Here is a 277,639-nt window from a genome sequence, read left to right on the forward strand (position 1 = left end):
TAATATTTATTTATATATATATATATATATATAATTTTTTTTTAAGTGTGTGTGTGTGTGTGTGTGTGTGCACACCCACACCTCCCCCCCCACACCTCTTGCACTCACGCTATAGGAATCCCTTCTTTGCTGGGTGCTCAGCCAGGGCTTCGTTATCCTAATAGGTAGCAGCACTCACGGACTATAAAAGTTAAAATCTTTTATTAGGTCATTAAAAGTCACAATCAACGTTTCAGTCCTCTATATGGGACTTTCCTCAGGATCAATACCACTACATAATCAACAAAGAAAAACCTATATAGGCAACTGCATTAACTAAATTGGCTTACCCCCAGGTGAAGTGCATCTCTGATCGGCGTTCTAAAGTGCTCTGTGCGCATGTGCTCTCATATAGAGGACTGAAACGTTGATCGTGACTTTTAACATGACCGAATAAAGATTTGAACTTTTATAGTCCGTGAGTGCTGCTACCTCTTTGGATATCTATCTTCATTCTGTGTGTGTGTCACTGTATATTTATATCACTGCCTGGTGCTGATCAGCAAAGGTGTAGATAGCACTCCATGGTCTTTATCTTCAGATAGAAATTAACATTTAATGCTCCAAGTTAAAACATCGTTTCAGACTTTCATCAGGACAAAGTTAGCCAGTATTCAGAGTATACATATATACTGTACCATTAAACAACAATCAAACAATGCACCGAAAATGCCGGTCGCGTGCGGATGATGTCATCACGCATGCGTCAATTACGTGCCCAGCCGTTCATTGAGCGTATCCATAGCAACAAGACGCCTCTGCGGCTCTTTGGGCACGGACCGAGGCTATTAAAGCAGTCTGCCTCCAACCAGCACATAAAATAAATGTACTTAAAATAATACACACCCACTGTGGTCTACAATATTGGGTCCAATGAACTGTCCTCCAGCAGAGGTAATTTTTTTTTTTTTAATTTTTATTATTTTTGCGGTTCATAGTTGAACAAACACGCTTGTGCTGCTTGCCTCGAGCATGGGGGGGGGGGCTGGCGCTCCCTGACTACCGCAAATACCACCATGCGACAGTACTACAACATGTACTGGAGTGGCATACCCAACCGGTGCATAAACAATGGATCAAACTAGCCCCAGGGAGCTCCATGCCCCCCCCACAGATGGGGACTGACAGCTGGAACGATACGTGCAACACCATGGGCACGGGCGATGGGACACCCCTGCCCCACCACACCACCCTACCCATCCTTCCCCCAATCCACTTCCTCCTCCCCATCCCCCTCTCTCTTTCTCTTATTTTTCACTCATCTTCTCTCTAACTTCCCCAATAATGATTTCTGCACTAATTGAATAACAGACGCAAACCTCCTTAACCCGAGATTGCTAACAGCTGTGTCACTCACCTACACTCACACGTCAAAATAGACGCAAACACCTCTATCATGTGATCACACAACACAAATAAGGCACACTCATGAACAGCAGCTGATCATTAACGCCAGACCAATAGCCTTCACCATCCCAAAGAGAAAGAGGCCCAGGGGTGATAAGGAAATGTTAACGGAACCCAATAGGCAGATACAAAGTACAAACCTACGGGTATACCTCTCCTCGAGCTGCAATCAGGTCACTCATATGACTGCCCTAACGTGTGAAATATGTTCAAATACCATATCTGTATATTACGTAACATAGTTTGAGTGTTATTCACACAATTTACGATGGGACCTGCGCGTCCACTATATCTTGTCCGCTTGTTCAAACTCTAGATTCATGCTGTTGTGCATTGATCAGGGCATGCCCTGAAATGTTTCTGTCTGAATAAAGCCATTTTGAAACCAAACACGCTTGTGCTGCCACAATAGCGGATGCAAGCGAAGAAATGTACACAGTATAAACTTTCTGTGGCATGCAATATCGGCACTTTTTTTTTTTTCTTCTTAGTAAAGTCACGCTGGGTACATATATTATAAACAGTATATACATTAGCTTTGATAGCGGGCAACTAGTGAGGAACAGTATGATATATCAATTAGGCGTATCTGTGTGAACAGAACATGTATGGTATACTGTATTAGGCTAAAATCAGTTACGCCTTTAGGCAGGTTAAGTTACGTGGCTGGTATGCAAGTGAGATAGTACAACGTTAACTAGAATGAAATAAACACGCTTTTCTGATTATATGCTGAAGATAGTCACTGTGATCTGGGTTTTTCTCGAGTGTCTTGCTGCCCGTGACCTTCCATGTTCTTGCTTGTGTTATGAGACACTGTTGTCAGGGACCTAAGGCAAGAAAAAAGGAGTATAATACTGGAACCCCAGTTCATCAGACATGGCAATATGTGGCATCTTGATAGGGTGTCATGCACAGGAACACGGTGGAGATAGTGTTCAGGGCATGAGAGTGTTCGTGATTGAGAGCGCCGCTTGGGTGCGGGTGTGGGTAACCCTCCAGCCCCAGGCCGATATGCAGGCTTGCATCGTGTGGCCAAAAACTCTTTTGCTTCTCTGGCATGAGTTTTCTCCTCCCGTGGGAGCGGCGGACGGCCTGATGGTGAGCTGCCGCTTGCAGCTCTTGGATTGCCGCCTGTGTGGGCGATGCTGCTGGGTCAGGACCCTCTTGGCCTTCAGCCTGGGTGGGCCAGGACGTTTCCAGGGGCTCTGGCTGCTCTGTCCGTGCTGCCTGCATGCGGCTTTGGAGCTTCTCCCAAAATTCACTGAACAATCTGTCCAGCCGCATCTCAATATCAGCCGTGTCATTGTAGCAGCTCGTGTGGCTAGGAGACTGGGTCAGCTTAGGTGGAGAATGTGTTGCCGCCATCTTGTGTGCGCCTCGTGTAGCGATGCCGCTGATGGAACACTTGGGGTCCGGTCCAGGCAAAGGTAGGTTACCCCGAACTTCCAGCGGGGACCGGGATATCCCCCACCGGTCCCAAGGGGGGTGGGGGGGGGAGAAGGAGAGTCGAAGGACGTCTGTGCTAGTTAGCGAGCGAGGAAAGCGGCCGTCTCTCCCCACTTCAATCTGCAACAGGCCTCACCAGGCGATTTCGGGTTCCCAGGCGGGTAGGAGGCTAGTTTTGGTGTCTGTGAGTAATTGTTTTTAATATGAATAATTAGTATTTCTTCTTATCTTTTTCACAGTGGGTGTGTATTATTTTAAGTATGGATACGCTCAATGAACGGCTGGGCACGTGATCGACGCATGCGTAATTTCGGCGCGGCAATGGTCCGGACGGCTTGTGAAGGTGTGCCTCTAACCAGGTGGGGTAAGTGCATTGTTTGATTGTTGTTTAATGGTACAGTATATATGTATACTCTGAATACTGGCTAACTTTGTCCTGATGAAAGTCTGATTGTCCAGACTGAAACGTTGATGTTTTAACTTGGAGCATTAAATGTTAATTTCTATCTGAAGATAAAGACCATGGAGTGCTATCTACTTTCATATCTCTATATATATATATATTAAAATACACGTAAATGTGTATCCAGGCAAAAACATTAATAGGGCACTGAATAAGGATCCAAAGTAGCATGATATATGCTTATAATTGTTCTGATTAATCCATGTCTTCACTGCAACTCCAATGTGATTAATAATTAGGTCACCTGGTTGGCGTGGTCACTTTAAGGGCAGGCATGACGTCACAACATTTCAATTAATAAAAAACTCTCCAAGCAAGCGGACAATGTGTAGGAATAAGCAGGGAAGTAATGGATTTGTGAATTTTGGCCAGTGAGCCAGGAGGGGGAGCTGTTTGATGGACAGAATGGTAAGTATGTACAGTAATGCAGTTCCTCCTTTAGGTCATGCGGCCACATGGAGCATTCGGCTCACGCAGCCTGAGGAGCCTGAGGGGCTCATGTATTGGGTATGTTTGCTACAGAAGGGAAGCCAGCGGGAAGACGTAGTTAAAAGTACACCTGCAATCCACATGTGAGGATGACTATTTGTGTCATGTAAATTAATAATTATAAATAATATGAAATGCATTGTTTGGATTTTACTGAAAGGTCCACTCCAGTCAAATACTTTCCTCTCCTAGAAAGGAATGTGCACCACCATTCACACGTTTAGGCTTATTAACAAAACAGGGAGTGTGGTGAACTAATGAGGGAAGTGCCAAAATGGCAATTTGGAAAATCGTCAATTTTTTTTCCCCATAATTTATTTTTATTCTTTTTTCTTTCTCAGATTGTACAATTCTCTAATCGTGTAATTTGTTTAGTGCATTTTTTTTTTTTAATTTTATTTGCCAAACTCTCTGGTCCATTTTTCAGAGGAACCTACATTTGTCATGTTTCTCAAAGCGGTTCCATTTCAGACTTAGAACTTAATATGCTCTCGAGATCTTACATCATGTTCTCACAGCAATAGCTTCTCACATCACTGTATTCCCATGGGTGTATAGTGCTGGAACATCTTTATGCCATCAAATGCTTGTAGTTCAGTCAAGTAAATGATGATTGAAAGTACTCTGTAAGGTAAACTTTGACCTTGCAATAGTTTCCTTCATGTTTAGCATTGTACAGTTGTCCATACAAGAACTATTAAACTACATATTCCAGAAACCCAGATTTCAACCGCTCCTTCGTGAAGGAGAAAAGAGGTCACGAAATGTGGCACAGGCTACTTAGTAACTTAAAGTGGCTCAGTCACCTCAAACTTTCTCTCCCCAGCCCCCCAATTTGTTCTTCCTTTATGATCTATTTCGCTTTCAAACATAAGACAATGTAGGGACTACTTTTGTCTAATGTATTTTTAAGGAAAGCTCCACTTGCTTTGTCAAGAGTAGGAAAATACATATGAAAAATTTCTCCCTACTTTTGTCGTAGGTTTCTAAAAAGAAAAGGATCCGAAGCGAACAGATTCTGGAAGAGACAGGGAAACAATTGGAGAAAGAGAAGTTTGAGGTGACAGAGCCACTTTAAGATACCGGTCTTTACCCTTATTCCCATTATAACAATCCCTAGTTGTTCAGGGGAAAGCAGCTCGTAACAAACAGAGTTATTCCCTCGAGTTGGATTGCCAGAAATTAATAGTAAATTTCTAATGTTCAGCCAGGTCGCACTTTAAAACAGTTTTGCATTTTACCTGTGATTGTATGTTGTGCGCAAATGTGTGTGGTTTTTTCTTCTACATTGTTTTAGTTGATTAAAGCAACAACGATGAGCCAAAATAATATATCTGTACCAGTTTAATATTGCCACAAATTATACAAACTATCACTGAAATATGGAATTATTTTTCTTGAGAAAATAACTAGTTTTCTTGTTTATAGCAATTGTATTTTAAAATATGCTAGATTTGCCCTCCTATTCTACTGAGAAGTTAGCTTGATGTGTTTAATGGCTTACCTTTTTTCTTTTAAGTCCAACAAAAACATTAGACTCTCCACCCTGCATTTAAGGCACTTGGCCATATACCTTCAGTGAACAGTAGAAGATCAAACACGATTTCCCTCCCTTTTTCCTCATTTAGATTTCAAACGACCTTTATATCAATGAATATACATGTTGACATAAACTATAGCTCTTTTTATGTATTCCTGGCACCTATACCATGAGTAACCCACACCATAAGTTGCCCTTCTACTGCCTTCCCAAACTATACACATGCAGAATCTCTTTTATAGCTGTATTGTCTAGAGTAGACTCTTTTCAAAGCAGGAGGGAATTGTGGTTCTAGGTCAATTTACCAATTAAACCTGTACAACGTGCAATCCACTTATTTAGAAAAATAAATAATAAAAACAAATTAAGCAATGCACAGCTTCTATCACCCTGCTTAAATGGTCACTCGAGAACCAATGGAGATGGTGCAGAGTGCCATATAACTACCTAATACCAAACAGAGGTATTGAAGCTCTACTGCCCCTTAGACTTTTAAATCAGAAGCCAGAACAAGTGTTCTATAATGCCTGCGTTAATCTTGTCCAACCTGTGCGTTTGGTGAGAGCACAGCGCAAGCATAACTTGGACAGTGCTCATTTTCACTCCCTGGACCGTGCATGCTCAGACTGTACCTCTGCTGATAAATACACATAGCCTGGTTTACTAAACAGCCACCATCAGTTTTGTTGGAGCAGTTCTACGCAATCTATGTGATGAGATAAATTACTTCTACACTGAACAAAATTATAAACGCAACACTTTTGTTTTTGCACCCATTTTTCATGAGCTGAACTCAAAGATCTAAGACTTTTTCTATGTACATAAAAGGCCTATTTCTCTCAAATATTGTTCGCAAATCTGTCTAAATCGTGTTAGTGAGCACTTCTTTTTTGCCGAGGTAATCCATCCACCTTACAGGTGTGGCATATCAAGATGCTGATTAGACAGCATGATTATTGCACATGTGTGCCCTAGGCTGGCCACAATAAAAGGCCACTTTAAAATGTGCAGTTTTACTGTATTTGGGAGGGGGGAGGGGGAGGATTCCGGGAGGGTCCGAAAACCAGTCAGTATCTGGTGTGACCACCATTTACCTCACGTAGTGCAACACATTTCCTTCGTATAGAGTTGATCAGGTTGTTGATTGTGGCCTGTGGAACGTTGGTCCACTCATCTTCAATGGCTGTGTGACGTTGCTGGATATTGGCAGGACCTGGAACACGCTGTTGTATACGCAGATCAAGAGCATCCTAAATATGCTCAATGGGTGACATGTCCGGTGAGTATGCTGGACATGCAAGAACTGGGATGTTTTCAGCTTCCAGGAATTGTGTACAGATACTTACAACATGGGGCTGTGCATTATCATGCTGCAACATGAGGTGATGGTCGTTGGATGAATGGCACAACAATGGGCCTCAGGATCTCGTCACGGTATCTCCGTGCATTCAAAATGCCATCAATAAAATGCACCTGTGTTCATTGTCCATAACATATGCCTTCCCATACCATAACTCCACCGCCACCATGGGCCACTCGATCCACAACTTTGACATCAGCACACCACTCACCCACATGACGCCATACACGCTGTCTGCCATCTGCCCAGTGCAGTGAAAACCGGGATTCATCCTTGAAGAGAACATCTCTCCAAAGTGCCAGACGCCATTGAATGTGAGTACTTGCCCACTCAAGTCGGTTACGCCGCCTAATTGCAGTGAGGTCGAGACCCCGATGAGGATGGCGAGCATGCAGATGAGCTTCCCTGAGACGGTTTCTGACAGTTTGTGCATAAATTCTTTCATTATGCAAACTGATTGTTGCAGCAGCTGTCCGGGTGGCTGGTCTCAGACGATCTTGGAGGTGAAGATGCTGGATGTGGATGTACTGCCAAATTCTCTGAAACTCCTTTGGAGACGGCTTATGGTAGAGAAATGAACATTTAATTCACAGGCAACAGCTCTTGTGGACATTCCTGCAGTCAGCATGCCAATTGCACGTTCCCTCAAAACTTGCGACATTGCATTGTGCTGTGGGATAAAACTGCACATTTTAGAGTGGCCTTTTGTTGTGGCCTGCCTAAGGCACACCTGTGCAATAGTCATGCTATTCTAATAGCCTAATCATCTTGATATGCCACACCTGTGAGTTGGATGGATTATCTCAGCAAAGGAAAAGCGCTCAATAACACAGATTTAGACAGATTTGTAAACAATATTTGAGAGAAATATGCCTTTTGTGTACATAGAAAAAGTCTTAGACCAGCTCATGAAAAATGGGGGCAAAAACAAGTGTTGCGTTTATAATTTTGTTCAGTGTATAAACTTGTACTGGGCAGGGTTTATGGGAGAAGATCAGACTATTAAAGGCAGAATGAGACACTTCTGATTGCAGCCTCTCTAATGCACTCATTCATAAACAGCTGAGTATATGTGTACATACTCTGCTTCTTATGCATGCATTCCATTTTGTTAACATTATGTTTATAGTTTCTGTGTTGATAATACGGAGTAGGTGATCTATAGAGCAAGATATGCAGCTACATTTATTTATTTTGAGTACTTTGATTAAAAGTGTCGGAAGACACTAGATCCATTCTTGTAGCTGAGGGCAGACCCTCGAAACAGCGATTGTCCTGGGAAATGTGAAGGCAACTACTGATTTATTTTTTATTTATTTTACATACTATTTAATGCAATGTCCTTATAATGCATTGAAAATAGTTTTATCCCAAAGTATTCCTTTAACCCCTTAAGGACCAAACTTCTGGAATAAAAGGGAATCACGACATGTCACACATGTCATGTGTCCTTAAGGGGTTAAATAGCTGATTTTGTGTTTTTAGGGATATAGCTACCTTTGGCTTTCATGACGTTCAAAAGAAAGCTGGACTCCCATAAACTGCATAACCAGATTTTATAGAATATGCTCAGTATTCCCATACAAAACTATAGGAGCAGCACGTTTTCCAGGTTTGGGAAGCTCTATATACATAAAATTGTAAAAATTATCGTTTTTTTTGCAGGAGATTAAAATGTTGTTTTATCATTATTTTATTTATAATTTTCCATTTGAAATTCAATTTTTAGTGCATTGTGTGTAAAGAACAAAGTTGTCAACTGTAGTCTGGAGTGTCCTTTTTAGTGCATTTGTAAAAAAAAAAATGAGAACTTTGGATAAGATATAATAAAGATTACCAACAGCAAGGAGAAATGTAAGCATACCCCCAATGTACAGTCATCTGGCAACCCCACAAAGAACTGAGGAGTGTCACTGAACGCCATTTAATACCTTTCACCTTTAGATACAATAGCCAGGGACAGACATTACCCCAGAACCCTCTCTATGTATAAATACATACACACTTTACATTATAGGAAAATTACTTTTTTTTTTACTTTTTACAGAGTTTTGTGAACTTGATTTTTGCTGTATCACATAGATGCTCCAGTATTGCACTTTCTATCCACAAGTTACACAATGTTTGTCTTCCACGCCGTATACAATATACCTCTTGCCATTTTGTCTTATGAAATGTCTACAGTAATGAAATTGCACGTCTTTTGAATAAGTGAACTTTGAAACAGTGGATTGAGGTGAGGGATGGGTAAATCAAGGTTTAAGGGAACAGCGAGCAGACATCAACTGTTCACAAGAAACTCCAAAATGTCTATTCCACCAATAAATATTGCTCCAATGAAATACATTCACTATGACGCCTTAAGACCAAAGATCATAAAGTTCTATGCCCACAGATAACAAATCACAGCTTCACAAACAACATAGTACATTTAGAGTAAGTAAACATTATTCTTGTTCTTTTCTCTTTTACTTTATGTTACATGCAGCAATTCTTGGTCCAGTCCAACTCCCGGCACAATCAAGATAGTGCCATGTTTAGGCCCTTCCATGATAAATATTGAGCTTTTAATAATTGGGTTAGTAGCAACCCTAAGTTGTAACATGGGAGAATATAGTTGGCAGTGTCCAAATGAGCAGCTCTTGTGAGTATTAAGACCAATGGCAAGCTTATTTCTTATTTATGACTCTTAAAGAGAGACTATTAATGAGGTATTGCAGCTGAACGTAAGCCTTGCTGCATGTTACCTAGTTGCTATAAAGTCAAAGGCCCATTAAATTGCATTGTAGACCTTTAAAGCTTTCCAGAAAATATAGTCCTCAGTGTCTCTTTTAGGCTTTAAAAGCCAAACCTAAATGTGATTTAAATAATTTATTGATTTGAAATAGTCGTCCTTTAAATACTTGTCCGGAAATGAGTTTTGCTTGACATAGTCTTTGGTGGGAGTTTGAGGCCTTCAGAATTGGTCTTGATCCAAGGACTTGTCACAGCCAGTAACCAATGTGAATAAGCCTTGCATGGTACATCGTTTCTCTCCACTGATACAATTTCCAACAAGTCTCCTACATGCCACTACATGGACTGCTGATATCTTTAATACCCTGTAGAATCCTCTTCATATGACCCACTTTGGCAATTCCCAGATCCTAGATGGAAGAATAAGAGGTGAATGCACAGTGCCATTATGAAAGTTACACAACCTGGGACATGATAGCAAGTGGTGAAGAATGAATACATGATTTACATCTGAAACCTAAACTGTAATCTGGAAAGTGTACCTATTGTTTACCAATGGTCCCTTTCAAGTGCCTAAAGTAATTTTTTATTTTATTTTTCGGCATGGCAGCATTTTTGTGAATTTGTTTTTTAAAAAAGTAATTTTAGTAGAGGTTACATATTTTGCTGTTAAGATTTGATAAGTTTTTATGGAAAAAAGAACAATTAGATATAACTATGGAAGTTTTAAAGATAGAAACGGCACCTATCAAGTCACATCATGGAATATATGGATAATTCTAAAGGGGTTGCTTCCATTAATAGTAATGGAAAAAAAGACTTGCATTTTTATTACTGCAAAACATTTTTTATATATAAAAATTCGGTGTATGATTTCACTCTCCCAATGACATGGACATTGCAACAAATGTGATGGTCATGGGTTTATGAGTATGAAATAGACAATGGGACGGTTAGTGGCGGTGTAACCTTTTATAGGGTACCTTAAGGTCTCTCCTTTCCAGTAATACCAGCTCTGAGCCCTGGATATCGTGACGGATAAAAATGTCCTTGTACTCCCCCAAACCCAAAACGTCCAGCCATGCAGCCACTTCCTCAGTGCCCCACTTATCCACTGGCAGAGAGACAGAAGAAAATAGATATGGAATAGTACATGGGTCAGCCAGGAAAGGTGTGACCATACACCATTAAAATGTACCCCTTCTCCTCCTTCATGCAGGTAAAAGATACATTAGCAGGATACAAATTGTGGCAATATAGTAAGTTCTACTCAATATATTGATAATCTTGTATTTCTTTACCTACAGTATTGATTATCTTACTACTGCTCATGGTACAAATACTACAAAATAGCTCTGTTTCAGCCAGTAAAATGGAATGTTTCTAGAATTAAAAGTGCTGTATAATATGTTGACGCTATATATTAATGATAATAATTTCAAGGACTGGGGAATGTACAGTATATATAACATACTAGGTCAGAAAAGTACCCCCTTTAAATGGAAAAGTCAGCAAGGCATTTAAATGCTAAAAACCCTGAAGCCTTTCACAGATTGACTGAGTCTGTAGGAGCGTGGAGACATAATTCCTCCTACTTCCTCTTTGACCGAGCTACAACAAAGAACAATGCAGTCACGTGATGCCGTATTGTTTTGTTTTTCCAATGAAATTTATTTGTCATCCTTTGACCCGTGCTTACATGATGTTAATTCAATACGTTAAAAAAAACAACCTATTTAATTAAAATAAAAATGCATTTAAATGAGATTGAGAATAGTTACCCAAAATATGGTAATTACATATTCATTGGATCATCTCTTTTCAATGTTAATAGGCCTGGTAGGGCTGGTAAAATGGTAATGGGGCGATTGTCCCCTGGGCCACTAGCATACAGGGGTTGGGTTGTTCAGCCTTGCACCATACCTCTACATATTAAAATCAAGGGAGGTGCATTGGTCTGCTGGCAGGTATTGCAAGAGTGATGACGCAGAGACAGGGATTATGTTTGCTAGCCCAACCCTGTGTGGGTTTCTACATGGGCTGGTGGACCACATGGCTTCCAGGCCTGGACGGGCCCACTACAATATTTTCCAGTGGACTGCAGAGTATGGGGCAAACAAACCAGGTGTGATAGCTACGTATGATGTCCCTGGACATATAACCAAGATGCTGAAGGTTGAGAGGACACAGTGCTCATGACATTCATAACACATGATAGTTGCCATTGGTGTCAGTGGAGTCACAGGAAACAGTCTGTGTGTCTGAGACATGTGCAGATCTCTGTGAATGGTACAGAATGCTATGCAGATCATACCGATGGAGGTTGCAGGGATATACACTGTGTCACTTTGCAGCCTGTGTAGTGCCATTTGTTTTCAATTGCCCCAGAGCTCAAAAGTTGCCAGCCTTCCCCTGTCAATCAGTATAATCACAGTCCTACAATAATCTAATCTGGTGTTATACTGTTTATTTGTATTTTTTTTGTCACCAAGAAGAATCAGCGTAATTTCTGTAATAATATTATATTATTGTACACAACATAGTAAGTGTTAAGAAGTGTTTTATGGTACATACCAGTCAAAGAGCTGTTAGATTTCTGCTTTTGACATTTTTCCTTTTCCTTTTTTGGTTTTGGAATAATTCTGAGTTTAAAGCTCCCTTTGCCGCCACCTCCGACACTGTCCTAATTGTGGATAAATTATAAAAAAAGGTACGTTTTTCTTACATTTACTAGTAATGTTGGACTGTTAGCAAAAAAAACCCCCAAAAAACATGCAACATAATGAGCCTTTACATCTAGAGATTCCTACTTTGTTGATGGGTTGATAGGGAGCGGTTTGGGATTCGGTATATAATAACGATGGTACATTAAATGAAAATCAATACTGTGCCTCTTTCAATGCAATAATATAGTAAGATAATAATAATAATATAGGAAAGTGGAATAGCTCACTTCCTTAGCAGACTGGACATCAGATTCTAATTTAACTTTTTTAATAAATATATAAAACAAATTGTGTGATGTAGTTAGACTGTGTATAACAGTACATGCTTTAGAATAGCATTGTTACCGAAGCCTCTCACCTCCTCTGATGGTTTCATAATGTGAGCTATCCAGTGGATATCAGCCAGTCTCTCCAAGTCTTGACTGATGGCATTGAGGGAGCAGTGCAGACCTTCTTCCTCCTGAGGAGAGTCCCATTGCTGGTGACAAAAATAAATGAGTAAACACAAACCGTACAGTTCTGCATAAAATAGATTGTGCAAGTTCTACATAAATTCCTTCCTTGTATGGCATACCAACCTGCTTGCTTCCCATAAAGGCCTGTGTCTCTGTATACAATGCTTTGATACTAATGGCCACATCAACAGCTGTATTTCTGCTCAGCAACTGCAGGAAAAAAAATATTAAGCAAAATATTAATTTGGTAACATGTTTTCTATGTCTGAAGGCTGTAACAGAAAAATAAATAACTGGTCCATCAACTGTCAGAGTTAATCACTAAAGTGTGAATTGTCCGGGATTCAACGTGAATTTAAAAGTTTAAGCATTCTCCAATTTAGATATGTTTTCAGTTACACTATTTTCACTTAAAATCTAAAATTCCCTTTGAATTCCAGCCAATTCAAATTAAGTGAATAATCATGTGTGTCTTTCACCATCTTTGTTTTGTCTCTATTAACAAAAATAGTTCATAAAAAACAGACATTATTGGTATTATAAAGGGGTATATGACATGTAATAAAAAAAAAACATACCCTGAAGGAACAAATACATAGTTTATGATGTAAAGTAGGAAAAAAACTGTCAAAACTAAAATTTCAACAATATTGGTCAAATGCCATGTTCACATTGCTGGGGTTCGGGTGGTGAAAATGCTATCAGACTCTATATAATAAGTCTGTATTTGAACAAGATTAAAGGCTCCCTTCTTCACCCTGGCTGGTATAATGCTGCGGAATCCAAACATTGGTAAATACAGTGCAAGGCTAGGGATGGGGTAGTCATTTACTGGGAAGCTGGTCATTTGTTTTATTGATGGGTGAAGACCAGCACAAGACAAAGATCATTTTAATGAAACGAAATGGAGACTGAAACCAATGACGAATATAAGATGGGTAACATTACTATCATTAAAGGAGTTGATAGGTGGATTTAAATACTTCTCAGGGTCGCACACAAACATTCACCTCTGGTGAATTGTTGGATTTATTGGAGAAAGCTTCATTCAGAACTCCAAAGCTCCCATTCACTGCGTGGGCCAACTCTTGTTCTATGGCCTTGTGAGCTTTAGCTGCCACCTGGATCCTGAAAGAGATAAGAACAAGTCTTGTCATTGTGTGATTAAATGAATCTGAATTGTTTAAGGTAATGGCAAGGCTACCAGCAGGCGGTTAGCCATTATGTTTGTATGGGATACGGCAAACAGTGTGGGCATAGGGTTCCCTGCCCTCTAATTGAATGTGGTGCGGCTGGGAAGACAGGAATTCCGAATGTCCCCCGAACCAGACTGCATTTCTTTTTTTTTGAATTCTTTATTTTTGGTGTGCATGAAAATATAACATGTGGGCTCATCATGCCCCAAAAGCTATGACAAGCATGAAAACAGATATTTAACAGTTGGTTGGCATGTGGAATATTCTGCACAATTTTTGTATAGAGTAATAGCTGATTAAACTGCACTGTAGTACACATAGTATGGCAGGTTAAGTATAATTGTTGCTTTAGAATAGTTACTGAGTGTTAGCACAAGTTTCAAGCTTAACTAAATAGTTATTCCATCAGAGTGGGATTTAACCTAAGTTACTAGCATGGAGAAAAGACATGTAAGATTATTAGGCTTAGTTACTTAAATCATACTTTAAGCTATGCAATCTAGGTAGACTTCCAGACTGCATTTCTAAGGGCTGTAACGTTTCCTTCACAGTCACATGCAGCAACGCTAGAATTATGTGATGTTCTATCACCCCGTCCTGGAGCTTTAATGGTGCAGTATGGGAGTGCAAGGTTAGCTCCAGTTTTTATATGCAGCTCATGCTCCCCCATAGACATCAGAGGGTGGTTGAAAATATATCTAAATATATTGTGCAGCAAAATGTGTGTGTCTGGGAGTAGGCATCTGTGTGAGGGAAACCTTGATTTCTAATGTAGTCTAAGGTAGGTCATATTCGTATATATGTCAAAGTGTTACTAAAAGTGTACAAAATGGTTATATTACAATTAAAATGTTACTACCCGTGTAACTGTTGTTGGTATTATTTTTTGGAGCAGCAATATGCTTGTTTATGTATGTGAATCATTCTCAACATATTGATATCTTAAATGTATTATATCTTAAAGACATGATATTTATGTACAAAATGTAACTTAGTTGAAGAGTTACTACAAGCCTTCTGCAATAGCTGTTTCACCACATGTCTCCCCTAAAGATATGTCATTGCAGGTCTGTGACTAAGTCCCCTAACCAAACTGCACTGAGAGCTATCTTCCCACTCCTAGGGCAGTGCTAGTGGGATGGCATACAGTCTTTACTCTGTAGGTTGTCTTTCCCTTGGGCCTTGCCTGGAAGTCATGTCACTGTATCAGATTAAAGACCCTTTTACTCAACGCCTGCCAGAAGCCTCCATGTCACATACTTGAAGATTCCTCAACAGCAATATCCTTCCTTTTCCCATATTGTCATTTTCCCTATTCACTGTGCTGACGAGAGTGGTTACAGCAGCACCTGCTGTCAATTAGACACAGGTGCAATCTATATATTAGTAAAAAAACTAAATTTAAAAAAGGCCAAGCTTGCTGTAGAGGTTGGGATGCCTAGAGTGCTGTGGTGTTGTCACATATTTAATATCAAACAATTTAGCAATGTTGTGATATAAACCTGGGTTTCTTTTTGGAGTGAATCAGTGTTATGTCTATGCTGGTTTTGACCTCTAGCTACTGTTCTCTACTGTTGTATTCTGAGTTGTTGTCTTTGGCTGATGTTAGCCTGCTTGCAGTCAATCTTTCTTTTTTTTTCTTATTGTAGGTATATTTTCTAAAGCATTGCAATTCCAGAGAAACTGCAATGTTTACATTACAGCACTAAGTCTGCCTCCAATGGCTGTCTATCAGACAGTCACTAGAGATGCTTCCAAGATGCTAACAGACTTTTGGTCCAGTAACTTCCGCTGGACGTCCTCACACTCTGTTTGAGAACATTCAGCGTCAGCTATTTCCTTGTGCCTCCCTCTCCCCCCTGCCCGCGAGGGAAGGGGGAGGCAGAAGGAGCAATAGTGCCAGGAATACATCTGCGTATTTTTGTCACTATAGTATCCCTTTAAATCTACAGTCAATAGTAAATTCGCTAAGCAAACTAAATATATCCAAAATATTTTACAAACAAAATGATTCAATGTTTTTTGGACAAACTGTAATCACTGTATTAATGAAATTCAGATGAACTGAACCACGTTACAATTTTGATTCACCCAATTTTGGATGAACTCAAATCCAATACAAGAGGATACATTTAGGATGTATTTAGGTAGCACAGTGTGAAAGAGCAAAGGAAGTTTTCAGGTAGACAACAATGTCTGACACAGATACAACAAGAAAGGTTCCTTAAAACATCCAATCGGGGGGCGGAGCCTGGCAGCCATCCTGAACGGATGCGATCTCAGCCAGCTCCCTCAAGCACGAAACAATCTGCCATCAATCTCTTTACCCGAGCCCCATCCAGCCCCACAAACCGACTCCTGTAGCAGGATACAGCATACTGCACCGACCAATGCCGTTTTTCCAGGCTCCCAAACAACCCAGGCAACGGCGAAAACTTGCGGCCTACCGCACACCGCCGCACCTCAACTTTGAGGCCTACCTCGACGGAAGCTACCCGGAGCACTCCCCCTACGAACAGAGCTCTGACACACTCACCATGGGCCGTCGCTCACTAAAGCAAGCAGCGGGCACCAGCATACAGGTCAGAGACATCGGGGACATGCTACTCCGACCCGGGCAGACAGACTTGGCACACACCACACGCCAGCCCAATGCTAATCCGACCCCAGAAAAGGCGGGAGGCGAGCCGCTACCCTCAACGGCCCTCCAGATTGAGCGAACACAACCACCTGAATCTAAGGACGACACAGCCCCCACTACCAAAGGGGACCTAAAAACTCTGCTAAAAGACATACAGAAATTGCTGGCAGCAGACGTCGCACTAGTGAGAGCCGACATCCAGCAGGTTACAGAAAGGGTCAGAGTTGCCGAGGACGATATTACCAGCGTCCAAGACACGGTAGGCACCCTACAAAATTCAATACAACAACTCCAAACGGAACAGCATGTTTTGGCCACCCAGTTAATGTCAATGGAGGATAGACAGCGCCGGACGCACATTAAGGTTAGGGGGGTCCCCGCCACAGTCCAAACTGAAGAGCTACCACGCTACACACAGCGCCTGCTCTCTACTATCCTGCCACAGGCCACTGCAAGAAAAATCACCCTGGATGGCATCTACCGCGTGACAAGCGCAGTCCGAATCTCACCCAATACACCTAGAGATGTCATTCTGCGCTGCTTAACAGTCCACGATAAAATACAAATTATGACTGCACTAAAAGGAAAAACGCCATTAAACTTTGAGGGCGCCCAACTACTATTTTTTCAGGACATTACAAGAGCCTCTTTACTGAGGCGCAAAACATTCGGTCCCATTACCACCACACTCCGCAAAGCTGCAATAGCATACAGATGGGGGAACACAGGTTCACTGCTGGTCCACCATCAAGGGACTACCCACACCCTCACCTCACCAGCTGGGGCACCGGAGTTCCTGCGCGCACTGGGAATACAACCCCCAAGGAAGCACGCAATGTCGACAGGACACTCAGAAGACGGGGACCCCGAAGAAGGACCCTCTCTAGATTCACCGGCACGAGACCAGCAGGCTTTAAACACATGAACTTCCAAAACGGCTCTTACAAGCCTTTGCCACAATAACCACTGCGGCCCAAAAGGCCAAGTATTATGTTGCTGAGTTATATTTTTGTTATCTATAATTTTGTTATCCATATTTACAACTGTTTACGTACTGAATTTCCTTTGATAACTGCTCTTATATATGTTTCACAAGCTTTCTGACACAAGCAATGCACAGACCCCAATGGGGACTTATATATGTGACAGGGGTGAACTAATAACATTTAACATTGAGAGGGAGGCTTTCGCAATTCAGCAACCTCCACCCCCCCCCCCCCCCCCCCATCACCCCAAGGGTTAGGGGTTAAAATTGGATGCCACACCATATACCGCACGCGTAGGAGTAATACTCACACCTGACAATCCAATGTTCATGTTCATAACATATACTCCAAGACAGTGCACTTATGGGCCTCCAACCGCATCCACCTGAACAAACCTGACACACACGCAATTACGCTCACAAGTCACACATACCTACAAAACTGGAAACTACGAGCAACCACACAACCTCACACTTGGAGTATCTCAGGGGTTAATACAACAACTATCTAACTCGTTCCCATCTCACCCACCCCGGGTATGTCGCCTCACATGTTACTGTCATATAAAATATGCTGAGAAATTACCTGTTATTACCACATTGGCTGTTAAAATTTTGTAGAACAAAATGTTGCACTCTTGTACTAATATTTTCTGCTGATATGCCTAACAAGGCACAAAAATAAAGAATTAAAAAAAAAAAAACATCCAATCACCATTTCAATGATGGGTACACATTCTGGTTTTGTCATAATGTTTGAGGTTGAGTAAGTGGCTCTACCTGCTCATCAGGTTCTCTGCAGAGTTAGAAAGCTGTTGCAGTTGAGCAAACTCTTCCTCAGTTAGGTACTCCATTGATTGTTGAGAATGGAGCCTCGGCCGTGGCAGAGCCCTGTAGTTATCCCCCTTTCTTTTATCCTCCCACGACTTCAAGGTGCTTTCAAACGCCTAGAGGAAAAAAGATTGTAAAAGAATAAGCTCACAGAGATTCAAACACTACAAATCTCTGTACAAATTAGGTACAACTTGATTGCCATTATTTTTCCTGCATTTTCTTTCTTGATTATCTGTGCAATATGGTTTCAACTAAAAATGATCTTATGGATGCTGGATGCCACCACAGCCATCTCTGGCCCCGGGAGTCTACTTACCCTATCTCTTGTAAGCATTTGTGCTCTGTTTTTGTGTTGGATCTTCAGGATTCCAGGTGGCTGAACCCAAGCTTCTCCGTCCACCTGTATAGGCACCCCTTCTTCTCCCAGAATTGTAATCTTTACTACACGGCACTATAAATGAATGCAAAAGTTGTAAGTTAGAGCCCTAAAGTCTGCAATTACGTTGTGTATCTATAAAATCTAGCCAGGTGTCTATCATTCCAACATTTCAACCGCTATCTCTTCAGCATTAAAATATTACCTGGGCTATGCGGTGATGTTGCAGATTTATAACACGAGACATTGCCATCTGGATACTGCCAAACACAGCCACCACTTCAAGCTTTTTGTCATCAAATGAGGGAGCACCAAAATTCTGCAGAACAAGAATATGGAATGAGAAATGGCTAAACATATCAGCTTACGTTTTTAACACTTATACATACATGCAGTATGGACCGTTCCATATTAATTTAGTATGAAGAAAAAGTATATAGTAAAGGGTTACTTACTAAACTGAATTTAACATTTCAAACTGAATTTCAAAGAGTAGATGAATTGAAAGCATAGCTAACTTTTTTCCAATCCAGCTATTTTGACCTTAAATTTGAAATTCACTTTGAATTCTCACTTTAATGAATAACCCTGTTAGTAAAATATTTCCATAAATTTATATTAACTTCTGACAATAAAATGTATGGTACTGGAGAAACCCCAGGGATTGGCCTGCAGTCCAGCAAAGAATAAAGATGTAATGTTCAGCATTCTACTCCCCAGCCTGACGAAGGAAATACATTTTGAAAAATAAAGTATATGTACAAAATGAGAAAACCAGAGAGCCTAACGGTCCGTTTTTAAATACTGTCAGACTCAAGGTGTATGTATATGGTTGACGGAACCTGTAGGGAGGCGTGTGTTTTTCTTGTTTTTTTACATATACTTCATTAAAAAAAACACCTATTTCCTTACAAAATGTGATGAAAGAATTATTATAGTAAACAATAGCTTGAGGTGACAATTGCCCTTTATTAACGCCATTAGTGTCAATGTTTGGTCCAGGTTTCACAATTAGTCTAGAGAAATAAATGATCTGCCAATTTTCAATTTGCATTGACTGTTCGGGATATTGAAAAGGTAGAACTCTTCTCTCCTCTCATAAACAAGTTTGAATGACAAATTTCTTTCATGTATTCTAGCAATCTGGGAGAGGGAAAGAAAGTCTCAACGTCAATCCTCTGACAGTGAACACAAAATATTAAAAATAATCTGTATTCTGTGTGCAAGACGCCTTAATTATTCATTTTTAAATAACTCAAAAATGAAAAATGTGTAAAATTTGCTGAATATTTTTTATTCTAAATTGCTATCCATACCATACCATAGTCCAGATTGCAGTTTGTACAATAGTTATGTGCTAGCTATGCATCGCACTTTTAAAATAAATACTATGCTAATATTTCTTTCTTTTTAAAAAGTGCTTGCTAGTGGAGGTGCTAACTACAGGAGTAAAGAAATAGGAGAATGGAATCTAAGAGAACATTTTAATTCATAAATCTCAAAAGCAATTCTTCAACATAGACAAACTGATTGTAATGTTCTGTACAACAGTGCCAAACAAACTAATGCCATCCAATCTTTTTTTCAACATACAGTTGCTAATTCAGGAATTAACCTGAAAAATCTAAATGATTTCTTTTAGTCTAGGTTACTGATCATAAGTTGACAATGCAATTTATGTCTTGGTTATTACAATAAAATCTTGTGGTTGCATTTTGTAGTTCTGCTTCATGCATCTTCTATAGATATATATTATTAGAATTCATTTGTACTTATTGCAGTGCTACATCATGAATACAGAGGTCGTTCTTACATTGTCTTCTTTGGTGCCTCCCCAGAAGTTGATGCCTCCAGCATAACTGGGAATGTTGAGAACAGCAATACCCTGCAGGCTAGGCAGGGAGATTGTCACTCCATCACACTAAAAGGGAAAATAGAATTACTATTAAGGCTCCTTTCTCATATAAAGGATACCTGACCCAGGTTTGTTAGATGGTTAATATTTTAGTGAATGCTCTTTACATACCTCTAACTTGACTCTCTGTTCTAGATTCTTGTAGGTTTTCTGGAGAAGTTCCTTGGTTCCAAGCACACCGTACCACATCATATTTCGTGTCCGACTACTGCACGATTCAATAAAATAGAATACCAGGAGTTACAGAAATCAACAATTCAGAGCAGGAGTAGTAAATCATAGAACATACTATAATTATGTAGCACTTTTGCATGGGAGCAAGGGTATGAGACTCGAGATAGGTGTGAAAGGTATCATGTGTTAGTAAGAAAAGGAAGAGGAAATGTACCAACAAGAGCAGCACGATTACATAAAGCATTTTACAAATGATAAATGGTATAAGAGTGTGTATGTGCAGAATTATACAAGTAGTTAAGCAGACTAGAGACTAAGACAAGTATCACTTTTAAACCATTGACTGACTTGCAAAACTTAGGGAAAAAAATGTAAAGGTCAATTTCAAATGAACAATACAATTTGTGCACACGGCTGATAAATTCACTGGTATTATACTCCTCCTATTACATCTGAAATAGGCAAGGCCGCAGTGGTTGTACAGTCCAATTATCTAGCTTATTAACAAAGCACTTAAATATCTAGGATACAATGCTATTGATGGAGAGTAGAGAGCAGGGGATAGTGGTTGGAGAGGATTGTAGATTGGCAGATTGTTGTATTGTGTACAATTAGATATGTTACACTTTAGTACTCTAGTACACAGACACATTCAAACACGCTAACACTACTAAATAATAGACATAATAATACAAAATTTAGTGGCTAAATTCTACATTTTCTAGTAGGTACCTGCATTTCTTGGGATGCTCATCCCTCTTGTTGTTAAATTCTAGAGAAATTTTGGCATCAAGACCAATCCCAAAGTAATTATTCATGGTACATCTTTCTAAAAATTGTCTGCAATGAAGTAAAAAGAAAGTGTTAACCCAGAATTATATTTAGGATCTAAATATCTCACTTTAAGAATATATCTGATTTTCAAAAATATAAATGAATTGGGATCTTGGTGGAAGAAGTAATTTTAAAGATTAAGATATATAGCACATATCTAGCTTTTTGAACATCATACTTACATTGAGCTGGGATCCTCAGTAAAGTGCAATGGACTAAACGCGTAGGGTCGGTCTAGGATTATAGAGGATGTGGTAGAAGAGACAGTTGGACGTCTGGAAGCTAAAAAAAACACATCATGTAAGTTACATAACATATTATTTATATACTTATTAACAATTAGAACAAATGCTCTGAACAGTAATATATGTTTAATGCTAGAAGCACAATCACTATATTAAAAGGAATCGCAGTAAAGTGCTTTAACAATAGTGCTAAATTTAATGTGTAGCCAGCCCTGGTTAATCTATTGGGCCTTCCAAATAAAACAGAATAAATATAAATATATTTTCTTGTTTTATACTTTTTCAATCCTCATACATTCCAAGACACCTCGTGATATCTGAAATCCTAAACAACACTAAAGCAGCTGCTCATAAAAAAAAACATAATAGCAAAAAGTCATTAAACATAATTTGTTTTCACTTATATTGCAAAATCCATTTATGACTCCCAGAAAACGTTCTTTATACAGATGATGATGGACAAGCATGTCATGGATCTCAAACAAGGGCTCATTACAACTCTGATTTTATGCTAGTCTAATGCACTTGAGCTCTCTTGGGTTAAAGTCTGGGGTCACTTTATGGGTGACTAGAGAGAACATAATTTGGTATCTAGTACCATACACTTTACAAAGGCAAGAGCTCAGCAAGCTGTTACAACTGTCCCTGCATGGAAGAACCCTGAATCCCACATATTAAATAAGGCTAAGTCGGTGGGAACACAGGGTGGATCATTAGGTTGAGAATTATATCAGAGGAAATAGGAAAATGGATCAAACACTGTGTCCTAGGTTTAGCAGCTGTAAAGAGGTTGATACTTCTACAGAGTATCCAATGCACTTAGAGGCAATGTACTGGAACCCACGGATTGTTAAGAAGGAAGGAACATTTGAACAGTTGTTTAATTTTCATATTGCATCCTCCTTTGTTTTACACTCAGATTAAGTGCATGGAGCACACAACGCAATAACTCTTAGCTTGCTGTGAATTTGCATTCATTTATTTCTAAAGGATCACTTCTGAACGTGATTTTAAGAATTGATTGGGTCTATAATAAGTCAAATGGCCAGTACTCCATAGCAGCACACTTACAAAAAGTGTAACGTAAAGGTTTGTATTTCTAATTTCCATGTGAGTGAAAAAAGAAGAGTCATACAGCCTCACCCAGCCTCTCTGCTTCTTTGTTGAAATCTTCGGAACTTTCTTTTTGGATTGGTGATGTAACAGGGTTATTAAAAGCCTGGGTGTGTTTGTTCTGCTCATCCACAGCTAGACAGAGAGAAAACCGATATTATTGAAGTCATTCACTCTTAGATTTCCGGGGAGTCTGTCTGTCTGTCTCTGTCTGACCATCTATCTCTGTCTTGCTACCTATAATTAGTTAATTATTCTTTATAAAGAACCAACACAATAGCTAGACTAAATGGACTAACAAGTTCAGTGTACAGGAACATAAGATGCTAAGGGCCCCTAAACGAGTTTACATCTATTTATCTATCTATCTATCTATCTATCTATCTATCTATCTATCTATCTATCTACCTATCTATCATTGAGCTACCTCTTTTTTCTCTCATTGGTACAACACATTGGCCAATATCATAACATTTTACCAGGATGTTGTTCTGGCAGAATTAAAATGTACAGATTTTTTTTAAAAAAAAAGCAAGATATGTCACCTCTTCTTCACTTGTCAATCAATCATTTACACACACTAATATGATGATGGTACATCACAATATTGTCAAAATGTGCAATACATATATGATGCAGGAGAATTCACCAACGGTTCTCCTGCTTGCATTCCAAGTAATAGCAGCACACACAAAGTAATGAAACTCAAAGAGCTATAGTTCCTGCTTTACTCCCTCCCAGAATTGCTCTCTCCAATAAGGTAAAATCATTCACAACGTTTGTGTATGCATGCCCTAAACAATGTAAATATTAGAAATTAAACCTAGCACAACAGATTCTCTTTTAAATATTTGCTGACATTGTTGACTTGATTGACAGACGTCTTCAGTCATGCCACAATGTAGCACGTTTTGTAGATGCATTCTACCTTTCTCTGCCTGTTCAATTATCTGCTTCAATGCTTTCTTTAAGCTGTTCGCTCTCAGCATGAGCTGTTCTTTAGACTTGAACATTGTGGCCACATCATCCAGATGACCTCCTTTCTCATTCACTTCTTTGCTGTTTTCCTTCAGCGCAGAGTCAGGATGGAGGGTGCATGGGGAAGGGGTCAGTATTGCTTGTGACTCCTCATTTAGGGCCCGAACAAGTGAATCAAGCTTCTCATTTAGCATAGAACACTAAAACAAAACAAACAACATAAAATGAAATCATTAGCTGCTAGGCCACTTCACACCATGTGCTAGTGCCATTTTTAGGCTCTTGCATTCATTGAATTTAAACACCAATATAAGGAGTCTCCAGATGCTGTGTGACTTGCAAAATGGGGACATATGTATTTCCTTTAATTCAGTAAAAGATGAGCAACCTAGGTCTCCTGGACACATTTTTTTTTGTAAATCTTTCTTTTATTATGGCACATGCGTTATGGGGTACAGAATAGAAAGAGGAGGCATTGTGGGGTAACATAGGGTAATAATGACAAGAAGGCACATAGAGCACTCCGAAGAAAGAGTGCCATATTTTTTGTGTTTTAAAACGTCATATGAGCAACATAGGGATACAAGCTTGGTAACAGTAGTGAATCATATTAATACAAAGAGGATAATTGATGGGACACATTTTATTTACTTTAAACTTGTAGACTTTATTAGAGTGGGGATTGGCAAGAAATTTGGGAGGCACGTTCAACGTCTCAGCATGTGTAGAACTTCAAAAGTAAATGTATAAAATTACGATGAGGTGGTATACTACTTAATTCACTCTATATATAATAGGAGGTACGCCCACAAACATGTGTTGGACATTCTATGGCTTCCTTTATTCATATGGGATGGACATGCCAAAAGTTACCCACTACTGGGAGGAGATTAGGAGACTGATTTCTTACACTTTTAACCGATCCATTAACCTTGACCCCTGGCACGCCCTTTGGATGTCTCTTTCACTCTCCAACAAACAACAATGAATAGGATCACTCTTGTTGCCTGTAGTGTCTAGCTGCTGTATGGCTAAAAGATGTACCTCTTCCTCTCTGAGTGGCTCTGGTCAAGATTAACAACAATAAATGTATGCATTTACTTAACGCTTTGATAAATAATTCAACTGCCTTCTATAATACAAACTTGGGATATCATTATTACTATTTATTAAGCGCCAACAAATTCCGCAGCGCTGTATAATAGGGATATCTGGTCGGAATGTTTTGAAACCAGTATTCATTAAAAGTGGGAACGCACAAGGCTGAGCTTTTATAATAATAATAATAATAATTAGTATTTATATAGCGCCTTTCTCCCAGTGGGACTCGCGCTTTTCAGTGCACGCTCTCGGAATTAACCAAATCGGCAGCTGAATAGTAATAGATGTTATTATTACCCAATTGTTGGTACTTATTTTATCGACCTCGGAAGGATGAAGGGCTGAGTTGACCCTGCCGGGATTTGAACCTGTGACCTTGCATTTTTGAACAGGCTTTGCAGTCAGGAAGCTCCTGCATACTTTTTTCCCCCTCTTTTCCTTCTTCCCTATTCTTATTGGTTATTGTTGATGTTTTAAGCGGGGTTTATCTGTTATAAAATTTGAACCACCATTGAGCATCTTGTAAATGAATGTACTTTGTATGTGTTCTTACATTGGTGCTCTTACACAGATTATACCACACATATTGAACTGTATATTTAGTAATTTTTGGCTAAATAAAGAATTCTAAAAAACAATGCAAGTGCCTATTGTGTGATAAATAAATAATAAGTTCATTTTTCAGCAAATAATGCACTTTAAGACAATAAATTTAAAAAATCCAAATATTAAAAAGTCACAATTTATAATGCGGAAAAAAAAACCCAGACCAAACATTGGTGCACTTTGAGTAGTGTACCATAGGTGGGGCGGAGCCAAACACCGCCCTGGTCATAGGGAGATGCTGAAGAAGCTACACACTGTGAAGCACTGCCCCAGGAAGCACCTCTAGTGGTCGTCTGAGGAGTTACCACTAGAGGTCTTCCTAGGCTGTAATGTTCATAGGCTGTAATTTTCTCTGAAAAGACAGTGTTTACATTGAAAAGCCTGCAGAGGCTGAATATACTCACCAGAACAAATACAATAAGCTGTAGTTGTTCTGGTGACTATAGTGTCCCTTTAAAAATAGGATCTAACCTTATATGAACTAGTATGAGGTTTGTTTTTGTTTTTTACATACATCCCTAAATCTCAACAAAATCCTCATCTCTATGAAAAGATTTGGACTGAAGATTGATCTTCCATACTTCTCTGGACAATGTCCAGAATTAACAAAGAAGTAAGTGATGGGCAAAACAGAGTGTAGCTCTATATTTACTGCCGTGCAGTGGCAGGTTTGGCAGTTAATAAAAAGTATGTTTTAGTTCCTTATCGACTCAATAATGATTTTGAGCATTGTCTTTGTTTTTAATAAAATTGAATTATTATTATTTCTAGGTGGTGGGTGTCACTATGTGAGTTGATATAAAACGATTGTGAGATTATATGACTAATATGACTAATTGGCATTATGTTTTTCTAATATCATGTCTTTTCGCTCTGAGTTGTGATGTTTTACTTTTATTTTATAATTTTAATTATATATTTTTAATCTATATATATTATTTTTTATATAATACAACCATATGCTTCTGAAGCAAGACACTAATGAAACATCATCTCTATATAAGTATATTTGTGTTTGCATTTGGTAATAATCTCCTTTGTATGTTGGTGTATGGAAAACATTTTTCACTTTTATATCATTTCACATTATGTACAGATTCTATATCACTATATATGTAATGCAAATTTTCATTCTTTAGTATATTTACTGAATTTGAAGCACTCCACTTCATACAATTTATATAATAGATTGGTTTTTGTTTTTACTTTTGAAATGATTTGCCCACAGAAAATCCCATAAACCTTAATGGTGACTTCTTTAGATAAATCATTTGATTTTTTTTTCTAACAGATAGTAATCATTTAAAAAGCTTATCCAAAAATATTAAATCGAGGCTAAAGTCCTTTAGATATTATTTTGCATGTTTTTCAGATATTGTTATCACATTAGTCAATCCATTAGGGTTACAATGAAAATATATTGGAAATATAATATTGTAAATACGTTTCGACAACACAGTTAACCCTACAGTTACAGATAAAGACCCTGTAGGGTCAAAACGCTGCTGTTTTTGCACCAATAAAGCTGCTATTTTTTGTTATCCCGAAGTGCCTGAACCGTTATTTATTCTGCATATCTTGGCAGGGAGGCCTGGCCAGCCTTGGTTTCAGAGCACCTGGGTTACTTTGTAAGTGCGGTATCCAGTATGTCTCTATTATTCTGACTTGTGACTTATACTGACTTATAACTTATTGTGAGCTACCTATTCTCTATCGTTCTATTCCCGATTCCCTCTCTGAATGCTTTTTTGTTTTGCTTTTTAGAGTACCACCCTGTTGTAATGCATTATCCCTATTTGTGTGTTAAATTTCGGCTCTTGTTTCATCACTTTGTCTTGTTTGTTCACTCTGTAGGAGCTTATTAGACTGAAACTGTGTGAGCAACAAGCCCTTAGAATTTATTCCATCAACACGGCTAGGTGATACCAATACAAGAATCCATGATAAATTAAGAGAAATAAATCACCTTTCTCGCCATATTCTCTGCTTCCTCTCGGTTTTCTGCTGCCCTCTCATAGGCTTTTCCTACTTCTGTGATGAAATCATTAACGGAAAGACACAGGAACCTGATAAAATGTGTAAATGTAAGGTTAATTACGGTTAATATTTCAGGGTTTTTTGCAGCACAAATTAATGTTCATAGCTAGAGTTAGACAACATGCAGCTTAGTTTTAAATTCACTTAAACAATAAAACACGAGAACTAAACATGAGTGTTTTTTATCCAAAATTACACCAAACACTACAAACTGTTACATAAAATTTGCTTCAGCCTCAGCTGTGTGTATTTCCCATGATTCATCTTTGTTTGTGGATTTCTATGATGGTGTAACCTGGAAACTTTGGGGCTGGAGAGCAATAATCTTTATTTTCTGTGTTTGTACGTTGTTGGTTTTTTTTTGCTTTTGTTTTTTAATGTTATTTGATTTTTCCTGCGATAAGGCTATTTTTCATAATCTCCAGAGAGGCTCAAAATTCAGCACTATTTCTAAGGAGTGCATTGCATAACCAACAATTACCAACTTATTGCTTTTTAAGGAAGGGGCATTCCGTTATGGTAATTGGAGCCTGAAAGTCATAATTTGCCCAAGGAACTGTTTGACCAATTTAAATGCATTTGATAAGTTTTGGCCTAATATTCAGGCTGTCTTTTTTCCATATTCCACATTTTTCTCCAGTGAGTGGGCACAACACATATCAATCATTCCCAGCCAGACATAAATAAGAGAACTGCCTCTCCTTGCATGTATGAATCAATGACTGTTGATATAACTGCTGGTTTAGGTAGTGACAAACAAAACCATCTTCACAGAAATGAACAGAACTTACTTGGCAGAGGAAATTACGTCACAGTGCTTGTCAGAATCCAGGATCTTAGTCAGGTGAAAGGCAACCGAATCTGCATACTGTGAAATCTGCGCCTGACAGAAACAAACAGCAACTCATAAAGGGAAATGGCCAAAGATTCCTGTGCTTTTGCCTATTCAGATCCTTATTCCAAATGGCTGATATGACCAAAATTAATTTTTAGTTTACATAAATCGGGAATTCGTAAGCTCTGGTGGCATGATCAATCCACCTACTTAGGCTGCGGTGATTAAATAATGAATGCAGCTACATGTAAAGATTAAATTCAGTGCTGTTGTTAACGGAACATTTTCAAGTTCACATATTAGAGTAGTAAATAATTTGAGTTATAGAGTTCCTTTAATCTATATTTGCATTTTAAAATGAACGCTCTAAGCCAAACAGTAGCTCCCCATTTATTAAAAATGTATGCTCTAAGGCAATCAGTGGCTCCTCATTCATAAAAAAAAGATACATAGGAGGAGCTACTGATTGGTTTATAAATGATTATATATCACATGACAATGAGAGATTTTTTAAAATGTAATTTATTTTCATATTGCTGTGTACTAGCCAGTTTTGCTAACTTGTTTAAAGGAGCACTATAGGGTCAGGGACACAAACATGTATTCCTGACCCTATAGGGTTAAAACCACTATCTAGCCACCTTGGCCTTCTTTGCCTCCCTAAAGATAGTAAAATCTTACTTGTATTCAAGTCTGAAGCTGCTGACTCTGCCTGTGAACTTCCTCTGACCTCTGACATCATCAGAAGTGAAGGCCTGATCCAATTACAATGCTTCCCCATAGAATTGGCTGAGACTGACAAGGAGGCAGATCAGGGGCAGAGCCAGCATGATTCAAACACAGCCCTGGCCAATCAGCATCTCCTCATAGATATGAATTGAATCAACAAATCTCTATGAGGAAAGTTCATGCAGAGGGAGGAGATACTGAATGTTTGGTTGCATTTTAAGCAGCCATGACCCAGGAAGGATCTCTAACAGCCATCTGAGGAGTGGCCAGTGAAGTTATCACTAGGCTGTAATGTAAACACTGCATTTTCAGACAGTGCTTACAGCAAAAAGCCTGAAGGTAATGATTCTACTCACCAGAACAAATTCATTAAGCTGTAGTTGTTCTGGTGACTATAGTGTCCCTTTAATATATATGTTTGAAAAATGTTTATAATTCTACCTACACGTTATCCTTACTAAACAATCTACACATCTCAGGTTCCAAGAAGCAAACATATCTCTTTTGCTGCCATTTAAGTGATTTCTTTAGTTTATTTGTCTAAAACCTTAAACATTCATATGCATTATTACAATATTATCATTATTAAATATTACTACATTATTGTTCTCACAAAATTATCAACGATTAACTAATAATGCTATTTTAGACATGGAAATAAGAAAACAGTCCACAGAAATATGTATTGCCAGAAACCCCAAAGCAATTTTAAAAGATTGCAAGTCCTATCATTAACTAGGATTTAAAGTTTCACGAGACACAGTTAGCAAAATTTTACAGGAGTAGACTTACATGTTCGATAGGCAGCTGTACACAGTAATGGGTATCTTTGTGAGCCTGCTTTAACTGCATCCAGAAGTGTCGGTTTGGTCACCCATAAAGGGCACTATATTTTAACTAACTATATTTAATAAATAGGAGCATAAAACTTATAGTAACTGTCCTCTCACCTGAAATTTAGATTCTCCATTTTCATCCTCTCTAATTGAAGGAGGAGAGTGTTTGGGAGACTCATATGTGAAAATACTCCATCTGCAAGAGTAAGAGAGGCAATACAATAAAACTAACAGTTTAAACTTGACAACGTTGACAATACTCTGATACATTGTAGAAGGAATGCCATTGGTATTCTCCAAGGCATCATAGAAATAGCAGTTTTTAAAGGAACACTCCAAGCACCATAACCACTACAGTGCATTGTAGTGGTTTTTGTGCTATGATTGTCCTGTTGTCCCTACTAGTGTAAGTAGTCAAACTATTTCAGAATGGCTTGATCTCTTACACGCAGTTTGCCTGGTGCCATTCCTCGTCTCTACTACTTCCTATGGTGTACTGGGAGGTCCTAAGTAAGAGCTTTTGTTAGCTTTCCTGAGCTAAGCCGTGCAATGCAGAGCTAGCTCATAAGCTGAGGGCATCAGAAGAACGCTCTAAGCAAATGATCTAAGGCTTACACTGTCAGGCTATGGTGAAATATAGAGCTTCCGGCTCTCAATAACGAGCAGTGGATGCAGACATGGTGCCTGCGTGGCCTAAGGAAAGAATTTAAACCATTCTAAAATTCTTTGACTCATTCATATGGGGGGAAGGAGGTGCCAGTAGTGCCTGAAGTATACCTTTAAATTCCTCTCTCTATGACAGCATGAAAACATTATACTGTTTTAGTGCCAGCACAGCTTGATCCTTGCTCACACGGAAGAAAAAGAAATATAAATCAATACACATTTAGTAGCATCATGCTGACCAATTAGATTCGACAAATGGTCAATGTTAGTACTGTTATATCTCATTAACGTTTTATGACTTAACATCCAAATACACTTGGGAGGACCAGTAGTAACTACAGAGACTGCAATTGGGTCTCCCAGTATTTCCCTAGTGCCTGTTAGTAGTGCATGAAACAGCAGCATATAGAGTGAAACAAAAACCGTAGTTAAACAATTATTTTTGTTCATCAATTTTGGGTTCGGTGATTACTATTAAACGGAACTCTGTACATTACAGTTTGAAAAAAAAAATTAGGTTTGAAATAGTAGTGTGTGTGTGTACATGAATGCATGTGTGTATGTGTTTGTGGGTGTGTAGGTGCAGAATATTTAAAGGATGCCAAATATACCCTTTACAAAATAATCAAAAATATGTGACAGAGGAAATTTTTAGATGCACAAACACATAGCACATAGCAAAAATACTTTGTTTGCGAACGTTAGACTTGGTTTTTATTCCATAGAACTTTCACCAAAAAAAGAAAAAAGCTGACTTGCACTGGTAGAGTACATGCAAAAGAAAATACATTTTGTTAAATGATGATTAAAATTGCAACATCAGGCTTGGAAACAGCAGTTTAGACACAACTCCTAAAGTGTATATAGATTACTTTAGTTTGCTGACACCAGTAGCTCTCTTTTCTTTCATTCCATAGAGCTCAGCTCACAAAGTGTAAATAGATTTAAGACATATCGGTGGCCCACAAAGACTGGAAAGCTTATTATTTGCTAAATTGTGAATGAGTGATGAGTCATTGGTGTTCACTTGTAATTGATTATTAGGCACGAGCATGGAAAGAATTTTCCTTCTGAAATTTGGTCACATCTCTATTCAATTCATTTGAAATTTGTTAAAAATAATTTATTTATTTTTGCTAAATTCCAGACAACCATTAATAATCTCTACGAAAATGAATTTACTGTTTGTAAAACAGGATCAATACAAAATGAAAGCAAAATATAAATTTTAATTGGTGGCTGGCCAACGATTCTTAGCCAGCTGCCACATTAAAAGTTTAAAAAATAGGGGGCGGGGCTGGTTAGCCAAGATGGCCGGACGCGATTTCATGTATCTCCTGACAATTTTTAAGCAAACTACATGTTTTAAGCGGACTTACCTGCACACTATGCTACAGGAGGGTGAAAATAAAGCCCAGCACATCAAACCAGCCTTGATTCGAAGTGCCCTGGTGCATCGGCTACAAGTCTGTACCTGAGGCCTACCGTGCTTAGCTCATTGACAGCTGGGGGCAGCGTCCGATCTCCCGGCATTAGATGTGTGGCACAAAGTCGATCCGTGACAGCCCTTTGGACCGGGGGGGTATCCCGGTCCCCACTGGAGTATCTGTTTGGACACCTCAACAAGATCTCACCATACCAGTGTATGACTAGGCCGAGGCCTAGTATTTAAGATGGCTGCCCAGCAGGGTCCTTCATGCTCCTCCTCACAGGCACAAGAGCACGTGGACCAGCTACTTTTACCTTTCAACCGCATTTGTGCGGAGTTCTGGGCAAGGCACGGGAACTTACCACTACTCCTGCTGATCGAGTCGTGGTGCTCTGGAGCTGTACTGCTGGCCGCCGTCACCTGTCTGAGTACTCTCCACATGTCTCCACGTGAGTGGCGCTGTGGAGGAGAAGGCGAAGGTGAAGAAAGCGCCCACGAAGGGTGATTAAATTACGGCGCTATGCCCTGCCCGCTAGTACCTGCTTGCCCTGACTAGGGATACCTGGGATAACCAGCTTCCCCACTCACGACAAAGCCTGCTTGGTTCATGGTTCTCTGACTCCAGGCGCGGTGCGCTTGACACTACAATGCACCCCAGGCCAGCCGCCTCTGTGCACCCACTGGACAGCACCCAACTCCTGCCTCCCAAAGGGATCAGCTGAGCCGAGCTCCGGGCACATCAACAGTGCTATGTCCCACTGTCGTCAAGGATGAGGACGTCGAGTCAACTGTACCTGTCAGGCACCTACAGTTCACAATAAAAGCCTATATATTCTTGTTTGATTTTCCTTTTTTTACAGTAATTCGTATCTCTTATTATAGTGCAGGGTAACAAATGTATAGCATTTATTCTCAGTGGATTTAATTGATGAACCGAAGCTTTATTTAGCCTGTTATCATCACTCCTAGCAGACAATGGGTCATTGTCCAACAATTAGTGCTAGGTTAAGCTAATAATTAGTTCCTCTTTACCTATGTACACGTCAGTAGGCACATGATTGTTCGTATTGCATTTACTATTCAGTTTATGCCATGTTCTCTTATGTCTCTAATCATATTCCTCGAGTCCAACTCGACCCGCTTTATTCTGGTTTCTGCGCCAAGCACTCTGTGGAAACGGCACTGACCAAAGTATCCAATGATCTACTCGCTGCAAAATCTCGTGGTCACTACTCTATCCTAATTCTCCTTGACCTGTCTGCGGCTTTTGACACTGTTGATCATCAACAGCTTCTTCTCATCCTCCGCAATATCGGTCTACAAGGTATTGCTCTCCTGGTGCTCCTCCTCCCTCTCCCAGCGCTCTTTCAGTGTTTCATTTCATTGCGCGCATCCGCCCCTACTTAACGTCAGATGCGACTAAGGTGTTGGTCCATTCCACTGACCTTTCTCGCCTTGACTACTGTAATCCGCTTCTCAGTGGTCTTACGTGCTCCCAACTTGCACCGTTACAGTCCATTATGAATGCGGCGGCGAGGCTCATCTTCCTGTCCGCCCGCACCTCCCATGCCTCACCCTTCTGTCAGTCCCTACATTGTCTTCCTATAAAATATAGAGCTCAGGGGTGGGGCCTGACCGCTGAGCAGATCGGTCGCACTGTACAGGAGCTCCGGGAGAAAACCCGGCTAACAAGCGATTTCTAATCTTTATCTCACACCGAGCCCTCTAATCTGACACAGCAGAGCAGCTGTGGCACCTGGGGACTCACCTGGCCGGACCACCGGACTCGGAGAGGCAATCTGTAGCCAACACTGAGCTGCGGCCTACACGTGCATATAGGCGCGGGAGAGGCGGCCGACCTCCCCGCCGACGGACCAGCGGGAATTGACTGCAACGCCTACGACCCCGATCACCCCCCCCTTGCCGGTGAGGGATATCCCGGCACAAGCGACGGACCAAGCGACAAGCAAGTTGGCAGGCCCCACATGGGGATGAAAAAGCTGTCGACCAAACGGGATATACTGGGCCCAGCCAAAATGGCGGCAGGGACACAGCCCAGGCCCAAGCACACGCTGATTAAACCACCTAAGCACGCAATAGAGTACATACATAATTTAAGTACCTACCTGTGGGCAAAACTCAAGACCCAGAGACAGCTATACCGGGTGGCTATGAGAGAGGTGACAACATGGCTCCGACCGGCCACTCGGCGCAGCCTGCAAGGAAACCCAGTCCGTGACTCCAGAGCGGCCTTCTGGATGCAGCGGGGCCGAAACTCAAAGCAATCCCAGACTCGACCATGGGTGAGTCGCCTAAATCCCTCACAGGGAATCAGCCAAGGGTTACTACCACATCAATCCTCCCGCATGCACACAGCTCCTTCTGTGAGACACCACGCCGGAGGGCCCGATCGGAGCTGCTCCCCTCCAACCCCACGGGATCGGGACAGAAACACAAGGCCCAAGATGGCAGAAATTAGGAAACTGCAGAGGGAAAAGCACTCACCTCTCCCAAGCAAGACAACACAGCAGAGGGGACCGTTGATGCCAAGCTCAAGACCGCCTCAGGTACCCAGAGCAGCAGGGGTGACCCTACCCAAACGGCATGGCCTGACCGACCGACGCCACACAGACCCGCACGACAGCTATGCGGTGAAGCACCATCGCAGGCAGCAGCAGCACCAACGAGGCATCGGATGAACCGGGACGCTAGCTCTCCTGACCGTGAGACCTCACACAATGCCCAAAGCTATAGCAGGAACTCACAACCTAGGGGGCATACAATCATACCTGCCAACTTGATGAGAGCGGGACCTTTTTTTTTTTTTTTTTTTTTTTTGGCCTGGGGGACCCCAGGGAACATTTTTATTGTTAGTTTTGTTTAATCAGATTGATCTCCCCATTGGCACTTTCCTAGCTAACCCATAATGATTACCCCGCACTAGCACTGCCATTGATGTTTCTTTTGTTTAAAGCATTGCCAGTGATCCCATAACCTGCTATGTCTTGCCAACTTAGCCCACAGCTAGTTTAGCATGACCCAACAACATGCGTTAAACTCAGAACACGCTTAGTTACTCCAATATATTATGTGCCATAGACGACTTGTATTAGCCTGAACCACACTACAGCTAACTCAGTATGTCTCAATAGGTTCAAATCAGCCTGTAGCTAGACCTGTTTGTATGTCCTCTTAAAACTGTGCCTGACTCTAGCGATCCAGTATCCAGTTACCCTAATCGTTAACGCATATACGCTAGTCATGAATATCGTTGTCCAGTTAATTTTCTCTTACTATTATTTAACACTCTATGTACACTCTAATGCACAAGTCATGTTCCCAGCCTATGTTTCTTCTGTATCTGTTACTCCATGACATGTGTAATATGTTACCATAGTTAAAATCAAACGTGATCCTAAACTACTGTTTTCAAATAATATAAAAAATGTGCCTGTATATCTAATGTCATAACATGTCATACCAATGTTTACCTACTCTACCGGATGTCGCTGTTGTGGCACACGCCGGCTGTCTGTTCAATCAGTGCACAACCAAAATAAAGAATTAAAAAAAAAAAAATATAGAGCTCAATTTAAAATTCTGGTTCTTGCTTTCAAATCTCTACATAATGCTGCTCCCACCTATCTATCCTCCCTTATACACAAGTATGTCCCGTCTAGGCCCTTATGATCTGCTGAAGACTCACGTCTATCTTCTGTCCGTACTCCCACCTCTGATGCTCGCCTTCAAGATTTCTCGAGGGCTGCACCGTTCCTTTGGAACTCGCTTCCCTCCTCCGTTAGATGCTCACCCAGTCTCCACTCCTTCAAAAAATTGTTAAAAACCCACTTCTTCATAAAAGTGTATCAATTAAACTGTTAATGGCTCCCAACTGATTCCTCATCTGCAACTGTCACTAGTCTAATACTATCCTTACCTTTTTGTGTAATTTTACCCCACTCCCTCTAGCATTAAGTTCACTGAGCAGGGCCCTCAACCCCTCTGTTCCTGTGTGTCCAACTTGTCTGGTTACAACTACATGTCTGTTCGTCCACCCATTGTAAAGCGCTGCGGAATTTGATGGCGCTATATGAATATTATAATAATAATATTAGTATCTCTCTTTATATTACAAAAAATGTGCTTCAATCACGATGTCATGCACATGTTATTCAATGTAAAACTTTCTTGCTTCCTTAAGCCGTTGTGGCGTAGCAGGCTACGCTGTTATCTTATGGACAATAAAAAAAAGAATAAAAAAAAAAAAAAGTTAAAAAAAAAATGTCTATAGAGGTCAATATGGCTCCCACACTAGTACAAGGGAGGGCGCATGCTGCAGCCATGTCTGTAAGACAATCAGAGCTCTCTGACTGAACTTGAATAATGGAAAATATTCAATGCTATGCAATATCAGTCACAGTGCCAACCAATCAGACTGCACTGCCTGAACTTGTACAACATGGGAAAAAGCCCTAAAAAAGGGTTTTCCCACCTTGACAGCTCATTGTGAGTTGAGTCCACGCAGGGCTCACATGGGTTATTTTTATTGCGTTGTGGTATTTATTTTTTCCATCGTTTTTAATTTTTGCAATACATTTGTTTTTTGCCAATCTTTATTTTATTGAGGTAAATATTTAGTTATTTGTTTTAAACTTGTGATGGAACAGTATGGATTTTTATTTGGCCTTTTTTAGGGCAGAATAAAGTTAGATAAAATAAGAAAATAGATATCTATTTATTTCGGCAAATATAAATCTTTTTTTGTAGGTATTAGTTGTATTACCTCCCTTACCAATATTAGGGTTAGGGGGTAGTTAGGTTTTCTTTGTTGGGATGGTGTGGCAAGGGACTTGGGGTAATACCTGAGGTAAGCAGGGTGGACAAGATTTTTTTTTGGGGGGGGGGGGCGGGGGGGAGGTGGCATTCTCACACCCCCCCCCCTTATATATATATTTGGAGGCCCCAACCAACCTCCTGTGGATATGGACACTAGATTCCCCCCCATGTAATCAATATTAAAGCTCCCACTTGCCATGGGTGTGGAGCTGGGAGGGGGATATTAGGTCCTCCTCATTATCAAAATTAAAGGCCCGCATGCCACCTCAGGCGTTGCATGGGTAGGACACTAGATCCCTCCTTGTTTAAGTCCTCACCCAGCCCTGTGGGGACATAGCCCCCTCCCCCATTATTCAGAGCCCCATCCATCTTAAATAAGTGTCCCCCTTTATTTAATTATTGCCCCCACCAGATAGCCTTCACTCTATTATGTAATAGAAGCCCCACAGTTGGGCTCACGGAGGGATACTATGTCCCACGCGCTTTATTTATTTAAGTAATTATTATATTCCACAGGTGGGGGCACAGGGTGGTGTATGTTACTAGCAACTCACCAGTTTTTTCCAACAAGAAGCAGCCATTCGCTGTTTAACAGACCTGCCCCCACTCACGGGAGCATGGAGTAGTTATAGAACTTCAGTTGCTTGGCATTCATACAAATGACCATATGAACAAAAAAGAGTTGCGCAAAAGTTAATTCAGTGACCCATGCATTCAGTGCAGTTAATTCAGCCGTTCGCTATATGGCAATATGTAGTTTGCCCTAGGACAAAGTGAACAAAAAACTAAATTTCCTTAAAATTTGCCACTCATCCAAAGATTAATGCACATGTCTGTTGATTATTGTTCTCTTCATGCAGCAATAACGATTTTATGACCAATATTTGTCTTTCTGTACAACCTCTTTATGAATTTGCTGTTTCTAAAGTACAAGTTGTGTGTGCTGTTAAAATATACAGTTTACACATCATTATTATAGTGAATACTGTGTACGACCAAAAATGGTCTCCCTTTGCTTCACTACCTGTCCAACATTTTAGTAGTTGCACGTTCCAGCTTCTCAAGTATTTGGAGAAGTTGAGCATCATCATCACAGAGGCTTCCCCAGCCAAGAACACGTGCCAAGTCATTCCCAGTCCCCAATGGCAGGACCCCAAGCTGGCACTGCATATAAAAAAATAAATAAAAGGGAACTTAAATTGTGAAATATGGGATGTGACGGTCAAATATATAGATTGTTGCAACGCCAGACACTGGGCACCATTTTCACTCTTTATCACCTGTTTGTGAAGTCCTAAGTTGTCAATCTCTGACAGGACCCACCCAACGCTGCCATCTCCACCACACACCAAGATACGAAAGGTGGAAAATTTCTGGAACAGACGTAGCCTTCAGGAGAAGTTTTAACAGTTATTAAGTGATGCAAAATATAAAACCATATTATATATCTAAATATGCATACTTACATTTTTCCTATAGTAATACATTTAAGTTACTATGTCATAGATAACATTAATAATTATTAGTGATGGCAGTGATCTGTATGTAGAAAAATAAAACAAAACACAAACTGTCTGACCACCTCTCCAATCCTAAGTCTAGCAGCAGTCATATAGTCATATTTCAAAGCAACCAAACAAACAAAGAGGGGACACTGTTCTTTTTTTTTGCAATCAATGGGTTCTTTATTAAACAGCTCCAACTAACTGAATCTAATTTAGATCTAGCATCAGCATGTAAAGTAGAAACAAATATTGATTTATTAGAATGTTCTTTAATATATTTCTAATATAATAATACATTCAAAACCTTGAAATTCCAACTATTACATTTTATATGATGGAGACTCCAGATCAGTGGGGCTATTCATGATAGTAGGACCACAACATTTACTCTTGGACTGAAGCCTACAGTCTTTTTGCCACCTAGCAAAACCAAATTTTGCAGATTTGGGTTTGATTTATCAAAAATAATAACTATGTCTTTTTTGCCCTCTTTGTGTCCTCTGCTGCCTAAAGCTCATTTTTAATAAAGGAAACATTTTTGTATGGAGGTTGTATCCCTATTTAGATGTGTGACTAATGATCTGACTTTAAACTTTGTGCCTGAGCTCACCAGACTGTTTTAGGTTGTTTTTTTTCACTTTGTCATCGAAGCTGCAAGTTTTGGCACAGAGTTACATTACATGTAATACATACAGGATACTAAAACTTACAGGGCAACCAATTCTTTTATTAGCGATATCACAACTATAACCTCCAACACCAGAGCCGCATAAACTTCAAGGATGCTGTACAATGTGTACTATTCTCATATAAGTCCACAATAAATGAAAAATATGATAGCCTTAAAGAACAACTGTCACCTCAAAACAATTTTTTATATAATCATCATTTCATCAAGCTTAAAAAAAATAAAAAAAAATTTGAATATATTCTTTAAAATATAGTCTACCGGTATGTACGATCTCTCAGCCATAAACATACACCTTAGATCTGACCGTATTTCTAAGACAGTTAGTCTCATTATATTCCCTGTTTTACTCCATCCATAGAAGCACGGAAGACCATAGAGACTAACTGTCGGGTTCCAAACACTGTCCGACCCAAGGTGTATGTATATGGCTGAAGGATCCTGTCATATATTAAAGGTAGGGATGAGGTTTTCAAATTTTTTACATATACTTCATTTAACAAAGCATCATTTTCCTTTTTGAGACTTGATGAAAGGATTATTTTATTATAATATAATATTAAGGTGACAGTTGTCCTTTAAAAGAACTTCTGCTGTACGCCTAAATTCATGTAAATGCCAACCCATCATGTTCTAATCATTGCTACAAGCACAAAGAATCCCACATTACATTTGTACCATCAACCTTAATATATTAAATTATACAGTGAATTTCTTTAGTTACATCAGCTGCTTTGCAGAAGCAATCAGCAGGGCTACAGGGTGATGTATGATTGAAACCTCAATAATACTAGAGCACAATTCTAAAGCACTAGTTTCGAGTCAGTTTAATTGTCGAGAATACAGAAGGAAAAGTTGATTTTGAGCATAGTGTGAAGATGCCAGATCCCTTTGAATATGACATTTTCATATGCACAATATGGTAACAGTCATTTGGGCTGGAAACAAATTTAATAGGTTAACCCTTTCACTCTATCTATGCCTGTTACCAAAATAAGGTAAGCATATGGGGTTTATATACTAAACAGCAAATTGTAGTGACTTGAAATTAACACATTTACGCTAAAATAGTTTTCTCTACAGCTGAGCTGGAGATATTTTTTTCCAAATCAGCTAGTGTTGCCTAAATTCTGCAATCTGGTTTAGTGAATAAACCTCACAAGAATCAATTTCAAATTTTGCTTCAACAAAAATATAGCTTATCTCCATAATGGCAATAAATTATAACACAATATGTGTTATTCTAAAAGAGACTTGTATAGTGTAAGATTAATTACCAGTTGTGGAGTATTAATTATTAGGCATTAAAAAGAGTTTGTCATTAAATTATGGAGTTAAGGCATTTTATATTTCATAATGTTTTTATAAGGTCACACCATGATAGTACAAATGAGGCCAATTGTATTGATAATATCAAAAGGATCAATGTTATAGTATTTTAGATTAATATTGTAGCTTATTTGTCTGTGCAGGCAGCTTTGGTGGTGTCGTTTTAGCTCACACCACTTTTGGTTCAGCTGAGGTTTGGTTGGTGTTTTGCTATTTTCAAACTATTAAAATTAATCTCACAGCTGCCATGACAATCGTTTGGAAATAGCTGTGACATAATCTGCTCAACAAAGATTCCGTTTGGTCAGTAGTGAAATGAATGAACATTAGAAGAATGTTATGAGCTGAACTGAAGTGAACAGAACTGTAACCCTTTTTACAGTAACACATAGGCCTGTGGGAGTTTGGAAGTGCGAAAATACATTATATTTACTTGTCTGCATCAAATTACCTGCAGTAATCCTATGCCCTGTGCACAGTGAGACAAACATGCAGTGTATGCTTGCACTGTACAAATAATATGAACGATGAGGAAGTGCACTTTGTCACCTTAACACCTCCAGATGAGGCAGTGAGCCTAGGGTGTCATTGAACCATGTAAAACTACTTGCTAATGGTTTAACAAAAATGTAGAGACTACACGCATACGTAGCCTAACGATATACCTACAACAATAAGCTGTAAGGCAGGAATAGGTAACCTTCGGCACTCCAGAGGTAGTGGACATGTGTTATAATGCTCTGACAGCACACTTCTAGCAAAGCATCAGGGGAGATGTAGTCCACACATCTGGTGTGCTGAATGTTGCCGAACCCTGCTGTAGGGTAGCTATGCTTGAAATGTATCCCTTTACATCCACCGTAAGCAATCCATAGTATCCACAAAGGCAAGTGCCTATTCTCATAGAGACGTAAAATAATGATGATACTAACTAGTGTACTTAAAACAGATTTGGTTGAAATTTTCTGGCTAAATTGTATTTGAAGGTTAATCATGGTGTTTTAATTATTAATCTGCATAAAAAAAAAAAACATTATAATTTAATAAACGTTCCAGTTATGTAGCAGAGCATTAAGAAACAATACTTCTAATTCATGTAGGTCGAGAGCCATTCATTTTGTCTACGAAATAAAATGATTTCTGGAGTTTGTCTGTGTACTCACCCCAGCTGTGGCCCTCCATTCATCAGATCAAACACTTGAGCTGGGTTCAGAAACTGCTTGAATTTTCGAAGGAATTTTACACCCTGGTTATCTCCACTCTTTGAATTTACAAAGACAAGAAGAGGACTGGCACAAGAGGCAGGTGATGTTGCCTTCCAAAACCCTATGAATGAATAAAGGAGATTAGAACAGCTTACACTAGTGATACCTTCTTCATAGCTGCAATTTCTAGATGTACAATCATTGCACTCACAACCTGCATGATATATCGGAAGGTATTCCGGACCAGCTCTCTCCTACTACCTACTACCTGTACAGTCTACTACAGTTCCCTCATCTATCACTTACATAACCACAAAAGTAGGGTTCCAGTTTATGTACTGGTATAGAACTGTATAGTATACATTGTGGTTTTTGTACACATTTTTTCCTTTAGTGCCTGCCAAAAAAACAAAAAATTGGCAATGAAACTAACTGCTGTGTAGGTTTTTCTATTCCATTTTGTATTAAAACTGGAAATTGCCTCGAACTGTGATTTTTCGGCTTATTTTGGAATATCAGACATGTGTGCAAAACTGACTTTCATATTTTTCTGCCTCTAATACAATATGTGACCATGTCGCTATATAACCCTAAACCCTATAACCATAGCCATAACTTTACGACCTCTCAAAACATAATTCACCTAACTCTAAACGTCATTTTTACCCTAACTGGAGCTAACTTTAACCTCTCTCTGACTATGCAATGTCCGGTTTAAGACGCCTGATATTAATATTGTTATATTTTTTTTAAAGGTTATGGGGTGCCTGTGCCTTTAGGTAACTCAAGTGTAAATCTGTAATGCCAGTAATGGCTTCAAGTTTATATTTTTGGATAAACTTTTAAAACAGTTAAAAAAATATATTAAAATATCAAAAAAAAAAATAAAAAAATAAAAAATATATATATATAAAAATATATTAAATAATATCTCAATATTAAAATATTTCTCAAACTATTACATTGTTTTAAAAGTTTATCCAAAAATATTACATTATCTGAAATGCTTATCCTAAAATATTAAATGATTTGAAATGATTATCCAAAAATATTAAATCGAGGCCAATGCTATAAAAGGGATATTTACCAGTTTTCCCTTTATTATTATTTATATAGCACCATCAGATTCCATAGCACTGTACAATGGGTGGACTAACAGAAATGTAATTGTAACAAGACAACTAGACGTACAGGAACAGAGAGGTGGAGTGCCCTGCTCAATGAGCTTCCATTCTAGAGGGAGTGGGGTATACACAAAGGGTAAAAGTAGGGGTACGAAGTAGGTTGTTTGAAAAGTATTCACTGAGGGCTTAGTAGGTAATTTTTGACAGTTGCAGGAGAGGAGTCATGGGGGGTGGGGGATAAAAACCTGCTAACAGTTTAATTGATATGCTTTCTTGAAGAAGTGAGTTTTCAATGATTTTTTGAATGAGTGGAGACTGGGTGAAAAGTCTTGAAAAGTCTTGAAGGCGAGCGTTAGAGGTGGTAAAATATTCTAAATCCCACAGTCTGCATATATCACATATGTTTATAAGCACCCCGTAGCAGACTCTATTCCCTTGTGTTCGGTTGTCCGTACTCCCTTGTTCGTCTCCCGAATGACTGGTGTGTGGTCCCCTTTTTATGCCCCAGCGAACACCGACCTCCCCTGGCTGTTAACCACAAATTAACAACTTGATGCCTTCGCTTGAGTGCTTTCCCCTGGGTGACCGCCATTCGTAGAACCGAACGCACGTTGTCCAGTTCATGGCGACCATTTTGTCTCCCGTACGCAGGCAGCGGTACCTGGTTGTCGAACACCCGGAACTATTTTGGGCCTCGCGTCTCCACGTACCCGGGCCAAGATGGTACCACTACTGAACAGGGGGAGCATTCGCTCTATAGCAGCCAGGAACCCCGAAAGCAAAACTTTATTTGAACAGAACTTTCGTTCTACTAAACCGATTTTTGTGAGGTTCCTGTATTCTTTTTGTGTATTTTTGGGGTATGTTAAAAATTTCTGTAAGTTTCTGCATTTGAGAGATAATTGAGTTATCCTAATTTGAGCTCAATTATCTCTCAAACACGAAGGCTCTTGAGAAGAAACCCCTGTATTCTTGATGTAAAAACCCAGTGCTAGGAGCCAGTGCATACAAGCTGTGTGTGGCAGAATAAACTTCAGTTTTACTCCCAGAACTGTGTGTCGTCCAGTTACTGGGGAGGAGGTGGGCTATTTACCTGGCAGTATCTTGTTCATGATATTATTCTTGGTTGTCCAGCGGAGGAAAGTCCCTGTCAGAACTAGGGCTACACACCCATCCTCCAGACAGTTTTTGTAACAGTATATATTTCTGAACTAAATATCAGGACCTACCATCAGAGTCAATGCTATTTAGTGCAGTGGGAGGTATGATAGAGACTTTGCAGGCTCCCAGAGGACATATTTTTCCTAGCTGCTCTTTACACGAGCTGTGTACCTAGGAAGAAATTAAAGAGATTACATTGGGGTATCAGGAAAATAAAACAAAATGCCAAATTATTTCAACATTTAAGCCAGGGTGCACTTAGGAAATAGTAACCATAATTTAAATGCTTACATTTAAAAGGACAAATTTCAACACTATAAAGGCATCGTTATAACTCATTGACTGGCAGTAACATGTATATCAATAAAAAGGATAAATTGAATAATTTTTTAAGTAAATATTATGAAAATCAAGTTTTAATATATATCATTGGAAAACAAATACAAAAGAAACAATTTAAAATCGATGTGGTTCTGCAGATCAGTCAGTCACACAATGAAACATAACAAAATGGTCACCAGGAGGTAGATGGGGCAAAAACTAGAAAATGAAAAACGTATAGCCAAAGTCAGCCTGGCAAACCCCCAGATATTTGTAAGCACATTAATGACAAAATAATAAGAATTAATGTATTGAACTCGAAAAGAGTTAGTAAGGGCGAGTATAAAGTGGTGGACTGGTGTTGAGTGTTAGCAACTGTGTGACAAGCCTTCCATCTATGACATCCTCCCCTGCATCTCCTAGGTGCCCAGGCAACCTGGTGTGTCTGATGTTATGACAAAAAGGCAAGATTAACAAATGTGTCAGAAACATACTGAAAAGATATCAAAGAAAAAAAAGAAGAGGATAAGAAGAAATAAAAAAAAAAACACTCTAAAAAGGAGAAAAAGGAGGGTTGGATTAAACATGTGTAACTTGCGTATTTTCATTTGGTTAAAGTTTATTTCTACAAATGAAGAGGTTTATTTTATTTTTTTTGTCATGTTTTTTCTTTTGAGAGGAGAGTATATCAAGCAAAAAAGTAAAACATTATGAGTTTTAAATAGTATGCTACAAGTTGCAGTTTATCTCCTAAGACGGTCAGTGAAAAATGTACAAACATTGAAACTCTCTTTAATAAAGTAGGGAAACTAAGAGGAATTTGGGAGGTTAGACAGGTATATAACTATTTAGTCTTACAATTTCTTTGCACCATAAGCATCTCCAGTCCTGCAGCCGTCGAACACTCCCACATGTCTTATCGCACACAGCACACTTTGCACTGACTGGCAGGTTACCTTCCAGCCACTGGTGAGGCATCGTCACCTGCACAAAGATATGAAGACAGGTGCAGAAAGAAAAATATTAGCATAGACAAGCAGCCTCCAATTAAAATGGCAGTGAACGTGACACTGTTATCTATTTTCTTTAGAGCATCCACACTGCCCGATGAGAAATCAGATGTCATAGAAACAATTTGGGGTGCACAGTGTTATTAGCAAACAAAAGACCCTCCAGAATCTTTAAAGCTTAAAACATTGTTTCACGGTGAACAATTGTAAAGTTATCACGTACTTAATGCATTTCGTGCCTTGCAGCACTAAATCACACTTGCAAACACATATGCTCACATAAAAACTAGCTGGCGCTAATGCATAATGTTACATACAGTTGCAAGAAAATGTATGTGAACCCTTTGGAATGATATGGATTTCTGCACAAATTGGTCATAAAATGTGATCTGATCATCATCTAAGTCAAAACAATAGACAATCACAGTCTGCTTAAACTAAGAACACACAAAGAATTAAATGTTGCCATGTTTTTATTGAACACATCATGTAAACATTCACAGTGCAGGTGGAAAAAGTATGTGAACCCTTGGATTTAATAACTGGTTGAACCTCCTTTGGGAGCAATAACTTCAACCAAACGTTTCCTGTAGTTGCAGATCAGACGTGCACAACGGTCAGGAGTAATTCTTGACTATTCCTCTTTACAGAACTGTTTCAGTTCAGCAATATTCTTGGGATGTCTGGTGTGAATCGCTTTCTTGGGGTCATGCCACAGCATCTCAATCGGGTTGAGGTCAGGACTCTGACTGGGCCACTTCAGAAGGCGTATTTTCTTCTGTTTAAGCCATTCTGTTGTTGATTTACTTCTATGCTTTGGGTCATTGTCCTGTTGCAACATCCATCTTCTGTTGAGCTTCAGCTGGTAGACAGATGGTCTTAAGTTCTCCTGCAAAATGTCTTGATAAACTTGGGAATTCATTTTTCCTTCGATGATAGCAATCCGTCCAGGCCTTGACGCAGCAAATCAGCCCCAAACCATGATGCCCCCACCACCATACTTCACAGTTGGGATGAGGTTTTGATGTTGGTGTGCTGTGCCTCTTTTTCGCCACACATAGTGTTGTGTGTTGCTTCCAAACAACTCAACTTTGGTTTCATCTGTCCACATAATATTTTGCCAGTACTGCTGTGGAACATCCAGGTGCTCTTGTGAAAACTGTAAACGTGCAGCAATGTTTTGTTTGGACAGCAGTGGCTTCCTCTGTGGTATCCTCCCATGAAATCCATTCTTGTTTAGTGTTTTACGTATTGTAGATTCGCTAACAGAGATGTTAGCATTTGCCAGTGACTTTTGTAAGTCTTTAGCTGACACTCTAGGATTCTTCTTCACCTCATTGAGCGGTCTGCGCTGTGCTCTTGCAGTCATCTTTTAAGGACGGACACTCCTAGGGAGAGTAGCAGCAGTGCTGAACTTTCTCCATTTATAGACCATTTGTCTTACCGTGGACTGATGAACAGCAAGGCTTTTGGAGATACTTTTATAACCCTTTCCAGCTTTATGCAAGTCAACAATTCTTAATCGTAGGTCTTCTGAGAGCTCTTTTGTGCGAGGCATCATTCACATCAGGCAATGCTTCTTGTGAAAAGCAAACCCAGAACTGGTGTGTGTTTTTTATAGGGCAGGGCAGCTGTAACCAACACCTCCAATTTCATCTCATTGATTGGACTCCAGTTGGCTGACATCTTAGCTCTTGGAGATGTCATTAGTCTAGGGGGTTCACATATTTTTTCCACCTGCACTGTGAATGTTTACATGGCGTGTTCAATAAAAACATGGCAACATTTCATTCTTTGTGTGTTATTAGTTTAAGCAGACTGTGATTGTCTATTGTTGTGACTTAGATGATGATCAGATCAAATTTTATGACCAATTTGTGCAGAAATCCATATCACTCCAAAGGGTTCACATACTTTTTCTTGCAACTGTATTATGTATTCACATCTCAGTGTATGCTCTAATATTCTGCTCTGAACTATTATTTTTATTGTCGGATTTCTTCTTTTCTCTTTGTAACATGCAATAGCACTGATTATCAATTCCTTAATTTTGTATTACTTGGTAAAACTTTAATAAAGATTTCTGTAAAAAAAAAAAAGAAATTGCAGGATTTTCCAAAATAATACTGCAGTGAGTGATAAGTACCATTGATTACCAACTACCAATTCACATTATCGTTCGTTTCTATTTAACATTTAATTATCTCTACCCATTGGGACTGGTAAAAATTTGGAGAAAAATTACAAAGAAATTTAGTTTTTTTCTTCAGTGGAGTTAAGTTAAAATAAAATAAACCTCCATTGAATTAAACACACTAAGAATTAGCTAATGCTAACATTACCTCTATTAAATGGAGTATCAAAAGATTATTTTACAAAAACAGTCATATAACATTTGGGTTTTTTCTTGGTTTCCATGCTTTCAATATGTCGTTATATATGTGGCAGGAAGATCTATACTATGTCCTTGCTACAATAGGACAAAACATCCACGTATTCTTGTGATAACTATCTTACAAATCCTGGCTTTTTATTCCGCTATAGAAAATCTGCAGCTTCTGTGTTTTCAATGTTCTCTTATAAATACAATTGAGACTAGTACACGTATAACATGCACCACTATCTGTCTATTTGTTCCCTTGTGTAGCTCAAATAGGGTTTAACAATCTCAACATCAGCGGGTAAACGTATAACCATCAATACGTCAGTTTTTACCCACCTGGAACTACAAATAGATATCACTGTAACATTCACTGACTTAGCTATGGTTTATTGTTGTTTTGCACGCAATGCTTAATAAAAAATAAAAAATAAGTACAAATAAATTGCCTCTTGAACACGGTCTATTGAACTCACCCCATCTTCATCCTCTATTATGTCATTTGCCACAGATGCCAGAGTGGTCCATTTGCAGTTATTTATGGCTCTGACGGCACAGCGTTTGTGAGCTTTAAACTTGCACACTGGAAAAGAGATGACAATTCCTTTTAATTTACAATATTACCAGTTATAAAAATTCAATGCACTCCTTTTAAAATAGCTTCAGACTGGGTCAAATTACATTATTTGATGTTTAGAAAGCACAAATTTAAATTTAGCATCTGAAATCAAATAGTTACAGTAAGGGATAGGGGTATTTGATCCCCTGCTATTTTTGAACATTTGTCCCTTGACAAAGAAATGATCAGTCTATAATTTTAATGATAGGTGTAATTTAACAGTGAGAGACAGAATAACAAAAAAATAAAATCCAGAAAAACGCATGTCAAAAAAGTTATAAATGGGTTGCATCCCCTATCAATCAGCAAGATTTCTGGCTCCCAGGTGTCTGTTATAAAGGTAATGAGCTGAGATTCATCTCAGCTCGTTACCTGTATAAAAGACACCTGTTCACAGAAGCAATCAATCAATCAGATTCCAAACTCTCCACCATGGCCCAGAAACACAAAATAACTACCAGTCTCCCTCAATCTGGTGCTCCATGCAAGATCTCATGGAGCATCATATTGGGCAAGAAATCAGCCCAGACCTACACGGGAGGATCTTGTTAATGATCTCAAGGCAGCTGGGACCATAGTCCCCAAGAAAACAATTGGAAACACATTATGCTGTGAAGGACTGAAATCCATCCTGCAACGCCTGCAAGGTCACCCTGCTCAAGAGAGCACATGTACAGGCCTGTCTGAAGCTTGCCAATGAACATCTGAATGATTCAGAGTAGAACTGGGTGAAAGTGTTGTGGTCAGATGAGACCAAAATCAAGGTCTTTGGCATCAACTCAACTTGCCATATTTGGAGGAGGAGGGATTCTGCCTATGACCCCAAGAAGACCATCCCCACCGTCAAACATGGAGGTGGCAACATTATGCTTTGGGGGTGTTTTTCTGCTAAGGGGACAGGAAAATTGCACCGCATCAAAGGGATGATGGACAGGGCCATGTACCGTCAAATCTTGGGTGAGAACCTTCTTCCCTCAGCCAGAGCATTGAAAATGGGTCGTGAATGGGTATTCCAGCATAACAATGACCGAAAACACACAGCCAAGGCAACAAAGGAGTGGCTCAAGAAGAAACACATTAAGGTCCTGGAGTGGCCAAGCCAATCTCCAGACCTAAATCCCACAGAACATCTGTGGAGGGAGCTGAAGGTTCAAGTTGCCAAACGTCAGCTTCGAAACCTTACTGGCTTGAAGAGAAGTGGGACAAAATCCCTTCTGAGATGTGTGCAAATCTGGTGGCCAACTACAAGAAACGTCTGATCTCTGTGATTGCCAACAACGGTTTTGCCACCAAGTACCAAGTCGAAAGGGTTAAATACTTATTTCACTCATTGACATGCAAATCAATTTATGACTTTTTTTGACATGCATTTTATTTTCTTTTTCTGTCTCTCACTGTTAAAATAGACCTACCATTAAAATTATGGACTGATCATTTCTTTGTCAGTGGACAAACGTTCAAAATCGGCTGGGGATCAAATACTTTTTTCCCTCACTGTATCCATATGAGACTTTATATTTGAATATGTTTTTATTCCGTAGAGGTCATAAATTCCAACTCATCCCTATAACACAAAACAGTGTTTGTGCTTCTTACAGCACCAAACTCTCATAATATAATATTGAAGTACACAAACAATATAAAATGATTTCAAAACAGGCTTGTAGCAGGCATTTATAAACCTTGATTACATTTCTAAGAACAAATTAAGACATACCTGCCTCATCCGGTAAGCTATATGATGCTTTAGTCATGTATTAATTAGCAGCTATCTATAATTAGTTTTTATTATATACTGATTTTATTATATGCTGCTTGATTTAGACACAGTTGCACATGAAGCTTTGTAAACAACGCGTGTAACAGACACCACCACAATGACTCTGCACATAACTCATTTAAAGGGCAACAGTTACAATAACATTCTTTTAACAAAAGAACGTCGATAAACATTTTCTGCCTGCTTGATTTATTCTCATTGTCTGTATGATAATCAAAATGACACTTCCTGTCAGCATTGACAGTTAATACAAAGCAGGCATTTTAGATGTAATAATATCTTAAAGGGTTACACTAACTAAAAACAGTGTTTAAAAAAAAAACAAAAAAAAAAAACACTGGTTTCGGTTGTAGTAATCCTCTCTGTGGCGGGCCTGCCCTCTTCCCCAAACACACCAATTAAAAAAAAAAAAAAAAAATCTTAAACTTACCTCTTTTTTTCAGGTTCTCACTCAGCTCAATCATAGGGCATGCCGCCATGGCAATTCTGTGTGTGCTGACGTCAGATGCCTATTTTGTCCAGAACTGACATTAACAAGCACGGGACTTTATTAGGAGTAGTGTTACACCTCTAGAGCTAAGGTTTTAAAGTGATACGCTGCACATACAGACTCCAGAAACAATGACACGTTTATATCACTGAAGTGGTCTTGGTGGGTGGGAGTAATGCTTCAATTTCTAACATTAGAACTTTATATATATATTTTTTAATTAACACAATGCCCCAAAACATGTCTGTCTATCTATAGTGGCAGCAGTCTATAAGCTTGTTTTTTACACTTTGTTTCTTGTTAATTTGCTGTTTTATATCTCCAAAATAAAACTGTCAAGTCCTGCAGAACATGTTGGCGCTATATAAAAATTCTGATAGGAACAATAATTATTTCAACTGTTCTAAAATAAATTAGTTACTGGCGAAGGACAGCAAGTTTCATGACAGCTGGGTGTTGACATATGCATTATTTAATGAGGTTTATTTTAGCAAACTAATTGATATTTAATGCTAAAAAAAACTGTTAAATACAATGCAGCATGTTGTAATCATTAATTCAACCCTTTAACTTTAATTATATATTAATATTTTAAAAGGCATGGTGCTAATTAGTATTGTAAAATGTATTATGATTTCTGTCACCATTCTTTTTCTTCAAACTTACTATCGATTGACAAATAATAACAAAATTGCCATAATGCAACCATATTTCCATACTACTAGTTTAACTATTAAGACATGGGTTCTCTCTTTTATTTTTAAGGGGCCCAAATTTTACAGGGGTTTTCTCTTTTATTTGTAAGGGGCCAAGATTATGTACACATCATGTTGAAATCTTCAGATGCTATATATAACAAAATCATTCTGTAAAGCACTTTCACTAGAGCCAATGGGTCTCCATTGCCTCAGCAAAGCAGTACTGGTGCTTGATAATGATAATGATGTGCCCATGCTTATTTCAAATACAGGGGGCCCACTGAAATACCACAGTAACTAAAGTTTGGGTCATGACCATTGAACCACTGAAAAATGACCTTAGAATCACTACAAAACGGAAAATTCACGCTACTTTACATTATTTCTAAATAACACAATACTGATTGGTTTATAAATCACTATTGATGGACAGATCTGCTGCAGTCTGCAAGGCAGCTCCTTGCTTACCTATTATGTTTATTTAATTTGACTTATACAGATCAGATATTTACAGAGGTCAGGGGATTCCGGACCCATTGCTCAATATAACATGTATTTCATTTTGAGAAATATAGGTTTTATTGTAATGTTTCAAAGCAAAGGTACAGAGAGAAGTGAATCGGAAGGACTTGCATATCCCCGTCACTCTGGCAAGGCATTATTATGTAGACAAATTGAAAAACTAGAATAGCAATTAGCGTTTTCCAGAATAAGTGTGAAAGAGTGTCATTATCATATAACTAGAAGTTTTTTAGTGTGCAGAGTTTCAGCTATTGGAAGATGCGGTGTGATGACATCTAACTGGCCTTCAACAAGTCTAAGAGGGATTCTGCAATCTTTTGCAATATGATAGAGCGGGGATGACATTCCGAGGCTTTGCCGGACTGGCCCGAATGGAACCCAATCAGGCTAAATGTTGAAGTGCTCACACTAGGATATCAACTATCTCAGAGAAATGTGTGGTTAAGGTTCCCATGATATAACCCAACACCTACTCTCCCATTTCACCATTAGTGCGAAATATGTAAATCCCAACGGAGTTGGTCTACGCTGTCACCACATAACATCCCACGCGACAGCATCTTTTGTTTTATTTTTAAAGTTTTTACTAAAGAACCTGCTGGCAGGCCTGCAAACCACGCTCCAAGGGGACATAGCCGCGCTCCGCACGGAGCTACAAGGCATCACCACGAGGCTGGGCACCCTGGAAGTCACCTCGGCAGCACACGACCGAAGCATCACCTCCCTGCAATCGGAGATTACTCACCTCAAACTAAAGACCAAAGCCCTCGAGCGGCGGTTCACCGCGGCGGAAGACGGGCGCAGAGCTGTCAACATTAAGGTACGGGGGATACCGGACGATGTGCCCACCGAAGAGCTGCCCCACTACGTGCGCAGGCTACTTACCGCCCTACATACACCAAAAGCAGCCAAGGCCATTCCACTGGAAAGCATATTCCGGATCCCAGCCGGCCAAAGCCCCAGCGACAGCCTCCCGCGATCTTATAATTCGCTTCCAGTTTCGAAAAGACAAGGCCGCAACCATGGCAGCAGCTAGGGATCGAGCGCAACTCACATTTGAAGGCCATCCATTAACTTTCTTCCCGGACCTAACGGGCGATACATTGGCCTGGAGAGGCTCATTAAAGCCGTTTACCACGCTCCTCAGACAGAAGGATATACCATATAGATGGCGCCCAGACCGCTCCCTTCTCATCGTACGGGGCGAAAACAAGCACGTGGTCCGTGACCTTCAAGAAGCCCGAAACATGCTACAAGTATTGGGCCTACCTCAGGACATTATGCAACAGGCGGCGCCCCAGAAGACCACAAGACCTACACACGACTGGAACCCGGATCGGGCTAAAATATTTGTGCCGTGACAACCGAGGATGGAACCCTCTGACGGGGCTGGTGCTCGGGGACCCTGAAGGACACACATGCTGCATACTGTCTTTACTAGGACATTGCATTACTCCTTGTTTAGCCATAGCCCCTTGGCACCATGACCTGACCTGCTTATAGCCCCCCACATGTTTTTTGTGACCGCAGACAATCTGCGGACAATGGCACCAGGAGGCCGTTAACATAGTCGCCTCTCTGCTCCCACCACTCACAGCCAACACATCAGGACACACTCAGACAACCCCCCCCCCTCCCCGTTGGTCAAGTGGACCCTCGGGGTGACACACGAGAAACAAATAAACGTACCATGACTACTCATGCATACACCAAAGCAAACTGAGTACTGACCGACCCGACGCCTACTACACAAGCCCAAACCCAACCTCTGGCATGTTGTAAATGTCAGCACATAAAGCACTACTACTCCCACGACAACAAGACAGGTTGACCAAAAGTCGTAAAGTGACTAGCTCAACTAAGTTTAGCTAGCCGACTATTCCACTGTGACTCTCTTATGCCTTCACAATTACCCCCACAAACTGCATCAAGCTGTCACATTACCCTAACGTCAGCTACCACTGTCACTAGTCTCGAGCAACAAATGTTAAATGTCGTTAGTTTCTTTTTACTTACCGTTACTTTACTATAAAAATGTGCAATGACTATATGCCACTACTATACTATATTGTGAAATGTTCAAGCTTACAACCGCTGTCGTGGCAGGGTAAGCTATGTTGTAACCCTCATGCACTCAAAAATAAAGAATTAAATAAATAAATAAATAAATAAGTCTCTGTCCTCGCACCCACCGCTCCCGTTCAAGTACTCAGCGGTTTTGTGGTGTTTATGAAAAGTAGTATTTATACCAATGGCAGAATCATAGACGGTATGGTCAAATAATGTCAAAAGTAGCATAATTTGTAGTAGTTTAAGAATGGAAGGCGGTAGGAAAAGAGTAGAAACAGATTGGATTGTAAATTAGGTAAGGGAAGGCAGGTATAATGTGCAAGTGGTGGACGCTACTCCCGAATGCCGCCCTTCGTCCATCACCGTTCAACTAAGCCCCCCCCCCCCCCGTTCATGATGCTCCACCAGATAAATTATCCACAGCTCGACATGTTTGTCGCTGGTGTTAGTGAGCGAATCCTCAATTGATTTGGCTGCCTTAATCTCTTTCACTCTCTATTCATTGTTCCAGTGTGAACATGTATTTCATAACAATTCGGAGATCTGTCCTTTTACTTGCCATATATCAGTGTATGTTGTCTGGAGCGCTTCTATAATTGAAATGACTATATTTTTCAAATAAGCTAATAGTTGTGTTCACCATGGTGAATTAATAAAAGTGCCAATTTCTAGATACAAACTTCTTATGAAATGAAAAAAAAAGAAGACTCACTTATCACACATAAAGCAATTCATTACAATTAATATACTATTATACATTGTAAATTGTAGCATTTTAAAACCTATTGGCCCACCTAGTAGGCATTTTGGGTACATGTGTAGAATAGAATCCTGTAACTAAACAGCATAAACAACAGCTATAAATGCAGATATGAGTATGGAAAGTGAGAATATGAGAGCACTTAGTGACAGCCTGCTGAAATACAGTCTCAGTTTTTGTGTTATATTTCTCTCTCAAGATATTCTGGCATTTCCATTTCACTTTCAAGTATTACTTAAAGGAACAGTAAATATCTTTGTAATGTTGATTTTCAGTAATTGCCAGTTTACATGGCATGTCTGAAAGAAACATTACGCTGTTTCTGGCTACTACTCATTCAGGACTGGAAATGCAGTCTGCCAGACGGGTTTCCATGGCATTAGGAAGGATAAGGCACTTATTCGAGTATGTAATCTTGTCATTCTTACCTCCCACATCCCACCTCAAGAATAACTAGTGGCATTCACTCACTGTGTAGCAAAACATAAAAAGATAACAATAAAAAAAAAATCTAACTGAAACTTCCTCATTCTTTTAACGTACATCTGTCAGATAGCGACTTACACAAACAACTGACAGAAATATCATGCATATAAAACTGGCTCCTGTCACGGCACCTACGGCTACTAATGTGAATCACTGTCACTTGATGTAAAGCCACGCTTCACTCCATCGTCACGGCTGACTGCTAGACTTCACCCTTTTATACATCCCATGCGGGTTGTCATTTGCTGGACGTTCATTACAGAGTGTCATTCACATGACACCACGCACAGATATTCTGATGTCGAACGCTGGCCAGTTAAATATCAAAAAGTACTATATAAACTTTGTACACAGACGCATGGATGGATGGCGGGTTCTATTAAATAATGTCTGAGATTAACAGTTTGAGATTACGCCGGAACGTTTGGGGTCCTACAACTTGTTGTTCCACTTCTCCATATATAGTGTCTTGTACTATGTATCTTGTATTTTGTAGTATTGTCTTAATTAATAGTTATTGAACTAATCTATGTACACAGACATGTCTTTGTCCTGTCTAGGCCCGGTATACTGAGAGAATGTTTATTATTGTTATTCACACATTGATTTGGATTGGGCAAGTTCAATTTCAGTGATTACTCTGGTCTTGGCTTTTCCTCATTGTGCATGTCTCTTGCTCTACCTATAAACCATGGCACATTATCTGATCAGTAAAACTAAAGAAAACACAAAATGAGCTGAGATAATGTAAGTACTCCTAATAGGGGTAATCCTTGGGGTAGAATGAACAAAACTAGACTACGAAACAGGAGTACTATACCAATGTAGACAGAACTAAGTACAGCATTGGATAAAAGAAAATGAAAACGTGGATGCCCCACGGGATGTGCAACTTAAATTAGTTTGGGACTCTGATCGGGGGGCCCTTATGGGAGCAGCACGGGATTCCCCCACGATTACCTTTGAAGGAGCAAGTTTGATACTGTACAGGGACCTATCAATACACACGCTCACATGGCGTAGAACCTTCTGACAAATAACTCAGCACCTCCGAGAGAACTCTATCCCTTATAAATGGGGTCCCCACCGGCTGATAGTAGACATGCAGGAAAGACGCACCTCTTGACAAGCGTTTCGGAGGCACCAACCTTCTTCCAGTCGTTAGGTCTCTCAAGACCTGCGACCACCACAGATGCCCACCCACCGTGAATCATCGCAGAAATCACTCCCTTTGCGCCCAGAGGAACGGTGCCAAGAGCGGCGGACCTCCTGACTTGAGCCAAGTAGACGCTTACCCCTATAACAGGACAGAATGTACTCTGTAGTGTGCACTACAACACCCAGTTGAAGGCCTTCTAGGCCCATTATATATACCAGTTTATACGCATAACTGCAGGACTTCTCACTACGCTATTTATATATTTCAGCGTTTATGCTCCTTTGTCATAGTATCATACAGTCTCAGTTTAGGAGATATAATCTCTACCCTGGCTCCGTATGTGGACGACTTACGCAACTCCCATACCCCCCCACACCCAGACCATGTTGGGTCCCATCCCACTAGCTGATAGCCCCTAGGCGAACCACCTGTAAGTCATGGACCGACCACGAGGCCTGCAAATGGCCATGGGCAACCACAGGCCACATTAGCTATTCTTCCCCAACCCCCCCTTCCCCTGCGCAATTACCCTAAGTAAAACATGTCACCCAACATCTTTTAGGAGGGTACATCAAGCATATCACACAAGCCCTCCTTGACATTTCACTGAACTTCCTCTGTACAGACTAGAGGAGGATTAGCCTGACTCACAAAATTAAAAACGGGTAGACGTAGCACCTGTGCGACTCTAAACCACACAATGATTGTCTAATATGTAACTTGTTATGTGATATCCTTTTGAGCACATGCTGTACCTTGAGTTCTTTGCTTGCAAACCCTCAAAAATAATGACTTTAAAAAAAAAGTGCTAAATAAAATAGTATAATATCCTTAAAAAAAATAAAAAAATAAAACTTAGCTTTTATTAATAAATTAAAAATAGGTATACCCAAACCAATCTTAGAAAAAAACACATGAAAATCAAAACAAAACAGACAAAAGAGGGAAAATGATCCTACATACATGTGTGTTTTTTCTAAGATTGGTTTGGGTATACCTATTTTACCAATTTATTAATAAAAGTTTACATTTTTTTATCCATTGCTGCACTTCGTTCTGTCTATTTGAACACATATTTCAATTGGCACTTCAATAAAGGAACAACTGTTTTGTATAAGGTTTGTGCTGGGATATTTTCTTTCCTTATTTCATAGGCTGTTTGCACCTTTGGGCTTTCTTGGGTCCTCATCACTTGCTACACATTTTCTATAAATAATGCTCTTTTAGATATAAATAATAATTATTACTGTTCTTAGTAACAGCGGACCTGTTTTAATGTTGACTCTAAAGGTACATTAACAGAATGCTTTCTTACTAATCTTCCTTAACCCATGGGTTAGAATCTCAATTCCATGCTGTTTCCAGTTGGTCAACACATTAGGTCAGAACAGGAAAATCATATTAATCAAAATCAAAAAGAAACTTCTTACAATGTTTACTGTTACAGTATTGTACAGTGGATACCTGTTTGACCCTTAGAAAAGACTATCGGAGATATACTGCCATTTATTTATATATATATATATATATATATATATATATATATATATATACATATATATATATATATATATATATATCAGGGGCGGACTGAGAACCCTCAGGGCCCCCGGGCACAATAAATCAAGGGCCCCCTTACAGGCCCCACCCATACTCCGCAGCAAGCGCCACCCATGTCCCGCCTCCATCCACACCCTACACAATCTTTAGACACAAGAAACAAACGTGCAATAATCCCTTCGAGGCCCCAGTAGAGACTACAATTGAGGGCTAATGGGCCATGGAGGGGGGGTCTTTCTAGCAGAGGCTATCTCAGTGTCCTTTAGAGAGTGTGTTAGAAAGAATCCCCTCCAGGCCCTATTAGAGACTACAATGGAGTCTAATAGGCTTGGAAGGGGGTCTTTCTAACAGAGGCCATCTCAGTGTCCCTGCTGGAAACAGTCGCCTCCAGGCCCCAGTAGAGACTACAATTGAGGGCTAATGGGCCATGGAGGGGGGGGAGCATTCTAGCAGAGGCTATCTCAGTGTCCTTTAGAGAGTGTGTTAGAAAGAATTTCCTCCAGGTCCCATTAGAGACTACAATGGAGTCTAATGGGGCCTGGAGGGGGGTCTCTCCAACACTCTGGTTCCTATTCACAATATAGCAACACAACATAGCTCGCTGATACCTAGGCCAAGTTAGCTCCTCTTACCTTAATTACTGTTGCTGGCTGGCAGTCTGTGGGCTTGCTGGAAGGCTGTGGGCTTACTGGCTACTGCCGGCAGGCTTGCTGGCTACTGCCGGCAGGCTGTGGGATTGCTGGCTACTGCCGGCAGGCTGTGGGCTTGCTGGCTGCGGCTGGCAGGCTGTTGGATTGCTGGCTGCGGCTGGCAGGCTGTTGGCTTGCTGGCTGTGGCTTGCTGGCTGCGGTTGGCAGGCTGTGGGCTTGCTGGCTGTAAACCTAATTGGTGGCCTATGGGCTGGCTGGCCGGCCTCTGGGCTGGCTGGCTGGCCGGCCTGTGGGCTGGCTGGCTTGCTGGCTACTGGGGCACTTGTAGATTTATTTAAAGAAATAATCCATGCACAATAACCACTACTGCTCTGTGTAGTCGTTATGGTGCCAGGAGGGCCGGACCCCCCTTTCAGAGTAAGTTGTCAAACCGTTTAAGAACAGTTTGACAACTTACCTGGGGTCTGCTGGGATATGAGGCTGTAGTAGGCTATAGGAGCAGTGGTGCAATGTGTAAGGGGTGCAGTGTGTGTGAAAGGTGCAGTGTGTGTGAGGGAGTGTAGTGTGTGAATGTGTAGGGTGTGTGGGGCAATGTGTGTATGAGGGGGCTGTGTATGTGTTTGGCAATGTTAGTATGGGGGGCTGTGTGTGTATGGGTGGGCAGTGTATGTGTGTGTGTGTGAGGCAATGTGTGTAAATGTGTATGGTGTGTGTGGGTGTATGGGGGCAGTGTGTGAATGTGTATGGTGTGGGGGGGCAGTGTGTTTATGGGGCTAGAGTTCACTCTCACCACTGCGACCACCAGGAATCCCTGGTGGTCACAGTGTTGAGAGTGAACTCTAGCCCGTAGCTCCAGGGCTAGAGTTTACTCTCGCAAGTAAACTCTTTTATCCTACAATTTTCAAATCTCTGGTCAATTCCAGATAATTTACATTTTAGTGAATAACCCAATTAGCTAATGTAGACCAAAAAAAATACACAATTCTTTTAACCTTGCATATTTTTTCTTTCTATTTTAGTCTTTTCTATCCTTCATTTAGAAAATCAACATTAGATAAGTAATCATATTTTACATGTCTAAAGGATGCTGGTTACAATGTGATAAAAGCTTACATAAAATGAATTTACTTAATTTTAATCATTGACTGCTCATTAGTATTTCTCCAACTACGGTATTTATTTTATGTATTATTTGTGTATTTTATTTGCTCTATTTTCCATTATTAGTAGCTGATTTGTTTTGAGCAGACAGAGGTTATACACAGCTAGGAACAGCCACACAATGAGTATAATGCATAGATGAGTATAATGCCAACAATATAAGAAAACATGTAACGGGACTGGATCACATTGGTGAATGCCAGGACAGGCTACATAAGGCACAATAAGAATAAAAGAATACCACTGAGAAATCGTTAGGCTGCAAAATTTACAAGGTCTGTAACCCTTACGCTGCCATGGATGTATGCTGGTAACACATCCTGCTTTCTTTAATCTTTTTTTATGTTCACTGCAGAGAACATACATGTACAATGAATGCAGACCAGTCATTATGAAGTTCCAGAAAAATTGTAATGCCTTTTTAAATGCGGGTACAGCGTATATATGAAACAAACACAGTTTTCATAGGGGTGTATCCAACAGAAGACAAAATCAACCAATCATAGACGTTCAGTGCAAAAAATACAATTTCTCATAACATTACGTATTATAGTTATTCTACTGTGTCTAGCACGTCTTCTCAAAACTATGCAGGGTTACCTTGTGAGAGAAAAAAGGGAGTATGTGTGCTTGCAAGATAGCAGCAGACAGGGGATACAATTCTTGCTTCTAACCCCTGCAGACGTGGAAAGACTTAACTGAGACAAAAAGGCTTTTTAACCCTTTATTAACCTGTATCTATGACAAGTCCCCTTCTCTCTGGTACTGCAGGTGAGAGTTAGGCAAGGTATCTCCAGATGTACTAATTATACCTGTGGGCCTTTTATTAATTCTTCACCTCGATTTCCTCACCATTTCTCACCAAAAAAAAACATCGGGAGTCTGGCTAGCAAGCTCACATGACGTGCCCTGCATGAGCTCCTGATCCACGGGCAATTAGTCCGCTAAATTCACAGGCTGCAGTCCCCTTACTCCCTATCGACTACGCTCACTCGACAGGGGACACCCGTATGAATCTAAAGATGCCAATAATAAGGCCCGGGACAACAGGGAACCACAGCAGCTACCTGGGGCCTGCAAGAGGAGGCAATGGGGAAAGAAGGCCGCTTTCCTGCCCGGCGCCGAGTGCAACAGGCAAGCATGAAACACTTACCCCCCTATGGATCCGCCAGACGGAGAACCTCGTGCCCTACACCTCCCATCAGAGCCCACAACCCTAACACTCACAGGGGGAATGGGGGACTCCAAGATGGCGGACACATCGGAACCTGCCGCGAGAGACATGCTGCAGCAACAGCCTCTCTGGTCGAGCACCAATGGTGAAACAAGAGACACCATTGATGAGATCTTCGAGCGGTTCTGGGCCAAGCTAATGGCGCGCATACAGCCAGGTGCAAACATCCACACAAGGCCTGCACAAGAAACAGCACAGGGCGAGGTGGGGCCTGGGAAACCTCTTCAGGGCAGCAGGAAGACCCAAGCCACAGAACCCCGAGCAGAGAGCCCTCCCGAACGGAGAGCAGCAGGGGGCGCAACCCATAGGTGCCAGCCACACCGGCGGAGGGTAGCGAAACACACGCAATGTCGAACCAAGACCATAACCCACTGCACCAATCCCGACAGGGACGACCCTGGGCTGCACCTGAACCCAGATTCTTGGCAAAAAGGCACCAGCTCTCGCACTGCTCAGATCAGCATGCACTAAATCATATTTTCTAGTATTCATTAAGTATTCTAATGCAGCAGTTATATCTAACCTGCTTTACTATGCTGTTAAGACACTCCCGGCATAAAGGAGTGAAATCGCCGTTTGGAGAGCTTCCCCTTTCAGAGATACAGGCACGACTACTTTAGACCCCAAACTCCCGAACTGGAACCAGGGGAATGCGCCTATCTCCCGAACAGCATACTTAGTAATACTCCAAACTCCCGAACAGTAATCCCACGAAAAGCTGCTAACAGCCGAACCAATACAACATCCAAGTGGCTTACATTCCCAGCAATCAGTCTCTATCTGCATATAGTAAATCCCCCAATCACGAGACCAAGCTCCGTATTGAGGGTAAAACAAGATCTGGCTTTAATGAGGGCTACCTGCCCGTATTTATGCAGGTCTCCCACTTGGTGGACACTCCCCTAGGGGACCAAATGGGAAACTGTAACAAAGGACAGACAGGTATCAGATTAGGACATACAGTCACAATACATCCCCACAATGCATCCTGGCTTTCTCCCCTCTGCCCTGGAGATAATTGAGAAGTAATTAAATTATCTCCCAGGACAGAGGCAAATTGCCATTATACACGTGGGGACCACAGGATAGAGAAATACTTTAAAATGTACAGTGTTACAAATGTTACAATAAATATAGACATGTAACATATCCCCATAGCTCAGGTCTAAACGTATATTAGGTGAATGGCGCTCAGACCACACGAATACAGTTTAATCGCTATGGAGCCAAAGTCTTAAATTCCACGAACAGGCTCCATGGCATAGCTATCTGGGTACCTTCACATAGATTGTAATATAAAACTCAAAGTCCCGAATGCTCCGCCGTTCAGTTCACGAACGGAGCTGAACACCCGTAGGCTGGTAGCTCAGCGGTGCTTGGAAGGAAAAGTGTCCGCTTTAGGTGTACTGAAGCTGGGCAGAACAACGCTGGCTGCCCGGGGAGCTCCATAACACCGCTATCATGTGGCGGCTATGTGTAACCGCGACCACCCAGTAACAGTCAATTAAGCTGCGGTTAACCGCAGATACTGGGTGGTCAATTGACTGCACATGCCAGTTTCCCGGTGGTCGCGTAATCGGTAGCCGTTCGGGAAACAATGTGGGGAAACAAGGGGGCTGTACGGGCAAAGAAATAACCAAACAAACAGACGAATGGAGGGAGGAGAAACATAATCCAAAGACAGACGGTTTTGTCACGTATGCATACTTATACAAAAGAGAAGTCCTGACCCTTCAGCCTGCTTCCTTGAGCTTCTGGCAAAGATATCTCTAATGAGACAGAGAGGGGTATTTTTTTTAATTTTTTTTATTTTTTATATACACCCCTATATACTTATTAACCCTTAATAGGGAACACATGGGATGGGTGGCGGCATTGTAACCAGGCTGTGTGATACAAAGTAAATACAAATACAAAAAGAGAAGTCCTGCGCTCACTCCCATTACTACTGGGCCGGCAGCAAGGACTACAATACACATCAGCCCCAATATGTTCGGCAAGCAAATTCAGTCAGTGCATAGAAAAGCATTCTCAATGCTTTCCTATGGACACTGGCGTCTTCAGTGAGAAGCGCGGAAGTGCCTCTAGCGGCTGTGAATGAGACAGCCACTAGAGTCTGGATTAACCCTATTGTAAACATAGCAGTTTCTCTGAAACTGCTATGTTTACAACAGGCAGGGTTAACCCTAGAGGGACCTGGCACCCAGACCACTTCATTGAGCTGAAGTGGTCTGGGTGCCTATAGTGGTCCTTTAAACATAAAAATTGTGCACGTATTCTCGACTACCCCATTGTTACATGTGTCTCGACATTGTATGAGGATTGCCTTTGGGGTACCTCACACACGTATGTTAACTTAATATGCACTGCAAAAAAAATTAAAAAAAACAAAAAAAACATCAAGGGAAGCTTGCCCAGATATCTGTTGCTACAGAATAATATATGTTGTTAAATCCACGTTTCAGTATGCAATACATCTATAGGTTACTGTATATATTTATTTATAGTACTGTATGTCTAGGGGAATATTCACTAAGCATTGCATAGGTAACAATTCATTCTCCATCAGAAATATCACACAGTTTAACAAAAAGTCAAAGGAATGCTGACAAATAAGGAAATAACTGAAAAGAAAATATGTGTCCTTCTATTATCTGTGTCATTTACATTGTTATACCTCCTGGTTCACCGCCCAGCTTCCATGTCACATTTGGTGAGATAAAGTGCATTGAACAGGTTCAACCTGTTAATTATACCCCATGCTCTGGCTGAAAAAAGGAGTCACATCACACTTTGTTAGTAAAAAGGGAACTCTAAGTACCATAACCACTAAAGCGAACTGTGGTGGTTATGATACCAGTAGGACCCTGGCACCACGCCACTGTTAAAAGACAAACCATTTAGCATAGTTTGACAATTACCTGGGTCTCAGTTACCAGCGATATATTAATGAACTTCTCCTATCATTTTTGGCGTGTAAGACACTGGTTAAGAAAGAATATTTAGTCTATAGCCTCTGATTTTCTTGCTGATGCCAGTACAGTTTCGTCTTGTCTGTGCTCCTTCATCCATTCTTGTTAAATTTACCTGGTAAACTAATTGAGCACAGTTAATAAGCTACTTGGTGGTATTATTCTCTTGTATTACTCCTAGCAGAGTCAGTTACCTTGTCTTCCACCTTCATATTCTATTCTTAGGTTTTTAACCTGACTCGCACTTGCTTTTACTTTATGAAACCGTGCAGTTTATCAAAATGTCATGTACCATTCCTAATGTGTTATCTGCTGTGTTGGATATTGTAACCTTGACATTGTAGCTTATCTATTTTTGTCTTTATATGCACTGCAAAAATAAAGAAAAAAAATAAAAAGTAAAGACAAATAAGTCGATGGGGCCTGATGGGATACACCCAAAGTTATTAAAAGAGCTTAGTGGTGTACTAGCAAAACCATTAACGGATTTATTTAACCAATCATTGTTAATAGGAGTAGTCCCTGAAGACTGGAAATTATTGAATGTTGTGCCAATTCACAAGAAAGGTAATAGGGAGGAGTCGGGCAACTATAGGCCAGTAAGTCTTACTTTAGTAGTGGGGAAAGTAATGGAAACCATGTTAAAGGATAGGATTGTTGAACATCTAAAAACACATGGATTTCAAGATCAGAGACAACATGGGTTTACTTCAGGGAGATCATGCCAAACTAATCTTATTGATTTTTTTGATTGGGTTACTAAATAATAGATCAGGGTGGTGCAGTAGACATTGCTTACCTAGATTTCAGTAAGGCTTTTGACACTGTTCCACATAGAAGGCTCATCAATAAACTGCAATCTTTAAAGGACCACTATAGTGCCAGGAAAACATACTCGTTTTCCTGGCACTATAGTGCCCTGAGGGTGCCCCCACCCTCAGGGCCCCCCTCCCGCCGGGCTCTAGGGTGAGGAAGGGGTTAAACTTACCTCTTTCTCCAGCGCCGGGCGAGGAGCTCTCCTCCTCCTCTCCTCCTCTTCGGCTGAATGCGCATGTGCGGCACAAGCCGCGCGCGCATTCAGCCAGTCTCATAGGAAAGCAGGAAATGCTTGCAGAATGCTTGGTTGTATAGGGAGAGGTATTAGCAGTATACCTTGTTAAACTTGTTCTAACCTAACTGGTAGTATTGTACGCAGTACTGGAGACCGTATCTCCAGAAGGATATTGATACTTGAGAGAGAGTTCAGAGAAGGGCTACTAAACTGGTTCATGGATTGCAGGATAAAACTTACCGGGAAAGGTTATAGGATTTTAACATGTATAGCTTGGAGGAAAGACTAGATATTATAGAAACATTTAAATACATAAAGGGAGACACTATATTTACAAGAAGAAAAACTACCACAACAAGAGGACATAGTCTTAAATTAGAGGCGCAAAGGTTTTAAAATAATTTCTGAAAGTATTTATTTACAGAGAGGGTAGTGGAAGCATGGAAAAGCCTTCCAGCTAAAGTGGTAGAGGTTAACACAGTAAGGGAGTATAAGCATGCCTGGGATAGGCATAAGGTTATCCTAGACTTAAGATAATGCCAGGGACTAATAAAAGTATTTAGAAAATGGGGCAGACTAGATCGGCCAAATGGTTCTTATCTGCCGTCACATTCTATGTTTCTATGTCATTTTGTAAGCCATACTTAATCTGCTCTAAAAGGAACACTCCAGGCACCATAGCAACTTCATAGAAATTACATTATAATGGTGCCAGGAAGTCCCTTAAGGGATTAAACCCCAAAGTCTGTGTTCCAGCACCGAATCTCTCTGCGTCTCTGCAGAATAGGGCAGCGGCACCACTGTTTGGCCGAGAGCGGTCACCTGAAGCTCTCAGCCAATCAGTGAACCCCATTCATAAAACTGTCTTGAAAAGAAACTTACTTTTGCAAGCCAGTTTTACTAATGGAGTTTCATTGATTGGCCCAATTCTGTAAGAGTCTTCCAGTTTAGAGATTTTTAGAAAACAGAAGGGCAGAGAGGCAGGGTTTTTCAGCACTGGAACAAAGAATTTGGAGTGAAACCTTTAAAAACGGTTTAACCCCCAAATTGGCCCTGATACAAAACCTACACACTCCACCGGGTGTCAAAAGGTGGGTGGACCTTGAACATGTCATTTTCGGCAGAGACTTCCCTTCCCTATTTTTATGGCTTCTGAAACAAGCCAGACCCCCCACCCCAACCATCACAACTGCCCTGATCACCTCAATAAGGATCTGAGACAAAGTAGTGACTAAACTCTTCTTGGTTTAGGACCCTTCTCCGCTGACCCCTGTTCTGCGAAATACACAGGTTCCTCCAGTCATGAACCCCCCAAGACTTTGTTCACTTCGAAGAAAGTGACTTATTTTGATTTTATCACTTTCTTAAAGACAGGCAACTAATACAATTTTAAGACTTCCCATGGAACACTCCACTCAACACATCTGACTTCTTCTGCTTTCTACAGATTCGCAGCTTTCTAGGCACAAACACCAATAGAAAAATAGGCACCTCTCATCTACTTTGAGAAAACTTGCATTCAACAACCCATACAAAAAGGACAAATCTCCACACTATGCTCTCTTCCAACTTCTACACCAGGCTCCGGGGCACTGTCGTATGTATCATCCTGGGCCCCCCTAGGAACCCTTCGGTCTGGGGGCGGAGTCTGACCGCCATGCCGAACAGACGCACGGGGTAAGCGCTCCTGGCGGGCGAGAGAAGCAGAGGGCACTAGCGGCGGTTATACGGCCCAACGACATCCAGAGGTGTGCTACCCATGTTGGGGGCGCACTGAGGACTCAGGGGATACCCTTTGGGAGCCTGTCGGGGCGTATTGAGCGACAAGCAATCTGAGGCCTGCGGGAGCCGGAGCCGGAGAGAGTCGGCCGATGTAAAACTACTGGTTCATCCCCGAACGTCAGCTATTTGAAAACACTAGATGCAACATAGACTTAATATGGACACAGACGACCTCACAAACCCCACGCTCATCCTCTCTCTCGACGCTGAAAAAGCGTTCGACAGAGTTAAGTGGACATACCTGTCCGAACTCTTACGACATCTCCGATTCCCGAGCCGTACATCAAAACGATCCAAGCCATGTACACAGATGTCAAGGCACACATACGGATCCCGGGCGCCACGACAACCCCCATCACCCTACACAATGGCACATCAGGGCTGCCCACTGTCACCCCTCCTGTTTGTACTCACATTAAAACCCCTACTGCAAGCAATTAAGATCGAACCGATCTATAGAGGGAATCACAGTGGGCGACCAAACATATAAAGTATCAGGATACGCGGACGACGTCCTTCTCACCCTTACAAACCAAGAGAACTCAATGATGGCCTTAGACAGAGAATTAACAGAATATGGAGACCTCTCAGGTTACAAGGTCAACCTGTCCAAATCCGCTGCTCTCCCAATAGCCATGACAGCAAATAACGCACATAAGGAACCAACACCACATACCTATAACACAAAATGCCATAAAATTTCTAGGGATACAATGACCGCAGACCCCAAAAAGCTAAACGGGGCGAACTACACCCTCCTTCTTGGGACCCTTGGCGCCGACCTCGACAGATGGGCTGACAAACCTATATCTTGGATAGGTAGGGTCCACACGATAAAAATGAACATTCTCCCCAGACTTCTCTTCCTCTTCCAAGCCCTCCCCATTCCCATCACTAAAACGGATCTGGCCCCCTTACAGAGGACAACTGGGGATTTTATTTGGCAACACAAACGACACAGAGTGGCACGCAACATATTGTATAGACCCAAAGACGGAGGAGGGCTAGGTTTACCCCATCTTTATAACTACTATCTAGCGGCCCAATTGGCACAAGTGGCCATGTGGCACTTGACACCGGGCGACTGCAGATTGGCGGACCTAGAATCCGGCATAACAGGAGCCGACTTACCCCAATTCTACATCTGGCTACCCAGGGAACACAGGGCCATCTTACGCACCGATTGTCCAGCCATCCTAAACTCCCTCCGGGTATGGGACACAGTGGCCCTAAAACATAAACTAACCACGTCACCCTCTCCAATGATGCCCCTATTGAGAAACAGAGCGTTCCCACCGGGAATGAGGGCTCGAGATTTCAAAAATATAGAGGAGGCGGGACTACAGAGGGCGATACACCTATCTCAATGGAACCAAATAGTGCCATTTGAGAAGTTAATGGAAAGGAGCAGGCTACGACCCTCAGACTTCTTTAGATATATCCAAATTAGAGATTTTGCACAACACAACCTAGCAAAAACGGCAGCACAAACTACACCAACAGGTTTTGAACAAATGTGCCTCAAAGAAAATCCCCCAAAGGGACTTATCACAAACCTATACGCACACCTGTGCACAAACAGCACCGACTGGGGGGACCTACACTACACCACACAATGGGAAACAGACCTCAAGGAGACCCTAGAGGGCACAGACTGGAGAGAAATATGGGACGCGAACAAAGCTATCTCAGTGTGTGTCACCCAACAAGAGCAGGCCTACAAGACCATGCTGAGATAGTATACAACCCCGGTAAAATTATACTGTATGCAAAAAAAAAACAGACGACTTGTGCTGGAGAGGCTGCGGACATAAAGGGACGTACATCCATATGTGGTGGGACTGCCCGAAAGCACAGACCTTCTGGAGGGAAATTGGGAACCTAAGGTATTCCACAGGAAAGTAAAAGTAGACGCATGGGTGTTTCTGCTCTCTAGAACACTAGACGATTGGCCGAGGAAGGAACAAAAACTCTTACACAAAATCACGCTCGCGGCCAGACTTACCATGGCACAGGCGTGGCTTAAACCAGCAATCCCCCAGGTAAACACAGTAATCCACAAAATACAAGATATACAGGTTATGGATCACCTCACCGCACTAGTGAGAGGCAACATGAAAACCTATGAAAAAATCTGGGAACTATGGATGGCTGGGGATTGGGGGATCTAAAAGGAGAACACACTAGGGCCACCCCGCAGACCCAATACCCCAAGCTGATACCAAGAGAACCTCCCACCACGGTGCTCCGAATTCCACCATGAGGACCCCCCCCTCTATCCTACTACCCCCCCCCCCCCACCTCCTCTTTTCCCAGACACACCCTAACACCGTTGCTGGAGGACAGACCATGTCTATCCATCCACAACCACGAGAGGTCATGGTCCTTACACGTCGGGCCACTCCGCAACGTTCAAAGTTTCCTAATTCAGTAATCTGACTCCGGAGTAAGATTTTAGCCATCAGACATGACTCTCTTAGTATGTTGTTAATATGTTTTACTATGTTTCTACTATGTTATTTTTACGAAATGTATAAATAATGACACCAAATAGCAAATGTATGCAACCTGAGTAACTACATGCAAACCGAAGACGCGGTATAGTCAGATGCAAACTGAAACATGATCTGTTTACAAACCAATGTCGACTGATGAATATACCATGTAACATATGCTTTAACCCCTTAAGGACACATGACATGTCTGACACGTCATGATTCCTTTTTATTCCAGAAGTTTGGTCCTTAAGGGGTTAACACACCAGTATACAATAATGTCATACCAAAAATAAAGAATAATAAAAATAATAAAAATAATCAGTGGATTTGGCTACTATCTAAGACATTCAGAGAGGTAGAGCCCAGAATAAAATTATTGCTAGAATCGCACTAGCCGCTAGGAGGGCTATCAGGAAACCTCACACTCCCTCAGTCCCTATTATCCCTCTCTCCACCTAACCCACTTTTTTTTTCTCTCACTCACTTAATCTACATCTTATTCTATTTTAATTCTACTTTTCATCACTTTAAGCATTACCCTCTACTCCCTCTCCCTCACATGAAAGCAATGATATCATTCTACTACCAATGGAGGGGACAGCAGCCCTAACAACCCCACAGACTCCCCATACTACACTCTCACACTTCACAAACTGCAACTTGATTTTAAATCCATTGTTTGGTATGTAGTATGATCTTATAAAAGATTTTCAATTGCACTGGAATTCCCCATAAGATATTCAAGGTTTCTGCTGTACATTACTGACAAGAGTGATACACACACAATTCACTTAAAATATTTATCAATGCACAATATATACACAGCAATGATCCTATTAATGAAGCATGTTATAAACAGCGACTTCTTGTCATAGTTCCGTTACCCTAACACGCAAAACCTAGGTAAGAGTGTACTACAGTAGAATCAAACACATACGTAGACAGTAAGAAAATGTGTAAACTATTAGACAAGCTAAGATCAGGAGAATAGAGATATGAGGGAACGAGTAGACCGTTCTCTCAGATACACAGGGTCAGAGAACAAGCCAAAGTTAAAACAAGAGTAAAAAAAAAGCAAATCAATTGGATTGACTAATTGAAGACTTAAGGAAAACCACGACAGGACACCGAGTCTGGGGCGGGAAAAGCTATTTAAATGACCCACTGATTGGTTCACATCATCCCAGTGAAACAATCAGGTTCCAGGGATGACGTGACGTATTGCGTACTTCCAGACAAAAACAACAGAATGCTGTGCTGATAGGCCAAGTAATGTGTAGTCCATATTAGGTAAAATTGCTGTACAGTAGTATTGTAATTGTCTTAAACTGTTCTGAGAGGGTATCACAGATTTTGGTAATGCAGATTTCTCCTGTGGGTACATCTACCTCCAGTTAATAAGATCTTACCTTAACACTTTGTGTTGTGAATCCAATAACAAAAGGTTAGTTTCAGGTGAAAACTAAAATAAACCCAGACCAAGTATTGCAAACAAAGATGAACCCTTTAACCCCTTAAGGACCAAACTTCTGAAATAAAAGGGAATCATGACATGTCACACATATCATGTGTCCTTAAGGGGTTAAGGGTTGTGTGACGGAAGACCCTGTGCTCCCAACAGACTATGGAATCTGTGCCAGGACACTCTGTGCTGCACTAGAGCATGGCCGCGACCTAGTGGAGCATTAAAGTACTGTCACTTGAGATGGTACCTCCAAAACGGGCACTTTTTGGATAGTGGGGGTGGTCAAACGACCCAGGGATGTATGGTTTATAGGGATGTTTTTTTGAGAGAGACTTTGGGGGCTCATATTCCCTCTTTTCCTGTCTAGAGAGGTCACAGCGGGGAAAAATATTATTAATTCTAAGCTGATTATATTGACTAATCTCATTAACAACTATCAGCCCAGACAGAGTTGCACCAGGGAGGCCATAGGATTGTGTTACATTTAATTGTACGAGGAGGAAATCCATGTTTGAGCTGTGTATAGAGTGTGCTGTGTGTTCAATAAAGTGTTTTCATTTTATCCCCAACATTAAGTCTTAGGTAATGTGAACAGAAAGGGCTTTGATCACTAATTCTAACAGGCGACACAGTAGCCAGAGGCTATAAACGCGGTAGTCCTTCTACAGGAATAGGTACCCAGATATCCCAATTTATCTTCGGCTACAGAGTCTGGAGTGCTCCAGGGTCCCCTGGAAGCAGCGAGGAATGACCTGGTTGATGTACTCAGTCGAATTACGGGAGCTCCATTTTAACATTGCAATATGAGTCATCCAAGTAAAACCAAAAATCAGTATGCAACAGTGAGCGCTGAGCATTGAACAACGACTTATATCCTCATCCTTATTGGTTCTAATTGTCCACATAAAGGATGGCCTTAAATATCATACATAATTGCACTCTCACACTAAGGGAGATATGAAAATCAGGTTAAACCTGTCAGAACAAGGCTCAAACATTGTTATTTCAACAGTTATTATCTGACTCTTGACACATTTTTGGATTTAGCATAGCATACATGACAGGCCCATCTTTATAAAATGGAGTTTCTTGTTAGCAAAATGCAGTTTGCATTATTAGTTGTCAAGAAATACTAGAACAACAGAATATTATTACAACTTTATGCTGGCATGGGACTATTTTAGTTGTATTAGTTCCATATGTGGATGCTGGTGAAAGGCATTTACTTAGTGTCTCTGCAGTAACAGAAACATGTTTATTCAACAAATTCGATAAAAGGGGTAGGGCAGGTAACTTTAATCACTAGATAAAGATAATTAACTTTAACATGCCTCAGTGGCAGAGTTGTGCATGCAGATATGGCTGACATTGCTTAGCTTCTTGTCTAATGTCTACATGGTTAGAACGAGGGTCAGAGACGGGCAGCATTTGGGGGTATCTTAGCTCGGTCTTCACAAGGCGTACTGTATTCATCAACAAGCATGAAAATACTTCTCCTGAGTTGGCAGAGTCAAATAAGTTGATTGAGAGAAGTGGAGGGGTACCAACACAAATATATGGCAACACTCTATGAATGATGAATAGTGATAGCAAGACAATTTCAGGAACAGCCAGAGGATGTGACAAGTGCCTGTCCAGTGGGAATACCTTACCCTGAAGAATCTTGGTGGCTGGTATTCCCCATAGAGATGCAGTGATTCAATGCATCAATATGAGGAGATGCTAATTTAGAATAGCCTCCCAATGCTTTCCTTTGGGATAGCATTGGATTGACTGAGGTCAGCAAGTTTGACAAGAGCGGTATTGAAAAAAAGGTTAGTTTAAACACCGTTCCCATGCGTCTTAAGGGGGTCTGGAGACCTTACTTGGTAGTTTAACACTATAGTTTCAAGAATACATGTTTACATCCCTGACACTATAATGTTCCTTTAACGGCTGGTATAAAGTGCTTGAAGACTCTGACCCAATAAATAGGCAGATATGTCACATATGTTACATAATGCCCAGTTCAGTCAAAGTTCAGCACAGACTCAGAAATGGACAACACAGTAACCTCCTTTACCATTCCTCCTATGAATAAAAAAGAACACATATTTTGCAACCATCAGTTAAAGGGACACTATAGTCACCAGAACAACTACACCTTATTGAATTTGTTCTGGTGAGTAGAATTATTACCTTCAGGCTTTTTGCTGTAAACACTGTCTTTTCAGAGAAAATGTAGTGTTTACATTACAGCCTAGTAATAACGTCACTGGCCACTCCTCAGATGGCTGTTAGAGATCCTTCCTGGGTCATGGCTGCCTAAAATGCATCCAAACATTCAGTGTCTCCTCCCTCTGCATGCAGACACTGAACTTTCCTCATAGAGATTCATTGATTCAATTCATCTCTATGAGGAGATGCTGATTGGCATGGGCTGTGTTTGAATCATGCTGGCTCTGCCCCTGATCTGCCTCTTTGTCAGTCTCAGCCAATCCTATGGGGAAGCACTGTGATGCGATTGGTTTTAACACTATAGGGTCAAGAATACATGTTTGTGTTCCTGACCCTATAGTGATCCTTTAAAGGACCACTCTAGGCACCCAGACCACTTCAGCTTAATGAAGTGGTCTGGGTGCCAGGTCCAGCTAGGGTTAACCCATTTTTTTATAAACATAGCAGTTTCAGAGAAACTGCTATGTTTATTAATGGGTTAAGCCTTCCCCCTAATCCTCTAGTGGCTGTCTCATTGACAGCCGCTAGAGGCGCTTGCGTGATTCTCACTGTGAAAGCAAGCAAGCGTCCATAGGAAAGCATTGTAAATGCTTTCCTATGCGACCGGCTGAATGGGCGCGCAGCTCTTGACGCGCGTGCGCATTCAGCCGACGGGGCGGAGAGGAGGAGAAGAGCTCCCCGCCCAGCGCTGGAAAAAGGTAAGTTTTACCCCTTTTCCCCTTTCCAGAGCCGGGCGGGAGGGGGACCCTGAGGGTGGGGGCACCCTCAGGGCACTCTAGTGCCAGGAAAACGAGTATGTTTTCCTGGCACTAGAGTGGTCCTTTAACTTTCACACAATAACATGGCATTGTTACAAACATTACAACCTTGGAAGGATCAACACCTTTTAAAGTGAGGCACATATGCATTATGAGAGTACGTAACGGATTATAACACATTCAATATTACAACACATGATTTATTAATTCAGGATAGCTCCATTGTTTTGCTGCAGATTTGCAATATACTTTTAAATGCCAACGCTCTTTATGGCAGCATACCCTTTATTTCAAGACAGAGCCATCTTAAGATTGTTTTATGTACCTGCTACCTATACATTGCATTATTTCTTGAAATAACTGTACTTAAAACTTTTCACACTGACAGAAATGCACTTGCCTTATAATGCCATTATAGATTCATCACAAAACAGGTTCCTATAATTACTGTAATGTAGCACTTGACATTTAGTTAACTCCAACTGTGTCTCCAGATAACAGTTTTTTTATTTCTCTGCAGAAACATAATTTTAAATAAGCAACAGGTTTTTTATGAAGTCAGTTACCTTCACAGGACAGTCCATGGGAAGTAACCCCAGATAATGCCTCTCTGCACACATTACAGAAGGTGGGGCGCGCGTGGGAACAGGCATACCAATTGTGCATTCCTGAAAAGTGCTCCATATTGAACTGGGTTGTCTGTAAATAGAGAAGACAATCGATGAGCCAATGCTGAACAGAGGTAACCGTGTGAGCTGCAGAACTGCTCAGAAATTCCGCCTGCACTCATTATTGAATCGTACCATTTAGGTACCGTATATACTCGAGTATAAGCCGAGTTTTTCAGCACTTTTTTGTGCTGAAAAACCCCAACTCGGCTTATACTCAAGTCAATGTCTGTATTATGGAAACTTACATTGCCATAATACAGACAATGGGGGTGTGGGGGCTGCAGAGAGCTGTTACTTACCTCTCCTGCAGCTCCTGTCAGCTCCCTTCTCCTCCGTGCCGGTCCGTTCAGCACCTCTGCCAGCTCCCAGTGTAAATCTTGCGAGAGCCGCGGGGTCATAGTGCGGCTCTCGCGAGACTTACACTGGAGCTGACAGAGGTGCTGACCGGACCGCCACGGAGGAGGAGGGAGCTGACAGGAGCTGCAGGAGAGGTAAGTAAGAGCTCCCTGCCAGCCCCCCTCCTACACAGTGCCCATCCACTGGACCACCAGGGAGTGAGAGCCCCCCTCCCTGCCATGCATCAAGCAGGTAGGGGGGACGAAAAAAAACAAATAAACATTTAAATAATAATACAATTAAAATAAAATTATATTTTAATAATAATAATAAAAAACAAATTATTAAAATAATTAAAAAAAAATAATAATAAAAATGCCCACCCCCCACCAAGGCTCTGCAACACACACACACACACACACACTGCATCACACACACTCACACTGCATTCATATACACACACTGCATTCATATACACACACTGCATTCATATACACACACACTGCATTCATATACACACACACACACTGCATTCATACACACACACTGCATTCATACACACACACACTGCACTCCCACACACACACACACTGCACTCATACACACACTGCATTCATACACACACACTGCACTCACACACACACACACACTGCACTCATACACACACTGCATTCTCATACACACACTGCATTCATTATATACACACACTGCATTCATTATATACACACACTGTAAATAAATATTAAATTATTATAATTTTTTTAGGATCTAATTTTATTTAGAAATTTACCAGTAGCTGCTGCATTTCCCACCCTAGTCTTATACTCGAGTCAATACGTTTTCCCAGTTTTTGGGGGTAAAATAAGGGCTTATATTCGGGTCGGCTTATACTCGAGTATATACGGTAGTCACAATGGCTAACGCTGAAGAGGTGACTACATTATAACTAGGTAATGACTTACTGCAGGAATGATTGTGCACCTGTTAAACGGATCCCAGATATGATGCCACAAACTATACCTGCATAGCCCAGGTATTTTGTTTGGATACTACGACTGGAGTGAGCTTATAAAAGGTACTATATCAGCACCAGAGGCTATGTTAACATCAGGAAGTTGTTCTAAACATTGTGCAGGTAGTTTCAGGTTCCTACCTCATTAAGCTCCCACTTCTGCACAGATTTCAGAGCTCCAATCCAGTCCTCCATTTCCTTTCTGTTCTCGGCACACAAGATTAGCTTGCGGAACGGCGTAATGACCTGCAATGAAGATGAATATGTCATACAGTTCTACATCCAAGACATGTATGTACGTCACACAGCTCTATCTCCATTTTTCATAATCCATCCTCTGTCTTATCTCCTTCGGTGAATGAAATCCTTATTTACTAGTAATTTATTTCTCTCCGTTAACTTTTTGATTTTACCTAGTGCTCTATCCCTCATCTTTTTTCATCCACCCTCATGTTTCAATGTATAGATGATATTGGTCAGAAGTTGAATTAGAATGCATAACTAGACATGGAACACTCAGTCAGCTACTATTCTATCTTGCTTTACAGAAATTAACCAGGACCGAATGGAAATGGGATACATCAATTAGTAACTTATAAATGTATTCTTGTATGTTCCCTATCCTAATATATATGATAGGTAGAGAATTATGCTATTTTAAAGGAGCATTTATAGTAGTAGATAATTTATAGTAGCAGATTAGAGTTCATTTAAAACATAATGATACAATGTATTGTTTTAGATATGTTAATTTAAGACCTTCCTGTGATTTGATAGAAAAATTTGAAAATAAATCCTATTATTATAGAAATGCAATATCATATTCTACCTGACAATTTATATATTTATTTTTCAATGTGATAAAATAATTGACAACGAGAATAAGAAATACGGGGGGGAAAATGACAAGAGGCAAAGCAGCGAAAACAAAAATGATAAGCATTAAGTTTGGTTTAAGTTGTAATACATCTTACATGCTATAGATATTTACAGCTGTCACATCTCTTGTATGATTTACATCTTACACATTGTCTGAATCTCACTTGCTCTGTTTCTTTGCTTTGTACTCAATGAAAAACTGATAGTTTGGGGGGGAAAGAAGCGATGAACGGAGAGAACGAACAAAGTTATAAAGTTGTTTATGTACTGACTAACAGAGAAATAATAGACTGACTTCCATATCTCATCTAAGCTCGGTGATTTATAGAGACCATGTGACTTTCTAACCACAGGTGACCTATTCTTTGGATATATATATTGTTTGGGTTCACCGACCCAAAAGCGAATGTCCCATATGGTCTTTCTTCAATATTCAATGTTTTTAATTAGTTGTCCTCTGTCTCACCGTGAAGCTGTTGTTGATATTCTTAGTACTGGTTTCAGCTACACTGGCATCAGAAAGGTCCACCTCATCGAAGATCAAAGACTGTAAAGAATAAACGAGAAACATACAAATGAGTAAGATGAATAAAGATAGATTGAAGTACACATACAATGGATGGGAGAAAACAATTAAATCAATCAACGGTATTACAGAGAGAGGTTAGATGGTAAAAGCATTGCTACATAATTGAAGTTATTCATTGTAGTAGCAAATCTTAACTCAAACGTAAAGCACTTCAGCTTGCTAACGCGTTTTAAGGGTTAACTGCATATTCCTCTGATTTATTTTATACACGTGCCAATTTCAAGAGAATTTGACATTTTTATAAATCCCATTAGTGACACCTCCTGGCTGTCAAACAGCTTCCAGACTCACTCTCTTTGAACTGTATTTCAAAGTGGAAGTAAGTGCTTTGTTGGTTTATTGGTTTCAATACGCCTCTTTATAAGAAGCATTGCTGGCGAAATGCGGTGATGTACCATGTCCCAATGCTTCTTAATATGGATGACTTCAGCAAGGATGGATTGGGCTGAATATGGAGACTGCCTCTGCACTGTAATAAAGGTTAGTTTAATAGCTTTTTACGGCTTTTAATGCTTAAATGGGGAGCAGTAGTCTAAACAATTTGAGGAACAATCCACTTTAAAAAATGATATATTATTTTAAATGCAGTATACCTTTAAAAAGAAAGAGTCCATGAAATGCATGCATATTCATCACATCAAGTGGGAATGACAGTGTGAAGCCTACTGAGGAGTCCCTACTCTTTTCATTTAACCTCACTTGTCCGCCAATGGTTTGAGGGAACGATGCAACATTCCACATGTGCCCACTGGGTTCAATCGGGTGTGATGGATACCTGTGTAATTTTGTATTAACTTTTAATATATGCAGAGTGCCTGTACATGCACTGCATATGTACATTCTTTCATTTTCTCTACACAAAAAAAGAAAAGTAATCTGAGTGTGCAAATTCAGGAGTATGTTGTTATTTGACAGAAACATTGTATGGGATTTTCTTCTTTTCCTTGCTAATTTTTCAGCCATTTGGACATTACTCTGTCTTATACTTGCATATTTTGAGTTAATCTCAGTATTTGACCCCAGACTTCTTTTAATGAATATACAAATTGCAAATTCAGATTAATTCCATGGATTTTGCAATTTGGAAATACATCATGAACCTTATTGATTTCACATACCTTGGGTGAAGTCATAGGATAAAGTAAATAAATCACAATATTCATGCTGACATGTAATGCATGGTTGAGATTGTCACAATACTATACAATTTAAACGTGAGCAATATGATGACCTTTGAATCTTTTGCATAGTACAGGGTCCTTCCTCTCAGTTTAAAGTAGCGTCTCTTCCATCTCTGGAACGAGCTGGTCTGTTTCATGAGGATTCCCTCTTTCACACTCTTCTGCAAAAAAAATATATATTAAGTCATTAGAAAACCATAATTAGAAATGAGAAAGATTCAATTAGCATAACACATATTAAAAGGATACTATAGACATCAAACTAATGTTAGCTTAATTAAGTAGTGTTGGTGTATAGATTATGCCCCTGCAATCTCACTGCTCAATTCTCTTGAATTAAAAAATGGGTTTATTTTCAATCAGAAGTTAATTTGCTTTATACATTTTATCTCCTGCTCTGTAAATTGAACTTTAATCACACTGGAGGCTCCTGCAAGGTCTAGAACTCTATTAACAGAGCAGAAGATAAAACATTGTAAATTAAACAGAATGGACAATAAAGGAAGAGTACACATTAGATTACTCTTTTCAGGAAGTGTTTAGGAAGGCTGTATAGGTCACATGCAGGGAGGTGTAACTAGGGCTGCATAAACAAAGTGATTTATCTCCTAAATGGCATATAATTGAACAGTGAGACTGCAAGAGCATGCTCTACACAGCAAAACTGTTTCATTAAGCTAAAATTGCATTGGTAACTATAGTGTCCCTTTAACATATTTCAAACACATATCAAAACATAAACATTAAATAAATGAATACATCAGACTATATTACTTCAGATTTATGACATCATCCAAAATCATTCCGGTCTTTCATGTAAAACATTTTCTAGCTTGCTTTATATCAATATGAGTATTCTGTAAAGTTTGCCATGGCTGTTGTGTACAGTACATTTGCATTAAGAGTAACTTATATGATGGTAAATGTCATTGAAAGTAGCCACGCAATATTACAGAATATAAAGGTCTCAATGGGAACTAAAACATGAACTGAATTCTGATGCAATAAAGAGAATGATCGTTTTCTTAAGAACACCATGAGTGCTAGTACATCTATCTATCTATGACACCATCTATGTCTTTGTCTCGCTATATATTATTATTATTCATAAAGCACCAGCACAATAGCTAGGTTAGGAGAACTAATGAGCGAGTAGTTGCAACAAGACAAGTTGGGTGTACAGGAAGGTGCTGAGGGCTCTGCTCAAACAAGCTCTATCTATCTATATCGATATATCTACAATGAACAAAATTATAAACGCAACACTTTTGTTTTTGCCCCCATTTTTCATGAGCTGAACTCAAAGATCAAAATGCCTAATTTTCTCAAATATTGTGCACAAATCTGTCTAAATCAGTGCTAGTGAGCACTTCTCCTTTGCCGAGATAATCCATCCACCTCACAGGTGTGGCATATCAAGATGCTGATTAGACAGCATGATTATTGCACAGGTGAGCCTTAAGCTGGCCACAATAGAAGGCTACTTTAAAATGTGCAGTTTTACTGTGTTGGGAGAGACCAGGGGGGTGGGGGGGGGGGGGGCAGTCAGTATCTGGTGTGACCACAATTTGCCTCACGCAGTGCAACACATCTCCTTTAACCCCTTAAGACCGCAGCCAAATGTACAAGTTGTGAACCAAAAAAAATGTAAACAAACCACAGATTTTGACTTTATGTCTGTTCAACAATAATTTACCTCTTTCATATTAAATGCACCCACACTTATTATATATCATTTTGTTCAGGGGAAACAGGGCTTTCATTTAACATCAAATATTTAGGTATGGAACATAACGTAATATGAATAAAATATAAAAAAATGAGAGAAAATATGATTTTTTTTACATTTTCTTAGTTCTATGTGACATTCTAACTGTGAATGTCATAATACTGTTTGCTTTTACTGCAATAAAATACACATATTTGTATTCAGCGATGTCTCACGTGTAAAACAGTACCCCCTATGTACAGGTTTTATGGTATTTTGGGAAGTTACAGGGTCAAATATAGCATGTTACACTTTTCAGTTTTTTCACATTGAAATTTGCCAGTTTGGTTACGTTGCCTTTGAGACTGTATGGTAGCCCAGGAATGAAAATTACCCCCATGATGGCATACCATTTGCAAAAGTAGACAACCCAAGGTATTGCAAATGGGGTATGTCCAGTCTTTTTTAGTAGCCACTTGGTCACAAACACTAGCCAAAGTTAACGTTAATATTTGTTTGTGTGTGAAAAATGCAAAAAACTAATTTGAAAGCCAATTTTGGCCAGTGTTTGTGACTAAGTGGCTACTAAAAAAGACTGAACATACCCCATTTGCAATACCTTGGGTTGTCTACTTTTGCAAATGGTATGCCATTATGGAGGTAATTCTTATTTCTGGGCTACTATACGGTCTCAAAGCCAACGTAACCAATCTGGCGAATTTCATTATGAAAAAACTGAAACGCAAGCCTTATATTTGACTCTGTAACTTTTGAAAACACCATAAAACCTGTACATGAGGGGTACTGTTATACTCAGGAGACTTTGCTGAACACAAATATTTGTGTTTCAAAACAGTAAAAAGTATGACAGCAAAAATATCGTCAGTGTAAGTGCCGTTTGTGTGCGAAAAAGGCAATAAATTTCACTTTCCCTGACGATATCATTGTTGTAATAAATTTTACGGTTTTGAAACACAAATATTTGTATTCAGCGATGTCTCCCGAGTAAAACAGTACCCCCCATGTACAGGTTTTATAGTGTCTTGGAAAGTTATAGGGTTAAATATAGTGCTAGCAAATTAAATTCCCTATACTTTCGGCCTGGGTTGTTAGGCAGGTCCTGCAAATTGTAATTAATAAAAGGACCTAATTATGTAAAATTATTACATAAATATATATGTAAAATTATTATATATACACGTGTGTGTGTGTATATATATGTATATATATGTATATAATTTTTTTACTATTATTTTTTATTTATATATAGTTATACATATAGTGATGTATACGTATATACTTGGGTATATACATATATATATTATTTAGTTCTACGTGTATTTTGATATATATATATATATATATATATATATATTAATATCAAAATACAGTTAGAACGAAATTACACACATATATATATTTTTAATTATTTTATTTATTTATTTATTTTTTTACGTATTTACATATTTTTTATTATAATATATATATATATATATATATATAATTATAATTATGTATATATTTAATCAATATCCTTCTACGTGTATTTTGATATTAATATATATATATATATAATTATATATATATTATATATATATATATATAAATATTAAAATACACTTAGTGTATGTGTAAATGTGTGCGTATATATATATTATATATAGATCATATATATAATATATATATATAAATGATGTAAGTGTATTTTATTTTTAACTTTAATTTTTATTTTATTTTTTACATTAAGGGGTTAATAGGGGAGGAGAGGGGCAGAGACAGTGTCAGCCAGTGATTTTACATCACTGGCTGACACACAGGATCAGTGATCACAGTGACAGGCTGTCACTGTGATCACCTCCTGCAGATCGCGGTAATTGGCCACAGGGGGAGTGCCTGGGTGGCCAGGCATGCCCCCCACCGCGATCTGCAGGGGGATCCTGATTGGAGTTACTATGGGTCAGCCAATAGGCTGACACATAGTAACTCTGATCGCAGTGACAGGCTGTCACTGCGATCAGATCGCAGGGAGAGGCTGTCTCTGCATTCAGATCGCAGAGACAGCCTCTCCCTGCGATCAGACTCTGCAGATCGCGGTCACTGACCGCAGGGGGACTGCCTGGGGGGCCAGGCATGTCCCCCGACCGCGATCTGCACAGTGAAAACGCGGCCGGCTCCATGTGTCAGCCGATTTTAAAATCGGCTGACACATGGTAAATACCGATCGCAGTGACAGCCTGTCACTGCGATCGGAAGCTGCAGACCGCGGTCCCCAGGCACAGGGGGGCTGCCTGGGGGGCCAGGCATGCCCCCCGACCGCGATCTGCAGCGGCCATGTGCTGCCGGCCACGTGGGGCTGAAGATCGCCCAGGACGTACCATGCCGTCCTGCGGCGTTTAGAGCCGCCCAAATAAGGACGGCATGGTACGTCCTGCGGTCTTAAGGGGTTAAATAGAGTTGATCAGGTTGTCGGCCTGTGGAATGTTGGTCGACTGCTCTTCAATGGCTGTGCGAAGTTGCTGGATATTGGCAGGACCTGGAACACGCTTTCGTATACGCCGATCCAGAGCATCCCAAACATGCTCAATGGGTGACATGTCCGGTGAGCATGCTGGACATGCAAGAACTGGGATGTTTTCAGCTTCCAGAAATTGTGTACAGATCCTTGCAACATGGGGCCATGCGTTATCATACTGCAACATGAGGTGATGGTCGTGGATGAATGGCACAAGAATGGGCCTCAGGATCTTGTCATGGTATCTCGATGCATTAAAAATGCCATCAATAAAATACACCTGTGTTTGTTGTCTATAACATACGCCTGCCCATACCATAACTCCACTGCCACCATGGGCCACTTGATCTACAACGTTGACATCAGCAAACCGCTCACCCACATGACGCCATACACGCTGTCTGCCATCTGCCCTGTATAGTGAAAACTGGGAGAACACCTCTCCAAAGTGCCAGACGCCATAGAATGTTAGCATTTGCCCACTCGAGTCGGTTACGATGACGAATTGCAGTCAGGTCGAGACGGTTTCTGACAGTTAATGCAGAAATTCTTTGGTTATGCAAACCAATTGTTGAAGCAGCTGTCTGGGTGGCTGATCTCAGATGATCTTGGAGGTGAAGATGCTGGATGTACTTTTGCAGTAATCATGCTGTCTAATCAGCATCTTGATTTGCCACACCTGTGACGTGGATGGATAATCTCAGCAAAGGAGAAGTGCTCACTAACACAGATTTAGACAGATTTGTGAACAATATTTAAGAGAAATAGGCCTTTTGTGTACATAGAAAAAGTCTTAGATCTTTAAGTTCAGCTTATGAAAAATGGGGTCAAAAACAAGTGTTGCGTTTATAATTTTGTTCAGTGTATATCTATCTACTGCACCATTGAAAGTATTATACATTTTTTCACAAAGATACAATCTTCCCAAAGGCACCACATAGATGATAATTCTGAGATCATTGGGATTAAGCTCAATTATTTACAGAGTGCCTATTATCAAGGTAATTTAATCTGAAGTGGAGGTTGCCTTGTTCTATATAGGCTTGTTTTGCTATACTTCCATCAACAGTGGAAACTATGGTCTATGGTTTATGATTTAAAGTGTGGAGTTATGCTTTCAGTAAAGCACATGCACAGAGCAGAGAAGAAGACTGCATGAGAACCAGCATTGGACACCAGACAGTAAGTAAATTCATTTTATTATCCTATATTATTTAGTTATTTTATACATATGTCAAGAGATCAATGGATCCTTGTACTCATTTAAGTAACAAAAATTATGTAAGATACATAATACAACTTTGTCATCCCCTTTGCCCCAACAATATCTAAAAAGCAAGTCTGTTTTAGACAATTAAAACATTTTTATTACTGTGGCATTATCACTCAGTGTAAAGAGATCGGTTCCAATAGTATATCGAGGTTGGTGATTTTTGGTTAGGACAATCCTCATGTTTTCTTACGGATATTGGATCCCCTGGTTGACTGTATGTCCAGTTATAATATTGGCACCGAATAGGAATGGGATAACCAGGCACCAAAACTCATTTGAAGCCTTACTACTTTCCATAATTTCACCTATTTCTGTGTTTGGTTGTTTGTTTGTTTTAATACTTTATTTAAAGTACCTCTATAGGCACCCAGAGCACTTCCACTTAATGAAGTGGTCTACATGAAGTGGCCTTGTAGCTGTAGTCATGTTAATGAAAACACTGCTGTTTTGTAGATAAGTCAATGTATTTATTGACCTAAAAATACCTCTAGTGTCTGTTTTCCTGACAGCCACTAGAGGGTGCATCCGTTGCAATGACTCAGCTGTGGAATGTCAAAACGTTATCAAACGCTGATCGTATAGATGCATTGGATTCAATGCTTCCCTAGGAGATGCATTTGACTGGACGAGAACATGGAAGATACCAGCATGCATGCTGATGGAGAAGGAGGTGGAGCAACTGCGGTGTCTTAGTACTGGAATCAAGGTAAGTAAATACATTTTACTTGCATTGTTGACATTCAAGGCGGTGTACAGAGGGCATAGTAATAGGCCCAAAGAAAATATTATTTTCAAGACTAGATTCGCTTTCGGTCTTCAAAAGCACATATGGCCGATAGAGAAGAAAGCTAGTAAACTATTTACATTTTCTAAACAAAAGGGTGGGACACCCAACATATCTTGATCTTGATTTGCAATGGAAATATTTTATTTCTGTAAGTCTGATGATAATGTAGACTTCTTGGAGCAAGCATAGCCGTTTAATAACACAACATACTGGGGAAGCTTTGTGCATTTTTAAACAAGAGTTATATAATAAGTTGACTTCATAGAGATTATACAGCTGCCTAGGCAATTATGGGGAACATATAGTAAACTAGTATGATAACATTCCAGGAGGCAGAGTGGTCAGTCTCAATTACTGAGTACAACTAGAGTTCCATTCCTTCCTGATTCTGCGCAAACGTGTTTCAAATAGGTTACTTACTTTCCAAGTGATTTATCTACAAAAAATATCATGGCCTTTAATTGTGAGTTCTGAAGCTAAATAATTTGGATTTATTTTTAACAGTGTTTAATCATTTGGAAAGCTTATTAAATCAAGGCCTTATAAGTAGTGGGCATTTAACGTCAGTGGTCTGAAGGCATACTATCAGTACAAGTAGACTCCTGGCACACTAACTAACATTACTAATATTTAATGTGCCAGTTACCTGCTGGACTGATTTAATACTATTCAATGCGCCAATGACCTGCTGGCATACTTTAAAAATATTATTGTGCCCGTTGCATCGAAAAATAAAGGGGCATAATAATTATTTCACTATTTTGTTGCAGATTATATATTGGAATTGATGCAAAGCTTTTTTTTTAAAATCACTTTACTGAACAACAGTTCTTTGTCATCCAGTGTCTGGCATTATCTGCAGTGTGCACAAAGCTAGCAAATGGAAACCTAATTAGTTACAAATTTGAGAAAAATTGTTCTCATGCATGAAACCCAGTTACTCATCTTTATACACTAAGTGGAGTAAACAGCAAAGGTAAAAAAAATATGATCAAACAAATCATTGAAAGATTGCAGATTTGAAAGATTGCGCCACAATTTATACAGAACCCAAAATGACTCTGGTTTAGGGAGGTGAGGTAAGGAAAGGTAATTAATTAAAGGGACACTATAGTCACCAAAACTACTTCTGTAAATAATGTTTTATTGAGATTTTGTACTTTTAATTTCGTACTAATGGTCATGCAAGAAAATCATGTAATAATGCGGTGAGAAGTGGTAATAATAATAATGCGGTGAGAAGTGGTAACCAAAACTACTTACGTTTAATGAAGCAGGTTTAGTGTGTAGATCATGCCCCTGCAGTGTCATTGCTCAATTCTCTGCCATTCAGGAGTTAAATCACTTTTGTGTCTGTTTATGCAGCCCTAGCCACACCTGCCCTGGCTGTGATTGACACAGCCTGCATGAAAAAAATTGTTTCGTTTTCAATCAGATGTTAATTTACTGTAAATGTTTTAATCTCCTGCTCTGTAAATTGAACTTTAATTAAACTGGATTAAACAGAATTTGCATTAAAGGAAGTATGAACATTAGATATATCTTTAGAGGAAATGTTTAGGAAGGCAGTGCAAGTCACATGCAGTGAGGCATGACTAGGGCTTCATAAACAAAGTGATTTGACTCCTAAATGGCAGAGAATTGAGCAGTGAGACTGCAGAGCCATGCTCTATACACTAAAACTGCATCATTAAGCTAAAGTTGTTTTGGTGACTATAGTGTCCCTTTAACTTCACAGGATTTATTTTGTAAAATCTGTAGAAGACCCTAATGTGGTAATGGGGACTGGTTGGGGCATTCTATACCAAAGGTGTTGTTGTTTGCTCTGAAGAACCCCTGAGATAGCAATGTTTCCCCTAAAAACATATCATTATTTTGTGTGTGTTAGGTTTAGAATTACTGTTAGCGTGAGAACATAAAAGTCTTAATTTTCCTGTGATTAGTGTTAGTTATACTCCAGAGTGCCAGCTACTATTTGCAGTTGGATTCAGGTGCCACCCGTCATTCAGCTTGGGAGTGGCTTTTTTAGTGTATTGGATTTTTATATTTATGTATTTAATACAATACAATAAAGGGTTTCTCTACCTCTTCCTGTCAAATTATTTAGGTTAGTTTACGATGCCCTACTGGGCATTATTCACTAAGTCCCCCCGTTATAAACCTACAAATAAAGTTATAAATGTACATGGAATCTTAACGAGTCCTACTTCAATAATAGATACTCACAACCGAAAAAACTCAACACGCCATCAGACACTACCTCATGCGCCATACAGTTTGCATACTTACATTACAAGGGAGAGACCAACAACTTTTCCTTTTTTCCCCCTCTTTTTATTTCATAGTTTTGTAATTCATACAGTCAACTGTAAGAATGAATTGTGTACAGCAAATCCAAGAGAAGTTAGGACCAAACTAAATCAGAATACAATAGTAGACGCCCACCCAACTACAATATCTAAGGGTTTCAGCCCAGGGCACGGCTCCAAGCCCACAAAAAAGCCTGTACTGCAGATCCCTCCATTAAGGTCGCACAAGGGCCCTCCCTTTACTTCTCTCACCCAAAATGCACAAATTTCATCCCACACCATCCTCATATCACGCATCCTGGTTACACACACAGAACCCCTGATGTGATCAATCGAATCACAGTTCAGCTCACTGAATTGCCGACTATATTTGTTAATATCTGTTACCATCATTGTACATCTTTTCTCTTATTTAGTTCTCGTTTTTGTTCTCTATATTCTGTTCCTTTATTTTATTGGCTAAATAGCCATAATGTAACTTAAACCCTTTTATCGTCTCAGAGCACATGCATGCTCTCTGAGATAGGCGTGCGCAGCCTATTGCATAAGGTTGTGCACCCTAAAGCAAAAACACACACGCCGCGTATATATACACACACACACACACACAAATACACTGCTGTGTGTGTGTGTGTGTGTGTGTGAGGGTGCTGTGTATAGGTGCTGTGTGTGAGCGCTGTGTGTGTGTAGGCGCTGTGTGTGGAGGGCGCTGTGTGTGTGTAAGGATGCTGTGTGTGTGAGGGTGCTTTGTGTGTTTGTAAGGGTGCTGTGTGTGTGTGAGGGTGCTGTTAGTGTGTGTGTAAGGGTGCTGTTAGTGTGTGTGTGTAAGGGTGCTGTATGTGTGAGGGTACTGTGTGTGTGAGGGTGCTGTTAGTGTGTGTGTGTATGTGTAAGGGTGCTGTGTGTGCAAGGGTGCTGTGTGCGTGTGTTTGTGAGGGTGGCGTGTGTGTGTGTGTGCAAGGGTGCTGTGTGTGTGAGGTGCTGCTAGTGTGTGTGTGTGTGTGTGTGTGTGTGTGTGTGAGGGTGCTGTGTGTGTGAGGGTACTGTTAGTGTTTGTATGTGTAAGGGTACTGTGTGTGAGGGTGCTGTGTGTGTGTAAGGGTGCTGTGTGTGTGTGTGTGTGTGTGTAAGGGTGCTGTATGTGTGAGGGTGCTGCATGTGTATGTGTGTGTGTGTGCTGTGTGTGTATGTGTAAGGGTGTTATGTGTGTAAGGGTGATGTATGTGTGTATTGTGTGGGGGTGGGAGGACCGTTTAGGAAATATCCCCCCTCCCTTCTTACCGTTTGTAGGGAGGGGGACCGTGCTGCTTCCATCCCTGGTGGTCCAGTGGTGAGTGAATTCTAGCCTGCGGGGCTAGAGTTCACTCTCGTGAGATTTGAGCGTTGCCGCAGCAACGCTCCGTCCTCGCGAGAGGAATCAGGCAGAGCTGCTGGCTAGAGCTCCCCAGGTCCTCTCCTGCAAAGGAGAAGCTCATTATGTCTGTCGCCAGTGTGCTGATGACAGACGTAATTTTGCACAGGACAGAGCTCTGGGCTGCCCAAGTCACGTGTGCCGGTGCAATTGCCCCCAGCACAAAAGTGTAGATTATAGATTACTCTGAATGTGCAGTGTCTAGTCATTCTTTTTTTTTTTTTTTATAATGTCTAATTTTTATTGTTAATGTTTTAATGCATATATATATATATATAATATTGGGATACAAAAGAGAGAAGTGGGAAAAAGGGAACAGTACATAATTGAATCTGTAATTACACACTATTAAAAAACAATATTATTCACATAACAGTATGCGTTAATTCATGTAAAACAATTGATTACAACAATATTTTTTAGATTCTTTTCCTTTCTCTATTTTTTTTAAATCAATCAATATTCATTTGCTTAAAGTTTAGAGAAACCACTGAAAACTATCACTTCCTCTCGGTCCAAAACAAAAGAGTAATTTACGCTCTAATAAAGGATTGTAACAGGGAGGGGTGGGGAATGGGGGATAGTCTAGTCATTCTTAGTTAAATACAGAAACTATTTTTTAGGCCAGGCAGATAAAGGTTAAACAGGAATTTAAATTAAAAAAAGAAAATCCAGATCGTGTATGATTACACCCTAAATTAAGGATGAGGTGTTTTGATATTTGTGAAATTAATGAGTCCGTGTGCTCTCTGTTTACATGCTGCAGTTTGTAACTGTGGCTGCCTGCACTATACTGCACTTTGCACAGGCTGTTCTATTTATATTTGCATTTTGTTACTAATTTGAAGATCTAATGAACATACTGCATTCTTTAATAATGTACATGATTGACATTAAATATCCTTACACTGCATAAATGGTGTACAGTTCCATCCACACTGCCAGTATGACTAGGAAGCACAATTTATCCAGCCAGCTTTGAATGTTATGTCACATTACGGCAGAACAATCGTCCTGAAGTATTCATGGGTGATTGTTTTACAAAGCACATAGGGCTAGTCATTCAATGCAGACAATAATTTACTTCCTACAAGAACAATCTTTTTAATAACCTCTCTACAATTTATTTGATAATGAACATCATTTGGCTCCTCTTCATTAAAAACCTCCCTTAAATGTCTCATAAGCCTCAAGAGCCAATGTCACGGGAAGCAGTATGCACTATATTTAGCAATGGTTCTAATAATAGCAAAAACTGAATTTCAAATTAGTGCCCAACTTTCAACATTAGTGACAGATGTAGATTTCAGAATGAATAACACTTTCATTTCTGGGTCTTACTGTTACAATTGTATGCCTGGGAAAGTTTACTATAACTGACCCTTTGAAAAATAAAACCCTAACAAGTCTAATGACCAAACATCTAAAGAGCCAACCTATCTTAACGCATACCTAGGCAAATGTCAATCCTGCAAGGCTTGTCCACTAATGAAATTTAACACTGGCAGGTTGGTGGCTAGGGGACCAGTTATCCCGCAGATAAATTATTATTATCTAGGGAACTTGAAGACCACTTGGACCATCATTCTACAGGCGAGGGGTGAAAGAAAGGGTGGGAGCATTCACCAACACCTAACATATTGCTTTCCCTCAATCTCAATACACGATGTGAAGGAAGGGGTGGATGTATTCTTGAGTATTTTGGCAACCATATACAGGTTTGCAGGTTTTTATTTTGTGATCTCTTAATTCGTTGTACTTGTGTTGTAAAATAAGCATTATATTTGGTGGAGGGAACCGATAGTGAATGGATTACAGCTACAAACAGTGACAGTGTTTTGCACTTTACAGGAGGCATCTCGAATCCCCCCCATCCCCCGAATTTGCTGAACTACAACACCCACAATTCCCTGGCCATCGACTGTATTGAAAGAAATCATCAACATCTCGGGGGCAGAGTTTGAAAACCCTCGTTTACAGCTATGATTAACCATTTCCACAATACTTTCTCATGTCATCACGCAACCCTACAACTTAGGGCACGAAAAACCTATATTACAATTGGTTGGTTATAGTCAGAAGTCAATCCACAAGTCAAACTAATAAATGACATTGAGGTTTTTTAGGGCAAAATGCAGTATTTACATTATACCTGGTTAACTTTTTATGGACAATTTACATATATAATGCGCTATCTTTATCTGTATTTCATTGTGAATACCTATCAGATTCTGAAGGTGGGAAATTCAATTATTGATGTAAATATATTTTTAAAAATCCAAATTTAATTAAACAATTGAAGTTTAATGAAACTTTTTAAGTAAGCTTTCATTGTAGGGAACCTTTCAAATATATTTATATTCTTCAATGAACGTGTTCCTGTTTTCAAAATGAACAATTGATTTTAACAACTGTAGAGACATTAGCAAATCCTAAATACCTGCATTACTTTTAATCCTGATGTATGACAGATAATGAGATAGCTAATTACTTAATAAGATAGATGCTAAGCTCACATAGTAAAAAATATTGAGGACTTACTTAAATATTTTTGATATATAAACACAAAAAGCACAACTATATATCACGATATAGATTTAGTAGAAGACACCTCTATTTTACCCCCTTTAACCTAGCCTAAACAATAGTATTTGAACATTTATAACATACCTGGAAGAAGGGATTTTCAAGAAACATTTTGTTGGTAGTTGTTCTCAAACCATCACAAAAAGATTTAGCTTGATGATCATTGACCCCCCCAATAACACATCTAACAGATTATATGCATTTGTCCTCTGCATGGGTGGTCTTCTGAAATACAATCGTTCTTCACAAAGAATTTACGCAAAGTATAATGGTATTCCACTAAAAGTGCTTCTGAATGAAATGATTTATCACAAATAAAACTCTCGGTATAGCTGTAATTGGAGTGTCCGCTAGTAAAAGCTACAAAAGTATTTAACGAAGACGTTGAAGATGTAAGAATCCCACCTTGAATAAGTAAGGACCTCTGTGAATTCCACTATTAGCTCTCAGAAGGATATGGATCACTTAATATCACTCCGGGGAATTGTCGCAGTTTTGCAAACATAGTTCTGTCAGAAAAATGAAAGATTCTCATCTGTTAGTTACTTGTAGAGTATTGAGTTTCTCTCTGTTAACCGTGTTCTGCAATGTAACGTTCCAATATATTTGCAGAACACTTTCTTATGTTATAGTCATCTCCAAAGATATTGACACATTGCGTCTCCTTTCATGACAGTGAAATGAGAGGCAGCAAAAGTGTCAGGCTCCACCTCCATACTTAAATTACCTGGTAGGTAAACAGGGAAGTTGTAGAAGAAGGAGGACCGGGTGTGGTAACTCTAAAAATAGCTGTCTGAGGTGAAAGAGTAGTGAAGCAGTTAGACCAGACAGACCAGAAGTGATATGGATTGAGATCACCAAGACACAAGGAAATTACTGGAATTTGTGTTACTTCTGGTCTGACAACAACTGTCATCCTGTGCCGAACAAAAATAGCACAAATGAAAATATAAATGATGTGGATGATTTCTCCACTTGGCAATTTTGACCTACAATTTTCAATTCACTTAGATTTAACTTTGCAATCTAGGCAAACTACGCTGGACGCTCTCACGCCATGCAGGAGGATTTCCAGCGTCACCAGAATCCCCATATGAAAGGATTGAATAATGCTTTTCTATGGGGAAATCCTAATGCGAGCGAGGGACAGTGGGGTGCAGAGAAAGGGATACAGTGACATGGGTTACTTGAAAATAGTGTTTTTAAAGGAGTTATAAAATAAAAATGTTTAGAAATTGAATTTGACAGAAAATAAACTATGATGTCCCTTTACACCTGACAGGCAAGAAATGCTTTCATTTAAAAATGGGTTGCATATATTCCAGATATGAAAGGGTTATTTAACACAGTCTGTGTATAAGAGAATGTTCACCTTCCTGCTTCTTTCATAGGGATTTTCACGCAGTGCCGTCTGTACAGGCAGAAGAGAACTTTGGACTATACAATAGAGTACTAAAATATGTATTTAAATACAAGTAAAATTCTAAATGAATATGTATTCATTGTAGCTTGTGCAACAGTGACCTTGTCAGTTTAGTCTATATTTTATGCTCATGCGTAGTAGAAAAGGAAGCTAGACCCAAGATGCTTACAAACAAACAGTAAGCAGACCTTTTTGAACTATAACTAATTACATTTAAGCCAAAAAAAAAAGTAATCTTCCTTTCAGGTGGATTATCGGGTAATAGAATCCTGCATACAGGCATTGTTTAAATGTACTTAGGATTTAAGCAGAATCTACATCACACATAAACAATCTGATGTTAAACCCATCCAGCTCATAATACTAGCTGTAGACCAACAACTGAACTGCAATAGGCTACCTATAACTGATAAAACCAGAAACGTTACTTAGTCATGTACAGACAATGGTATCCTACACTACAGGTTGCTAAGCACTACTAGTGTTCTAAACAATTTAAATGTGAGATCAACAGAAAAATGTAATCTTATTTTTTACATTTATCAACATACTAACGGTTGCAGTTAAGCCTTTAATGTTGCTGACAAGATCACAATTCCATCATACTTTTAGACACCACTTTAACAATTATCAGATCACTGAAAATGGGCCTTATAGTGTACGCTAAACACTCAAGTTCCAGCCTACTGAAAAGGATGCTCGAGCTATGAATTAAATTACAATGAAATTATTGTTTAAAAAAACAGCAGCAAGTAGCAATAAAGATAATGCGAAAATCTAAACTATATCAGAATAAGTTTGAAGGGTACTTGTATCTATACTCGTATGTATTGGTAGAGTGTATTGAATTAGTAGGGATGTGCATTGGGAAAATATTCGGTTCGGTTCAGCATTCCGAAATTCGGCACTTCGACAATTTGGAATTTCGGGACTTCTCTTGCAGCCGCTTAGTAGATAACTCCCTTATTCCCATGGTATTAGGGAGCTATCTACCAAAAGGCTAAAAGACCTAAATTGGTCTTTCAGCCAAATTTACTAATACTAAGTAAAGATGACTTAGTATTAGTAAATTCTGCCCCTATTCGCTACGCCTGTGGCTGCTCACTGTTAAAAAAACAAAAAAACTGTGTCCCCACTCCCGAGCCTCCACCAGTGCCGTGCGAGTGGGGGATTTTAAACTGAATGGGGGACCTATTGCCCCCCGGCCCCCACCCCTGAGCGGCGGGTGGGGGCCCTAAATCAGAAAACCGGGAGGGGGGCGGGAGGTGGACCTATTGTCCTCCCCCCTGGCCCCCACCCGTGAGGGCCCTAAAGTATAATAAGGGGGGGATCTACTGTCCTCCCCCCTTGCCCCCACACCTGAGCGGTGGGTGGGCCCTAAATTACTTAAAGGGGGGGAGGACAATAGGCCTGAGCGGGAGGGGGGACCATAAATACCATTAAGGGGGGGGGACCTATTGTCCCCTGAGCGGTGGGTGAGGGCCCTAAATTACAATAAAGGGGGGACCTAATGTCCTCCCCCCTAGCCCCCACCCCTGAGCGGCAGGTGGGGGCCCTAAATAAAAACTGTAACCCCCCCAGGTGACTAGGGGTCCTCAAACCCCTAGTCACCCCCTCCCCCAAAAAATTAATGAACCCCTACCTACCCCCCCACCCTAAAATTTGTGAGGGGAGACCAATAACTAGGTACCTGTAAAAAAAAAACTTAACTTACCATTTGATGTCTTCATTTTTCTAAAATCTTCTTTTTTCAGCCCCCAAAAAGGCCAAATAAAAATCCATAATAACCGTCGCACTTTGAAGAAAAAAAAAACCAGAGCGCAAAAAAAAAGTAATCCATCTTCACCCATGGAGGGCACCGGGCAGACTAAGCTCCGCAGGGTGAGGAAAGGCTTATAAAGCCTTGACCCGCCCTGCAATTAGGCACAGAGCACTCTGGTTGGTTGGTTTAAGCAACCAAGAGTGCTCTGACAGGAAAATGAAGGGACTGACAGGTAGGTTTCTACATTTACCTGTCACAGCACTCTGATTGGTTAGCTTGAAATCCAGCCAGAGTGCTCTGTGTCAGTTCTTGACATTTTCCCACGCTGTGTAATTTGACTCATAACTCTCTGATTGGTTACTTTCAATCAACCAATCAGCGTGTTGTTATGAGTTTCTCCACTATAGGTGCCACTTTGGAGCTTACCAAAAGAAAAGCATAACTATAAGGAGAGTCTCTGAAAGCGGTTTAATCAGTAAGTATTGTAGTTAGCATATTTAGCTCCCATATTAAAATAAGTGTATAGCCCACCAATATTTGGCTACTGTCACATGATATGGCTATATGGTGTAACTGAACTTGTTTCCTGAGATAGGTGATTTTGAACAGCCTTGTAACATTTTAAACTGTATTATTTTTTTATTTTTTTTGCACGGTTCCTTAATCTGTATTTCCTATCCCAAAGCTGATTACCACAGACTAGTTTATAATAAGAGAGTTACAACCTCATTTATATGCAATCAATATTTTAATGAGTTCCCTTTCCTCCAAATAATTTTACTTTCTCTGGTATCCTTGGGGTGTTTGGCTCCTGGTTGTCCAAGAGGTGGGGATATTTCAGGAATTTAAAGGAGACTTAGTGACCAACAGACACTTACATAGCTGAGTAAGTGGTGTAGGACAAGTACAATATATTCGGTTTACACAAAGCAATCTGTAAACACATTCACTGAAGATGAGACTTATTGTGGAAAACGGAGATACAATCCTACTCAAACCTTTCTAAGAACAAAATATAAGGAACATAACATGGGACTATCCCTCCATAACTGTACTGAAATATGTTATTATATTTTTTATACTCCAAAGACCCTTCTTGGAAATCTGCCTGCTGTCAGAGAAGCATTATGTTTAATATAATGCAGTTATAATAAAAATACTAATTAAAAACAACAGAATTGAGCTAACAAGCATTCTCCTAACTTCAGATCACAAAATTGCCAAATCGCTAAATTGTAATCAGAAGCTATTTTTCTGACATGAATGTAGATAACCCCTACTCAGTCATCTTTGCCTTTCATTGTATAAATCACAATACATCAAATAATAATGTCAAGTGTCTATATTGGCTGAGTGTTTAATCAGTTTACCTAAGTCTGTGTATTGCTACAAATAGAATAGAGCTTGGTGAGTGGTAACGGGGGATGGGCTTGAACAATGACTTGTTGAACAAGTTCCAAAACATGCGTTTTACTTTTATCAGTGATGGGTGAAATGTCAGATTCTGTAGGCTTTGCTACCTCTTAACTGATTTCTAAGGGAAAAGCAAGTCTTATGGCTTGACTGGTATGTGCAGATCTGTGTTTAACCCTTTCCCCAAGTACGAGCGGCAAACAAAACGGTCGTTAACGACCTCAGACGTACCTGGTACGTCCTTGGCAAATAGGAGCCCTGGACTGGCAAAACCTCGGCGATCCCGGTCGGGGGGGAAGGGGGGCACGGGGGACGACGACTGCCCGAGACCCCAGCAGCAGCTCCAGCCACCCTGGTCCTCCAGGGCCATGTGATCACCATGATCGCATGGTCGCAATAGGATTCTATAGAGCTGCCAGCAGGTGGACTGTTTGAGCTGTCAGGCAGTCCCCCAGACACCTAAAAAGTTTTTTAAAAATAATAAAATAAATATATTATACATATATTAATATGTATAATATATTATAAAATAATTAAAGCATTTTATAATATATTATGCATATATATGATTTCATTATAAGTGTACTTATATACACATATATCTCAAAATACACTTATAATGCAATCACATATATGCATTATATATATATATATTATAAAATGCTTTTGATATTTTATAATATATTATACATATATAGGAAATAAAAGTGTTAATGTGTGTGTGTGTGTATATATATATATATATATATATATATATATATATATATATATATATATATATATATATACATACATACACACACACACACATTCTACATATATATTTAACTATTAACTACATAATTATTTGATTTTATTCATTATAATTTGAGGGACCTGCCTGACAACCCAGGCAGACAGTCCAGAGAATTTAATTGGCAAGCCCTATATTTAACCCCGTAACTTTCCAAAACACCATAAAACCTTTACGTGGGGGGGAACTGTTATACTCGGGACACTTCGCTGAACACAAATATGAATGTTTTAAAAAGTAAAACTTATCACAACGATAATATCACCAGTAAAAGTGCTGTTTTGTTTTTTAAAAAATGCAAAAAACAAATAAAACCGCTAACTTGACCAGCGTTTGTGGCTAAGTGGCTACTACAAAAGACTGGACATACCCCATTTTTTATTCCCTGTGTTGTCTACTTTTTCAAATGGTATGTCATGGTGAGGTTAGTTTTTATTTCTGGGCTGCCATACCGTCTCAAAGGCAACATAGCCAATCTGGCAAATAGCAATTTACAAAAACAGAAATTGTCAAATCTTATGTTTGACCCTGTAACTTTCCAAATCACCATAAAACCTGTACTTGATGGGTACTCTTGTACTCGTGAGACATTACTCAATTATTACACAAATATGAGTGTTTTAGAGCAGTAAAATGTATTATACTGATAAAATGGCATTTTATATGTGAAAAATGCAACAAAAAATAAATAAATCTCAAGGCTGTGGCCCAAGGATGCTGGCCTGCCTATCAACTCGGCTCGGAGGGGATGCCCTGTCCTGACCACGTTCTACCGCAGCTTTTCATGAACCCTCTGCAGTTTCCTGTAACCTCCCAGTGTCTGGCCTAGGTTAAAGGGGGATTCAAGTTTTTCACAGGTCCACCGCGCGAGACGTACTCTCCCATGCTATTACTTGCCACCATCCTGTTCTACTGTTATTTTTTATTTTTGGCATGTTGTCTTTTCCTGTTATTTCTCTATCCTACCAAATGCCCTAAGGTGCTTTTGTGATATGTGGTCCACTCCCAGTGGTATTCTTATTACTGTATGCAACTAACAGCTAACAGCTATAACAGTATGTAACTAACATTAATTAGTATTCCATGTTTAGGCATACATGATGTGCCCGACTATGTGTTACCCTTTTCTCAAAAACAAAAAATGTGATGTCTTTCTTATATGGAGTACTGTGTGACATGTTACATTAAATACCAGCATTGTCTGCTGAGCTTTAATACTGTGTTCTTTTTATCTTGATTAGAAATGAGTCTGTGTAACTATGATACATTGTTCTTGTTCCAAATTACATTTTAATTGCATAACTTGTTATTAGTAAGTAACATAACATTTCTCCGAACAGCACCACCACCCCTGGCCACACCTCCACTCAAACCCTTAAAATTAAAGTGTCCCACTTTGTCCATTTAAAATGTTGGGAGGATTGTTAACATGCAGTACAGGCAACTAACACCACAGACCTTGTATGTAAAGATTTTCCTTATTCTGTGAAATTGAACGCAGTTTTTAAATACTATCTTTTTTCTTTTTTTTTTTTTTACACTTTTTTACTGAGATTATATAAAAGGTTTACAAAATGACAAAACATTACCGTAATTTGTTAAATATAGTACTGTAGGCTAAATGGCATAGTAGCAACCTCACATAAATACATATAAGGTTCAAATTCAGCCACAGTTACAGCTTAATAAACCACATACAAAAGCATAAGAACAAAAGAAAATGTTCCCGTTGCACCCCTGTACTTCCCTATACCTATGCGAGAAAGCAAACAGTATGATTGCTGATATTTGTTATTCAAACTATACTATGTCTGTTCGAGAATAAGTCGGAAGTAAGAAAATGAGCTTTACTGGAAAGTGAAGGCTATAGTCTGTCTATATGTCAGCCTGACTTTGCAAATAAACCACCCACAGGCACAATGTGTCTTTAATTTTCTGTGGTTTGTTAGAAACAGAGGTCAGTAACTACCCATAACTCTGATTTGATCTACTCTAAGTAACCAATTGTTAGGGGAAGCAGAAGATTTCCCAAAACAAGGGGACTAAAGCATTGGCCACGTTAAGAAAATTACATAGAATTGACTTGCTATATGTCTGTGGGCTTAATATAGTAAAACGGAAAATAAATTATCTATGCCATTATAGGTGTTTTTGCGATTTTGCTAATATTTTGCAGGACTTCTTGCGAATAGGGGCGAATCAAGTCCACTATATATATAGAGTTCCTTCCTCCCTTTCGGCTTCTCCAGCATTCCTAAAGCATATAGAAAAAGGTTTATAGATAGCTAGATGATAGAAGTGCTAGGAAAGAGGTATTCCAAAAGAGCAATATACTGTGCACAAACCCAATAGGTCAATCTTCAATACAAAGAAATAAACTGGCTAAGCATATGTTTTTGAAGTGGTAACCATGCCTCCAGTTCAGAGGTGACCAAACTCCAAATATTGTGACAAACAAAGAAGGAGGCTGGGCACAGATAAAATCATAGCAGATTTAGTGTTAGGAAAAACAAAGCCGTTTTTCTGGCACTTTAGGTCCCTAGAGTGCCCTACTCCCTCGCGTCCCCCCTCCCGCAGCGCTGAAAGGGTTGAAACGCCTTCAGTCACTTACCTGAATCCAGCGCTGATGACCCTTGGCACTGGGTCAGGCTCCGCCCATGCTCCTCCACCAACATCAGACGGCGGGGGAGACCTAATGCTTTTTGCTCTCAGTCCAGCTCTTTACCTCCAAATACCCGATACAATCACAAAGCAGATCCTAAAACTCAGAATCCCTGAAAGGACCAAGTAAGAGACCCAGTTCTTTTCAACCAGAGCTAGACCCTGTCAACATTACATTAGAGTTATGGTGACACACTCAGTATAATACATAATTCATAATCATATGCAGTGTCGCACATGCAACCACATAACCACAAAACACATTTAAATATAATTCTGCAAATGGGACATTAGGGGAAAATAGACAATAAAAGTTGGAACATTTTGTCTGAATTAGCATCATATAGAAATATATGCTAATGAAATTAGGGACAAGGAACATTTAACCAATAGATGGCACTGTAAGACACAATTTCCCTATGGACGATCATGGTTGCATAACAGCGTGCATTACACTGTGATACATATAGTTCCTACTGATGAATGTGGTTCTGTCAATGACATATGGTGTTAAGCCAACTAAAACGTCTTAGTATGCCAATATTGGTGGTTCCTATGCTAATTTTATTATGGGAGATAAATATGCTAAGGTAAGGCAATACTTACTGCTTAAACTGCTTCTAGAGACTTTTCTTAAATGTATGCAAGTTTCGGGTGTTTGTTTACTCTAGAAATGCCTGTTTGGAGACTATTTAAAAGACCTTGATACATTTGTGAGTACGTTCACAACCTTAGAAAGAAACAAGCCAACATGGAAGGAGTTTTCACGCCTAAGGCTTTTAGTGGGGATGACAGAGCACAAAGTAATCTGGCCATCAAATCCTCCAGAGTTTCCATTGACAAGACTCAAAGGCTCTGTTCCTACTAGAACCTCAGCTCAGGATGTTAATCTATTGCCTTCTTTCTTTCCTCATTGAGGTCACCCATAAAGAGTAATGGAGCTTGGGGAGTTCCACTGGAAGACGTTCTTACAGTAAGTACGTTGTCATATCACCTTTCTTCCCTAGGAAACAATGGAAGCAGACTCATCCATTTTTCCAGTGTTTGGGTATCATATCAAGTTCAAGATGTGTCTGGTTCAAGCTTTATCACCTCGAACCCTTGTTTTTTTTCTTATCGAGATGACCTCTTGGTCTTACAAGAAGTGAGGTGCCTACTGTGGAAGATCATCAAGTCACCCTGCAATTTGTTTTGCAGGGGAAAAAAATACACTTCACATGTTTTCTTTTGGACTATCATCAGCCCCATGGTGCTTCACTAAACTCCTGAAGCCTGTGGGTGTGGTATTATGCAGCATAGGGGTTTGTCTCATCATTTACTTAAATGAGGCTACTATATCTTGGCTGGGGTTGGCCTCTGATTCCCGCTCTAACCAAATTCTTAAGAAGTGGGGTTGCTCCTACCTTGGAATATACAGGGGCTCCAGCAGGTTCTGGATGCTTTGGGTGGTGTGGGATTTTGGGTGGTTGTGAGCATTATCCTTTACCCAGGTTTAATTGGGGTTAAATAGGCCAAACTGGGGCATGGGTTTCAGAGTTCCTGTCAGCCACTGTAAATGACCTCAGAGACTCATTTTTGTGAGGAAGTCACCACTGTTTTGCAGAGCCATTGCTAATCATCCTGATGCCAAAAGGGAAGGAGTGGCAATTCTATTTTTACACTTTGTTCCCTTTGCCCCTTCCCAGATACTAGCTGATGCTGGAGAAGGTTCCTATTTCTGAAAGGCTGTATGGCCTCTGGAGTGTTCACCTTGGCCTCCTTATATACCAAAATGTGGGTCCGCGCAAATTAATAGTCTGTGTATTACGCTTTCATGATACTTTCAGGGAAGAGACTATGATTTTTGGGGCGATTTTAATGTCGATACAGATCCCAGAATGAATACCTCTATGGGGTATAGCTACCTTCCATAAAGGATATCTGCATCATTAAAGGGGGCCCAGATAGTCTCCAGCTGGTAGATTGTTGGAGGGCGCTGCACCCGGACGACCATGATTATACATTTTATTCAGCTGTTCACAATATGTACTCCAATAGTACAGAAGAAACATAGCAACTTAACAAATTCTTTCTATCTGATCTTGGTGCCTCCTCTAGCTCGTGGATACTCCTCCCTCAGTGGTTTGTTAAGCCCACAAATGTGCAGTATGTGGTCATTTTATACAATTTGGAGCCCACAGGAAAAAACAGATGTCTCTGCGGGTAGGAGAACTGGTTGCTGAGATCATAGATCTGAAAACTAAACATAAAAGTCTCCCAGGCTTAAGATAAGTCCACTTACTTTAGATAAGAGTCCACTTATCTTCATCTGCCTAGGGTTCGGAATGAGCTTCCCCTGCTGCCCTCCTCTAGGATCCACAATGACTTCCTTCGATCCCATAGATTTTTCTACAAGCACTCTAACAAGAGTGGTCGACTCCTGGGCCAAATGTTTACCTCCACACTGTTTCTATATAAAATTCTCCAGGCCTTCCAACAGTATTATAACTATTTTTATAATATATCTGCAAGAGGTCCCTCCAACAATGATTCTTTTAGATTATCTAAAATCTCTAAATATCTTTAAAGAACAGTCTTGAGGCCCTAACTTGGAAACTACAGAGCATTTGGAATCCACAATAACCATGGAGGACCTTTATAGGGCTATTAAGTGCCCACATACCAGTTGGACCCATGGTCCAGATGGTCTACTGTTGCGTTATATAAAAAACTATATACTATTAAAAAAAATTGCCCCACTGCTGCTGCTTCACCTTGCCAATGATTTCAACTTTGTACTTTCTGGAGGCTCTCTTGTCTGCTCATATCATAGTCTTCCCAAAAGAGGGTAAGGCTCCCAATCTTTGTGCAAGATATAGGCCCCATCTAATCTCTCTCGAATATGACTTGAAGCTCCTTGCCAAAGTACTTGCTGAAAGGGTAAAACATCTGCTCCCTCATCTAGTCCACCCAGATCAATCAGTGTTTATCTCATGTTATCTCATGTTTATCTCATGTCCGGAAGCTTAAGATACTACAATGTGGCTCTTTAACATAATGCTGCAAAAGATAACTTCAAGAGAAACAGTTGCTGTTATTGTCCAAAGGATGCTGCAAGGGCATTTGACAAGGTGGACTGGTTCTTTATGTTCACAGTTCTGGAAAGGGTGGGATTTAGGATGAAAATGCGAACGTTTATTGGATTAATCTACACGTGTCCTACCGCCAGAGTGTGTGTCAATGGGCTTTTCCTGGCACGGTGCACATTACCAACAGTACAAGACATGGTTGTCCCTTGTTCCCCATTGTTATTGCTTTATTTCTAGAATTCTTTCTTTCTGCCATTAGAACCAATCCGAATATTTCAGGCTTGTAGTTTGGTGGAGTGAAGCATAAAGTGGCCAGGTATGCCAATGACATGCTATATGGGACCCTTTGAAATCTAAAGATCATAGATGGAAGATGAGAGGAATCTTTTCTTCATATTTGGTTTGCTTTTCAATTCCATACCTCTCTTTCCATGCTGCTTAATTCCCTCACCCAGGTCCTGAAAAATATGGACTTTCAAGGGTTTCTTCATTCCACATCCCCTTCTCATCTCGAGGCTCCTTCTGGGGACAAGTTAAAGAGTTTGTCTGCCCTCACTGGCCAACTAATCCATACGGCTCTGACTCAGCTGCACCATTTCATTCGCTCTCTCCCCTGTCAGGTACACCTTTGCAGGCCTTTTGAGCAATGGTGCCTTCATCATAGCTATTTCTGAGCTATACAAGTGTTTTTTGGCAAATTATCATCTTTCACCAGCTAGGCACATGTGCCGCTGGAAGAATGCGCTGGGGCAAGTTTTCAATGAGGAACAGTGGACAAAAATGAGTATTCTGAACCTTCAGAGCACCATCTCCACGAAAATACAGGAGGCAAACTACAAGCTCCTCTAGGGGTGGTATAGAGCCCCAAGCCTTTACACTCCATTTTCAGAAAACAGCTTAGCTCTTGTTGGCATTGTGGGACAGAGACGGGTACTCTGCTGCATATCTGGTCAGAGTGTTCTAGTGCATATATGATGGAAGAGTTCAGAGATAGTGCCATAGTGGAGGAGCATCCACTCTATCTTGTGCTGCTTACTAGAGACTTCTTTGTCTTTCCGTCCTGCAGAATATCTAATGCTTCAAGTCACACCTCCAAGCCCTCCGGGTATGAGAGCATGGAATCTTACTTCTCAGCTCTGATACTGTAACACAAGTGGCACTGAAATAAAGTTGAGTGACAAAAAGGGGTTTTAACACTTCCATTTGCGTCATAGAGACAGGGGCATATTATAGCGTTAAGAATGCAGTTTTGTATTCCTAACGCTATAGTGTTTCTTTAAGTTGAGTGATTTTGGTGCTTAGACTGTACCATTAATATACCAGTATCTATTAATTACACAAATCTAAGTGCTAACTCTGTATCATATATGTAATTGAGGAAATATTTGCAAGCACAGTCTGTCTGCTTTACCTTATTTAATTTTCCTAAAGGGGACATAGACCATTCAGCAAACTATATATCTTTAGAAAAGAATACAGGAACAGCCCAAGATTGTACATTTTAAATATACATTTATTGAAAAGACAAGATCTGTGCATGTTACCCTTACTAATAGCTCTCACATGGTAAATGTCCTTAGAAGCCATATAAAAAATTACATTTATTGATACTATTGAAAACAACTGTTGATTGATAGATATGCTCTTCTGTTACTTTTAAAGAAAAGGCAGTAGTTTGGGATATGATCACCTCTCTCTGGTTACATACCTTGTGTAGGCAGAGTTACTTAAGACCCCTCACTCATTTCCTTTGGCAGCAAGGCTCTGCAGAGATAGTATTTCACTTACAATTTGCAGTCATATGAAAACGAGCTTGGAACTGATAGGACACCATAACTGATAGGACACCATAACTGATAGGACATCATACACTGGCTCCGGCCTCAACAATCTAAAGTCCAATCGATCCTGATATATTTATAGACCTTTTTCATATTCTGCAGGGAAAACTATGTACTGCATCCCTCACGTTTTCTGGCTTCCAGCAAGAGACAGTTATGGCTGGAACAGGGAGATGACTTGATAGCATGATTTTTATACAGTTTATTTGGGGCTTGATAATCTGATGTTTATTCATGTGGGACTAAATAGCATGACATAACATGAGACATTTAACCCAATTTGTTGCGAGATCCCACAAACGTCCTTGCCTAAGTGTGAGCTCTTATATGCTACCTAAATGAATTATTCTTCTTAAAGTCTTACTTCAATCATCATAACCACTAGTGCCCCTGGCATGGTTTCTTGGCAATGGGGCCAACTGTTTTACAATTTTTTGCCCACTTACCTGGGTATCCAATTCCATTGGCCATTCTTTGTCTGAAAGAATCAGCTGATTGTTCTCAGCCAATGAATGCCATTCTGTGCATAGAAACATGTGCATAGAAAATCTTGTTCTGGGTTGGGTAATGATGCCCCAATGATGCTGACAGTGGTGGAATTACACCTACAGCAGCAAATGGGTAAAACTCAGTATGTGCAGAGTTTTATATTGAAACAATGCACTTACAGACTCCAGGCACCATGACCACTTCAAATCACTGAAGTGGTCACAGTGCCTGGAGAAATCCTTTAATATAGCCAGATACTGGTTGTTAAGTATGGCTGTGAATACTTGTAGTTGTTGTGTTGTACTATCTGTAGGTTCTGGCCTCAATCCGTTTTGTTTTCTTGAGTTTTTGTTTTATTGTAGGGTGCTTTGCACTGCATGTTGCACATGTTTGAACCCAGTCCTTAGTGAACCCAAGCAGTTTCTTTATGGTTCCCAACTTTGGACTAATATGGAGGCAAACAATTCTATTCATATTCCCTTAGGAAGTGTCTTCTTCTTCTGTTTCCTGTTTACTCGTTTATGTTTCCTCTTCTTTTTCTGAATTTCTTAACATATCTCCAAGTTTTGTCTTTAGTCCCTCTTAATATATAAATTCTGACTGAATTATAGTGCTTTAGAATGATACGGGCTTTGTTATACAGCGGGAACTCGGTTTACGAATTGAATGCGTTCTCCGGGACGTTTCTTATTGCGAAACATTTGTAAACCGAAACGCGGTTTCCCTTAGGAATGCATTAAAAACCAATTAATCTGTTCTGGAGGTCAGAAAAAAATTAAAATGAGCTGGCATGGAAACCAATACACAATGCAGAACACACAATAAAAGGCATGCAAACAACAAAGCTCAGCTTTCCACAGCTCCACAGCTTTCCACAGCTTGAGAAATGCACCAAAAAGTCCCAAAGCAACTGCAAAAAATTTCCAGAATGGCTCCAAAACTCGATGCAAAGGCCGCTCCGACACCTCCACACTCTACGCCACGTGCTACCCACAGGCTCCAGCATGCAGGGGGCGGTGCTATAAACCTCCCAGGTGCAATGCATCCTGGGGAAACTTTATTTGTATTGCGAAAAAAAATGTGTAAACCAAGGCATTATTTTCAATGGATTTTCATTTGTAAAGCGAAAATTATGTTAATCCGAGGCGTTTGTAAACCGAGGTCCCACTGTATTTTATTATTTTTCTTCTAATTATTTGTTTGGGTTTTCATTTTCTTTTTCTAAAAGTTTTGCCTTTATGTCTATATTGTTGCAAGAGACTCTGTGTTCTTATGCAAGTCATTGGGCAACTTCAGTTTTGCAAACCTTGTAATATGCAATGTTTATCTATCACGGTGTCTAATGAATGTTAGTTAATAGACTCGTGGTAACACAGTACATTAACCGGAAAGCTGATATAGTTTGATACGCTACTGGTAATTCAAAATGATGACCATGTGTTTTTCTTTACAGAGCTGGCAATTATTAGGGGGGAGGGGTTCAAAACTATAGTGGATACCATATAGGAGAAAGTAAGAGACAGCAAAGGTAAAGGCATAGGTTTGGCAAAACCTACTGCGCCCTCTGTTGGTCAACCTGAAATGCATCAATTTTCAAAATGTTAATACACATACTGGTGTTAACAATATAAGCTGTGTGTTAAGGCTTGACATGCTTGGTAACATTAAATGTCTTCATCCTTTAGATTGTAAGCTCACAGGCTGCTAGCTAAGCACTTTGTATAAAAGAGCTTCAATGACTTATTATCAGCTTACGGGCAGGGCTCTCTCTACCTCTTGTATATGTCTGTGTATATTGTACGTTCTCTACTAATTGTACAGCGCTGTGGAATCTGTTAGCCTTTTATAAATACCAGTAATATATAATGTTAATGCAAGGGTTCAGCATTATAAAACAAGTGAGCTAGAATTATTGCCATGTGATAAACAATAAGCAGTATTAGTTATTATTAAAACAGGCTAAAATGAAATGCACGAATGGGCAGTTAATTCATCCCCATAGCTTCCATGTCATATCACACCCATGTGCTAAATTAGGCTTTTGTACTCACTGCATTTAAAAAATATCGGTGCTTTTTCACAACTTATTTCTATGTTTTTTTTATCAGATTATGCACCTTTATGAAGTATTGTTAGTTTGCTTAAAAAAAATCCATAAACACATATAATACCTTGAACCACCACAAACCGTACAGCTCCCCAGATTAACATAACCACTTGTCTCTCCTGTACAATACCACACAAAACCAAACTCAGCATATATACACCTGAAATGCCAAATACCCATATGCCTATCTTGTTGACAAACACATTCCCATTGAATGCCTTATCACAAAAAAAAAACAAATGTGCGAAAACCTCAAAATGCCATAATGTTGTATTACTTGTACCGCTTGAATATTTTCACGCCTGCTGTTGTGGCAGCATAAACATGTGTGTAACCATAAGCACAACGCAAAAATTTTTAAAAAAAATCCATAAACTGACAAATGCCACCATATAAGATGCAAAATAAAAATATTTTTTTGGGCACAATTTTCAAAACTATATAATAAACAACATCATGAGCAATTTATCTTATACATACTTCAAAAATATATATCACTTTTTCAAGTTTAAATTTAGTTCAGCCTGTTCAAAAAAGAAACATTTTTAATTCTATACCTGCGTTTTTCAATTAAAATTAGAAATCATTTTGGTTACTTTGTACCATCTTGTGATTTAGGCATGAAATGTACAGGAATAAAAATATTATAAATATTGTAACTATGTAAAATTCTAATTTCACAGTGGGTGACAGCACCTGTCCAGATTCAGGTCTAGTTAAAATGTAAAATAACTGCACCAGAAATGATCAGATAAAGATCACTTATTTGGAAGAGGATGATTTTGCCTTGAAATAAAGGGTCTCCTGTTTATAAATGTATTTTGGGGGCTTCCACTGCCCCCATAATATTGTCACATGTCCATATGGTGTTATCAGGTGATTGCAGCTTCCATTGACATCACCTAAACATTACCTGGGCATGTAACCCCTTATTTCTTTTTATTGTTTTTATTTTTTTTATTTAATATTTTTGCAGTGCAAAGGGTACAACATGCTTGAGGTGCCCCAACGGCAGTCCACAAGCTGATCAACATGTATATATATAACATTTGGGTACATGAGAAAACGTGCACAATTTTATTATTTATGACTCGTCAGGCTTTCCTGTCCTAGCTTTAGGCATGCATGCTTGTAAGTACAGTGGTAGGCTAGCTAGACATGGGAAACAACATGAGTAAAATATCAGGATAACAGATTATTTAACCTAGGGCAATATGCTATATGACGTAGGATTAGGCTCTTAAAGGGTAACTGCTTACTGCCACGATATGTGACCCACTGAGTTGCCGCAGCGTGATAAATCACTGAGACTTAAGCTTAAAATAAGTATCTGGTATAGTATAGACATATACAGCCGGTTGTGGTAGGGCACAAGAGCATCTCTGTCACCTCGCCTGCCACGGAGCCTTCACCTCTGCTCCACTTCCCTGAACTCTGTGTGAGTCCTTGTGTGCCGCGGTGCTGTGGGCTATGGCGCCTCCGCCGTTATGCACTCCAAGGGTGTGGGTGGTGTGGGGTTCTTCTACCCCAGTTAGCTGTTGGCTTGGGAAGGCTCCTCCGCAAAGGTGCATTGTGAGGTGATGCCAAGTGGTGGCGCTGAGACAGCGGTGACTGTGGCCCCAGGGTCTCCTGCGTCTGGATGCTTGTATGCAGCCGGTCATGTTTGGCTTGTAGTTCCTCGCGGACATGTTCCAGCGCCATGCGGTCTTGCGGCCATCTTGAGGAAGGGGTTGGTATGCCCATGTGTTTCAGTTCCTGTTAGGTGATGCGGCAATCTCCTCAGTGGGGACCGGAATGTCCCCCACCGGTCCAGAGGGGGGGGAACGGGACCGGGAGGACGTCTGGTACGTTGCCGATGTGTATAGGCCGGGTGGTAAGCGAAGCAGCGGCCGTCTGCCCCACTCCCCTCCCGTGTAGGCCTCAGTCGCCTAGTCTCGGAGTCTCTCTCCGGGACCCGGATCACCCGTGTTCAGTTTCTCCGGCTGCACCGGGACACTCCAGGAGCTTGTGCGATTCGTTTCCAGTGTCTTACTCGCCGGGAAAAGCAAGTATTTATTGCAAAATAGTAAGATTCTTTGGGAGCCATAGTGACCCACAGCCTGCTGGCATGGCCGCCCGGCCCCGCCCCCGTAACCCCTTATTTCAAAGAGAGTGCTCTTCTCTGTTAAAAATAAAGTTAGCTTATTCTGTTATAATATTAATATAGAGAATTTAAAGGCACATTTAGGATGCTATGCTTCTCGTTCAAATCTCTTTCTTCTCATGTCCCTCTAAGAAGTGCAGTAGGTGAGATTATTTGTAACTGTGATCTGGTTTGGACTGGTTGAACATACAGCTACATCAAATATAGTTCTCAACATGTGAAATGCCAAAGGACATACAACTTCGTCACTGCATGGAATCAAACTGAAGACAATGTCCAAGTTAGAACACACAGTGAACTGTGCAGTCCACCAAAGTAGATCTGACTGTAAACATATGTCTATCCATCGAAGTTCTAGCATATATTCTAAAAAAGAAGTATGAAAAGAGCTGCAGCAATTAGGAGGAAGCCTATTTACGCTAAGTGGCAGAAATGTAGTTATTGCATATGATGTCACCACGCACTGAGCATTGATGTCACACATCACTGGGGCGACGTCCTAAATCAGTATAATTAGAAAGGATCATTTGATCCCACCTCATAATGCCTTAGAAATGAGGAAATGCAGACAAGGCAGACATGGCCTATTCTCGGGCAGACTGTCCCATTTTTGGACAGACCTTTTGTCACATCAGTAGCATTCCTCCATAGATCAACTCACTCCCAAACCTTATTTCATACCTCCAAGTTTTATTTTTATTTTAACAATGACTATACCTTTCCTTTCCCTGGCATAGTTGTCCAGACTCCAATTAATTAAAAATATATATATATAATAAGTTATCAGGTCCATAGTCCTTATACAAATGAACTCTGGTGATGACTGACTGGTCTATACTTCATTGAGAGCTTTTGCATTAATTGAATGTGTGTCAAAAAGGGCTGCCTTGACATTGGCAGGCGGGCATTCCCTCCACTGGCCATTGGAGTAACTAAATGACCTCCAATTGTTTAAATATGCATGGGGATTAAGGAGAGAGCGCAGGTAACTTTTTTTCTTTGGTTTTTACTAGATGTATTAGTTGATGTGTACTGTAGTCGTTGCTGCCGCCCAGGAGTGATGGGAGTGAGCGCAGGACTTTTTGTTTTACATTATGTTTTATACATAGCTTCCTTACAAAATTAAACTTAAGAACGTCAGTGGTAAGTGTCACGCCAAGGGTGCATAATTCATTGTTCCACTATAGAATATTGCCATTTAATGTAATTTATGTAGTGCATATATGAATTGGCCACTTGGTTGCAAGGTCAGATGACAGAAGGGATACTGTAAATGGTATAGGAATGTGAAGGGGGGCAGATGGTTTGCAACATGGATGGATCCTTTGATTAATCAAAGGCTCTGCAGGGTGTGAGATTTTATACTTGAGATGCCTGAATGTCTAGTCCCGATGTAAACTAGCTGACTTCAGCCACATGGCCTCTGCCTCTTAATTGATAAGCTAATTTATTTGATATGTTACATAGTTACATAGCTGAAAAGAGACTTGAATCCATCAAGTTCAGCCTTCCTCACATATGTTTTTGCTGTTGAACCAAAAGAAGGCAAAAACCCCAGTCTGAAGCGCTTCCAATTTTGCAACAATCAAGGAAAAAAATCCTTCTTGACCCAAAATAGCAGTCAGATATCTCCTTGGATCAAGCAGCTATTTCCCCACTAATTAGAAATTATATCACGTAATGTTATTGTGGCAAAACTAGCCGCTTCTTTGTGTAAAAGACTAAGTCAGTTCGTCTAATTGTGACTTCAGGAACAGAACATGGACATATTGTTCGTGAAGTCGAACAAACTACCGAATGAGAGACCACACAGTGGAGTCGTGTGTGTCTAATTAAGAATTTGCAACATGCTGACCTTCATCCTGACTAGACGCCATCTCTGTAAGCTCCTCCAAAAAACTTGCAAATCGGCGCAAAAACGATAGAATAACAGCCCATCCACCCGCAAAAAGTGGGTAATAATACTCCTCAACCCACCCCGAGGTGATTGATGCCATTCCTCGCGGCTTCTCACCAGCCCAAGCGGAGGCGAAAAACAGGGGCCTACTCCACGCTAGTACACACGAGCCTGGAGGCCATCTTAAACATCACTGCAGCGAGGCAGGCCTGGGAAAGGGCATCCGACACGGCAACAGCTCAGGCTGACTGCATGCCGGCTATGGGACGCCGCTCACAGCGACCGCAACACCAGGCGGACAACAGAGACATCGGGGCCATGCTCCAACGGCCAATGCAGGCCAAAACAGGCCCGGTCGACTCCCCGCGCCAAGTAACACACACTCACCGCCAAGAACAAACGGGGCCGACCACATCCAGGGAATTACCGTCAGAACGGCCGGTAACACCAGACGAATCTGCTGATATGACTCCAACCACCAGGCATGACTTAAAAATACTACTAACGGACTTTCATAAAATTTTAGCAGCAGAACTTGCCCCCATCAAACAGGACATCAAGGCAATCACGGAAAGAGTGCAGATGTCCGAAAGAAACATAGTCAGCCTACAAGAACACCAGTCCGAGATTCAGGACTCACTACAACAAATGTGGACCCAACAAAGGGCAATGGCTGCACAGCTAACAGTACTGGAAGAACGGCAAAGACGTACCAACATTAAAATCAGGGGCATCCCAGCAGAGACCCCGCAAGAGGAATTACCACACTATTCCAGGCGCTTACTAGCCACAATCCTGCCTCCAGCCACGGCAAAGAAACTTGCCGCGGTGGAGATATACCGCCTACCTGTCACAGCAAGGGCCCCACAAAACACGTCCCGGGACGTCATCCTCAAATGTCCAAGACTACAGGACAAAATACAGATAATGTCGGCACTTAAAGGCAAAACACCCCTGGAGTTCGAGGGCGCGAACCTGAATTTCTTCCAAGACCTCACAAAAGCCACGCTTGCCTGGCGCAAAACCTTCCAACCGCTTACCAGCGACCTGAGAGCTGCGGGCATCACTTACAGGTGGGGAACGAGCGGCTCCCTGGTAGTACACCAGAACGAAAACCAGCACACAGTCACCTCGATGGAGGACGCACCCAAGCTACTGGAGGCACTGGGACTGGCAACCCCAAATGCTACTAATCCACCACAGAGGCCAACGACGGACAACTGGGACCCGAAACAAGTTGTCCCATTTGTACCAAGGGCCAAGAGCGCTCAAAGAAGGAATATGGACACTGAACAACCCCTAGGGACCAGTCCACAGCAAGACACCTGAACCCACCGGAGGACGTACATACAAGATACGGGCAAGACCCCCATACAAGATACAGAACTGTTATACCACCCTTGTTCATTCTATATGTTCTTTTGATCACCTGTTTATACACGTATAACCCTACGCAGCCTTTCTGGCTCTCTCACTATCAGCATGCAAACCTACACAACCTAATATATCAATGCATGCACAGCATAGGTTCAACCCGACTAGCCTGCGCACGAGACAAAACACACACACGGCACAGAATACCCACCCTACAATGAAGAGAGGCGACACTCACACTCTCCTACCCCCCCGCAGCTACCATGGTCAGGAGCAAGCACACCATAGATAAAGGGCACACCCACCACCACCACACTCAGGGACACAAGGTAGCCAGAGCTCTCTATGCCCACTCGGTCTCCAATCCCCACCTACACACCCTAGGTACTAGGGAAACACACTCCAAGAAACGCAGTCTCAACAACCAGAATAGGGACGCTCGACACAAGAGAATACCAAGTGATAGCCCTTACCTACCCGCACCTACCTACAATCCAAAGCATACCTTACACCAAGCTTGAGACACACAGCACGAACACACAGATCAAGCGCACAAACCCAACCTGCACACAGCTTGCTTAAAAACTTATAAAAAATGCTCAATCCAGGATGTCAGACAACTACTTGTTTCTACTTGTATACCTTTTTTATTGATGACTATTGTTGCTGCATCGCAAACGTATTCTTGTAATACAATGCACGCAAAAATAAAGAATAAAAAAAAAAAGAATTTGCAACATGTTGAAACCGCAAGATCATAACGGTCGGATGGGTGGTCGCCGTTCGTATGAACAAACACGTGGCGGCGGACATCTTAGCGCGCGAACACCCAGCGGTGTTTGGTCGTTGAATGCATGGAACTAAAATCAGACACTCGACCTCACGAACACCGCTGGACTTCCATCTCGTTCGTACGTGTACTTCCGTTCGTCCGAATAGAGTGGAATTTGACTAAATTAAACCACTGACCTCCAGACACACGACTTCCCAGTTTATGAATGTGTGCATTCATCTGCTTATTCGTACAAACTCTCGAAAGGAGACCGGTCAAAGCCTTCAATTGCCTGGAACTAATTTGGGACTTCAGCTCGTGGCTGACCGCTCCAAAACTTCACTCGAATGGCTTTTCTGTTCTTTCATGGAGTTCATGGAGTTCATGGAGTTCAAGTGTCTTTCATGGAGTTCTGATAAATATTATAAGAGTTATTATGTTTTTAAAATATTGTTTAATGTTCTGTACTGGGAGATAATTTAATTAAAGAAGGGTTCTTATGCAGTTACCTTCCCAGTACAGAAAAGGATCATGGGAAATGTAACTTTGTTCCCAGTCTTCCACAAGGTCCACCAGGGAAAAAGCACTGGAATGTCATTAAGGAAACCCCTTGCATGGGAATTTGTATAAAGACAGCTGTGTCTCAATAAAAATTCAGTTGACTCCCAAAACAGTTTTTCATCCAGTTGTTGGGGAATGGGATTGGAATTACTACGCTACCTTTTATTTGCATATGCTGATTACGTCTACCAGCGTCGATATTGCAGTTTATACTACTGTCTGCTACAGTTATGTCTTTGCAAGTATTTATCCAATTGCTGGTTAAACATATGTATGGACTCTAATAAAACCACCTATTCAGCAGAGAATTCCATATCCTTATTGCTCTTACTGTAAAAAAACATTTTCTTTGCCTTAGATGAAATCTCCTTTTTTCCAGCCTAAATGCGTGACCTCGTGTCCTATGTATAGACCTGTTTATGAATAGATTTCCAGATAATGGTTTGTACTGGTCCCGAAAATATTTGTATAATGTTATCATATCCCCTCTGAGGCACCGTTTTTCCAAACTAAAGAGATTTACATTTTTTAACCTTTCTTCAGAACTAAAATGCTCCATGAATTTTATAAATTTTTTATCAATTCTTTTAAACAATTTTGTTAATAATCATTAGCTCCGTGTTTAAGTATCACAGAATAATAATTAATCCTTGTTTTTATTATATTTAGAATGGGACAAGCACTATATTCTAAACAAGCCCAAACATGATTGGCATAACAACCATATGGGAAGGGATTGGAATGTCCGCTATATTGGGTCACAAGCAGGGCCGGACTGGCCCACCGGGATACCGGGAAATTTCCCGGTGGGCCGCGGCACCTGGGGGGCTGGAGATGGAGAGGGAGCCCTGCTCCCTATATTTTAATAAAATCGCAGCCGCCGGCTGCATGTCGGTGCCGCCGGGTGGCCGGTCCGGCGGCACACTCAGAGGTGATTACTCAGCTGTCAGTATCAGTGAGTGTGCCGGGTGGCCGGCTAACCAGTCCGGCGGCACACTCACTGATACTGACAGCAGCATAGCTGTCAGCACAGGAGGACTGAGGGAGGGGGCGGAGCTAACTACCAAGCTCCCTCGCGGTTCCCAGAATTCCCAGCTCAGCCACATCATAGAGTAATCACTACTCTATGATGTGTCCATGCTGGGAATTATGGGAACCGCGAGGGAGCTTGGTAGTTAGCTCCGCCCCCTCCCTCAGTCCTCCTGTAACAAGGTCAGCAGTCACACAGAAGGGGAAGGGAGGGAGACAAATATAGGGGAAGGAGGGGGGCAAATAGAGGGGAAGGAGGGGGGCAAATAGAGGGGAAGGAGGGGGGCAAATAGAGGGGAAGGGGGGCAAATAGAGGGGAAGGAGGGGGGGGCAAATAGAGGGGAAGGAAGGGGGCAAATAGAGGGGAAGGAAGGGGGGCAAATAGAGGGGAAGGGGGGCAAATAGAGGGGAAGGAGGGGGGCAAATAGAGGGGAAGGAGGGGGACAAATAGAGGGGAAGGAGGGGGGCAAATAGAGGGGAAGGAGGGGGCAAATAGAGGGGAAGGAGGGGGAGACAAATAGAGGGGAAGGGGGGGAGACAAATAGAGGGGAAGGAGGGGGACAAATAGAGGGGGAGGGGGGAGACAAGTAGAGGGGAAGGGGGAGACAAATAGAGGGGAAGGAGAGTCAAATAGAGGGGAAGGGGGGAGACAAATAGAGGGGAAGGGGGGGACAAATAGAAGGGAAAGGGGGGAGGCAAATAGAGGGGAAAGGGGGGCAAATAGAGGGGAAGGGGGAAGACAAATAGAGGGGGAGGGGGGAGACAAATAGAGGGGGAGGGGGGAGACAAATAGAGGGGGAGGGGAGACAAATAGAGGGGAAGGGGGAGACAAATAGAGGGGAAGGAGGGTCAAATAGAGGGGAAGGGGGAGACAAATAGAGGGGAAGGGGGGAGACAAATAGAGGGGAAGGGGGGAGACAAATAGAGGGGAAGGAGGGGGAGACAAATAGAGGGGAAGGAGGGGGACAAATAGAGGGGAAGGGGGAGACAAATAAAGGGGATGGGGGGAGACAAATAGAGGGGAAGGAGGGAGACAAATAGAGGGGGAGGGGGGAGACAAATAGAGGGGAAGGGGGAGACAAATAGAGGGGAAGGAGGGTCAAATAGAGGGGAAGGGGGGAGACAAATAGAGGGGAAGGGGGGAGACAAATAGAAGGGAAAGGGGGGAGACAAATAGAGGGGAAGGGGGAAACAAATAGAGGGGAACGGGGGAGACAAATAGAGGGGAAGGGGGGAGACAAATAGAGGGGTAATAGAAACACAGGGGAAGGGGGGACACAGAGACTGAGGGGTAATAGAAAGACATCAGGTTGGGGGGGACAAAGAGGCAGAGGGGTAATAGAGAGACATAGGGCAAGGGGGGACACATAGACAGATTGGGTAATATAGAGACAGGGGATTGGGGGGGACAAAGAGAGGGGTAATAGAGAGACACAGGAGAAGGGGGGACACATAGACAGATGGGGTAATAGAGAGACACAGGGGATGGGGGTACAAAGAGACAGAGGGGTAAGAGAGAGACACAGGGAGGAGATGGGGAAGAGAGACACACAGAAGGTTTTTTGGGGGGACAAAGAGACATACAGTAGGGAAGGGGAACAAAGTGACACAAGATTTGTGGGAGGCAACGCTGGGCTGGGGAAAAAGAGACAGAGAGTGGCTGGGAGAAGAGAAAGAGGCACACAGAGTCTGGAGTTAGAAAGAGACACACAGATGAGATTTGGAAGGGGAGAAAGAGACAAAGTGGCTGGGGCTAAGAACAACACAAAAGGAGCTGGGGGAAAGAGAAATACAGAGGCTGGAGAACAGTAAAAAGAAACACCCAGGGACTGGGATGAAGTAAAAGATGGGTCGCTGTAAGAGGAAAAAAAGGAGACAATTGGAGACAAGATACATTAAACGAGGTAAAGGTAATAGTCGTAAATGTATCTGATCCCGACAGTAATACACACACACACACACACATATATATATATATATATATATATATATATGCATGTATATTGATGTGTGTATTAGTAACATATAATTATGCCTATAATATTTACACATATAGTAATATACATTTATATATGCATAATACACACATAAATGTCATTAATATATATAATATATAAATAAATGTAATGAGCACGTATTGGCCCTGTCTTGTTGCTAGTTGCATACTCATGCACAATAACATATTCAAAGTGAAGAGCGCACCCATAGAACTTCAAAATTAACCAGATCACTTCATCTTTTTAGTTGTGCAACTGCAGACATTCAGCATTTCAGTACCATTACTAAAATGTCCTTAATAGGCCAAAGTAGTTGTACTGAAACATTGATTATATGCAAATGTACGTCTACTTAAAATAAAGGCGCTCTTTTGTTTATTTTGAAGCCCTATATGCGTTCCTTCGTTGGAGTAAGAGTTTTCAATTTCAAGTTATTTTTTCACCCTCTATATCAGCACACTATTCTGGCGGGACGCATTATTGGGCTGGTATAGAATTTTTTTCCAGGGCTGATTTTAGTTCCCAGTCCGGCCCTGGTCACAAGTAAGAAGTGTGAAATATCTATGGAATGGAGAAAGGTTAAACAAATTCATAGATGCAATTATTATTTCTGTGGCAAGTACAAAAGAGGAGATAGAAGAAAAAGTTTCTATTTGGATTGATGTGGATCTGGAACACAAGGGGGTGGTCACTTATTGTCTCTGTAGATACACCTTAACTCCACATCTAGGACAGGCTTGGTAACCCACAGGGTATATATCCAATGATACTGAAATGTGTATTGGACTTGCTTGGGGGCCAGAATTTAATTTTAAGTGAGTCACCACCTTTCTTACCAGAGAACCCCTGGGCAGAAGTTTTACTTTGAAAATCTGAGTAAGTGATTAGGACTTCTGTTATTTTATCCCTTTTGTTTTTATTTTATCCCTTTTGTTTTTATCTTTTGTTAGTGTAAATAATTTACCATCTCATTTTTGTATGCACTGTGACTATTTTTTGCTCATAATAAATATTATTTTATTAAGTTCTGCCTTTGTCTGGTAAAGAATCACGTTACCTGAAGAGACTAATTAGTGTTTTGCAATTAACTAGGTATTGTGCTAAGTTGTATTGGGTGAGGTTTTCTTATTCAGTTACCGGGGGGACCAAGGCTCCCCATTTATAAATTGTCTTGGTGGTGGCAGCGTTAAAATAGTAATATCTACCGTATTTATCGGCGTATAACACGCACGAGCGTATAACACGCACCTCATTTTTAGAAGGAAATTCTCCCCCCCTCCCCTCCCATAGTATTCTCCCTCCCCTCCCCTCGCATAGTATTCTCCCCCCCTCCCCTCCCATAGTATTCTCCCCCCTCCCCTCCCATAGTATTCTCCCCCCCTCCCCTCCCATAGCATTCTCCCCCCCTCCCATAGTATTCTCCCCCCTCCCCTCCCATAGTATTCTCCCCCCCTCCCCTCCCATAGTATCCTCCCCCCTCCCCTCCCATAGTATTCTCCCCCACCCCCTCCCATAGTATTCTCCCCCCCCTCCCCTCCCATAGTGTACTTTCCCTTGTCCCATAATTACTTACCTGTCTTGAAGCGTGGGCCGGCTTCACAGCGCGCACCGCGGTACAGGAACTTTAATTTCAGGTTCCGGTTTCCGGCGGGACTGAAATGAAGTGTGCACAAGTGTGCACACTTCCTTTCAGTCCCGCCGGAAACCGGAACCTGAAATTTAAGTTCCAGTACCGCGGTGCGCGCTGAACACCGGCCCACGCTTCAAGACAGGTAAGTAATTATGGGATATCGGCGTATAACATGCACCCACGATTTCCCCCCTATTTTCAGGGGGGAAAAGTGCGTGTTATACGCCGATAAATACGGTATATTATTATGCTTAAGTGGGTTTGGTGTTAAGGGGGATTTTATCATTATTTCGGGTCTAATGCAGACAAATAGTGATCTTTAACCCTTTCACCACTACAACTACATCACGCATACTCTTGAAGTAGGGTGCGTACGTGACAGTAAGAACATACAATTATCTGCACCAAGCACAGAAAACCTGCCACTAAATGGTAGTGAAGTCAAATCTAGATATTTTGCCAAACAATTTGGTTTTCACTTTAGGAAAATACATGGTTTAGTGAATAACCCGCCTATCATCTCTTCATCTGTAATTTGTATATGTACATATATGTATATTTTATGATCCCCTGCTGTGATTGATTGTCTCTGTCAGTTACTGAATAATTATCACTGTCTGTTACTGATAGATATACGTGACATTTGAAGACACCAACTAGCTTCCTTTCAGTGTGTCATCGGTACATGCTAGATTTGTGCATTCGGATTAGGGTGAATTGGAATTTGCCCAAATTTTAGTTGAACAGCTCTCTGTGTCACGATTCCGGGAACCAAACACGCTAACACACACACAGAAAAGGTGCAGTACCGGACCTTAGAGTAGCCGGGCTAAGCACACAAAGAATAGTCAGGAGACAAGCCGAGTAAGGGGAACCAGAAGACAGAATAACGAGAAACAAGCCGAGGTCAAAGGGTAGGAGAAAGTCGCAAAGTCAGATAAACAAGCCAGAGAGTACGTAACCAGAAACACACGTTCAGTAGCAATACTAGCAAGCAAAGGCCACAACAGGGCAGAGAGGAACAGGAAAGGTAAGTATATAAATCCATAGGTTAATTCTGATTGGATAATTTCCAATCAGAATTAACAATCACACGTGGGAGATATCTAGACCTCCCACTGTGATTGAGGCACTGTGCCTTTAACGCCGGGTCAGGTGGCTGACCCCGGCGTTTACTAAAATGGGCGGTCTCCTAGCGTGCAGCGTCATGCATGCTGCCGCTGGGGGACGCAGAGGAAGACGCGGGCGGCATCCGTGGCTGGGAGGATGCCGCCCGCCGAGCGCACACCAGGAAGGGGATGAGGGACGGCTGGAGGGTGAGTGCTGCGAGCAGACTGCAGCCTCCCCTCGCAGCCGCCCGCGGGAACCTGACATTACCCCCCCCTCGAAGACTGCCCGGAGGGCGGGAAGCAGAAGGCTTCAAAGGAAACCGAGCATGAAAGGAACGGACCAAAGAGGGAGCGTGCAAATCAGAGCTCGAAACCCAAGACCGCTCCTCAGGACCGTAACCCCTCCAATCCACCAGATATTGCAGCCGACCCCTAGAAACACGAGAGTCGAGAAGGGCAGCCACTTCGTACAAGTCACTAGAGACAGTGCGAGGGGAAACGGGCCGTCCGAGAGGACGAGAGAACCGGTTACATAGCAAGGGCTTCAAAAGCGAGACGTGAAACGTGTTCGGAATACGCATGGAAGGAGGCAAGTCAAGGGAGTAGGAAACAGGGTTAATCCTACGTAACACCTTGTAGGGACCAAGAAATCTGTGAGCAAACTTCATCGAGGGAACCTTGAGACGGAGGTTCCTGGAGGACAACCATACCCTATCACCCGGAGCATAAGAAGGGGCCGCACCCCTACGGCGGTCAGCAAACTTCTTCTGAGCAGCTGCTGAACGAGACAGCGCAATATGGACCTGATCCCACATCTTCCGCAAAGAGGCGAGGTGCTGGTCCAAGGCGGGCATTCCCTTGTCGGAGAATGCACCGGGAAGGACAGAAGGCTGAAACCCATAAGCAACCTCAAAAGGACTTAAGCCAGTAGACGAATGAGACACCGTATTCCTGGCAAATTCAGGAGGCGAAACCAGTCGTCCAGGTGCGCATTAGTGAAGCAGCGCAAATACAATTCCACAGACTGATTAGCACGTTCGGCTGCACCATTAGATTGCGGGTGATAGGAGGAAGTGAACGACAAGGAGACCCCCATCTCAGCACAAAAGCCCCTCCAAAACCGAGAGACAAATTGAGGGCCCCTGTCAGATACGATATCCTGAGGTACCCCATGCAAGCGGAACACTTCCATGGCAAACACCTGAGCAAGCTGAATCGCAGAAGGCAGTTTCTTTTTTTTTTTTTTGTCAATCTCTTTTTATTGAAATTTTGTTTTTTCATACCCTTGCGGGTCAAGAATATTTGAAATGTACATCAAACATAATCATGAAAACATAGTATGGCATGAACAATAGCATGTAAACGAAATCATGTACTAGAGAATTTGGGCCTGCAATGGTATGTTATCGTGAGTGTGTGAATTGCCTCGGGAGAATGGGCGAGTAACCATAATATGTGTGTAGTAACCCTCTCTGGTTCTGAGTTATGGCCTTCTTCTATGTGTACCCAGGGCCCTGGGGGGCCTGGGGGTGGGGTACGTAGGTTTGGAGCGGTCGCTCCCTCTTGCCAGTGGGGGGAATTGGGTGAGCTAGGAGTGGCTCAAGGCCAGCAGATTGTGTGTAGTTATAACTGTGCAACGTAGAACATGTGTGTTAAAGTCTCTGTTATTGGAATCAGGCATCAGGAGTAGGTCGCTTGTCAATGGCCTGGTTGGGTGCGGGTATGCCCAAAGCGTGGCAGAATGTCGGGAACTCCTCAAGTGTGGAGATTTTGTGAACAGTTCCGTGTCTAGTGACCACCAGGAATCTGGGTGACCTCCAATGGTATTCTATCCCCGCTTCTCTGAGGGTGCTGCTGACTTGGTTCAGCGATCTGCGCCATTGTAGCGTGGCTCTGGTGAGGTCTTGGTAGATGTTAAGCTGTGCGCCTTCAAATGTGAGTGGCGTCTTGCCCCGGAGAGCAGTCATCAGGATTCTTTTGTCTTGGGAGGTAGCAGAGCGGACAATCACGTCTCGGGCCAAGTTTGGGGCTGTCCTGCCCGAAGGTGGCAGGCGGTATATCCCATCCGTATGAAATTTCTTGGCCTGTGTAGGTGGCAGGATGGCGGCCACGAGGCGTCTCAGGTAGTGAGGTAATTCGTCTGAGGAGACGTCGTCTGGTACTCCTCTTATTTTTATGTGATTTCGCCTTGTCCTGTCGTCCAGGGCGATATAGTGGAGGGAGAGTGCTTGCTGTTTATTCTGGAGTGCCAGTACTGTGTCCTGCAAGGTGGTTAGTCCCTGTTTGATGTCAGTAACATCATTCTCTGTGGTCTGAACCCTGACAGCTATAGCCTGCACGTCAGACTTAATGGCTTCTATGCTGGTCGCCAAGAGGTTTTTGATTTCCCCAATTAGGTGTTGGAAGTCCCGCTGGGTGACTGGGGCAGACCCATCAGTGGTTCCCCCTGGTGTAGGTACCTGTTCTGGGGGTTGGGCATGTGGGCTGGGACCCCTGTGTACCTTCATGGTGTCCTGCTCCGCTGTTCCCGCCATTGTGGCTGGCGGCCTGTGTTGTTGCAGCATGGTGCTGATATCCCTGGACCCTGAGGCAGTCTCCGGTGGGGGTTTCTGGGACCGGCGGCCCATTTCTGCCCAAGTGTGTAGGGGTGCCGTATGGGGATCGTCCCCTGCTGAGTCCTCAGGCTGATCGAGGCCGTCGAGGAATGCCGCCCAATCGGGGGCTGCAGCCGGCTTGTAGGCCGCAGGTCTGTGTTTCCGGCGGTTCACCCGTGCCGGGCACACAAACGGCATGGGAGGTGGTAGGGGAGAGTGCCAATGATGCCCCTGGTCAGGAGTGGGTGAGTTGGGGGTGTTAATCCCCAATTGTCGGGATTTTTGCGGGTTGCGGTCGGGAGCTGTGCTGAGGTGCGACCGCTCCGGCTCGTGGTCAGGCTCCGCCCCCAGAAGGCAGTTTCTTAAGCGGAATAAAGTGCGCCATTTTAGAGAACCTATCCGTCACAGTCAATATCACTGTCTGACCATCAGAAGGAGGAAGGTCTACAATAAAATCCATGGATAAGTGGGTCCATGGTTTCTTGGGTACAGATAGAGGCATCAGTAGACCCTGGGGTCTCACATTAGGAGACTTACACTGCGTACAGACCCGACAAGCCTGTACAAAATCCACTACGTCTCGCTTAAGTGAAGGCGACCAGAACTGTTGAAGGAGGCCCTTATAAGTCTTGGTAACCCCCGGATGACCAGCAGTTTTGGCAGTGTGAAATAAAGTTAACAACTTTTTTCTGTCATTTACTTTAACGTATAGTTTACCAACAGGCGTCTCAGGGGGTGCTTGGGTTTGGTATGTCTTAATATTATCAAGGAAAGGAGACGAAACAACCAAACGGGTAGCAGCTATTATCTGAGACGCAGGTACAATAGGTTCAGGAGTCGGGTTAACAAATTCTAAAGTCAAATAGGTCTGGTATGCCTAGTGCAACACACAGGGATGAGGGAGTCTGACTTGAAGTGAAAAGCTCAAAAACTGGGTATAGGCAGAAATTTCACCAAAAACTGTCTGAAATGTGAAGTATTGTGATTAACACTGTAAATCCCGTGTCATGGATCCAGGAGCTAGTTCACTTAAAAAAGGCTTTGTTAAAATTCAAGATGAAAAAACATAAAATTTGTATATATGGTGTGTATACCTTTAAATCTGTTACGAACAGAATAAAATTAGGTATACGCCAAATACTTCTAGCAAACAGGAAATTAAAATCACCTTCAAGTATAGGAGACTGTTTCCTATGATGTGAGAAATCAGTGTAACACTGATGCGGGATGGCACAAAAATATATATATAGGGTGTCTGTATCTTTAAATTTATGATCCTTGAATAAATAGAGTATATATCAAATGATGTACTTTGGAGTACAGATATATATATATTATAAGGTAAAAATATAATGTAAATGACTGTATTGCATAAAATTTGATACAATTCAATAAAGTCCAATGAATTCCAGATAAAGTTTAAAAATACTTCAAAATTTATTAGAAAAAAGGCGCCTATATCAGGGCATTCAAAGTGGTGAAATAAAAATATATAAAAACTGCATAAAAATGAATAAATATAAGTCAGGGACGTATTGCAAGATTGTTACCAGCACATCTGTGTAGGTTGTTCCGTTTTCATAGTGAGGACCGATTAGGATGGATATGGATAGTATGTTGCTTTCTCTGCCGGCTGTTTGTGAGGTTGGCGTGCGTCCCAGACCTCACTCTGGATGATGCACGCTGTTGGCCGGCGGGTCCCCCAGATCTCGGAACACTCTACGTTGGATGAAAGAATACTGCAGCTGGATTTTCGATCTGCGTCCGTACCCTGCTTGTTTCCTTGTGGTCTAACGCGTTTCGTGGGTGTCAGCCCCACTTCCTCAGAGACATGATGAGGATTCATATATATATATTTTTGTGCCATCCCGCATCAGTGTTACACTGATTTCTCACATCATAGGAAACAGTCTCCTATACTTGAAGGTGATTTTAATTTCCTGTTTGCTAGAAGTATTTGGCGTATACCTAATTTTATTCTGTTCGTAACAGATTTAAAGGTATACACACCATATATACAAATTTTATGTTTTTTCATCTTGAATTTTAACAAAGCCTTTTTTAAGTGAACTAGCTCCTGGATCCATGACACGGGATTTACAGTGTTAATCACAATACAACAAATTCTAAAGGTTCATACTGTCGAGAGATAGCGTCAGCTTTGGCATTACGGCAACCAGGTCTATAGGTAATAACGTATTGGAAGCGCGAAAGAAATAGAGACCATCTAGCCTGCCGGGCGGACAACCTTCTAGCATCAGCTATATTGGAGAGGTTCTTATGATCTGTTATAACCATACTTTTGTGTCTAGAAACCTCTAATAAGTATACACAATAGCTAATAGTTCCCTGTTCCCAACATAACGTAATTCTTTTCTGGATCAGACAACCTTTTTGAAAAGTAACAACAGGGATGGAGGGGTTCGTCATACGATAACCTCTGTGACAGTACTGCTCCCACACCCGATTCAGAAGCGTCTACTTCCATAACAAAGGGAAGAGAAGGATTAGGGTGGTGTAGCACTGGAGCAGAGGCAAATGCCTTCTTGAGAGTTTCGAAGGCCTTAAGGGCTTCAGGAGTCCAAACCCTAGGGTGTAGACCTTTTTTAGTCAGCTTCGTTATAGGGGAGATAAGTGGAGAAAAGTTTTTTATAAATTTCCTATAATAGTTGGCAAATCCTATAAAATTATATATAGCCTTAAGTCCTTGGGGAAGTGGCCAGGACAGTATGGCTTCCAGTTTGGCAGGATCCATACTGAAACCCTGTTCGGAAATTATATATCCTAGAAATTGCACAGAGGTCTGATCGAACAAACATTTTTCTAATTTACAATAAAGTCTGTTCTGTAATAACTTTTTAAGCACCATCCTAACATGATTTTGGTGTGACTTCAAATCAGGAGAATATACAAGTATGTCGTCAAGGTACACCACGGCACAGACATGCAATAGATCCCTAAGGACATCGTTTATGAGGTCCTGAAACACAGCAGGAGCATTACACAGTCCAAAAGGCATGACCAGATATTCGTAATGCCCACTACGCGTATTGAACGCTGTCTTCCACTCGTCATTCTCCTTTATACGGACAAGGTTATAAGCCCCCCTGAGGTCTAATTTAGTAAAGTACTTAGAACCTTTAACACGATCGAACAACTCAGTGATGAGGGGGATAGGGTAGGCGTTTTTCACCGTTATATTGTTCAGACCCCTGTAGTCTATACATGGCCTTAGGTCACCCTCCTTTTTGGCAACGAAAAAGAAACCAGCCCCGGCAGGAGAGGAGGACCTTCTGATAAAACCTTTACTTAAGGCATCCTGTATGTACTCCTCCATGACCTTTTCGGAAAGAGGATATACCTTACCCCTAGGTGGCATAGTACCCGGTAAGAGGTTTATGGCACAATCATATTCACGGTGCGGGGGCAGTTTATCTGCCTCCCTTTTTTCAAAGACCTTTGCTAGGTCTGCATACACAGGAGGGACATAAACAGAAAGTGGTTTGGCTGTGGGCACATTAAGCAAGCTAACAGGACAAACACGGGTCATACAATCTTTTTGACAAGATTTCCCCCAGGAGAGAATCTCCAAACAACCCCAATCAATCATTGGGTTGTGTTTAACCAACCAGGGGAAGCCCAAAACGATAGAGGCTGTAGGAGAGTCGATTATTTGAAAGGACAACCTTTCCTTGTGCAAGGCACCCACAGACATAACCAGTTCTTGGGTCTCATGTGTCACCCGATGTTTTTCCAGTGGTCTACCGTCTATGGCCTCCAAGGGAGTAACCTTTTGGATCAGAGTCAAAGATGCGGTTTAGGAAAACTCTCATCCATAAGATTGTCAGCAGCCCCTGAATATATCAAGGCTTTGGTAGTCACAGTAGTATTCCTAACTAAAAGGGTAACCGTAATAAACGGTCCAGCAATGGGGAAGTGAGGGAAAAAGGACATAATACCCGTTCTTCGATATGATTTTTCAACCTCAGTTAACCCACTAGCACCCAATTGCATGGGTTCAGTGGGAGGTTGGCTAGAAGGGGGTAATGCTAGTAGCGCAGTATTGGTCAAAGCAGGTACCACCTGTGTATTCATACGCCTCTGATTACTTCTCTCTCTAATACGATTATCAATACGGATGATATAATCAATAAGATCATCCAGAAGGACAGGCAATTTCCTGGACGCTATTTCATCCAGGATGTAAGCGGCCAAACCCTCCTGGAATGCTGTTACGAGAGCGTCATTATACCAAACCACTTCAGCTGCTACAGTGCGGAATTCAATAGTCTAATCCGCTACCGATCTGTTCACTTGTCGAACCCTAAGCAGAGCTTTGCCAGCAGAAGCAGCCCTACCGGGTAGATCGAAAGTACGTTTAAAGGCTGTCAAACTCAGCAAAGGAGGTAGGGGACGTATTCTCCCCTATGGGATTAGCCCATGCTAAAGCTCTCCCAGAAAGATGGTTAATAAGGAAAGCAATCTTAGTTCTATCAGTGGGATAGGAACGAGGATTCATCACCAAATGGATATCAAATTTGGTTGAGGAAACCACGACATAATGCCGGATCACCACTATAACGCTGTGGTGGCGTCATATGCACTACATAAGCAGGAACAGGTATTGGCGTCGTAGTAACTGCTTCTTGGACACCAGGCTGCAAGTGAGCAGTACGAGCCAGTATGGTTGGTAAAGCCTGAGCAAATTGGTCCATACGGTGGTCTAAACCATCCATTCTAGCTTCCTGATTAACCAATAACTGTGAAATGTCAGCAGGTTCCATTTTGGCCCTGTTGTAATGTCACGATTCCGGGAACCAAACACGCTAACACACACACAGAAAAGGTGCAGTACCGGACCTTAGAGTGGCCGGGCTAAGCACACAAAGAATAGTCAGGAGACAAGCCGAGTAAGGGGAACCAGAAGACAGAATAACGAGAAACAAGCCGAGGTCAAAGGGTAGGAGAAAGTCGCAAAGTCAGATAAACAAGCCAGAGAGTACGTAACCAGAAACACACGTTCAGTAGCAATACTAGCAAGCAAAGACCACAACAGGGCAGGGAGGAACAGGAAAGGTAAGTATATAAATCCATAGGTTAATTCTGATTGGATAAGTTCCAATCAGAATTAACAATCACACGTGGGAGATATCTAGACCTCCCACTGTGATTGAGGCACTGTGCCTTTAACGCCGGGTCAGGTGGCTGACCCCGGCATTTAATAAAATGGGCGGTCTCCCAGCATGCAGTGTAATGCATGCTGCCGCTGGGGGACGCAGAGGAAGACGCGGGCGGCATCCGTGGCTGGGAGGATGCCACCCGCCGAGCGCACACCAGGAAGGGGATCGCGGACGGCTGGAGGGTGAGTGCCGCGAGAGGACTGCAGCCTCCCCTCGCAGCCGCCCGCGGGATCCTGACACTCTGGCAAAATTTCATATCTTTGAAGCGCCATGTATGTATAACCGAGCAAATATCAAGTTGGCTAAACATTCACTCTGTCAGCAACATGCCGAGCACAAGCACCTTGGAGACAGCAAACTGTCCGGTTGAAACAATCAGATCGGCATATTACCTTGTCTACTCTCTTAATAATAGAATCCTCAACCACCACAACCTGCCTAGCCTTTTCTCCATACTAGAAGAGTTGCTCCCCCAGCTGTTAGAAGGAATGAGCTGAGTATTGTTTTATCTAGTTTTTTTTACATTTTATTTTTAACATTTTTGTGCGATTTATTTAATGCATTGATTTCTATAAACCAATAACCAAAAAAAATATAATTTATGTTTAATAAACATTTATAAACTTACTATAAACTTGGTCAGTGCATTATTGGGCACACCTCTCAGTTAGGAGAGTTTATTCAGCCTCCCTAACTCAATTTCTGACCAGTTCACAAATGACAGAAACAGGGCATCATTGTGCCGCAGCAGGAGAGAGAAATTTGGCAGAGAAGCCTACTCAGCATGAACAACACTGATCATACTCCCCTCTCTTCTCCCTCGTCAGTATTTTGCAAGATGACGAGATCTTCCAACTAGGGATCGACCGATTATCGGTCTGGCCAATATTATCGGCCGATATTCAGTATTTTCGACAATATCGGTATCGGCAAATAGAGATACTGGTATTGCCGATAATACATACCAGGACTGCCGGGCCCATTACAAGCGCTTACTTACCTTCCCAGCAGCTCCCTTCAGCTCCCCTGTCTAAATCTCGCGAGTCCCGCGGCTGTCAGAGCATTGCCACGGGTTACCATGGCAATGCTCCGCGTGGCACGCAGGCGCGAGATTTAGACAGGGGAGCTGAAGGGAAGGTAAGTAAGAGCGCTTGCTGGTCCCCCACTGCATAGTTCATGCCACCGAACCACCAGGGAATGAAAAAAAAATTTAAAGAAAAAATGCCCTCTCCCATTTTACACAAATTACATACCTACAGAAACACACACACACACACACACACTCTGCATTATATACACACACTACAAAAACACACTGCATTCACTATACACACACTACACAAACACACACGCACACTCTGCATTCATTATATACACACACTACACAAACACACACTCTGCATTCATTATATACACACTACACAAACACACACACATTCTGCATTCATTATATGCACACACTACACAAACACACTGCATTCACTATACACATACTACACAAACACACACACTGCATTCATTATATACACACTATACTAACACACACACATTCTGCATTCATTATATGCACACACTACACTAACACACTGCATTCACTATACACATACTACACACACACACTCTGCATTCATTATATACACACACACTACACAAACACACTGCATTCACTATGCACACACTGCCTTCACTATACACACACTACACACTGCATTCAATATACACACACTGCATTCACGTTACGCACACTACACACACTGCATTCACTATACACACACTACACACACTGCATTCACTTTATGCACACTACACACACACTGCATTCACTATACACACACCACACAAATACACACTAAATCCACTACACACACACTACACAAATACACACTGCATCCACTACACACACACACTACACAAACACACACAGCTCCCCTGTCTAAACACGCTGCATCCACTACATGTGGCATGTATATTTTGTGCATTTACCTTTAGAAATAGTTTATTTTTTTCAAAATGGTAAATGTACAGAATATCGGTAAGTTATCGGCTATCGGCCTGAAAGTTTACAGATTATCGGTATCAGCTCTAAAAAATCAATATTGGTCGATGGCTACTTCCAACTGCATACTAGTAGATCTGACAGACATGCCCAATGCACTTTTCCAACATTCCTGGGGATAGTACAGTGATTGGTTAGATCAGTGTCCCCTTTTGAGTGGGCATAGAAAACTTACTAAAATAAGAAGCAGGTAAACATGAAAAAGTAATATTTACCTGCTTTTTTCAGCCTGCAGAAATTAGGCAACTGTCTCATTCAAAACTGAAGCTTTTGAATGAGACAGTTGTCTCAAATTGATGCGTTTCACTTTAATTGTGAACTAAAATTATACGTTTTCCTCTTGATTCTCTTTAAATATGCTTGCATTTAAAGTGCAAATCTGCCAAATGGGGTTTAGTATGCACCTTGTATTTTAGAACATGAACATTGGTTAAGATTGGTTACTTAATTATTACCAACAGGGTGATTCACTAAAATGAGGATTCAAAGTTATTTCACAATGAATTTCAAATTTATGGTCGAAATAGCTGAACTATAAAAGTTCTCTAAGTCAGCTATAGTTTCAGCTCAGCTGCTCTCTAAATTCTTTCTTCAGTAAATAACCCTGTAAGTAATCTAGGGTATTCATTGAAACAATCAATTTGCATGGTTTGTGTTATCCACATGGTGCTGTGTATTTTAACTGCAAAACATGGTCACGTTTATGCGATATGTGAAAAAGGGTAGCACTGAGTCCCCTGTTACTATCACTTCTAAATTTAGCTGTTCGTGCACTGTGTACCAAATTTCCGGACCAGTGAGAGGGCTACAGACACACCCCCTTAATAACCACATCCCTTCTAAGAATCACACAGCCCTTAGCATGCTGGGAAAACATTCTAGCGGCAAGGTATACACATTTATTAAGTGCTAAACATAGAAACTTTAAATATAGAAGTCTAATTAAGAGGACACACCCAGTTCTAGATCTGCATAAACCAGGTCAGATCTACTTTTAGGGTGTTATACAGATTAATAATTATTATTTGTAGTTGCCATAGACACGTCACCTTGCAACTATATTTAGGCATGCAGTGATTTATACAATGCATCAGAATACAATAATGAATGATTGTGTTTCTATTTGTTTTAGAAAATGAATTATATAAAATGTAGACTATTAATTGGAGGCAGCAGGAGAGTGTATGCAGGTTACTTCACCCCTAGCCTTTTACTGGACTAGATGTACCCTGAGTGTCACTAGAGGTGTCTGCAATGGTTAGAACGACAGGACCACTGTCACCAGACCACTGTCATTGAGATGAAGTGGTCTGGGTGACTTTAGTAGTCCTTTAACACCACCATATAGATTTACTCAATATGTTTATTTTCCTTCTCTATTTTAAATTAGACAATGTCATTGAGATGAAGTGGTCCGGGTGACTTTAATGGTCCTTTAATACCACCATATAGATTTACTCAATATGTTTATTTTCCCTTCTCTGTTTTACTTGAATGAAGAAACTCTTAGTGCCCAACAAAGGGGCAGTTCAACTGGAAAAAAAAGAGCATTGAAGACTGCATTCGGAGCTTGGTGCGCATGTGTGTAATAGTAATATACTATATATCACATTTGCACAATTTCTAGTTTTGCTGCATTTTTGCCATTGCCTTCTTTCTCTGTATCACATCGAGTGGAAAATCCTATAAAAATGTGGAGTGCTATCACCTACCCTTAAACCTTTGAATTTATTCAATATACTTTATGCCTATCTATTATTTTCACCTTCCTTTACATATCTAAAGATATTACTAAAGTGATCCCTCAAATGCAGCATCTGTTAACGCTCGTTAGTGCTCCACTTCTTTCTGTTTTTGTATAATTCATTTGTATACATATTTTCATTTTAAAACAATTAGATTTTCATTTTTACTATTCTCTATTCGAATTATCTTTCCCTTGCTTGTACAGTACAGCACTAACTTTTTAACATACTCTATAAACGCAATGTAAAAAATTCTGATGTGTGGTAAAACCTTTTTTTATAATCAGTAATAAACAAGGCTTAGAGAAGGCCGAGTAGGGTGGCAAGGGACTTTAGGGCCAGTAAAGGAAGGAAGGAGGAGAAGACAGGGTATTTAACACAGGATGAGGGCAGGAGCAAAGAGAATGTGGGTAGATGGAATGAAGAAGAGAAGAGGGAGGTGAATAATACTTGCAGTAAATCGAGGCAGTTTTGGGGACCACTGCTCTGGTTGATTCAATTTATAATCACAATAACAACAAGACACGTTATATATCAGTTTTAAAAAAACAATGAGGTTAACACTGTGTACCAATTTAAACATATAAACAAGACAACTAAAAATATCTCAGGAAGTCAGTAAATGTGTTGATTAACAGAGAGATAGGGAGTATAACTGAATACATGGTAGGCCCTGGGAATGCGAGTTGAGGCTCATCCATATGGGCACTTGGGGCAGCACCCCACCATTTTTACTTGTAGTAATTTAGAAATACTAAGATTCTATTTCTGGAGGAGAGGGTGGTATACCAAAAAAATATGGAAACAACTTAGTGTCTCTTTAATTCTGCAATAGGTTTTAGTACTGCAGGGTCCCTCCTCCCTCATTGGTAGCTTTTTGGAGAAGGTTACTTAAAAGCATCTAGGCTTGGGGGGCGGGGCCGGACCGCCATGCTAACCGGTCGCATGAAGGAGAGGCTCCGGAGACACCGGGCCTCTAAAGCCATTTAATGCGGATTCCCGCACACAAAACAAGCCTACGAGATACCCACGGCTGTGGGAGAGATTGCAGATCCCGAGACCGGGAGTTCCGATCCCCAAGAGGAAGCACAGAGCTTCGGGGGCTGTGGCCTACTCGGGAGGGGAGCGAGGTGGACGGCCGCCGCCACGTCTCCCTTACCTACTACCACACGCCGACTGCCTGATTCGCTTGCCGGCCCCGTTCCCCCCCCTTTGGACCGGGGGGGTCATCCCGGTCCCCACTGGAGAGAGCTGGATCGAATGGAGATCGAGGCACATAAAACCCGCAAGGCCCCCCTCGCAAGATGGCGGCGGTTCGCGGCCCTGTGCCACCTGCTCCTACACCAAGGACGCAGCTGCATCACCTGCCATGCCGGAGGGCTTTGGGTAAAACCTAACTACAGATCACTGCTGTCTGGAAGAGAGAGACACTTACTGCCCACAAAGGCTGTCCCACGGCGGGGCCGGGAGCAGGAGGCGAGGGATGAACTCAGCGAGTAACGGCCACGTGGACTCCCATACACAGAACAAGCGCTGGACTCATCTGACCACCGCCGAGCCTGGCAGGGGGAGTTCCACCACACATGGATGAGTACCTGTGACTACCAACTCAGTGAAGCACAAAGTCTCTTACAACCCCACAGACTCAACAGGGTGCAACAGCCACTCGTGTACCACTTGCCATGCTCTGCTATACACCCCAGCCATGTTATGATGCCTAACATTAATACCTAATATTGCAGGAGCCGGCTCAGCTCCAGTGGCTGCTTGCTTGTCTGTCTGTTTAGTTTAGCTGTCGAAGTGAGGTATTTAGACACAACTCTGCTATCCTTGTAAGCCCACATTCACTTACTTCTGCAGAAATAAATGTTTTACGCCGCAAGCTTGTAAACCCCAACGTGACCCGCCACATTAGACATGCTGACCCAGTATACACTCAGTCTAATACTTTACATAATTGTCTTACCTGATTAGCCCATAACTACTTGGCTACGATTATTGTAACTGTCTAGGCTGGGTTGATGTGCCTCAACTTGCTAAGTTTAACTAACCTGATCCTGTTTTTTACTCTTATTTGTATTAATATTCAGTTTGGATATAACTCTGTGTCAAGCGATAATACCCTAAAAAAAAAAAAAATGTGCAACGTTTTCACCAATGCCTGACTATTGCAAATCGTTGTTTGATTCTGCATTCTCTTGCTGTTGTGGCATGGTATGCTATATGTGATTTTACATGCACCAATAAAATAAAGAATTTAAAAAAAAAAAAAAAAAAAGCATCTAGGCTTGAAATACAAAACGGGGCAGGTTTAAAATATTCCCTGTTTCAGAAGGTTTTGCACATGTCCAGTGTCCTTTAAGAATGAATTTCAGGAATTTCAATTGAGCTGCCATTCGGGCAGCAGAGTCAGCTGCCCATGAGTAGAGGCATGCTATTAACCTCTCTATTCAGGGACCATAATTTACAGATAGCATTAGGGGGTGTGGTAATAGTGTCCACAGAAAAGAGAAGCAAGAAGCCATCAACACACAGAGAGAACACAGCAGCCCTTGCCAAATGTTAGTGTATAATATTATATTATTCACTCCCCCAATGGTGCTAGTAACTGTCTGAGGGGTGATTAAGCAAGGACATTTACTCAAATATATAATTAATACATATATAAAGTCCGGGAAGCCGTGGGGTATCAATGAGTGACAAAGGGAGGGGACATTTATGACACAGAGCACTGTGCTGCCTGTCACTAATAGTTTTAGTAACTCCTACTGCACATACCCATTATCTTCTTTAACCCCTTAACGACTGAGGACGGTTCAGGACCGTCATCTGCATTTTTGGGTTGCCGACCGATGACGGTCCTGAACCGTCCTAACTTTAAGATGTACTTACCCGATCGCCGTCGTTCCCCCGGCGGCGATCGGCGGTGCTCCCGTTGTGGGGAGACTGCCTGCAGCCCAGACAGTCTCCCCATGGCGAATTAGGACCCCATGGGCCATATGATCGGAGCGATCATATGGTCACAATAGGTGTCCATGTGTCTGCCTGCAGGGGGACTGTCTGTGCTGACAGGCAGTCTCCCTGCTAGTGTAAAATCAAAGAAAAAATAAAGTTAATGTTAATAATAAAAAAAAAAAATTATATATGTGTGTATATATATATATGATATATAGACATATATTATATCTATATAATATATGTCTATATATCATATATATAATATCATACTATGTGTATTTTTATATTAATATGTACATATATCAATATAAAAATACACTTATAATTAAATTACACACGTATATATATAATATATATAATAACTATATATTGTATATATATATTATTATTATAAAATACAAATAATAAGTAAATTAAATTAAATAAAAAATTTAAAAAATAATAATAAAAAATTACAAAAAAATTATATATCTATATGAAATTTTATTCTAACTGTATTTTGATATTAAAATATATACATTTATATCAAAATACACTTAGAATGAAATTGTATATATATATATATGTATATATAAATAAATAAAAATAATACGAAATATTCATTTGTTTATATACAAAATTACATAAATAATTATATAAATATACACGTAGACTTCAAATATATAAATGTGCATATATATTTAAATTCTACGTGCGTATTTATGTAATATTTTTACATAATTAAATAATTTTATTAATTGCAATTTGAGGGACCTGCCTGCCAACCCATGCCGAAATTGCAGAGAATTTAATTTGCTAGCACTGTATTTTACCCTGTAACTTTCTATGACACCCTAAAACCTGTACATGGGGGGTACCGTTTTACTCGGGAGACTTTGCTGAACACAAATATTAGTGGTTCCAAACAGTAAAACCTATCACAGCGATGATATTGTCAGTGAAAGTGACTTTTTAAAAAAATTTCACACACAAACAGCACTTTTACTGATGATATAATTGTTGTGATACGTTTTCCTGTTTTGAAACACTAATATTTGTGTTCAGCAAAGTCTCCCGAGTTTAACAGTACCCCCATGTACAGATTTTATAGCGTTTTTGAAAGTTACAGGGTCAAATATATGGGTCAAATAATTTTACATTGAAAATGGCCAGATTGGTTACGTTGCCTTTGAGAGCGTATGGTAGCCCAGAAATGAGAATTACCCCCATGATGGCATACCATTTGCAAAAGAAGACAACCCAAGGTATTGCAAATAGGGTATGTCCAGTCTTTTTTAGTAGCCACTTAGTCACAAACACTGGCCAAAATTAGCGTTCAATTTTTCAAAGTTTTTTACTTTTTCACACACAAACAAATATGAACGCTAACTTTGGCCAGTGTTTGCGACTAGGTGGCTACTAAAAAAGACTGGACATACCCCATATTGAATGCCCTGGGTTGTCTACTTTTAAAAAAATATGTACATGTGGGGTGTTATTCAGAGAATTTTGACAGATAATAGTGTTACAATGTCACTATTGATAAATTTGAAAAAATTTATGTTTTGAAACCACAATATCCTACTTGTACCTATAGCCCTATAACTTGCAAAAAAAGCAAAAAGCATGTAAACACTGGATATTTTAAAACTCAGGACAAAATTTCGAATCTATTTAGCAGTTTTTTTTATTCCCTTTTGTAGATGAGTAAAAGATTTTTCAAGTAAAAGTCAAAAAAAAGTATTTTTTTCATTTTTTTCATCATATTTTTTTTTTTTTTTTTAATTCAATTACATGAGATTATATAAATAATGGTATGTAAAGAAAGCCTATTTTGTCCTGAAAAAAAACATATAATTTGTATAGGAACAGTAAATGAGAGAGCGGAAAATTACAGCTAAACACAAACACCACAAAAGTGTAAAAAGAGGCCTGGTCGCAAATGTACAACATCGCAAAAACAGTCCAGTCCTTAAGGGGTTAAAGTGCTCAGTGCTGTGGCTAGTTGAAGAGTTGTGAAGCTTCAAACTGCAGGACTGGGGCTGTGACTCCAAGGACTGATATTATTGTAATTTAAATTTGTTTAAATCTGTAATGATTGTTAACTCTGTTAACCATGCCAGCTACTTCTTGGCTCCACATTACCACTGAAGATTAATTATATTGCCAGCTAATAGTGAGTCAAGAGTAGCTGACATTGCTGGAGTCTATCAGTATCTTGATGCTTTAACCCTGTGTACACTGTGTGCTGAGAGCTAATGGAGTAGCTGACATGTTTCATAACAGCGGCAATATTTAATAGAAAGCTAGTTATTATAGCAGGAGCACTACTGAAAATGAGATTGTGCAAGGGTGGTCTAAGAGCTAGGAGGATAGTGAGAGCTGGAGCATTTTACAGACATGTACTGTGTGGGAATCTCTGTATTGCAGCTCTGTGTAATCAATCACAGTGATCATGGATGAGTGAGATAGTTGTGTTATCTCCTTACTGTGCCCAGCCCAGTGTTATTTCTCTGTATTTTACTCAGATCTGCCTACTGTATGGGTATCTCTGTAGTCTACCCAGCTCTGTGTATTATAAAGGTATATTTGTATTGTGCCCAGCTCTGTGTATTGTATCTCTATTTTTTTCTGAGCTCTGTTTGTGGCATGGTTATCTCTGTATTGTACTTAGCTCTATGAATTTTATAGATATCTTTATGTTGTGTCCAGCTTGTTTTATTGTATGAACATCTCTGTATTATGCTCAGTTTTGTGTAGTGTATGCATATCTCTATAATGTATAAGAGGGGTAAAATGCTGGATGAGGAGTCTAGTGCCCCACCATCTTAAAACTTCACCAACCGCCACTGGAAATAATACTGTAAAAAAAAAGTAAAAATGGACATTATGCAATATCGCATTGCTGAACATCTAAAAAACTATTATGCAATTTTCTATGCTAATGCTGAATATGCAAATGTTTTGCACAACTTTAGTGCTTTAACTTTTACTTTATAGTTTTTGTATCTAATAGTGCCAAGTAAATTCATGGTTCTGGTGCTATTGTCTCACCCCTGAGCCTAGGCTGCTGCCTACAGTTACCTATGGCAAATCCTGCGCTAAGCCTGCACATTGTCTTGTCTTCTAGGAGCACAGTAAAGCGCCCTTCCATCTTTAAACTTTACCAGCCATCACTGATGACTGTCTTGTGGTTTTCACAAGAGTGCTCCAATATATAGATAGATCAACAAAGAAGATACATGGGAAACCACAAAAATATAGATTTGAGGATTTTTGGTAGAAACAATACATTTGTTTATTGCATTATGCCCCTTTGCTGAATTAAGGGAGAATATTTCATACTTAGCCATTATTGATTGGGATAATTGGCTACTTCTAAAAAGATGGACACAATGAAATGATGGCCGGTATAGACACGTATCTGGCATATGTAATCGCTATTTTGTTAAAAATGTCAAGATATAACCAAGCTTCCAAGGTTATATTTAACCTGAGACGTCACACATTTAATGCATCCCAAGTGTCAGGGCTCCGCGGGCAGCGGTGAGGGGAGGCTGCAATCCTCTCGCAGCACTCACCCTCGGTCCGTCGCTGCCCGCGGTCCCCCCTCCTCTTACCGGTCGGCGAGCGGCGTCCTCTCCCCTTGACACGCCGCTAGCGTCCTCTCCTCTTCCTCCCAGCGGCAGCATGTCTAACGCTGCACGCTGACGTGACCCGGCGTTAAAGCGACAGTGCAACAATCACAGTGGGGGGTATAGATATCCCCCACGTGTGTTTGTTAATTCTGATTGGAAGTTATCCAATCAGAATTAAGGCAAGGATATATATACTTACCTTTCCTGTCTCTCAGTGCCCTGTTGTGGTCTTTGCTTTATAGTATTGATACTGAACGTGTGCTTTCTGGTTACGTACTCTCTGGCTTGTTATACTGACTTTGTGACTTTCTCCTACCCTTTGACCTCGGCTTGTTTCTCGTTATTCTGTTTTCTGGTTCCCCTTACTCGGCTTGTCTCCTGACTATTCTGTGTGTGCTTAGCCCGGCCACTCTAAGGTCCGGTACTGCACACTTTCTGTGTGTGTGTCTGTGTGTGTGTTAGCGTGTTGGGTTCCCCGAATCGTGACACCAAGATAGATTTGTTGTTTTTTTTTAAATTTATCAGATTGTTTTAGACATCCCTCTGTATGTTACTGGGGTATCACAGCTCTTTATCAGATGAACTCACAGGCGCACATAGGGTATGGCATATGAGTATTTTCCACCAGTGTTTGTTGTGTGTTTTGTCTATGAGGGAAGCTGGCATGCGAGGAAGGCAGCTCTAAGTTAACACTGTAGGTATGATACATAAGGCAGTGTTCTCACATATGCTTAGTTCGCAAGTAAATGAGTCATCCATGCAGTCAGCACAAATATATGTAAGTGTCCTCCCATATCTGTTTAGACCCAATTTCCATGGGATGGCCCTATTAGACGTGGAAAGGCATGTTTTAATACAGTATTTATTTATTTTATTGTTTAGCTTTGTATGTAGCTGTATCTGTGAGTCACAGCATCTTCATACAGATGTAGATTCTATTGGTGTGCCTGCCGCTACAAAATGCAGCCATTTCACTGATATCAACATGAGAGTCCTTCACGATAAACAGATGTGACATATCAATATAGCTGAACCCCCTGTGTCTAATTAAGTACATTAAGAGACATTCAGCCAACAAATGTAAAGCTATAAAAGTATTACCAAATAAAAAAATTATATTTATTTCATAGTGTATTTAACACTACCAAGGATATTTACTATAGTGTAAATTGCTGGGAAATGAATTTAAAAATTTATGCCAAAAATGAACTTGGAGAATTCGTCCACTTTAGATATTTTAACCGGAAATTTGAAATTCACTTTGCAATTCCAGCAATTCATCCTTTAGCGCATAACCATGACATTGGTTGGCAATTTGAGAACCTATTTTTTATTCAAGACTTTTAATCAATTCAAAAGGATGTCAAATTATAATCCCCATATTTGCTCCAAATCTCTTGAGGAATAGGGGGGGCGGTGGATGATCAATGATCAATATACAATATAGGTTCACACAAAGTGAATGCTGTTTTATATAATGTTAATATTAATTACATTGATGTGCTGCTCTTTTTAATGGTGAGTGTCCTATAGACAAACCTCTAATTATTAGCAAGTAAAACGGTATGTACATGCTGATTGTTAAAATTCTATTCTGTGTATAATATTAATTGACATTAAATACATTATGCTACTAAAACATTGTTATGATAATTAAAAAACATTTTATACAAGGCTGCAGTATTATATGCCTTTGTGGCAAGGGAGGGTATAGTATGGTATTGTGCAGTAAAAACCACAGTAGCTTCCTGTGTATGTAACACTAGCTAAATATAGTCTTGTGCGATGGAAGATTGACACAAAACCATTCAAGATTAGGTTTGACAGTCTGCTTTCAGGTACAGAAAGATCTTTTTATGGTCTGTCCTTTGATTTCACTATTGTTCAAGCTTTTATTATAAGCACGACTGCATGATATAACAGTTCCCGCATCTCGTAACTCAGAAAACAAAAATGGTTATTTACGAACGTAGAAACAGTCATAGATTCATAGTACATTTCTCATTTTAAACCAATATAGAATAATTGGAAAACAATCTCTCAAGTTAGCAAAGTTTCAGATTTCAGAGTAATTTTGGATTAAAGTTTGAAATTCAACTCTTTTAAAATGTACAATTCTGTTATTTTTCCCTACTATCCACACTTTGTAGGTTTATTTAATGAACACTGAATTGTAGAGAATTGAAATCCAGCTTTAATTATTCAAATCCAACAAAATTTAGGCAAATGTAGCTGGTTTGCATATATTCTCCAACATAATTATAGTCACAGACTGGCTTCTTTAGCCTAAATTTTGCAATTTCCATTCACTGAGTTCAGATTTTTGAGATTAGAGGATATCCCTGTATGAACCAAACAAAAACTAGCAAAATGACACTCCATGAAGAACATTCATCTATGCTGTTTGAATAGCTCTGTAAATTATCATTAACCATCACACCTGTCAATGTTAAGATGCTAAAATGTTAACTCCCATCACTTGTTACCAATCTAACCTAAATGCAATCTGCTAATGGTTGGAGGTATATTAGTCCATTAGGGAAATGAAGGATTAACCCCTTAAGGACACATGACACGTGTGACATGTCATGATACCCTTTTTTTCCAGAAGTTTGGCCCTTAAGGGGTTAAAGGGACACTCCACTTTCCAATGACAAATGACGGTTTATTATTATTATAGTCATTCATATAGCGCCAACAGATTCCGTAGCGCTTTAGTATATATAAACGCAATAAGATGCACACATTTAATGATGCATTTATCATTTGGGGTATATATATGGTTGTTTTTATTTTCTCCCTCTCCCACCTCACTCTGATCTTCAGAAAGATATGTATGACCCTTTGCAAGAATGTTGTCTATTTCTATCAAACCTGTGTCTTATCTGCACTCATGTCGCTTTAACCCCTGTATCACAACTCAACTTTGAATTCTATGTGTCGTCTTGCTCAGAGATGCAGGTATTTTCTCAGCAGCCTTTGCAACTCCTCTCCTTTTAACTCAGCCCAGAATTTATTTGGCTGTACAATGATGGACTTCCCAATGCAGCTTAATGAGAAGTCTTTGCAAGGCAGGTGCTCTGGACAACTGCCTGCCTCTTGAGTTTAACTCCACAAAGAAGTAACAGGACGGCTGGTCTGATTGACAGCCAGGGTGCGTAACAATATTACTTTATAAATGCTGGGATGAGGTGAGTATAATCCCTTTTAGAATTCACTCTTCAACAAATACATTCTAGTGCTTCCCTTAGATTAGGGCCCTGAACTACACATTGTAGTCCATTACACTGTTCATTACAGCTTTGAATGCACCAAGTTATATCATTCACATATCAGTGTGTTTTTGATGGATGGTGTGATGTCAGTTATCATGCAGTATGGACTTAAAGGGACATTAAAGGCACCCAGACCACTTTATCACATTGGAGTGGTGTAAATGCACTGTCCATGTCCCCTTAACCCTGCAATCTAAAACACTGCTGTTTCAGAGAACATGCAATGTTTATATTTCAGGGTTAAGACTACCTCTAGTGGCTATCTACCAGACAGCCACTAGAGGCGCTTCCTGCATTTATACCGAGTTTAATTATGTGAAACGATGCTGGACGTCCTCACACTTTGCATCAGGACGTCCAGCATCTTCAAATCCCCCTTAAGAAAGCATTGATTCAATGGTTTCCTATGGGGAAGGCCTAATGCGCTTACTGCTCATGTGCATTAGGTTCCCCCCTCAGCGTTGACACCAGAGGTGCAGAGGAGGTACTGGAATAAGGTGAGTGTTTAAAGGGTTTTAAACCCTTTAATTGCCCCGGTAGGAGGAGGTTGAGAGAGGGCGGGTGCAGAGGCACACTAGTGTTAGGAATAGAACTTTGTACTAACACTATAGTGTTGCTTTAAAGGAACACTCTAAACACATTTATGGTTAAGAACATTGAAGGGGAGAGGAGAAAGAGGACCTAAGTCCCTAATTGGAGAGTTATATGAAATAAGGGGGTCCCTACCTTTAATAAACCTAAGATGATAAGTAAAAAAGACAGGAAGGGGCCAAACAGGGTTAAATGGAACCAGTCTAAACCATTATGATATGGTGAGCAAAATAGGTAGATAGGTAAATAAGAGAGGCAGAGGTCAGAAACAATATCGACGTTAACAGCAGGTGACTTAAGAGTCATCAATCTGTCCTCATTTAGACCAAGTGAGATACAAATTAAAACTTTATCTAAAGGCCTATCTTTTGTCCCCACAACACCCTTTAACAAGTTTATATGGACTAAAGACTTGCATTTATTTGCCCGTAAGCTAGCCCTACACAAATACCACACACATAAAAAAGAAGTGAAAGCCCTGAACTTAGGACTCACGGTCACAGATATGGACTGTCTAGATACTCTGATAGAGCTCCTTGATTGCAATGACCCCAGTGACCATATTCCAACTACACATCTTGCACCTAAGAGCCGGTTCACTCCTCATTTCAAAGACTATAAAAATATCGAGGTATTTTTAGAAATGGTATGTAGAGACATTGATAAGACAGACTTGGGCCAACTGAATACAACATCTTGTAGCAACCTAACAAGAATGGAGAAACTAGCATTAAAACAACTGAATGAAAATGATGAAATAATAATCAAATCATCAGATAAGGGGGGGAATATAGTGATCATGAATAGCCCAGACTATATTCAAATGGTACAGCGGTTACTGAATGATAGTGAAACCTATCAGACTCTTGGCCACGATCCCACCCCACAGTATCTTATAGAAATAAAGACACTATTGGATCAAGCACTAACTGATAAACTCATCACTAAAAATGAGTTGGATTTCATGCTGGTTAAGAAACCGGTATTCTCTACATTCTATGGGTTGCCCAAAGTCCATAAGTCTTTAATCAATCCATCAGCTAGACCTATCGTCTCAGGCTGTGGCAACCTTACACAGAACCTAAGCATATATTTAGACAAAATTCTGTCCCCAATTGTGTCAAAATTACCTTCACACATAAGGGACACTAAACAGATGTGAAGACCTATCGATACAAGAACAAGCAATATTATGTAGTCTGGACGTTGAATCGCTGTATAGCTCCATACCACACTCAAATGGCATTGAGAACATCAGGGCCATTTTAACACAGGAGCTTCAGTCACCTGACACATACATTGATTTTGTCTCAAATATACTTAGGATAGTACTGACCAGAAACATTTTCCTATTCAATGGGACTATATACCAACAAATAAGAGGGACGGCCATGGGTACATCTTGTGCCCCCTCTTATGCTAATCTCTACTTGGGCACGTGGGAAAAGGAAATCCAAAATGTACCACACCTTAAAAAATATTCAGAACTAATAATATGCTGGAAAAGGTACATTGACGATGTGCTAATTGTCTGGAGAGGTTCCAGTAGGGAGTTTGAAGACTTCGTCAAAATTCTTAATATTAATGATCTTAATTTAAAATTTACTAGCGAAGTCGGTGGGAAACAGATTAACTTCCTAGACATTACAATCTCAATCGAAAAAGGAGGTCCGGCACAGACAACCCTTTTTAAAAAACAAACAGCCACAAATAGCCTCCTAAATTGGACCAGTTATCATCCACAATCTCTTAAGGCAGGCATACCAATAGGCCAGTACCTAAGACTAAGACGTAACTGTTCGTCCATAGAGGACTTTAAGATTAAAGCCTGGGACCTAAGGAAGGCCTTTAAAGATAAGGGATATCCCAACAGGGTCCTACGCAGGGCATATACTAGAGCTATTAAGACCAATAGGGATACACTTCTCACTGACAAGATTGCACAATCAGAAGATCAAAAACTGATCAGATGCATCGCCACATATGACGCGGGTTGGGACTACATGATGGCAACACTTAAACGATACTGGCCGATTTTGAAGTCCGACCCACACCTTAAACATGTAATTACCCCTTCACCCTCCGTGACAGCAAGGAGGGGTCGTAATTTCCGGGACACCCTGGTACAGAGCCATCTGGCACCTAAGAAGAAAAAAGACCTAACAAACTATCTACCAAAGGGCACCTTTAAATGTGGCCACTGCAGTGCATGCGACTTTATAGACAAAAATTCCAAGGCATTTACTGACAGTAACAATACTGACACATCTAAAGTTCGGTCATTTTTTAACTGTAGTACAGAAGGCGTCATTTATCTACTAACTTGTTCTTGTGGCATGAAATACGTAGGGAAAACGTTTAGACCCTTTAGAAAGCGTATTAGGGAACATGTCAATTCTGTCAGGAGACCTTTAGAAACTCCGATATCCCGCCATCTGAAAATACATCACCTTAATTCTTCTAAAAAGTTGAAATTTATGGGTATTGAATATATCCCACGGACTCAGAGAAGAGGTGATTGGGATACTAAATTGAGACAACGTGAGTCCTATTGGATTTACAGACTTAAAACCCTCTCGCCCATAGGGCTTAATGAGGGATTTTCATTTACTGCATTTTTGTGACCTCTCCATCTTTAGATGTTACATAATCTAAGGGAACTCTCACCCAATCTTTGTATATAAGTTGTATTGTATATACTTTATTTATTGAATGTTCTTCTGTCACTAGGAATCTGGTGTTATGGGACAAAGGTTCACCATTGAATTCATAGGTGGTAACATCCTCTTATATAATTAGGGTGACTGTTCTGTTCACCTATTATTCACCATACGGATTTGAAACCATCATATTGAGTTATAGGTGCACCTTAAGCCATAACTATATCAGGGTCTTTATCCCTAGTGTTCTTCTGTCACTAGGAATCTGGTGTTATGGGACAAGAAAGTTCACCATTTGAATTCATAAGTGGTAATATCCTTTTATATAATTAGGGTGACTGTACTGTTCACCTATTATTTACCATATGGATTTAAAACCATCATATTGAATTTTGGTGCACCTTAAGCCATAACTATATCAGGGCTTTTATCCCTTTAAATCCGTCCCATATTGTTATCCCCCTTCCCTTCATTATTTAATGAGAATAGGATTGACTTAACAATATATCTCCATAATCAACTAGGGAAAGAATACACTATGGGGTAGCTATTTGTTGGCAATCCCTTCGTTTTACCGCATGGGTTAATGTGGACAGTGACAGTGACGTCACGAAACCACTCCCCCTAATCGCGGCAAACTTTTTCTCGGTCCCCACGTGGATACTGAGTACTGGTAACTGGTCACCACGCCCCCTGTCCAATCAAAACAAAGGAGAGCTCTTGACCAATCGCAGGACTAATATTCCGTCACACGTGACGAACCACACCGGCTAATGATTTACAGGCGGATTGCCACATAGCACATAAAAGGATACTGTGTTACATTGAAGTTCATTATTCCTGACGACGGCGTGTTAGAACGCCGAAACGCGCGTCGAGATAGAATTTTATTTCTTCACTTTAGGTAGCACAATTGATTTAGGTAGCACTGTGGAGTGATTTCACTATTTGTGTGTTCGTTGCTACTTAGACAGGAAGGGCATTAGGGTTCAAGGTAGGCACTTATGGTTTATCCATAGTGCTGAGGTACACAGGGCAAGCTTTGTGCGCTCTCTAGGTGTGGATATTTGGGATATTTGGGATTCTGGGTGGATTACTGGGGATCCTTTACCCCTCCAAGGAGGGTTATTTCTCTCATTCCTCTGGTTCCCTTCCCCTTCCCTCCCACCCTTGTTACCCTACATATGGGACCAGGTCACGATATCCTGATCTTTTGCTGTGTAGCCAGATAGGATATCGAGTTATAGGTAGGCACCTACGTTTTTTTCCACAGTGCTGAGGTATACAGGGCAAGTATTGTACCCCCTTTAGGTGTGGGGATTTGGGACTTAGGGTGAGCCATTGGGAATTTGTTATTCCTATTCCTCTGGTTCCCCTTCCCCCCCCTCCCCCTTATTTACCTATCTACCTATTTTGCTCACCATATCATAATGGTTTAGACTGGTTCCATTTAACCCTGTTTGGCCCCTTCCTGTCTTTTTTACTTATCATCTTAGGTTTATTAAAGGTAGGGACCCCCTTATTTCATATAACTCTCCAATTAGGGACTTAGGTCCTCTTTCTCCTCTCCCCTTCACCGTTTATATTCTGTGGGTTATTCCCCGCCTTGGAGAGTTATTTAGGGCATATCAACACCAATCCATGGACACCCCCCATTAGCCCGTTTTGGTGTTTTTTCAATTATTCTTCATGGTTAAGAACATGTTCCTTTTGTTTAACTTTATGAAATTGGTGATTTCAAGACAGATCTCCTGAGGATGAAACAGAGTATTGGTGGAGACGCAGCGAGGTGACATCTCACAACTGTATTAAAGGTAAGTAACTATCTAAATTAAATGAATAAAGAACACACCAACTTCTGGAATACATTTGTTTATTTCTAACTAGGGATTTTTTTTAGAGCCGATACCTATAATCTGTGAACTTTCAGGCCGATAGCCGATAACTTACCGATATTCTGTACATTTACCATTTTTTAAAAAAATTAACTATTTCTACACACATCTACTGTTAACTGAACATGTTTATTATTTATTTTTTTGCAAATCATTTTTTTTATCAAGGTAAATGCACAAAATATACATGCCAGTCAGAATTTATGTTTTCAAGAATATATGTGTGTAATGGATACAGAGAGTATTTGATTAGTGAATGCGTTGTTTGTGTAGTGTTTGTGTAGTGTGTGTGTAGTGGATGCAGTGTGTGTTTGTGTAGTGTGTATTTAATGAATGCAGTGTGTTTGTGTAGTGAGTGTATAGTGAATGTAGTGAGTGTGTATATAATGAATGCAGAGTGTGTGTTTGTGTAGTGTGCGTAAAGTGAATGCAGTGTGTGTATAATGAATGCAGTGTGTTTGTGTAGTGTTTATAATGAATGCGTGTGTGTGTGCGTTTGTGTAGTGTGTGTATATATTGAATGCAGAGTGTGTGTGTGTTTGTGTAGTGTGTGTATATAATGCAGAGTGTGTGTGTTTGTGTAGGTATGTAGTGTGTGTAAAATGGGGGGGGCCATTGTAATTTTTGTAACGGTTTAAAAATCGTTTTTTTTTATCCCCCCTCCCTCTTGCTACCTGGCTAGGGAGGGGGGATATAGCTTTCCCTGGTGGTCTGATGGCATGGACTGTGCAGTGGGGGCAGACAGCAAGCTGTTACTTACCTTCCTAGCAGCTCTCTTCAGCCCCCCTGTCTAACTCTCGACGGCCTATGTGCCACGCGGAGCATTGCCATGGTAACCCGTGGCAACACTCTGACGGAATCTGGACTCGCAAGATTTAGACAGGGAAGCTGAAGGGAGCTGCTGGAAAGGTAAGTAAGAGCTTGGTGGGCCCCCCCAGGACTGCCAGTCTAGTCAAGGGCCTGGCGGTCCTGATTGGCAATATCGGTATCTTAATTGGCCGATACCGATATTGCAGAAAATACAGAATATCGGCCAGACCGATCTCTATTTCTAACATTGGAGCATTCCTTTCCTTTTTATAGATAAAAAGCAGAGCATATACTATAATTCAACGTTAATACATACAAGAATCCATTCAATTATTCTAGAAATATGCAACAGTTTCTGTTTCACTATTGCTTGACCATATGATGCCCCGCGCATACACCCGCGGTGGCAAAAGGAAAGATTTATTACTCATATCGCCCTCTCCTTTTAAATCTACTCCTCTGTCCAAACAGCTGAGTCACATAAAAACCCTCAGTACCCGAATTCAAGAATGTGTACGGGGGTGGAGCCTAACTGCCAAAGCGAGTGGTCGCACGATTCCTGAGCTCCTGGAAACAAAGGCCCAAATCGTAGTTTTACAGCCTTATCTACCGGCACTTTAGGGCTTTGGAAAAGCCCCAAGCTGCACTCCCTACCATGGGGAAAAAAAACAAGAAAATGAGACCCGATAAACCCCGTGAAGGGATGACCATCGGCGACATGTGGCGGCAGGAAAACAGCATGCAAGAGTCCAAGATGGCGGCCCTCATGGGAGATTGCTCGGACTTCTCCGATGACCAGTCCACTAACTTGGGCGAGGGGTACTTACCCACACTAGCAGCCGCACCGCCGACACCACGGCCGAACCCAAACACCGCTCCAGTGACAACGGCCGTAATGAAAGAGCTTCTAGCTGATCTACAGCGAAACCTCATGGCTGATATGGCCTCTATTCGTAAAGACATACAGGGCCTGACAGGCCGCCTTGGAAACTTAGAAAAAACCTCCACGGATAGCACTAAACAAATAGCATCCCTGCAACGGCAGTCCAAGACCTGCAAAAGCAAAACCTGGTATACGAACGCCGCTTCGCGGCCCAGGAAGACACACGAAGGCGAAACAACCTTAAGATACGGGGGATCGCAGATAACGTCCCCGAAGAGGAGCTCCCACACATGGTGAGACGCCTGATAATGGCCCTGCTGCCTTCAAGACAAGCTAAAAACCTGGAGATAGAGGGAATATTCAGAGTGCCCAAACCGTTAAAAGCACCCACCACAGCCTCAAGGGACTTGATAGTCCAGTTTAGACACACGAAACACAAAATGGCGCTGATAGCGGCCTCCAGAGATAAGCTCCCATACCGCTTCGAGGAAATGGAGGTCAACTTCTACGCCGACCTGTCCGGCAGTACCCTAGCCTGGCGCAGGGAATTTCGGCCGCTCACGGCAATACTGCAGCAGCGCAATATCCGCTACCGCTGGCATCCCTCGCGGTCCCTAACTATTTTTCATGGGGAAGCAACTCACACTGCCCAGGACGTTGAGGAGGCGTCGGCTATCCTACAAAATTTGGGCCTCATCGGAACAGCATCGACCCAAGACAACCTACCCAAGGCAACCAAGAACCGGCATCACTGGAACCCACAGACGACGGCGGTGTTCTCACTCCACACTGGGCGTCTGCCGGGAACCGGACCTTGCGGCTGAAGTGCCCCAGGAATGGACTGGCTCTGAAATCCAACGCCCTATGCGGTACTCCCCCCCCCCCTTCACACGCATAAGAGTGCCTAGGACACGGGAGAAACTCACCCCAAGGGATAACAACTTTGCGGATGGGAAAGGAAGGGGGGAGGCAAAAGCCTTCCACGAAGGACTGTGACCCCCAACTACTGTCACACCAGAACTGTGACCCGTTATTAGAAGTTTATTTTATTTTATTATTTATTTTCTCTACTTTAATAATTACGGCATCTGTTAGGCGTTAGGCAAGGCATATACATTATCCCCTAGAGACAGAACCAGCTAACGCACCACCAAGTCCTCACCCACAGCAAAACTCGGACACACACCACGCTTTCACGGCCCACAGACCAGCGAGGCATTTCTCGCACGTTTTACCGGCCCCCAGACAGGCCACACGCATGACTGAGGAGACACAGTCTTATATCTTCTTTTACTTATATTTTTCTTTAGTTCACCCCAGTGGCGTACACACAACCCATGGGGCCCCGGTGCGAAAACTGATCCGGGGGCCCCCCTCCCCCTCCCTGCGCGAGCGCTTACTCTGCGCAGGCTGGGGCCGCAACACATGGCGGCGGGCATCTGGTCGCAGGGCTGCGACCCGTGCGACCGCGGTATGTATGCCAGTGCATGCATAAAGACATACACTTAAAGGACCACTACAGACACCCAGATCACATCAGCTCAATTAAGTGGTCTGGGTGCCAGGTCTCTCTAGTTTTAAGGAACACAACTGTTAACTATAATAGAAAACAGAAAAGAGGGAGTCAGCCTGTTAGACAGAAAGCTCTGACACTGGAAAGATATAGGAATTCACCAAAAAACCTATGAAAGAATATATAGACAAATACTGGCTACTATACAAGATAGTGACCGTTTATCCAGGAGCTTACTTAGTAGTGTTGAGTGAAATAAAATAAATAGAAAATTCGTCAAATTTAACTGAAAAGTGAAAAAGTAGTGAAAAAATAGTGATCTAGAGTGCAAATTACGTGACGTCCTATGATATGTTTAAAATGGATTTAACCCTTAAATTGGATTAACCCTTAAATTGGATTATCTCTAGTTTTAGCCCTGCAGCTGAAAACATAGCAGTTTCAGAGAAACTGCTATGTTTCACTGAGGGTTAATCCAGCCTCTAGTGGCTGTCTCATTGACAGCCGCTAGAGGATTTTCTGCAATTCTCACTGTGAAAATCACAGTGAGAAGACGCTGAACGTCCATAGGAAAGCATTGAGTAATGCTTTCCTATGGGCGGTTTGAATGCGCGCGTGGCTCTTGCCACGCATGTGCATTCGGAGCTGAGAGGCGGATGGGGACGGAGAGATCCCCAGCGTTAAGGGAGTCCGGCGCTGGAGAAAGGTAAGTGCTTAAGACACACACACACTCTCATGAACAGACGCACACATTTACTGAGAGACACACACTCAGTGACAGACACACACAAACATACTCAGTAACAGACACACACACTAACACACACACTCTAACACTAACACACACACTAACACACACTCTAACACTAACACACACACTCACTAACACTAACACACTCACTAACACTAACACACTCACTAACACTAACACACTCACTAACACAAACACACACACACTCACTAACACACACACTCACTAACACACACACTCACTAACACACACACTCTAACACTAACACACACACTCACTAACACTAACACACACACTCACTAACACTAACACACACACACACTCTAACACTAACACACACACTAACACACACACTCACTAACACTAACACACACACTCACTAACACTAACACACTCACTAACACTAACACACTCACTAACACACACACTCACTAACACTAACACACTCACTAACACTAACACACTCAAACGTTTTTTTGTTTTTTTTGTTTTTTATTTAACCCCCCCAGCCTCCTTACCTGTGGGAGAGCTGGGGGGATTCCCTGGGGTCCAGTGGTGTTGCTGGCCAGGCTGTCACCCGGCTGGCTGGCGGGCGCGCGAGGGAGCACTGTCCCCTGAGTGCTCCCTCTTCAGCTCCCTCGCGCGCCGCGTACTGATGGCGGAGCCGGAAGATGACGTCATCTTCCGGCTCCGGTTTCAGTGCGGTGCGCGAGGGAGCTGAAGAGGGAGCACTCAGGGGACAGTGCTCCCTCGCGCGCCCGCCAGCCAGCCGGGTGACAGTAGGGCCAGCCTCGGGGGGCCCGGAAGTGGCCGGCTCCTGGGCCCCCCAGCAGAAGAGGCTGGCCCTGTGGGTATGTCAGGGTACCTGTAGTCTCTACCTCTGAGAGAGGTAGAGACTTAGACGTTTATCCATCCGGACGGCCGGTTTCCCCTGTTCCTCGCGGTCCACCCGGTCACATAAACGCCGGCCGCGAGGGAGTCACTTCCTTTTCTAGCATGACGTCCGGAAGTCGACGCCATGACGCCAACCCGGAACGACCTGTCACTCAATTGGTTGGAGACGAATCAGGACTCGTCGGAGGCGTGTCTACCCTTCTGAACCAGGGTATTTAACAGTGCTTCTCTCTATTGCTCATTGCCCTGTCGTGGTTCTAGCCTGCCTAGTCACACAGTGCTCTGGTGTTTTCAGTTATCCCTTTGGTTCCGACCCGGCTTGTTTGACTTACTCTGTTTATCTCTGTTATCCTTGACCCGGCTTGTTCCTCGCTTACCTGTCCTCTCGTTCCCTCGACCTCGGCTTGTCTCTGACCATTCTCTATACTCTCCGTACGTTAGTCCGGCCATTCTAAGGTCCGGTATACGTATCCTGTACCTGTTTGTACTCTGCGTGTTGGATCCCTGTCCCGATCCTGACATTACGACAGGGCCAATGGATCCTGCAGGTACAAACAGTCAGCTTGGTCCCTCTGATCCTAGGTTCGAAGCCATGGAACACAGAATGGATCAAATGGCACTAGCGCTACAGGCGTTATTATCTCGTGCCAATAATCCACCAGAGGAGACACGTACTACCTCTATCTCCCCTGTAAGTTCTGGCCTAGAGGTAGCCACTGTAGGTGCCTCCTCTCGCATTACCCCACCAGTACGTTATGGTGGTTCACCTGAGAAGTGTCGTGGTTTTTTAAACCAGATTAGTATCCACTTTGAATTGCAACCTCGTTCCTATCCTACTGATAGGGCAAAGGTTGGATTTATTATCACCTTACTCATTGAGAAAGCTCTGAGATGGGCCAACCCACTATGGGAGAACGATAACCCGTTAGTATATAATTATAATGCCTTTGTAGCTGCCTTTAGAAGAACTTTTGACCCCCCCTGGTAGAAGGGTCAATGCAGCCAGATTACTGTTGCGCCTGAGACAGGAGAACCGAACACTTGTGGATTATGCACTAGAGTTCAGGTCTCTGGCGTCAGAAGTTAAGTGGAATGAGCAGGCAGGGCCGGATTAACATAGGGGCTGATGGAGCTGCAGCTCCAGGCCCAGGCCCATGGAATAGGCCCATTGGTTTTAAAAAAAAAAAAAAAAAAAACATTTTACTTTTTTTTTTTTTTACACACTACTCTTAGGGTTGCCAGGTATTTCTCATGTATTTCTTAGGGTTGCCAGGTATTTCTCAGAAGTATTTCTCAGAATTTGATAGGTATTTGAGGCTGCCTAGCCGGTGCCGGTATTGCAGTAATACCAGCAATACAAATGTCTGTCTCAGTATAAACATAGATTATTCTGCAATACCAGCGCCGGCCAGTAGGGGTCGCTGTTTGTGTGGAGAGAGGCAGTGATAAGAAGTTATGGCATCTCCCTCCCTGCCTCTCTCTACTCACTGATCCGCAGGGGAGCAGCTCTGCACAGAGAGTCCAGACAGCAGCTCCGAGACATGGGGACGCTGAGACATTGGGACACTGGGGAACATGGGGACCTTGAGCATGGACGTCCGCAGGATTTTTTCCGGGGGGGGGGGGGCATAATTGTAATGACATCCATGCTTGGCCCCTTTTTGACAGTGTCATGAAAGGGAAGGAGCATAGTCATTTTCACATAAAGCAAGGATGAATAGCGTTTTCACAACTATGGTGTCAGGAATATATGTTTGTATTCCTGACACTATAGTGTTCCTTTCATCAAATTACAGGAACATTCTGGTCACCATAACAACTTTATCTAAATGAAAATGCTGTGATGCAAGGAGGCCCCTGGGTGCTCTTTCTTTGAAGGGGTGAAACCGCTCTCAAATGGTTTACCCCAAAGGCTTCCTTCAGCTCCAGATCTCCAGGTCACTCAGTGGTATTCGACTTCTGAAACAGAGTGTCAGGAAGTGCAGATTGACGTTGGGCATGGGTGCCGCTGATTGGCTAGAGTGGTCAGCTGACACTCTAAGCCAATCGCTAGTTCCCGATTCATAAAAATGTTTTACGTTTTTAAGAACGGGGAGCTACTGATTGGCTTAGAGTGCTAGCTGACCCATCTAGCCAATCATCGGCACCCCTACCCAGCAGCCCTCTGTGTTTCCTGACACTCAGTAAATAAAAGTGAACACATTAACACTGATATTGTTTGTTTTTACCTGGGGAGATGAGAAGGTCCAAAGTTTCCCTTCTGATTCTTCCTGCCCCTTCCTGCTCCTTGCTGCCCCTTCCTGCTCCTTGCAGACCCTTCCTGCTTTTTACAGACCCTTCCTACTCCTTTCTGCCCCTTCTTTCTCCTTGCTGCCCCTTCTTTCTCCTTGCTGCCCCTTCCTACTCCTAGCAGACCCTTACTACTCCTTGCTGACCCCTCCTTCCCCTTGCAGACCCTTTCTACTCCTTGCTGACCCCTCCTGCCCCTTGCAGACCCTTTCTACTCCTTGCTGACCCCTCCTGCTCCTTGCTGCCTCTTCCTACTCCATGCTGCCCCTTCCTACTCCTTGCAGACCCTTCCTGCTCCTTGCAGAACCTTCCTGCTCCCTCTTCCTACTCCTTGCTGCCTCTTCCTACTCCTTGCTGCCTCTTCCTACTCCTTGCTGCCTCGTCCTACTCCTTGCTGCCTCGTCCTACTCCTTGCTGCCCCTTCCTGCTCCTTGCTGCCCCTTCCTGCTCCATTCTGCCTCTTCCTACTCCTTGCTGCCTCTTCCTACTCCTTGCTGACCCATCTTGCTCCTTGCAGACCCTTCCTACTCCTTGGTGACCCCTCCTGCTCCTTGCAGACCGTCCCTACCCCTTCCTGCTGCCCATTCCTATTCCTTGCTGACCCCTCCTGCCTCTTGCAGACCCTTTCTACTCCATGCTGACCCCTCCTGCTTCTTGCTGACCCCTCCTGCTCCTTGCTGCTCCTTCTACTTTACCTCCCCATCCCTCACTTACCTGCTGCCTCTGTGCTGCTCCCCTGCGGTTTCAGTCATGAGAGAGAGGCAGGGATAAGCTGTAGCTTCCTGCCTTTCTCCATTCACAGCGCCACCTACTGGCCAGCGCTGGTATTGCACTGTATTCTCACACTAAAATGAAAAATAGCAGCACAAGCTGAAAAATCGGGGGGGGGGGGGAGGGGGAGGGGAAGGGGGGAGGAAGTACCCCCCGTTACCCCCCTTGACCCCTCCCATTCGGACGCCCATGACCCTGAAACACTAGGGACACAGTGGCCCCATGTCTCCCAGTGGCCCCTAATCTGTGTCCCCATGTCTCCCAGCCACTGTCCCTAGTGTCTCAGTGGCCCCATGTCTCCCAGTGTCCCCATGTCTCTAAGTGTCCCCTAGTGTCCTAGTGACATCAGGACACTGGGAGACATGATGACACAGACTCCAAGGGACACTGGGAGACATGGGGATACAAACACTAGGGGACACTGGGCGACATGGGGACACTGAGAGGCATGGAGACACAGGGAGACATGGGGACACTGGGCGACTTTGAGACATAGGAGACATAGCAGTGTCCCCATGTCTCCCAGCCAGTGTCCCTAGTATCTCAGTATCCCCATGTGTCCCTGGTGTCTCTCAGTGTCTGTAGTGTGCCAGTGTCCCTAGTGTCTCAGTGTTCCCTAGACTCCCAAAGTCCCCTAGTCTCCCAATGTCTCTGTGTCCCCATGTCCCCTAGTGTCTCAGTGTCCCCTAGTATAAAAGAAAAAACCTCAGGCACTCACTGTGATAGATTTAGGCAGGTTTATTGGACACCGCAACGTTTCGACCTGTACCCAGGTCTTTATCAAGTCTCCAATGTCCCCTATGTATCAGTGTCCCCTATGTATCAGTGTCTCAGTGCCCCATGTCTCTCAGTGCCCATAATGTCTCTGTGCCTGTAGTGTCTCTGTGCCCGTAGTGTCTCAGTGTCCCCTAGCATAAAAGAATAAAATCTCAGGCACTCACTGTGATAGCTTTAAGCAGGTTTATTGGACACCGCAACATTTTGACCTGTACCCAGGTTTTTATCAAGTCTCCAGTGTCCCCTATATATCACAGTATCTCAGTGCCCCATGTCTCCCCGTGTCCCCTCGTGTCTGTCACCCAGTGTCCCCAAGAGTCTCAGATTTCCTAGGTCTCCCAGTGTTCCCTAGTATCTGTGTCCCCATGTCTCCCAGTGTCCCAATGTCTCTCAATGTCCCAATGTCTCCCAATGTCCCCTAGTGACATGGGGACACTGGGAGACATGAGGACACAAACACTAAGGGACTAGGAGACATAGGGACACAGACATTCCCCCTTTTTGTGTATGTTCGCCCTTTCGGCCGTTCTGGTTATGAGATTTGTGTCAGTAGCCCACCCTTTTACCGCATCCATAGACTTCCTGCTTTACTGGACACTGCTGTTAGGGGGTATGGGTTTACTTGAAAGATGAAAGCATGAGATTAGCAAAGGGTATGTGTTTTCTCATAGTTGCATCCTATGAGTTTCCCTACAGCATCATCTCCATCAGATACATGACGCTTAGGAGGTAGGACTGTTTTAGTGTTTTTGGTCAATAAGATTTTGTAATTAGGCCCATCATAATTATCAGCACCAGGCCCACTGGGCTCTTAATCCGGCCCTGTGAGCAGGCTTATATAGATGTATTTTTGAACGGGCTATCAGACGTAATCCTTGATGAGATTGCTACTAGAGAACTCCCTGAAAATTTGGAGGAGTTAATTTCATTCATTTCTCGTATTGATGAGCGTTTAAGAGAGAGACAAAACACTCGAGAGAGGAACCTTAGACCTTCCTTTAAATTAGCTCCCGCATTTCAAGGTCCTGATTCCACTACCTCACTGCTTCCTGAACCTATGCAGATAGGCAATACTCGCCTCTCAGAAGAGGAGAGACAGTACAGGAGAAAAGAGGGATTATGCATGTATTGTGGAGTCAGAGGTCACTTACGCCTGAATTGTCCTAATCGTTCGGGAAACGCTCGCACCTAAGTTTCTCTAGAGGACAGGCCTTGGGTGTTTCTATTTTGTCCTCTACTCATAATTATAAAGATCACAGGCTTCTGCTACCAGTTTCTTTAACTTGGGAGAAGGGAGTAGTAAAGACTATGGCTTTGATAGATTCCGGAGCTGCTGAGAATTTTATCGACCAAGCCTTTGCCACTAAACACACTGTCCCATCCCAGTTAAGGGATACACCCTTGGCCGTTGAGGCCATAGATGGTAGACCTTTACTTGAGCCTGTTATCTTCCGTGAGACCATACCCGTTAATTTAACTGTTGGTATCTTACACGAGGAGAACTTATCACTTATGCTCATTTCGTCCCCTTCTGTCCCCATAGTCCTGGGGTACCCATGGTTAAAGAGACATAACCCTATTATCGATTGGGAGTTAGGGGAGATACTCTCATGGGGTCAGGGCTGCCAGGAGAGGTGTTTACGCAGGGTATCTCCATTGGCTGTAATAAACACACCAGGTAGTTCCACTCAGTCTACAGAGAGACAAATACCGTTCCTCTACCAGGACTTAAAAGCAGTATTCGACAAGAAGAATGCTGATACCTTACCTCCACACAGGTCATTTGATTGTAAAATTAAGCTCCTACCTGGTACTATGCCTCCGAGGGGCAATGTATATCCTCTATCCACTCAAGAGAACTCAGTTCTAGAGGAATATATTCGTGAGAATCTAGAAAAAGGATTTATTAGGAGATCCTCTTCCCCCGCCGGGGCTGGTTTTTTTTTCGTTAAAAAGAAAGATGGTACTCTGAGACCTTGTATTGATTACCGAGGTTTGAATAAGATAACCATCAGAAATGCCTATCCCATTCCTTTGATTACCGAGCTGTTTGATCGTTTAAAGGGCTCTAAAATTTTCACCAAGTTAGATCTCAGAGGGGCGTATAACTTGGTGAGAATCCAGCATGGACACGAGTGGATGACAGCGTTCAATACCCGTTATGGTCACTATGAATACACGGTTATGCCATTTGGTCTCTGTAATGCTCCGGCAGTATTTCAGGATTTGATTAATGAAGTCCTTAGGGAGTTTCAACATGATTGTGTTATTGTATACCTGGATGGCATACTTATACACTCTAGGGAGATTGAGACCCACCACAGACAAGTCAGAAAGGTATTGCACAAACTTCTGCAACATGGCTTATACTGTAAATTGGAGAAATGCAGTTTTGACCAGTCTCAGATAGACTTTCTTGGGTACGTGATTTCTGGGGAAGGCTTTAAGATGGATCCTGACAAACTCCAATCTATTTTAGATTGGCCATTGCCTAAAGGACTCAAGGCTATTCAGAGGTTTATTGGTTTCTCTAATTATTATAGGCGCTTTATTAAGGGATACTCTTCTATTATTGCGCCTATTACCAATATGACCAAACAAGGGGTTGATACTAAGACCTGGTCTACTGAGGCCCTTGTTGCTTTCAAGACTCTCAAGGAACTTTTTGCTTCTGCCCCAATTTTAGTCCATCCTGATACGACTCTGCCGTTCCTACTCGAGGTCGATGCCTCTGAGACGGGAGTAGGTGCTGTCCTGTCACAAAGGTTAGGGGTGGACAAACCATTACACCCTTGTGTTTTTTTCTCTAAGAAACTATCTGGCCCTGAAAGCAGATATGACATCGGTGACAGGGAACTGTTAGCGGTCATTATGGCCCTAAAGGAGTGGAGACATTTATTAGAAGGGACCTTACATCCTGTTACTATTTTAACGGACCACAAGAACTTGTCCTATATTGGGGAGGCTAAGCGCCTATCCGCCAGACAAGCTTGTTGGTCCTTATTCCTGACTCACTTCAATTATGTGCTTACTTATAGACCTGGTTCTAAGAACTCCAAGGCCGATGCTTTATCTCGCCAATATGAACCGTCCACTATAGCTGAGCCAGTTCTTTCCTCGATAGTCCCTAAATGTAATATCATCGCCAACACGAATCTCAGGATTCATTCTCCGTTGCTTGCCGAGATCATGAAGTTACAACATCTAGCTCCTAAACAGACTCCTGGGGATAGACACTTCGTTCCTCCTGGTCTCCAACTGGAAGTGTTACGGTGTTTCCACAACAGCAAGGTAGCTGGGCACCCTGGCATTCGCAAGACGTATGCTTTAATCTCCAAAGATTTCTGGTGGCCTGCTTTGCGTAAGGATGTTAAGGATTTCATCGGTACGTGTGAGGTCTGTACTAAGACTAAGCAACCTCATACGCTCCCATGTGGATTTCTGCATCCCTTAGAGGTTCCAGAGAAACCATGGTCCTGTTTAGCTATGGACTTCATTGTCGATTTACCTATCTCTAAAAAACAGACTGTTATCCTCACCGTGGTTGATAGATTCACCAAGATGGCTCACTTCGTTCCTCTGCCTAAACTCCCGTCTTCCCCCGAATTGGCAGAGATATTCGCAAGGGAGATTTTTCGTTTACATGGGATACCCTCCCAAATTGTATCTGACAGAGGTTCCCAGTTTGTTTCCCGTTTTTGGAGGTCCTTCTGCTCTCAACTGGGTATCAAATTGAATTTCTCTTCTGCCTATCATCCTCAGTCTAACGGAGCTGCTGAACGCACCAACCAAAAGATTGAACAATATTTACGTTGTTTTGTTTCTGAACACCAGGACGATTGGGTTGGTTTGATTCCTTGGGCGGAGTTTGCACACAACAATCTCGTTTGTGATTCTACTCATTCAAGCCCCTTCTTCATGAATTATGGCTTTCATCCATCTATTCTTCCCTCGGCTTCCCCTTCCCAAGGGTTACCGTCGGTTGATGTTCATGTTGCCAATTTGAGGAAGTTGTGGGATCAGACTCGACAAATTCTTCTGCACAATTCTATGCTGGTTAAGAAACACGCTGATAAACGTAGAAGGGCGGCTCCGGTGTTTGTTCCAGGTGATAGAGTATGGTTGAGTACTAGAAACATTCGTTTAAAAGTTCCTTCCATGAAGTTCGCTCCTCGTTATATTGGACCTTACAGGGTGCTGACTCGAATTAACCCAGTTGCGTATCGTCTAGCTCTTCCATCTGCCTTACGCATCCCTAACTCATTTCATGTTTCATTGCTGAAACCACTAGTCTGTAACAGATTTTCCTCCACGGTCTCCTCCCCTCGCCCTGTTCAGGTGGAGGGTCAGGAGGAGTATGAGGTTAACGCTATCATCGATTCCCGAATCTCCCGGGGGAGAGTACAATATCTGGTCGATTGGAGGGGATATGGTCCTGAGGAGAGGAGTTGGGTACCTCAAGAGGATGTTCATGCTCCTCGTCTCCGCAGGGCGTTTCACTCCCGCTTCCCATCTCGTCCCGGTTCATTCCGCCCGGCGGGCGTATCTGTGAGGGGGGGTACTGTCAGGGTACCTGTAGCCTCTACCTCTGAGAGAGGTAGAGACTTAGACGTTTATCCATCCGGACGGCCGGTTTCCCCTGTTCCTCGCGGTCCACCCGGTCACATAAACGCCGGCCGCGAGGGAGTCACTTCCTTTTCTAGCATGACGTCCGGAAGTCGACGCCATGACGCCAACCCGGAACGACCTGTCACTCAATTGGTTGGAGACGAATCAGGACTCGTCGGAGGCGTGTCTACCCTTCTGAACCAGGGTATTTAACAGTGCTTCTCTCTATTGCTCATTGCCCTGTCGTGGTTCTAGCCTGCCTAGTCACACAGTGCTCTGGTGTTTTCAGTTATCCCTTTGGTTCCATCCGGCTTGTTTGACTTACTCTGTTTATCTCTGTTATCCTTGACCCGGCTTGTTCCTCGCTTACCTGTCCTCTCGTTCCCTCGACCTCGGCTTGTCTCTGACCATTCTCTATACTCTCCGTACGTTAGTCCGGCCATTAAAGGTCCGGTATACGTATCCTGTACCTGTTTGTACTCTGCGTGTTGGATCCCTGTCCCGATCCTGACAGGGTACATACCTGGGTCGCAGGACCCTGGTATGTACGCCACTGGTTCACCCTCTAACGCTGACCACACCACTGAAACTACTGCTCCACGGTGTTTCCACTACAGCCCAAACAGGCAGGCAATGAGACGACACCCCAACGGTCCTAATCATCAACTTCTACACACCCGAATACCACAGACCGCTTTGTAATTAATGACCGTACCGGTAATATCTCAGACCTAAGCCTGCACATATTGACGATAGCCCCCACTCTACCGCACGAGCGCCTTAAGCAAAAACCCTCACACATATTACCTACATGCAGTTTGCTTTGCACCTGTAATCGCAACAACACACTGCATTTCAAAGCGGACTAGAATTTCGGAATAAATTGTTTATGTCTTGTTTATATATGCTTTAGTTAATACATGCACATGCAAAAAAAAAAAAATCCCTCATTCTGCATACTTGGCGATTGTGAAATATATGCGTATTGTAACTGTTCTATACTAATGATATGTCAACCAATATAACTCGTATACCTGTCATATTTGCAGAATGAGAAAAAATAAAGAATTAAAAAAAAAAAAAAACTCAGTACCCTAATGTCTTGTAACAAATCCTATGCTTTTGAATATGCTACAAAGTGATAAAATAACTAATTTGCTCTATGTTGTGATACTTATTACGAACACGATGAGATGCTTTACATTTCAAAATCAGCTATATAGAATGTTCATGAGAACCAAACCACACACATCCTGTAATATTATGCCTAGTACAAAGATAATGATACTTGACAAAAAACATGCAGAACTGTCCGATAAAGTTCTGCATGTATTCACTGACATTGAACATACAAAACTGTGTAATGATGCTGGATATATCTCTGCCCAGGAGCTGAAAAAGAACATATCAGATTAAACTTACATCCGCCACAAGATAATTCTTTGGAGACGGGATGAGACAGAGGTCAGTTAACCATTAAATGCAGCGATTAAGATTTCCAGATCTGCAGTTGAATTAGGAACACTTCTGAAAATATATATGTATATATTTCGGGGTTATGCCTTAACCAATGTAGCCCTGGCCTGGAGTATGCAATATTTGCAGTTATTGCAAATTAAAATCACAACCTGACAACCCTAGCAAATATAGTGAAATCAGAATATGGTGTGAGGAACACACACAGATGTACAGGAGACGTACCGGACATTGTAAGTCCATAAATGTGCATTTCCGTACATTGCAACTCAATAAATATAGACAGTAAGCTCGTTTGAGCAGGGTCCTCTTCAACCTACGTTTTCTTGTAATTGTCCTATTTATGGGTAAATCCCCCCTCTCATAATATTGTAAAGCGCTGCGGAATCTGTTGGCGCTATATAAAGGGCAATAATAATAATAATAAATGCAAATATTTCAGGCTCTGAATTCAGCACCAATCTGAGCCAGAGAATATACACTGCCTGGACAAAGCTACTAATCTTTCTCTTCCCCTGTCAATTTCTGAAGCCCACGGAACAACGCAGAGGGGGAGTGGGCCTTGACAGGGCCAGAGAGTGGGCAGGGTAAAGATTTGGGGGTGGGCTTAGGGTAATGCAGCGTGGGGGTGGTCTAAGAGCGAGTTAAATAGCGGCCATCTTAGAGAGGATCCATTTTAACAGAAATTCACTCACCTGTTCTTTGTCAGGTCTGTGGGTTTCCTCTGTTTTCTCGTTTCTGCAGGTATGGCGTCGTTAGAAGAGATCCTGGAGGGAGTCCGAGCGGCTGTCAGGGACCGGGGCATGGCGTGGCTACATCAGCAGCTCGGCGCTGCTGCAACTTCCCAGGAGTCGGAGCGGAGGCCTACACGGAGGACGAGGCCACCGCAGCGTCTCAGCCCGGGTGTGGCACCCGCAACTCGTCGGAGGAGGAGCCCGTCGGTCGAAGACAGGGAGATGGCGACTGGTTCCGGCAGCGGTTTGTCGAGGCAGGCGACGCCGGTCACTGGGACGGCTAGCCAGGCGAGGAAGGCCACGGCGAAGGGAGCGCGGGGGAAGATGGCGCCCCGCGAATCTGCGGTTGGCAGGAAGGCGGGAACGGAGCCGGTGTCCAGGACAGCTGTCGAAAATAGTGGGTCGGGAAGCGGCCAGGAGGCCAGGGAGGCCGGATTATCAGGAAGCGGTGAGTCGGACACCAGGGGGGGTTTGGGGAGTCAGGGCGAGAGTGTTGCTGCTGGATCTTCTCTAGCGGTCCCGCCTCAGGAGCAGGGGCATCAGGTCAGCAGTGGACAGAGGGCGGCCTTATTGAGGGCCAGGTCGGGGAGCAGGACAGAGGGAGGTGAGAAGGGGCGCTGCAAGCTCAGCCACAATCCGAAGAAAGCGGCAACAGCCAGGGATGCTTCTGGTAGTCAGGCGGTAGTGGTCAGCGGAGGACAGGAGACGACGTGTAGTGGCCAGCCGGGCTGGGATGGGCGGGGGCCCATGACGGCTGGCGGAAGCAGGCAAGGCAGAGAAGAGCGGGAGGGCCCGGCAGGCAGCTCCCAGGGGGGTGTGAATAGGAGGCCTAGTGTTTGGAGGGGAAGGAGCGAAGAGCGGCGCAGCGCTAGCGCCAGGCACAGCAGAAGCAGGTGCGTGGACAGAGGTCGGATGAGTGAGGGCAGGAGCCCGTCACGGGACAGGCGTAGCGACTCCAGGCACAGTTGCGGAGTTAGGCAGCGGAGGTCCGTTTCTAAGAATTGGAGGGGGAATAGTCGGCTGAGTGCATCCGGTTCTTCGGATAGGAGTGGCCAGGATCGGAGGCGGAGGTCTGTCAGCAGGGACGGTAGGGCGGCAAGGAAGAGCCGGGATTGGGACGGAAGAGAAGAGCGTAGGGAGCACAGGCGGGCAGGGGACCGATCAAACAGACTGCCCAGGTTGTCGTCTCCTTACAGGTCACGGAGTCACACGCCCGCGGTTCCGAGGAGAGACCAGGAGATCGGGAGTCGGCGATTTACGGAAGCTCCGGGGCCTGTCAGGGCCGGTGGAAGGACGGCATCCCCTGGGCCTGAGGCGGCCGGGGGCAACAGTGGTGAGTCGAGCTCTGCATTACATCCAGGAACACTCATAAGCTGTTTGAAATCTTTATTGGACTCGTGGGAGGAAGGTAGGGAGTCACAGCAGTTTGGTAGAGTATGGGCCACAGACGGGGACCAAGGTAAGGTAATTACTAGTAGAGGTTCGATATCGGGGGGGTTGCCAGTGGGGACGCGAGTGCCGCGCTTCCGCCGGTGGAATCGACTGAAGGGGCGTCAGAGCAGGAGGCAGGGTTCGGGGACATCTCGGAGGCCGCACGGCAAAACGTGCACGTGTCCTTCGCGGGGCCCCTTGGTTGTCATTTGAAAGGGGAGGTGAAGGAAAAGATATGGAAAGGTGAGTTCGTAGAAATCTTTTCCCTTCTTCCCCTAGAGGAGTTCCTAGACCTCAAGGACGAGGACAAAAAAGACGCCAAGAAAGAGGAGGAGGAAAAGAGGCGTAAGTATAGGAAGATCCCGAAGACTTTTGGGAATTGGCTGAGGGCATTTTGTATTTTGGCCAGCGTTATAGGCGAAAAGCGTCCGGATTGCTGTTCCCAGCTATTTTGCTATCTCGACGGGATAGGAGATGCGTACCGGACTTATGGGGGGCTGGCGTGGTGGAAGTACGACGAACAGTTTCGTCAGCGGCTAGCAGCAAATGCATCCATGCGGTGGGACCAGATGGACCTGCCGCTTTGGATGCGGCTGATGATGGCGCAGAAATCTGCTCCCTTTCCAGGGACAGCCGGCGCGGCCACTGGGAGCGCTGCGTCGGCGGGTCCGAAAAAAGGTTTTTGCTGGGCGTTTAACGAAGGCCAGTGTAAATGGGGGGCTTCGTGTAGGTTTAGACACGAGTGTTCCGGTTGCGGCGGGAGCCACGGGGTCAGTAGATGCTTTAAAAAAGGGAAGAGTAGCACAGGGGGAGGTACGACAGGAACTGCTGCTACAGCGACTACCGCTGGGGCGGTCCCCGGTGAAGGTCGACGTGATGTTGCCTTGGCTAAGGCAATACGATAGTCAGCAAGATGCAGAGTTTTTATGGAAGGGTTTCACGGAGGGCTTCCGGATCCCCTTCAGGGCAAAAGGTCCGAGTGGGGTAAGCGCAAATCTTAAGTCTGTGCTGGAACATCCGGGGGTGTTTGGGGAAAAGTTGTTGAAGGAAGTCTCCTTGGGAAGGATGGCGGGACCGTTTGCGGCCCCGCCGTTGGCGGATCTGCGGATATCCCCTTTGGGTGTGGTTCCCAAGAAGGAACCGGGTAAATTCCGTATGATTCATCATTTGTCGCACCCGAAAGGGGGTTCGGTGAATGATGACATTGACGCGGACCTGTGCTCGGTCTCCTATACATCATTCGACAAAGCCGTCGAGCTGGTACGGAGAGCGGGTCGGGGGGCGTTAATGGCGAAGGTGGATGTGGAAGCAGCGTTTAGGCTGCTCCCCATCCATCCAGATTGTCATCACCTCTTAGGTTGTCATTTCGAGGACGGGTTCTTTGTAGATTTGTGCCTGCCTATGGGTTGCTCTGTGTCATGCGCCTATTTCGAGAAGTTTAGCACGTTCTTGGAATGGGTGGTGCGCAAAGAGTCGGCGGGGGGATCGGTGGTGCACTATCTCGATGATTTTCTATGTGTCGGCCCTCGAAATTCGGGTAGGTGCGGTCAGCTGCTGGGGACTCTGCAGTGGGTGTCGCATACATTCGGGGTGCCTTTAGCTGCGGATAAGACGGTGGGCCCCACTACGTGCATTTGTTTCTTGGGTCTGGAAATTGACTCGTGTGCTGGAGAGTGCAGGTTGCCAGTAGATAAGCTGCAGACTTTACGACAGGTGGTAGGCGCGGCAAAAAGGGCAAGGAAGGTTACGTTACGGGGCTTGCAATCTCTTCTAGGGAGCCTTAACTTTGCATGCAGGGTCATTCCTATGGGGAGGATATTCTGTAGGAGGTTGGCTCAGGCAACCAGCGGGGCGCGGCGGCCGTCTCACTATATTAGAGTGTCCGCCGACATGAGAGAAGATCTAGAGGTGTGGGATCATTTTCTGACCAATTTTAATGGAACTGTGTTTTTTAGGGAGCTGTCTGTGTCGTCTGAGGCTGTAGGGTTGTTTACGGACGCGTCAGGCAGTATTGGTTTTGGTGCTTATTTGGCGGGAGAATGGTGCGCGGAGGGGTGGCCGGAAACGTGGTTGTCATCCCCGCTTATCAGAAACCTGGCGTTTCTGGAACTGTTTCCCGTGGTGGTCGCGGTGTCGCTCTGGGGCGAGGAACTTGCCAACAAGAGGGTCACATTTCATTCAGACAACATGGCAGTGGTGCAGGCGATTAATAGCCTGTCTGCTAGCTCGCCGCCGGTGGTGCGATTGTTGCGGCGGTTGGTTTTGCGCTGTATGTCATCTAACATTGTGTTTAAGGCTAGGCACATTCCGGGGTGTAAGAATGTGGGAACGTTTTTGGGAAGTGGCTCCTGGTGCAGCGAAGGTGGGGCGGGTGTGCCCAGTCGAAATGTGGCAACTCGGGATGGCCTGCTTGGGGAGTGCATAAGGAAGTTGCTGGCCCAAGCACCTGGTCGGCGTATGTTAAGGTCTGGAAAGTATGGGAGGAGACGGTGAATCAGGTGGGGGGGAGCTTTCCGCGGAGCGGAGACTGGACGTTTTGTTGTGGATTCTTTGCCAATTATTTGTTAAGCAGGCCTCTCCGGCCATGGTCGACAGACATATGTCGGCCCTGGCTTTTTTATTTAAGTTCAACTGGTGGGAAGATGTTACTAAACATTTCTTGGTTCGGCAGGCTATCAAGGGCTTCAGGAGAGGGAAGAAAACGGCTGACTCGAGGCGGCCGGTGTCTTTCGGGATGCTTCAACGGTTGGTGGAGCTGCTACCCTCGATATGCCGCTCGCCATTCGAGGTTGAATTATTCGCAGGTGCATTTGTGTGGGCCTTTTTTGGGGCTTTTCGAGTTGGCGAGCTGGTGAGTGGGAACAAGGCGGGGGTTGGGGGCAACAAGAAGACGTGGTGATCTGTGCTGACAGGGTGAGTATCAGATTGTGCAGGTCAAAAACGGATGTTTTTGGAAAAGGCTGCACGGTGGTCTTGTATGGGTTGCCAGGGTCCAAGGTGTGCCCGGTGCTGCGGGGTGCTAGTTACTTAGCGCTCCGGCCGGAGGGTAAGGGCTGTTTTTTCTTACACGCTGACGGGTCAGCGTTGTCACGTTTCCAGTTTACCAGGGTCTTCCGGATAGGCCTGGGGAGGATGGGCCTGGAGCCCATGCAGTTCGGTACTCATTCATTCCGTATTGGGGCCGCGACAGAGGCGGCGAGGTTAGGTCTGGGTGACGATAGGATTAAAAGGATTGGTAGGTGGGAATCCTTGCGTTTCCGATCGTATGTGAGGCCCGACAGGCTGGTGTAAATTCAAAAAAAAAAAAAAAAAATTGAGTGATGGTGTTGGTGACGGGACTGTGGTTTGGAAGACGATGTACTAACTTTTATTTCGTTTCAGGTTGGACAGTGTGGGTGATCGGCCATTCGTTTGTGTATTGGGCACAGAAGAGAGCTGCAGCTAGAAGGAGCGGAACACAGCTGGGCTTTCCTCGGGAGCGGGTGGCGATCTCATGGTTTGGTTTTAAGGGATTTAGCTGGCAAGGTTTGAGCAGTGTTTTGTTCAGGAAATTGTATGGGGGGGCAAAGCCTGATGTGGTAGTGTTGCATGGCGGGGGGGACGATTTGGGGCTTGTCCCTCAGAGGGAGTTAGTGAGGTGGATGAAGAGGGACATGGATCGGCTGGTAGGGCTGGTCCCTGGCGTTGTAGTGGTGTGGTCGGAGATGGTTCCCCGATTTGCGTGGAGGCACGCTAGGGACTTGGATGCGGTAGCCCGTTGCAGGGGCAAGGTGAATAGGGCGATGTCAGCATTTATTAGGCGTTTGGGGGGAGTAGTTGTCCGACACAAGGAGTTGGAGGGCATGTTGCCCGGTTATTTCAGGAGAGACGGGGTTCATTTGTCAGATGTAGGGACTGACTTGCTGAACCTGGGTTTTCAGGAGGGTATTGATAGGGCCCTGTTTTTGTGTAGTGGGGGTCGCGCATGTCCTTAAGGGGTCAAGGCATGTGCTATGGCGGAACAGGGCATGGTAAAGTCGGAAGTTGGCTGGAATTGGAAGTGGATAGGCCAAGGCCTAGGCCGGAGTAGGCCAGGTGGATAAGAGTGTTGGTAGGTTCAAGCTCTTCGGTGGCTACGAACCTAGGGGGTAGGGGTGTCTGGGTACACCCCTACAGTAACGTTTGGTTGGGGCCTCTTTGGTAGGCCGTGTGTTATAAGTTAAATGTTATTGAAATGTTATTTATTGTTTAAGTGCTAGGGTCATTGTCAGGGGTATTGTATGGGGGGATAGTAACGAAATGTCAGAAATGACAATGACCCTAAATTTGTTAATTTGTTTAAGATTTAATAAAAGCTGTGGACGTTATACTCCAACAGAATAACCGGTGTCCGAGTCTTATTAAAGGTAATTTAAAATAACACCTGCCGAATAACGACAGTGCCTATGTCAAGAATCCTCTGTTGCTCTAAGTGATTTTCTGAAAATAAGCCACCAGAATCATAGATGTATCATATGAGCCATGGAAAGGAAAGATGCTTGGGAAATGTGTAAAGGGTGGAGTTTCTGTGATAAAAGCAATGTGATGGAACCGCAATCTGTGTACTCATATGTGTGACATTACATAAATGTATTCTAAAAAGTATTGATAAATTCTATTGCATACAACACCAATAGCAACAGTGCAACATTTTTATAAAATTATTGTATTAGAATTCATTAGAACCATACCCACAGCATTATTAATTCATTTATTTTCATACTTGCTGTAATTGTATTTTCCTGATCATGATTCATGGCAGCATTTACTCATGGGTTAGCTCCTCCCCTCGCAGCGGAAAAAGAACTCTAAAGTTGGTAGTCTTTGTAACTAGTTTCACTACTCACATAGTATATGGGTGGGAACGTAATGCTCGATGAATAATGATCAGGAAAAGAAAATTACGGTAAGTATGGAAATGTTTTCCTTATTCCTGATCAAACATGACAGCATTTACTCATGGGCAATAACCAAGCAGTACATGTAGTGGGAGGGACAGCGTTTAAATGCAGCTAATAGTTATAAAAACCTTTATTGAGCTGAATAGACTTAAGAAGTCTTTAAAAAGGCCAAACAAGTAATCAATAGGATATTATCATAAAATCTGTTCAGACAAGTTTATTTACCCCAGAGGCTGCTAGGTCAGCAATCCCCTGGCATTCACATATCACGAATATCCTGGAGAAATATAGAGCCAGATAGGAATTAATGGCATGATAACCAGACCCATAAATGGAACAAGACTAAACTAATACAAGACAAACTCTTGTAAGAAATAAGACACCTGTCATCTTATGGAGAATAAAAGAAAGAAAAATTGATTATACGATTATTATGATTATTAGATAAATTGAGGCTGTGCTTTAACAACACTTCATGCACATATTATACCACTCACATGTACTGAAGCTGTGACTAACAGCAACCCATACACAGAGCTTGTGTTAGATATATATACTTAAGTTGTCCTCACAACAGTTCATGCACATACACTGGAGTGTCTCCACACCAACTTATATATACAGCATGCAGAGGACATATACTGAGTCTGTGTCTTCACAGTAACTTGTACCTAGAGCATATAGTGCATACATATACTGAGGCTGTGTCTTCACAGTAACTCGTACCTAGAGCATATAGTGCATACATATACTGAGGCTGGGTCCTCACAGTAACTCATACATACAGCATATAGTGCATACATATACTGAGACTGGGTTCTCACAGTAACTCATACATACTGCATATAGTGCATACATATACTGAGACTGGGTCCTCACAGTAACTCATACATACAGCATATAGTGCATACATTTACTGAGGCTGGGTTCTCATAGTAACTCATACATAGAGCATATAGTGCATACATATACTGAGGCTGGGTCCTCATAGTAACTCATACATACAGCATATAGTGCATACATATACTGAGGCTGGATCCTCATAGAAACTGATACATACAGCATATAGTGCATACATATACTGAGACTGGGTCCTCACAGTAACTCATACATACAGCATATAGTGCATACATATACTGAGACTGGGTCCTCATAGTAACTCATACATACAGCATATAGTGCATACATATACTGAGACTGGGTTCTCACAGTAACTCATACATACTGCATATAGTGCATACATATACTGAGACTGGGTCCTCACAGTAACTCATACATACAGCATATAGTGCATACATATACTGAGACTGGGTCCTCATAGTAACTCATACATACAGCATATAGTGCATACATATACTGAGACTGGGTCCTCATAGTAACTCATACATACAGCATATAGTGCATACATATACTGAGACTGGGTCCTCATAGTAACTCATACATACAGCATATAGTGCATACATATACTGAGACTGGGTCCTCATAGTAACTCATACATACAGCATATAGTGCATACATATACTGAGGCTGGGTCCTCATAGAAACTGACACATACAGCATATAGTGCATACATATACTGAGACTGGGTTCTCATAGTAACTCATACATACAGCATATAGTGCATACATATACTGAGACTGGGTCCTCACAGTAACTCATACATAGAGCATATAGTGCATACATATACTGAGACTGGGTTCTCATAGTAACTCATACATACAGCATATAGTGCATACATATACTGAGACTGGGTTCTCATAGTAACTCATACATACAGCATATAGTGCATACATATACTGAGGTTGGGTTCTCATAGTAACTCATACATACAGCATATAGTGCATACATATACTGAGACTGGGTTCTCATAGTAACTCATACATACAGCATATAGTGCATACATATACTGAGGCAGGGTCCTCATAGAAACTGATACATAGAGCATATAGTGCATACATATACTGAGGCTGGGTTCTCATAGTAACTCATACATACAGCATATAGTGCATACATATACTGAGGCTGGGTTCTCATAGTAACTCATACATACAGCATATAGTGCATACATATACTTAGACTGGGTTCTCATAGTAACCCATACATACAGCATATTGTGCATACATATACTGAGACTGGGTCCTCATAGTAACTCATACATACAGCATATAGTGCATACATATACTGAGACTGGGTCCTCATAGTAACTCATACATACAGCATATAGTGCATACATATACTGAGACTGGGTCCTCATAGTAACTCATACATACAGCATATAGTGCATACATATACTGAGACTGGGTCCTCATAGTAACTCATACATACAGCATATAGTGCATACATATACTGAGACTGGGTCCTCATAGTAACTCATACATACAGCATATAGTGCATACATATACTGAGACTGGGTCCTCATAGTAACTCATACATACAGCATATAGTGCATACATATACTGAGACTGGGTCCTCATAGTAACCCATACATACAGCATGTAGTGCATACATATACTGAGACTGGGTCCTCATAGTAACCCATACATACAGCATATAGTGCATACATATACTGAGACTGGGTCCTCATAGTAACTCATACATACAGCATATAGTGCATACATATACTGAGACTGGGTCCTCATAGTAACTCATACATACAGCATATAGTGCATACATATACTGAGACTGGGTCCTCACAGTAACTCATACATAGAGCATATAGTGCATACATATACTGAGACTGGGTTCTCACAGTAACTCATACATACAGCATATAGTGCATACATATACTGAGACTGGGTTCTCACAGTAACTCATATATACAGCATATAGTGCATACATATACTGAGGTTGGGTTCTCATAGTAACTCATACATACAGCATATAGTGCATACATATACTGAGGCTGGGTCCTCATAGAAACTGATACATAGAGCATATAGTGCATACATATACTGAGGCTGGGTTCTCATAGTAACTCATACATACAGCATATAGTGCATACATATACTGAGGCTGGGTTCTCATAGTAACTCATACATACAGCATATAGTGCATACATATACTGAGACTGGGTCCTCATAGTAACTCATACATACAGCATATAGTGCATACATATACTTAGACTGGGTTCTCATAGTAACCCATACATACAGCATATAGTGCATACATATACTGAGACTGGGTCCTCATAGTAACTCATACATACAGCATATAGTGCATACATATACTGAGACTGGGTCCTCATAGTAACTCATACATACAGCATATAGTGCATACATATACTGAGACTGGGTCCTCATAGTAACTCATACATACAGCATATAGTCAGGGGCGTATTAGCCGCGAGGCAAACAAGGCATTTGCCTTGGGCGGCATTTTTCAGGGGGCGGCAAAAAAAGCCGCCCCCAAATGCCCAGGGCAAATGCCTTGTTAGCCTTGCGGCTAACAAGGCATGCTGGGCGGCCGGCGGGCTGCTGGGCAGTGCGGGTAGGTGGGCGGGCGGCCGGCGAGGGAGCACTTACTCTGAGCTGTCTGCTCAGCTCCCTCGCGCGCCGCAGAGTGAGGCTGGGAGCCGGAATATGACGTCATATTCCGGCTCCGCCTCCCAGCCTCACTCTGCGGCGCGCGAGGGAGCTGAGCAGACCGCTCAGAGTAAGTGCTCCCTCGTCGGCCGCCCACCTACCCGCACTGCCCAGCAGCCACTGGACCACCAGGGAGACAGATACCCCCCCCCCCCCAGCATTCCCAAAGGTAAGGAGGCTGGGGGGGGTTAAATTTAAAAAAAATAATGTATTAAATATGTGAGTGAGTGTGTTTGTATGTCTGTTAGTGTGTATGTGTGTGTGTGTGTGTGTCTGTTAGTGTGTGTATGTCTGTAAGTGTGTGTCTGTTAGTGTGTGTGTGTATGTCTGTTATTGTGTGTGTCTGTTAGTGTGTGTGTGTTTGTGTGTGTGTGTGTGTGTATATGTCAGTGTGTGTTAGTGTGTGTGTGTGTATCTCTGTTAGTGTGTGTGTCTGTGTGTGTCTGTTAGAGTGTGTGTGTGTCTGTAAGTGTGTGTGTGTATGTCTGTTAGTGTGTGTGTATGTCTGTATGTGTGTGTCTGTTAGTGTGTGTGTGTGTCTGTAAGTGTGTGTGTTTTAGTGTGTGCGTATGTCAGTGTGTGTGTGTGTTAGTGTGTGTGTCTGTAAGTGTGTGTGTGTATGTTAGTGTGTGTGTCTGTTAGACTGTGTGTGTATCTGCTAGTGAGTGTGTATGTCTGTTAGTGAGTGTGTGCGTATTTGTCAGTGAATGTGTGTGTGTGTGTGTATTTAGAAGGCGGTACGGGGGAAGGGTTGGGTGGGGGTGGCGCGGGCGGGGGAGGGTTGGGTGGGGGTTGCGCGGGCGGGGGGGGCGGTTGGGTGGGGGTGGCGTGGGCGGGAGGGGGGCGCCTGAGTTTTGTCCTGCCTAGGGCAGCACAAAACCAGGATACACCACTGCATATAGTGCATACATATACTGAGACTGGGTCCTCATAGTAACTCATACATACAGCATATAGTGCATACATATACTGAGACTGGGTCCTCATAGTAACTCATACATACAGCATATAGTACATACATATACTGAGACTGGATCCTCATAGTAACCCATACATACAGCATATAGTGCATACATATACTGAGACTGGGTCCTCATAGTAACTCATATATACAGCATATAGTGCATACATATACTGAGACTGGGTCCTCATAGTAACTCATACATACAGCATATAGTGCATACATATACTGAGACTGGGTCCTCATAGTAACTCATACATACAGCATATAGTGCATACTTATACTGAGACTGGGTCCTCATAGTAACTCATACATACAGCATATAGTGCATACATATACTGAGACTGGGTCCTCATAGTAACTCATACATACAGCATATAGTGCATACATATACTGAGACTGGGTCCTCATAGTAACTCATACATACAGCATATAGTGCATACATATACTGAGACTGGGTCCTCATAGTAACTCATACATACAGCATATAGTGCATACATATACTGAGACTGGGTCCTCATAGTAACTCATACATACAGCATATAGTGCATACATATACTGAGACTGGGTCCTCATAGTAACCCATACATACAGCATATAGTGCATACATATACTGAGACTGGGTCCTCATAGTAACCCATACATACAGCATATAGTGCATACATATACTGAGACTGGGTCCTCATAGTAACTCATACATACAGCATATAGTGCATACATATACTGAGACTGGGTCCTCATAGTAACTCATACATACAGCATATAGTGCATACTTATACTGAGACTGGGTCCTCATAGTAACTCATACATACAGCATATAGTGCATACATATACTGAGACTGGGTCCTCATAGTAACTCATACATACAGCATATAGTGCATACATATACTGAGAATGGGTCCTCATAGTAACTCATACATACAGCATATAGTGCATACTTATACTGAGACTGGGTCCTCATAGTAACTCATACATACAGCATATAGTGCATACATATACTGAGGCATGTTAAAATAAATTAAATGTATATATATATATATATCTATATACACATATCTTATATTTATGTAACATCATTAATATATTAATATTAATATAAGTACATATATTGGTATTAAAATACACTTAGAATGAAGGTACATATTTATATAAGATATATATATATATATAATACATATATATATTTATATATATATATATAAGTATAATTACAATAATCAAATAAAATAATAAAATCCATTTAAAAAAAATATTTTTAAAATTAAAATAAATTATATAAGCATATGTAATTTCATTCTAACTGCATTTTGTTATTAATATATATATATATATATATATATATATATAGGAAACAAAATACACTTAGAATGACATTCTCTATATATATATATATATATATATATAAAATACAAATAACCGCAAATATACATATATATATAGATACATATATATAATTACATAAATGATTACATAAGTATACATGTAGAATTGCAAGCACTATATTTAACCCTGTAACTTTTCAAGACACCATAAAACCTGTACATGTGGGGTGCTGTTTTACTCGGGAGACTTCGCTGAACACAAATATTAGTGTTTCGAAATGGTAAATTGTATTACAACGATTATATTTTCATGTTTCATATACGAATAGTTAATGAGAAATTAAAACCCTGTTTCTCCTGAACAAAAGGATATATAATAAGTGTGGGTGCACTTAATATGAAAGAAGTGAATTACGGCTGAACAGATATATAGCACAAATTCCAGTTTTTGTTTACATTTTGTTTTGATCAGAACGTGTACTATTGACTCCGTCCTGAAGGGGTTAAACTATAGGCTTCTCCTCTTATTTTGTTTTATTCTGTTTTGTTTATGTTGAGAAAACCACAAAATAGTGAATGTAACGGATCGAATATCATTTTCCAACTATCAAGACGGCTTTTAAGCTGTTAATGCCACTCATGCCATATTCTTGTATCATGCATTCACAATAAAAAAAATTTGAGAAAAAAAAACTATAGGCTTCCATCTGTACCCAATATGCCATTCTTCATCACCAGTGGGGTAGGGTTTAAACCTTGGATATGGTGGTATTCATAAAAGAGGCATACCCAGCCTCTTCCTCTTCAGAGTTCTATTTCCTGTCCTTTCTGCTGTGAGGGGAGGAGCTAACCCATGAGTAAATGCTTCCATGTTTGACCAGGAAACATATGTTATATGTATTATCCACAAAAATAGCTGTTATAAGAGAATAAGCACATATTTTTCTACATATTAAGGGCCAGCGTGTATCCACGCCATTATAGCAATCTAGTTTTAAGTATCCTTTTCCGAAATTGACTGTCCCACTCAATTAATGACCAATGATAAATAAACAGGGCATTCCATGTTCCCTACTTTTTTTGGATCAAGACACAATTCAGTGACAAAAAAATACATTTCCAAAGCACACTTTTTTTTCATTTTATCTTCATCAGCGAACTACAAATGTCACATTTATCTGAAGCCTTACTAGAGAAATATTCATGCTTATAGCCAAACTGACTTATTAGTGTTAAATAATTGCCTAATGGGAATCAAATCTTAATGATGACACATAAGAAAAACACGTTTTACAGTCCTGAATTCAACGTATTTGTGGCACACTATTAAGCAGCTTGAAGCACACTAATGTGACACGAGCAGACCACTGGCAAAGGTACTGTAAGGACCAAACGGTGAAGGCACCGTGCAGCGTTTAATCCTGGAAGTGTTACACAAAACAATCACAGATGTAATCAATAAGATTATATAGATTATGTAATATTGTGTTAAAAACTGAACTTTTGCATATATAAAATCCATCAGTATCACACGAAAATATTGATAACACTGCCAAAATCAGACACATAAACCAGTGCCGCAGGGCATCCATGCATCCTTACACAATAATGAGAAAGCAGAATCCCACTGCCTGTGGTAGGGTGATGTATGAGCAAAGTCACTACAGAAATACGATACTGTACATTTAGAATAGCAGTCTGCAGAATCTGCTAAAAGGTTTTACCAGCATTGTGCAGTAATAGATATCTGTATGACAATAATAGCTGTAAGACTGCAATGCATTATGTACTGAAATGGGTCTGACTGTATATGAAGTCAGTAGAGTAGCTGCAGTGACAGATTCAGATTACGACGATGCAGAAATAGAGTGGTCCACGTGATCTTATTACAAGAATAGCAGTGTGAGCTGCAAAAAAATCTATGGAATACATTTTGCAGGAAGGCATCAGAAGATAAAGCAGCTTATATTAAGAGCTGCATTAAAATGACTTGAGGGATAAAGTATTAGTGAAGCAAAGAGCGTTCTTAATCCTCCAACAAGAGTGAAACAGACAGCCCTTCATCCAGCTGTATGGGCAGGGTGTCCACAGTACACTCTTTGACAAATGTGGTGTGTTTGAGGCTTGTTATCAATGTCAACAGCTGTCCCAAATGAGAGAAACTGCCCAATACAGTATGATAATGCTGTTCTTTGAGCACCCGACCGAGCCCCTAATGAGCTCCAGCCTTGTGGACTTCAAAGAAAACTCCTCCCTAAGTGCTTTTACCTGAGCCAGTTTATTCATTGACAGGCTCCAACCCATGTGAGTGGGACCATTAAGACCGCTGTATTTGATTTATTTTACACTGCAGTATTATACTATGACCTTTTTCTATTATGTATAGGAGCTATATTTATAGAGACCTATTATAATAAGGTATTTACCTTCATCTTACACACACACCTTGGGATATACCATTAATATATTACTGTGTGTATTCGCCACGAGCGCTGCACACTTTCTTGTATTTCTGTCTTTGAGACGGGTTGTCTGCTAATGATTGACTACAATACAGTAGATGCCAAGCATCAAAAGAGTGACAGAATTTGAAGAATAGGGCTGTTTGGCAACAAACAACCCAATTTCCATTTAAAACAATTTTTAATAGTCAATATTTATCTGAGAAACTTTCTGAAAGATATGTTTTCTTGAAAAGACTAGTGGAAGCACAATTTAAAGGGACACTGTGGTCACTATAACCGTTTCATCTCTTTGAATTTATTATAGTGCCTGCCAGGGGAGGGCTGGCAGCCTTTGGCCTGGGTGGCAAATCCAGTCAAGTGGCCCATTGCACCAAGAGGAGAGAAAAACATCTTTCCCATGTGAGTGAAAGGGGGCGCGGGTGGAGCAGTCACCTAAACAGACACTCAATGACAAGCACACACACACACTTGCTGATTTGGCGCACACTAGAAAACACAAACTCACTGACAGGCACACGCACACACTCACTGACAGGCACACAGACACACACAGAAAGACACACTGTTACAGGCATACTGACTCAGGAGAGATATAGCTGGGTGTCATCAGCGTACAGGTGGTAGCGGAATCCAAAAGAGGTAATAAGTTTGCCAAGAGAGGCAGTATAAAGAGAAAATAAAAGGGGACCAAGGACAGAGCCTTGGGGGACTCCAAACGAGACAGGACGAGGGGAGGAGGTATCATTAGAAAAAGAGACACTGAATGAGGTTTGGGAGAGATAAGAGGAAAACCACAAGAGGACAGAGTCACAGAGACCAAGCGATTGAAGAGTTTGAAGAAGGAGAGCATGATCAACGGTGTCAAAGGCCGCTGAGAGGTCAAGAAGAATTAGTATGGAGTAGTGGCCTTTGGATTTAGCTGCGATTAGGTCGTTAGTAACTTTGATAAGGGCAGTCTCTGTAGAGTGGAGAGGGCGGAAGCCAGATTGAAGGGGGTCAAGGAGAGAGTTGGAATTGAGTAAATGAGACACACGGGTAAAGACAAGTCTTTCCAGAAGCTTTGAGGAAAAAGGGAGCAGGGATATGGGACGGTAGTTAGAGGGGGTGGATGGGTCGAGGGATTTTTTTTTAGTATAGGTACTACAGTGGCATGTTTAAGGTCAGCAGGGACGATGTCAGAAGAGAGCGAGCAGTTGAAGATGTGTGTTAAAGAAGGCAAGAGACAAAGGAACGGTCCTTACCAACCCCAGTGAGGTGAACGATGAATTCACACAGTTCTATACACAACTATATAACCACTCCCCCACCCTGACAGAGTCCAATACCGAGTACATGTCGGAGCTTCAGGCATTCCTAGCCAGGGCCCGAATCCCGAAACTTGCCACAGACCTGACAGAGCCCCTGGGAAACGCAATAGAAATGGACGAAGTAGTTGCGGCTGTCGCAGGGCTTAAGGGGAACAAAGCCCCAGGCCCTGATGGATTTGACGGCACATACTACAAGACATTCAAGGACGACTTAATGCCATACCTAACCAACATGTACAAATGCTGGACACAAGGCGACATGCCACACCAAGACCTCTCGACAGCAGACATCACCCTAATCCCCAAACCTGATAAGGATACCACCAGCATCACCAATTACCGGCCCATATCCCTAATAAATTTTGACCTCAAAGCTTACGCAAAACTACTAGCCAACCGGTTGAACCCGCTCCTCACAACATGTATACACCCCGACCAAGTGGGCTTCGTCCCCACGCGACAGCTGTATGAGAACACACGAAGAGCGGTGGACCTCATATGGAGGACGGGCGAGAAACAGACGCCTTCTCTGATCCTCTCACTGGATGCGGAGAAGGCGTTTGATCGGGTCCTCTGGCCCTTTCTCTTCACATTACTGCGCGACATGCACCTACCAGACACATTTATCAACGCGATCCAGGCCCTATATGCGAACCCCAGAGCACAAACACTAGTACCAGGAACAACACAACGCCCCTTTGCCCTTAAAAACGGCACGCGACAGGGATGCCCCCTGTCCCCCCTCCTATTCATATTAGCATTGGAACCGCTCTTGAGGCTCATTAGGGAACACCCGGGGATCCGAGTAGTCAGGGTAGCGACAGAGGAGTTTAAAGTTTCGGCCTACGCCGATGACATCATGCTGACCCTCACCAACCCGAAAGACTCAGTGCCAAACCTTCTTGACCTACTCGACGAATATAACCGCGTCTCAGGGTACAAGATAAATGTTGACAAATCGGTGGGCATGCCCATCGGACTCCCAGACTCAGACATCGCATGGCTGGCCAACACATACCCACTGAACATTAGCAGCCGCCCAATTAAATACCTAGGAGTGGCACTCCCCCCCGACCCTAAGGACCTGTATGCGGAAAACCATAAAAGACTGATAACCACACTGATCAAAGACATTACCAAATGGCATGAAAAACCCATCTCATGGATAGGCAGACTACACAGCGTCAAGATGAATATCTTGCCGCGCCTCCTGTTCCTCTTCCAGGCCCTACCGGTACGGGTCACTAAAGGAGACCTAAAACCAATTCAAACAGTAATAGACGACTTCATATGGGCAGGGAAGAGGCACAGGATAGCGAGACAAACCCTGTATACACCCAAAAGCAGGGGCGGTCTCGGGCTACCCCATCTCCACGCCTACTACCTATCCGCACAATTAGCGCAAATAATAGAGTGGCATTCGCCACCTGACACCCACCGATGGGTCGATCTAGAAACGATGATCATGAACACGGACCTACCGCAATATTGGATCTGGGTCCCCAAGCTGGACAGACCGGTTCTCTCTACGACCTGCCCAGCAATCCTGAACTCGATCAGGATCTGGGACGCCACGGCACACAAACACGCCTTAACTCACCCCATCTCACCCCTAACACCGTACCTACGCAATAACGCCTTTCCACCTGGCCTGACAGCTAGAGATTTTCAGGGAATAGAGAACACGGGCATCCAAAGATATCACCAGCTATACCAGGCAGGTACTCTCAGAACATTCGAAAACCTCGCCACCCTGGCCCCATTAACCACAAAGGACCATTTCAGATATATTCAGCTCAGGGACTTTGCGGGTAAGACACAGGTAAGGGAGGCCGCTCATACCAGACCAACATTCTTTGAAAAATTGTGCATATCCGAAGGACCACGTACCGGCCTAATCACCCTCCTCTACACCCAATTAAGCGCACCTACAGACAAGACATACACTCCCGCCTATGTCACACAATGGGAAACCGATCTACAACAAACACTGGAGGGGGGAGAGTGGCAAGATATCTGGGAAGCAGCAGCAAAAACATCCATCTGTGTACTCCATCAAGAACAATGCTATAAAACTCTTATGCGGTGGTACACCACACCGGTTAAACTGTACCGCATGGGTAAAACACCCATTGACACATGCTGGAGGGGGTGCGGGGAGAAGGGTACGTACCTACACATGTGGTGGACGTGTCCCAAGGCAATGACATACTGGGAAGGAATAGCCCGCCTTATGACAGAAGTACTACACAAAACACTGACCCCGGACCCTTGGTCCTTCCTGATAGCCAGACCAGTTGACGGCCTGACCAACAAAGAACAAAGACTGTTCAATAAGATATCCCTGGCCGCAAGGCGAGCTATGGCGCATACCTGGCTACAAACTGACATGCCACAAATAGAAAAAGTCATCCACAACATCAAAGAGGCACACCTTATGGATAAATTGACAGCACAAATAAGGGACACATATCCTCAATTCATCAAGACATGGGAGCCGTGGGAGGACTATACTGATAGTTGAGAATGACATAGACGAAGTGACGTTTATTCAGGAACACACGTTTTGGAGATGGCCACCGGTGCCGGCCACCCCGATCTCATGGATGCCCATTCCGCACGAACGCAACCCTGTACTACCCCCCCCCTCTCCCCTCCCTCCTCTTCTCCTCCTAAACTTCTCTACTTTTCACCCAGACCCACTCTCGGGTCATATCATAAAATTGTTCATGTCATGAAAGGGTGTATAAGACACAGATACAAGGCCACAGGCCGCAAATGTATAGCGTATATTGATACACAGAGATACAAAAAAAAAAAAAAAAAGGTCTACACGTGGACAGCAGCTAGCATCGGAGCTGGAACAGAGGCCGAAGACATATCCTCGAAAAAGACCGATTGTCCTTACCTCACAAAACAAGGATAGTAAACTAATGTATATTGAAAGATGAACCCCCATTACTGTTCATAATTGCATTGGCTAGACCAGTCTTGTGTAACCTGGTATGGAACATCTCATTTATCATTGTATATTTGTACCACTGGCAAGTAATTTTTGTCTGTATAACCATACAAGCATATACCCTATAAGTATGTTATATCAAATTGACATGCATGAACCTATAAATAAAGATTTAAAAAAAAAAAAAAGAAGGCAAGAGACAAGTGGAGAGAGATCTGATAAGGTGAGATGGGACAGGATCGAGCGGGCAAGTGGTGGGGCGAGAGGAGCAAAGAAGAGCAGCCACCTCTTGGTCAGTAGCTGGGGAGAATGTCTGAAGGGTAGGAAAGGCATGATCTATGTGTGGTTGGGAAACAGAAAGGCAAGGAGGGGAGAATTCTTTCCTTAGCTGTTCAATCTTGTCAGTGAAGTAACATGCAAAGTTATCAGCAGTAAGGTTAGTTTGGGGGGTGGCCACAGCAGGGCGAAGAAGAGAATTAAAGGTGTCAAAGAGATGCCTGGGGTTGCGGGAACATGAACTAATGAGAGAGGAAAAATAGGACTGTTTGGCAAGGGCAAGGGCTGCACTGTATGAACACAATATGAATCTATAATGGAGAAAGTCACAGACATACTGGCGTGCACACACACACACAGACATACTGACACACACATACACCCAAACTTTACACTTTTAAAACCAGTAGACAGTGGCTGAGTAAAGGGACAGGGCTGTAGTGGGGGGACAGGGGCTGTAGTGGAGGGTATAAACTGTAATTGGGGGGTTTAGGAAATGTAGGGGGGATAGGGGCTTAAGTAGGTTGATGGCTACAATTTGGGAAAGGGGTTGTGGGTGTGGGTGATATGGGTTGCAATTGGGGGAAGAGGAGCTGTAGTGGGGATGTTATGGGGATGTAGTGGGAGGCATGGGGCTGAGAAAGGGGGACCAGGGAAAGGGTGGGACAGAGCCTTACTAAGGGACCAGAGCCTGACTAAGGGACAGGGGATGGCTGTGGAGGGGGACAGGGATTGAGGAGGAGGGGGACAGGGGCTGAGGAGGGGGGACAGGGGCTGAGGAGGGGGGACAGGGGCTGAGGAGGGGGGGCAGGGCTGAGGAGGGGGGCGAGCTGAGGAGGGGACAGGGGCGAGGAGGGGACAGGGGCTGAGGAGGGGGCAGGGGCTGAGGAGGGGGGGCAGGGGCTGAGGAGGGGGGAAGAGAGGGGGCAGGACTGAGGAGGGAACAGGGGCTGAGGAGGGGGGCAGGGCTGAGGAGGGGGCAGGGGCTGAGGAGGGGGGCAGGGCTGAGGAGGGGGCAGGGGCTGAGGAGGGGGGAAGAGAGGGGGCAGGGCTGAGGAGGGGGGAAGAGAGGGGGCAGGGCTGAGGAGGGGACAGGTGCTGAGGAGGGGGGGAGGGGGAGGTAGGGCTGAGGAGGGGGAGGTAGGGCTGAGGAGGGTAATAAAAAGAAACTAAAGTGTATTTCCCCCTCCCTGAGTCTTACCTTAAGCCAGGGAGGGGTGGGCAGCAGGAAGCAACAGTCAGTGAAGTCTGGAGCCTGCAGTCAGTGGAGTCGGCCGGCCTCTCCTGGTGATGTCAGGAGGAGGGGGCGTGGCTTCCTCTGCTCTTCTCCCAGACTCCCCAGCGGTCCTGGGAGAAGAGCAGTGAAAGTCACGCCCCCTCCTCCTGACATCATCAGGAGAGGCCGGCCGACTCCACTGACTGCAGGCTACAGGAAGAGTGAGGTAAGTTGAAAAATCTGAGTCCTCAGCCAGAGGCAGGGGATTCAGATTTTCCTTTTTTTGCTGGATGTGGGCAGCCCTGGCCCCTGGGTTTAGGGCGGCCTGGGGGGCAATTGCCTCCCTGCCCCCCTTCCCAGCCCGCCCCTGGTGCCTGCAGTCCCCTGGCACTGTCCCTCTACTCAGTGTTTAACACCAAATAAGGGTCCCTGGCCATCCACAGTTCAGACCGTTTTGGAGGTGTGGCTAAGGCAGAGATTTCACACTTCCTTGTAGCCATACTTATTCATACCGTCAGTTGTAGCTCTGATAGGCTAAAATCAGTCAGCTGACGCTCTCAGCCAGTCACAACTGCCAACTGCTGCTCAGGCTAATACTTCTTATTAGCCAAAACACCACAGAAGGGATGGGCTGCTGGGGACACACATTTAGCATTAAAACATACAAACATTAAAAACTGTTTAATGCTGAATGAAATGATGGTACCAGGGAACTCCAGACACAGGGCGGGCGCAACCGTTAAGCGAACTAGGCTTTCTGGTGGTCTGCCTGCCCCTGTCTGGGGCCGCAGCGCTGGGCGAGCGTCTCTTGAGCCGCCACCAGCGCTGGGCCGATCCTCAAGGCGTCTGAAAGTGGGGGGCTGTCAGGGTACCTGTGGTCTCTACCTCCGAAAGAGGTAGAGACTTAGCTGTTCCTCCATCCAGACGGTCTGATGGCTCCCTTCCCCGCGGTCTATCCGGTCATGCTAGGCCGGCCGCGAGGGAGTGACTGCCTTTTACAGCATCTAGGCAGGAAGTAGTCATCAGGACACTCCCCCGGAACAACCTGTCAGTCAATGGCTGCAGGACCAATCAGGACGCCTTGGAGGCGTGGTTACTGCTCTGAACAGGGTATTTAACAGAGCTTCTTTCATTAGCTCATTGCCCTGTCGTGGTTCTAGCTTGTTCTAGTCACTCAGTGCTTGTGTATTCTATTATCCCTTTTGGTTTTGACCCGGCTTGTTTACCTTACTCTGCTTATCTCTGTTACCCTTGATTCGGCTTGTCTCTCGCTTACCTGTCTTCTGTTACCCTCGACCTCGGCTTGTCTTTGACCATTCTATACTGTACTACTTACGTTAGTCCGGCCATTCTAAGGTCCGGTATACGTATCTGGCTACTGTTTGTACTCTGCGTGTTGGATCCCTGTCCCGATCCTGACATTACGACAGGGCCAATGGATCCTGCAAGTACAAACAGTCAGCTGGCTGCTCCTGATCCTAGGTTTGAAGCCATGGATCACAGAATGGATCAGATGGCGCTTGCGCTACAGGCTCTATTAACTTGTGCCAATAACCCACCAGAGGAGATACGTAATACCCCTGTTTCTCCTGTCTGTTCAGGTCTAGAGGTAGCCACAGTGGGTGCTTCTTCTTGCATTACCCCCCCAGTACGCTATGGTGGGGCTCCTGAGAAGTGTCGTGGTTTTTTAAACCAAATTAGTATCCACTTTGAATTGCAACCTCGCTCTTATCCTACAGATAGGGCAAAAGTAGGATTTATTATCACCCTACTCATTGAGAAAGCTCTGAGATGGGCCAACCCACTATGGGAGAACGATAACCCATTAGTTTATAACTATAACGCATTTGTAGCTGCTTTTAGAAGAACATTTGACCCTCCAGGTAGAAAGGTTAATGCAGCCAGATTACTGTTGCGCCTGAGACAGGAGAACCGAACACTGGTGGATTATGCACTAGAGTTCAGGTCTCTGGCGGCAGAAATCAAGTGGAATGAGCAGGCGTATATGGATGTATTTTTGAATGGCCTATCTGATGTAATCCTTGATGAGGTTGCTACCAGAGAACTCCCTGAGAATTTAGAGGATTTAATTTCGTTCATCTCTCGTATAGATGAACGTCTAAGAGAGAGACAGAACACTCGAGAGAGGAACCAGAGACCTTCTTTTAGGTTAGCTCCTGCTTTTCCAAGTCCTGACTCCACGATATCTTTGCTTACTGAACCTATGCAGATAGGGTATACCCGCCTCTCTGAGGAGGAAAGACAGCACAGGAGAAGAGAGGGTTTGTGCATGTATTGTGGAGCCAAGGGTCATTTACTCTCGAACTGTTCTAACCGCCCGGGAAACGCTCGCACCTAAGTCCCTCTAGAGGACAGGCCTTGGGTGTTTCTATTTTGTCCTCTACTCCTAATTATAAGGATCACAGGCTTCTGCTACCAGTTTCCTTAACTTGGGGGAAGGAAGTAGTAAGGGCTATGGCATTGATAGATTCCGGTGCTGCTGAGAATTTTATCGACCAAGCCTTTGCTAGTAAGAACAATTTTCCATCCCAGCTAAGGGAGACACCTTTGGCCGTTGAGGCCATAGATGGTAGACCACTACTAGACCCTGTTATCTTTCGTGAGACCGTACCCATTGATTTAAATGTTGGTATCCTACACGTGGAGAATTTATCTCTTCTGCTCATTTCGTCTCCTTCCGTTCCCATAGTTCTGGGGTACCCATGGTTGAAAAAACATAACCCTATTATCGATTGGGAGTTAGGAGAGATACTCTCGTGGGGCCAGGGCTGCCAGGATCGGTGTTTGTGCAAGGTTTCTCCATTAGCTAATATTAACATGCCGGAGAATCCTACTCAGTCCACAGAAAGACAAATACCAGACCTTTACCTAGACTTAAGGGCAGTGTTTGACAAGAAGAATGCCGATTCTTTGCCTCCACACAGGTCATTTGACTGTAAGATTAAGCTGCTACCCGGCACTATGCCTCCGAGGGGCCATGTATATCCTTTGTCTGTTCAGGAAAACTCGGTTCTAGAGGAGTATATTCGGGAGAATTTAGAAAAGGGATTCATCAGGAGGTCTTCTTCTCCGGCCGGGGCTGGGTTCTTTTTCATTAAGAAGAAGGATGGCACGCTGAGACCTTGTATCGATTACCGAGGCTTGAATAAAATAACTGTCAGAAATGCTTATCCTATCCCACTGATTACCGAGTTATTTGATCGTCTTAAGGGCTCCAAAATCTTCACCAAGTTAGATCTCAGAGGGGCTTACAATTTGGTGAGAATCCAGCAAGGTCACGAGTGGATGACGGCATTCAATACCCGGTATGGCCATTACGAATACACTGTTATGCCATTTGGACTATGCAATGCTCCGGCAGTATTTCAAGATTTGATTAATGAGGTACTTAGGGAGTTTCAGCATGATTGTGTTATTGTTTACCTGGACGACATACTAATACACTCTAAGGAGATTGAGACTCACCATAGACAGGTCAGAAAGGTATTACACAAGCTGCTGCAACATGGTCTATATTGCAAATTGGAAAAGTGCAGTTTTGATCAGTCTCAGGTAGACTTTCTTGGATACGTGATTTCTGGGGAGGGTTTTAAGATGGATCCTGTAAAACTCCAATCTATTTTAGACTGGCCCTTGCCCAAAGGACTCAAGGCTATCCAAAGGTTTATTGGTTTTTCCAACTACTATAGGCGCTTCATTAAAGGATACTCCTCTATCATTGCGCCTATTACCAATATGACCAAACAAGGGGCTGATACTAAGTTCTGGTCTAAGGAAGCTCTTGGTGCTTTCAAGACTCTCAAGGAACTTTTTGCCTCGGCTCCCATTCTAGTCCATCCTGATACGACTCTGCCTTTCTTGCTCGAGGTCGATGCCTCTGAGACAGCAGTTGGGGCTGTTCTGTCTCAAAGGTTAGGGGTGGATAAACCGTTACACCCTTGTGGTTTTTTCTCTAAGAAATTTTCTGGGCCTGAGAGCAGATATGACATCGGGGAAAGGGAACTGTTAGCAGTCATTAAAGCCTTAAAGGAGTGGAGACATTTGTTGGAGGGGACCCTACACCCTATTACGATTTTGACGGACCACAAAAACTTGTCCTATATTGGGGAGGCTAAGCGCTTATCCTCTAGATAAGCTCGTTGGTCCTTATTCCTGACTCACTTCAATTATGTACTGACTTACAGACCTGGTTCTAAAAACTCTAAAGCCGATGCATTATCTCGCCAATATGAACCTTCTACTGTACCTGAACCAGTTCTTTCTTCTATAGTTCCGAAATGCAATATCATTGCTAATACGAATCTCAGGATTCATTCTCCATTACTGGCCGAGATCATTAAGTTGCAACATCTAGCACCTAAACAGACTCCTGCGGGCCGTCATTTCGTTCCTCCTGCTCTTCAACTGGAACTTTTACAGTGTTTACATAATAGCAAGATGGCGGGACATCCTGGTATTCGCAAAACTTACGCGTTGATCTCTAAGGACTTCTGGTGGCCTGCTTTACGGAGGGATATTGAGGAGTTCATCGCTGCATGTGAAGTTTGTACTAAAACCAAACAACCCCATACGCTTCCATGTGGATTCCTGCACCCCTTGGAGGTTCCAGAAAAACCATGGTCCTGTTTGGCCATGGACTTTATTGTCGATCTACCTATCTCTAAAAGACAGACTGTTATCCTCACCGTGGTTGACAGGTTTACTAAGATGGCACACTTCATTCCCCTGCCTAAACTCCCGTCTTCTCCCGAATTGGCAGAGATATTCGCTAAGGAGATTTTTCGCCTACATGGGATACCCTCTCAAATTGTATCGGACAGAGGCTCCCAATTTGTTTCCCGCTTTTGGAGGTCCTTCTGCTCTCAACTTGGTATTAAATTAAACTTTTCTTCTGCCTATCATCCTCAGTCTAACGGAGCTGCTGAACGTACCAACCAGAAAATCGAACAATATTTACGATGCTTTGTTTCTGAACACCAGGATGATTGGGTCGGTTTGATTCCTTGGGCGGAGTTTGCACACAACAATCTCGTTTGCGATTCTACTCATTCAAGCCCCTTCTTCATGAATTATGGTTTTCATCCGTCTATTCTTCCTTCGGATTCCCCTTCCCAGGGGGTGCCGTCGGTTGATGTTCATGTTGCCAATTTGAGGAAGTTGTGGGATCAAACTCGACAAATCCTTGTGCACAACTCTATGTTGGTCAAGAAACACGCTGATAAACGTAGAAGGGCGGCTCCGGTCTTTGTTCCAGGTGATAGGGTATGGCTGAGCACGAGGAACATCCGTTTAAAAGTGCCCTCCATGAAGTTCGCTCCTCGTTATATTGGACCCTACAGGGTGCTGACCCGTATCAATCCAGTTGCGTATCGTTTAGCTCTTCCTAATACCTTACGCATCCCGAACTCGTTTCACGTTTCATTGCTGAAACCACTCATATGTAACAGATTTTCCTCCACAATAGCCCCTCCTCGCCCCGTTCAGGTGGAGGGTCAGGAGGAGTATGAGGTTAACTCTATTATTGATTCTCGAATCTCTCGGGGGAGAGTACAATATCTGGTTGATTGGAAGGGATATGGTCCTGAGGAGAGGAGTTGGGTACCTCAGGAGGATGTTCATGCTCCCCGTCTCCGCAGGGCGTATCACTCTCGCTTCCCATCTCGTCCCGGTTCATTCCGCCCGGTGGGCGTATCTGAGAGGGGGGGTACTGTCAGGGTACCTGTGGTCTCTACCTCCGAAAGAGGTAGAGACTTAGCTGTTCCTCCATCCAGACGGTCTGATGGCTCCCTTCCCCGCGGTCTATCCGGTCATGCTAGGCCGGCCGCGAGGGAGTGACTGCCTTTTACAGCATCTAGGCAGGAAGTAGTCATCAGGACACTCCCCCGGAACAACCTGTCAGTCAATGGCTGCAGGACCAATCAGGACGCCTTGGAGGCGTGGTTACTGCTCTGAACAGGGTATTTAACAGAGCTTCTTTCATTAGCTCATTGCCCTGTCGTGGTTCTAGCTTGTTCTAGTCACTCAGTGCTTGTGTATTCTATTATCCCTTTTGGTTTTGACCCGGCTTGTTTACCTTACTCTGCTTATCTCTGTTACCCTTGATTCGGCTTGTCTCTCGCTTACCTGTCTTCTGTTACCCTCGACCTCGGCTTGTCTTTGACCATTCTATACTGTACTACTTACGTTAGTCCGGCCATTCTAAGGTCCGGTATACGTATCTGGCTACTGTTTGTACTCTGCGTGTTGGATCCCTGTCCCGATCCTGACAGGGGCGCCGAGAGGAGCCCTGTCACAGGGGCGCCAGGAGTGGCCATCTGGTCACCTCAGTGTGCCCCTGATGCAGTGCTAGGTAAGGCAGAGCAGGCACCTGCATACTTTGATGGAAGGTGCCTGCTCTGCCAACAAATGCCAGTGACCGTCCGGGGGAGAGGGGGAAGGAGAAGCCAGGCAGCGTGCCCTCTGTGATGCCGGGAGCCCGATTATGACGCCATTCTGGCCCCAGCATACTAAACAGCGGGCAGGATGAGTGAGGAGCTGCCCCACACTGGACCCCAGAGAGGTGAGTGTTTGACTGTCAGTGAGTGTGTGTGTGTGTGTCTGTCTGTCAGTGAGTGAGTGTATGTATGTCAGTGAGTGTCTGTGTGTGTGTGAGTGTTTGACTGTCAGTGTGTGTCTGCCTGTGTGTGTGTCTGTCAGTGAGTGTATGTATGTCAGTGAGTGGCTGCCTGTGTGTGTGTGTGTCTGTCAGTGAGTGTGTGAGTGTTTGACTGTCAGTGTGTGTGTGTGTATGTGTGTCTGTCAGTGAGTGTGTGTGTTTGTGTGTCTGTCTATCAGTGACTGAGTGTATGTATGTCAGTGAGTGTCTGCCTGTGTGTGTGTGTGTGTGTGTGTGTGTGTGAGTGTTTGCCTGTGTGGGTGTGTGTGTCTGTCAGTGAGTGAGTGTATGTAAGTCAGTAAGTGTCTGTGTGTGTGTCTGTCAGTGAGTGAGTGTATGTCTGTCAGTGAGTGTCTGTGTGTGTGTGTGTGTGTGTCTGTCAGTGACTGTGTGTGTCTGTCTGTCAGTGAGTGAGTGTATGTCTGTCAGTGAGTGTCTGTGTGTGTCTGTCAGTAAGTGTGTGTGTCTGCCAGTGTGTCTGTGTGTGTCTGTGTGTGTCTGTCAGTGAGTTAGTGTATGTATGTCAGTAAGTGTCTGTGTCTGTGTGTGTCTGTCAGTAAGTGTGTGTGTCTGCCAGTGTGTGTCTGTCAGTGAGTGACATGATGGGGTGGCAAAAGGCTTTGGCTTTGCCTAGGGCAGCAGAAATCCTTGCACCGGCCCTGTCCAGACACTACAATCAGCTTGATGAGATGAAGCAGACGCACCATCCCTTTAATGTGCATGCTCATATTGTGTAAGACATCTGATTAGTTCAGAACATGCCCAAAAAGTTTAATATGAAAAACAAACTTATACCGTCTATCAGAGATTGAAGCTGTTCCTTGGAGAGCAAAATGCATGTGTTTATATGCTGTTCATAGGACAAGAATATAACTAATTACTTTCCTACAGAGCAGTAGTATTAACAATATCCCCTTGTCCAGATAAAAAGCAGATCATATAATATAAATAACATGTTTTTTTACCTAGCGACATATCACACACATGGCATTAGCTTCAAATTCCTCATTTTTAAAATTAGCTCAGTGATTGTTTAATTGTAATATCATATATATATATATATATATATATATATATATATATATATATATATATAATAATTATGCAAAAGAAAACTCATTGATTATACTCCACACAGTGTAAAAAAATTCTCCTTTGTATTGGGGAAGGCAGTGCTGCTACAGTAACCAATTTACATTGGGATGTTTCAAGGGTCTGAAGAATATGATATATCTGTTCTATTAAATGTGGATCCACTAAAGAGCTAAGAATACAAACGTGTATTCCAAATGCTTTAGTGTCTCTGTCCCTAATAACAGTTCGGCATAGAAATGAATACAAATTGTATTTTACTTACCCTTTTCCATTACTGAGGCTCCCTTAGCGTGGCTCACCGCTCTCCTACTCATAGCCTCCTCCACTGATGTCCATTCCAATGTTCCTCATAGAGGAACAATGGGGGATATGATATACATATGTGGCGAGTTCTGCACGTGAATCAAATTTCTCCATAGGAAAACAAAACTATACCTGACAGGTTCACTTTAACTGAAATCCCTGATTGACCGGTGGGGTGACAGGCCTATATTGATATAAGGTTTACTCCCAAACTATATACATTTGCTAACAATTCTAGTATTACAAAATATAGATAGAATTTTATTTACTTTTTAATTTAATATAATTGTGCGTATCACGACACATAAAGCTGCTCTGTCTCCTATTTATCTTACTCTGTCCCTTAAAGGGACACTATTGTCACCAAATCAACTTTAGCTTAATGAAGCAGTTTTGGTGTATAGATCATGTTCCTGCAGTCTCACTGCTCAGTTCTCTGCCATTTAGGAGTTAAATCACTTTGTTTATGAACCCTAGTCACACCTCCCTGCATGTGATTTGCAAAGCCTTCCTAAACACTTCCTGTAAAGCATCATCTAAAGTTTATCCTTCCTTTATTGCAAGTTCTCTTTAATTTAGATTTTCTTATCCCCATGTTAATAGCTTGCTAGACCATGCAAGAGCCTCCTGTATGTGATTGAAGTTCAATTTACAGAGAAAGAGATACAATTGTTTAAGGTAAATTACATCTGATTGAAAGTGAAACCAGTTTTTTTTTTCATGCAGGCTGTGTCAATCTGAGACAGGGGAGGTGTGGCAAGGGCTGCATGAACAGAAACAAAGTGATTTAATTTCTAAATGGCAGTGAATTCAGCAGTGAAACCTGAGAAACATGATCTATACACTAAAACTGCTTAATTAAGCTAAAGTTGTTTAGGTGACTATAGTGTTCCTTTAACATTTCTTAGGGTCCCCAGGCCTACCTAATCCCCCCCCCCCCCACCCCATACACTGTAACACCTGGACCTACTGCTACTTACCATTTTTATGTCCTGCTGGTCCCACTGGGATTTCATGCATTCCACTGCTATCTTGGTAAATCTACAATGGCGGTGTGCTGGAAGTTGCTTTATTTGCCATCCGTAGGGCATGTGTGTTAAATGACATGCATGCCCAGTTAGTTGGGTTCTCGGGAATATCATCACTGGTAGGCGTTAACTTGACGTTGGAGGTAGGTGAGGAAGAACTAACAACCAATGACAAAGTTGAAAAATGACATGGAGCTTGAATAAAGCTCAAACTTTTGTCAATTTTGTCATGCTGTGGTTTGTACAAAGGGAAAATATTTCCAACTTTATGTATAACTTTATAAAACAACCTAAGTTCAGAGAAAAAAAACTAGGCTACCCAAGGCGAACTTTTTTAAAAGGTGACAGAGCCGCTTTAAGACTGCCTTAGAATGAGAGAAAAAACTAATAAGATAGCTAAATCTTTTTGTACTAATCTCATACTCTGTGTACAGAGATATACAGCACCATTCAGAAGAAATTAGATAAGGAAAAAACATCAAAACGAACATTTTCACAATCTGGTAGACAAAATAAAAAAAGAAAGAAAACTGAATATATAAACATATTGTAGGAGTATATATAGTTGTATGCTAAAAAGAAATGCTCTTAGCAGAGGGTTTGGGCGGAACATTGGTAAACTATCCCTAAATAACACCGTAGCTTTGAGTAATTGAACACGTAGCCTCACTGTGTACTGTCCAGGATGTGCTCATCCTGTGACCTGCTTACTAGCCGGTATAGTCCAACAATTGTGCTAATCACTGTATCTGGATGAAATAAAAAATATGTGACATATTGCCACATGTCTGTAATTGCATTGTCTTTAGCAACTTCACCACAAAGCATCTAAAAGGCTTCAAGGCTGGTGTAACTTCCGTTCCATAGAGTAGAACCTCAGGTCCTTACATTCTTTTAAAGCTGTTTCTTTTATTAGGAATTTTTTAAAATAGTGCATGCTCTCTATGAAAAACATAGAGTAGGCGTAAATCTGGACTCTGGACATTCTGTTTCCATATTACCACACTGATTTTTTTGTGCAAAGAACAAATTACTGATACCAGCCATCTGGCTGAAATTTGGCTTTATTTAATAGACCATTACGAGTCTTACAGCTTACTAATATATATATATATATATATATATATATATATATATATATATAACTTTTTATCCACTGCATTTTATATGTAAGGTGGTTCCAACCTTGCATCTTTTGTTTCAGAATTCTCCAAATAGAATTTTAGCAGCTTTTAACTAAATTAGCAGCCGACACTTCGGTCAATGAGCTAATGAAAGTTCCTGCTTAGGAACATCCAACTCTCAGCTGATGGTAGTGGAGCTAGGGAATAGAGTCCAGCAGACTTCAGATAAGAAGAAAAACACTATTAAAAAAAACATTCAAAAACGGCTTGAATCCTTACAATGGGGGAATGTCAGGAAACTCCTGACACAAGACCACTACAACAAACCTGTTGCTTAGAATGTCCCTTTAACTCCTCCAATTAAAATAGTATGCCGTTCATCAAATATCAGAAACTCATGAAATAATGCCAGCTTCTTATTTATTTCTTTATCAGCTTATGTCTGCCTTTTTCCAACCCAAGTTTATGGGGATAGTTGACACATCACCCACACAAATATAGACCTCGATTTGATAATTTTGGATAAGCTTGTCAGATGATTTGTTTTTATTTATGCTTTAAAACTTTTTGTTTTAATTTAAAATACTAAAATGTAAATAAATATATCAATATTTTTTTTTTTTAATCCAAAATATTAAAATATTTTTCAAATAGCTTATCCAAGAAAATTATTTGAGGCCATATGAAACATTATTAAATAATGTACAATGAGATATAACATTGTGAGATATATTGCTTATAATGTATGAGACCACCATGCAATTATTAATATATTCGCTTCTAAATACTAAGAACATAACATAAGTACTACAATTATATTGCTCTCAGTGAAGATAACTCCCAAGCAAGTATCTACACTTCTATATTTATTAGACAATAGGTAAAAAAAAAAACCACAAATGTATGTTTTGCGGACCAAAAACAAATGCAGGATTATTCAATGAAATGAGAATTGTTGAAAATGTAAAGTGAATTCCAAATTTTAGGCAAAAATAGCAAAAGTTAAATGAAATCAAAAAAGGGAAATTGGGGAATATTTCCAGAAATTCACTTTTAATTCACTTAAAATTCCCAACTATTTCTACTATAGTAATTAACCCTGTGTAATAACTCTAGAAAATAAAAGCTTATTCTTAAAGGGTCATTATTATTATTATTATTATTATTATTATTATTATTATTGGTATTTATATAGCGCCAGCTTATTCCGCAGTTCTTTACAATAAAAGGTGAATTTACCAAATGAGACAATAACAAAATGTAACAGGAACAATAGGTAGTTGAGGACCCTGCTCAAACGAGCTTACAGTCTAGAGGAGGTGGGGTATAAAACACAATAGGAAGGGTATTGAGATAGACAGGAAATAGACATGGTAGGAAAGTAGCAGAACTGGAGGTGAGAGTGGAGTGTGGCCCTATAGGAGAGAGCCAGAGGAAGGTTTGCGATTTGAAGTTACTCTTGGAGGCCATTAGCATTCCTGAAAAGATGGGTTTTGATGGACTTTTTAAAGGATTGAAGACTAGAGGAGAGTCTGACAGGGGTAGGCAGGCTGTTCCAAAGGAAAGGAGTCGCCCTTGAGAAGTCTTGCAGGCGTGAATTTGCAGTGCGAACAGCAGACAGAAGAAGGTCATCAGTAGAGCGGAGAGGCCGAGAGGGGGCATACCTATGAATCAGTGAAGAAATGTAAGAGGGGCTAGAGTTGGTTAGAGCCTTATAGGTAATGGTTAGTATTTTAAATTGAACCTGTAGGGGACAGGAAGTCAGTGTAAGGATCGACAGAGGGGTGAGATGTGAAAGGAGCGACAGGAAAGAAAGATCAGCCTGGCAGCAGCATTCACCACAGATTGTAGGGGGGTGGTATGGCTTCTGGGGAGACCAAAAAGGAGAGAATTACAATAATCGATGCAAGAGATTACTAGAGCATGTACAAGCTCCTTGGCAGCATCTTGCATAAAAGAGGGGTGTATGCGGGCAATGTTTTTAAGTCGGAATCGACAGGTTTTAGCAACAGACTGGACATGAGGCGCAAAGTTGAGGCCAGGATCAAAAGTGACACCAAGACAACGAGCTTGATGGGATGGGGCAGGTACAATCAACCTTCAGGGAGAGTGAAGGAGGAGGATCAATGTTACGAGGAGGAATCATTCTATACAACATCACAACTTTGACAAATAACAAAAATAGATGTGCATAGAGGATCCAACTCTAAGCCTGCCTCTCGGGGCTGTCAGTCAGCCAATCTGTATATATGTTTTATTTTATTTTTTAACATTTTGAATATATTACTTTTATAATCAGTTAAAAAATATGGGGTCCCCCAGAGATGAGAAAATAGAGGTGCTACACACAATCTCTGAATGGACACATGGAGTTATGGACACACACATGATGCAGTGCCTGGTAGTCACCAACCAGGGCCTGGGTTCACCTCTTGCCTTGCTCTGGTTCTACTGGGACACATTTCTGGAATCTACAGACTTCACTTTCCTCGTACCACCAGGTTGCTCATGTGTTTATGGATCACCTGAGTATTTCTTTCCCTTAAATAACCACATTCTTTGTTGTACTTCAGCTGCCTTTTTTGACGATGCCATAATTTGTGTGGTTATTGGTTTTGAAGTTGTAATGCCTACACAGTTTTCTGCCGTTCTCACTATTACTACACCTCTTACTATTATTCAACATTGGCTTTATTACTCATCTGTTCCGAGTGAGTTTTTGAGCTGTTAATGCCTATTTCTCTAAGAAGTTATTGTTCTGTCTGCTTGTTCTTTAAATAAACAGACAAATGTGGGGTATCCCATAGTTTCCCTTTAAATATAATGTTGGCTGGGTCTCCACTGAGAGAGATTCCCTCCCACACAGTGAAATTGACATTTATTGTGTAACACTGATCCAAATCAGTCATTCAAAAAGTGAATCTGTCCTGGATGATATAGTAACATGTACCAAATGTTGAACAAACATCAGACAAAATGTCTTCCAATTAATTGCAAAAAGACACTGCAGTCCATTAAACATGCAAGCTGTCCATAGGCTTTGCCTTTAGCGGCATGCAGTGGGCTCTAATGTGATAATTTCTTGCATGAAGTAAGCGTAAATTCCACCAAATGACTTGATTTATGACTAACAAGAGGAAACTGACAACCAATGATAAAATGTTCAGATTGTGTGGGCTTTTTCATTTATATTAAAGGGACACTATAGTCACAAGAATAACTACAGCTTATTGAATTTGTTCTGGTGAGTAGAATCATTCCCTTCAGGCTTTTTGCTGTAAACACTGTCTTTTCAGAGAAAATGCAGTGTTTACATAACAGCCTAGTGATAACTTCACTGGCCACTCCTTAGATGGCTGTTAGCGATCCTTCCCGGGTCATGGCTGTCTAAAATGCATCCAAACATTCAGTATCTCCTCCCTCTGCATGCAGACACTGAACTTTCCTCATAGAGATTCATTGATTCAATTCATCTCTATGAGGAGATGCTGATTGGCCAGGGCTGTGTTTGAATTGTGCTGGCTCTGCCCCTGATCTGCCTCCTTGTCAGTCTCGCCAATCCTATAGGGAAGCATTGTGATTGGATCAGGCCACCACTTCTGATGATGTCAGCAGGCAGCTTGTTTTTTTCTGAGTCTAACAGCATGCAGATCTACAGCTTCAGGCTTGAATACATTAAGAGTTTGCTATATTTATGGAGGCATGAGGGGCCCAGGGGGGCTAGATGGTGGTTTTAACACTACAGGGTCAGGAATACATGTTTGTGTTCCTGACCCTATAGTGATCCTTTAATATTTAGATATTATGTTCAGATTTGATACAAGCACATATGTATAATTTTAGAGATCATAAATACCATTATTTTCTCATGAATTGGTACAGGAAATTCAGATGCAGAGCATATTTCCCGACCATCTTCTGCAACCACCATTTGAGTGGATGCACCATTTTTGCAAGGAGATCCAAATCAATGAACATGTATCAGAAGCATGATTTGTTTGCATGACAATCAAACCATGCTGATAGCTGCAATAGGGTCACCACATATTCATATTTTCTAAAGACAAGTCCTTCACCACAAGCTATTTGTTAATACACATACAATGTACAAGCCCTATGTATTCAGCAGAGGCATGGCTGGCTTACAGAAACACCTGGGACTTGAGCCAGAATGAAAATTCGATGACCCTACACTAAAATAGAGGTGGGAATATCTCATGATATATCCCGCCGTTCTATGTTATGTCCACTCCTGTCTACCCATGAACAGCATGCTGCTGATACAGTATCTCAATAATAGTGTAGCTAAAAACAAGCATATTTTTATGCACAGCCAGGTATTACGTGACCCTGCCACACTAACTATCTAATAGAAGGGTGTAATACAAGGTTCAGTTCCCCAGCATCCTCTACCAGAGTCACCTTCAGGGCACCACCACTTCTTCATAAGTAGCATGGCGTTATAATATATAATATAATGTTATAATTGGCAGCTGTTAGGAGAAGCAGCTGCTTGACAGAAAACTAAAAGAAAATAAATAAATAAAGCTAAAAAACACCAATATCGTATTGAGCCCTCTGTTAACTGTAGCGATACGGGGCTAAAGAACCCCATATCCAGGACTTTAGCTCTCAAAAACCTTCCTAGCAGTGCTTATGGTATCCAGTAAGTACTCTCTTATAGATTTGTATAAGAACGCCTTAGATGCATACACTCAATTGTACAGAAAGCCTGCAGAATTTTCATTAATGTAAAAACATATAAAAGATGCTACTAGGTAAGCAGCTTCCTGAGAATTCTATTCATGCATGTTTATGATTGCTGAACGACATATACATATACCACCAGCCAGTTGTTCAGAGATTTTTACAGATTTGTGTTTTATGAAACTATTATGTTTTTGTATGTGATTTAGCAGCATTATTGGAGAATAGGGAAAAGGCATAAAAGTGTTATGGAAAGCAGTTAAATTAGCAGACACGCATTGCATGGTGACCTCCTCCTTTTTATATTTCTGCACCACTTTTTAGAACAGAACACTTTCATAAATCTCCTTCACTGTTTCTCTCTCCCTTCCTTCAATGTATTGTGTGCCTTGGCTGTGCCTGTACTAAACTGAATTGCGATGTCAATTGTTAAAGGACCACTCTAGTGCCAGGAAAACATACTCGTTTTCCTGGCACTAGAGTGCCCTGAGGGTGCCCCCACCCTCAGGGACCCACTCCCGCCGGGCTCTGGGGGGAGGAAGGGGTTAAACTTACCTCTTTCTCCAGCGCCGGGCGGGGAGCTCTACTCCTCCTCCTCTTCTTCCTCGCGACGTCATCGGCTGAATGCGCATGCGCGGCAGGAGCCGCGCTCGCATTCAGCCGGTCGCATAGGAAAGCATTCATAATGCTTTCCTATGGACGCTTGCGTGCTCTCACTGTGATTTTCACAGTGAGAAGCACGCAAGCGCCTCTAGCGGCTGTCAGTGAGACAGCCACTAGAGGCTCTGGAGGCTGGCTTAACCCTCAGAATAAACATAGCAGTTTCTCTGAAACTGCTATGTTTATAAAAAAAAGGGTAAAAGCTAGCTGGACCTGGCACCCAGACCACTTCATTAAGCTGAAGTGGTCTGGGTGCCTAGAGTGGTCCTTTAAAGGATCACTATAGGGTCAGGAACACAAACATGTATTCCTGACCCTATAGTGTTAAAACCACCATCTAGCCCCCCTGGGCCCCTCACCCTCCATAAATATAGTAAAGATCTTACTGTATTCAAGTCTGAAGCTGTAACTCTGCATGCTGTTAGACTCAGAAAAACAAACAGTCTGCTGACATCATCAGAAGTGGTAGCCTGACCCAATAACAGTGCTTCCCTATAGGATTGGCTGAGACTGACAAAGGCAGATCAGGGGCAGAGACAGCATGATTCAAACACAGCCCTGGCCAATCAGCATCTCCTCATAGACGTGAAGTGAATCAATGAATCTCTATGAGGAAAGTTCAGTGTCTGCATGCAGAGGGAGGAAATACTGAATGTTTGGATGCATTTTAGGCAGCCATGACCCAGGAAGGATCTCTAACAGCCATCTGAAGGTAATGATTCTACTCACCAGAACAAATTCAATAAGCTGAAGTTGTTCTGGTGACTATAGTGTCCCTTTAATCTTTCACATATTAAATATAATAAATAAATAAATATATATATATATATATATATATTATTATTTTTTTTTTTATTGGGATTTTCATAGCATGTTACGTAATACAAAAAACATGAAACATTAGACAATGTGTATACATTCGTTGGATAGCATTCATCTTACCTTTAACTTTTTTATTAATTTATCACATTAATTATGTTTTGTTCATATATTTAAAAGAAAATGTAGCATCACATGGAAAAAGGGATTTTTAATGTTTTATTCAATTATGTCTTAATGGATCCCTGTCAGGTATGCATGATGAATTTAAAATTTAGGACAAACTTATTCACATTTCTAAAATATTTTTAAAAACCGCCAACCCAGACCATTTTTTTTTCTTAGGTGTTGCTCATTTGGTTTGTCAAGCCTTTATTTTTAATACTGATAAGACATAATATCCCATCCTTGCAGTATATTCACAAATATTTCATTTATGATACTCTTCCAGTTAGAACCACTGTGTTCTAGTAATCAAATAAAGCCTTTAAGGAATGCCAGTAAATTTACTGATGTAAATTATTCCCTTTTGAGTAGCTCTACAATAGACAGCCTACCAATAAAGAATATAGGTTTTAAAAAGCATGAATTAAATTGAGTTGAACAGGATGTCCTATCAATTGTGAATTATACCAGTGTTTCTCAAGCTTTCCCAACATAATTTTCCTTAAAAATCTGTTATTATGCATAATGATACTTCCTTTATTTGTACCCAGCTTGGCATTTAGACTTGTGTAATAGGCTGTATTTAACTCTGCAGTGATTGAGTACTAATGAAGACCTTTAAAAGTGAATCATTAGATGCTGAATAATATAAAGAAACTATCGCTATATGTTACTTGTAAAAAGACTTTGTCATTGTTGGATTTAGATGACGGAATACACGTGTATGTTCTTTTATGCCCTGGGTTAATAAACAGACATTATCACATTGCTCATGCTAGACAGATATCCTCACAAAGGGCAGTGGGTAAGCTGTTTGTAAAAGGGGGGGGGGGGGTAATGTTGAGATCTAAAATTATTTGTTAATGATGAAATTATTCTATGATAGAAAAAAAAGCTTAAATTTTATTTACCACAATAGAGTATCTCACTTATTGAAAAGTAACAGAGCTATACTGCAACGGGAGCATACTTCCGAGTGCAGTTTGAAGAATTAAAGAAGCATTGGTTTTGACGACAGCTCACCAGACGGCCAACACAAAACCTAAAACCTTCTTCCAAGCTCTCGAGTATTTAAGTAATTGGCTGTAGGCAATGCAGGGTACATTACAGAGTGTACGCTTTACCTGACCTGTATTGTGCCTTTCTGTGTATTCTGTGCCCGCTGTATGTATGCGCTAATGAGAGCTCTAACCGGTACGGTGAAAATCATTTCCTTCTCAATTGGCTTTCATAATTTGTGTGTGTTTCTCTGTCTGTCTTTCTGACTTCCTTGCTAACTACACATTAAAAAAAAAAAATGTCCCCTCTTTGGTGGGAAATGTAACAAATTGCCTGCTCTTGGCAGACTGTCAGTTATCTCAGACCAATTGAAACACTCTGCACCTTTATAATTATAACATATATAAACAGATTTAGGGCTAGGAATAAGATAATCGTGCAGTAGAAATACATGGCAAAATCCTTCCCATCCTATATTTTAAATAGGAACCATGCTAACACACTTCCCACATACAACAAAACAGAGTGTGGGCTTATTTTAAGGGTGTATGAAGCAGTGGAGTGGGCGGTGGGGATAGCTAATCATATACAAATATCATACTCTTAACAATTTCTATACATTTATTGAATAATTGATTTGTGAGAAACTGCATATTTATATGAACAAAAAGGTGAGGCCAGGCATATTAAATAGGCCTATATTTTATTATTCTGGTGGAATATTTGGCCTATTGGAAATGGCAGTTTATGGTATCCCTAAGGGATACTGATTTTGTTATAAAAGGATACTACACCCCCCCCCCCCCCCATGCCCCCTGAAAACACCAGCCCTGTAGCCTTCAAATGGAAGTGTTAATTGACCCTTAGAGTGCCAGTGAAGTTTTTATTTAAATATCTCTACTGGAAGCTTGACCGATTCTGAGCATTTTGCCAAATCAAACAAGTTACCTGAAGAAACCTATATATTGTTTTTTAACCCCTTAAGGACCAAACTTCTGGAATAAAAGGGAATCATGACATGTCACACATGTCATGTGTCCTTAAGGGGTTAAACGACAGGTAAATCTTTTATTTGAAACCATATGGATACACATAGCACATCATTTAACGTGAATAAAATATAGAAAATGTGAATAAAGTGAAAAAACACTTTTATTTTCCCGATTCACCTTTAAATTAATTGCTTTCTGTTGGGTCATTGTTTCCTTATGTCTGTGTGTGACACCTGACAATTAAAACAGGTTATTGTCGATTCAATATTAACGATTCTTTGATGACAGACTCGTTGATAATCTTTGTATTCCTGCGCCCAATAAACAGCAGTGAGGGGATAAAATCAGTTACTCGGGGGGAATTCACAAGCCAGGTTATAGATACTACAGTGGGACCTCGGTTTACGAATTTAATGCGTTCTCCGGGACATTTCTTATTGCAAAACATTTGAAAACCGAAACGCGGTTTCCCATAGGAATGCATTGAAAACCATTTAATCCGTAGGGGAGGTCAGAAAAAAGTCAAAATGAGCTGGCATGGAAACCAACCCACAATGCAGAACACAAAGTAAAAGGCATGAAAACGACGAATCTCAGCTCCCTATCTTTCCACAGCTTGAGAAATGCACCAAAACTTCCCAAAACAACCGAAAACTATTTCCAGAATTGCTCCAAAACTCGCTCCAACACCTCCACACTCTACACCACGTGCTACGCAAAGGTTCCAGCATGCGGGGGGGGGGGGGGGGGGAGCGTGCTATAAACCTCCCAGGTGCAATGCATCCTGGGGAAACTTGCTTTGTATTGCGAAAACATTTTGTAAACCGAGGCATTATTTTCAATGGATTTTCATTTGTAAACTGAAAATTATGTTAACCGAGGCGTTTGTAAACTAAGGTCCCACTGTACTTATTTTTGGTTGATTACATGCCAAGGAACCATCCATTCCCTGTCTATTAAGGAAGGTAGCCAGAGGTTTCTCTTTTCATAAAACAGTTTAGACCCCAAAATAGTTTAATTAACTTGTCACCCACTAGCCATGGTTGAAGGATAAGGGTGGGACCACAAATCAGTTCTCCACATAATTCCATAATATTAATAACTTAATACTTACAGCTGCCCATCTGAATTTAATTTGACCAACAGCTGCTAATTATGAGTTTTGGGGATTAGGGGAGAACAATAGGCATGTTCTCTCCTATCAATTCATGAATATCTCCACCCCAATCCCACCATTATGGTATTAACAATGGTACTAACAAACAAATGTTTTTAAAAAAAAATGTAACCTGTTGTGGTGTGAGGGTATTGGTAGGTCCATATCTTGAGGTGTTTTTTTACGTATTTGCTTATTTAGTTCAATTTGTTAGGAAATAGGTTATTGTACTGGTAAAAGGGTCTAATAATACACCAAGTATTTGTACTACACAGGGAAGAAGCAGCTCCCTGCAGTGGACAAAATACACACGGAAATTCAACAAGACAAATTCCACTTATGGACCTAGCGAGTCCCATACTTAAACAAGCTTACAATCTAAAGGGTTACTATTGACAAGGTATTTTTTTAGGGATTTTGCCATTGTTTGACCATTTTTCTACCATTTAGAAATGATAGGCACAGGGTTAGGCAAGTTGACATGCTGAGAGAACAGATGAAAATATGAAAATATGCGCATCAGCCAATTATTGTGATAGACTCTAAATAATATAAAATAGTTCCTGGCGAATGTGATGTGGGCTAGCCATTTAAGGCTCATTTTTAAGATCCTACTTTAAGTACCTTGATATTTTTGCACTTGCACTATGATATGTTCATCAGATCTCTTATTGCAGGCATTATTCAACTACAAGACACAAATAATTGCACATCTACGTAAAGGAGAGCCCAAGGTATAAACAATAAAGGGATTATTTATCAAGGTGTCTTAAATGTGACAGTTAAATTCTGGCATTATTTTGATGAACGTTTTCCGAAAATAATCGAAATGTTCCGCTTTTCCTCATAGTAAATTCCTCTAGATTTTGCAGAAATTCTTGTTTAAAAACCCCCCACAAATTTAGAGTGGTGGAAAAAAGATAAATGAAACAGAACACTTTTCTATCTGAAAAAGTGGTATAAGGTCTGGTAAATCCATTGTGTTGGCAAAAAAAATCATATATTCAAAAATTAAAGGGACCACCAGCTTAATGCAGTTGTTTTGGTGAGTATTATCATTCCCTGCAGGGATTTCCATGTAAACTCTACGTTTTCAGAGAAAAGGCAGTGTTTACATTGCCCCCTAGGCACACCTCCAGTGGCCACTTATTAAATGGCTACTAGAGGTGCTTCCTGGGGCAGTGCTGCACAGTAGGCAGCACCGCTGTTCAGCATCTCCACGCTCTGCACGGAGACGCTGAATTTTCCTCATAGAGATGAATTGATTCAATGTATCTCTATGAGGAGGTGCTGATTGGCCAAAGCGGCATTTCGCCCTGCCCCATTCCGACTCCTTGCCGATTCCAGCCTACGGGAAAGCATTGGATTGGCTAAAATTGTAAATTCTGATGTCACCAAGGAGTCGGATCAGGGGTGGGGCCAGAGTCGGCGGACCCGCGCTACGCTGGAAATAAGGTGAGTTTTAACCCCTTTTAAGGGGGATAAGGGTAGCTAGCCACCTAAATGGTGGTTTTAACACTGTAGAGCCAGGAATACATGTTTGTGTTCCTGACCCTATAGTGTTCCTTAAAGGACCACTCTAGTGCCAGGAAAACATACTAGTTTTCCTGGCACTATAGTGCCCTGAGGGTGCCCCCACCCTCAGGGACCCCCTCCCGCCCGGCTATGGAAAGGGGAAAAGGGTTAAAACTTACCTTTTTCCAGCGCTGGGCGGGTAGCTCTCCTCCTCCTCTCCGCCCCGTCGGCTGAATGCGCACGCGCGGCAAGAGCTGCGCGCGCATTCAGCCAGTCGCATAGGAAAGCATTTACAATGCTTTCCTATGGACGCTTGCGTGCTCTCACTGTGATTTTCACAGTGAGAATCACGCAAGCGCCTCTAGCGGCTGTCAATGAGACAGCCACTAGAGGATTAGGGGGCAGGCTTAACCCATTAATAAACATAGCAGTTTCTCTGAAAAAAAAATGGGTTAACCCTAGCTGGACCTGGCACCCAGACCACTTCATTAAGCTGAAGTGGTCTGGGTGCCTAGAGTGGTCCTTTAAGGTTAGAATAGAAAAAGAAAGAGCAGATGCAAAAAAAAGAACTGACAAAATGGTGCCACAAATTTGCCAAAAATTAGACCATAAAATGATAAGATAATTCCCACTATAGAATTACACATAAGAATAATACATTGAACCCATTGTGTAATTTTCCAATGAGTGAGACTGCTAAGAAGGTAATAGGGTGAACGACACTGCACGCACATCTTCACATGAGCACGTACCTTCGTATGAGCACTGCTTTCCAATATAAGAAATTGTGTTGTGATAAATGAGCCCATCATTGTGTAAATGATGCTCTGACAAAGTTCATTAGACTGATCTCAAATTAATGATGTCACACTACAAAACCTTCAACTGCTTTCCATGAGTCAAAAAAATATCATAAATTCATTTAAATTATCAAGCAATGATTCCTTTAGTAGCAATAACATAGTGAAGATCTGTGTGATGCTCATCTAGTAACCATTTCCGTCTCCACATATTGTCTTGCGGCCCATTTACCAAAACAATTGGCTTTTCATAATTCATGCAGTAAAAGTAAAAATCAAATCACCAACATAAGAAAGAATCCAACTTTCTTTTGGAACAAATAAAACTCACTTATCCAAAAAAACTCCTGTCAAAAGACAAGTTTCAAGGAGGGAAATTTATCAGTGATCTGTTCTAAAAAGTTGTCTGAAGCACTAAAAGCATTATTGAAACCTGTGGAACCAACAGACACATTCCATTGTTGACTCCTGCCATTTTATATTTTTGCACCACTTTTTAGAACAGAACACTGATAAATCACCACCAACAGCGTAATACCTACCCCTTCCATCTCACCACTACAGTGGTGGATCTTTTTTTCTTCAAATCAACTATTCGTGTCTCTATGTTGCAATTATGTTCTCAGTTGACTACAATTGGGTGGTTAGTAACTAAAATAAACTTGAATTTGAGTACAGTTCAAGCCGCTTTCTCACCTTGCTTCGGATTTGTCCTGAAGTCGACACCTTCCGAATAAGTTTGTGAGAAATGCCTTCTTGTTCCCCTTCGCTGTCAGAAGATTCCTCTCCAGTCGCTTCTGCAGTGGGCAGTTTGTCAGAGTCAAGTGAGGAAACAGAATCCCGCGTTCCTCTTTCGAACGCATCACATGGTGATAACTTTTGAGCCATGGTCTTCTGGGGTCAAAGTTCAGTGACAACCCAGTATTTTTCTATAACAGAACAATACCAATAAATAATACTTCTTCACATACGTAGGTATATGCTTGATATCACACAGAAGAAACCTTTACATCACAAATGCCTTTAATTATTAATAAGGTCAGTAACAAGTTCTGAAGTAAAAAAAAATTGTTTCACCCAAGGTAATAGGTACAATGGTACTTCCTTCTCAAAAATAAGCAAGTGTCTCAGACATTCCTATATAGTTATAAGATTAATCATCTCCGTCTGTTGGGTTAACGGGCTGCAATATATGTAAAATAAAGAAATAAAATAAAACCTTATGGATTATCATGACCACTTGATCACTGCTGGTTCTCCAGTCGGGTATAATAAAACATAATGCAGATATTACTTTATCTAATAAAATGTTGCTATTCAATTGCAAATCATTTAATTTCAGCTTTGAAATGATGTTGAGCATACAGTGCCATATCTCTTGTTTTTGCTGGTAAACGCTGATGATGTTTTCAGAAAAATGCATATACAATATGTGTACATGTTTTTTTCACATACGTTATGCAATCACACAAAGGTGTAATTTTAATTCGTGGACATCTATTCACATTCCATTTCTATACGTGTGCTTAATTTCAATGTCAGGACACAATCAACAGTTTTTTTGTTTTTTTTTAACAGATAATTTTCCATTTAAATTTGGGTGTACAATTTCACATTACAATGTCAAATATAGGCCTCCGACCAATTACCGTAAATATAATGCATACACACATATATGCTGATAATAGCATGTTTAGCTAATAATAGACATAGATACAGATCCAGGCATAACTGTGTACGCAGTTATGCAGAGATGATTTCAGCTGTATGTCACTCATGTATCATAATATATTATATGATCTGCATTTATTTAAATGGTTAGACCATGTTACAGAATCTGGTGCTGCATGGATGGTGACATTATGGGTGCAATTATTCCCGTAATGGGTATAACCTCTGTGCAGTCTGGGGGCCCTATTCGTAGGCAGATGTGGGACATACAAATCCCAATCTGCTCAAGATTAGTGGGAGTTACATTATTGAACAGCACCTGCCACCATTTTAAAGACAGCTGCTGTAATAGCTGCCACCTAGGACTGTAACTCTCATTAACCTCAAGCATCCCTGGAATACATATGTCCCAATGCTGTCCGTCCCTAAAGGGCTAAAGTCCTTCTTTTAACACATACTACCCTAACACACGACTACACAATAACCTCTACACTAAGCACTAACTCCTTTTGTACCCTAAGACTAAACATTAACCCCATACACTACCTTAACACTTACACTAACCCTAACGTAAAAATATCATGTAATATAAAATATACCAAATAATGAAGATTCATTAATGGAAAATAATGCCATTGCAGGATTCTGGGGACATTTATAAAACACTTAATATTCTTTCTAGTGGTATATTATGATACTATGATGCCCACAATATATGTCCAGTATTTAATTTATTTATTTTGTGTGTATGTGTGTGTGTGTGTGTGTATATATATATATATATATATATATATATATATATATATATATATATATATACACATATATGCATTCATATAAACACATCCTCCTATAATCTGTACATTTATATCTCCCCATACATGTGCATCCAATCCTGCCTACCTGTTTATTAGATTCATGAAATCTTGCCCTGGGGTAGTAACTTGATGCAGCTGCCCCTGGGAAGCTCCCTTGCCAGTCCCGTTTACAGGTCTCCCTCTTGACGGTAGCTCTTCATTTAGGATGCCTCACGTCCCATCCAGCAGTCTCCATCCCACAGCCCCCAGCACAGAGCAGCAACCTCATCCTTCCTCATCCTGACTGAGGCAAGGCTCTGCATTGCTCAACTAAGAGATCTCACACACCGCCCCCCTCCCCTGTCACAGCAACACAGTGACACAGTGCTCTGTCAGCCTGAGAGCCATACTGTCCTTGCTATATGGTGTATTTATACCCAGGGATGGGATGATGTGCCGCTACCAGCCTGCCTCCTCCCCTGATGAGGAGGAAGATGATGGCTGCAGTAGTTTACACTGTTGTAATCAGCTGGCAATTGACACATGTTCATCATAACCCTTTTACTTCCCCTCCCATCCCCCGTTCACGACTCTATTTCACCATATTCCATTCCATTTTATTTCTACATCTTACTACCAATATATCTTCCATTTCATCGCTGCAAAATTGGAGGACTTTGCCAAAGCCCCTCCTTTTCTGTCAATCTTTTATTTCTCCATCTTTTTTTTCTACTCACCATGTTTCTGCTTATTTATCCATCTCTGCAGATTCATATTTATTTAAATTTACATTTTATAAATGTATTTTGGTCTCCACATAAGCTATATATTTTTCCATTCTGGGAAATTAAATTCATACCCAGGCCATATTTCAAATTCTCTTTTTTTCCCCCAGAAGGTCATAAATATCAGAGTTAAAAAAGGGAGGGGGGGCACTTGAGGGGTGTCTACAATGTAGCTCATTAGCCCAAACAATAATTATGAGTTAATTACAGCTCACATAGAAGAACCGCCTCTGATTCTTTTCTAAGCAAGGGACATCTGATCTCTTATAGAGTTATTTGCTAAACAACTCATTTTAACAAATGAAAATATGAATGGCAAACTATAGAAGAGTTGGCCGCATTTTCAATACCAGCTACTTTAGCCTCAGTTTAGTCATTAAGATGTAATCTGCAAAATTTTGGCGTTTTACACAAAATTTTTTAGCAAACTTAAAGGACACTATAGTCATCAGAACAACTACAGCTTAATGTAGTGGTTATGGTGTCTACAGCTTGTCCCTGCAGGCATTTTAATGTAAACACTGCCTTTTCAGAGAAAATGTGCTTCCTTGGTCAGTGCTACACAATGTGCACCACTGATGTTCAGCGTCTCCATGCTCTGCGCTGTAGCATCCAAATAGTTTTCCATTGGGAAGAATTGGATTGGCTGAGATCATCAAAACTGATGATCTTAGCCAAGGAGGAGGAGCATCGGTCTCCTTACAGTGCTGGAAAAAGGTGAGTAAAATACCTTTTTAACTGGGGCAATGGGGGGGCCAGCAACTTAAACAGCACTATTAGACAGTACACGGTCAATCGCCTTGTACACATGTGCGCGGCGGGGTTAGCAGTGGGAGGGTTAATGCGTGCACGCTGCTGGCAGGTCGCGAGGGCATCGGCATGGTCTGTGCGATGCCCTCGCGGACAGATAGTGCAGAGGTCCGCGTGGACAGTGCTCTGATTGGAGTGCTTGTCCACGAGGGCACTGTAAGGCGGGAAACCGCAATATATAAGGTGTCCTGAGATAGCAGCTGGCGCCAAAACAGCTGTAATAAATTAGTATTCAAAATAGCTGTAAAGTTTGGATTGGAGCTGTTCCCCGCCCTCCCTCCCTATAATTTTTTTTTTTGTCAATTAATTTTTATTGAAGGTTTTCTTTTTGTTATGTCAGTGCTTGGTTGGGTACAGAAATAAAGAGGGATGGGTGCAAAATTTGTTACACGAGACAAGATATGTCCTGAGATGACAATCGGGTCAAAAAAAAAGTAACAACCATACATTGACATTGTAACATGGAGGTAAAATAGCTTAGGGAGAGCAGCGGCATAATCTACGCTTACTGATTCGTGACTAAGGATCAGGTGAGTGATTCAGCTGTCTTCTAAATGTACCCCTAACCTAGGGGGCAGCGGGGGGAGGGAGCGGGGGAGTTATTAGAGTGGGAGTGCACTCCATCATATGTGGGTGAGCACTCTAGCCTCTGAGAGCCGGAGCATCTCTCTATGGGTGTTTGGGCTCCTTTGAACTATCTGGACTGGGGTGGGCATTGGAGCTGTATCAGGCCAAACCATGGACTGAGTCATGGGTAAAAAACTGGTTAGAAAAACTGTGTGTGCTGTTACACTAATCACAACGAGTTCGAACTGCATCTTCGTGACTATCAACGTCCTCCATATTCAAGTCCCCGATGAGGGGGTCTGAAGCATCCCTGAGGTGGAGGGGACGGTTCTCTGTGGGTCCCGTGCCTGCAGGTTGGATCGTTGTGCAGGGGTTGTCTTCGGGGCCATTAAGCCCAGTTTCCGTAGGAATTGTGGTGCTTCTGCTGGAGTAGATATTTTATGTAATGTCCCTTCGTGAGACACCACAAGGAACCTAGGTGATCTCCAGTGATATTCCACGCCCGCCGTTCGTAGCTGGCTGGTAACAGGATTCAGAGATCTTCTCCATTGCAGAGTAGACCTGGTAAGATCTTGGTAGAAGGAGAGTATGGAGCCTTCAAATGTTAGCAGTGTCTTGCCCCGTAGTGCTGTCAGCAGGGTTTGTTTATCTTGCGCGGTAGAACAGCGGACTATGACGTCTCTTGTCACTGACGCCCGGGCTTTGCCCGGTATCGGCAGGCGGTAGATTCCGTCTAGGGAAAACTTCTTTGCCTGGCTCGGGCTGAAGCACCGAGGCCACCAGCCTCCGCAGATAATGTGGGAGTTCTTCGGGTGTGATCGGGTCGGGTATGCCCCTTATTTTTAGGTGATTGCGTCGTGACCTGTCGTCTAGAGCTATGTAGTGGAGTGCCAGGGTTTGTTGAGTCACGTGCATGGTGAAAACCGTGTCCGATAGGGCCGACAGATCCCTTCGGAGGTCGGTGATGTCGCCCTCTGACACTGCCACCCTGTCAGTTACTGCTTGTAAGTCGGCTTTTATCCCTGCCACATCGGCTGCTAATAGGCCCTTTATCTCTGCGACCAGGTTACGAAAGTCGCGTTGTGTGACCGCGGCTGATCCCTCTGTGTCCCCCGCAGGGTGAAGTACCTGTTCAGGGGCCGAGTCAGGCTGTATTCCATCCACGCCGGCCGGTATGGCCTCAGGCTCCGTTGCCGCCATTTTAGTTAGTGGCTGCCGTTGGAGCATGGACCCAATGTCTCTGGTCCCCGAGGGTGTCTCTTGGTTCTGCCTCTGTGTCCGGCGCCCCATGGTTGGTGTCTGAATAAGTGGCGGAGCGGGCAGGTAAGCCTCAGTGTCTGAGTCGTCAAGGGGCTCAAGGCCGTGAAGTAGTGCCGACAGGTCTAGGCCTGTGTGTGGTCTGTAGGCCCCAGGCCTCCGCTTTTGACATTTTGCATTGGCGGCATAGAGTGCCTCTTGGCGGGCCCCTTAGGGTGAGCCGGTGTTTATATGCACGATAATGGGGTGAGTCCCCCAAGAATCGTCTGTTTATTCAATTTCGGTATCGGAGCGTTGCGAGGTGGCGACCGCTCCGGCTCGAGGTTAGGCTCCTCCCCCTCCCTATAATTTTATTTTATTCCATGACATGGTTTTTTATTAGGGTTAGGTCACCTTCCTACTTTTAAAAGGGGGTGGGGGGGGGGGACTAGCTGAGTCATATAATTTTTTAACTGTACTTATTATGTGTATTTCTTAAATGTTGTTATGTTTGGGAATGTTAAGGTTAACCCCTGCAGTACACAAGACATAGTGTCAGAAATACATATCTGTTTTCCCTACACTATAATGTTCCTTTAACCCCTTAAGGACACATGACGTGTGTGACATGTCATGATTCCCTTTTATTCCAGAAGTTTGGTCCTTAAGGGGTTAAAGGAACACTGTTTTAGCCTATGTCTTTGTTTTACTAAAAGATGGTTGCAAGCATGTCTTTCAGTCACTTCTCCAAGCCCTTTGGGTATAGGACTGGGACTGTTACTTCCTTGCTCTCATACCCTCCCATATGCAGCGACCAGTGGCGTACTAAGGTGGGGCGGGGGGGGGGGCGGTCCAGCCCGGGTGCCATCAGGTAGGGGGTGCCACCAGTGCTGGCCAGGTTTGAAGTTCTGTGAGCTGTGTGGCTGCACCAGGCAGCCGACACAGCTCACACACGCAGGGGCTGGGAGCAAGAGCAGGAGACCTGGCTGCACGGAGAGTTAGGGGGCGGAGCTAGAACGGCCGTGGGAGCGGAGCCAGGCCGAATGCTGGGGCGGAGCTCAATGCAGCCTCTTACTGATCACACAGGGGGGAAGCAAGAAGGAGTCCCTGCTTCCCCAACTACAGCACAGGAGGGACTGAATCCACTCCTCCTCTAGCCCAAGCTTACTGTAAGTGAGAGAGAGTGTGTGCTGTGTGTAACTGTGATTGTGAATGTCTTTGACTGTGTGTGTGTGTGTGTGTGACTGTCTGCCAGTGATTGTGTATGTGTGACTGTCTGCCTGTGATTGTGTTTGTGTATATCTGTGATTATGTGTATCTCTGTGTATGTGTTTAGTAGATAGCTCCCTTATTTGGTGACTGTCTGTGACTGTGTGTGTGACTGTCTGCGTGTGTGTGTGTGTGTGTGTGTGTGTGTGTGACTGTCTGCCTGTGTGTGTGTGTGTGTGTGTGTGTGTGTGACTGCCTGTGATTGTGTGTGTGTATGTGTGTGTGTGTGTGTGTGTGTGTGACTGTCTGCCTGTGATTGTGTGTGTGTGACTCTCTGACTGTGATTGTGTGTGTGTGACAGTGACTGTGTGTGTATGTGTGACTGTCTGCCTGTGACTGTGTGTTTGACTGTCTGCCTGTAACTGTGTGTGAGTGACTGTGTGTGAGTGACTGTGTGTGGGACTGTGTGCATCTGACTGTGTCTGACGGTCTTCGCCCTGCAGTGAGCCGTCAGCCGGGATATGGTGTCATCGCGGCCTCAGCGTCATTACAGGGCGTGCAATGAACCTGTGCAGAAGAGCACAGAGATCCCAGCAGCAACCACTGACCACCAGGGACTGAGGATCCACTCCAGCCCTTCTAGAGCAAGGTAGGGAGGCTGGGTGGGCCTCTTAATTAATCAATGTGTGTATGTATGTAATGTTTGTGTGTGTATGTGATTGTGTGTCTGTGATTGTATGTGTGTGGGTCTGTGATTGTGTTTGAGTATATCTGTGATTATGTGTGTGATTGTGTGTATCTCTGTGTATGTGTTTAGTAGATAGCTCCCTTATTTGGTGTCCTTAAATATTGCAATCCCACATAAGGATAACAAATAAGGGATTTATCTACTAAACAACTGAAAATAAGAAAAGGGCGTTTTTAATTTTAATCCTTTAGCTGTTTAGTAGATAATTCCCTGAATTGGTGCCCGTATGTGAGATTTTTATATTTGAAGATACCAATTGAGGGTGCTCTTTAACAGATAGCTCCTTATTTGGTGTCCTTAAATATGGCAAGCCCACATAAGGATAGCAAATAGGGGAGTTATCTGCTAAACAAAGATCGAAATTAAGAGGTGTCAGCCAGCCCACAACAGAAAGAAATTTGGGTGGCTAATGTGAATTATATGCAAATGTTTTGTCAGATGCCAGCATGCAGAGCACAGTGTATCTGCATGTGTGTATATGTATCTGAATGTGTGTATGTCTGTGTATGTGTATATGTGCATACATCTCAAAATCTCGCCAACACTACACACAAATACACTCATGCATTTCAACATCAACATTACATACAAACCCCACCATTATATATAACCATACCACTGCACGCCAACACTACATACAAACACACCCCTAAATTCACTCACATATACTCCATACAAAAACATGCATACATTCACACACAAACACTGCTCAGTGCTAAATAAATTTTAAAACATTTTGGTTGCTTTTTCCATTCAAAAGTTGAGGGGGGGTGCCAAAAATAGGACCCGCCCCAGGGGCCAAATGCTTTAGGTATGCCCCTGACAGCGACATCACAGTCTGCATTAGACAATCATTGTGTTCAACAATTCTCTAAAGCAAGATCATAGGTGTATCACGTCAAGCGCTGTGCATGCCCCCAATGCTTCTATGAGAGCCTCCAGTATGATGTCAGACGAGGAGGTGTTTGTGGCAGCTCCGAAGAAGACTTAGCCCTGGAGAATATATTTTATTTTTTTTCAGTTTATTGTTCATTTGTTTTTAGAACAATCACTGGGAGGTTGCATGAAATTAAGTGGGGATATTAAGACTGTAGCCTTAGGTCAGTAATTAATTAATATGCATTAATATATGTTAATTTTTTTACATTTATTTTTGTTGTGTATGTTATATACAGACAAACCTGCATTGCCACGACAGCTGATGCAAGCGTTTCATTATACATAGTAGAACAGTTGCATGGCAAACACTTTTTCGGGAACATTTTTGTATTATTAGTAGTAGATAATAGTTAAGCTGCATTCTGTTTAAGAGTGCACTAAAACAGGATATCTCAGGCAGGTCTAAAAGTAGCTCACAGACCAGATTTTAGATACTGGAGGGTATGTACCATCAGGTCAAAAGGTAAGGCATGTTTGATAGCATTGAAAACAACAATATATGGCAAAACCAGCCTAGCATATCATAATCGACATTGTGGATTACAACTAGTCTGAGGATTTTATATTAAAGATATAGAGAAAGCAGTAGCTAATTATCTCAGCTGAACTAGACTACCCTTCTTAGGAAGATCATCGGTAAACTCCGTTGTTGCCGCGGGGCAGGGAATTAACATTTGTGAACAAAGAGCAAGAGGCGGACACCCACTCTAATATGTAACTTAATGCTGAAATCAGTGATTGAGGTGGGGGGATAGAGAAAGGGATACGCATAGGCGTGCACACGGGTGTGCCTAGGCACACCCTAATCCCCGTGGCCCGCGCTATGTGCCTCCCTCCATAGGCCTGTGAGGGAGATCAAAGATCTCCCTCACAGACCCACAAGCATGGATGGAGGCAGGAGAGGACCCGGGGAGCTCAACCAGCAGCTCCGCCGGGTTCCTCTCGCGAGGTCGGAGCGTTGCCGTGGTAACCGCAGCAACGCTCAGATCTCGCGAGAGTTAACTCTAGCCCCGCAGGATGCGGGGAGTTCACTCACCACTGGGCCACCAGGGATGGATGGCAGCACGGTCCCCCCTCCCTAGAAAAGGTAAGAAGGGAGGGGGGATATTAACTAAGCGGCCCCCCTCCCCACACATTACACACAAACATACAGAGCACACACACATACATCACCCTTACACACACAGCACCCTCACACAACCATAAACAGCACCCTCACACATACACACACACACTAACATCACACACACAGCACCCTTACACACACATACAGCACCCTTACACACACACACAGCACCCTTACACACACAGCACCCTCACACACACACAGCACCCTTACACACACAGCGACCTCATACACACAGCGCCCTCACACACACAGCACCCGCACACACAGCACCTTCACACACACACAGCGCCCACACACACACAGCGCCCACACACACAGCGCCCTCACACACACACACAGCGCCTGCACACACACACACAGCGCCCGCGCACACATACAGCGCCTTCACACATACAGCGCCTTCACACATACAGCGCCTTCACACACACACAGCACCTTCACACACACACACACACACAGCGCCCACACACACACACACAGCGGTATATGTGTGTGTGTGTATATATATATATATATATATTTGTGTTCGGGGCATTCTCATAGGATATGGAATACTCTGGTGGAGAGTAATACAATAAAAGGAAATAGTCGGTTGAGGTGTGCCGAAACCGATGTATGCGGTAGGCCGCTAAATAAAGTGGGCAAAAAGAGAAAGCAAGATAACCATTTATTTGGTAAACATAAATACATTAAATACAAACACATTAATTAGGAAGACATCTTAATGAAAGCCCTCCTAAGCTCTTGGACTGGGTGTGGGATGTAGGTGGCGTAAGCTGAGGACTTCCACCGACCCAGTGTTTTAATGACATGAACGGGAACGTTTTGGCTAGAGGCTGTGGAGGCCGCTCCAATTCTGAAAGAGTGCCCCGAGTAGCTACTAGGGTTCAGACCAAGCCGGGTGATAAGCATTCGAACGTAAAGCATGAATTTTGCTGTGGTGAGAATGATACCGTGCAACATTAGTAGAGGTTTTGCTGGTTGTGATGATTGCGTGGCTACGAAAACGTCTAGTGCTTTTACTGGGCACCAACTGTTACCCGTGGGGTAGTAGTTTATGTGAACTGGTTCCCCCCTCTGACTTGTCTTAGTCTTAGGTAGAGACAGGACGTAGTAGTCTGTGTGTTTCGTGAGATGTGACGTGAGGAGGCACCCTTGGCTATGTAGTTGGCCACTAACGGTGAATTCTCGTGGTCTGAGAAACCCATAAAAGGCCAGATACATGGCGGCTTTAATAACCGTATTTGTATTGGGTTCAAATGGTGCCTGATCGAGTATTTTGGACAATGATTTGAACATCTCTATGTCAATAGCCAATCTTTTGAGTGTTGATGGACCGTCTGCCTTTGCTATACCCTTCAGTAGTGTGCGGATGGGGTATGAGGTTAAGAACCCTTTGTGGTTAGGGAAGGAGTAGTACATGTGGGGTTGTATCCCTGTGAGGTAAAGCTTAATGGTGTTGTGTGAGAATTTTAACTTAAGGTGGCAAAAGGATGCAAAAGCCATTAGTGATGATACCTCGAACCAGTTGGTTAGGTGATGGTCAGACATGAAACGTTTATACAGGTGAAATGCTCTATGATATGAGTGTTGAGTGCTAGTGGACAAAGCTAATTTTGTGAGAGTGAGGCTGTGCTGAAGTAGTTCATCTACTCCATGACAAGGTCTTGGAAGATTGGCGCTGGGGTTGCCATGCGAGCTGCCGAGGGTAGGGACCGTCTGAAAGCCTGAAATTGAAAGCGAGATAGCTGGTCAGCTGCCGTATTGTCTCTGCCAGGAACATGAGAGCATACAATTTGGAAGTGATGGGTAGCTGCCAGCCATGTCAGTTTCCTAATGAAGTTCATAATTATCAAAGAGGAAGAGCTGCCTTTGTTGATAATGTGGCATATTGCCATGTTATTAGAGAAACAGCGTACTGACTGACCTTTCCACAACCTACACCAAGTGACAGCAGTGGCAACTATTGGGTATACCTCAAAGAGGGCCGAGTTAGTGTGAAACCCCTCAATACCCTGTGTTTCTGTTGGCCACGTCCCCCAGAGCCAATTTGTGCCAAAAATGGCCGCATATCCTGCGGATGATGCTGCGTCTGTCCAAATGACAGGTGACTGAGAATCCAGCTGTGGAAGGAACATGCTCCTACCATTCCAGTCAGAGAGGAATTTGTACCACATCTGAAGGTCGGCAGTCGCAGGGCAGTCCAAGGATATGCGGGCATAGTCGTTGGCGAAGGTGGGGAACAGGGCGAGGAGCCTGGAAATGAAAGCCCTGCCCTGGGGGATTATGTGCATGGCGAAATTCAGTGAACCCAACAGTGATTGTAGTTCCTTACGGTTGCATGACCCTCTGTGCATGTAGTGGTTAATGTCATGTAGGATATTATCAATCTTTGTACTAGGGAGGCTGGCCATCATCGTTGCTGAATCCAGCAGAATACCTAGAAAATTGATGGCTGTGTCTGGACCTTCAGTTTTGGTGGGTGATACGGGGACCCCGAGTTCGATGAACAGGAAATCATCCAGATAGTGTATCACATTTTGGCACCTACAGGTATTAAGGAGGAGCCAACACAAAGCTTCTGCGAACGTGTCAAAGATCCTTGGACTACTCTTGGCCCCAAAAGTGAGTTTTGTGAAGAAGTAGAAGGCTTCTTGCCACTTAACTCCATGCAGGTGCCATAACGAGGGGTGTATAGGTAACAGTTTAAAAGCATTAACTATATCCGTCTTGCTAAGCCAGGCACCTACCCCTGCTGACCTGATAGCTGAAATAGCGTGGTCAATAGTGGAGTACTGTAAGGAAAACTCCTCAGAAGGAATCAGTGAGTTTAGGCTGGGGATGGCTGAAGAGTGAGGTGCAGATAGGTCAATGATGAGCCTTTGTTTATCTGAATTTTTGCTTGAGACCAGCCCGATAGGGTTAGTTCTCCAGCTGGAGAAGGGGGGATTATCAAAAGGCCCAATGACAAATCCCTGGTCCACTTCCAATTGTAGCAAGTTAGTGACTGCCGTAGGGTTATTAGTGGCTGACTGTAAATTGTGACATTCTAACACCCCTCTTGGCATGTAAATGAGCCCCGTGTGAAACCCGTGGGTGAGACCTGTGCATAAAAATTCCACCAGGTGTTTAGAGGGGTGAGAGGACAGCATGTGTTCAAATGCAGGAACGTTCACTGGAGACAAATAAGGTTTCTGAAACATTTTATTTGTGCACATGGACTTCGCATGTGCCCGAAAACAGTGTGAGCACACGTGTAATAAGCGGCAAGCGCTGTAACCACAGGAGCCTTCATTAACCCCTTAAGGACCAAACTTCTGGAATAAAAGGGAATTATGACATGTCACACACGTCTTGTGTCCTTAAGGGGTTAAAGTTGTTGCAAATTTGTGACTTGCCTAGGTACACTACCAATTTGTCTCTGGTCTGTTTCTCAGCTTTAAAGGGGTGCTGTAGGGACGTGCTGGGAGCGCTGTCCGGGCAGAGAGGGCACAAATAAGCTGAGTGAGCGGGTGACGTACATATGGCACAAGCTGGTGTCCTGAGCCCCGCAAAGTGTCTGAGGAACAATTCATTGTCCAGTTGGCTTCAATCCATCTGGATGCCATACTGGGACAATGTGGCTGACACTTTAGACGAAAAAGACTTGTGGTAGTCGTAAAAAGTGTAACCACCATATTTGCTACCCAGGTCCACCAGCTTATGCATATATAAGTCCAGTTCCTCTCTCCTATGCGGATGAACTGTGCACAGGATATCCCTAAAGATACCAAAAGACAGGACAAAATCAGGAATGGTCAACTTCTTACTGAGTCTGGGGTCTCTGGCTTTTAGAACAACAGAGATGTCCCCGTAGTCATAAGAGCGGTTTTCCACTACATCCTGGGAGGCAATGAGCAACGAGACCAAGTTAACGTCCTTGCCCTCCAGGATGTCTTTTTTAAGATTAGCCGGAACCATGTGGGCAGGGTTAATAACGTGTGCCGCTGCCTTGTTAGGTATAGGATTACCCGCTATTTCTGTGGGTATGACCGGGGCTGCTACAACGAGAGGCACAGGTGGCTCTATGGTGGAGCTGCATGCTTCCAGCCTTTCCAGTCTGTCGTTGACCTTCCCCATAGAAGAAATTAGGGAGGCAACCATAGCATGGAGAGTCGGGTCTTGGGAGCTACTAGTGCCTTCCCCCGCGTCCGTAATAAGGGTGTTTGTTCTAAGCAGTTTGAACAGTTCTGCTTTCCTGGCCGTGGCCGGGAAAGGGATACTGCGTTTGCGTAATTCCGCCGTGATGCGAGGGATAGTCCACGATCTGATGGACGAGGGACTTCCTATGTCGTCCTTACGTGTCGGGGTAAGTGACCTAGCCGGGGTGCTAGGGACTGACATATCATCACCATCATCTGGGTGCAGGGACATACTGAAAGTAATAACAGGTATTGTTGGCGGTTTGTTGAGGAATAGCCGGTAGCTAGCTAGTGCCAGATGGCGAAAAATTAAATCTAGGTTTCGTGGCAGGTGAGGCCCTGATAGTGCCAAGTGGCTAGAGAGGCTCTATCTATGAGTTGGCGCGAGGGGTATGTTAACCTGCCCAGTGAAACGGGATGTTGCCTCTCCAAGGGTAAGTAGGGATGGAAAAGTGGGGGGGGGAGGGGTTGGTAGTGACAGGTGTCGCCCTCTCTATATAATTGCGAGGCGGCTAACTATGATTTGGCCCGAGGGGCGTAAAGTACCTCGAAGTGGAGGATGGGAGTTGGCCTCGCGGACCTCTATGACTAAGGGGCAGGGAATTAACTACCGTGGCCTTGTAGAAAAAGAAAAGCGTGTGACCAACATACCTGCAGAAAATTGAGCAACCGGTTCTGTGTAAGAGAATTCGGGTGTCTCTTGAGTAGGGGGGTTTAGCTTAGGTGGACCGTCCGAGGGTATGCGGATTCCTGGGGGTATGAGAATTTTAAGAGAATGTACTCTCAAGTGAAAGATATATATAACATAGGTGTAGTAAGAGTTCTGGGGAGGATTGCAGCGAAATATCGCCCCCCTCAAACGTACAAAATGCATGTTAAGACTTAGCGTTATTGTTATATTTGCAGAATAACACTCAACATATCTTTAACCCGCAATAAGTAACCATATATTGTGGTGGAATCTCGGTAAAAATAAATTTAGTAGGCCGAGATTACCACGTGGCATGTGTACGTGCATATGCTGACGTATCGATCAGTTGGTTGCACGAGGCAAGATACGATCAGTAGTGTACGGAGCATGTGCAAGAATACAGGATATAGTATTCCCCCTCCTCCATTGTGCTGGACAAGCCATGCGGTCAAACAGGAAGTTAATTCTTATTTGTATTGATTGGTTAAGAGAATGTGCGGGTGGAGCTTAATATGGGAGGAGTTATATGCCTATATAAGGAGCCTGCACTATTGTCCGGGGCTCAGAACTTGCTGTATTTTGGTGACGCTAGTCCCTCTGAGTCCCGATCGGTGATCCAATAAAGAATCTCTTCCTTCCTGAAGAAACCTGTGTCCATCTCTCTGTGCTTGGCTTCCGTCAGTTTCTCCGGTATCATTTGGTGCATTGGCCGGGAAGCTCATCGTTCAACGGTAGCTGAGAGGCAGAGGCGTGAGACGGTCTATCTTTGCCCACGTTCTCTACGGCTGCACCCCTGAACTTCTGCGTGGACCTCCCTTCGTCTCGGCGCCACTGGTCTGTTGTCCAGGAGATCATCGGCCTCTACGTGAGAAGTGCTGGGGTGTCCCCGTCGATGAGTGTGAACTCAGGTTCAGGAACGAGGAGGTAAGACAACTGCTGTTTTAGACGGCAGGACCCGCTAGGGGTATACCGATTGTGCGGTAGGCCCAAAGGGGTTTTTGAATCTGTATCTGCCCCCTCTGTCGGAGGGAAGGAGCGAAGGCGCACCGCTCGATCGAACGCTCTTTAGTCAGACCGTTTGATTTGGTTAGTCAGGCGGGGTCCTGGTGTAAATAGCCCTAGCCGGACACCGGTGTCTTGTCTAGACTAGCGTTCTAGGGTGTATATTACGTTCGCTAGGTCGGAGGGACCGGGAGACTAAGCGGCGCCTGTGTAAATTCGGTTCGCTAGTTCTCATCCTATCTGGGCTAAGTGGGAAGGCGTGTAAATTTGGAACCCACTAGACTTTTGATAGTACGACTAAGAGGCGCCTGTGTAAATTCGGTTCTCTAGCTCGTTGTATAGTGCGACTAAGAGGCGCCTGTGTAAATTCGGTTCTCTAGCTCGCTATATATGTGGTGATTGGGCAGTGTGGCTAACCAAAACGGGTGTATATAGTTTTAGGTAGTCCATTCAAGGTACTGGCCAATAGTTTAGTTGGGAATTGTAAATGTGTTAACGATTGTTTTAGTAAAGTGTATATCTTGTTAGATAGCGCGAGCTCAGCCGTCTAGCGAGAGTGTTAATAGTGTGTTGCTGTATCATAGTGCACGGTACCATAACCCTGTATATTTACTGACATTGCATAATAAGTACTAATCATTGTCGTCCATTGCATGTTTAACACCATAACCACTAATAATTGTATTGTGACCTTAACTTGTGCTTTGACCTATGCTAACCGTACTGTAACCGCTATTTGTAAAAGACGATGTTACTGGGGTGTGTTATAGACGGGTAATTCGTATATAGAGAATTATAGCGTGGGTGACTGTATAGTTACGCCAAAGGGCATAATATTGATTATATAGTGACTGGTGTAGCAGCTGTGTGTGTACGGGAATTCCCTGAGTGTTTATTGTGTTATTGTGTACGTTTCACTTGATAACCGTACCACGTGGTGCTGTTGCCAGAGGAAACGGGTGTGACTGTTGAATAGTACGCGTGTATAGTAATCGTTGTCGACGACGTTCCATTGTTAAATATGGGTGCGTCGCAGTCAACGATTCCGGATCCCTTAGGATGTATGGTTAAGAATTTTAAAAAGGGATTTAAGGTTTGTGATTTTGGGGTTAAGATGTCTTCTGTGCGTTTAGTTACTTTGTGCACTAGGGAGTGGCCTACTTTGGTTGCGGCATGGCCGCCACGTGGCAGTTTGGATCCAACTCTGGTACAGCGCTTACACGTGGCTGTATCGGGTAGGCCTGAACTTTACGGCCAGTTTCCTTATATTGACTGTTGGAGACAGGCCGTAAATGACTCGCCAAAATGGCTCCAGACATGCCACGAGGAGCAGTGTCGCCTCATGGTAGCTAGGACTTGTTCGTCCACTAGGACTGGTGTTAGGCCCATTTTGGACACGCCCCCTGAGTCCGAGATCCCTTTGCCGCCCCCTTACTTTCCGTTAAGAGGAAGTGACGCAAACGCAGGAAGTCCTGCACCCCTCCCCTCATTACCCTCATCCACTTCCGCTTCCTCCTCCAGTACAGGATCCACACCCCCTCGTACTAAATCTCCCCTTCCGGAACCAGAACCCACCCCCATTAGAAACGAATATCCTGATTTGGCGCCACTTCAGACTTCCGGTCAAGCTTCATCTAGCTCGGCCCGAAGTGTTCTATTTACGACCTTTTCCCAAAACCAACCTCCCACATCCCCATACCCTATCTCTCCCCGACCGGAACCCATGACTGACGCCTCCCTACGTAGCCCCATCCAAACCCGACAGTTGACTGGTGCCCAACAATTAAAGCACTATCAGATGCCTCTTCGCCTAAATCCCGGGTCAGCTTATATCGATGCCGCAGGTCAAATGGCACACGCTGACCCAGTCTTCGTATATGTCCCATTTACCACTACCGACCTTTTAAACTGGAAGACCCATAATTCCTCGTATACTGAGAAACCACAAGCCATGACTGATCTGTTCACCTCAATAGTACAGACGCATAATCCGACATGGGCTGATTGCCAGCAGTTACTAATGACTTTATTTAACAATGAGGAAAGGACAAGAATAAATCAAGCAGCCATTAAAGCACTAGAGGATAGAGCCCGTGCTTTGAAGCAAGCTAATCCAGCAGCATGGGCCGCAACACATTATCCCAACACTGATCCCGATTGGAATGTAAATGGTGCTGATATGGTTCAACTCAGAGCCTATAGAGACGCTATAATTGCTGGCATGAAAGCCGGAGGAAAGAAAGCCATTAACATGTCGAAGACAGTTGAGGTGATTCAGAAAAGCGATGAAGCACCCAGTGTCTTTTATTTATAAATTCTTTATTTTTGTGGGTTTGCAATAATTCAAACTTGTTTTACAACAGGTGTGTATAAAGGAACGTATGTATATAGTACAACTGCATATAATCCATTTGCATTTAACACATATAGCTAAAAACGTATCATATTTAAAATGTTTGCACCTTTGCTAGTCAACCCGTTTTTTATTTTGTCATTTGCTTCTAAACCCCCACTTACTAAGCAGTTTAATTCGGTGCTGCGATTTTGGAGGGTGCTTGTACCCAGCTATATGAGCTCGGATGTAGGATGCCAGGATTCCTTTTGCGTGCGAGCTCTTGGTTGGTCGGGGGGGGGGGGGGGTAGTTGTGGTCGGGGGGGGGGGTGTCATCTTACACAAAATTACCGGCTAGTTGCTTTCGGAGCCAGTTGCTATCAGTTTAAGACTTTACATGCTATCAGCGATATGCGAGTAGTCTAGGTTTCATTTTAAAGAAGATTTTAACTGTGTAAACTAAACATTAAACACATTATGTACCCATAGTCAACAATTATAAACAATACATGGGTTTAGACTGCGAGTCCACTTTACGTGTTTGCAATAGTATGTAGCGGAGTCCAAATGTGGGAGGTATGCCCACTAGAAGAGTCTCAGGTTAAGGAGCCTGTCGCCTTCGGTGTCACTGCTCTGGGGGTGAACGGGGTGATGTCTTCCATATTCCACATTGGGCGGGCGCCTACTTGTGCCTCCGGCAGTGAGAGTCCTAGCGCCTGTAAAAAGGTAGATGCTTCATTGATGTGTGACATGAATAACTGCCGTCCTGCTCGTTCCGTCATAAGGCGGTGTGGGCCCCATTTGTAGGTGATGGAGTTCTCCCTGAGCTGCATGGTAACAGGGCGGAGTGACCTGCGCCACATGAGAGTCTGCCTGGATAAGTCCCTGTATAGCGTTAGGGTGTCACCCTCGAATGTAACTGTAGGTGAGCCTTTTGCAGCTCCCATTAGGGCCCCTCGGTCTGAGTCCCTTACAAACTTAATGAGCACGTCCCTAGGAGCTTCCTGGGGTGCCTTGTTCGCTTTAGGAAGGCGAAAGCATGAGTCCATACCTGCTTGTTTTGCCTGCTTTGGGGCTAGCAAAGTGGCTATGAGTCTCCTGCAGTAATGTGGCAGCTCCACAGTAGTAACCGTTTCAGGAACTCCACGGATCCTCAGATTTCTTGCTTTGGCCTTGTCCTCCATGCTTGCCATTTGGGCTGTCAGCGTGGTGCATTGCTTCTGCAGGGATCCCAGTGTTGCATCTGTGGCCGCTTGAGCCACCCTGGTGCCTTTGAAGGACTCTTCAATGGACACTACACGGCTATTGAGCGTCGAGACCTCCCCTCTCACTTGTGCCATGTCTGCGTCGAACATCGCTTTAATTTCCGCCACTAGTGCCTTGATGTCGGCCTTTGTTGCTGGGGCCGCGTCCCCTAGGTCGTGAGGCGGCAGAGGTCGGGTTTGCAGCTTCCCGGGAGCAGGCTGAGAGCCCGGTATGCTTTCCTCATCCGAGGATTGGGAGGTATAGGCCTCCTGCGGCGCCATCTTGGCGGGCGCGTGTCGTTGTGCCTGGCGCATAAAAGTGCTTATATCTCGAGAACCGGGATCCGGATCGGCTCGGCTCTTCTTCGCCTTCTTCCCCATGGTGTGCGGGGTTGATGTGCCGGTTTTCGGGTCTCGGGGTATATTTTGGCCGCTGAAAGAAGTGGTTTAGCGGGTTTCATTCACGGAGCTGTCGTGTGGTGCGACTTGCTCGTTCAGGTGCTGGCTCCGCCCCTCACCCAGTGTCTTTTATGACCGATTATTGGAGGCATACCGCTTGTATACCCCCTTTAATCCGGAAGACGCAGACAATTCCCGAATGGTTAACTCCGCCTTTGTCAGCCAAGCATACGGAGATATTAAGCGCAAGCTACAAAAGTTAGAAGGGTTTGCAGGTATGTCCATCACCCAACTAATGGAGGTAGCAAATAAGGTCTATATGAACAGGGATACAGAAAATAAGAAAGAGGAAGAGCGCAAGATGCGTAAAAAGGCTGATATGCTAGCGGTAGCAATCGCAGGCGTAGATAAACGGGGCCCAGATAGAGGCAATAATAGATGGAGTAGGGAGCCTTTGAGTAGGGATCAGTGCGCGTATTGCAAGGAAGAAGGGCATTGGAGGAACGAATGTCCGCAAAGAGAGCAGTACGAGAGAGACCAACCCAGGGCAGGCTACGGAAACTTTAGAGGCAGAGCGAGAGGTAGAGGAGGTCCCGGAGGGAGTAATGGTTATAGAGGGAGTAATGGGAACAGAGGAAGTGTTAGGGAAGATAGATATATTCCAGCAGCGCAAAGGTCCCGCGATAGAGAAGGTAGGGACTTCGTAGGATTGGCTGACACGGTCATGGAGGACTATTGATACCGACCGGGCTCCATCCCCCTTGGTCGAGCGGAGCCTATGGTCGATGTATCAATAGGGGGGAAAAGGAGTGCGTTCATGATCGACACTGGTGCCGAACATTCAGTGGTGACTAATCTAGTTGCTCCTCCATCTGGAAGGACTATTACTGTGATAGGAGCAACTGGAAGAAGTGCTGAAAGACCGGTTCTTAAAAGTCGACTCTGTACATTGGGAGGCCACGTAGTAAAACACCAATTCCTTTATATGCCTGAATGTCCAGTCCAATTGCTGGGACGTGATATGCTATCAAAATTACAAGCGCAGATTACGTTCCTACCAAATGGAACAACATCTTTAAAGTTTAATGGACCTTCAGGTATTATGACTTTATCCGTACCAAAGGAAGAAGAGTGGCGACTTTATACAGTGTTGGCTAGCCAAAACCCTAGGAGTGATGAGACATTGTTTAACATACCAGGAGTTTGGGCAGAGAACAACCCACCAGGACTGGCCCGCAATATTCCACCTATAAAAATTGAACTGAAACTTTGGGTTTATCCAGTGAGCCTAAGACAATACCACATCCCACAGAAGGCTAAGAAGAACATCCAATCCTATCTGGATAAGTTCATACGGTATGGTATCCTAAAATTCTGTACTTCCCCCTGGAACACCCCATTGCTGCCTGTTCAAAAGCCCGGTACAGATGAGTATCGACCTGTACAGGACTTAAGAGCAGTCAATGATGCGGTTGTTAGTATACATCCAGTCGTACCCAATCCATATAACCTGCTTGCTTTAATTCCGGGCGGGGCTACTTACTTCACAGTCTTAGATCTCAAAGATGCCTTCTTTTGCCTCCGAATTGCCGCAGAAAGTCAATGTATTTTCGCTTTCCAATGGGAGAACGCTGTAACGGGCTCAAAACGCCAAATGACTTGGACAAGACTGCCCCAAGGGTTTAAAAATTCACCTACCCTATTTGGCTCAGCCCTAAGTCAAGATCTACTGGATTTCGAGTCCATCCCAGGAGAGTGTGTCTTGTTACAATATGTAGATGACTTGTTGATAGCAGCAGTTACAAAAGAAAAATGTCAGCAAGCAACGCACGATCTACTACACATTCTCTGGAAGGCAGGATACAAGGTGTCTAGAAAGAAGGCTCAGTTGTGTTTGCCAACTGTCAAGTATCTGGGATTCCATATCTCTGAAGGTCAAAGGATTATGGGGCCAGAGAGAAAAGAAGCTGTCTGCCAAATACCAATACCCAAGAATAGAAGACAAGTGCGAGAATTCTTGGGGGCAGCGGGCTTCTGTAGGATATGGATTCCCAGCTATGCGATACTAGCAAAACCTCTGTACGCAGCCATCAAAGGTACAGAGCACGACCCCTTCTTATGGACCCAAGAACAGCAAACGGCATTTGAAGATGTGAAGAAGGCTTTGATGAGTGCCCCAGCATTAGGTCTACCTGATCACACACGACCATTCTACTTATATGTACACGAGCAAAGAAGAATGGCTGTGGGAGTATTGACACAGTACTTGGGATCATGGCAAAGACCTGTTGCCTACATGTCTAAGCAACTGGATGCAGTGGCCAGCGGACTTCCACCTTGTCTGAGAGCCGTAGCTGCAGCCGCCCTGCTAGTAGCTGAAGCCGATAAACTCACTCTGGGTCAAGAACTTTATGTACGAGTCCCACATGCAGTACAGACGTTGTTGGATTACAAAGGAAATCATTGGTTTAGTAACAGCCGTATGACCAAGTATCAAGCAATGTTGTGTGAAAACCCAAGAGTGCATTTAGAGACTGTAAACACCTTAAATCCAGCTACCCTTTTGCCACAACCTACTGAAAGTCAACATGATTGTTTGGAAGTAATGGATGAAGTATTCTCAAGTAGACCAGATCTTCGTGATTTTCCCATCCAGAACCCCGATGTTCAATATTATACCGATGGCAGTAGTTATGTGAAAGAAGGGATCCGCTATGCAGGATATGCAGTAACAACAATAGACAAGGTGATAGAAGCTCGGCCACTGGCGAAAGGAACATCAGCACAAAAGGCAGAATTAATAGCACTAACACGAGCGTTACAATTGGCTGAAGGTTTAAGAGTGAATATCTATACGGACTCTAAGTATGCGTTTTTAACCACTCATGCCCACGGAGCTCTGTATAAAGAAAGAGGACTACTGAATTCAGAAGGCAAAGAAATCAAGTACGCAGCTGAAATCCTACAGCTATTGGAAGCAGTGTGGGAGCCGAAAGAAGTCGGTATCATACATTGTCGAGCGCATCTGAGAGGAGATGGTGATGTAACCAAGGGAAATCGGATGGCAGATAGTGCAGCTAAGCGTGCTGCTGAATCAGGAAGACAGGAGTATGTGGGGCATATAGCTGCTCTAATACCAACCCCACTGTCTCAATGGACTCCAGTTTATACAACTCAAGAAGAGGAGTGGTTAAAGACTGAACCGGGAAAGTATCTGGAGAACAAGTGGTATCAGCTAGAAGATGGAAGAATAGTTATACCAGCATCGCTAGCGGTAGAAATTGTCCAAAATTATCATAACGGGACACATTCTGGGAGAGACAGTACTGAAGAATCTCTCAGAAAACATTTCTACATACCAAGATTGTCCAACTTGACTCAGGCCATTGTACGCAGATGTGTAACGTGTGCTAAGAATAATGCAAGACAAGGACCAGTAAAGCCACCAGGAGTCCAGTTTATGGGGGGACTCCCCATGTCCGATCTACAAATAGACTTTACAGTGATGCCTAAATCGGGTGGACATCGTTACCTGCTGGTAATTGTGTGCACCTATTCAGGCTGGGTAGAAGCATGTCCTACTCGTACAGAGAGAGCAGGAGAAGTTGTGAGATTCCTGCTACGAGAAATAATACCCCGATATGGACTACCCTGTTCTATAGGATCGGACAATGGTCCAGCTTTTGTTCACCAGTGCCTACAACAACTGACTCATATGCTTGGTATAAAGTGGAGGCTTCATACTGCATATAGACCCCAGAGTTCTGGTAAGGTAGAGAGAATGAATAGAACTATTAAGAACCAGTTGGCTAAAATGTGTCAGGAAACCCAACTTAAGTGGAACGTTCTCTTACCTATAGCTCTATTGCGAATCCGCAGTACCCCTACCAGAAGGATGGGCCTCTCTCCTTTTGAAATCATGTATGGGCGACCACCTCCCGTACTTGGTAACTTAAGGGGGGATTTGAGTCAGTTGGGAGAAGGAATTACCCGGCAGCAGGTTGTAGAGTTGGGTAAGACTATGGAGGAGGTACAGAAATGGGTACAAGATAGATTACCTGTGAATATTTATCCCCCTGTTCATAATTATCATCCAGGAGACCAAGTGTGGATTAAAGAGTGGAATAATGTACCGTTAGGGCCCAAGTGGAGAGGTCCTTATGTTGTTCTTTTGTCTACCCCTACAGCGATAAAAGTAGCAGAAGTGACTCCGTGGATACATCACTCCAGGGTTAAACCAGCAGCAGTCGATTCTTGGCAAGTTACAGCAGATCCAGAGAATCCCTGCAAGATCCGGTTGAAACGCACTACTCAGTCGGAGTAACGAGGAATTATTGTGGATTACAAATTTTATTGTTACAGGTGTAAGTGAGAAGGCCATAATTAAGCCTGTCCTCTTACCATCACATAGTGTATAAGCCAGGAAAGTCCCGAAGGGACACCTGTGAAGACGAGCAGAACTCCATTCCCTGCAGCCCTCACATCCTGGAAGCTGAGGTTCCATCGCACGGACGAAGACTGAGGATGACGGCGAAAGATGTGCTTTTGATTGTGTTTATTTACATGTGTTTTTATATTCAGGAAGGTGGAGGTACCGACACTCCTAGCTGTGAGGTATGCATTAAGACTACGAGAACAGGTAACCATATTTCCCAAACCCTAATTTGGCATTCACAATACGAGTGTAAAGGAGAGGTATCAAGATGTAGATACCTAAATATAGACTATAGTGTGTGCCATTTAGGAGTAGGAGAACCTAAGTGCTTCAGTCCGGAGTATCAGCCTCGTACAATTTGGTTGACTCTCAGGAATGGAGATCCTCAGGGGACCCTAATTAATAAGACGGTGTTAGAATCCGTACATTCTTCGGGTGTTCTGCTATTTGATGCATGTAAGGCGATATCAAGTGGTAGAAAGCCGTGGAATGTATGTGGGGATCTTAGATGGGAGAGGACGTATGGATCTAACGATAAATATATTTGTCCCAGTAGTAAAAATAAATATGTGAGTCCTAGATGCCCAAATAAAGACTATAACTTTTGCCCATATTGGTCTTGTGTGGGGTGGGCGACTTGGGGACAGACAGTAGACAAAGACATGATAGTGACTAAGTTGCCGACTAGCCCATATTGTAAGTCTATGGAATGTAACCCAGTCCATATACTTATTAATAACCCCGACAAGTTCTTAGATAAGTATGGCAATTTATTTGGGTTTCAGATATACGGGACGGGTTTAGATCCTGGGACATTATTGTTTATAGGGATAGAGACTGATACGGTATCCTCCCAGACTCATCAAGTATACCACTCCTTTTATGAAGAGATGAGTATAGATAATAAGATCCCCCATAGCGCTAAGAACCTGTTCATTGACCTAGCTGAAAGTATTGCCGGTAGTCTTAATGTTACCAACTGCTATGTGTGTGGAGGTACTAACATGGGAGACCAATGGCCTTGGGAAGCAAAGGAGGTAATGTCCGGTTCTGAGGCAGTTGACCAACTAATATCTACACAAGCCGATTATCATATGAGTGTTAGAGGTAAATCTGAGTGGAGATTAAAGACCTCCATCATAGGTTATGTTTGCATAGCAAGGAAAGGAATAATGTATAATACTTCTGTAGGAGAATTAACTTGTCTAGGGCAAAAAGCTTATGATGATGATACTAAAAATACAACTTGGTGGTCGGCTTCAAATGTCTCAGAACCATCTAACCCGTTTGCTAGATATGCCAATTTAAAGGATGTGTGGTTTGATTTATCCATCACATCTACCTGGAGAGCCCCAGCAAATTTGTACTGGATCTGTGGTAAGAAAGCCTATTCGGAGCTGCCACAGGACTGGGAAGGGGCATGTGTGTTGGGTATGCTCAAACCATCCTTCTTCTTGTTACCGATTGAAACAGGTGAGACTTTAGGTGTTAAAGTGTATGATGTGAATCATAGGAAGAAAAGGGGACCCTTAGAGATAGGTACATGGGAAGATAATGAATGGCCTCCCCAGCGTATCATAGATTATTATGGGCCAGCCACGTGGGCTGAGGATGGTACCTTTGGTTATAGAACCCCTATTTATATGCTCAACCGTATTATAAGATTACAGGCGGTGGTTGAGATTATCACAAATGAGACATCACAAGCGCTCAATCTTCTAGTGAAACATAATACCAGGATGAGGACAGCAGTATACCAGAATAGATTAGCCTTGGATTACCTTTTGGCAGTAGAGGGAGGTGTATGTGGGAAGTTTAACCTAAGCAATTGCTGTCTTCAAATAGACGATGAAGGGCAAGCAATAGCTGAGCTTACTAGCCATATGGTTAAACTAGCGCATGTGCCTACTCAGGTATGGAAAGGGTACAATCCAAGTAGTTGGTTTGGTAGCTGGTATGAGTGGTTTGGAGGGCTTAAGGCAGTGGTAGGTGGAGTCCTACTGATTTTACTGTTGTGTCTACTCCTGCCGTGTCTTATACCCTTAGTAGTTAGATCTGTGCAAAGCCTGATAGGAAGTATAGCAGAGAGGAAGGCTGCTGCACAGATAATGGCGATATATAAATATAGGGCTCTAGATCAGGGAGAATCAATGCAGGAAGATGAATGTTGAAGATTCACATCATAAGATAAGTCTGGTCTGGTTCAAGGTAACTTGCGGTGTAAGCAAAACCAAGGTTATGTGATGCCTCAAGTAATTGTAAAATATCAAGAGGCATCAAAGGGGGGAATGTGGTGGAATCTCGGTAAAAATAAATTTAGTAGGCCGAGATTACCACGTGGCATGTGTACGTGCATATGCTGACGTATCGATCAGTTGGTTGCACGAGGCAAGATACGATCAGTAGTGTACGGAGCATGTGCAAGAATACAGGATATAGTATTCCCCCTCCTCCATTGTGCTGGACAAGCCATGCGGTCAAACAGGAAGTTAATTCTTATTTGTATTGATTGGTTAAGAGAATGTGCGGGTGGAGCTTAATATGGGAGGAGTTATATGCCTGTAATGGTCACTTATTGACAATATGGATCACAACTGTAGATAACTGAATTTGTTTATTAAATTTTTATAATTAAAATAAAGTAAAATTCAAGTTGAGCTGTCTCTTTAATTCCTTGTCAGAAAATCAAGCAGCAGCAGGCTTTGCAGAGAAGATTAGGGTGAGGCAATGATTAGTCTGAACAGAGATGAGATTCCAACGTAGAATTGTTAAATGGCAGCAGAACAATTAGTTAGGGTGAAGCAAAAGAAGGTAAGCAGAGATGCAGGATAACAATACTCCTGTTTAGGCAGATGAGTTCTACTTAGCTTTGTAGGGTTGGTAATCCGGGTTGATGAGAGATGTTTCTCAGAGAGGATTAAGGTTGCTGCAGACAAAAGAGTATCCAAAGGCAAGTCCGTGGTCGAGGAGAGGAGAAGGCAGGTAAACGATAAACAGTCCGGGTCCGATACACAGTAGAGGTAAACAGAGATACACGTAGCTTGAAGTTTTCGCGGGAGGCTTTCAAATTGATCCAGCACTGAGGTGTTGCCGCGGTCTCCCTTTGTATCCTGGGAGTAACCGCGTCAGAGGAGGGGGAGTGGCCGCGCTCCGTCTACCCGGAAGTCCCCGGAGTACGGATGCCGGAAGGTCTGACAGAACCCCCCCCATAAGAAGCAGCCACCGGATGCTGTCAACGAGGTCTGGAAGGGTAGCGAGCATGGAACGCGTTGATGAGTCGACGAGCATGCACCGCGGAGGACGACACCCAGGAATCCTCGTCAACTCCGTAGCCTTTCCACCGGATAAGATACTGCAAGGAACCACGATGGATTCGCGAATCCAGGATCCTCTGGACCTCGTATTCTTCCTCACCTTGTACCAGAAGGGGATCAGGAGTGGTAAGAGCATCCCTTAGAAAAGGGTCGGAGCGGTGTGGTTTAAGCAGAGACACATGGAAGACAGGATGAAGTTTCATGGTAGGTGGAAGTTTTAATCTGACCACGTTTTCGTTGATAAGAGACAATATACGAAAAGGGCCAAGGAAGAGAGAACTCAGTTTCTTTGAGGGACGGTTTGTGACAATGTTCTTTGAAGAGAGCCATACGAGATCACCAACATTGTAAGCAGGGGAAGGCCGTCTGCCAGTATCGAAAAACTTTTTCTGAGCAGAGGATGCATTTTTGAGGTTATCACGCAACTTGAGGAAGAGGGCAGACATGAAAGCGTTGTGGTTGGAGACGTATGGATTAGAAGAAGGGAGTCCCTGATCAGGAATCGAAGAGGGATGGAATCCGTAATTTGAAAAGAATGGAGTCATTTTACTGCTAGCATGTACAGAGTTGTTATATGAGAATTCTGCCATTGGTAACCATGTGATCCAATCATCTTGTAAGTGAGAGCAATAACACCTCAAGTATTGTTCAACACACTGGTTAACTCTCTCTGTTTGTCCGTTGGTTTGGGGATGATAGGCTGAAGACAATTTACGTTGAATACTGAGAGAGGAACACATCTCATTCCAAAACTTGGAGGTGAACTGGGTTCCCCTGTCTGAAATGATTTCCTCAGGAAGTCCATGGAGTTTCACTATGTTGTCGATGAATATTTTTGCAAGCTCCGATGAAGAGGGTAATTTCCTTAAAGGAATAAAATGAGACATTTTGGTGAAACGGTCTACCACTACTAGAATGGTGTTATGATGTTGCGAAGGAGGGAGTTCCACCAAGAAATCCATTGAAATGGACTGCCAAGGTCTCTCTGGGATCGGTAGGCTCAATAGTTGACCGAATGGTGGATGATGGTCAGATTTTGATCTCAGACAGGTTGGACAGGTTTTGACATAAGATTCTATGGTTCTGTCCTGGCGAGGCCACCAGTAATATCTTTTAGACAGCTCCAGTGTTTTCCTTGTACCAGGATGACCAGCCAGAGGGGAATCATGTATTAAGGTGAGAATTTTATTCCTAAACAAGGGAGGAATGTATAACCTGTTTTTGAAGTAGTAGAGACCGTCCTTTTTTGATAGTTTCTTTTGTTTGGGAAGCTCAAGATCTTCTTCTTTAAGATGTTTAATATCATCTATTAATGACGAGATGATACCTATGATTTTAGGTGGGGGAGTTCCAGTCACAGGAAGATCTTGTTGAATCCTGGACAGAGCATCTGCCTTTTTGTTTCTGGATCCAGGTCTGTAAATAATTTGAAAATTGAATCGGGCAAAGAAAAGATTCCATCTTACTTGTCTGGCAGAGAGAGTTTTGTTCGAATGAAGATATTCAAGGTTCCTGTGGTCAGTGTATACAATCACCGGAGTGCGTGAGTCTTCAAGTATGTGTCGCCAGTTTTCGAATGCTGCTTTAATACTTAACAATTCTTTTTCTCCTATAGGATAATTTCGTTCAGCAGGAGACATAGATCGTGAGAAAAAAGCCACAGGATGGAGAGGATCTTGAGGGGATCGTTGCTGAGACAGGACAGCCCCGATAGCGGTGTCAGAAGCATCTGTTTCCATGACGTAGAGAAAATCAGGATTAGGGAGTTGGAGAATGGGAGCACTTGTAAATCTTCGTTTTAATTCATCAAAGGCTGCTTGAGCCTCTTCGTTCCAAGCAAAGGAACGTTTACTGCTGTTGAGCAGGTTAAGAGGATGAGCTACATTGGAGTAATTTTTAATGAACTTCCTGTAGAAGTTGGCAAATCCCAAAAAACGTTGTAAGTCCTTAATATTAGCAGGAGTAGACCAATTGACAATACAATCTATTTTTGAGGTATCCATACTTATGGAATGAGGGGAGATAACGTATCCCAAAAAAGTGATTTCATTGACTTCAAAAATACATTTTTCTGGTTTTGCATATAATTTGTGTGTTCTTAATCTGGATAATACCCATCTCACATGTTTTCTGTGTTCCTCAAGGTTGTTGGAGTATATGAGAATATCATCTAAGTAGATGATGACACAAACATCTAGGAGATCTCTGAAGATATCGTTTATGAAATGCTGAAATGTTGCAGGGGCGTTACAGAGCCCGAAGGGCATGACAAGATATTCGTACAGGCCATATCGGGTCCTGAACGCCGTTTTCCATTCATCATTGGCCTTGATTCTAACAAGGTTATATGCCCCACGAAGGTCAAGTTTAGTGTAGATGGTAGCTGTTCTTAATCTTTCGATCAACTCATTGATCAGGGGAAGAGGGTAACGATTCTTGATAGTTATTTTATTTAATGACCTGTAGTCGATGATTGGGCGTATAGTCTGATCCTTGTTCCTTACGAAAAACATGCTGGAAGCGGCTGGTGAACAGGAAGGTCTAATGAACCCTTTACGGAGGTTCTCATCCAGGTATTCTTTGAGGGTTTTTAACTCTGATTCAGAGAGAGGGTAAATGTGTCCAAAAGGGATAGGAGCACCAGGAACAAGGTCAATCGGACAATCATAAGGTCGATGAGGAGGAAGTGTCTCCGCTTCCTTTTTACTGAATACATCGGCGAACTCAGAATAGATGGAAGGTATGGGGGTTTCTTCAGTAACTAGTAGAATGGGGATGTGTTGTAGACATGTTCCCTTACAATATGCAGAGTTAAAGGTGAGAGAGAAAGGAGCCCATGTGATATATGGGTTGTGAGTCCGCAACCAGTCGAGTCCTAATATAATAGGATAAAGAGGAGAATTTATAACATCAAAAACAAGAAATTCAGAATGGATATGATTGGTAGTAGTTCTTAAAGGGATAGTTTCAGAACGAATGGGCCCAGAGGATATTAAGGAGCCATCAATAACTCTGACAGAGACAGAATTACGTTTTTGAACACAAGGAATTTTATTTTTTGTAACGAAGGATGAGTCCAGGAAAACCCCATTAGCACCGGAATCGATAATGGCATCAGTGGTAATCCTTTCTTTGTCCCACTGTAATATGAGAGAAACAGAGGAGAGATGAGAGGTAGTTTTAGGGGGAAGTACACTCATTACATTTGTAGTAGAACCATGCTTACCGCCTCTAGGACGTTTCAATAGAGGACATTCTGGGACCACATGTTCTTGTGAAGCACAGTACATGCAGAGGTTCATTTGTCTTCTTCTGGTTCTCTCTTCTGGAGTAAGAGGACTTCTCAAAACCCCTATTTCCATAGGTTCTGTGGGAGTTACAGGTTTCTCTGGTGCTCGTGAAGAAGTGAAGGGTTTTTTCCATAGGGAGCTAGTGAGTGACTTCTCAGCTTTTCTTTCCCTAAGTCGTCTGTCAATGCTGATTGACAATTGGATAAGAGTATTCAGGGTAGTAGGTAGTTCTGTCCTGGAGAGCTCATCCTTGACAGCTTCAGATAACCCAATACGGAACTGGTTACGTAGAGTTATGTCATTCCACTGAGTTTCTGGTGCCCATCGTTTGAATTCAGCAATGTAATCTTCGACAGGCCTGTTTCTTTGCTGTAGTGTTCTAATGGTTAAGTCTGCAGTTGCTTGTTTATTAGGGTCCTCGTAAAGGAGAGACATGGCTTCGAAGAATTCATCCAGGGAATCCAATATGGGGTCATCATTCTCCAGGAAGGAATGAGCCCATGCCATGGGTTCGCCTCTTAAAAAAGAAATAACAGAACAAACCTTAGATCTTTCGGTGGGATAAGATCTAGGTTTCAAGGCAATCAACAATTTGCAAGAATTGATAAATTCCCGGTATTGGGACCTGTCTCCAGAAAACTTTTCGGGGTTGGAAACAGCAGGATCACTAGCCGAGTGTGTAACTGTATGAGGAGTGTGTGTTTGTAAGTCCCTTACATAAGTAAGGATTCGTTCATTGGTGACCTGTAGGTCTTGCATGCCTTGAGTAAGCGTATCCACTCTTTGGTTCAATCTTGTGATTTCAGAAGTGAGATCTACTGGATCCATTAAGGTAGGCTGGATCAATCTGTAATGGTCACTTATTGACAATATGGATCACAACTGTAGATAACTGAATTTGTTTATTAAATTTTTATAATTAAAATAAAGTAAAATTCAAGTTGAGCTGTCTCTTTAATTCCTTGTCAGAAAATCAAGCAGCAGCAGGCTTTGCAGAGAAGATTAGGGTGAGGCAATGATTAGTCTGAACAGAGATGAGATTCCAACGTAGAATTGTTAAATGGCAGCAGAACAATTAGTTAGGGTGAAGCAAAAGAAGGTAAGCAGAGATGCAGGATAACAATACTCCTGTTTAGGCAGATGAGTTCTACTTAGCTTTGTAGGGTTGGTAATCCGGGTTGATGAGAGATGTTTCTCAGAGAGGATTAAGGTTGCTGCAGACAAAAGAGTATCCAAAGGCAAGTCCGTGGTCGAGGAGAGGAGAAGGCAGGTAAACGATAAACAGTCCGGGTCCGATACACAGTAGAGGTAAACAGAGATACACGTAGCTTGAAGTTTTCGCGGGAGGCTTTCAAATTGATCCAGCACTGAGGTGTTGCCGCGGTCTCCCTTTGTATCCTGGGAGTAACCGCGTCAGAGGAGGGGGAGTGGCCGCGCTCCGTCTACCCGGAAGTCCCCGGAGTACGGATGCCGGAAGGTCTGACAATGCCTATATAAGGAGCCTGCACTATTGTCCGGGGCTCAGAACTTGCTGTATTTTGGTGACGCTAGTCCCTCTGAGTCCCGATCGGTGATCCAATAAAGAATCTCTTCCTTCCTGAAGAAACCTGTGTCCATCTCTCTGTGCTTGGCTTCCGTCAGTTTCTCCGGTATCAATATGATGTGTATCATATATAACAAGCAAATCATACATTTATATTTAAGCAGTGTAAAGTTTTAATTTTAACCAGCATCCTATTTATTAGTAAATGTGTAAAACATAGATGGCTTATACAAATTACTTAATGTAAGTTAATACTAATACTTCATCTATATATATATATATATATACCAGTTTAAACATTTCCCCAGAAATGCATACTTCACATACATATACCAGTTTAAACATACTGAAATTGCTTAGAACTGTCTAAACGAAATGGTGGTAGCTGGTTGAACTAAGGGTCAACTAGTAGCAGTACGTGCCCTTTAAGTAAGGGGGGCATACCTCCCCCCCCTCTCTCCCCTCCCCATGTGTGTGGTTGGCGGGAACCGGGCCCCCTGTTGTAATAGGGGTCTGGTTGTGCCTGTTCCCGTCCTGGTGGAAATGAGCGTTCCTCTCCCTTCCCCCTGCTCAAGATTCTCCCTGTGGCCGGAAAACAGAGACTCCTACATGGTAATGGAGTCTCTGTTATGTGTGCCTGTGTGGGAGCACTGTTTACCGCACCGGACCGGGTGGCGAGGAGGGCAAAAAAAATGCTGTTCGAGCCGGAATGGGAGCCGGTGGAGCAGACGGAAGTCGGCGCGTGACGTCAGAAGAGTGCGCCGCGTCTCGCCGGAAATGACGAAAATCACCAGGAAGTCGGAACAACGGAGGCCTGCGGGTGACAGGCTGTTCGTCTAGACCAACGAAGGTAAGTGAGGGAAGGGGAGAGTCCCTTATGTAGGTCTATAGCCCCTCCCACAAATACAGGCCCTGCCTTCCAACATATATATATACGCAGCGTGTGTGTTTGTGCTTTAGGGTGCACACCCTTATACAATAGGCTGCGCACGCCTATGGGGGTGAGATTTTGGCGAAACGTGTCTCAAAGGACAGCTATCAGGCCACACATTATGCAGGTTTAAGTACATAATCATCAAATAAACGGTGTAATACATTAAACATAAACTTAGATAATAGCAGTACTATGAACATAGCATTGGACATTCAAGCTGTCCCGGTGGTAGCGGTGTTGTTCCGTTGGGTAGCCGGGACAAACGGGCGGATTGTGGCCAAGTCCCATGTCTGTAGCTTTGGCTTAGGTGCTGGTGGCTGCGGCTCCGTCTCAGCGGGGGGTGGGGTCGGGGAGGGAGTCCAAGTTGATGGAGAATGGTGCCCATTTCAGAGATGTTGGCAACTTTAAGAGTCCCAGTCTCGTTAGGGATCAGAAGGCTTCGTGATGCACCCCATCTGTAGGGCTTTTTATGCTTTATCAGCACTGTGGTCAGTGGTCTTAGGGACCTCCGCCATGTCACGGTGGCCCGAGATATATCAGGATAGAACAGTAAGGAATGTCCCTCAAATTGGTATGGAGAGGTGTTGCGGACCGCTGACAGGAAAGCCTGCTTGTCTGGGCCGTGCTGAAAACGCACGATAACATCCCTGCTGGTTTCCTGGGAGTTCGCCTGCGGTTGTGGTAGCCTGTAGCACCCCTCTAGCATCATAGCTTTGGCTTGTTTTGGAGCAAATAAACTGGATAGCAGTCTTCGAATGAGGTGGGGGATTTCCGCCATTGTAACGCTCTCAGCCAGGCCCCTTGTTTTAACATTTTTCCATCGCCTGCGATCCTCCATGGCCTCAACTTGGTGCTGGGTTTGGGTCAGATCATTCTTGGTCTTTGTCAGCTCATTCTCAAGGCTATCAATGCGGGCCTCATGAGCTGCTGTGCTGATTTCTGTGTCATGTAGTCTCACTGACACCCCATGAATTTCCTCTTTAAATGAATTGATGTCTGCTGTGATATGTCGGCGTAGGTCATCTAGGAGGTCTTTCAGTCAGTCTTCAGTGACTGGGGGGCTGCCCTGTGCCTTAGGCTTGCCTGCTCTCTGTGTCTCAGACATCAGTTCAAGGTTGGAGAGTGATTCTTCACTGGACGTTCGGGAGGGTGCGTCGGAGAGCGGTGCCATGACAGGCCACAAGGATGCTTGCGGCCTGCATAAAACTTTGCCGATATCGGCGGTGGATGGGTGCTTTTCCACACGGTATTTTTTGCTCTTGCGCCCCATTACCTTGGTAATTTGTTGGAGCTGGTGTGGTAGGGTATATTGGGTAAAAACTGCGTATTTTTCCTTAGCTTGAATCCATAAATGGAATTAGGTTATTTTGCAGTTAGCTATGCTGGGTGGGTTTGTTGTTTTGTTAATCTTCTTTAGTTTTTCTTATAATGGTTAGTTTTGCTCAACAATATTTCGTCCTTCCCTCCCAACCTGCGCTGTTTATCACTTTGCTCCAAAAAAATGTATGACTTTCTGAGAATTATAGTTCAGTTGTGAGCCATCTACAGAAAAAAAAGATGGTAAAAGAACTTTAACTACTAGAAAATGTTGCTGTATCCATTAAGAATTACTCATGTTCATCAGTGCTATAAAAAGTACGCTGTTTGGCTGAATTACTGTCATTTTTTTTTTTTATTCATGGTTTTTGCATATATATTTTTTTGTTACTTCTTTATTTTTGTGTCACAATGCACATTTAACACATTTAGAATGCAAACATATGTTGTATAGACATCAGCTTCTCATGCTTTGCAAATCACTATTAGGAGAATATTATGCAGTGTGAACTTTTTTTTCTTTAAAAGTAAGGTACAGACAGGAAGATAACACGAGTAGCCTCAGTGGCGTCACAGTGGTCGGCTGTCTAGTGGCAGTATGTGTGAGTTCCACTGAGAGGGGGTCATCCCCGTTGCTGCAGTCACCTAGTGATGTGTCTCGGGTCGGTAGTGGGGATGGAGGGGGGAGGGGTTACAAGATTGAGCCCGTTGCTCCTTTGCTAGCCTGTTCTCACAGGTTGGGCCCTACGTGTTCCATCTATGTGTAGTGTCTGGTGAGGTTGGGTGAGTGACTAGTCGCAGCTTAGGAGCCGTGTGCATAGTGCGAGTGCTAGGGTGTAGGTCGGGTTTTTGTGTGATGTGTCTAACTACCAGGTATGTCAATAGAGTGTAGCGGTGGAAAGTCATTCCCCAGGCGGGGGTAGATGGTATATCACCCTCTGGGTATGTCCCTTAAGGTGGTACAGCGGGACCCTGCGCTTTCCGTGCTTGTCTGGGTGCAAACTCTGGTACGTTGGCTGGATTCAGTTGCGACAGGTCCAGACCTCTCTGGTGTGGCGGTGTCAGGATGCTCAGTGTGGTAAGCAGTGATCCGATCTCCTGGGCGCTGTGTACTCTGTGTGTGGTCCCACCGTGGGAGAAGATGACCGCTCTTGGGGTTCCCCACTTGTAAGGTATGTCTTTATTTCTTAGGTGTTGTAGGCTCGGTTGCATCTCCTTTCTCCATGCAAGGGTGTTCCTGGTTAAGTCCGAAAAGATGGACAGTGTCGATCCTTCAAAGGGTAGAGGGGTTTTTCCCCGGAGCGCCATAAGGGTAAGTGCCTTGTGTTGGAGTGATTGGAATCTCACTATAAGATCCATGGATGCAGTCGCAGGAGCTCTGGGTGGTTTTGGCAGCTGGAACATACCGTCTAGCTGTACAGCCTTCGCCGGTTTGGGCGGCAATATGGTGATCAGAAGGCGTCTAATATAATGTGGCGCCTCTGTGGTCCCTACTGAGTCAGGTATTCCCTTGATCTTTAAGTTGTATCTCCTGCGTTGGTCCTCCAAGGCATCCAATCTGTCTGTGGAGGCTTTTTGATTGCGCTGGAGGTCGGCCACTTGTTGTTCAACCGCTGTCAGCCGTGTATCTTGGGCGCAGGAGATTTCCTCCAGCCTGGTGGCCTTAGTGGCTACCGCGTCTATGGCCGTTTTGTAGTGGGCCATGTCGTCCGCGATATTCTTTCTTAACTTGCTCAGCGTGTGTTGGAGCAGGTCCGCCGTTACCGGTTCTCCCGGCTTTGATGTGGCCTTAGCGGGGTCCGGTGCTTTGATAGTAGTGGCTCCTATATCCAGGTCGGCAGTAAACTCATCCGAGGAGTAGGAGTATAAGTCGTCTGCACCTTGATCCAGCTTGTGGAGGATTCGGCAGAGAAAGTCCTCGTAAGGACTAGAGCTCCCAGGACTGTGTGTCGTCCAGTTCCTGGGAGCGAATAGAGCTAATCCCCTATCCTGTTCCAGGAGGGAAAGGCTCCAGGAGGAGTCGCCACGGCGACTGGGGCAGAAGAGCTAAGGTTTTCCCCTGTTCCAGCTAGGAAGCGGTCCTTGGTGGAGGTACCCAGCCGAGGTACAGGGAGCTCCACCACATGTTCTAAATGTGAAATAACTACCATGGAAACCAATGAAATGTTCCTATTGACTGCTCCACCTTTAGAATTTTGCATAACAATTACTTTTCATACAATACATGCCACCATTTTTTTTTTATGCTATATAGTTAGCTCTTACCTCTATGCCCTTTGGTATTAATGGCAAAAGACTACAAATATTAAACTGTAGGATGCAGATCGTGTCTTTGGTGGAAGGATGCCTTCTTGCACCTTCATATAATTCCAATGGCTATCTTGGTATATAACTGTTTCAGTGAAGTTATCTTTTAAAGCAGTGTTTCCCAACCCAGTCCTCAAGGCACACCTACCAGTCCAGAATTTAAGGATTACCCAGTTTTGTCTAAGGTGTTTTTTCTTTTTTTTCTAAAAACACCTTAGACAAAACTGGGTAATCCTTAAATCCTGGACTGGTAGGTGTGCCTTGAGGACTGGGTTGGGAAACACTGTTTTAAAGGGACACTGTAGTTTAAAGAAGTGGTTCTGCCTCCTCTGGTGTACCTTCTCCTGCTCTTATCTGTTAAAATGCAAACTATTGCATACCCAATGTATTATTTATTTCAGTGAGCAACAACAGATCATAGTCCCTGATCCACCCAAGTGGTATCTTGGGAGAATTGACGGTGGCTAAACATGTTGGACACCCACATCTAAATGGTTACGATGTTCCTCGGATCTCCTACTGGTAACTGTCAAAGCGTAACCTCTTACTTATTAACAATGACCTATTTGGTTTTGTACCTCTTATTTTGTTTTGTTCATGTTGAGAAAACCACAAAATAGTGAATGTAACTGATCAAATATCATTTTCCAACGATCAACACTGCTTTTAAGCTGTTAATGCCATATTCTTGTATCATGCATTCACAATAAAAGTAGTGGTTCTGGATCATAGAGACTGCCCCTGCTTTGCACTGAAATATTGAAGGCTCCCTGTAGAGTTGCATTGATTTAGTGCATCTCTATGAGAAGTTACTGAATGGCACAGCACGGTTATTTGCCAAACATGAACACTAACCATTCTCTATGGGATAACACTGCATTGGCTGAACTCCCGAGGACTGATGATCTCAGAGCCAGCAGAGTCTGTCACGCAGGAGGAAATAAGGTAAGTTAAACTACTTTTAAAAATTCTTTTTTTTTTTGGGTGTTGGGTGTGGGTGTTGATATTTCAGATAGGTACATGTTTGTATTTTGAACATTATAGTGTTCCTTTAATCTATAAATTTGTTGGCATTTTGCGAGCATAATAAATGTTAAATTCATACTTACCTGAAGGCAAGCTTGTTATCAACATCTTGCGGTTTGCAAGTCCACTTTAAAAGAATAGTGAAGCTAAATGTATCTATCTGGGATTAGTGAAGTAAATAATGATTTAATTTAATGCCCATAGTAAAGTAATGATGTGAGATGCCCATTGCCAGATGGAAGACACCCAAAAACCTCAAACGTACAACCTCAGGTCCTGTTAGTCTATTTTGCATCAAAAGCTGTTGTATCAATTTGAAGAAATGATAACCGGAACAGATTGTATTATATTCAATAGACATGTGCATTGGTTTTTAGATATATGCAGTGCAGTTTTTATTTTTATTATTTTTTTGCATTACTTTGAAAATAAATAAGCAATCTCGGAATTTACAAACGTTTTAATGAAATATGTTGATGCCATTCATTATTAATTTGTTAATGTCGGGCAATTTCAGATCAGCAAGTAGGTAAGGACTGTGAGGAAGGATGATTAATAATCAGAATAGCCAGTTATGTTTCCTCCAGATGTCTTATCTTATGTATTTATTTATATGCCATTTGAATACATTTTAATTGTCTGGACCCAAAGGTTTACAGTAGACTGAATAAGTGTAATGGTGTTCTTTTCTCCTGCATTATCGAGTCATGTGTATTTAATAAAACCTCTAGCCACTTGCTTGGTCCTCCGCTCCCCCGCCATGGTCACATTAGAGAGGTCCACACCTGCTTTTCCTGTACTGCTCTCAGGTTTGCCTGTGCACCCCTTCTGTTATTCATGGATTTACCCTGATTGGAAACACTTCCCCAAGCAGGGATAACCTCCTTAGTGACAGTGACATGAGTGATTCCATGAATCTCTATTCCTATACCCCCTTGTCTGCAGAGGAATTGGCAGGTGGGAGAAAAGCCTATTTTTAAATAGTTGTTTCACCCAATCTATACATTGTGCTAGAAAAGCTGATAGCACAATGTACAGATGGAATTTAATGTTCTTTTTAATGAGGTAAAGTTGTTTTGGGCACTACATGTGCCATTTAATACCCTGAAAATAACTTTAAAGCAACTTATGGGAATTCATTTTGAGCAGTTCTAGGAATTTAGAAAATAAAAAACACACCCGAGGAATGTTGTTCCGGATAAGAATTAGTCAACCTCTTCAATAGACCAGATTTGTCAGTAGGGTCACCAGCACCTTGGAAGCCACCTGGCATACCACCATGCAAACCTTCTGCCATGTCACCAGCAACATGTATATTCAGGAGTTTATCTCATAGCATTTGTTCAGGATCTTATGTCCTTATCACTGATCTTTCCTCTAAGTTTCTCATCTTCCACCGTTGTCAATCAAGAGAAGGTTGCCAGACAATATGTCACCCTGGACAGCTGCACCAGACAGCTACACCGTGGGCCATAGCTTCCTCATAGTTTACGCTCTTGTTTAACTCATTTCCATTCAAGATGTCCTAAAGCAGCTTCTGAATTTTAGGAATATGAGTGGAACCACCAACAAGAACAATATCATTTGTTCTGTGATTTGTCAAGCTTGGTTCAAATGGATCCAAGGTGCCGCTAAACAGATCTGCATTCAGTTCTTTAATGGGAGCTCTTTTAATGCAGTTGTAGATGTCAATTTTCAATGTTAAAACAATAGAAGTACCAGTGAAAAAAGAGAAGAAAAAAATAAATGTTTCTGAAATCACCAGTTACAATCGCTGAGAAACAAGAAAATAGTGCCTCCTCAGCCAAAAACACCAAAATACAAACAAATAGTTTAAAAGTATGGCACAGTATCTTGTGAGCAAGGGAATATTTCTTAAATTAATGGATACTATTCTCCAAATATAAAAAATAAAAACAGGAAAAATGTGTAACAGTGACGATATTATCAAAAATTGTAGTGAATCCAAATATCCCACTCACAAAGAGAGAGCCAGTAACAGCAAAGAGAACTGACTTAACGAGATGTCTTAGAGCCCCACGATCGGACTGAGCCATTGATCCAAGGGAAGAAAGACAATATATAATAGTGCAGACTGCTGAGGATATATTCAGAATATTTGTAAATAATTGCCAACTCACATAGTATTGAGCAAGTTAAGGGGCTGTACCTTGTAAGCACATGGGGGTTGTTTAATCTTCAGGTACACTGTCAAAAAAGGCAAAAGATGCTCCTGGGCCAGAACTGTTAGCTTGAGTGCTTGATGACTAGGTACGCTTACCACGTTTCACAGGCAGTGCAGAGACTGCAAACACATTTCTTGTTTTCAATGATGTCCTTCTTGTTTTTACTTTGAATCCTGCAACAAAATGATACACCATGTGGTTGTCACCAGCTGTTGATTTTACTTCAAAGATACCATCTTCAGTTGTCAGGATAGATAAGCACATTTCTATCTACTCAAACTTTCTTCTCCAACCCATAAGCAATAGCTGCAGCAGTTGGCTCGTTAATAATGACCAACACTTTGAGACCAGAGATTGTGCCAGCATCCTTTCTGACCAGACACTAAGAGTCAATGAAGTATGCTGGTACAGTGATTGCTGCACTAGATACAGTCCTCCCAAGTAAGCCTCAGCAATTTTCTTCATCTTTACCAATATGATGGAAGAGATTTCCTCTGCATAGAAAGATTTTGTTTCACCTTTGTATTCCATCTGGACCTTTGGCCTGCATCATCACTTATAACACAGAAGGGCCAGTGCTTGATGTCAAAACGTACAACAGGATCCTCAAATTTGCAGCCAATTAAATGCTTGGCGTCTTTAACATGTTTGTTGGGTTAATTGCAACCTGTACGCATATGATCCTTCAAACTCCACATCCATATACACAAACATGTGTCATATTTGAATACATATTTTTATGCCTTTAATGTCAATTTAAAGGGGCACTACACGCATCAAAACAACTTTAGCTTACGGAACTAGTTTTGGTGCATAAATCATGCCCCGTAGTCTCAATGCTCAATTCTCTGCCATTTAGTAGTTAAATCACTTTTATTTTTATCCATGCAGCCCTAGTCACGCCTCCCCTGGCTATGACTCACACAGTCTGCATTAAAAAATTGTTTAATTTTCAATCAGATATTCACTTGCTTCAGATTTTTTTTTATCTCATGCTCTGTAAATAGAACTTTAATTAATAATTGTCAGGGTACCTGAAGTCTCTACCTCCGAGAGAGGTAGAGACTTAGACGTCTATCCGTCCGGACGGGCTGTTTCCTCTGTTCCTCGCGGTCCACCCGGTCACGTAAACGCCGGCCGCGAGGGAGTCACTTCCTTTTGTAGCAGGACGTCCGGAAACCGACGTCATGACGCCAGCCCGGAACGACCTGTCACTCAATCCTGTAGAGACTAATCAGATCTCGTCGGAGGCGTGTCTCTCCCTCCGAGCCAGGGTATTTAAACTTGCTTCTCCCATTTGCTCATTGCCCTGTCGTGGTTCTAGCCTGTCTAGTCACACAGTGCTCTGGTATTTTCTGTTATCCCTTTGGTTCCGACCCGGCTTGTTTGACTTACTCTGTTTACCTCTGTTATCCTTGACCCGGCTTGTTCCTCGCTTACCTGTCCTCTCGTTCCCTCGACCTCGGCTTGTCTCTGACCATTCTCTTTACTCTCCGTACGTTAGTCCGGCCATTCAAAGGTCCGGTATACGTATCCTGTACCTGTTTGTACTCTGCGTGTTGGATCCCTGTCCCGATCCTGACAATAATACACATTAAGCTTCTGCATGGTGTAGCAAGCTATTAACAAAGGAGGATATAAGAAATTCTAAACTAAACAGAATGTACACTAAAGGAAGTTTAAACTTTAGATCTCTCTTTACAGGAAGTGTTTAGGAAGGATGTGTAAGTCACGTGCAGAGACGTGTGACTAGGGCTGTATAAACAAAGGGATTTTACTCCTAAATGGGAGCGAATTGAGATGTGAGACTACAGGGACATGATCTATAAACAAAACTGCTTCATTAAGCTAAAGTTGCTTTGGTAAATACAGTGTCCTTTTAATAAACACATTAAACCTGCATTATCTGCCCAATTTTCTTGGAGCGATTGTCTTAGAATTCTGTACACAAAATGTAAAATCAGCCCTGTTTGCTATTTTGTAAGACTGCCACACAAGGATAGGTGCTGCCAAGATCAATACCAACTGCTGATTTCCAGTGCTACCATAGTTTTTAGTGTGCTGGTTTGCTCATGCAATCAATGACTTGCTCGCTATTTCTGAGATGACCTAGTTGTTGGGAATGAGCATCTCTTTTTTTTATCGAATACAGCTGATGAGCCCTAGAATTAGAACCAGGGGCATATTTAAGTGTTGTGCTTTACAAATATGTACCTCTAAACCCTACCAATCTCATGTCATGGTAAATGAAGAAGCCCAAATCCCACGTGGAAAAATAAGAAGTAATACCTCAGGCAGACCATACGACTAGCAAAAGCTTGATTCCTTAAAAATATAGTAGAGTTACAGAGGGAGCAGCGTCAAATATAGAGGACGCATACTTGTTTCATCCTAATATGGCACTTTATTAAATCCATGGTGTAAGCATCCTTTATCTGGTTCTCCCTCTCTTAAATGTATATATTTAAACAATTGACATAAAAAATATAATAGAGACAAGAGTTTAAAAAGACCTTGCTCAAATCAGTTTACAAACTATGAAATTAGCTTAATATCTAACAGTGCTTGAGTTTTATGAAAATACAAATATTAAACATTTGGAGAACAAAGGGATCATAACATATATGTTTAAAAATTTTATCCCACAAAATTATCTGCTCCCTTAATTTCCGCTGCCACAGGCACAGGACTAATTGACTTGGGCCAAAATATGCCTCTTACTAGGACAAACTCACAACTTATACTCATTCAGTTCACTCATTCTCATCATCCAACCATTAAAAAAATAATAATCTTGCCTCTTTACAAATCAACATTTGTAATTCAGATGTGGGCCAAAATATTAATCAGGGGAATTAAAGATTTCAGTTGTAAGGCAAGAGTAAACACCTGAAACTCAATGGCAGAACTATCCCGGTCGCAGGGGTCTTAGCTGCGACCGGACCCATCACTCCAGGGGGCCTGGCCGCGCTGCAGACACTGCGACCGCGGTGCCCACCGGCTTGTTTTGCGGCCCAAGGCGGCGCAGTATTACCGCCGGGGCCACATGTTAAGGGGCCTATCAGGTGGCCAATATGAGGTCAGAGGCTGGGAAGAAGTAACAGCCACGGTCACTTGATCCCAGCAACCACCAGGAGCCGCGCGGGGGAAAGGAGAGGAGGGAGTTAGAGTGGGAACTCCGACTCCTATCAGGCTGAGCTACCACTGGACCTCCTGCAACTAAAAGGTAGGAAACACGAGGGTGACTAAAATATTTTGTATATGTGTGTGTTTGTTTCTATGTATGTGTGTGTGCTTGTATGAATGTTTCTCTGTATGTATGTATGTGTGTCTGTATGTTTGTATGTGTGTGTATGTCTATCTGTGTGTCTGTCTGTGTGTGTTTGTATGTATGTGTGCCTGTCTGTCTGTGTGTGTATGTGTGTTTGTATGTGTTTGTATGTATTTATGTGTGTGTATGTATGTGTGTGTGTGTGTTTGTATGTATTTATGTGTGTCTGTATGTCTGTCTGTCTGTGTGTGTGCATGTCTGTTTGTGTTTCTGTATGTATGTGTGTGTGTCTGTTTATGTGTGTGTATGTGTGTGTCTCTGTATATATGTGTGTCTGCATGTGTGGGAGGCAACGTGTGGGAGGGAGAGGGTAGACGTATGGAGGAGTGGCGGGGGGCAGACGTATGGGGGGGGCCCAGAGCAATTCGTGCACTTGGACCCCATGGTTTCTAGTTATGTCTCTGCTGAAACTTGTTTACTTTAGAAAAAAAGTCAACTCGAAGGCAATAGGATAACATTAAACATATATATTTGGGGCCAGTACAAACAGTAATCTGTTCATTAATAGGACTGTACAGAGGACAAGAAGTCCTTCATTTAGGGTTAAAGAGACGAGATTTCACTAGCAGAAGTGAAAAAAAAGTTTTTTACAGTAAGAACAATAAGATGTAGAATTATCTTCTTAAAAACATTATTTTACTAGTTTCTGTACAGTGAGGGAAAAAAGTATTTGATCCCCTGCTGATTTTGAACGTTTGTCCACTGACAAAGAAAGGATCAGTCTATAATTTTAATAGTAGGTGTATTTTAACAGCGAGAGACAGAATAACAAAAAGAAAACCCAGAAAAACGCATGTCAAAAAAGTTATAAATTGATTTGCATGTCAATGAGTGAAATAAGTATTTGATCCCCTATCAATCAGCAAGATTTCTGGCTCCCATGTGTCTTTTATACAGGTAACGAACTGAGATTAGGAGCACTCTCATAAAGGGAGTGCTCCTAATCTCAGCTTGTTACCTGTATAAAAGACACCTGTCCACAGAAGAAATCAATCAGATTCCAAACTCTCAACCATGACCAAGACCAAAGAGCTGTATAAGGATGTCAAGGACAAGCTTGTATACCTACACAAGGCTGGAATGGGCTACAAAACCATCGCCAAGCAGCTTGGTGAGAAGGTGACAACAGTTGGTGCGATTATTCACAAATGGAAGAAACACAAAATAACTGTTAATCTCCCTCGGTCTGGTGCTCCATGCAAGTTCTCACCTTGTGGAGTTTCAATGCTCATGAGAATGGTAAGGAATCAGCCCAGAACTACACGGGAGGATCTTGTTAATGATCTCAAGGCAGCTGGGACCATAGTCACCAAGAAAACAATTGGAAACACACTAAGCAGTGAAGGACTGAAAACCTGCAGCGCCCGCAAGGTCCCCCTGCTCAAGAAAGCACATGTACAGGCCCATCTGAAGTTTGCCAATGTGGATTCAGAGGAAAACTGGGCGAATGTGTTGTGGTCAGATGAGACCAAAATCAAGCTCTTTGGCATCAACTCAACTCGCCGTGTTTGGAGGAGGAGGAATGCTGCCTATGACCCCAAGAACACCATCCCCACCATCAAACATGGAGGTGGAAACACTATGCTTTGGAGGTGTTTTTCTGCTAAGGGGACAAGACAACTGCACCGCATGGACGGGGCCATGTACCGTCAAATCTTGGGTGAGAATCTCCTTCCCTCAGCCAGGGCACTGAAAATGGGTGTTGGATGGGTACAATGACACAAAACACACAGCCAAGGCAACAAATGAGTGGCTTAAGAAGAAATACATTAAGGTCCATGAGTCCACTGGCCTAGCCAGTCTCCAGACTCCAGACCTTAATCCCATAGAAAATCTGTGGAGGGAGCTGAAGGTTCGAGTTGCCAAATGTCAGCCTCGAAACCTTAATGACTTGGAGAGGATCTGCAAAGAGGAGTGGGACAAAATCCCTCCTGAGATCTGTGCAAACCTGGTGGCCAACTACAAAAATACGTCTGACCTCTGTGATTGCCAAAAAGGGTTTTGCCACCAAGTACTAAGTTTAATAGGTCAAATACTTATTTCATTAAATGTATAACTTTTTTGACAAATGCGTTTTTATAGATTTTGTTTTTGGGTTATTCTGTATCTCACTGTTAAAATACAACTACCATTAAAATTATAGACTGATCATTTCTTTGTCCATGGGCAAACATTCAAAATCAGTAGGGGATCAAATACAAAATCAAAACCATTTGTATTTTTTTTTAAACCACAATAATCACGGATATAATTATTATAATTTGCCATAAGAGCTTATTGATCCAAAGGGAAATCTTACTACCATTTTGTCAAAACTTTATTTGTGTCTGTTTTTAGGCACTTGAGATTGGGATTGTTTGCCTTTTTTGTATCAACAGCATTAAAGGACCACTCTAGGCACCCAGACCACTTCAGCTTAATGAGGTGGTCTGGGTGCCAGGTCCTTCTAGGGTTAACCCATTTTTTCATAAACATAGCAGTTTCAGAGAAACTGCTATGTTTATGAATGGGTTAAGCCTTCCCCCTATGTCCTCTAGTGGCTGTCTCATTGACAGCCGCTAGAGGCGCTTGCGTGCTTCTCACTGTGATTTTCACAGTGAGAGCACGCCAGCGTCCATAGGAAAGCATTATGAATGCTTTCCTATGTGACCGCCTGAATGCGCGCGCAGCTCTTGCCGCGCGTGCGCATTCAGCCGACGGGGAGGAGAAGAGGAGGATCGGAGGAGGAGAGCAGGAGGAGATCTCTCCGCCCAGCGCTGGAAAAAGGTAAGATTTAACCCCTTTCCCCTTTCCAGAGCCGGGCGGGAGGGGGTCGCTGAGGGTGGGGGCACCCTCAGGGCACTCTAGTGCCAGGAAAAGGAGTATGCTTTCCTGGCACTAGAGTGGTCCTTTAATACAATTTTGTAAAAGACTGAAAGTGATGGACTTGCGAACTTTGCAATACGTTAATGTTGGCATTCTTCAAAAAATAATGCAAAGGTCTCCAAGCCAATCCGGTTGCTCTGATATCATCTTCTCCCTGAATGAATTATCCATGAAAGTACAATTTGCCCAGGGTACGCATTGTTTTACTGCACGTGTGTTCTCATTCATTGAGAGTATATATCACTAAACTTCCTTTGGAATCTTTGTGACAGTCTCTTCAGCGCCAAACCAATGTGAGCACCATTCACATTAATTTATAGGCTAGTCTTCCGCATCACTGAAAGTGTCAGCGTCAGATAAAGTATTGTGTTTGCCACAAAAACATCAGGATTGCAAATTCAAATGACATTGCCATTCATGCAACCAGGAAAACATGTTTTACCTTTACTGTCCCTTAAAAGATATCCATAATTGAGGTGCTACTCAAGCATGGAAATCAACTGTGACATGCAAGTAGAAATAATGTTAGCCATTCAGTTACCATTACATCAATGAACTATATGAACAATTCACCTGTCATCTATATGACTCTGTGATTCCCAAGTGTTGTTATGATTTATAAAGCACACATAACCCACAACAGTGCACAAGAGACAAACAAAACATATCTGGGAGGAAGTCATACATGTATGGGCATTACAGAAGAGGATCTACGAGGAAAAACCAATAGACCTATGACATCCTTTTCAGGGTTACATTAACCTTTTAAAAAAGTCAAGTTCAGCCATTCAGAAATCTCTGCTTTTACTGTTGATGCAAAAGGGGCAAAACAAAACCGAAAAAACACAAAATAAACTGAGGTAATTTCCAATTGTGCCACAAAATGGGAAAAATTGCTTCTTCATTTTGAAGTCGCAGATGAGACAATCTAAGAGGGACATAATGAGCATGATAGTGTAAAGGTGCTGTCTAGAGAAGAACGTATGTTTACCCTCCTTAATCCAAGTATAGAAAGGAAATATATATTTTTTTTAAATCGAGGATATGTAAGAAAAACTCATTAGATAACCTGAAACTTAAAAACGGATATGACAAAAAAAAAAGTATATGACAGGATCATTCCTCCATATACATGCATTTTGGGTCAGACAGTGTTTGAAACCTTTTTCTGTCTGATGATATCAGAGCAGGAAGTAAAGCAAGGAAGACCATAGAGACTGACCCAAGGTGTATGCCTGAAGGATCCTATCATACACTATGATACAGATGGGTTTTTCTCTTTTTTTCCCTTCATATAATTAAAGTAAAAAATGAGCTATTTCCTTTCAAAACTTGATGAAAGGATCATTATATTAAAAAAAAAATAGTGTTAGGGTGACAGTTGCCCTTTATTATGCAGTAGTTTTGGTGCTTAATGTGTAACTTTACAGTTAACAGGATTTTTAGTGACAGATAAGTTACAATAAATCTCATTGAATAGGCAAAAATGAAATGCTTAAGAGGATAATTTTGTTGCCAATATAAATGAGTATTCTTAAAACTGTAATCAACATCAGCCATAAATTGGTCAATTTGAATTTTGCCATGAACAAACAAACATCCAGACCTTTTTTAAACAGCTTTAAAATCTGATAGTACAATCTCTTTAGATAGATAATTTCACATCTTTATTGTTCTTACTGTAAAGAACCATTTTCTCTGCTTTAAGCGAAAATGCCTTTCTTCCAGTCTCAATGGGGACCCTTTTGTTTGTTGTATATTTCTGCTGATGAACAGGTTAGCACATAGCAATGCCAGCAGTAAAATAAATGTTGAAGTTACAGTTTAAAAAAATATATATATACTTAGATCATATATATATTTATTATATATGATCTAAGTATATATATATATACACAAATACATACATACACATACACTGTCCACACTGTAAGTGTATTTTAATATTAATATATATAATTTTAGTTTTCAAAATGGCTTTATTCACACAAAAGCATTTCAGGGCTTGCCCTGATCGGTATACAATGACATGTGAGTTAAGATGCAACAAGCAAGTACAATTTAGTGGACACACAGGTCCTAGCAAAGATTGTTTAAACAACAGTTGAACAGTGTTACGTAGTATACAGAAATGTGGTTTTTAATCATGTATAAAACATTAGAGTAGCTACAAGTGTGACCGGGTTGCGAAATGGGGTTAGGTATATTCATATTTTGCATGCTTTGTCAGTCAGTTGGTCACTTTCATTATATCCTTGTTGCCATTTGGCTTCGTCCCTGATGTGACGTTGATGTTTAGTGGACTGGCTGTGGCTGACATTTGTCTAGTATGAGTTTGTCTTGTATGTGTTGTGTGATGTCGTGAGAGAAGTGTTGCTTACAAACTGGTGTATGGGTGTGTGATAGTGACTCACCCGTTAGCAATCTCGGATTACGGTAGGTGGCATCTATTGCACAGGTAGTTTATGAATTGTTGTCGGTAAACTTGGAGAGAAGTTAAGTGTGAGGTAAGAAAAGGAAACAGGGATAAGAAAAAAAGAAAGAGAGATAAGGAGAAAAAAATAAAAAAAAAACAGAAAAAAATAAATAAAAAAGGGGGTGGAGGGGGTAGGGAAGGGAGAAGAGAAAGCGGTGGGAAGGGTGGTGTGGAAGGTAGGGGGGTCCCATTGCCCGTGCCCATGGTATCGCATGTATCGTATCGGTTTTCAGTCTCAATCCGGGGGGGGGGTTCCTCGGGGCCGCAGACGGTCGTTCCCGTCTGTGTTTCGGTCTGCTATGTAAAGTAGCCATGGGCGCCATCTCTCTACATTTTTGTCCTCGAGTCCCATAAGGGTGGCCTGCATCGATTCTGCTCTATATATCTCTTCCACACGTTCCATCCATTGACCTATCGTTGGGATAATTGTCTGTTTCCAGTATAGTGGAATTAGTGCCTTGGCTGCGTTCAGCAGGTGTCTACGAATGTTTTTCCTATAGGCCCCTATGGGGTCTGGTGTAGAGTGTAGGAGAACTGCCTCTGCGGTGAGATTTCCTTCCGTCCCTAAGATTTCCTCTGTTTTCTGTAGTATTTCGGCCCAGTATGGCTTAATGAGTGGACATTCCCACCATATGTGTAGAGGCGTACCTCTCCCTTCCCCACATCTCCAGCACGTGTCAGGTATGTTCGGGAAGATCCTGTATAGGTGATCAGGTGTTCTGTACCAGAATGAGAGAAGTGTGTAGTTTGTTTCTTGATATTGGGAACTCGCTGAGCATTTATGGTGCAGTATGAGGATCTTATCCCATTGTTACGCGGTGAAGGATGTATCTAGCATATGCTCCCAGCGTCTGCGGAATTGGTCGTTGTTGGTGAGATGCCCCACTAGCATGTGTTGATACAAGAGGGATATCGCCTTATTCAGGGTAGTTTTGTGGTTGCAGAGCGTTTCGAACCATGTTAAGTTTAGTGTTTCCTTGTCCCGGAGTGTCTGATATTATGTTCTGAGTTGCATATAACGGAAGGTTTGTAGGCTTGTGGCTTGGTTGCCCTCCAGTAGTTCCCTCAGGGGGGTCATGCCCGTATTATTTAGTACCACATGAATGGGGAATGATTCCCTCTCTCCAAGGAAGTACCATGCCATCAGCGGAAGCCCTCCTCCTATCTGAGGATTATGTTGTATCTGAATCATCGGGCTTGGCGTTGGAGACACGTGAGGAGCTCTCCTGATAGCATCCCACGTTTTCAGTGTCTGCGCTACAGTCGAGGTCGTTTCTAGATTCACCCGTGGTAGCCTCTTCGAGTTCCACACTGATGCCAGGAAGGAGGGGCCTATATGTTTTTTATCCAGGTCGATCCATTGTTTATGTGTTGGTTGGGTATGTCACTCCAGTACACGTTGTAGCACCGTCGCATGATGGTATTTACGCATGTCGGGGAGCGCAAGTCCCCCCCCCCGTGTTCGTGGTAGGCATAGGACTTCCTGTCGGAGCCTTGCCTGTTTCCCGTTCCAAACGAACCTCACCATCGCATCTAAGTGATGTGAAATATGCCGTCGGTAAGGCTTGCGGGATCGTCTGGAATAGATATAATTGCCGTGGTAGTATATTCATCTTGAGAATCGCAATCCGGCCGAACCACGATATGTGGGGGTATGCCCATGTTTTCAGATCCTGTTGTATTCGTTGCAGCAGCGGTAAGAAGTTCATTCGGTACATGTCACCCATATCTCTGGTTAATGCAATACCTAAGTATTGCATGTGGTTTGCGCACCATCGGAATGGGAACTGGTCTTTCAGTGCATTTGCTTAAGCTGTCGGAACGTTGATATTGAGTACTTCGCATTTATTCATGTTCAGTTGGAATCCTGAGACCTCTCCGTAGTTTGTGATCATCGTGACCAGATGGGGCATTGTTGTTTCCGGGTCCGTGATAAAAAATAGAAGATCATTCGCGTATGCAGCTACTTTGTGTATTGCATCGCCGCTTTTGAAGCCTGGGACTTCATCTGAGTTGCGCACTGCCTCCAGAAACGGTTCGAGGGCCAGTGCAAAGAGCATGGGGGAGAGAGGGCATCCTTGTCTCGTCCCATTGTGAATCGGGAAGGAGTCAGTGAGCGCTCCATTCACTCTCACCCTCGCGTTGGGGCATAGGTATAGCGCATCAATCCATCTCATCATGTTCTCCCCGAAACCCATTTCGAAAAGCGTGGCTCTAAGGAACGTCCAGTCCACCCGGTTGAATGCCTTTTCCGCATCCGTTGACAACAGTAGAAGCTTATCATGTGACCTCTTCACCAGGTGATGGATGGACTGAACTTTAAGGGTACTGTCCCTTGCCTCTCTACCTGGTATGAACCCCGTCTGGTCTGGGTGGACCAGTCTCGGGAGTATTTTCCCAATTCTGGTGGATAGAATTTTGGTGAAAAGCTTCACATCCACATTCAGCAGCGAGATTGGTCTGTAGCTGCTGCATAGTTTGGGATCCTTTCCCGGTTTTGGGAGGACCGTTATAGTTGCTGCCAGGGATTCTCGGTGAAATTGGGCGCCGTCTACCAGGGCGTTGAACACATCTGTGAGTTTCGGGAGTAATATGGATCGGAATTTTTTATAGTAGTCCAATGTAAAGCCGTCAGGGCCCGGTGCCCGGCCCGTTTTGGCGGTTTTGATTGCTCCCTCTACTTCTGCTTCCGTGATCGGTGTCTCCAATATCTCTGACTCTTCTTGCTGCAATCGTGTCCCCACATGTGATTCAATGTAGGCCCTTATTCTGTCCCGTCTGTCTGCTATCTCCTCCTGAATCGTCGGTCTCGGTATGTTATAGAGAGAAGCATAGAATGAGCGAAACTCGTACGCTATTTTATCTGGGAATTGCGTGATCGTACCATCCGACGTTCGTATTTTATGGACCTGGGTCATGGTCTGAGGTCCTCTAAGCATTCTAGCTAACAGCCTCCCCCCCTTGTTGGCGTGTTGGCAAAAGAAGGCCTTTGAGCGCTGTAGGGAACTGTAGTATCGAGTCGGCATGTGTGCATGCAGTGATCGTTGGGCTTCTAGTAATTCCTTATATGTCTCTTCGAGGTGAGAGCGTTTGTGTTGCAGTTCAAGAGTAGTTATGCGTGTTAATAGGTCCATCATATGTCTCCGGGATTCCCTTTTCTTTTTAGAGGCCAATTGTATCAGCGTACCTCTGAGCACACTTTTATGGGCTTCCCATATCATAGTCGCAGATAGATCGTCTGTAGCGTTTAATGCAAAATAGGAAGTGAGTTCCTCGGTGAATATATATATATAATTATATATATATATATATATGTATATATATATATATTAATATCAAAATACACGTAGAATGATATTGATTAAATATATATAATGATCATTATATATATATTTATATATATAATATATAATAAATAAATATGTAAATACGTAAAAAAATTCAATAAAAAAAATAAAAAAATATATATATATATGTGTAAATACATTCATTTTAAAATTAATATATATAGATATCAAAATACATGTAGAACGGGGGGCGGAGCTTACCTACCGAGCAAACCAGACATGCATGTTAAGAGCTCCCGAGCCTGAGGCCAAGTTTCTGGGTTTAATGCCCGACCACCTGCAGACAACGACCAGGAGACGATACTGCATTAGGGGATACCTGATTTGAGGCCACCTATTGCTGAGCCGTCCACATTGAAGCCTGCGGCCTACACGGGTGGGAGCCGAGGAGAGACGGCCGCTCTCCCGGTTCTCTGGCTGAAGAGGGAGCACTCTCACATAACAACCCCCCGCCCACCCACCCGTGGACTGGGGGGGGAGATATTCCGGTCCCCGCTGATCTGGAAGGCCGGGCCTCAATCCTAGACAAATCAGTGGATGCGGTAAAACTCTCAGGCTGAACAGGAGCGGCGGCACCCAAGATGGCGGACATGCCTGACTCCACTACACAAGTTCATTGCCAAGAGGTACCAGCTACAACCCCGGGGCAGGAGGGACAGCTCATTTTCACATCACCACACTGCTTGCCACTCCGACAGGGGCCGGGAACAGAGAAGTACCTTCCACAGGCGCTGCGACATGACCCACCCTGTGAAGTCCCAACGTGGCACACCTACTGCGGTCCACAAGCAGAGAACCTGGCTCTACACACAGCTTCTCCTGCTTTTGAAGGGCGCAAGCCTGCCAGGCAAGAAATCTGCCGGTCTCTGCTGGCTTTCCTGTGGCATCAGATGAAAGACTATCCTGAAACGTCCTACCATACCGCTACAGGGATATTTGCTTATCTCAGTGCGCTTTAGTTCCCAGTGGCTAGGAAGTGCGGTTACCATTGATTATTATTTACCGTTAATTATTGTTTAGCATGTAACACTATTTTTTATCTTATCGCCTTAGTCTGCTTAAATCAGCACAATATACTTACACAATATGCTTAATCGACTCAGCAACAAGTACCCAGTATACAACCTGGATATTAACACCACTAGCATCTACACGATTAAGACCCATCATTTGTCTAATGCCTCAAGCGCATTTGACTTCACGCAACCCAGTACACCACACACACTTGGCTTACTAAATTCAACATGCCTAGGATTTTGAATCGCCTAGTTTCTCTTGACTAATAGGTAACATGTTCTGCTTAGCTTGTAATGTACACTGCTTAAAAATAAATGTGCAGTATACTCAAATGCCTTGTCACTAATACGCGTTGTCTTATTAACTGCCTTGCCAGTTCTGTTGGGGCATTGAAAGATTGTCTGTAAAACATGTGCACACAAGAATAAAGAATTAAAAAAAAATAAAATTAATGCAGAAAGAAATAATATATACCTATATACATAAGTATATACGTATATATCACTATATATATACCTACATATAAATAAAAATAATTCTTAAAAATTATATACACACACACATATAGATAGGCGTAGCCTGTAATTGTGGGAGGGGTTACCCGGCTATATAAACTCAGGCCCCCTCCTAATCAGTACTGGTATCGCTGGGTTCATGCAGAACCTTTCACATCCGGTTCAACTTACCTGGACTTCGCTCCCACGTGGTCTGGCTTCCGACCAAGTTCTACCTGCCTCCTACTGTCCATTTTCGGTGCCCTCCGGTCGGCATCCTTACCCGCTGGCAGGTTCTCCTACTTCATGTGGCCAGACTGACTATGGCTCCAACTCCTATCCCGCTCAGCCACCATAGCGGAGTACCAGCGCCAGATTATACTTACCTGCTCCAGTGGTCCGTTTCCAGGGTCCCAGAACCGTGAGTCACCCATTCACACCACACTCAGCCAGACGCCAGGCGCCCGTTCATGCACTCAGACTCAGTCACCCAACTTTCATTCATACTTACCTTGTCGTTCCATGCTCTTTTTTCACGTTGCTAAACTGGCTAATATTATCTATACCCTATACTAGGTATTTTCCCTAACATTACTTCTGCTAGCAGTCGCACTTGACTGCCTCAGTTCCTATACCCATTTAAGAAGTAGTCTGGTTCTCTTCAATCAGGAATAAAATATATTATAATGAAAGAAATATATAAAACCTTTTAGGCGTTATTCTCTCACACCCCTACATAAATCACTTACTCCATCACCCCTCCCCTCTCAGGTTTCGCAAATTTCTAAAACAATCCACTAAACTACTCTAGCAGACTCCTGCTTATCCCATGGCGTATGGCCTTTTCCGTCCTTTATATGTTCTGAACATATGAGTAACCACTGCCTCCTGTACTCGCTCTCATTTCATTCCGGGCACCCTGACACCTTTTCAACTCTTCCCCAGAACCTTGGGGACTCATCGGACTCCCACTCCTAGTCCATTACAGCTATGTCAAGAGGTCACCTCGTCCCCTGTGCTATATAAGACTAAGAGGGTATAGAGGATGACTCTAGCTTTAGCCTCAGATAACCCCCCCGTACTAGCATTATAGTACTACTCCTGACAGCACCACTGTTATCAATCCATCAGGTGAGATTACTCACAAAAAAAAAAAAATTATATTGGTAACCCCAACCAAGCAAACCCAGGCGTAACCAGCTATTCTAATATTTCAGTTTCTCAAGTATCCGCTATTCTCCGTAGTGAACCCTTACGTTTCACTATTAGGTACGTCATCATTTGACACTTACTCGCTATATCCCAAATAAGTAGGGCTGTCAACTGGTAATGTATAGCGAATTGCCCCTAGCCTATCATAAGTTAAACTACTCCTGTGAGGCCAACATCCATCCTCATCGGAGGTATACGTCCCTCGGTCCAACGCATAGCTAGAGCCTCACTACAACCGCTGTCGGTTACCAGTTAGGGCCTCACCAGTCACACCCAATTACATTGTCTTGTTACAGTCACCGAGAGGCCAACAATCCTGCCACGTCATGCAAGTGGCCCCCGTCCACTCGGCCCTCCTCATAGATAGAGCCTCTCTCGCCACTCGGCACTAGCAGGGCTTCACCTTCCTTGCAGGACAGATAATTTTTCGCCTCTGGCCTAGCTAGTACCAGTTGACACAGGCACCTTTACTCATTATTAAAGCCATATCTTTACTCGGCTTTCATCTAGTACGTCTCAAATTCCCAACCGAAAAGAAGTACTGGCTATACCCGAAACCCCACCTAGGCCTACCACCCCGGCCGGCCCAAGCACCCCTACCAAGAACTTGGAACCAGCCAGTCCGTACTCTCCCCGGTCATGGACTATCCCCAAGCGCGCAGCCGAATTACATCGCATGGGGGTCCCGTTTCCAGCTACAGCCTGCTAGGCCGAACTATATCAAAATTTTCATTACCCACACATGCACCCCCCAGCCAGGAGTGGACCGGCATTCCAAGAATTATAGATTCGTTCGATAGAGATCGAGGACCTTATATAGAAACATAGTAACATAGAAACATAGAATGTGACGGCAGATAAGAACCCGTCTAGTCTGCCCAGTTTTCTAAATACTTTCATTAGTCCCCGGCCTTATCTTATAGTTAAGATAGCCTTATGCCTATCCCACGCATGCTTAAACTCCTTTACTGTGTTAACCTCTACCACTTCAGCTGGAAGGCTATTCCATGCATCCACTACCCTCCCCTGGCCTCTATCAACACGATCAGCATTAGGCTGGACAAGTTGGTATCCCCCAGACATCGTCAGTCACCTCACCCATACCAACCTCCACTTCGGCTTCCCTTCACCACGGTAACGACACCCCCATAAACCCAATGCCAAGCATACCCACTTACATCATCACGCCTGCACACTTTGTAACCCCGACCATACGTAACGATATTTTTGAAGGCAAGTACATAAACCTAGTATCATTGCTTATCGCTTCTCAGGACGTATTAGAGAACAAGGCCTATTGCTACGGTGTTCTTTCGGTTGCGCTAAAAGCCAGAGACCCTAGACTCAACTGAAAGTTTACCATACCCGAGTTTGTTCTTGCCTTCAGCTGTTATCATTAAGTAGTGTGTAGCACTTCCCCGCACCGTAGGGAACAGTTGGATTTCTATATGCACAAGTTGGTGGACCTAGGGCACAAGTATGGTGGCTTATCCTTTTATGATTATCATCTAATCTTTTTGGCTAGACAGCGGCATCCCTTACTCAGTTTATCACCATACCAACTGGAGTAAGCTGGACACAGAACTTTTTCTGCTGTCATTTCACCAGCCAACAGCCTCCGTCTTGTGTCTTGTGCGCCTCCTTCTCACACTCCACCAACTTGTGCCCAGTCGATCCAAGCCTTCCTACCATTAGTGGTGCTCCCTTTGGTTCCTCCACGGCACAACATAGAGGATTGTAAGACAGGTTGGGCAGACCCATAATATACCTTGGGAATGCTCAAATCCACAACAATTTTAAATCTGGAAGTTGTGGATTTAGCTCGTGCAGACTGCTACACATCTGCTCAATTTGTTTCAGGGCACACACCTAAACTACGTGTCCAAATCATCTGTACCCAAAACATCACTGACCAAAGTTAACATCGACAACCTGGCATTTTACCTCCAGGCATACCTTTCCCATCTCCTAGTTGTCTTCCTGATCCAAGGCTTCTCCGACGGTTTCCCCACTAGCCTCGTTACACTCCACACAGGGATTCATGTATGTCCCAACCTACTGTCAGCCCTCCGTGACCCTGTCACCTTAGCTTTGTTACTCATGGAAGAGTTACCAACGGGTTTATCTGGGGGCCCTTTCTCCAATCCTCCGTTTCCCAGCTGGCATCCCAACCCAATAGGTATAGCCACTGGAAAGTTCAACAATAAAAAAAGCTTATATACGAGTTGTTCGCTCCACGTTCTTTAGCTACCCCCAGCGTTAATTATCACATCTGTATATATACCACAGTGAATGATGCCATTCAGGCTATTCCAAGGGCAGGGGTAGGAGCTTAGTTAGGGAAATATATATTTCTAACGCTTTCTTGCTCCTACCCATTCACCTAGCCCTGTGACATATGCATGGTACAGGGTGGGAGAACATATATTATTTTGCGACTCGGTTAACTTCTGGTGCCAAAAGCTGTCCGAAACTGTTTGATATACGTGCCGACACACCAGGTTGGCTACTTCTAATCATCACTCTTTGTCCCTCAGTTCTACATTATTGGGTTGACTTCCTTTCCATAGAACTACCTCAGTCCTGTCCAGTCAGTCTCCAGGAAACCCTGGCCCTACTTGCAGCACTGGGGATACCACTGTCCCAAGAAAACACGTTAGGCCCGACTACCATATCCTGACTTCCTAGGTATTCACCTAGACAATGTCACTTTACAGGCTAGTTACCAGGGAAGAAGGTGCAGCAAATCAGAGCTGGTGAAATATTTTCTGGCCAGGAACATGTGTACCAGGTCAGACCGACAATCCTTACTGGGCACGTTAAACTTCGCCATGAAAATTATTCCACAAGGCCGGACATTCATCTCTGGATTGTTGTGCTTCTCCCTCTGCTCAATATCGACAGCAGCTCCTCATCACTAGATGCCCACGCCTTGGCAGATCTACACTGGTGGCTGCGGTTCCTATCTCATTAGAATGGGAAATCCATGTTCCTTACACCCCCTAACTGATTCCTCCCCTGTCATATGGACTGATGCCGCAGCTCACACAGGGTTTGCACCCATCTCTGGCAAGGACTGGTTTAGAGATTCCTGGACAATAGAGAACCTTGGTTTGCCTGCATTCAACACTACATCTGCCCTATTCACAATCTATACGATAGTTGCAGCCTCCAGAGCATGGGGGCACCTATGGCAGGGGAAAGCAATAAAATGCTTCTCCGATAACAAACAGCATGTGACATCATAAACAAGGGCAGAACTTCCTCACTCACTATTTTGAAACTAATACGTAGGATAACATGATCTTCTTCGGGATCCATCCTACAGCCAACACCAGACTGATCAGTACCCCCTCTTTCCAAGATCTCATCCTGGACTAGAGAGACTGCGGTCACACGGCAGATACCTAGCTGGTGCAGCCCTCTCTACTAACACATCCCGTACATACAATCGAGCATTCACCCTATATACCAAATTCACGACAGACTATCAGATAAGCGACACGCATTCACTAGACTCCATTATTGCATTTATCTCCTTTTTGCCACCTTAACTATCAGCTAGGTCCACCTACCTAAGTCTACTATTATCACACCGGTAATCAATGGTGCCCTGTCACATTATTTGACACATATCTTGCTACCCTGGCAGGTCTCGGTCCTAATACTCCACTACTTTCATTACATGGTATCCCCTTAATCACAACAATTCATACACTACATCAGAACTTTGTTCATCAGACTCAGTCTTGTCCCCACAGGATTTTCAGGACACCCATGTAGAATTGGAGCCGCTTCTGCGTCTTCAAGCCACAACATCCCGACTCATATTTAAGAGACTAGGGCGGTGGAAGTCTACTGCATACGCCACTTACATTCCACAACCAGAACAAGATCTAAGATTGGCATTTAAAGGTCAAGCAATGTAACTCATGTTCAATACGTTATTTGGTTACACCAACCTTTTTGCCCTCTTTTATTACAGGCCTACCCCATACGTCGGTTCCGGCACATCACAACCAACTGTTATATTCTCATGTACTTATCTTATTATACGGCTTATGTCCCCGACTACAAATAGATAGGCGTAGCCTGTAATTGTGGGAGGGGTTACCCGGCTATATAAACTCAGGCCCCCTCCTAATCAGTACTGGTATCGCTGGGTTCATCCCTCCCACCTCACCCCTTTATCACTATACATGGGTGGGCCCTCTTTTATTACAGGCCTACCCCATACGTCGGTTCCGGCACATCACAACCGACTGTTATATTCTCATGTACTTATCTTATTATACGGCTTATGTCCCCGACTACAAATATATATATATATATATATATATATATATTTGTGTAAGGGGCAAATAGCCGTATATGGAGTGAGGATCCAGCATAAGCGTAGGATAGTATAAAGGGAGCAAGTCGGTTGTGGTGTGCCGAGATCGACAATACGGTAGGCCTGTAAATAAAGAGGGCCCACCAAGGAGTAAGAAAGTAAAGTAAATGGAAATAAAAGAGAAAGTGTTGAAATGAGGAGTGGGTGGGAGGGTCATTCTGATGCTGACCTCAAGCGATATGAGTCAGGTAAGGGGTGTCCCTTATATAGGGGAGTGAATTAATTTAAGCCCCTCCCACAAATACAGGCCAAACGGCCTTAATACATATATATATACGTATATATACACACACTATATATATAATAATTCTACGTATATATTTATGTAATTTTACATAATTAGGTCGTTTTATTAATTACAATTTGCGGCACCTACCTGACAACCCAGGCCAAAAGTCCAGGGAATTTAATTTCCCTGCACTATATTTAACCCTGTTACTTTCCAAGACGCCTTAAAACCTGTACATGGGGGGTACTGTTTTACTCGGAAGACTTCGATGAACACAAATATTAGTGTTTCAAAACAGTAAAATGTATTACAACGATGATATCATCAGTGAAAGTTAATTATTTTTTGCATTTTTCACACACTGGCACTTACATGGATGGTACAATTGTTGTGATATGTTTTACTGTTTTGAAACACTAATATTTGTGTTCAGCTAAGTCTCCTGAGTATAACAGTACCCCTCATGTACAGGTTTTATGTTGTTTTAAAAAGTTACGGAGTTGGTTATGTTGTCTATGAGACTGTATGGTAGCCCAGGATTGAAAATAGTAGACAACCCAAGTTATTGCAAATTAACACTAACTTTGGCCAGTGTTTGTGACCAAGTGGCTACTAAAAAAGACTGGCCAAAGTTAGTGTAAATATTTGTTTGTGTGTGAAAAATGCAAAAAACTAATTTGAATGCCAATTTTGGCTAGTGTTTGTGACTAAGTGGCTACTAAAAAAGACTGAACATTCCCCATTTGCAATACCTTGGGTTGTCTACTTTTGCAAATGGTATGCCATCGTGGGGTTAATTCTCATTCCTGGGCATTCATGTGAAAAAACTGAAAAATTTAACGTGCTATATTTGACCCTGTAACTTCCCAAAACACCATAAAACCTGTTCATAGGGGGTTCTGTTTTATACGTGAGACATCGCTGAATACAAATATGTGTATTTTATTGCAGTAAAAACAAACAGTATTATGACATTCACAGTTAGAATGTCACGTAGAACTAAAAAAAATTTAAATTCTTATTTTCTCCCATTTTGTAATATTTTATTCATATTAAATTATGTTTCATACCTAAATATTTGATGTTAAATGAAAGCCTTGAATAAAATGATATATAATAAGTGTGGGTGCACATAATATAAAAAGAGGCGAATAACTCCTGAAGAGACATATAGCGCAAATTCAGGTTTTTGTTTACGTTTTGTTTTGATCACAACGTGTACATTTTGCTCAGTCCTTAAGGGGTTAATAACTAATGTTTTCCATCTCTTTTATCAATTTTGTAGCTCACCTCTGCACTTTTTCTAGTTCTGCATTATCCTTCTTTAAAACTGGTGCAAAACATTGCACCACATATTTGAGGTGAGTTATTACCATTGATATATAAAGAGGCATATATATGTTTTTTTTTTTTTAAACTTAATTTTTTCTGTGCTTAGATGAACAAAATAAGTGTGTCATGTTATGACAACAAAAACAAGCTGCAATTTCAAACATAGCATAGGATATGTTGACATGGCATCATAGACAATTGCACATATTTTTAAGAAATATACAAATACAGGCTAGGTGCACATGTGTAAATGGAAAGCTGAGAATAGACTTGTATAAGGCTATCTGTCTAGACATGATGGCTACTTAACAGGCAAGTTAGGTTAATAGGCTATAGCTTGGCACTAACTCATAGTAAGAGAGAAGCAGGTAGGCAGCCATGTTAAGGCGTGGAGCATAGTATAGGACGATTAGTGTAGTTAATACTGCTGAGCCTTGAGCAGTAACTGAAGACCCTGTAAACATAAGGCCCAAAACCAAGCTGTTTAAGTGTAAGTCCGCTACACTGCAGTTCCCTGCAGCTTCGGCCCTGGGCCAGGATCCATGTGGCAGGATCATGGGCCCACGACTTCCCCAAGTTCTGAATGCCCTCACGGGTGTATGGACTGCGGTATGTTGGTGTCTCCAAGCAGGCCCCCAGCCCAGAATGAGAACAGGTGTGCTTCATGGACCACACTTGCAGCATGTGTAGTGAGGTGGGTAGATCTGCTGTTAATGTGGTTCCAGAATGCCTAGCAGATTGGGTCGATTTTCGCTTTGAACAGATCTTTATACTTCTGGCCCTACAGACCCATGTGACTCCAGCGCAGTAGCCATCATGATTTTGTAGTAGGTTGATGTAGTAGGCCCTTTGCTGTTAAGTACAGAGTCTATGTGACCCAATGGAGACCGGGATATTCCCCGCCAGTCCAAAGGGGGGCTAACGGGGCTACAGCTGGTCAGCATCGAGGTATGTGCCCTACGTAGATCGTCTGCCTCCCCAGCTACGGGCATCTCGATAAATGTCTCAGGCACAGTCTGGGGACACAGATGCTTGAGCACTCCAAATTGAACTCAGGGAGGTACATAGTGCTTCAGATTCGGCAACAAAATGTACAAAAAAGGTCTCTTTCTCTAAAATATTGTTCACAAATCTGTCTAAATCTGTGTTAGTGAGCACTTCTCCTTTGTCGAGATAATCCATCCACCTCACAGGTGTGGCATATCAAGATGCTGATTAGACAGCATTAATATTGCAAAGGTGTTTGAGCTACAGTAGCTCAGTAGCTCTTCTGCGTGATCAGAAAAGCCTTTGCTCTCCACATGCATCAATAAGCCTTGGGCGCCCATGACCAGTTGTCATTCCTTAAACCACTTTTAGTAGGTACTAACCATCGCAAATCAAGAACACCCCACAAGACTTGCCATTTTGGAGATACTCTGACCCAGTTGTCTAGTCATGACTATTTGGTCCTTGTCAAATTCACTCAGATATTGTCACTTGCCCATTTTGTCGGTTTCTAACATATGAAATTCAAGAACGAACTACTCACTGCCTAATATATCCCATTCCTGGACAGGTGCCATTGTAATAATATAATCAATGTTATTCACTTCATCTGTCAGTGGTTTTAATGTTGTGGTCCTAGAATCTGTCAGAGCTGCTGGACCTGGGGTCTGCGTTCAAGGGGCGGGGATATAATGCTTGACCACGCCATATTAATGAAATCAAATTAATTTTAATTATAGCAGGAAATGTAATTCATATACACAGGAACCCAATGTGGGTAACTGTATGGCCTGGCTTCTCAAGGGGAAGGCAATTGCCATGGTGTCCTCCTCGTGGATCCACCACTAAGGTGCAGGTATCTGGCTCAAGGATCCAGTTATATACTAAAGTTAGGAATGTGTGTTTCTCATTTCATTATATAGACCTTAGTATTATATTTAAAAATAAATAAATATATATATATATATATATATATATATATACTTTCAAAACTTGATGATAATTATATTAAAAATCATTTTGAGGTGACAGTTGCCCTTTACGATTTAGTAGTATTGGTGTTTAGAATGACCCTTAAAGTACTAGAGTCTTAAAGAGAAATGGTCACTTGCTCGGATTTGTATTACTATGTTTACCTGTCATCTGCACCTGGCAGCCATAGAGAAAGCATATAGAGAAGAGTAGAAATTAGACAATGTCATTATTTCTCCTTTTTATTTCCAGTGTTTGCCCTAGCTTTGTCTTGTCTGAAATTAATAATGATGTACTTTGACAAATCTTTAATATAAATCTAGTACTTCACGAAAAAAGGTTAACTTTTTTACTCAGCATTGTAAAAAAATTGCAGAGACGTGATAGTTCCTCTTTAAAGCACAGTGTAATATTCACTAATTCTTTCCAACCTAATTCCATTTTGGAACACAAATCTAATAGGTGAGTCAGGTAGTGAGAATACTCATGGCAGGATTTGAGAATTCCCATTTTTTTATTAGGATTTTTATTAGACATATAATAAAAATAATCAATGTTACTTTATTTTTACCCTTTTGCAGGTATTCATACATCTTGGTCTATAGTGGTCAATATGTGGTCAGATATATTTTATGCTTATCTGGATTATATGTTTCTTTATGAATCAGGGACTATATACATTGCATCCAGAATTCAGTGTTTTGTTTTGTATATTTTTTTGTTGAAAGTGGCTTATCAACCCATTCCCTATTAAAAAAGAATTGCAAGGTTACCTAAACATACAGAAAGTAAAATTGCAAGCCCACAATTCATAAGAATAAGAAAGTGGCTAAACTGCTTATCTTGCATAAGAGAAATCGTATGACCCCAAGTAAGTGGGCCAAGACCACAGGAAACGCAGACTACATTTGGTATAAGGACTTCAGCTTAAATCTCTTGGTGGTTGCAGGTGCAGCACTGTGAAAACTAGCAAACTATGAGTCCCAGGTTCAACTCAACACAGTAACATTTAAATAAAAGCAACCTCAAAGTGTGCCACAAAAATATTTTTGTTAGGTGGAATACAGTTCTTAAAGAGACACTATAGCCACCAAAACAACTTTAGCTAAATGAAGAAGTTTTAGTTTGTAGATTGTGCCTCTGTAGTTTAAATCACTCTTCTTTTTGTTTATGCAGCCCTAGCCACACCTCCCCTGGCTGTAACTGACACAGCCTGCATGAAAACAAAATGGTTTCACTTTCAATCAGATGTAACTTACTTTAAACGTTGTTATCTCCTGCTCTTATAAATTGAACTTTCATTACATACTGGAGGCTACAGCAGGGTCTAGTAAGCTATTAACAGTGCAGGAGCTAAGAAGTTCTAAATTAAACAGAATTTGCAAAAAAGGAAGTGTAAACATTAGATGACTCTTTACAGGAAGTGTTTAGGAAGGCTGTGCAAGCCACATGCACTGGTGGTGTGACTAGGGTTCACAAACAAAGTTGTTTAACTCCTAAATGTCTTATAATTGGGCAGTGAGACGGCAGGGGCATGATCTATACACCAAAACTGCTTCATTAAGCTAAACGTTTTTGGTGACTATAGTATGCCTTTAGTTAGGATACAAGAGGTATAAGGAAAAGCAAAAATAAATAAATGAGAGTTTCACTTTAAAATGCATCAGCATTTAAACGGAGATTGCCATTTGACAGTTAAAAAAAAACAAAAAACTGATGATGCATTTAAAAAATATGTGCAACTTGTTTTTTTCCCCCTCTCATTGATGTTTATATTGGTAAAAAAAAACCTCAAAAAATCACTGATCTATACAATGAAAGCAGCCCTTGTGACAATTTCATGTCTTCTTTAAAGTAATTCTACTTCCATCTGCAATAACATCTGCAAATTCTCTGATTCACTTTTTAGTGATGAATTATTCCATGACTTTTAAATAAACTAAACTGTGGCAATATTCAAAATAGAGACTGATCCCACTAAGGGGCATGACTTCAAAGAAATTATGACTGATAAAATGTCACTTTTATTGGCAATATATATATAAAAAAAAATCACTTTGAAACATATGCCGCAAAAAATATGAAAGTGAAAGGTGAATTTTTCCTCCTGTACTCATATATAGAGATGTCCCGAATAGTTCGCTGGTGAATAGTTCCCGGCGAACATAGCTTGTTCGCATTCGCCACTGATGGCGAACAAATGCGATGTTCGGTCCGCCCCCTATTTATCATCACTGAGTAAACTTTGACCCTGTACCTCACAGTCAGCAGACACATTCCAGCCAATCAGCAGCAGACCCTCCCTCCCGGACCCTCCCACCTCCTGGACAGCATCCATTTTAGATTCATTCGGAAGCTGCATTCTTTTTTTTTGTATTTTTTTTAGACAGAAGTGTGTTATATTTGAGCATGCTAGGCTGAACGTGCGTATATCATGGCTAGTTGCATTGAGGGTATGAGTATATAGCAGTACATTGTTGTGAAAGATGGCTGTCATGTTTAGGGTGTAGCTTGCACGTTATCAACTGTGTATTTATATCAGCAGCTCCACCACTAGTTATAAATCAAGTGTGAGTCGCCCCATGAGATGACACTAGTGAATAACATAATACATGAACGGTTAAGGTAAAGGCATGTAAGGAACTACGTTAATAAACTCTTTAGGAGGTGAAATAATGACATGTTCAAACGCTTGCTACTTTACGATTAGTTAATGTGCAGAGAGCAGTTCATGTGATCAAAGGCATGGTGTGGAGGATCGGCTATAGTGGGACATGCTTGGCAGGCTGCTGTTTACTGCTTGTGCTCATCCGATCCCTTCTGGGCACCAGGTGCAGACCCTGGGAGTCCCTGATACCTGGAACAACAAAGGCAAGTCTCTGGCCGGGTGCCGGGTTGGCGGCTTGAGGTGGTGGAAGCTTGCTTTGTCGGGTGGTCGGATCTGTCCCGGTAGTGCTTCACGTCCGGATTGTGGTGGCTTAAGGTGGAGGCGAATACTTGACTTGGGGCAGGCTCTGCATTTCTGTTTGTGCCTCCGGTCCCGTCTTCGACGCCTTTTGCGTTGGTGGATTTTAGTGGGGACTGCTTCGCTTAGCTGTGGTGAAGCTTGTTGGGGCTGTGGTGGAGCTTGTTGGGGCTTCCTGCTTGTTATTTGCTTCCAAAATTGATTAAAGTCTGTCCAGTTAAAGTCTGTCCAGCTTAGACTCAATATCCTGCCATGCTCTGCTGGTACCAGGAAGACACGCGGCTGCCGCCATATTGGGAGAGTCGCAGATGAGTATGTCAGCCTGGGCGGCTGTGCTCTGTGCGTCCATTAGCTCCAGACAGTCTCTCAGGGGTGGACCGGGATAACCCCCACCGGTTCGAGGGGGGGGGGGGGTAACAGAGCTCCTGCCGGGAAGTAGCTGCTCCTGGGCATCCCAGGATTGGGAGATCGGCCGCCTCTCCCGCCCGGTGAGCACCAGGCCACACTTGCCACGCAGAGGTAAGTAAGACTCTGTCGAGTTGCTGACCGCTATTAAGCATGTCGGGTCGGTCAAGTAGGAGCAACATTGCTGGGTCATCCCCTTCTGGGGTCAAATTCGCTTGTTGATAGCTGCTTAAAGTGAGATATTGAGGGAGCTCACACAAAGTGCGTCTTTCCTCCATGACAGCTAGGCCCCGCCCCCCGGAAGCTGCATTCTTAGTGAGAGGAGGGACAGTGTAGCTGCTGCTGATTTAATAGGGAAATCGATAGCTAGGCTAGTGTATTCAGTGTCCACTACAGTCCTGAAGGACTCATCTGATCTCTGCTGTAAGGACAGCACCCCAAAAAGCCCTTTTTAGGGCTAGAACATCAGTCTGCTTTTTTTTTTCTTTTTCTGTGTAATCTAATTGCAGTTGCCTGCCTGCCAGCGTGTGTGTCAGGCTCACAGCGTATACTGTGCCCACTTGCCCAGTGCCACCACTCATATCTGGTGTCACAATAGCTTGCATTTAAAAAACAAACAAACTTTTTTGACTGTAATATAAGAGCAGTCAGTTTCCTTCACACGTGTGCGTTTCAGGGCCTGCCAGGGCACAGTGTCACACCAGTGCAACTCATATCTGGTGTAACAGTAGTGTACATTTAAAAAATAAATACAATTTTGACTGTAATAGATTGAATAGCAGTTAGTTGTCTGCAAGCGTGTGTGTCAGGCCTACAGCGTCTACTCTGCCAACTTCTGCCAGTGCACAGTGCCACTCATATCTGTTGTCACAGTAGCTTGCACGCATAGTACCACTAGTCGAAAAAAAAATGACAGGCAGAGGCAGGCCACACCGCAGGGGCCGTCGTGGTCGTGGTGCTGTGATTCCCTTTGGCCCTAAAATAATGCCCAGTGTTCAGAGGCCACATACCCTGAACTCGAAAAGTTCTGAGGACATAGTTGACTGGCTAACACAGGACACCCAATCTTCTACAGCTTCCGCTTGGATCCTTGACGCACCATCCTCCTCCAGCTTAGCTTCGGGCACCTCTCAAGTTACCACTCGCCCGCCTGCCGCCACCACCAACACTAGCACCACAGCCGCTTCACTTGATCTGTCAGATGAGTTATTTACACATCAGTTGGAAGAAATGAGTGATGGGCAACCATTATTGCCAGAGGATGTAGATAACAGGGATATGTCTCAGTCAGGCAGCATTACACACATGGACGTACGGTGTGATGATGATGATGTTGTCATCAGTGAGGACAAGGAACGGGACATGGCTAGCTTGGTATCCAACCTTGTGCAAATGGGGAGTTTGAGGTTGTGCAAATGGACTGTTTGCGGTGCGTTAAACAGGGAGTTTGGTCTGTCACTGTGAAGCGGGCGTAACCCTTACACTACCTGATCGATACAACATCATACCTGATGTTTTAACCCCTTAATGACACAACTTCTGGAATAAAAGGGAATCATGATGGAATATATCCGTCGTCTGTCCTTAAGGGGTTAAAGCACGTTATTCCAAACAATTTAGGAATGTTAGGTGATTTATGCCCTTTATGGATTAAAACCAGACTCTGCATCAACTATGTAATTTTCCATGGGAGTTTTCCCATGGATCCCCCTCCGGCATGCCACAGTCCAGGTGTTAGTCCCCTTGAAACAACTTTTCCATCACTATTGTGGCCAGAAAGAGTCCCTGTGGGTTTTAAAATTCGCCTGCCTATTGAAGTCTATGGCGGTTCGCCCGTTCGCGAACATTTGCGGAAGTTCGCGTTCGCCATTCGCGAACGGAAAATTTTATGTTCGCAACATCTCTACTCATATATTTCAAGGTATTTTTTTTTATATATTACCAACAAAAGTGATGTTTTATCAGAGGTAATTTCTTTATAGTCATGCCCCTTGGTGGGGTCTGTCTTTAGTTATTGCTGTTCTAAGTAGGGTCAAGCCCTTTTATTATCCAAGCAACCTCTTTTGCTTTAGAGCAATTTTTTGCATCTGAAGTTTTTGTTTTAGTTTCATATCCAAAATAGGTTTCTAATACCTATATCAACTGCAGCTAGGTTGCAACCATGGTAAGAGACTCCCAAACATTAATTTGCTAATAAATGCTTAAAGGAACTCTTCAAACAGCACAAACATACAGCTGGCTATAGTGGTTATGGGGTCTGCCAGGAGCAGCCTCAGCCTCTTCTCGAGCTACAAGCTGCAGGACTAGGCAGTGCAAGGCTTAGTTCATTGTATAAGAGTGCTCAGTTTACACTGTCCACCAATGAGCAGGGTTTAGCTTGAAGGGGGTAACAGAAGCTCCTTGCAGGAGCTTCGGGCCCCTATGTATGACCAGAACCTGACTGTTTCCAGCTAAGTTGTCAGACCGTTCACAAATTGTTTGCCTACTTACCCTGTGAAGGCATCAGGACACGCCTGGTACCATAACCACTAACGGCAAACTGTATACATTTTACTGCATTTTGGTATTCACAATTTTATTGTTTTACAAGTACAAGTGATGTAACTCTTTGGACCAATGGCATTCGGTTCAGTTCGGCACTTTGGAATTGACGAACGTCGTCACTTCGGACATTCGTAAGCATCCGAATGTCCAAATAGCAAAAAATTTGTACAAATGTACAATGGGAACAAAACAAATTGCACATGTCTATGCTCATTTCATTGGACAGGGAATAGTGAAACCGGATTGGGAAAGCAAGCATTACATTGCACAAAAGGAATTTGCTTATTGGTCAAGATTCCTGTCATCATTCGCATAATTTTCCCTCCCTCTCTCTAGTTTTGCCACTTTTCTAAAATCCGAATCACTTCGGCACTTTGGAGCTTCGGCACTTCTTAACTTCGTCATTTCGCAGCATCCGAATGTCCAAATGGCATGAAATTCGTACGAATGTACATTCGGAACAAAACGAATTGCACATGTCTAGAATTTAGTTTCCATTACAGCATTATATTTCTGTTCTTATTGGATGTGTATGGTTGTTATATTAATATAATCTGGTCCCACCTTTCTTCAAAAGCAAACAGCATTGGTGCCAGAACAGAGTGACCTCTGTCACTCCATTCTTTTATTGTCCAAGGAGCACAACCTACATGCCATAGGAATACTTGTGCTAGAGAGCAGGAGAACCACTTAAAGGAAGGTTCTCTTGCTCTCATTTCTCACTCATTTGTTGGCATAGAGGTCTGTAATGACAAGTGATGGGCAGTTTTTTAAATAGATTAAGACAATCTACATATTTTTGTTTAGATATTCTGCAAGCACACCCTATAGGTGATCTTTTTATGTACTGACATTTTATTGAATTTAAGTTAGCCATTACAGTTTCACTTTAAAGAATAAGAAATAAATACACGTTTTGCATTGTTCATAAACAAAAGCACTGTTCTTTCATTTCATTTTATAGATGATGCAATAAACCACTTTTCTACATTTTCTTGCGTTTCCAATGTTATCTCCAATCAAGTTAAATTATTCAATATTTTTACACCTTTTAATGTTTGCACTTTTTTTTTGTCAATCTTTGTTTTATTGAGGCAGGTTTACAAACACATAGGATTCACATTGTAAGTTGAAATGGGACATTGAAGTATAACCTTAACAATTGTAAGCATTCAACTTTAGCATGCCTCTTTTACTTTTTTCCCTGTGTGTGTCTGTTGTGGTTGTGCAGTATGATTGGTGATTGTTGTTCTAGTTAGGTGTAGGTACCTCAAATGTGGGTGGTGGGCTGTGTCATCTGCTATAACGGACTAGTCTAACACCAGACCAACCTGTCCTCTGTGTCTTATTCTCGGGTTGGTGTGTCGGGCGTGATTATAAGTGACACCATTGTTGGTGATATAGGTACCAATCGTTTTAACTGGTGGATGAATGACCCCTAACCTATGAGGGACACGGGGGGGGGGGGGGGGGGGGAGATAGCGAACAGTCTTGTGGGTTCGGGCACTATCATGACTGTTATGAGCCATCTGAAGGCATTGACTTTTGAAGTAGATTAGGCTTATGTAGGCCTAATGGTACTCTACTGAGTGTGAGGCATAAGAAAAAAGGGTGAGAGTAAATCAATGGTAGGAATGCTGAACAGAAATAAAGTAAACAAAACAGTGTTAGGCATAGTGGATGGTCAAGTCGCTGCACCCGGCTTCTCTCTCTATCCAGGCGTGAAGGACTTTGTTCAGGCTGGATCCCAGGAATAGGTGGTGGAGGAGGTATTAGGCTCATCCGGATGTGGGCTTAGTCCCAGTGTTTGAAGAAATGCTGGGGCATCCGGTATGGTGGTGAGTCTTAGAATTCTACCATCCACTGTTGTAGCCGTAAGGGCTCTCGGTAGAATCCATCGATATTCCACTCCAGCTTCTCTCAGTCGACCCGTGAATGCGCTTAGGGACTTCCGCCATTGTAGGGTATTTCTGGTAAGATCCTGAAAAAAATGTCACTTTGGAAGCGTCAAAGTCCAAGGGAGTTTTGCACTTCACTGCAGCCAGGAAGCGGTTCCTGTCCGACACGGAATGACAGCGCACAATTATGTCGTGGGTGGCATCAGATGGGGCCTGTCTGGATTTATTGATTCTGTAGCAGCCGTCGAACTGGAGTTTTTTAGCCTGCGAGTGAGGCATGAGTGATTCTATCAGTCGCCTTAAGTAGTGTGGCAGTTCAGCCTGGCTTATTGAATCCGGGACACTTTGGATTTTGATATTGGCATGTCTATTGCGTGATATCTACCCTCCGTGCCAGGGAAGTATGTGAGTGTTGTAGGCTTTGCATTTGGTCTTTCAACCCTTGTACCTCTTGCTTGAGTTCCAGGACTCTGTAATCTGTGTGCGCATTTTCACCGCATGCACTTCGGTGCGGACCACGTCTAGATTGGCCGCCGACATCTGTCGGAGCTCCTTTAGTCGGTTGGCAATGTCCTGTTTGGTGGCAGGGGCTAGTGGGTCTTGGTCTGCCATTTCCTCCAATAGTGTCGTGGGGGAGATGCCATCTCCAGGTGCAGTTGGGTCAGCTTGGGATTCTGTCACGTGCATTCCATTGTCTGACCAGTCCGCCATCTTTGGGTCCGCTGGGCGCTGCAGCATCTCCCCTATGTCTTGGGAGTCTTTGCTGGAGCCAGGCAGAGGTTTTTGGGATCTGCATCCCATGATGTCTGTGTGCTGTGTAGGGTTGCTAGGCAGCCAGGGGTGGCTGTATAGCTCTGCTAACTCTGCCTTGAGGTCCTGTGTGGCGGGCGGCTTGGTTGAATACCCTAGGTAGGCCCCGGATTTGCAGCAAGCCTTCTTGCCCGATTTCAGGTACAAGAAACGCATGTGTCTGTAGCTCACCCCTTCAGGAGTATGATGAGTGCCTGTAGGGGGTCCGATGGCTGCAGAGTACCCCAGAATTTGAAGAGTATTGTGGTCAGTGCCCGGAGCTCTGATGAGACGCGTCCGTTCGGCTCAGGCGCTAGGCTCCGCCCCCCAATGTTTGTACTTTTAACATATTGATAGATAGATAAATATCATCCAAAAATATTAAAAGTCATTTGCAACGCTTATTAAATAGATGCCTAAGTTTGTCAAACATATACTATATTTAAGAGATTACTAAATAAATGTTCAGGAATTACTTAATTGCTTTGCTACAGAACCATTTGCAAATAGTGTCTGGTACTGGTGGCTTATTGATCTTCATTTTGTCTAGACTCCCCTTTTACTTCATTTTGAATTAGCCAATAATTTGTTGAAAGAGATATGTTGCTATGAATTTCTGTTTCTACTGCTACCAGATTAGTGTAAATTAAAAAAGTAAATTATAAAGACTGATCATTACATTGGCCATCTTCCTGTATCCAGTGCCTGAATCACTTCTTGTGAAGTTCAATTTTCATTTCATGTTTTTAAGAAAATAAAACGAGAGAAAAAAAAAAAAGAAAGTTTGGTGTAATTTTCTTTGCCCTCATAGTTTCGCTAATTAGCTAATAAGCTTGCATTTTTCATTATGAAGCCATAGTTTCCTTTGTTTCCTCATATTATGTTGTAACTAGATCTAAAACAGCAGTGTTTTGGCCAAGGCAACATTGAATTTGATCTATTTTTAAGGTACTTACAGAGTTATTTACTAGTGAGAAATAAAGGTGGATTTTGCAATTAAGGTCAAAAAAGTAAATCTGGAAAAAATATCTAGGTCAGATAAACTTTCAATTCGACTATACCATCAAATTTGAAAATCACCCTTAATTCCCTTTAGTGAATGACCCAGTTAGATTGTAGTTCTAAATATCATTAAATATTAAATTAGGGCATGCTATGCCAGCCTATAAAAGGAGGGCCCTTTCTGCAGCCTCTATACTTGCCCTCCTCACCCGATCCCATCGGGGGGACTATGTGACAAGCGAGGCAGTCCTTAATGCCGGGTCATGTGATCGCAGTCATCTGTGTGATTGACAGATTGCCTGCAGGGGGCCTGCTTGGGTTGTCAGGCAGATCTCCCTACATATAACTAATAAAATCATATAATTACACATAAATAATAAATAAATGTTAATATATATATATACACATATATATATATATACATATACATATATATACACATATACATATATATATACATATATATATACATATATATATATATATATATATATATATATATATATACACACACACACACACACACATTTAAAATATATTTTATTTATAACTTATATTTTATTAATCATATATTGGGAGTCCTGCCTGACAACCCAGACAGAAATACTAGTAAATACCATATAATCTAATTTGCAATCCCTATATTTTCCTGTAATTTTCCAAAACCCTATAAAACCTGTGCATTGGGAAGGGATAGTGATGTAATGATGTGACATCACTGAACACAAATTAGTGCTTTAGAGAAATAAAGTGTAACATTGGGCGAGCAAACCAATCTTGCAAATTAGAATGTGTAAATGCTGAAATGTGCAAGCTCTTTATTTGCCCCTGTAACATTCCCAGTGGTGTATCCTGGTTTTGTGCTGCCCTAGGCATGACAAAACTCAGGCACCCCCCCACGCCACCCCACCCTTCCCCCCTGCCCCACCTTCTAAATACACACACACACACACATTCACTGACAGACACGCATACACTAGCTAACAGACATACACACTCCCTAACAGACACATACAGTAACAGACATGCATACACTCTCACTAACAGACGCACACATAGTAACACACTCCCTAACAGACACATCCTGACATACACTCACACACACACTAACATACACACATTAACACACTCACTAGCAGACACACGCATTCACTAACAGACATGCATACACTCTCACTAACAGACACACACATAGTAACACTCCCTAACAGACACATCCTGACATACACACACATTAACACTCACTTTTTTTTTTTTTTTATTCAACCCCCCCAGCCTCCTTACCTTTGGGAATGCTGGGGGGAGGGGTCTCCCTTTCCCTGGGATCACTGTGCGGTGCGCGAGGGAGCTAAGCAGAGAGCTCAGGGGAAAGTGCTCCCTCGCCAGCGCCGCCTAACTGACCGGATTTTTAGTTAGCTGCAAGGCTAACAAGACATTTGCCCTGGGCTTTTGGGGGCCGCTTTTTTTGCCGTCCCCTGGAAAATGCCGCCCAAAGCAAATGCCTTGTTTGTCTCGCGGCTAATACGTCCCTGAACTTTCCAAAACACCATGAAACCTGCACATGTGAGGCATCTTTGTACTCATGGGAAATCACAGCATACAAATATGTGTGTTTTATTGTAGAAAATAAAAGATTTGTTATGCAAAAATAAATAAAATTAACAAAACAAATATATATATATATATATGTGTGTGTATTTGTTCAGTTGATAGGTTAAAGATGTC

General features: G+C 42.5%; 1 protein-coding gene across 5 annotated transcripts; it reads right to left on the minus strand.

Moving 5' to 3' along the window:
* Nucleotides 1–8,286: 8,286 nt before the first annotated feature.
* On the minus strand, nt 8,287–206,411 carry LOC134572917 (diacylglycerol kinase delta-like). Of its 5 annotated transcripts, none has more exons than XM_063432221.1 (30): nt 206,139–206,411; nt 204,261–204,493; nt 78,404–78,514; nt 77,050–77,130; nt 75,846–75,950; nt 74,252–74,384; nt 48,230–48,336; nt 45,222–45,347; nt 44,111–44,213; nt 41,716–41,878; nt 38,311–38,419; nt 38,055–38,194; nt 30,214–30,295; nt 28,491–28,576; nt 27,629–27,728; nt 23,906–24,155; nt 23,008–23,112; nt 21,802–21,901; nt 21,518–21,625; nt 20,723–20,819; nt 20,510–20,617; nt 18,902–19,015; nt 18,637–18,771; nt 18,267–18,433; nt 13,675–13,792; nt 12,788–12,874; nt 12,568–12,687; nt 12,058–12,166; nt 10,467–10,597; nt 8,287–9,893 (listed from the first exon to the last, which is right to left on the minus strand). In XM_063432221.1, exons 2-30 carry the CDS (start codon nt 204,450–204,452, stop codon nt 9,810–9,812), a joined length of 3,471 nt encoding a protein of 1,156 aa, XP_063288291.1. In that variant the 5' UTR covers nt 204,453–204,493; nt 206,139–206,411; the 3' UTR covers nt 8,287–9,809. The 5 variants fall into 5 exon arrangements, with proteins under 5 accessions (XP_063288291.1, XP_063288290.1, XP_063288292.1 ...); XM_063432220.1 differs by having other exon boundaries at nt 28,491–28,582; XM_063432222.1 differs by lacking the exon at nt 10,467–10,597 and having other exon boundaries at nt 28,491–28,582; nt 206,139–206,410.
* Nucleotides 206,412–277,639: the final 71,228 nt, after the last annotated feature.

Source organism: Pelobates fuscus, chromosome 9 (assembly GCF_036172605.1).
Source record: "Pelobates fuscus isolate aPelFus1 chromosome 9, aPelFus1.pri, whole genome shotgun sequence".
Lineage (NCBI taxonomy): Eukaryota > Metazoa > Chordata > Amphibia > Anura > Pelobatidae > Pelobates > Pelobates fuscus.

Excerpts from the sequence above, each read along its gene's own strand:
- LOC134572917 (XM_063432220.1), bottom strand. The coding sequence starts at position 204,452 with ATGGCTCAAAAGTTATCACCATGTGATGCGTTCGAAAGAGGAACGCGG. Across the intron at positions 27,729-28,490 it reads GACGTAATTTCCTCTGCCAA|GTTCCTGTGTCTTTCCGTTA; the intron begins GTAAGTTCTGTT and ends ACATTTTATCAG. Across the intron at positions 12,167-12,567 it reads TTATGAAACCATCAGAGGAG|GACAGTGTCGGAGGTGGCGG; the intron begins GTGAGAGGCTTC and ends ATCCACAATTAG.